Source organism: Balearica regulorum, chromosome Z (genome assembly GCF_011004875.1).
Source record: "Balearica regulorum gibbericeps isolate bBalReg1 chromosome Z, bBalReg1.pri, whole genome shotgun sequence".
In the NCBI taxonomy this organism is placed as follows: Eukaryota; Metazoa; Chordata; class Aves; order Gruiformes; family Gruidae; genus Balearica; species Balearica regulorum.
Window position 1 is genome coordinate 24,739,984 of NC_046220.1, and position 288,358 is coordinate 25,028,341.

General features: G+C 38.6%; 1 protein-coding gene across 4 annotated transcripts; it reads right to left on the reverse strand.

Annotated features, from left to right (window-relative positions):
- Window positions 1–86,515: 86,515 nt before the first annotated feature.
- MAN2A1 (mannosidase alpha class 2A member 1) lies at window positions 86,516–214,351 on the reverse strand. Of its 4 annotated transcripts, XM_075739620.1 has the most exons (22): window positions 213,670–214,351; window positions 201,048–201,308; window positions 193,275–193,419; window positions 181,292–181,463; window positions 179,755–179,882; window positions 178,040–178,213; window positions 175,514–175,700; window positions 169,443–169,620; window positions 166,144–166,346; window positions 160,217–160,402; window positions 158,741–158,855; window positions 149,524–149,591; window positions 131,972–132,137; window positions 129,855–130,085; window positions 129,620–129,742; window positions 119,038–119,152; window positions 116,009–116,142; window positions 114,776–114,917; window positions 112,761–112,894; window positions 96,445–96,639; window positions 90,467–90,577; window positions 86,516–89,534 (listed from the first exon to the last, which is right to left on the reverse strand). In XM_075739620.1, exons 1-22 carry the CDS (start codon window positions 213,802–213,804, stop codon window positions 89,382–89,384), a joined length of 3,456 nt encoding a protein of 1,151 aa, XP_075595735.1. In that variant the 5' UTR covers window positions 213,805–214,351; the 3' UTR covers window positions 86,516–89,381. The 4 variants fall into 4 exon arrangements, with proteins under 4 accessions (XP_075595735.1, XP_075595737.1, XP_075595736.1 ...); XM_075739622.1 differs by lacking the exon at window positions 201,048–201,308; XM_075739621.1 differs by lacking the exons at window positions 86,516–89,534; window positions 90,467–90,577 and adding an exon at window positions 90,597–91,575.
- Window positions 214,352–288,358: the final 74,007 nt, after the last annotated feature.

The window sequence follows — 288,358 nt, forward strand, 5'->3', positions numbered from 1 at the left end:
TTATTCAAATTCGGATCTTCTAACAACCTTCTCTTAGAAAGGCAATGGTAGACCTGGACGAGGAGCCTAAGGATAGGTAAGGATTGTCCTGTACCCACTTTTCAGAACAATCAGTACCTATTGCAAGTACCCATGTACAGACAACACAGGCTGTTAGCACACGGAGCAGAATTTGAGAGATGGCACCTACAGGAGTGAGTTAAAGGAAAGAGGGCTGCAGCTCTTTTCATGACTAGATGTCGTGGTTTAACCCCAGCTGGTAACTAAGCACCACACAGCTGCTCACTTACCCAACCTTCCCAGTGCAATGGGAAGGAGGATGGAAAAAACCCAATAATATTTATATATACGTATTTATACTTATATATACACACACACATATAAACATATACAGAAACAGATGATGCAAAATACAGTTGCTCACCACCTGTGGGAAAAAAACCCTGATGCCCAGTCTGTTTCTGAGCAGCAATCCTTCCTCCCAGCTAGCTTCCCAGTTTACAGAAAATTAACTCTACCCCAGCTGAAACCAGGACACTAGAACAACAAAAACTTTTCACTAGTCCTGAATCAGGTACAATCTCAATGTTCAAACATCATCAGATATATCGCTAAACTTATTCTAAAGTGCAAGGATTTTTCTGTTGGGGTTTTTCTTTGGCATTTTTTTGCTTTTGTAAACATGCATCACTGCTTTTTATGGCTTGACAGTCTTATCTATGCTTTGATTGTAAAGTAGTGTTTGTGTAAAGTGGGTCTGATTGGCTACAAATATATCTTGACAAATTTTCTACAATCAACAGCATAATATAACCTTTCTCACATCTTGTCAGCCTTTAAGATAAGACTATGCTCACACTGGAGCTGACAACCCACCAGTTATTTTCTCTACTAATTTAGGTCTCTTCTAAAAGGTATTTTAACCTCATTTGTTACAATTAATTAAGTCTATTTGTTCATAATGATCATCCCAAGACTCCTGATGCCAATACAGAACATGTAGTATGAGTGAGGAATTCAGGCACTGTGTGAGGGCTTAGAATAATAAAGCATTCCCTTACACATTCAATTTCTAGGAAAAGAAAATCTTGAAAAGATTATATGCATATGTTTGGCTAAACATTTCTACCACGCGTAGCTTTGAACACATTTAAAATGCGTAAACTATTATGTGTTTGGAGAAGCACAAGATAAAATTTGTTTCATCTGTCATCTGGGTACCACAGAAACTTCTCCTCCACTTCCTTTTAATGAACCCCTCCTCTCACATGTCCTATGCCAAATGGATACATATTCTGGTTTATCAGTAACAGCTGCCTCAAATTAGTAATTCAGTCTCCTTTCATGTTTTTGGAATACAACAAGCCAAGTTCATACCAGCTAATCTCAATCACACTGCAATCTCCTCTCTTCTGTAGTAGCTTTTTCATCATTCCTTCTAAACTGACCTTTTGTTTCCTTTGTTTCGCACCAGGTGCCTTATGTAAGGGCTTTAGCTATTAGACGCATAAGCTGTGAGAGGACAAGAATGCAATGTTTCAAAACAAAATATTAACAACGTTATGTAAGAGACTCACATGACCATTTTCCCCTAGCAACAGCATGCACACCCTCGAAGTACCCCTTCAGTGGCTGAACCTTGCAATGAACATTGGTACACACTGCATTTCCCATCTTTCTTCTAGCAATTAAGCGTTGAACAACTTAGTCCTCCTTTGATATCATTCTTCTGTCTCATTCATCTATAAAATGACATCATACAGCAGAGCGAAAATATGAACCAAAATGGAAGTCCTAATAAAAGAAGTGCCCCCACTTGGTATTAATAATTTTTATTCTCATGGCAGATGCAATTCAACAGTAGAAAGTGAAATTTCAGATTTCATTAGGAGCAATGGTGATATTTTATATTAGGCAGTCACCAAGCGCAGACATAGTGGGCTTGCTCAATATAAATAACAGGCAGCTCAAAAGCAAGGGAAATAATGAGCCCTGGTGTCCCTTCTTGCCTTTTTAGGTTGTTACAGTCATGATGTGATAAAACATACTCATGTGGGAATTAAATACATAATCATGTTATAAGAAATAACATCTGGTTTGCCTTGTTCTCAGGTCCCAGAGGGTTAATTTGTTTGCTTTTGTTCAGAAATGGAAGAAAGACCTGCATTTGAAAAGGCAGCTGGAAAATTATCTTCTGGATAGTTACAGAAGTAGCAGCAGTGAGTAATCACTCAAAAATCCCTGTTTCTGAGACCTCAGTGTGCCTGGGTATCTCTATCTGCCAACAAGCATTGACAGGCTGCAAATGCACTTGGCTTGAGACCTTCCTCTAGAGAGCACAAGTCATCGTATACTTCCTTCATATATATCAATCTTTATTCCCGAGTCTTTGGCATGTTACATCGCATGCATAGACCCATTGTAGTAAAGGCATACCCCAGGGAACAGACTGTTCAGTGAAGGATATTATAAAATCCTCAGCTATTTCTGGAGATGCAAATTCTGTGTCTATTACTAAAGCAAAGAGATTCAGTGAAAACAGAAATTTGAATTCCAAAGACATGCCTGCAAGTGCTGCAATGCCAGTACTGATACTGTAGACATACAGGAGACTGGTGAGAAGCAAAAGCAAACAGAGCTGTCAAATCACGTCCTGTTTTTAAAATAGTACATTTTGCTATTTTAATATCTAAAGATACATGAAAATGAACATAAAAAACCCCGCCTACTGTACATAAACCACTGCTTGTTCTGACAATCAGCATTTTAAGGGATTAAAAAAATCCCAAATCTGAGTAAACTGTTAAGAGAAAGAAATATATTCAGCTATGTCTTAATAAGTTTAAGTTGCAGAACTATTGCAGTATTTACTTAACCATGTAGTTTCAAAATGGTACAGCATGTCTGCCAGCCATATGGCTAAATGCTTACTACTCACGTGTCTACTTGCAGGATACTGCAGAATTCAGATTTCTTCTCCCTCTTTACTACTCTTGTGAAGCCTTTGGTAACTGAAATGAAGGCTCATAGGGTTTTTTACTATGTTGGTAGGATGTACTCATACATTTCTACCTGCCTGCTCTGAGGCAACACAAAAAATGACCTGTGTGTGACCGTCACTGGGGATTTTTAAGTTATCTTTCTTAGGGTCAGTGAAGTAACACTGCAGGAAAAAAATCTGCAGATTTTGGTGATGATATAAGCCCTCAAAATGAAACAATTTAGCTGCTGTTTCTTAGGCTGGTAATTTTTCAGGGTCCCAAATTTAAATCCTTAGGCCTTTCAGGTACACTAAATAATGTATCTGCTCAAAACGCCACACTTCATACTGTCAGAACTCAAAACCTCCTGACAATTCTGAACTTTGAGATCTGTACCTTCAAGAATTGTTGCATTACCTCTGCACATTCTTTCATTTCCTGCTCTCAACTTAAAAATAACAGCTTAAGTGCTGTTTCTCAAAGTCTGTGTAAAGAGGCAAAAGAATGTGTGAAAAAACAATCAAACAAGAAAAGCACAAGAAGCTTCAAAGGTTAAAAAACAGGGCAAAACAAAACACACACTCCCAAAAACCTCAACAAACCCTGCTGGTCCTTAACAATAAAGAGCATTGTCTGTGTCCACTGCAATATACATGGTAGGCAGGATCCTACGTCTAAGGGCTGCCATGGATAAAGCCTTGAAAGGCACTAATCCTGCCTAGACTAAAGACTATCTTTTCCAGGTAAGTGATTAAGCAGTTGTTGAAGGGTAAAGAGGAAAACATAAGCAGAGATAAGCATAAAAACTATCATCTTTGTGGAGCCACTGTCCAGCCCAACACGTGATCAGGCTGAACAGGATATGGGCAGCTCATATGCTGGGAAAATCCCAGCCATCAGCGCTGTCCTGATCCCCTTTAGGGTCATGTATGATATAGGGCAGAAAAATGAAAGCACAGTCACTGTGCCTGGTGTCTCAGTGTGGATGACTGCAAGGTGAGCAATACTTACCTTGTCTTTTCAGTCATGGCAGCAGAAGCAAGGAGCATGGCCCCATACAAAGTTTACAGTGAAACCCAAAAAGCTACAGCTGGTTTATATTAGCTTGCACCTAATAAAAAATGTGATGAGGTAGTCTTAGGGTATGCATGAGGCATATGTCTCTCAGAATGCCGAGTCCTTAGAAAAGTGAGAAACAAGGGCAATTTGTGCACATGGACACTGCCTGGCCACAGTGCCACACGTGTGTGGCCAGTGCACTGTACCACAGTTTGAGCTCTCTGTAGTAGAAATGTGATGCAGACCTAGAGACTACTAGTGTACTGCTAACAAAGATAGAATAGTAACTGCATTTGCCTAAATTCAGCTATGCCAATACAGTCCCATATTGATTTTGCTGTAACATGAGCAAAACCCACATGTATGAAGATACACGGACAGTTTTTGCGATAACAGCAGATTAAATGAAGGCTATTCCCAGAATTTTCTGGATGTTGTCTGTGCTATCTACTTGTTAAGTAAACAACCACATTAATTGTAAGCCATGTGAGAAAGATGAGTGTGTGGTGGCAGATGATTGTATAAGGAAAAGGAATGTTTGCCAAATAGAAAATTGAAGAAGTTGACAAAGTACATTCTGACTTTTTATTCTGAACAATAAAAAACCTGGACTTTTAACATTTTGACAAAACTTCCTTTAAACAAAAAAAAAGGAAAAAAAAAAAAGAAAAAGAAAAAAGCAAGCTCATTCCTGGCATGCATACCCAGTTTCATTGCTGCATTTAGTAAAGGATCACTTCCAAAGATGCTTTCCAACTTGGATGTGTGCCCCTTGTCTTTTCTAACCCCTTGAGCCATTTTCATGTGCAGTTCAGGTTCAATAAACTGCACACATAGGGTTTGACTTTTAGATAAGGACAAAAGCTATCTGCAGGACTATGCAGGAAAGAGAGTCAGACCTTTAGATTAATGCAATGAAATTTCAGGACTTTCAGCGTTTCTTTAACAGGAAAAAAAAGCTTGCAAATAAACAGAAAGACTAGTTAACGTATCTGTAAGGTATTCTCTTAAAGAAAAGAAGTGTTCCTGATCTGTTGTGACTCCTCTTCATTATACCATTATTTCTGCTTTATTTCAGCTGGTCTCGATAGAGTATCGTATTGTCTGACATATTAGCATCACCTTTATTGCTGTACATAGGGTTTTCTCCCCTCCATAGAGGGACTAAAACAATGTAATTATGGTTACAATCTCAGGAGCAAGCTGATTAAATATAAACATCATATTTTCACATACATATCCATTTAAAAAAAAAAAAAAAAGAAAGAAAGAAAAAGACTACTGTTTTTCCTGCTGTGAAAATCTCCGTATAAATGCATGTTTCTAGACAGAAAAACCTAGCCCATATTAGGAACATTGTATAAGAGCTCAAAAGACAAAAATGAGGTAAACTTCCAAAGATCAGCACGGTATGCTGTACCCTGAATGGAGGCCCATTCCACGCCTTGTGATGTGGGGTTCCCAGCATCTCAATGGATGTAAGGTTACCTATACTATCCTCTCTTTCCTTATATTGTTAGCTCCAGTAAACTGCATTCTAAGTAATACTTCACAGGGTCTGAGTGCCTTTCTTAGCAGGATCACAAAAACCCAGTGTAAAATTGATGCAAAACACCTTCTTCTAACATTCCTGGGGAAGCTGCTTTTTCAAAATCTACACCATTAAGGCAACTGGCTATGAGTTGGAGATGCTGGTGACTCCAAATCCCATAGATCCAAGGCTGTCTTCCAGCCATGGAAACCACCCCAGCACCAGAAACTTAAGACTTTCATTGTTTTCATCAAAAATATTTTTTCTTCAGAATTTTTAACCCAAAGACATACACCTCTTATATCTAGTACCATTTTTTGCTACGAGGCAGCTCAGTAAATTTATTCCATGACCATAGGCTACTCCCTGTAAGAACAGTAGTTTCTTCCCCATGTAAGCCTTCTAGCTTCCTCCTTGCCAAGATCTCAATAAAACACAAAAATATCATGATATGAATCTTTTGGCAAACACTGGCAACCAAGACACAAAAAAACCTTTGAGAAAATCTCTTTGTTTTGTTGTTCCCATTTCATGTGCTTGGTTTTTTTATCTCATCAGTTTTCTCATCTGCAAATACTCTTCAATTCAGAGATTCCTGTAGAAAGCCTCTTTTGTATGTTCCTCCAGCTATATGTTCCATGATGCCTATTTCTAATTCTTTTAAAATCCAAACTGTATCTAGTCCTATCATGTGGATAATTCAGAAATTCAGAAACAGTTGAACTCTGACATTTTTTTATATTGTTATAAATGCATTCCACATGAAAAACAATATTTTTGTGGGATATTTGCATTTTCTGAATGTCGTGGTTTAACCCCAGCCAGCAATTAAGCACCATGCAGCTGCTCGCTCATTCCCCTCACCCCAGTGGGATGGGGAGGAGAATCAGAAAAAAAAGTGAAACTCACGAGTTGAGATGAAGACAGTTTAATAGGACAGAAAAGGAAGATAACAGTAACAACAACGATAACAGAATATAAAAAACAAGGGATGTACAGCACAATTTCTGACCACCTCCTAACCAATGCCCAGTCAGTTCCTGAGCAGCAGCACCCACACCTCCCTCCCCCCCACCCCTTCCAACTCCCCCAGTTTATATACTGAGCATGACATCACATGGTATGGAATACCCCTTTGGCCAGTTTGGGTCAGCTGCCTTGGCTGTGCTCCCTCCCAGCTTCTTGTGCACCTCCTCACTATCAGGGCACCAGAAGCTGAAAAGTCCTTGACTCATTATAAACATTACTTAGCAACAACTAAAATATTAGTGTTTTATTATCATTATTCTCATCCTAAATCCAAAACACAGCACTATACCAGCTACTAATAAGAAAATTAACTCCATTCCAGCTGAAACCAGGAGACTGAGTTACTCAAAGATGCTCAGATGCGTATGTATATTTGATGGATTGGAGGCTTTCAGGTCCATATGCTCAAAGACAAATGACACGAGTTGAAGATTTATAGGCCGGCCTTCAAGTTGTTGATTAAATTCCTAAGCCTTTAGAAAAAGTATAGGAAGAGAAGCTTCTGCCAGTTTCAGACACTATGTCCTTCTAGATACCTACACTGGCTTATCTTATTGATAGACTTGTGTCTAATTTTCTTTGCCATCTTTTGTGGGTTCCTGCACATTTGAGCATACACACACATGCATATGTACATAAAACCAGCAAATATGTAATATATGTAAAAAATTATGATTGGAAGAGCTTACTTTTATTTTTTTTTCTTGTTTTGCTGTTCCTCATAACCCAAAAGTAACATCATAGAACTTTTTAAGTGCATGTATCTGTTGTGTATGGAAGTAAACATTAGAGGTACTAACAAAATACAAGTTTTATGAAGAAAGCATGCTTGCTTGAAAATGTATAAATACCTTTATACTTCCTGATCTGCAAAATCTAGCATTTGATTGCAGGAAAGCACATAAATCAAGTTATCGTCCAAAGAACTCGGTGTAATGAAGGTGAGGGAAACAGGTCAGCAGAATCATGGTCATCAACACATGAAATTGTGACATGGAGAGAAGGAACACGTATCCTGCTCAGAAATCCTTTAGACTGATGCAGTGAACTTGGCCAAATTTCATATTTTTGAAAATCTGCTTTCATTATGTACTGCAACTTTTAGGAAAGTTACTTGTCACGTGTTGAATTCTCTGGGTAAATTCAATTATTTTGCATGATGGTGAGATGCAGTATTTCATACCTGCTACAGTGTCTCCTATGCCTACTATGTGATGACAGTTAAATGATTCTCAACATTATAGATACTGTTTGAGAAATACTCTAAGAATTTTGGAGATCATCTACATCTACTGAGTTGAATGACACTGTAGAGATTTAGCACACTGCATAATTTCATTTGCTTCATCATCTTTGTAGTCTTCTGCTGGATTCTCTCCAGTAGTTCCCTGTCTTTCTTGAACTGGGGAGCCCAGAACTGGACACAGTACTCCAGATGTGGCCTCACCAGAGCAGAGTAGAGGGGGAGAATAACCTCCCTCGACCTGCGGGCCGTGCTCTTCTTAGTGCACCCCAGGGTACCACTGGCCTTCTTGGCCACAAGGGCACATTGCTGGCTCATGGAGAGCTTGTTGTCCACCAGGACTCCCAGGTCCTTCTCTGCAGAGCTGCTTCCCAGCAGGTCAGCCCCTAACCTGTACTGTTGCCTGGGGTTATTCCTCCCTAAGTGCAGGGACATTCTCCGTCCAGTCCTTGTGGATAGGTGTCACATTGGCTAACCTCCAGTCAACTGGGACGTCCCCACTTAGCCAGGACTGCTGATAAATGATGGATAGTGCCTTTGTGAGCACTTCCACCAGCTCCCTCAGTACACTTGGGTGGATCCCATCTGGCCCCATGTGGTGGGTTGACCCTGGCTGGGGCCAGGTGTCCACCAGAGGCGCTCTATCAATCCCCCTCCTTAACTAGACAGTGGAGAAAAGGTATAACGAAACGCGTGTGGGTTGAGATAAGGACAGGGAGAGATCGCTCACTCATTACCGTCATGGGCAAAACAGACTGAACTTAGAGAGGAGATTCATCTAATTTATTACCAAGCAAAACAGAGTAGAGGAATGAGAAATAAAATCAAATCTTAAAACACCTCCCCCCACCCCTCCCATCTTCCCGGGCTCAACTTCACTCCCGGCTTCAACCTCCGCCCCTTCCTCAGCGGCATAGGGGGATGGGGAATGCGGGTTGCGGTCAGTTCATCACATGTTGTTTCTGCCACTTCTTCCTTCTCAGGGGGAGGACTCCTCTCATCATTCCCTGCTCCAGTCCCTCTCATGGGAGACAGTCCTTCACAAACTTCTCCAACATGAGTCCTTGCCACGGGCTACAGTTCTTGTGTGTATATAAGTGGTGTAGCAGGTCACTAAGCATTTGCCCTTGGATTATAGGGGTTTCATTCTGCACCCTGTCCCTGTCTTCCATCTCAGTGGGCTGGATTCCCAGAGAAAACTGGTCTTACTGCTAAAGACTGAGGCAAATAAATCCTCACACAAACGTGGACAGGAGCCCACTGTTTGATCAGTGCAATCCACTTACTCCACATAACATCAGTTGCATGATGTGTAGAGGGGACCCTCCCTTTGAACATCCAGCCCAGCACCAAACCCCTTTACATATGCCAATATCTCTTTTTCAGTTGACATGTAGCGGGCCTCAGATCCTCTCTATCCTGACACCAAAAACCCTGGGGGTCAACCTTGAGTCTGCCCTGGTGCTTTCTGCCAGAGACTCCAGGTATGTCCATTCTCCCTGGCTGCGGGGTAGAGCACATTTTTTACATCTGGTCCTGCCTGGGCTGTCCCAAGGGCTACTGCATGAAATATTTCTTGTTTAATTTGTTCAAAGTTTTGTCATTGTTCAGGGCCCCATTTGAAACCAGTCTTCTTCTGGGTCACCTGATAAACAGGGCTTACATTCAGACTGCAATTTGGAGTGTGCATTCTCCAGAAAACCACAATGCCTAAGAAAGCTTTGTTTCCTTTTTGCCAGTCGGTGGAGACATGGCTGCTATTTTGTTGATCACATCTATTAGGATCTGACAATGCCCATCTTGACATTTTATTCCTAAACCCAGGATCTCCTGTGCAGGTCCCTTGACCTTACTTCATTTTATGGTGAACTCAGCTTTCAGAAGGGTTTGGACTATTTTCTTGCCTTTCTCAGAGATTTCTTCTGCACTGTTGCCCCATATGATGATGTCATCAATATGTATTGCAGGTGCTCTGGAGCTTCACTCTTTTCTAGTGCAGGCTGGATCAGTTCATGGCGAATGGTGGGGCTGTTTCCACCCCTGGGGCAGTCAGTTCCAGGTGTACTGGACACCCCTCCAAGTGAAAGCAAACTGTGGCCTACACTCTGCCATCAAAGAGATAAAGAAAAATGCAGTAGCTCTATCAATTGTGGCATACAACTTGGCTGCCTTTGACTCCATATTGAAGTTCTAGCAGGTCTAGCATGGCAGCACTCATCAGTGGCATGACTTCTTCTAGGCCGTGATAGTCTACTGTCAGCCTCCACTCTCCATTGGACTTCCGCACTGGCCATATGGGACTATTAAAGGGTGAGTGGGTTCTGCTGATCAGTCCGTGACTCTCCAGTTGATGAATCAGCTTATGGATGGGAAGCAGGGAGTCTCGGTGTGATATTGCTGCCAGTGCATCATTGTGGCAGCAATTGGCACCTGTTGTCCTTCAGCCCTCAGGAACCCTACAACAGAAGGGTCCTCCGAGAGACCAGGCAAGGTAGACAGCTGTTTAATTTCCTCTGACTCCAAGGAGCTATACCAAAAGCCCACCAGTACCCTTTTGGGTCCTTGAAATACGCTCTCTGGAGGCAGCCTATGCCCAGGATGCACAGAGCCTCTAGGCCAGTCACAATGGTGTGCTTTTCCCAGTCATTCCCAGATGGACTCACTTCAGCTTCCAATACAGTTAGCTCTTGGGATTCCCCCTGTTACTCCAGAAATACAGATGGGTTCTGCCCCTTTATAGCTTGATGGCATTAGGGTACACTGTCCACTGGTGTCTACTGGAGCCTCATACTCCTGGGGGTCTGATGTGCCGGGTCACCAGATCCACATAGTCCAGTAAACCTGATTGTCCCTTTCCTCTGCCTGGCTGGAGGTGGGTCCCCTCTAGTCCTGGTCATAGTATTCATTATTGATGAACGGATTTGTATGGCACACATGGGTTTGAGTGTCATCCTTGTTACTCACTTGTGAATACGAATCAGAAGCTCCTTCCATAAGATCAGAAGATCAGTCCTCCTACTCTGTCATGGGAAATGCCCATTGGAGACCGGAGCAGCAACTTTCCTGGAAGAATCCCCATTTGAGATATTGTTTTTCCTTGCAATTCATACACCCGTGTCTCTAGAGTTGAGGTAGGTTTTCCATCCCACTTCCTCATATCCTCATCGTTGTCACGCAGGTAAAACCACAGAGTGCCTCATTGTGTTGGGTTTGCATGGCAGGGTTTTGGTAGCAGGGGGCTACAGGGGTGGCTTCTGTGAGAAGCTGCTAGAAGCTTCCCCTGTGTCTGACAGAGACAATGCCAGAAGGCTCCAACACAGACCCGTCGCTGGCCAAGGCCAAGCCCATCAGCACCTCTGTGATAACATATTTAAGAAGGAAAAAAAACAGTGAGAGAAAGAGCTTTTGCAGCCAGAGAGAGGAGTGAGAAGATGTAAGAAACTCTGCAGCCACCAAGGTCAGTGCAGAAGGAGGGGGAGGAGGTGCTCCAGGCTCCGGAGCAGAGATCCCCCTGCAGCCTGTGGTGAAGACCATGGTGAAGCAGGCTGTCCCCCTGTAGCCCATGGAGGAAGGATGAGGGGGTGTAGAGATTCCACCTGCAGCCCATGGAGGACCCCACGCCGGAGCAGGTGGAGGCACCTGAAGGAGGCTGTAACCCCATGGGAAGCCCAGGCTGGAGCAAGCTCCTGGCAGGACCTGTGGACCCATGGAGAGAGGAGCCCACTCCAGAGCAGGTTTGCTGACAGGACTTGTGACCCCGTGGGGGACCCACACTGGAGCAGTTTGGTCCTGAAGGTCTGAACCCCATGGAAGACACCACGTTGGAGAAGGTCGTGAAGGACTGTCTCCCGTGAGAGGGACTCCATGTTGGAGCAGGGGAACGATGAGAGGAGTCCTCCCCCTGAGGATGAAGCAGCAGCAGAAACACCATGTGATGAACTGACCATAACCCCCATTCCCCGTCCCCCTGTGCCGCTGAGGGAGCGGCAGAGGTTGAAGCCGGGAGTGAAGTTAAGCAAGGGAAGATGGGAGGGGTGGGGGGAGGTGTTTTAAGATTTGATTTTATTTCTCATTCCTCTACTCCGTTTTGCTTGGTAACAAATTAGATTAATTTTCTCTCTAAGTTCAGTCTGTTTTGCTCGTGACAACAATTAGTGAGTGATCTCTCCCTGTCCTTATCTCGACCCGCAAGCGTTTCATTATACCTTTTCTCCCCTGTCTAGAGAATGAGGGCACCTCTGGTGGGCACCTGGCCCCAGCCAGGGTCAACCCACCATGCTCATGGTGTGTACCCTCTATATCCTCTCTCTTGAGCAGAGGAGTGCTTACTCCTAACATCTGAGATACTGGTCTGTGTAAGTGGAGAAGTAAGCATATCCTCTTTGAGTTTCTGGGCCTCCTGGGACAGTTTCTTGAACAGGTTTTTTGGATGAGGAGGGGGCGTCACCCTTGACATCAATGACCAGCTGGAGTGCGTGGAGCTCCACCTGGGCATGGATGAGGAGCCAACCAAGAGCCTATGGGTCAGGATTAAAGGGACCACTGTGGCAAGGGACATCATAGTGGGGGTCTGTTACAGGCCACCTGACCAGGGGACTGAGCAGATGAAGCCCTCTATAGGCAGATAGGAGCAGCCTCATGCTCACAAACCCTGGTCCTCATGGGGGACTTCAACCACCCTGACATCTGCTGGAGGGACAACGCAGCAGAGCACAAGCAATCCAGGAAGTTCCTCAAATGTGTCGATGACAACTTTCTCCTCCAAGTGACAGAGGAGCCCATGAGGAGAGGTGCCATGCTGGACCTCATTCTCACCAATAAGGAGGGCCCGGTAGGGGATGTCAAGCTCAAGGGCAGCCTTGGCTGCAGTGACCACGAAATGGTGGAATTCAGGATCCTCAGGGCAGCAAGGAAGGCGTGCAGCAAGCTCACTACCCTGGTCTTCAGGAGAGCAGACTTTGGCCTCTTCAGGGATCTGCTTGGTAGAATATCATGGGACAAAGCCCTGGAAGGAAGAGGGGCCCAAGACAGCTGGCTAATATTCAAGGGTCACCTCCTCCAAGCTCAGGAGCAATGCATCCCAACAAAGTGGAAGTCAAGCAAATCCATCAAGAGGCCCTCGTGGATGAGCCAAGGAGCTCCTGGGCAAAGTCAAACAAAAAAAGGAAGCCTACAGAGGGTGGAAGCAAGGGCAGGTAGCCTGGGAAGAATACAGAGAAACTGTCCGAGCAGCCAGGGAGCAGGTTAGGAAAGCCAAAGCCCTGACAGAAATTAGTCTGGCCAGGGATGTCAAGGACAACAAGAAAAGCTTCTATAGGTATGTTAGTGAGAAAAGGAGGACGAGGGAAAAATGTGGGTCCCCTCCAGAATGAAATGGGTGACCTGGTTACCCAGGATATGGAGAACGCTGAGGTACTCAATGACTTCTTTGCCTCAGTCTTCACTGGCAAATCCTTGAGCCACACTGCCCAGGTCACAGAAGGCAGGGACTGGGAGAATGCAGAACTGCCCACTGTAGGAGAAGATCAGGTTCAAGAATATCTAAGGAACCTGAAGGTGCACACATCCATGGGACCTGATGAGTTGCATCTGTGGGTCTTGAGGGAACTGGCGGATGAAGGGGCCAGGCCACTCACTGTCATATTTGAGAAGTCTTGGCAGTCCGGCGAAGTTCCCGCTGACTGGAAGAAGGGGAACTTTACCCCCATTTTTAGGAAGGGTGAAAAGGAAGACTCAGGGGACTACAGGCCGGTCAGTCTCACCTCCGTGCCTGGCAAGATTATGGAGCAGACCCTCCTGGAGACTATGCTCAGGCACATGGAAAACAAGGAGGTGATTGGTAACAGCCAACATGGCTTCACTAGGGGCAAATCGTGCCTGATAAACTTGGTGGCCTTCTATGACGGGGTTACAGCGTGTGTGGATAAGGGAAGGGCAACTGACGTCATCTACCTGGACTTGTGCAAGGCATTTGACACTGTCCTGCACGACATGCTTGTCTCTAAATTGGAGAGACATGAGTTCGATGGATGGACCACGCAGTGGATAAGGAATTGGCTGGATGGTTGCACTCAAAGAGTGCAACGGCTCAATGTCCAAGTGGAGAACGATGACGAGCGGTGTCCCCCAGGGGTCGGTACTGGGACCGGCACTTTTCAACATCTTTGTCGGCGACAGGGATAGTGGGATCGAGTGCACCCTCAGCAAGTTTGCCGACAACACCAAGCTGTGTGGTGTGGTCGACATGCTGGAGGGAAGGGATGCCATCCAGAGGGACCTTGACAGGCTGGAGAGGTGGGCCCGTGCGAACCGCATGAAGTTCAACAAGGCCAAGTGCAAGGTGCTGCACGTGGGTCAGCGCAATCCCAAGCACAGCTATAGGCTGGGTGAGCAATGGATTGAAAGCAGCCCTGAGGAGAAGGACTTGGGGGCATTGATTGATGAGAAGCTCAACATGAGCCGGCAGTGTGCGCTTGCAGCCCAGAAAGCCAACCGTGTCCTGGGCTGCATCAAAAGAGGCGTGACCAGCAGGTCGAGGGAGGTGATCCTGCCCCTCTACTCTGCTCTTGTGAGACCCCACCTGGAGTACTGCATCCAGCTCTGGGGGCCCCAGTACAGGAGAGACATGGAGCTGTTGGAGCGAGTCCAGAGGAGGGCCACGAAGCTGACTGCTCTCTTAAGAGTACATGTGACAATATGAAATGTGCGTGTTTATGGAATTCAGTCATCCACTTATAGCAGAAGACAGCTACAGTTTAAGTATTACAATATACACCTGATATTGCTGTCAAATATCTATGGCTAGCAAGGTCCTCCCCCTTCAACGCACCTTTACTAGCATGAAAGCAGCAGGTGAGTAAATGACATATTGTTGTAAGTGCTTTCCAGCTGCAGGTTCTTCAGTGGCATAATACTGTTATGAATTAGCCATCCTCACATTGATGTTCTATCATAGACGGGTTCTCTGTGGCAAAGATCTAAAGGCAATCTGTGTCCACAGTACTCAAACAGGGAATCAGACTAATAGGTAACTTCTGTATGATGTGTGCAAAGCATTTTTTCAAAACTAAAGGGAGGTTTGATTCATAAAATAACAGAGATAGAAAGATTATCTTTGATCCTTTCCCAGTGCTCCCCTCACACTAAACCTACTGTGGTCTCTTATCAGAGAACTGAATTGATTTGTAGGTTGGATTTCTGAAGGAAGGAAAAGGAGATGATAGATTTTCTGAGAAATGAAAGACAATTCAGACTTGATTATGAATTTTGTTTTTTTGTTGATCAAATGCTGTTGCATAGATATTAATTCTTCTCATTCATTAGATCAGTAAATGTTATTTGTTATACAATGTTACAGGTAACAATTGCAAACAAGATAATGCAAGCGCAATAGAATTGATTGAGTGCTTAATCATAGGCAATTTGCCTCAATATATTTGTATTGTACTCACGTTCATATCAGGCATAGAAAAAGAAAAAGTAAGTAAGGCTGAGCAAATCCAAAACAAGATTTCCGCAAGTCATCTCAACTTAGTGTCTCTGAATGAAGAGAATGGATTTAATCCTTTAATTATAGTTTGAATTCAAATTACCCATTTTGAAATGCTCTAGTATCAAGTATTTGTATTTAACACTTCAGCAATAGTGCAGTGACTGTATTTTTTTAAGTCAGCCAAGGAATATAGTCTTTTAAAACAATATGAGCCCAAGGAAAATAATCTATAAGTTTAGCTTGTATTAAGTATAGAACAGGTTTGTGTTCTACTTACCTTTGGGTCACCCAGAAAGTTTTAAATCAGTGAGAAATTAATAGTTTAATCTTGAAGTCCTTCCTCAAGCAAAATTAGTAACAAAAAAGGTGAGGATGTTATTCAATTCCTAAATGAAGTAAGTTACAGTATATTACAAACATAACAGAAGCTTATGGTGCAGCTATGCTCAATTTTGCCTGGAAGGCAAGGTTTTGGAGAATTTTATGGATTAAAAGAATATAGTATTTAATTCCCTGTATTTAGACCATATAATGCATGAGTAAACCTAGAATTCTCTGAGAATTTTTATGCATTTTTACTTTTCTGATTTATGAACAAAGACTTTGAAATATGTCATTTTCATATCACTGTTTAAAAAAAATTGTTATGATTTATACTTTCATAGAATTTGAAATTCAGTATAACACATTCTATGAAAATTAAGGTAATTTCGGTAGAAGTACTTTGTGTTGAAGTTCAATCCAAATCAGACAGTTATTTATCACCTGAATGCAGTAAATTGCTAAGTTGTAAGATAATACACAATCACATATAACAAGCATTTATCTTACTGGTGTGAGGAGTCACTCTAGTGATGTCACATTACTGGTAAAATTCTCTTTTGGTACAGATTGTCTGTAGAATTTAGATCATAAATATGCAAAATTAATTATAATCATTGCATTAAAAAAAAAATTGTAGTTCTGATTTTCCTGTTTTCAAAATGATGACCATATCGAGACTGTACAACAACTTTCAACCTGTGGATAAAGCTGTCTTTAATGACAAAGAGGTCCATAGCAGTAAGCAAACAGTTCAATGTTCTCATCTCAGTCAAGGCAACTATCATGAGATGCTCCAGGAAAAAGATGATTATCACAACAAGTTGGAACAAGCAGATTCTGTATAGCCTGCTAAATGACAGTATAGTGGTTTTGTATGCTATAAATAAAGCAGGTAAGTCTGGCAGATACAAAAGGGAATTTCAATTAAGATATATAGTAAGAATACTTCCTATCTGACTATTCTAAAAAAAATCTGTTTGGTTTAGGGATTTGGTGATAGGTAGCTGTAGAGAGCTTTTGTTCCCTCCAAATCTGTTTTCTCTTCTGTGGTATGAAGCTGTTAATTTAAGAAGATACAGACCAGCAGAGACAAAGAATGTCTAAATAATGACTATCTTCACAAACTACTCTAAAACTGGATTAGCATAAAATATAAGCTGTACCTTTCATACTGTGATCATGTTTATTTATTTAAATTTTACCATATGGCAGCAGCAGAGACATTAAAGAAATACAGAGACTGGAACACAGCTGTTTCTTCCCATTCTTTAAACTCAATATAAATTATATTTGAAAACCCTAGCAATTACATTCATGCTAAAAGATATTAAATTATGCATGACAAAAAATAAAGACATGTTATAAATAGCAAATCAGTTTTATTACAACACTTCAGTTAATATTTATAAAGCACCAAATATTTTCCAGAGCTCAGCAAAAACAAGGGCAGTTCCTTTACGACACCTGCTTTGCTGCACCCTCACAGAATTTGTCTGAGCCAGGTATTCAGACATTTAAACCTAAGAGGATCAGCTACAAATGGCCTTAGTGATCTTGCATTCTGTCGAGGGCAAGGGCCCCCAAAATTTTAATTACTTCTTTAAAAAAGATTAAATACACTATATATATGATTGGATGAGATCAGTCCCTACCTATAAAACCGTGACAAGCTTCAATTGTCAAACTTTACATTGTAAAATGTCAAAATCCTCTGTAGCAGTAATTGCATACTCCATAGAGAAGGAAAACTACTGGCAATACAATTTCCAATTTTTCATCAAAATGGGCTTAACACAATTACAGTTTGGCTTAATATGTCCCAAAGAGCACCACTGAATGAAGTTGTTGTAGAAATTACTTATGGAGGGGTTTTTGTGTGTGTTACTGCCCAGAAAATGTCCTACAAAACATAGTTGCCCAGGCTGGGCCAATACTAGCTAAAGGCATGGAAAAAGCAATGCCAAGATACAGCCTTATCAGGCATTCACATCAGAGAGACCTTGCTAGAGCTACTCAGGCTTGTGTTAACCTAAGCCTACCAGTCAAGGTTCACAGCTCTTGGCAAACCAAAATAGGACAAGAAAGCACACAGAAATGCAGTCATCTGCACATGCCTCAGATAAAACAAGTTCATTCAAATTCTTTCATTCGATAATAGAAAACAAAATTACAGCCAATAATCTTTGTGAATGTGTCTGTCACAGAGAAGATACCTGAAGGTCTTCACTGTACATTAGAGACAAATGACTAGAATACACCTCCTGGATCATCCAGTGCAGTCCCCTAGTGTCACAAATACTTGGTTTGTATTCTGAATTTTGAAAATTTTTTTTAGTTCACAGTGGAAGTGTGCTGTAGAAATGGAGGCATCGACTTACTGAGCAGCTTTACGTAATATCTAAAATGAATTCATGGCCTGATCACCCCCTTTTTATTTTAGTATAAAAAGTTATTTTCCTCTCTCGAATTGTCTTTGATGTCTTACATCCATACTCAGGTATCAGTAGGCTAAACAAAGTGAGCTCTTCTAAACTCAAGAGAAAGGATTCCTACCCCAGCCATCTAAGGAACCCTCATCCACACCAGCCTAACTTTTATTTATTTGTGTGTGTGTGGGTTTAATATAAGAAACCAGAACTGAACATGAAATCAAGAAAAAAAATCTCACTCAATCTGTGAACAACAGAATTAATACATTAATACTTTGCTGCTTCCTAAGAATTCTTCTCCCATCATCTTAGGATCATACTCACTTTTTTCAAGGCTACTTCCTGCTGACAGTTCACAGTTATTCTGTGATCAGTCAGAATATCCAGCTGCTTATTCACATCTTTTTTTTTTTTTTTTCCCCTCACTTTATAAAACCCTATTATATGGCAAAAGCTTGTATTATGAGCTCCCAACACAGGCATCAATACAGGGCCTTAGGCACTGTGATGTTCAGCACTGGAAAGCCTAATAGGTATTTAGGTCAGGGACTGAAATGTAAGAAACTGACTCTGGTAAACAAAAATTCTTACACATAACACAGGGGTGAATGAGGAAGCTGGTTCAGGAATGCAAACAGCCAACATGCTGAGCACTGGAACCCGAAGAAATCCAAATGGAAATGTTAAAGACTGATGCACACATGAAATTTTGTTTCCTGCATAGGATTATGAACCTATCTTGAGGCATCGAGAGTCCTGGGAAACGGAGATGAAGCCTAAATTCAGTTATCTCACTTTGCAAAATTCATCCACATAGGATTTGAGGCTGAAGGAATTCTTCACATTTGCCTTCAAAGGAGAAGAAACTGTGAAGATTCGCATAGTAGGACCTTCTGTTGTGGAGGACTCATCACAATACCTGACTTTTTAGCAAAGTAAGAAGCCATGGTACAAAAGGGGAGGTCCTTGCATAGACCAATAAATAAATAAATAAAATATAAGAAACAGAAAAACAATAAAAATTAGTTAATTCTTGAATTGGAGGGACATTACGAGTTCACAGGCATATGTGGCTGTTCAACACTTTTGTATGTGTCTTGAAAAAGGGGGTGAGCAATGGGGTGGCAAAATTTGCTGTCAGTCCTGTTATTCAACATCATAAGGATGAGGACTAATGGAGATGAATTTTATTTCACATGACCAAGGAAGCTATCTAAAATAGGAAATGAGATTCAATGTGACTAAATGTAATACTAGGCAGGGGGTGGTCCGGGGCAAGACTTCCACATGTGAAGTTAGAATTGTTCTCAATTGCCCATTAACCCCAAGACCTTGCTCCTTAGGTATATGATAAGCAGTTTGGTGGTCAGCAGAGATAAAGTAAGAGAACAAACAAGCAAATCAAACATCAGGACAGGATTAGCAAATAAGGAAGAGAACATAATTGCTTTGCTACATAAATTCATGCTGCACATGAACCATGAATACTATCTGCAGTTCTGGTCTCTTTATCTCAGAGAGGATCTGGTAGAACTGGAAAGTACTTAAACTTCCTTGTTGCTTTAGCTAAAAGTATAAAACAGTTTCCTTTTAAGTAAGAGTCAAGCAGGCTAGGACTTTTTAGAAAAATAGTGGAACTTGAGGGAATATGACAAAAATATACAAAATCCAGAGTGGTATCGAGAAGATGGATAGATGCTGACAGCCTGAGGTATCTGAATTGTAACATGAGAAGCAGCAGGTTGCTGGTTTTCTTCTGTTATGGTGCTTCATTCCTGAAGGAGGCTGAAGCTCAAACAGGTGAAAAGTTTGCTTCCACCAGATGACTGGCACCTTCATGACAACAAGTGTCTTCAGGTATAGCAGGCAAAACCTTTTATCCTTAGTCTTACAAAAGTGGTGCAGGGCACAGCACAATACAGTGGAACAGATAGTGTGGGCCACAGGGGTATTCCAATGAGTTTGGCGTTTGTTTATACAGACAACAGCCTCTTGCTTTCGAAATACTCATTTTGTCACCATTCAACAATAACTAAGGCATAATCAAGCTATTTTGGTGGGATGCACTACAGTAGTCAGAGTACTTGTACATAAATAAAGGCAGAAGGTAACTGGTACTCCAGCACATTTAAAGTAACATAGCATTAAGAACCAAGTATTGCAACAGGGCAATCAATGATCAAAGAAAGTGCAGAAAGGAGACTACTAGGAGAAGAGTCTATATGCATATACAGTACATAAGTATTATGCTGACAAAACAAATGAAAAATTAAATGCATTATTGATTACTTTCCCAGGTAATAATGCCTCCATTTCCACAAATCAGCTTGCACAGTTCAGCTCCATAGAAAACTAAAACACACACCTAAATGCCAGCATTAAAAAAAAAAAAAAAAGAGAGAGAGAGATTATTCTAAGTAAAAATATAGTAAATTGATCAAAGAAGCATATGGCCAATAAACAAAAAATACAGAGCATGCTGTGGCTGATTGAGCACAAGCTAAAATATAGTATTTTAGCTGTTTTTCTCAAAGCGGGGGACATAGACCCCCAGTGACTGATCTCTGCATTCTAAAGGCACAATACAGCAAAGGCTCACTCACACACTGACTTAAAAGTTGCATATTTATGAAGTATATGGTGTGATGTTTCCACCAGCAAGGAAAGAATGAGTCGTAAATACAGCCACGTCCTGCTTCAAAAAAGGCTTTTAAATCCCACAGAGGCAGTTTAAAGCCAGTCTGCCACTCCACTGTCAGCCAAAATAAAACAGGTCAAGCATTATGTGTTCAGAATTGCACAAACCAAGAACAAACATGCTAGTCCATTGTGCGTCTAGGAAGAAATTACAGAAATGAGCGTCCCAGTCAAGCATTTAGATGTCGCTTCACAACTTTTTCATGAGATCATTAGGCTAACTGCTTGCACACATTGAACCAGTGGGAAACTTGCACATGATAAAAAAGCAAGTCAGAAGGAATACACAAATTCTGAACGAGCCTCACTAACCCTAAAAGTATCATCCTGAAAGAAGAAAAAAACCCCTTTTCTGGCTTGCAAAGATTTCTCCTCCACAAAATAGTCTCCTTAGACTCACTCACTGATGAAAGATATACACACCCAATCCAGATCAGGTGAACCACAGAAATAAGTAAATTAAAGGTTAATCCAAGAGGATAAGCACTATCTTGGAATGAGTGGGTAGCATTTTTTAGTCATTTGTGTCCTACACCACAAATCAAAACTTTAAAAGGCCACAAAAAAGAAGCTACATAATGCTTGTCAACAAATGCACTGTTGAGCGTCCTGTGATGCTCAGAAGAAACACCACTTTTCTCTTTCTAGAGAGGGAAAAAAGGAGTGGATGCCAATGATGCTTTGTGTAGAAGAATAGGCATCAAAAGCTGTGAAAGTCAGTTAGCTTTCCTTTCTGCTTGTTCCCTGGTGATGTGGGAACATGAGAAAAGGCAGCAGGACAAGTACTTGTGTTGTCCCTTCAGTTACACAAAGTGAGGAAGAGTACACGTTGGGAAAGAGAAGAAAAAGTGTATATACAACACAAATTATAAGAACACACAGATTATATAATGGGGAAAAGCAAGGTAAGGAAGGAAAACAAAAAGATACATTTGGGTTTTTTTAATGCCATAGGATATATGGCTTTAAAAGGAGAGTAAGAGAAAAGAACGGAAAAACAAATGTTAGAAACATGACTTAGGGCAAACGTACGATGAAAATGCAAACAAAGAGGCATTTGTGAGAAGAATGAAGGAAAAAAGTGAGTGAAGGAAAAGAAAGTAAACAAAAATGAAAGGCAGACTAAAAGGACAAGGACAATAAAGTTACTTTTAAGAGAAGTATGGTGGCTAAAGTGCTACAATAAGCAAAAATAGGTATCTGCATTAGCTCAGACAATAGAGGTTTATATTTTATTGCTGAAATGTTCCAGCTTTCATCTCTGTGGACAATTCTGTTATCTGGATTTGTGCCATGACTATATTTGCACCTAATTTAAAGAGAAAAGATGTATCTCTGTGGGGAAAAAAATAAAGCAAGAATAAAAGACCCCCTTAAACCAATGAAAAAATCCAGAGACTTGGAATTGTCTGCAATTAAAAAAAAAAAAAAAAAAAGAGAAAAACTAGTGAAAATATGTGAGAAAGTCATCCCCAGAGTCCACAAAGGTAAGTTGTTTTAAATGGCATATGTTTTAACTTTCGTATTATAAAAACATATACCAAACATCAAACATTCCCCTGCTACTGCTGTACACGTATATTTATTTTAAAGTATCACTGCACTCTGAGTAGCTATTTTATCTTTTGCGATCTCTCCTGCAGCAGGAACATCATCTATTATTTCCTAATGGACAAAAACACATGAGCAGTCACAAGTAACTTGCAGACATATAGACAATCTGACAATTTGTTTAATTAAGGCTTTAAAAATTTCAGATCTTTCTAAGAACTTGTTTGGCTGCCAGTTTGGACAATGCCAGTAATGTGAGGGTTAAGCAATGCATTTAAAAGTGACGAGTGCTCAAACACTACTGAATTATAAGAAGATGATTCTGGACAGCATTGACATGACACAAACACAAGCACTGTCAAACATGACAGTAAATCACTTGTCACAGGAAAAGAGCAAGAAATGTTTAATGCAAGCAGATGCTTCTGTGATTGATATGCAGCCCTGATCTTCATCAAGAAATACAGTGAATAGGAAACAACATGAAGTTTGCTGTTACCAAGGAAGAGAATGCATATCCTGCAACTATGAATGAAGCAATTAGACTATCTATTGCACACACATTTATGGATAGCAGCTCTCTACAAATACTGGCAGGATTAATGCTGTCTTTAGAATGACAGATCTGCTTCTGGTTTTTTGCACAGCATGTGCAAGCAAGATTTCATTTGAAATGTGAACATTGATTTTTGCCTTTTTTTCCTTCATTTTTAAAATGGCACATTAAAAAACACAGACAATAAATAAGATATAATTTAAAATTACATCTACATCAGGGAGCAAGAGAAAAGTCTTTTAAATGATTCAACACTATCCCCATTGATGCACATATAGCTTCTTTATTTGTGGAAATATTTCAGCTATTTCTCTCCTCCTATTCTGTCCCTTTACCTTATACTCATTTACAACGTTGCTGGATAGTATCTTAAGAAATTCTTCAAACCTGAAAACAAACTTGCAATTTTCAGGCTAAATCTACAAAGCCATTTGTCTACAGTACCAAAAAAAAAAAAAAAAAAAAAAAGTTAAGTACTGAGATACCAAGTAAGATCCAGGTACTTCAAATCTTTGTGGCTTTGGCCTTAAATGATTAGTGTCTTTGGTTGATCTGGAGCACAAAGAGGCTGAGGCAGGCAGATTTTTCAACCTAGAGAAGAATAATCTGAGATCAATCCTACCAGCTACCTAACAGGGTGTTACAGAGGCAGACTCTGCTCAGAGGTGCACAGAGAAGAGGCAAAAGTTGCATAATGCAAATGCCAACCAAGGGAAGAATCTTCCACAGAGACTAGGTAAGTGCAGGGACACATTGCTCGGAGAGGTTGTGGAACCTCCATTCTTGGATGCTTTTCAAAATTCAATTGGATAAAGCCTTGAACAACACACTAACTTGGAAGGTATCCCTGCTTTCTGTTGGCTAGATGGGACCTACAGATGTCCCTTCCAAATGAAAGTGTTTTATGACCCTAAATGAATTTTGAAAACAAAAAAGACTACTAAATCACATAAGGACTTTTGTTTTCTTCTGACATGTTTGTACAGTGTATGAATGTGAAGGCTTCTGGATCTTAACTTTGAACCTAGACAGATAAGCATTACTAAAACAATGAAAAGAGTTTACTTATAGTTCTACTTTTTGACAATCTTGGATTAGCAACACTTCCAGACTCTAATCAATAGAAAAGGAATGAGTCATGAGACTGGATGCTCTGCATCATCATTTAATTCTTCAAATTCAGCTCAAATCAGTGCTAATTCATAGATTCTTACCATGAGAAGGCTGCTTAGCAGCCTGAATAGAAATGAATTAGCCATGCGGTTACCACACACCCATGCTACATAAATATACTTTCCTTGGTTGATTCAACACTCACTCCTAAATCTCAATGAACATAAAATACTCTTATTTAGAGATTGTCATTTCAGCCCTTTGTTTAGTTGCACAAGGAAACCAGCCAAGAGTTTAAACCTTTCATGCGTTTTGTTGTGTGTTTTCAGCGAATAAAGAGAACATTCCAGCCTCTGGGGATATTGATCTATTCGCAGGCACTAAATTCATTTTTTAAAACTCAGTATAAGAGCTTTTCCACACTGGGTATCTATGCAAAGCTGTGAAAATCAAAGAAAATTAAATTTGAAGAGTAAAGTGTCTCTTGATACGTGCATGGTGAACTGCCAACACAGCGCCATTTATTCAGCAAGAGAAAAATAGATTCTATAATAGAAAAAGAATCTGTTATAGCAAAGGTGAGGACAGCAAGAAAGTTATTATTTTTTATTAATATTAATTACTTAAGGAATGTGGAGTTTTTGCAGAAATCTAAAACATAAAACTTCAACACTAAATCATCACATTTTATTAAAACTTTCTTTAACTGTCCTCTCTGTTAAACAAATATAAGTTTAGAATAATCCTACTCAGTAATTTACTCCACTCTGCCAAATGATTTAACCTACTGTAGCCTTGATGTAAGATCAAAATCTGTCCCCTTGTTCAAATCAAGTATTCATAAATCCAAATTTGATAACTATCTTTCTAAATCTGCCAGAAATTTAAGTGACAACCACAAATACTGGATTTACAGTCAAGGCATATGACTATATTTCAAAGAAAACACATCAAATGAGGTATGCAAACTAAGAATTGTGAGTAATAAAAATTTAAGGTGTTTAACTGCCCGGTTTTTTCATATGGTTGTAGCGTAAGCACAACTTCATGAAGAAATCCCAAATGTTTACATTTCTGGATTGTATAAAAAAAAAAAACCAAAACCCAACAAAAGCACCCTTTGATAAATTCTGTGGGTATGGTATGACTGATTGAGAGCAGGAGTCTATGGGTCAGCACAGGTTCAGGTGGAGGTTTGTTTGTCCTCCTCTTACTAGCAAAGATGTTCAAGATGGAAAACAGCCAATGTGATACAGCATTCACAAACCTGACTGAACCTGCTGTGTTGGCAGTCTGGAAATCAACATCATTTAGTATGTAATGTAAGCATTCTTGCTACAGAAACAACAGACAAAATAAAATCCCAGATTGCCAATTTCACAGTGCTTTTAGGATAGAAATCTACAGTATTGTATTACTGCTGAAGTTGAAATGGTAAAATTCTATGACACACTTCTAGGTTAAATTATCATCTGGGTTCAGTCAATACCAAACACCAAGTGACTCTACAAAAATATTCTAAGGACATCTATCAGAATAGGAATTGGATGCATTTATCAAAGCAAACATTTTGTACAGAGGACACACTTTGAAAGTTCATTCCACCTTTGGAGAAGTCATCCGTTCCAGTGGTATCCACCTTTTAACTATGTGGATTCTCTCTCAAACTTATGAAGCAACCAGAAGAGAATTAACTTTTTAAGTGCAACCACTGTACATCAAATCAGTCACTTTTCAGTGAATTACAATGAGTGTACCAGCTATTGAATCAAAGTTATCACCTCGTAAATCATACCAGGATCAAGTCAATGTCAGAGACACTGCATGGTTGAGTAGTTATTTCCCCCGGTAAATTAAAATCCTGATATGCTACAGCTGCTAACATTTACAAAAGCAATTATATTCAGAAATGACCTGGTATAACTTGCTGGGGAAAATCCTGATATAGTAGTCTTTTAGGAAGTTATTTTATTTTCCTTTAGAGGGAAGACAGCAAAAGCACTGGATTTTTTATGTGTTCAATCTAATACTAACATGGTCATCCTGCTTTATAAGCAAATTACAAAGTAACAAATACTAAACCTGTATCTGGAAAGTCTTTTTGCTTTATGAGATTTACTGTAAAATAAACAGATTAGCAGAAATGCATTTACTGAGTCTTAAAAAACATATGTGAGATTAGAAATACTAGTTTAACATGATATAATGAAGTTGTTCAATCACACTCAAATAATCTCATACAATAAGATTGACATAACAGTCTTTGTAACATCTTTAACACTTCAAGTTTTTATCACTATATTTTCCAGATGGACAATTTAAAATACAAAATTTAATATTTAATTGTATAGTTCATAATATGTATACATTTGAAGTAGAAGTAATATGATTTTTCAATTAATTGAAAGAATTTGAAAAAGACAAAATATGCCAATATCAACCTTATTGAGGAGTGTTACACTTCTTCAATTTGAAATTTTATATTTATTACATTTTCACTTTAAATTGTGATTTACCACATTCCAATCTATTTAAAAAAAAAATTCAAAATTAAATCTTTTGTTCCAATTCAGAATGAAAACTAATGTTAAAAATGTAATGCATTTTGAGAAATAAAACCTCTTGTTCCTAAACAATTACTCAAAAATATCAGTTTGAAGTTGAATTCTCAATACCTTTATCATAACTGATTTTGGAATAAATAACATACACTCATATTTTATTCACCACAAATCTACTATATTATTCCATTCCCCAAAATGTCAGAAACAACAGGGTAGGAATCAATTATTTCCTACAGCACTATTAAAATATTGTATTATAAAAGAAAAGAAAGTGAACATTCCAAAATGAAAATTCAAGTGGCAAAGAACTGGATGATAAAAAATCTGCAAGATTGACCCATAGATTTTTTTTTTTCTTTCTTTAGACAAAGAAATTTTAACTGTAGGGCTGAATGAAAACCAGCAGTAAATATTGATGCATGTCTTTTGGATGGAGACAAAGGGGAAGAGATTAATTTAAGGTAGAATAAGCTATTATTTTAACCATTATTTAGAATAAACTGAATTATGAAGTTCGTGGGAACTCTTGTCAATTCTCTCTCCCCTAACATGGATGTAGTGTCCACGACAGTAAGTTATGTAGATAACTTCCCATGTACGTTCCAATTTTTATACAGATAGTTTTGGAAAGGAAAGCACACAGCAAGAACTTTAAGAGAGGGGACATTAAGAAAATAACTTCACAACCTGTGGTGAGGTAATCCCATATCTCTCCACACCACTAACCCTACAAACAGGGAATAGTTCCTTAAGTTATAAATCGTACATCCTGTGTTGAACTAACAGCATACATTTCTGCCTAAATCCCATACAAGTGCAGCAAAAATGGTGTTAAGATTACGGGTTAAAAAACCCACTGAGCCAGCATATGTGATGTCCAGGACACAGATCAAGCTGAAATCTATAGCACAAGGCATATGTTACAATGTTAAGATCATCCTTCAAACCTTGCTAGAGGTTTTTCTGGTATAAGCAGAGTAGTGTATGAGAAAAATACTCCGACGATGTACTAAACTAACTCTGAAGAGAAAAGTAGATATATATATTATATGACAATATATAAAATATATATTTTATATATCAAAATCATATTATGTATATTATAATATATAGTAATTATATACAGAATACTATATATTATATAGTATAAACTTTATTAAAACTTTTCAATACAAAACAGTATCAACTCAAATAAGACATGAGAACACATAATTCTATTAAATGTTTCATAATATCTCACATCAGAAGATAAATGTTGCTCCTTAGAAAATACTGCTAAATAATGATTCTGCAACATCTGGATTCTTGTTTTTGTTAGGAGGTGAAACATCCTTTGATTTTTATAAAATCAGTATTGAGGAAAAGTTAAGTCTGAATTCTCTGAAGTAATAGTAGACTGGCAGTCTGAAAGTGCTCAGAGATTTTCAAAGGACAGATTTATTGAAGCCAACCTCAGATCCAAGGAAAACAGACCATATGATTCGTAATGCACAATTTGACAATTTTTCCTGTTTCTTTGCAGATTGGCCACTAACAAATGGCAATGTTCTCAGACATTCATTATTCAAAATTATTGGTGAACATAGGGAGCTAATAATTTCTGGTTAGCACATTGTTTAGAACACTTAATTTGATTGTTTCACTCAGTAATATAGCAGATGTTATACTGTCTGTTTCCTGAGAGAACAACCTATGTCAATAATCATTACCTGTGTGAACCTTAAGTTATGCATCTGAAAGTTATACTCAACATAAGAGCACTAAATGTGTAGACAGAAATTAATTTTTTTTGTAATATTCAACTTCATTTTTTTTAAACTTTCCTTGAATATTTGTGTTAGTGAATCATAGAATCATAGAAGGGTTTGGGTTGGAAGGGACCTCAAAGATCATCTAGTTCCAACCCTAACCTGCGAAGGGGGGTTGGAAAAATGTGAAGCTGTGGTGCTTTATTAAAATACAGAAAAGAAAACAAAACAAAACAAAAAAGTGTTCTTACACGTCCAGGATGACTTAACTGAAAATTAATATTCATCAAATATTGATCAGCAGTTTTGCAGCATGCATCACATTCCATATGCAAAGCTGGAAACAGAAAGACTGTTGTTTTCAAATTGGGAATCATTACCTGAGAAAGTGCAGCCTATGTCTCACGTAATAAATATATACAGACATATATATTTTCCTCTACAGAGATAAAAAACATTAACATAAATTATTCCACAAGTATAGTCATATATTGAAAAATTAAAGTTTAACGAACATAGGAAAACTATGTCCATATTTCTCTCAAGCATCTAAGGAAAAAGTGAAAATATTCTTATTTATTAAGAAAGGAGCAGAATGTTACAAAGAACTTTTATCTACCACTGATGAATTGTTGCTTTTTAGTAAATCATTTTAGGAAAGGAAAAAATAACCAACAACAACAACAAAAAGTTTAACTTTTTTGGAGGAAATCCAAAACCAATTTTTCTGAAGACTAGTTTCTCAGTACAGTCTTTTGCATTATATTTTCCTAAAATTACTATCCTAATGACTACAACCCTTTAGATAAATGATTTTATTTACAAGTAGTTGGGTTTTTTATTAAAGCACTGCATAGATAGTTGGTATCTCTCATTGTTTCTCAAAAGTGGATGCAGAAACAAATAGAACAGGTGCAAAATTGTATGATAAATGGTTTTTTTCCCCCTTGCACCTCTCAAAGAAAATTGATATTTCAAAATTATTACTTCTTTTTAAAAATGTGAAATCAAAACTTTTGATACATCAAACATTTAATAGCATTTCAATATGGAAACAAATGTTGACTTATCAGAATTTCATGAGCACTGAACATTCAAATTTTCAGTCAGTTCATATTGAAAAGATCCACAGCACAAGGACAGATACTGTATAGTAATATGGGAGAGCATGTGAATAGATACAGGAAACCTAAGGTTAAAGTGATTAAATAATCCTATTGAAGTGATATACTAAGTAACTCTGAACAAACCTAATAAAAAAGGAGATACAGTGCAAAGAACAAATGTGGGCTTGAGATCAGTTCAAATGTCTATTTTGTTGGGCAATTTTTGTATTCATGTATTTTTTATGTTCATATATCATAGACACAGAAGGATCAGTGCCTTTGTGTTTTCCATCATAAACAATTCAAACTAATCTTGTTAGGGTTCTGTATGCTTTTGGATGAGTTAGAAGAGAGTTTCTGTTCATAATTCAGAATCTCTGAGTGCCTCATAATAAATAATTAATCACAACTGCTACTGAATTTCAGTATTTTTATTTTTTCATGCTGAAACAAGGACTGTTAGCTTACGCACAAAAGAACAGTATTTCAATTTTCATATTTTTGTACAAATATTACTGGATTCTAGGGACATAGCTAATACAACCCATTTATAATTACTTTAGTTTTGACAAGTTTAACCACTGAAACCAAAAGTTTCTAAGCTGGTTGTCTGCGTTCAAATAGCCTGAAAAATTTCAGGTTCCACTCTGGCTCAGAATGCAGCTAGCGATCAGGGTAGAGAAGAGGGAAAGACATGCCAGAAAAATATGGTGCTGGAACTAACTAAGCAGAAACACAATAAAAAAATGGCAGAAGAGGGGTCAGGAAGGAATGAGAAGGTGAGGGGTGGTGGAAGGGGAAAAAAAAAAAAAAAAGCTTGGAGAAAGATATTGAGACTGGAAGAGTTATTAGTTAAGTTTTGTCATGTGAAGACCCATGTTGAGAAAGCACAAAAGTAGGAGATAGGGTCTAGCAGACAGGAAAGAGCTGACTAATAAAAGTACACATAGCTGGCCCAAAGAGACAGAAAGGAGACAGGCAGAAGCAGAAGTGGGGTCTGTGAGTGTTAGGGAACCCTCTCCTCCTTCAACAGAGCTTCAAATGCTTGCTGCTCATTGCTGTAGCTGCCAACAAGTACCCGTGACACCTACTAGAAACAAACAAATTTCCTCACTCTTCAGTGCCAGTTTGCCTGTGGAACAACTACCATTTCCATCAGTCAGTTGCTTGACAACTGGCAGTGATACACACGGCAAATGTATACACTCACTTTCATACTGTGTCTGGGTGCTTTTATCTCCAGCACATAAGAAAAGAGTCACAGAGATAAATTCCTCCTTCCCCAGCCAAAAAGACCATTATATTAATTCTCTTCTTCTCATCTCTTCTGTTTCATATAAAAGTGATTTTTTTTTAAAGTTTCAAAAAAAAAAAATTACCCCAAATGAAAAAGATAACTACAGAGGATCATTCCAAGTATAATGGCTGTGTATATATATGGTATACTTGCTGTCTATCTTGTATTTTTCTTGCCTACTTAGGGAGTTGGAATGGGAATTTTCTACTGTTTTGCAGAAGAGTTTGCTCTTTGTTAAAATACAACAGTAACAAATAGTTGACCCTCTACACATATATATGCTCATATACACACACAAGCATTTTGTATGCATAGCTGTGGCAAAACTGTATGCAGTTGAACCACTTATTTGCATGTACAGTTTGCAAAACCAGCCTTTACTTTTTAAAGTAGACACAATTTCTGGGTGTATTCACAGCTGGAGGTGTTCAGCATTCATTCTGCCAGAAATAAGTGCACATGGACTGAAGTCAGGACCTTTGTAGGAGATCTTCATTGAAAATTAATTGTTCTGACTGCACAACTCTCAGCCATGTTCTCACATATCATTTGGATGGCAGAATCCTGTGCTTTAATAGTTTTGTCATTCCATGGAGCAGCAGACTCTGCATGAATGTTTTTGCAATAGTAAATAACTAGTATATATGACTGGCTATGTCACATGCAGAAGTCTGTGGACAAAAATTTGTATGAGATGAGACTATATCCCTTTTTCTTCCTTAACACCCATCAAATCACCAGCACTACCTGAGCCCTCACATCTTTGATGCTTTTGACCTCCAAGCACAGCAGGATAAATACAGCCTAAGATTACTGACATTTGTTCCATTTATGACACATTTCTCCTAAAAACTGGCAAAATGGTTTCACGTTCAGCCATTTTCCTATAGTCAGTGTTCCTACAGAGTCCTCTAGTCTGCCCCTCCACAAACCAGGATATTTAGCCTTAAACAAAGATTGGATTGGCACTGGATTCACGTCTTAATTGATCTGCATAATGCAGTGTGGCAAAGAACATACTGCCAATAGCAAGCATGCTATCAGTGAAGTAACAATATTGTAGAGTCTAGTAACGCCAATGAGCCGCAGCTCCCAAAAAATATAGAAAAATACCCATTACTCTTTCACACTGGTTTGAATATTCTAACAAACATACTGATAATATTTATATTTCCTAATGAGTTAACTAACCTAACTACAAACTAAGCAGGCCCTCCAGGCAGAGCTAGTTCAGTGCAAAGCCACGTAACTGTGAAAGCCAATTGAGATGCTCTGTGATCTGTATATCCTCTTTCCGTTGCTTAATACAATCTTCCAACACTCCTTACTTCATTATGAGCAGCCAAACCACAAAGAAAATTTATGTCTTTTCCAGACAAGCACCTCACCTTAGCTACCAGCTTCATCACAATTAGGTCTCAGCAGAGATAATCAGACTTCTTGTTTTCCAAATACAAACATGTAGTGTGTCATTTCAACTCCAAGTCTTCATAACACCACTTGGCCTCAGCCTACATCCATTGTTTTGGTCTGTCATTCCTGAAAACTCTGGGCATTCAGCCCCACAATGAGCCCAGCTGGCCACTATTTGGTAGCAGTTACGCAAGTAAGAAAATGACGCCTTTAACTTGAGTGCAGGCTTTTGTTTGGTCAATTATTAACTGAAAAGGCTGGTACAATTTTAATAAATACTGAAGTGATTAAAGTGTAAGAAAATTGGTATTTTCAATGACAAGATCAAATGGCTTAGTATGGGTTGCAATAATAAATTAACAAAATTAGCAACTAACCTTATCAAAGAGCAGTTTCTCAACTAACTATAAGAATATTGGCATTTTTCCAGACTGACCTCAAATTAATGTTTAAAGGAGTGCATTTGCATAATACATTACACAGCACATACACAGAGTTACTAAGAGCTTGTTGAAACCATCCTGTTTTCTCACTTAGGCAGAAGCAGAACAGCAGCTGCTTGCATACTAATCTCACTGCTCGTACTCCCTTACCGCAGCTGGGTGCATGTAGGAAGCTGATTTGACTTCCTCTAAAAGGCAGAGATAGGGGTGACCTGTTCATTAATTCAGTTCATTTCCAGGTATATTTGTTTCAATAAATGTGTATAAGCAATGACATTTGTGCACTTGATCTATTAAGTGATAATGGTATTGTAACATGCATCTCAATTTACGTTGATTATTACTGTGATGCAATAGACTGTATTCTGCAACATGAAGTACAAAAATGTTCTTCATCAGTATACAATGTGTTGGGTTTATACCTCCTGTTTTACTACCATATTTTCTTCATTTTCCTCAACTACTCTTGACAATTCCTTCTTTGCTCTTGAAATTTGTCCTTCATACGTGCATTTGACACACTGTTGGCTATGGCTGACGTGGACTGGGCTCTTTACCACAGGTAAGGCCATGCTGGAGCCAGGCAGTGGCTGTACGGGCAGCGTCCACAGCTCCTTGGGTGCCCATCACTTCAGAGCCATGCTAAGAACTAAAGAAACACAAGAGGAAAGCTCAGCGGCAACATTTTCCTTCCTGAAATGGCAGCAGCAAACTCTGTACCTGTGGTATGAGTGAACCAAGGGTACCCACTTGTGTGGAGATGGAAGCAGGAGTTCCCTCATGCCGCTCTCCTCCCTGCAGGTGGGCAGGTGGAACGGTGCCTTCCCAGGCTCTCCTCCAAAGCGTGCACACCCGCAGAGGCAGGATTTCACCCCACTCTGCAGGGAGAGCAGCATCCCAAAATCCTGGCATTTATCAAAGCTCCAGAGCAGTCCAGTGTGTCCCAGGGTGGGATGTTCACAGTCTGGTTAGCCAAGAGGTGTTGAAAGCATCCTACAACATTGTGGCAGCTCCTTCTACCAACCAAAGGAGAGGGGTGGGCGGGAACAATTAAAGGAAAAAAGTGTGTGTGCAAACAGGCAACCACAATTTACATAGAGACTTTTGTTAATTCACAAAACCAAGCACACAAAGCATGTTAGATTACAAGTGAAGTTTCTGCATAGAGCTAATGCAATGCTACAATGAATACAAAGTAAGACACAGTTTAAACATATGATCACACACCATTTTTTTCCCAGGGATCCCTGATTTATTCACTGCACAGGATGGATGGTACTTACTTCAAAAGCAGCTGTTCAATATTTTATTTTTCTCCTCATTGTTTTCATGTAGTTATAATATTATTCAAGCCCTGCTCTGAAGACAGAATTTCTAATTTCCCTTTGGGGTCCTTTAGGGTAATCAGCACTAAATACCTAAATTTCTGAGTAAGTGCATTTGCTTGTTTTCTTGAGACCCTTGTATAGTGAGAGCCTGGTTAACTCTGTTTAGCAGACAAACCAATACCTCAACTCCACAGCTGTTTAACTAGCCCAACCTGACACTGTCATCCCCCCACCTCTCGTCCCACCTACAGCCACCCATTCCTGCCTTCTGGCTACCTTCTTCTTCTGGTCAAAGTGTCCACACACAGGTCCTCCCTGATGACATGCAGCTGCCTGTGAAGAATCTGAGTGTACCAGACCCACAGGCTTTTCCAGCAAGGAGCAGAAAACAAATTACCTTAACCTAGTGAAAATCTTTCTTCTGCTAGAAAACCTACACATCTAGGACGCAGTACCAGAACCATTGCTCTCAGACAGGTTTCTTGTGGGTATGATAAAGCAACTTCCTCAGAGCTGGAACATTAAGTTGCTTTGCAGCTAGAAGCACTTAAATGGACTTTCTAATAACCTGAAAGGTACAAACTAATCTATGAAGCAGCTTTTAAAATATAGCAAAATGGCAAAAGGAATGCCATTTCCAGGCAGGCCTGACAGATCCTGGTGCTCTGGTGTACTGCAGAAGATTCAGACCCCTTGTAATGGCTTTGAGGGCTTTCCTATTCAAGACAGGAAAAGATCTAAGTAGGAAATCTAAGGATGTGGGAAAAATTTATTCCTCATTTGTGAGAAAGTGACTGCCCACTGTTTCTTACCATTAAGCCACAACTGCATCCTCTTTAGTATTTAGTGACAAGAGGTCAGCTTTCAGTTGTCTTTAGGGCATTAAAGATGTCTCATCCTATTACTGCTTTAATTTCTGTCTGGAGAGTGCAGAGAGCTGGAATATTCTTGTAGGTATAACCTAGTCAACATTTCTCTCCTTGGCTCCTTCTGCAAATGCCTCACAGGGTCATAGCACAGATCCAGTTTAAACTATGCTCCAGGTCCCATTAGCACATCCCTATGTAACTAAAGGCTCAAGCTGATGAGCTTGTAAATGACTCTTTCTTTTCCTAAAAGGAGACACTTGTAAAACCCTTGTTAAGATACACATTGAATTCCCCTGCAAGTATTAAAAACCAGTTCCTTAAAAGCCTCCGTGGCTTGAACTTTACACCTGGGAAGTTCTCATTACATAACTAAGGCCAAGATAGTCATTGCAACTTAAAACTGTACTGAGCAGTCCACATATCCTGTGGCTTTTGAAGTTGAGGGTGGCTGTGCCTTCATTTTGATGAGATTGTTTTGAATTCTTCAATGTTCTTGCTGTCTCTCCTGGCTTGACACTGCTCACAAATGTAATAACTATACTTTTGCTTCCATCATCTAGATCATAATGAAAATATTGACTACTACACTCAGGACAGTCCCCAGCAGAATTCTACTCAATCCATCCTTTCGTTTAGACAATGAAACATTGATAATTTTAGTGATCTTCTGACCAGTCAGGAAATCTCATCTTTCAAACAAAGAACTGTAAACTATTTGACCATATGATTACTACAGTCATGGCTTACTTTGCAGCATTCTACTTAGAATCATAGAGTTGTTTTGGTTGGAAAAGACCTTTAAGATTGAGTCCAACCGTAAACCTAACACTGCCAAGTCCACCACTAAACCATGTCCCTAAGTGCCACATCTACATGTCTTCTAAATACCTCCAGGGATGGTGACTGAACCACTTCCCTAGGCAGCCTGTTCCAGCACTTGACAAACCTTTCAGTGAAGAATTTTTTCCTAATATCCAATCTAAACCTCCCCTGGAGCAACGTGAGGCCATTTCCTCTTGTCCTATCACTTGTTACTTGGCAGAACAGACCAACACCTCATACAACACACAATACAAAATAATTTCCATCATTCTAGCAGCTGAAAGGAAGTTGCAGTTGTTAGGGATCAGAGAAGTAATACTTGACTGGTGTACAGAGACAACACTAGCCAGAAGCGGTCATGGTGTACTATCTTGAGCTTGGCTGTTTCCCAGGATAGAATTCAATACTGTGGAGTAGGATTCCTCTGTTGCAAACTGGTGACTAATCTGCCAGTCTGCCTGCAAAAGTGGGCAGCATTGATCTGCAGCAAAAGTGCTGAACAGCATGTGGCTTTTCCTGTGATGTTGCTCAGAGCCTAGTGCACTGATGCTTGTTTTAACCTAGTAATTCCCAAATCTGATTTTTCAAGATAGCAGCATCAGTCATGGCGAACTAAATCCGCAGTAGCTGGGTGTGCTCAAAGCACAGTCAGCAAGAAGGAATGCAAGTCCATCTACTCCTCCCTGCTATGTATCCTCGTTCTTCCCCAAATTCACCACACCAGCTTTCCCCTAACCATCTCCTACACACCACAAACAGGTGCTAGTCCTGTCTCCTTGCTTTCCCACCCTTTGTCTCATCCTGCCTTGCCAGCCCACCTCTGACACAAGTCTTGGAGACCTGTGGGCAGGAGAGCTGGCTGGTCCAGGGCTCAAGTAAGCACCTGCACTCAGGGAAGCAGGCAGGAGCTGGTGCAAGATGTTCCTCAATGCCTATCTTGATCTGCTTATCTGTGAGTCATGGTTAAATCAGCAAGGAGTCTGTAACCTGGTGATTGCTGAACACATGTAACTGCTGATGTACAGGACTGTGCAACCAGGAAACACCTCTGCACAAGTAATTGGGAACTGTTGTCACAAGCCACCAAGATCATGACTTGAGCACACCTGCTATCCAGTGGTTACGTAGAGTGTGCAACAGAAGAATACCACCAGGCCAGCAGGTACAGGGCTGGGCAGGTGCTTGAAGAACTTTATCCTGTTCCTGGTTTTTGCACTGGTTTAGTCCTGTAAAATCAGATGTAACTTCTTTCAGTGCCTATACTGCCCTCTGACCTGATTTCTCTTGCCTCTTTTATCTGAAATATCTTTGTGATATATAAAGATCCTTCAATGTGCTGCCATGGTGTCTTGCAAAATATAACCTGTGTCCTTTTGGGTCCTCAGAGGCTAACTGCCGTAAGTCCAGAACACTTGTGCCTGTGTTTTTAATTCAAATTGAGGCTTTCATAAAAAAAAAAAATAAACAAAAACTGACTTCAGAAGAGGTCTAGCCAATCTGTCAAAACAACAGAGAGGAAAGTGTATTTATTCTAGTCTAGCTTTTGGTCCCTTCCTAGATATCCCTGGATTAAGTCAGCTAATACATTAAAACAGGTGCATGAAAGACTATATTCAAAGGTGGTTGTCATCTTTTTTTCAAAACAAAGATGAAAGATATGTCTGAGAGATTTCCTTCTGGAAAACAATGTTATAATAAACATTAGATATACTTCTTTGATAACACCTTTAATGAGAATTGTTCAAATGAAAGTGTGTTTTATTTGAGAAACCACCACTGAAATAGGTTAAGTGTTAATGTTTTGTCATGGCATGTTTTCAACTCTTTTTTTACCTCTGCATGAAGAAAAATCAAGTTGTGTGGAAATCCTTAAATTCAAATATCTTAACCTGTTGTGGCCATTCAATTATTCTTTTTATGTTTGTGTGTGGTTAATCTCTAAACAAAGACCTACAATTCTGTCTTGTTGGTAGCAATAGTGATAAAGAATCCATATCAGTAAGAATATTGCCATAGAGATTTACTACCACAATGGTACTTCGGTCTTGGAAGTTTTTACAGGGTTGAGAGATTCCTCTCCCCCACCCCCCCTCCTAGAATTAAAAAGAGAGAAAACAAATCATGGCAGGAGGGAGAGAAGAGAATGTACAGACAGGTATAAAGTTTATATGGTTTGAGGTTTTGCAGGGTCAGTTGCTTCAGAGCATCCTGGCTGAAACTGATGCTGGAAACCTTGGAAGCCAACCAATAAAGTTGATATTCTTTCTGGTTTTGTTACTATTAGCAAAAAGAGTAAATTCCAGGGTGATTTCCATTCATAAGAAATTCTGAAAAAACATAAGGGCCTTAAGTAGGTATGGCTCCAAAAATGAACATTCTACCTGAGTTTCAAGATACATAATAACTTTTAATCCATAAACAAAAGCAAAGAGAAGTTCTTTGGTTTTGCACTAGGGGACAGAATATTTTTTATTCCAGAATTCTGAAAAAGTTGGGAAATGAAAACATATATCCAACAGTGAGAATTTGCAATGAATTTTTCATCCCAGAGAAAGGTACCAACAAACTGGAGAACAGAACATGGTTCAAAAGAATATTAACATAGGTTCAGAAAGGAAGAGTTATAAAGGAAATGAGTTGGAAAACCACAAGGGCAAGAGTTTGGCCTCTGCAATATTTAAGGCTCAGATTAGTCTTTACTTAAAAAATTGTGGATATATTGAAAATGGAATAAACATGCAACAGTGTTAGAAAGGCAGGTTGTGTCATCAAGCATTTTTGGTAGATAAAAATAATTAGTATTCTGGGTAAGGAAAATGCTCCAGGTCTCTTCCCTTTGGAATTCAGTGGAGAAATTTGACACAATGCCATGTAGGAAGTTATTAGTTCAAGTGGAGAAGGTGGGAATTACTACAAGAATAATAAAGGGATGAGAGTTTGCCTATAGGGAGGGTTACAAAACCAAAAAGCATCCTGTAGGGATGTGATTAGTAGACTCCCCAGAAGTTTTAGAATCCAGCTTGGGGTGAATATTTTTGCTGATGATCTTGGCATAATATGCTGTTGTGTGCTTCTGGAAAAAAGTTTGGAGACATTGTCGGTACAGAAGGGGAATCAAACATAGCTCAAAAACCAAGATAAAATATAAGTGTCTTTTGTTGTTGTACAACAGCCCGCAGAATTCCAAACTCTCTTAAGGTTATTGCTAGACGTGCCAAGAACTTGTATAGATCTAATCACTTGGGAGAGTGGGGAAGAGGGGCAGGATATTCAGAAATATTTAGAAATTTCATTATTATTATTCAATATTTTAATTCTGAAATTAGTATTTCAGAACATTGTTGATACATTTTAATTCATTTTTTAAATAAAGTCCCAAAGCAGACAATGTATGAATTGCTGTCCATTTTTTTTTAAAAAAAGATCAGACATACAATTTTTCTACAGATTTTAATGCAAACTCAAGATTAGTCCTTGAGGGACAAGATATGAGTATGCCACAAACATGAACCAATTTAAATTTCTTGGCGTCTACCACTGGAGATATTTGTATACCTCAGGCTAGAATAACAGAATGATCAGCAACATGATCCTGCAACTCTGATCTGGGTAGGTATTTGGAGTCATGTAAAGTTAGGAACATTACTGTTTCCTTCCCTTCCTGTCACTGCAAATGCACTGGTTTAGGGTTTAAACACACTCTTAATTACTTCTATATGTGAAGAAGCAGAGCAGAGAGGCCTTTTCTGGCTCTAAACAAGGGATAAAGAAGTTATGATTAGACAATCTGTATGATTTTCTTTCCAAATGTTATCTTGTATAATTCAGCTAGAAATCATGTGTACATACACACACACACACTTGCAGGGTGGAAAGGTTCAGAAGAGATCTGGAATACCTGATGTGGTTGTGTCTTAAAACACCAGGTTGCATACAGGAATCATCTAGCACCTCCTTGCAGAGGTAGGGCGTATTTCAGTATTTTTACCAATTTGTGATAGTATGTTTTGTTTGTAAAGTTGGATCATAGAAACAGCTGTGAGATCTGCAGCTGATAGTTTTGAGATGTGAATTTGACCATATTATAGCTTAGACTACAGGAATATTGTAGCAAGGATGAAATCAAATTTAGAAAAAAAAAATTCCTTACCTGTTGGCCCAGCATGCAATTTTGTATGGAATTCATTAATATAGATGTTCATAATTCTGCTGCTTCTTCTCTCATGCTGAGGATTTTTTGCGAATTATTTTGGTTTAAAAATAAAATTATTCAAGTTACCTGAGAACAAAGATACAAGGGAAAACACATTGGTTACTGCAGAAGTTAATAATGCTCCAGTAAAATAATTTATTTGAAAAATGCTTGTTGAGCCTTAATTGTTTCACATGAAGCATCACAGTTTCCATTACCTTTCACCAAGTCGAGAAGTCTTCTAAGGGAACCTACAGGAACTCCTTTTGGACTACTTGAAACTGGAGATGCCAGGATCTTACCTTTGGCGTGCAGGTAGCTGCACTGGCAGGCCCATTCTGAAGCTGGGTATTGGGTAAGCTCCAGTTCCCAGATGGTGGAGAAATCCCTGCCCGACAGGACTCCAACCAGGCTTCCCAAGTAGACTCCAGCAGCTTAGCAGGTAGAATTGTCTGGTAGGTGGCTCCAGGTCAAAGGCTGGAAATGCATGATGGTAACCAAATAACACAAGCAGAAGGAAGCTATTAAGAACCCTAAACAAAGCCAAGGCACTCAGGCCCCTATCTGCAAGGTTGAAGCTCTAAGGATAGAAATCCTAGAGGAGTTTGTAGGGTCCCTGGCAGCAGAGCAGTCTGTACAGAGACTGGATGGCTGCAAACAATGCTAAGAACCCTGAAAGGCAGCCAGTGAAGTTGATACTCCTTCTGGGTTTGTAGGGCTTTTTGTTGGGGGTGTTTTGTTATGGGTGGGTTTTTTTGCTAGTAAACAGAGCAAAGTCCAGGTTGCTTTTAGCTCACTGGATATTGAAGGAAAATATTTTATGTTCATTTTATATGGAAACACACAAGTAGTAACCATCACACAACCTGGAAGTCTTATTGCCATACTTGCTAGCTTTGGTTCAGCTGGTGACTGCTGTTGTTACAGTTTCAAAGAAGCGGATTTGAGCATAACGTGGCACTCTAAAAAGTACTGTGCCACGTTGTGTGTGTCTAGACTAATACTCTCAGGAGCATTACACTAAGAGAACATAAAGATCAAGAAAAACTATGGATGCCACATGCAACTACATTCAGTTACCCAACGTAAAAGTGCAGACCTGTACGTGAACAAGAGCTACAGGAATAATTAGGTTCTTAATACATTAGATAAAGTTTTTAAACCATTTTATAGTTGCAAGCAGGCCATGCTCCCAGAATTCATCCTGATGGACAGCTCAGAAACACTTCCATGCAAAACAGCCAGTCTTTTCAGTAGAGAGAAGAAAACCACTCTTCGATGTTAACTCACTTTTGAAAAAACAACCAGCAAATCAAAAGCATCTTTCATTACTAATACTAAATTTATATGAACAGAATCTTAAATACAGATATCAACAGTTTCTTTTCTGATTTCCCAATATTTGATCCTTACCCGCTATCAAGTGATCATTGATCAATAAAGACAAAATTAGTTTTTAGCAGATTTCAAACACTGAAATGGTTCTAGCTTTGGTACAAAAGACTTTAATGTACACTAGTTGCTTCCTTCTTGATAGAAAACAGTGATAAAGCAAGGCAGTTATTGGTGATATTCCTTCATCAGTAGTACAACTCTCCCCTTTAGGAAATCAGCAGTGAGGAACCTAGATGCAGTTTGCTGTATCTCCTTAGTTTTAGTGAGCAGAAATTTTCCAGCCAGTGTGTCTAGAATAGCCTAAGCCTTTGCAGTAAGAGAAACCACCTTATTTGGGTCTCATATTCTCAAAGTATGGGCCTCGATGTCAGCAACACAGGTGTTATGTAGTGCTTTGCTGCTGTGGTGTCTGTCACAGGTCTGCCTCATCTCTCTACTTTTTTCCTGTGTTAGGATTTCCTTTCTCTGTTTTTTCTTTTCTCTCATCACTTCCACTCCCCACAGCCTGTATTCTCAGGTATTCTTTAACTGGAATTTCATCTTTCTTCCAACTCATACAGAAGAATTTGTGCTGTATAGACAATTGCTTTCAGACTCATGACAAGGAGTTTTAGTCCGCTGAGCCTCTGTTCACACGATTGTGTTTCTTGCTCTGTCATGCTATCAATTTTTTCCTTTGATAAGCTCTTTTAACAACAGACATACCTATATTGTTTAGTATGTCAGCTGTATTTAAAAAATAAATCCATAAACACTACTGCCAAACTACCGAGGAGACCACGCTATATAACCCGTATTCTAATGACTCAGTAACTTCTGCTATTTTAGTCTGAATGTATACTGTAACAGTACAATGAACTCTGAAGGCTGGAAGGGATAAACATTAAATGGCTGCATTGTCACATCCTAAGCAGTAATGAAACATTGCCAATAACAGGCAGTCAAAAACATGCTTAAACAACATGAGGAAAGTAGCCACCACTTAGCTTGCATTCACAGTATTACATAGTCTGCACTTAAATTACTTCAAAGAAAAAAAATTCTCCCAGAATTTCTGAGCATACCTGAAAGATCATCTGTGAGAGAATGCTGAACAAGAAGTCAAACATGAAGAAAGGAGGTATTCTTCTCCTCCTTCTCACTTTGTATTCTGCTACAAAAAACATCCTGTATTTGATCTGCAATTTGTAAAGCTCCTTTGACATCTTGGTTGTGAATACTTGCTGTGAGTGTCACAGCTGCACTCAATACACAAATTAACACCCTCAAGGTCAGGCAGCTGTGGGGCCAACTCATATGTGATCATTACTTACCTGCAGAGTAGCCCTCTTAAAAAATCTTTATGCTTCAGATAATGTGTGTAAGCAAGTCATTTTAATTTCCTTTCCAATCTAGCATTTCTAATGCTACTTGCTACGTTAGACTGCAGCCTAAAACTGCCTCGATCAGTAAAGGATTTTTCAGTCACTCTGGCCATGCTTTGAACCAGGTCCCCAGGCTGAACAGCTGCAGAACTTAATCTAGCTTCTCAGTAATGAATTCATTCACCTCATTCATATGCAAGTCATGCATAAGTACCATGACTTTAAAGTAAGACCAAAACCAATCGTTTTAAATAGAGTGAATGTACAGGAGACTTAAACTGCACAGAATTCACAAAGGATTTGCTGTGTTAGTGAACAAGCTGCACACATTGCAGTTAGAAAAATTCCTTTCAGTGTTGCTATCTAATTCTCTTTCTCGCCTACAAAATTATATGTCATTGCTGTCCCTTGGGCAGAGGAATGAACAGCTGACTTCCAACAGCACCCCTTAAGCTGGGGCCCTTTGAGGAGGCCTGTACTGCAGCCATAGGTATAGGGACATCTTGCTTCTTGCTTGTCCACTGCACGCTAACCTGGATGTTAAAGTGGCAAATAAGCCTTTCATCAGGAGTCTCGCAAATGGTTCCCACTGCATCCCAGCAATGTCTGTCCAGCACAGTGTGTTTCAGCTGAGCAAACTGCCTTGTGGGTAACCTGGGTCTGGTGCAGCTCAGCCAGTATTACAAGGAGAGTCTCTGCAACAAGCTCGTATCTCAGCATGCTCCAGGCTGTACATGGAGTGCCTTCAAGCCTACAGCTTTCGTATTGTTTTATTGATAGGGAAGATAAAGTTGAAGGAATAATGGTTGGAAATGGGTAGAAAAATGATGTTACTATGGGCAGCCCAATGCTGGCATTATATATTTTGTATTTGGCCTTTCTGGTGGGGGTTATTTTGCTATGTTCATGTGCCACAAGATGCTCTGTAACAATCAGATGAATCAAGAGTGTGATACCAAGGACTGTGGTAAATATATTCCTCAAATGTCATTCTGTTCACTGCTAGAGATATGGCTATCTGAAATGTATCTTTCTTCTTATTATTGCTGCCAGTGGTTTATATTTAAAATAAATTAAGTTGAAAAATTAATTACATAAGTCCTAGATAATTCCTTTGCACCTCTCATAGATTCATAGCATGCTAAGTGGTGCAGGACGCTTCAGTGTTTTACTTCATCTTTATATTGGACTACATATGACTATTCTTAAGAAAGTGTACAAAAGCTTTGTGAAGAAAATTCAGATAGCTGAATATCTTTGTCACTGTAGATGCTAATGCATAAGATGAGATCAATGTTTTATTTTAAATGTAATTTTTTAAACAGTAGTAACTTCTTAACCTCATAAGAATTTTATTCCACAAATTGGGTTTTGTGCTTTGTGGAAGACTCTTTTCTCCAGTTTTTATTTCACAGGCAAAGCTATCTACTTGAGAAATCCCTGAATTAAGGTCACCAGCAAGCCATTTGAAAAATTTTACTTGTTTTGTCCATTCCACATGTGTAAGTGTTTCTCCGTGCATGTTCCAATATAATATGCTCTAATATAATATTGCTCAGTGACACATTTTTTTTGGTCTCAACCGTAGTGCTTCACATATTTAAACAACTGTTTGAACAGATAAGGAAATGGAAAGTCATTGTCATTCTGACAGGATGCAGCAGTGTCTGTATGGCTTTTATTTGTGAGAAGTGCCACTGTTGCCAGGGTTCTCTGAGGGAAGATGCCAAAAGACAACAAACTGAAAGGACAGACTATCTGGACTATCCTGAAAGCTGTCCCTTGCATACTAACAAATTTAAGGAGTGCTCCTTTTCTCACTGACTTCAATGAGAACAAAATTGGGCTGCTAGTTTCACTTAGGGACAAGCTGGAAAGGATCCCATGAGGCATTGTTAAATTTCTGACACCAAAGAGGTAGCTAAGATAATATCTCTGCTTCCAAGAGCTTTTACACTTTCTCTGGGTGAAGCTAAATCATCTCTGCAAGAAGCTTATAAAAGTTGTTTGTCTTTTGAATTGATTCTGCTGTATGATCCTTTCCTGAAGCAAGATTTCTAGAAAGTGTAGCTTTAAGACCTTCTTAAATTGTGCAGATACTGATCAGGTTTGGTTATTAGCACAGGACACAGTTCAGGCCCTGATGCTGTGCCCTCACTTCAGTGGGCAGGTACACAAGTCTCTCAAAGACCTAGTGGCTTAAAAATGAAATTACCCAAGTTCGGATTAGAAAGACAATAGAAATTTAACTGACAGCAGTGTATCTCTTCTTACTACAACTTTTCATAAGGATATGTGTGGAATCCCTTCACCTGAAAGAAGACCACTAGATTTCTTTATCAAAGTGATACCCACAGCTCAGAGGCAGCCAGCTGTTTTTGTCATTAATGTTGAATCACAGTATAAATCGGAGCTCCAGATGGCCTTTCTTGCAACTGGCACACAGCAGGGACACAGAGGGGACACGCCCAGGTGTGCAGCCATACCCAGCGATCTATACTCAACTGTTCATACTGCAGATCCTCTTTCATTTTGTCTTTACCTACCACCCATTTTCCCCATCCTGTTAAACCTGTCTTCTGTTGCTGAAGACACTCACATAAATACTCATACTCCTACACTCACACAAATACCTCCTTGCAAGCCACACAACAAACTTCCTCCTGCCCAGGTCTTGACTACAGATCTCACACGGAGACCTGCCCCAGCTTCATACACAGAACCCCATCCCAGTCCTTGCCGTGTCTGCAGCCACTGCACTTCGTCTACGGGTACAGACCTGTTTCATACTTGCTAAATAAGAAACGTTCACATTGCATCTTCCCCTCCCCAGAAAAGGAGCCCACAATTACAGGCACTGCTGCATGCACTCTCCCTGCTCTCTAATGAAGGCAGCTGTTAGCAAAGGCAATAAAGAGCTATGTGTGCAGCAGGCCGTTTCTTGACAGGTTGGCTGCCCCTGCAGTCACCAGTGGTTACAGACCTGATTCACCACATCGCTCCTATGTGCCTGCATTATAAGGCAGTCAGTAGAATAACCTCAACATTTGTGCACCTCTGAAACAGATTGCAGGCTGAGAGAGTGCATGGTGAGCCTACTGTATCCTCCCCAGGCTTCCCAGACACTCAAGTGTTCTTTAGCTTATTGATGAGTAGTGAGGAGTGGACACCATGCAGTGCTGTCAGTGTCATCAAAACAGACTTCAGAAATAGAGTACAGATGCCCTTGAGATTGCACTGTTTGCTTGGTGGGAAGGCACCTTTCCTTTTTTTGATCATAAGGAAGTATTTTTATTTCAGACAGAATCCACAGGTTTCTTCATCTTCTGTGGAGAAAATATAGCCTAAGGTACTCATAGGCTGAGTAAAAAAGTTTAAGGGCACATGAAGTAAGCCAAAATACTGAAACCAGAATAATACCAGGACTGCCATGGGGTTTTTTTCTGTGTTTCCTATGGCTGGTGTAATAAAAGAAACCTATTTATTTGAATTCTCTTGAGAGAGACAGAATCAGTTGTTAAAGGTGGCCATAATTGCCCTCTATTTAAATATAGCACTAGCATTCAAGGGGGTGATTCATTAGTACGTATCTCTGATTCATCCTAAAGCATAAACAATCATGCCACCAAAATATGTTGTCATAAAGCTTCATCTAAACCTCATTGAAAACAGTAGAAAGATTCATTCTGCTCAGTGAACTTTATGTCAGACTCTTTGTAATATAAAAATAAGACTTTTTAGACTTCCTACTATGTGTTATTCAGGTCTTCTTTTAGAGTTTATTCAATATGAAAAAATGACATTCACAATGTGAGAAAATAACAGTTTTCACACTGAAGCCATTCATTAACATTTTTAATAATTCATTTCCTATGTGAACAGTTAGAGATTTGGTGTTGCTCAATATGTGGTTTTTGAGACATTCAGAATAGGTATGAAAGCCTGTAAAGTACATCTAAAAAGCCCTCTTTTTCTCAGTCTTCATTAAAATTATGGCCCAGATAAATGCAGAAGAGTGTGTGAAAAAAATAGACTGGAAGCTGTATAGTAGTGCATTTACACCAAAACTGGAACATCCCCTCAGAAAGATTTCTGCGCTACCGTGAAATTAAAACACCATACTATCCAGAGTGTTAAGTCAGTATTTGAAATGAATACTCTGTATACTTTTGTTGTTCGTGTGTAATGGTTGTACAAAAAAAGGAGACTTTGCTTTGACTGCTGCATCAATTAATTCAGTTTCTTCATACAGAACTTCAAGGCTCCAGACTGCTTATGAGTTGCAATTCTTTTTGGTAAAAGACTTAAATATTAGTGTATGACATGACCAAAATTACATAAGATACTTTGGAGAGCTGCTGCATTGACTGAAAACTGTCTGAAACCAAAACACATGTGAAATTTAACTTACAAAATGTCGGTGTAACTTCCTATAAAAGGTGGAGCAGAACTGCACTTTGAGCATCTGGAGTTTAAGATCCTGTCTTTCACAAGCTCAGCTATTATAATTGCTAGATAGTTACTAGCCCCTTGTAAACGTGAACGTTTTCAGAATCTGTGATTGCAGGTGGCAAGATTTATTGTCAGAAGCCAAATTACAAAGATAACTGAGGAAAGAAGAGCTTTGAAATTAAGACTTTCAGATTGCTCCAAGGTTGCAAAAATAAATAAATCATAGTCCAGCCACCACCCTGGAGGAGTTTTTGCACCTCATTTCTTGCAGCCCCAGCTATATTTAGAAATGAAAAATGAAAGGGAAACATTATGTCTGCATAGACCTAAAGGTATGTCTGTATCATGGAAAGCAGCATGTTGCAGAAACTCCTGGGCAAATGTGGCATAAGTTAGCTTCAGAAACAACTTCTGTAGGCCCTTCAGATCAAGACTGTGCCACAACTCATGAGCACAGTGCTGTGCTATGTTGGCAGTCCATCACACACTGAGCTGGCAGCTGGAGCCCTGTGCTCTGTACTAATGTCCTTCATAGACACACCCAAAAGGCATCCACTGCCCTAAAGCATCTACAATTGAAGATATAAGACCTGACTTTTAGACAAACGTCATTCTGACAACACTTTCAAAGTCAAACAGTGCTATTACCATACTCATAGTACATTTATTGTACAGTCAGTTGATTACAATGACTCATGGCAAATAATAAATAGGGTACAATTGCAAAAATGGAGTACAATTAACAGAAAATATATTTTGTGATGCTTCATATCTTAATTATTTTATTTTACCTTAGCAATTTACAGTGTGATGTCAGTATGTCAATCTGAATGTGGTGTACAGAATAGCCAACTCCAATTTCTTACGTTCTCAGGAGTGCTGAAGCCTATGCACCACAAGGGGGAAAAAAAAAAAAAAAGGCAAAGCTACTCAGAACCCACATTTTGAAAGTAAAGTTTGGAAGCTTATGTTTATACTGGGTTCTAGAAAAATGTACTATAAAAAAAAAAAAAATTAACAGAATTTGCTAGCTAAATGTGCAAGTTAGTGTCAGATACCCTGCTATAATGATTATCTTTCCCTGAATCCCCAAGGATACACATTAGTCTTCTGAATTCTCCATTGAAAACACCCCACAAAACCTTAAATGACAGGTTTCTGGAAATAAGAATTAAGTGGAAAATGAGAAACTTAAGTTTTCGTTTTGTTTATGGTATGTTATGGATTTTTTCGTCCTTAAAATCCAGGCCAAGAAGAAATTTTACATTGCATAAATACATGCCATTAAGCATCGTGCTCCAAGCTAAACCTGAGAAAGATTAAAAAGCAATTGCAGAATACATACTGTCACATTGGAGGAGAAGAGGTGACTTCAGCAGCATGGAACAAGGCATAAGCTGCCTGGATGAGGACAGGGGAAGAATGTTAAGCTTCGACAGATGCTGACTTCATAACATTTTTTAAATACTACTCAGAGGGTTATTTAAATACTCTCCGCAGTTCACCCATGCTTCTCACCAGTCTCTCACCAGTTGCTCCATTTTTTTCTTTCATTTTTAATCCTTGCTGCTTTCAAATCTCACAGTTTCTTTTGTCCCCTGCATTCCAGTTTCGCTTTTCAAACATCACCTGCACATCTTCCTTTGCCCCTTCCTCATCGCCTGCAGTGGCACTATCCCAAAACTGCATTTATTCCATCTGTACTTGCTTCTACTATAACACTCCTCCATGCAGTACCCTTCTTTATTTCCTTCTTCCCTTTCACACGCTGCCCTGTACCCTTGTCTCTGAGTTTCAGGAGTGCACACTCCATCTTTAACATGATTCCTAATTGCCATTTCTGACAAATCGAGGCATGCATAACCTTACCAAGACATTCATGACCTTTCAGCTTGCTCCTCCCTGCTACTGCCATTCCTGGATCCCAGTGTCACATACAGTGACACAGAGATGACCTCAATTTTCCTCATACAGTGAATAATTTAGACACTGGGTTTCTTTATCTCTTTCCACACCCTGTCACCTCTGACTTTGTAGCTTTTTTTTTTTTTTTTTTTTTTTTTTTTTTGAGCAGCAACCTCAAGGTCTCTTTCCTCCATTTGTTCTCATATCAAATATCTGGCCATCAACCTGTTTTCTGGAGTTAAGCTCTTGGATTTCCTAGATTTGTGTCTTTTGTGATAGTATGTTAAACTCATTTATGATGATGGCAGTCTTCATTTCAATGAATAGTCCACCCTCTGCTCTGCACATTACCTCACTCTCATGTTCTAATATAATCTTGGTTCCACATCCACACAAAAAGCTACTATTTGATTACAGTCTTCACCGGGTACCACTTTAACTTAGTTGTCTTTTACTGTAGTTGGCCTTTCTAATAATCCTTCAGTCTTTTTCCACAGTACCTACCAGCATCACCTTTGTGCCCTGGTCTTTAGCATTTCTATGACTTTCTGTCATTCACCATCCATGACTTTTCTGTTCTCAGTCCATTCTTCCTTTTTTTTTTCAGTATGATGACTGAGTCTCTCAGTGCTTCCCATTTCTGTCCACAGCTCCTATTCATCTCTTGCCCACTGGAAGATCTATAGTACTAGTCACTACCTAGCAGGTCCTTCTTGTGCCCTGCGGTTGCCCTTGCTGTGGGCGAAGGATCAGCTTTATTCTCTCCTTAGCTGCTTCTTAGCACTTCTCTTTGTGGATGACGGACAAGCTTCCTGAGCAAGATGGTAATGCATATAGTGAATATAAAAGAGTATTTCTGAGAATTATCTTAAGAGGTGGAAATAAGTCAACATAACAAAGCATTCTTACAATCAATATCTGTTAGTAACATTATCTGCTTTTCAATGTGCATCTGATTTTTTTTTTTAACTTTATCTTTTTCCAAGAAACTATTTTTGTTTCCTGTGCAGGATATAGAAACAATGGTTACAGATAGTTAATAAGCTTGTTGGATATGGGTGAAGACTCACTAATAGTTGTTGGGTGATTTGTTAATTCCAATAGCACCTAAATCTTGAAATAAATATATTGTGAAACTTAGTTATCCCTAGAGAGAACATGGATCATTTTTCTTTCATTAACAATGGAGCTGGAATGGCACTATTTTTATATGCACATTTACAGGCCTAAAAGCTTGTGCCTTTAAAACTGCTGCTATGAAATTCTGATCAGTCCTTGATGAAGCAAGCAACCCCGTTAACATCTGTGTGCAAAGCATGTTAAAAAGAAACTTAAAAGTCAAAGAAGGTTTTGCAAAGTTCATCAGTTTTTCCTCCAAAAGTAAGATGGGGTGAATGACACAGTTCTTTTTAACTGTACAGTCTAAGTCAATAAAGAGGTAGACTGGATTATGCTTTGCAATAGTGGAGTCCCCATATGTATTGTAATGTGCAGCTGACCTCCCTAGAACACTGAACGTGCTTTTGCAACACATTGCATGATAGTAACCTCTGTTTTGTATACTGGTAACACTGGACCTGGATTTTATAAGTCCTTCTACACACCTGCTTCAATATTTAATGCACACTGTTTTGTTCACACAGTTAGTAGGTTTAAACCTCAAAAGCTGAGATTCTAAAGCACTGCAGTAACAGATTACAGTCACTAGATATAGTTCCACGATTTTTTTGAGATGACAACACTTTGTGTGAACTTACCTAATTATAGGACTTTAACTTGGAATTATAGCTATATTATTGTTATATCATTTAACAGGTACAATGGAACAAACAGAACACAAAACAAGGGTGTTAGGAAACACTTTCAAAACCCTTGACCATGAGTTCTGAAGTTTACAACCAGAAAATTGTCTCGGTATTTTTACTGGAGCAAATCTAAAGCAACTTAGATACAGGAGGATCTCTGCCCTCTCAATTCTGCATTAACACTGGCTGCTGAATCTTTCAAACAGCTTTGTCAGAATGACCAATGGGTCATTCATTGGAAGACAAGGCAAATGGTTGCAATTCTCTATGAAGGATCAAAGCAAAACAAAACTTCTCAATTACTGGTATAATAGAAATAGTGGCTGAATCTACTGTCCAGTCTCCACACGTGACAAGGCAAGCATGTCAATAACTTTTGAAGAATTCTTGTAATGCCTGCATGTGTGAGCAGGCGCAAAGTAAGTAATTCAGATGGAAAGCAGTGATCTGGCAAGCCTGTAGAATGTGTATGACCACGTAGAAGAATCAAGTTCAACACTATAAACTGAGTATGTTCTTCTGAAGATAAGTAAAAAGGATGTTGTTTCTGGTCTTTTCATAAGTACCGTTTTGTGAATCAGCTAAATTTTTTAGAGGAGATGGATGTTCCTACGCACTTAAGACAGTATGTCTTTTTTAGACATAAGGGTCTCATGGATTCCAATGATTGTCTAGGCTTGAATAACTGCTCCCAAGAATAGATGCTTCAAACATCAATCAGGTGACTATCTTCAAGTGTCTTATTTTGACATTGTTAGCAGAGCCATATGAATTCTCTGTGCGTAGCTTGTGATATTTATCCTTATAATTTTAAATGACTTCTAATGTGTTGTGGTTTTGAGATCTAATTAAGGATCAGTTTTGCTGATAAACTGATTTTGGGTTCCGATTCAAGATGGACACTGGATGTGCAGCCCTGTATCTGCTTTAGGTCCTGTCTGTCACTGAGTCTTCTGTGACTGGAGCTAAGGCTGTGGCTTCATCACTCTTTGTTGAACTTTTTTAACCTGTTTGTTAGGACTGCTTTGTAAAATTTTCCAAGACAATTATGGTTAAAGCTTAATTTACAACTACAAATGTATTAAGGTTTTTGGCACCATATAATGACTTTTGACAGACAGAATCTTAACAATTACTTTTCAACCAGGAAGAATGCTGAATCTTATTGAGTGCGTTGTTTGAGAATAATTATAACAATATTGCCTGCTGGGTAACTTGCAGCAGTCGAGTTTATTAATTTCCATTACTTCCCCTGCAAGCTGAGTCCTCTCATCTCAGAGGGGCACACCATTTTGTATTTTATTACTAATTTAATATGCATTTTGAAATATCTTCTGAAGGTCTTTTATAACAGTATGCATTTTTTTTACATACAAAACATTTTCAATTGATGTGCCTCAAAACACTGATCAACACTAATCAATTGAAAATAACAAAATTTAATAAATATGAACTTTTTGTTCTGCAGTAGAGGACAGTGATATAAAGAGAAGTTTAGTGACTTCTCTAAGATTTCACAAAAATCCCAAACTTCACTTCTCAGTCCCATTTTTGACTCTTTAACCATTCTCCCCAGTTTGACTCTTTAACCATTCTCCAATCACCATGCAATTTCACATACTATTCACCTCTTTGATGACATTTTAATTTTCATCCTTCTGAAATATTGTATTGCTAGCAAAAAAAAAGGTACATTTGAGTATGTTGTTTAATACTGCTTAGTTCCTAGGAAGTCAACACCTTAACAATTGATATGTCAGAGAACAAAGAAAAGCATAAAGAACAAGATACTAGAAAGCCTCTTGAGACAACTGAAAGGTCATCATCATCATCATCACCATCATCATCATTTTGGAGAGATAAGCCACTCTTTTGGTTTCCTCATACTCTTCTGCAAGAAATAACATCTTTACAGAATACACTGGTTCTCACAGTTCTTCATGCATTCTGAAAAGATCTCTTCCCCAGTCAAAACATGATCCAATAGTTCAGTCTTATTACACCAGAAAACATTGTCAGTATCTTATTTGATCTCTGTGAAAGTGCATAACTTTGCAATGCCATACTGCCAAGGGTACAAACATATAGTCTATTCTGCAGAAAAGTGTTGTCTCACATTGACAAAGTCCCTTCCAGTTCGGTATGAAAAGCTACTAATTTCCACATTCATAAGAGATTTAAATTTGATAAGACATCAAATAAATTGTGATAAGAGGTTTATACAGCACTAGACCATTAGACTTGTTCAGTTTATCATCTTTCTTTCCCTCCTGAATTAGAATAAAAGACCCAAGCTCTACAAATGATGGTACCATTTTATTTATTCAGCAATAGAATAGATTATGCTTCCATATAATTTACACACAATAAAGCTTTTTTGTACAAGAGAAGTCAGTTTCTGGTCCAATTAGTGATTATCACTGTCTCTGAAAAAAAGAGGAAGGGTCTTATATGCACTTTTCAAATTTGTAGAGCTGCCCATGAGATGCAGATATCCCTTGTGGTAATTAGTTTACACCCTGAAGCAAGAAGCCTGATTACCCCTACATAATTAAGTTAACTATGGCTACAATTGTAACTAATGGTCTGAATGTTATCCAGTCTTTAAAAAAAAAAAAAAGAAAAAAGAAAAAAAAAAGCAACATTATAAGCTAGTGATCTGCCCAGGCTGATTACAGTGTACATAGCATAGAATCATAGACTCATTTAGGTTGGAAAAGACCCTTAAGATCATCGAGTCCAACTGTAAACCTAACATTGCCAAATCCACCACTAAACCATGTCCCATCTACACATCTTTTAAATACCTTTGGGGATGGTGACTCAGCGACTTCCCCAGGCAGCCAGTTCCACTGCTTGATAACAATTTTAGTGAAGAAATTTTTCATAATATCCAATCTAAACTTCCCTTGGTGTGACTTGAGGCCATTTCCTCTTGTCATAGAATCACAGAATAGAATCATGGAATCATTTTGGGTGGAAAAGACATTTAAGATCACCAAGTCCAACCATTTACATAGCACTGCCAAGTCCACCTCTAAACGATGTCCCTAATTGTCATGTCTACAGGTCTTTTAAATAACTCCAAGGATGGTGACTCAACCACTTCCCTGGGCAGCCTGTTCCAATGATTAATAACCTTTTCAGTGAGGAATTTTTTTATGATACCCAATCTAAACCTCCCTCAGCACAACTTGAGGCCACTTCATCTCATCCTATCACTTGTTACTTGGGAGAAGAGACAGACACTCAACTCACTACAACAGGTAGTTGTAGAGAGTGGTAAGGTCTCCCCTCAGCCTCCTTTTCTCCAGGCCAAACAAGCCCAGTTCCCTCAGCCGGTCCTCTAAGACTTGTGCTCTAGACTCTTCACCAGCTTCGTTGCTCTTCCTTGGACACACTCCAGCACCTCAAAGTCTTTCTAATAGTGAGGGGCCCAAGACTGAACACAGGACTTGAATTGCAGCCTCACCAGTGCCGAGTACAACCTTCCTGGCCACCTGGGCACACTGCTGGCTCATATTCAGCTGGCTGTTGACCAACACTCCCAGGTCCTTTTCTGCCAGGCACCTTTCCAGCCAATCTTCCCCAAGACTGTAGCATTGCATGGGGTTGTTGTAACCCAAGTGCAGGACCTGGCAGTGAGCCTTGTTAAATCTCATGCTATTGGTCTTGTCCCATCAATCCAGCCTGTCCAGATACCTCTGCAGAGCCTTCCTACTCTCAAGCAGATCAGTACTCCCTCCCAACTTGGTGTCATCTACAAACTTACTGAGGGTGCACTCCATCCCCTTGTCCAGATCATTGATAAAGATATTAAAGAGAACTGGCTCCAGTACTGAGCCTTGGGGAACACCACTTGTGACTGGCTGCCAACTGGATGTAACTCCATTCACCACCACTGTTTGGGCATGGACATCCAGCCAGTTTTTTTACCCAGAGAAGTGTACACCCATCCAAGTCACAAGCAGCCAGTTTCTCCAGGAGAATGCTGTGGGTAACATCCCCAGCCTTTCCTTCATCTGCTAAGCGAGTCACCTTGTCATGGAAGGAGATCAGGTTAGTCAAGCAGGACCTGCCTTTCATGAACCCATGCTGACTGGACCTGATCACTTGGTTATCCTGTACATGCTGTGTGGTGACACTCAAGATGATGAGCTCCATAACCTTCCCTGGCACTGAGGTCAGTTCCCCAGATCTTCCTTCTGGTCCTTCTTGTCGATGGGTGTCATATTGGCTAACCTCCAGTCAAATGGGACCACCCTGGTTTGCCAGGACTGCTGATACAGACCAGCTTTGTTGACCTTCTTTGGATGCTAAAAGCATTTTGTTCAAAATCTACTGCTGTTTGACATCAACAAGTGCATTTTTCTTCTTAAATTAAAGAGCATAAACCATCTTTATCACTGTAGACATATCAATTCCTATCTTGGTGGTAAGCAAAGACAGACTGCACTCTGCTTACAGTGCACTCAACTGACATTAATGCCTCATAAACAGAGATGATTTCTCTGAGTGCTGCTTTTCTGTGGAAATCTTACTTCAGACCAAATTTGCAAGTAGTCATTAGAAAAATCTGGGTATGTGACAATAGCTAGGTAATGGGAGTGTTAGACTATATCTAGGCTGATGTGAAGAAATCGTCTGTCACCTAGTATGTTTAAGTCCAATATGTAGGCACCTGCATGAGAACCAGTCTCTGCACATGTAGCAGCTACCAAAAGTTCTGAAGTTCTCAGAAGGCTGTTTTATGCCAGTGGGCATCATCTAGATACTTGCACGAGTAACACAACCAAAACCAAACCCTATCAAATTTCTCAAACAAGAAAAGGGCTTTTGATGTATTAGGAACCAACAGGAAAACACATGTGAAATGCTTCAAATGAATTAGGGTGTGTTCCTCTAGAAAGGTGACACAGGCGATAACCCAGCTGAAGTGCCTCTTTACCAATGCACGCAGCATAGGTAACAAGTAGGAGGCTCTGGAAGCCGCTGTGCAGCTAGAAAGCTATGATCTAATTGCTGTCAATGAAACATGGTGGGACAAATCACACAATTGGAGTGCTGCAACTGATGGTTAAAAAAAAATAAAAAAATATTATTGACTACACAGAGATGTCTGAAAAAACAGCAGTGAACAGGTTGTAAGCCCTGGTGGAATTCACAGTCTTGCGGGATAGGGGCCAAGTGAAGAGTAGAGTCAGGAGCCTGAATTTTAGGAGAACAAACTTTCAGTTGTTTAAGGAATTAGTGGATGGGACCCTCTGGGAAACTGGCCTCGGGGATAAAGGAGCTGAACAGAGCTGGCAGCTCTTTAAAGACATTTTTCTTAAAAAGCGAGATCTCTCAGTTCCCATGTGGAAGAAATCAGGAAAGAAGGCACAAGACCAGTGTTGCTGAATAAGGAACTCCAAGTCAAACTAAAATATAAGAAGGAAACGCACAGGCAGTGGAACCAGGGACATGTATCCTGTGATACACCAGGGACACTGTCCAGACATGTAGGGATAGGATCAGAAAAGCTGGGGAACAGCTGGAGCTGAATTTGGCAAGGGATACAAACATTCATAAGTTCTTTTACAGGTATGTTGGTCAGAAAAGGAAGGTTAAAGAAAATGTGCACCTCTAGTGATAAGACAGGAGAACCAGTGACAACTGACATGGAGAAGGCTGAAGCACTCAATAATTTTTTTTACCTCAGTTTTCAATGGTAATCTCTCTTCCCACATCTCTCAAGCCCCTGAAATTCAAGACAGGGACTGGGGGAATAAAATACATCCCATGATAGGAGGCCAGGTTCAAGACCACCTGAGGAACCTGAACATAAATAAGTTCTTGTGATGTGATGAGATGCATCCCAGGGTCCTGAGATAATTGGCTGATGTAGCTGCCAAGCCACTTTTCATCATATTTGAAAAGTCATGGTAGTCAGACAAAGTCCCCAGTGACTGGAAAAAAGAAAATCCCACATGCATTTTTAAAAAGAGTAGAACAGGGGACGCTGGGAAGTACTGACCAGTCAGCCCCATTCTGTGCCTGGTAAGATCATGGAACAGATCGTCCTGGAAGATATGTCAGAACAGATCCTCCTGGATGATATGACAAAACATATGAAAGATAAGGAGGTGATTTGACACAGCCAACATGGTTTCACGAAGGGCAAATCATGCCTGACAATTCTAGCATTTTTCTATGATGGAGTGACTGCATCAGTGGAAAAGGGAAGAGCTAGGGATGTCATTACCTGGACTTCTGTAAGGCCTTTGATATGGTCACCCATAACATTCTTACTGTTAAATTGGAGAGATATGGGTTTGATGGATGGACTGCTAGATGGGTAAGAGTGGATGGCCACGTCCACCAGTAACGACTGGTGTCTCTCAAGGTCTGTAGTGGGACCAATAGTATTTAATGTCTTCATCAATTACATAGATAGTGTGATTGAGTACACCCTCAGCAAGTTCACAGATGACACCAAGCTGGGTGGTTCAGTTGATATGCTTGTGGAAAGAGATGCCATCCAGAGAGACCTTGACAGGCTTGAGGAGTGGACCCATGTGAACCTCCTGAAGTTGAACAGATCAAGTGCAAAGTCCTGCACCTCAGTTGGCACAATCCCCAGTATCAGAACAGACAGGGGGATGAATTGATTCGGAGCAGCCCTGCAGAGGAGGACTTGGGTGTACTGATGGATGAAAAATTGTATGCAAGCTGGCAACGTGCACTTGCAGCCCAGAAAGCCAATTTTATCTCAGGCTACATAAAAAGAAGCATGGCCAGCAGGTTGAGGGAGGGGATTCTCCTCTGTTCTTAGGAGACCCCACCTGGAGTACTGCATCCAGCCCTGGAGTCCTCAGTACAGGTAAGACATGGATCTGTTGGAGTGGGTCCAGAGGAGGGCCACAAAAATGATCAGAGGGCTGGAACACCTCTACTGTGAAGAAACACTGAGAGAGTTGGGGTTGTTTAGCCTGGAGAAGAGAAAGCTCCTGGAAGACCTCATTGTGACCTGTCAATACTTAAAGGGGGCTTATAAGAAAGATGTAGAGAGGCTTTTTACCAGGGTCTTGTAGTGACAGGACAAGGGATGATGATTATAAACTGAGAGAATAGATTTAGATTGGATAGAAGGAAGAATTTTTTTATGATGAGGGTGGTGAGACATTTGAACAGGTTGCTTAGTGAAACTGTGGATGCCCAATCATTGGAAATGTTCAGCCAGTTTGGACAGGTCTTTGAGCAATCTGATCTAGTGAAAGATGTGCCTGCCCATGGCAGAGGGCGTTGGAAGTAGATAATCTTTAAAGGTCCCTTCCAGCTAAACTATTCTATGATTCCATGATTTATTACCCTTTTTCTCTTGTGGAGCCCAATTCAAGACCCAGCTTCAAAACAAACTTGGTGAATTGGCTTAGGAAATAACAGCAAGAGACAATTTTTGTTTTCTTTTTCTACAATTCTATAGGAAATGGTTGAATTTTGAAGCTTTCTTTGAGGTTGGAACAGCATAATGACTGTAGATGCAGCTACTTGGTTCGTATTTTCTAACTTGATTTTAGTTTTAAAAGAAAGCAGAAAAACCCAGACTAGGAAAGTTGACTGCTTTAGTTTAGAAACCCTTCTTCTCTTCATCAAAGTTTAGTTTTATTCATCAGTCTTGATACTGCATACAAACCTAATTGATGTCATTAAAAACATTACATTTCAAGAAAATAAAAATTTCCCCTTTCCTCCAGGGAGGGGGAGTGACTACCTCTTTGAAAAGAAATTTTGCTAATCTTTGATTGTAAATTACTGGAAAAAGTCCTCTGACTCAACACTTTTAACACAGCATTCTTCCTGAAATATCATAAAACAACCAAAGTACACTCCTGCAATGCAAATGGAAGGTTATTTTACCCTAATATTGATGATAGTTTACTTCAATGAGCCACTTTGTAGCATAGAATTTAATGCTTTTTTTACACAAATACCTCAAGTAAATACCCTCAGATCTAGGATAAACAAAGTTGAATTTTAGTCTGCCTATAGCTTTCCAGCATTCAATAGTTTTTGCTTCACTACCCTGAAGTAACTTCCAAAAAATTCAGAGCTATACAGATATGGTTAACTGCTTATCCTGGGCAAATTAAATTAAGCCTCTGGCATATGATGAAAAGTTTGTTTCACCTAATTGAGCATCTAATGAGTATGGATGAATTTAAACTACTCATAAAAATTTTGTTTTTCAAAGCTTTTCTGATTAACATCCATGCAAATGGAGAAGGAAACACATTGCACTTATGTGTACCTAAGCTTTTGAAAGAAAGTTTAAAATAAGATTCTGATCCCTCCAGAATGTTTTACCTCAAGTTGTTGTGTCTTGTATTGATAACTGTAATTATTACTGAAATACCCAGGCCCACTTTTCCTTTTGATTCATACAATTACCTCTTCCCTGGGTTTTTCTGTACAATATTGTGTACATTCACTGAGAACCTGTGCTCTTCAGAAGCTCTGCTATTACTCTGATCAAACTAGCATGTCAGTTTTTTCCCTCTAGAATACGCACCTGGAAACTAGATACGGTTTTTTTACCATCAAAATGTCAAGCAGCCAGGCAAAGGGGTGGATAAAATTTTGGACTCTTTTGAGATTACTCAAAGCTTTATACCTTTGACCTCACTTCATTTGATAGTATTCCTCTATGAATTCTTCATCTTAACAGTATTGCAAAAGCCTGAGATGGGTACTTTATTCTTTTTTACTCATTATTACACATCAATAAAGCTCTGGACTCTATCTTGTCTTTTGGGTTAGGATAAAGGAAGAAATTCTTATAAAGTAAAAAGTAAAAAATTTTTATCCTAGAAATCTTCTCATTTTGAGGAAACCCACAGGCTTTTAGACAAAGGATTTTAAATGAAGAGATTGTGTCCGAAGAAAGTTCACAGCCAGTTTTTCAGACCACACAGCTTGGTTACAGTTCCGTTACTAAGAGCTCATGTGGTTATCTACGCTTGTTTCCTTCAATTCCACATTAAAAAAAAAAAAAAAAAAAAAAAAAAAAAAAAGTCTTGTACAGCAAAAACCTTATTTGACCGTGTCTTTTTGAAGCTTGCACTAGCTTTTTTCCTTCAAAACATTTTGTTCTGCCTTCTCCTCCCTTTTAAATCACTACACTTTGTGATCCTGCCTACATTCAGACCCTAATCCCTTCTTGCAATCACCCTACTGCTTTTGTTTGGTCAGGCTTTTCTTACTATTTCCTTTGTCTCGAACTAGGTGCTTTCATTTAATGCCTTTATACCACCACCCATTTATCCTATGCCTACACTGAGTCTGAAGATGTGTTTGAAGCACATGGAGGCATGCCCATGCTAGCGTTAATCTACCTGGTGGTGTTATGAGATTATTGCCTTCAGTGCAAACCTGCCAGAAATTTGAGTGACCTACTCAAGATGTGACTCTCTTTGCCCTGAAATCTATGACTCTACTTCTTTCCTACGTTGCTTCAAAAATTGCTTGGTTTAGGGCTAGCATGGATGTATGTCCCAAAGTGCACCAGTCACCTTAATTCTGGCTGCATAGATTCATGTGTAGTGTATTTTTAACCCAGAGTAAAGTGTGGCTTCTTTCATTGGGATGGTTGTGTTCGTCACCCAGAGGAGGATTTGTCTCTGTGCCCTGCTTCCATGTGATTCCAGATTATGGTTTCATTGACTAAGGTTTCTTCCATTTCCTACAGACACTTCTGAAATAGTCCTATGCCATTTGCTTATAAAACAAGCTTTTTTCTATTCTCAGAAGAAATTAGATTTTACACACTATTAACTGATGCCCTGTTTCTCAGTTTCAAAGATTTGTTAGCTGAAGCAAGAGCAAGACACAGGTAGGAACTCACCCACTGCTGGGCTGACACATTGGCTCTTTGCTGTGATGAGCTCTATAGACAGCAAGTTGTGCTTCACCTTCTCCCAGTTACTGGTATGGTCTTGGGCATGGGAATATTTTCACATGGAAGTGAAAATAATACCCTAGATGACATATGGGGGTTTTTTTAGACAATCTAAATAAAGTTATATTTGCTTTACTACAGAGAACCATATTTTTCTTGTGGCACTAATGTGGGCTTTCACTTGTCCTGATTAATTATAGCAAAGTTAAAAAAAATTCAACACTGTTCATCTAAGGTTAGAATAAAACATTCTTAGACTTTCTCAGGACTTCCCATCCCTAAAGACCTACATTTATCCTTTTACACAAATTACTCAATAACACTTCATGAATCTTTGTCCTTGTATTAAACCAAATAATACTAAGAAATGAAAACACACCTTCTCTCCAGCTTGCAACATAGCCCAGGAATGTACTTTCACAGCTGTCCATGCTAAAAGGTATAATGCTTTCTTTACAGTCTCTTCCAAAGTAGTACCTTAGTCTGTGATAATTCAAGCTTATGGTTTTGTTTTAGTTTTAATAAACAAGTTAACCAGTATTGTATTTGAACTTTTCTCCACTATATTACTCTTAGATGCCAGAAGTGCTACAGCTGTTCCCAAGTGCCTTGCACCCTTTCTGAAGTTTTCAATAAAACTATTTCAGTAATGACATACCATGGACTAGGAAGAATTTTCAGAGACGAAAATGGACTCCAAATGGAGTAGTTTGGAACCACTTATGTAAAGAATGTTTTTGCTTTCACTGATTTTATGAAAACTTGACAGCCTGTATAGATGGGAAAAAAAAAAATCTCCATTTTCTCTCAGGGGAAGGAAAAGCAAAGGGTAAGAGTGCCAGTCTCCAAGTCCCCTGCTGGCAATAATGATTTAAGATTTTTGTTCCATTTTAGGTAATGCTTGCCTCCCATACAGGCTTAAAGCCTTTTTTATTCAGAGAGTTCTTCTGCATTTATAATGCTTCATTTCTGTTCGCTTGCCTCACACACAGACCAATGGTCTTCAGTTTTGAGCTGCAGTTTTCGCACTGCTGAAAAGAGGATTATGCTAATACCCCCTTTGGAGTCATCTGTAGACAACTGAAATTGTTCTTCCTGGTGTTGCTCCTGACCACTGCTTCTTCCTCAATTAACTCCTTCAGCTTCTTTTATTTTGTGTTAAGGTTTTCATTTAATGTCCACAGGACATCAGCCCAGAGTAGCATTCTCAAATTGCTGTGTTGAGCAGCTAGATTAGGCACACTTCATATGAAGCATATTATTCCAAGGATCTTTGCTGGAGCAAAAGTATTACTGATGGCAACAACTGTATTCTGTGCTATTCCTAGACTTTCTTCTTTTGGGGGTTATTTTTGTTTCAGGTATGCTTTTTTATAGTATTATGCATTATAATGATGTAATAGCCACGCCTGTTTTCGTTGTTAATACTATTAAGAGCCGCTTCTGGCAACACACTCTTTTCTGCATTAGTGTCCAGCTTAAAATCATTTAGTAACCAATTTCCTTTCAGCCTTTCAGGCTGACTGTGGTGTTATTGGCATCTTTGCCAATTTTGTACATATTATTCAAGCTCTTACAAACTCTTGTAAAATGATATAATTATGTTTCTTGCAACATTTATGTGGGTGCTGAGCATTGTCTGGGTTCTAATATCCTCCTGAGCTATTGTTGGAGCTCTCCAGTCCTGAGCTCTGTCATACTAAATTGGGTCTATTCACATAAGATATTTCAGATTTTGTTTGTTGGTTTGGTTTTTGATGGGTTTTTTTTGTTTCGTTTTGTTATGTTTTGGTTTTTTGTTAACCATTCTTGTTGCTTTGGAGTGGTGGCCATGTTTTATAAACTTCATTCTGGTCTGGACTATTTCTGATGCCTGCCCAAAAAGTCAGACTGAGGTTTTTGGTTGTTCTTTCACTCTCTTTCTCCTCCTGCAATTCTTTTGTTCCATAACTAATGAAGTTTTAGTCCTCTTTCTAGGGTACTGTTTGTCTTTTCACTCTTAAATAAAGTCACTGGCTTTTTGTAGTTTCATTCTATTTAAATACAACACACACAAAGTTATGTGAAATGCAAAAATAAGCTTCTTCAGTGGTTTCAGCTAGCTTCCTGTTTGATTTAACTTCTGTGCACACTAAGTGTGTCAGAATTAGCCATTTGGCAGAAATATGGCAAGTTTTTTTCTGTCTTTTGATTCTTGCAGATACAGAGTGCAACACCAGTAAAATTTCTCCACCTTCCCTCCATACACACATTTTTTGGTCATTAACCACTTCAGCCTTTCATTCAGGCAGTTTTCCTAGCTTCTTTTTAAATCATTACCCTGCGGGATTCAGCAGCTGCCCAGAGCTTCTAGCGCTTTATCCTCTATTGGCTAAGCTTCGTGTCTGAAGACAGGACTGCCCCCAATTATGGATACAGCTGGTTCCCTTGCTGTGGTAGAAACTCTGTAACTTTGAAATAGGTAGTGATAGAAAAGCTGCCATCTTTAGGCTGTGCTTCCCGCCAGTGCTACACCTATCTCAGTGCTGTGCCCTAAATATTTCAGAAATTTCCCAGGCTACTCCCCTGCTGGGTGCAGCACAGAAGTATCATCTCACCTGGGATATCAGCAACCCACATAAGCCCATTTGTGCAGAGAAAATGTCAGGGGAAGGACTCTGGCAGCACTCTGGACTTGCCTTTGATGGCTGTTGCCTCACAGCTCCTTCAATGTGTCTGATGCTGTCCCAGAATGATTTATATTCATTGCCACTAGGATCCCAATGAGGACCCAGAGGAATCTCGGTTCCTCATGCCGGGCCCTCAGAGTAGCAAAATAACTACAGCAGTGCCAACTTTCTTCCTTGCAGCTGAGTGAGTGCCAGCTTGGGAGGGAAGGGTGAACTGCTCATGAGTGGAAGAGTCATAACAGAACCAAAGCTTCCGACCAAACCCACGATATCTGTTGCATTGCTCACTGACTCCCTGTACTGTGTATCTTCACTCTGTCTCCTCTTTCCATCTTCTTCAGCATTGCCAGTTACTACATTCTCCTCAGCCACCATCACTGCTTTGCAAGCCACGTGTGGCCTACAAATACTCTAATGAGCAATTACATTTCTAAGATTTCCCTCAGGTACAGTAGTGAATGTTGCACAGCATCACTGTGCTCAGTAGGTGCAGTCTTTTCAGCTGGCTAATTCCCTCCCCCAAAGCAATGCAAATGTGAGACTGGAAGAGTTAGTCTCCTTCTCTTCTGTCAGAAAGACTTCACAGAAAGAATATTTGATCACTTCAGGATTCTGGATTGCATCGAGCTAGTGCTTTATCATATGTATCAGTAAATTGTCTCGTATGTCTTAATGTCTTTCAACACATTTTTCTGTAGAGCATGGTCTCTTCTTTGGTTTTGGATACCTAATAAAAACAAATCACTTTAAAAAAGCAACTGTATGATTATATAAAAATAAAACCAAATTGTCTGCTTCATTCCAGACTGGAAGCTGGTAGGTAGGAAAACAATTATATTTTATCTAGATTGCTGAATCTGGGTAAAGAAATATTCTTCCTCAAGAAGTCTCATTAACTGTATTTCTGTCTCATCATTTAAATGCTTGTGGAAATAAGGAGATAGCTAATTCTTCTCTACAATGAGTCATATACTACAATTGCATTCATATACTAACAGAGATCCAGGGAAGATTCTCTCCTTTACAAGCTATACGATAAGTTCATCTGTAACTTCCAAATTATTGTTTAAATGTCAAGTTAAAATCAGTGAAATTTGATTGAGTATACCACAATATCTTTTAAAATCATGCTTATTTTTGGAGTTAGAAAGCCATGCAGTTTCTCTGCTAGGGGAACTGCTTTACACAAAACAGCTAAAATTAGGTTCAGATGTCCTTAGTGGGCAATATATCTGATCCTATGAAATAGTCTGGCCTGTGAGAAGTACTTAGATTTTTCAGCAAATTTCTCCATAAAAATCTAATAAAACTTTCTTTGTGCAAGCACACCATTGCATGTAAAACATCACCACTTTAAAAATAAATTTTCTACACTCTTGCACAAAATATTGGTATTTTTTTTAAGAGTTAGAATTCTAATTTTAAAATTACATTCTATGAATTGGAGCAGAACCTAAACTACTTTTGTGTTGAAATCTTAGAAGAAATTTTTGAATCTGTGAACATACGGATTATAAACCTTTAAAAAAAAAGTATAATTGTTTCTTAAATGAATGAGTGCTGTAATAGTCAGAGCATCTAGTTTAACATTTTACTGACCTCTATATAAAATATAAATTGGCTAAACCTTAATCAAAATTGATTATTCTTTCTGTAAACTAAGATGTAATCATATAGCCTGAAAAGCCTCCTACACATTCCTCCTACAAAATGTTCAGTTTAGATTTTGCCTATGACTTGCACTCTAATTGGAAGACCTCTATCTATGCACAGAGGAATCCCCAGCTTTCAAAGCACTATTTTCAGCACAAACTGCACAACTACTACCCAAAGCCAAGAAGGTTCTGGCATGGCATTCCTTTAACTACATCTCTGTGTATTTATACATATGTGCACACAGAGAGATTTTTTGTGTTTAGTTTCTAGCAAAACCCCATTCATTATTCTATGAATTTCAGAGTGGGACTTGCAGTTCTTTATCAAATGAACGACAAAAATGTGAACGATATTGAACAGAAACATTAATATATAGACTAATCAGTTTCCTTTTTTGTATGACTTCCATTTCAAGTTCTTCCCTTCTTCAATTAGTCTCCACGAATTGATTGTTTAATGCCTAACTAATCTTGAACTTGTTCTTTTCTTGCTGATGGGGAAATTAAAGTTAATTTTGTTGAAGTCATGGTGCTTATGTTGTACATTTATCAAATGGTGATATTTTCAAAATCCATATGGCAGCTGTTCTGTTTCTCCTCAGCAGTACAGAGAAGTCAATTTTATTTATAAACACGCAGACCTCTACCCTGTTTTCTGCAAATAAAAAACCCAAACAGACATTTTCTCCACCAATACAGATTTTTTTCCTCATGGTGGTAGGAATTATGTTCCCATGTGTTGCATTACAATAGGTTAAAACATAATATTGCTTAGGTTGGAAGGTCTAAGCTTCTGGCAAAAAGGGACAGAAAACCAACAACAAATGATTATTTCTCTATAGGAGGCACACAAAAAGAATATACAAAAAGGTCTGTTCTATGTTTATTTGCTACAGAAGTTATATTTTAACCAAGTAAAACAATACCTGTGCCATACAATTACTTGAAATTAATCTGAACCTCACCTCTAGGCCTTTTGGAAGTACATGATCAAATTCACACTTTGTTAGATCCCTATTTCAAGCTTTACATTTTCCCAAGGGAATTTTGCTTTATAAAACACTGATGAGAACTATATTCTCTTCCAGAATATAGTTGCAGATTTTGCATTTACCTTCCACTGATTTTCAACAAATTTTTAGCTAAAGGGTTATCCAACACAAAACTCCTACTAAGTCTCTAGGAGTTTTAAAGTAAAATGAGTGGATAAAGGTGAAAGTAATGATACAAACAGTATCAAATCCTCACTACAAAATCAACTACATAGATGCTTCTACATCCTCATCTACAGCACAGATGTAGAATTCTAACCATTTGCAGAGCTATAACACAGCTGCTAAGACAGCGACTAAGAAATAGCATAAATTCAGACCTATTGCAATGATTTTGCAAGGATTTTTTTTTCTTTTTTTTTTTTTCCCCCCCCCAGCTGTGCACTATCCAAATCCCTTCAAGCCTGCTAAAGTCACTTCAGTCAGTTGCACCATATTTTTTGCATGCACAGATGCCATGGGTTTGTTTCACTGGATGAAGTGGAGATGGAATCTGCCTCTCTCTCCTGTGCCAGCCTTGTTTTGTGCCCCAAGACACAGCAGAGCATCATGAGCCAGCAGGAGGATGGAAGAGATTCAATTCTGTTCACTCAAGTTTACCCACAAAATTATTCAAATGGTCTGAGACTTGAGCTTTTGAATTCCTAATCCCTAATCTTGACTACAAGTAGATCATTTTATTAACTATAATGAACTATGTTAAGTGAATTTCCTCTCATTTAAATAATAAGGGTGTGACGTTTTTACTTTTCTAGTTTTTTGCTTTACTAGCTAGTGTTTCTCTTAGCAATTACTAACGGGTCATATTAAGTCTAGATAAATCCCTTGACATATGTGCTCAAGCATCATAGGAGTTTTGTGACTTAGCATAGCACAGAGAAGCTTTTATCATCATTTGGAGACAGAAAAATAAATATAGGTATCCAAACATATATAATTGATGAAATTAAACAGCCTGAAAGTACAGCCTGAATGAACATTGGGAATTAATATATGAACTTGAAGAAATAGTTGAGGAACTGCCTGAAAGGGAGATGGCATGGAGCTCTGACAAAAGATGAACTACTAGGCTAGAGAAAGGCAGTTAGTGAGTTTTTCAAGTATTGGTTTTAGAACTGATGGTATTTAAATATTTTCATCAATGACCTTGGCAAGCAGAATAGGAGTATGATAATGCAATGTGCCAGTGCGATGTATTCATGTTTTATCAGGTCATGGCTACATTCCAGCTACAATATAAAAAAGGCCATATGGATTTCTTTCCATTACATGATAAGTTGCTGCTGCCAAAGCAGTTTGGCTTTTGGCCCAGTCTACGCCACTGTTCTTCCCAAGCCCCCTCACATGTGGAAAGGGAGCAGGACACAAATCTAATGACTATGTTAGGGAGGCTGGTGAATATTCTGGGAAGGCTGCAGCATCTTCCCTGTTATTCACTTTCCAAAAGCCTCTTGGTGTCCTCATCTTGACATGACCAGATGTGAGTATCACATGAATAAGTTCAGTTACTTAGTTATCCCTGGCTACATACCAGACATACACCAAATTAGGGAACAGGAGCACACATGCATTTCAGGCCATGTGGGAAGAAAGAGGAGGGGTGTCCTATCTTATGACCTGCAGACAGGTTAGGGGAAAACATTCGTGCCAAATCAAAGAATAGGGAAGAAATTCTGTGTTACGGTCTTAACTGCCTTTGTTGGCAAAAGTTGCATAATTTAAGCTACATAATAAGGCTTTTGGGGAAGCAAAATGTGAATTACTTAGGTATTCTACATAAGAATATTCTTTATGTATGAATAATGCCCTTGGGTGAATATAACTTTTAGATTGTCTTTCTGTTGACTTTTAGCACAAAGTAAATGCAGAGGATACAGCTTTTCTTTTGAGTCAGTTAGATTCCCAAGTACATACTTTAATAAGGTTTTCCTTTTGTTATAAGAGTCTGACAAAGAACAAGAACAACAGGTGGGTCTGTCTTCAATAATGTGTTCTAAGGCTATGTACCTTTCATATGCTTTTCAAGCATTCCAGCCTGATGGAAAATGTAACTTTCTTCTTTCTTTTTCTAAACTCATAGGAGTTCAAAACTGAATGACCTCTGAGGACCCAAGAAAAAGATATTTGCTATTTCTTCAGATTATTGTTTTCAAGATTTCAACAAGTTTAAAATTATAGTCAAAAACAGGAGGGGAAAAAAGAGTCACTGCTTTTTCTTTCTCAACACAGTTCTGTAAGGTAGACAAACCTCTCCTTTTAGGCTCTAAAGAATGACAATAAATATAGTTTCTCTGCATTTTGCAGGCATTTTATTTTCTTTACACCAAAGATTCTGAGGTATCTGGAGTCATACCTCTGTTCTGGAAACTCTTGTGTGTACTTGTGGCAAATAACAGTGGGCAGTTGGGTGAGCTTGACCAACACGATACACATGATACACTCCAAATACAGAAGTTGGTTACTCTACACAACTTCTCTTAAGCTTTTGCCAACAGAATTAGACTATAATATAATGCTATATCACCTATGTAAAAAAGTCTATAACCCTCTAAGAAACAACAAAATTTTGTTAGTGATTCACCTATTGAGTCATTAAAATATTTTTAGTAGTGATGCAAAGATTCTACACATACTTGTTATTTTTAGCTAAAAGGGAGGTAATACTTATTTAAAAATTTTAGTATGTGTATCTGAATTGCACCTATTTTCCTGCAACCACCATTTAAGTAAAATCTTGCCTGAGAATTTTTCTGCATAATTCTGCATGAATGGAAGCCATTGATAAGAAAAACCATAAAGTGGTCCAGGGAGTGGAATACATGATTTATATCTTGTGTAAGCAATTTTGCATAATAATTGCTAGATTGGTCAGATTTGGGGTGTATGTAATACAACAAAAAGTGGTCAATATATTATTTCTAAGAAGAGAAGAACATTACTACAGGACCACTCTAAAATAATCCTTACCCTGCTTTACTCTCCTGTCTTCCAACAATTAATAGTTTAGGGATTTTTCAGAACTGCATGTTGACCTGGGCTCTTGCTTTTAACAGCCACTGGAAGACCTATCTTTTCTGAATTTCTCTAACTTCTTTTTTGAATCTATTTATCACTAAATCAGAAAAATGAGGGAAGGGTATTTTCCACTATCCTTCACATGTGTTTCTTCTGATAATTTTTTTCAGTCAAAGAAACACCATATCTATAATGAAAAGTGCTGTGAGTGCTGTGCATTTTCTTTCTCTAATAGATAGCACATGCCCATTATATCACATTCATCTCACTATGTATAGGTAAAGAGATCTAGAATGCCTGAAATAAAATTTATAATTGACAAAATCCCCTTTCTTTATGGATAGAAATTTAAGACAATTCATAGAGGTCCTTATAACAAAAAAAGCTATTTAAAATGAAAATTAAAATCTTTCAAACAGATTAGAATTAGATCAATTAAATCAAACTCTTAATATGCATATACAGAAGTGTATCATTGTAACAACCAATAACTTTGTATTCTCTGTGTTGATCACATGATACAAATATTGATGAGAATTATATAGTAAGCCTTTGGAAAAACTAATGAATGTTCCATATGATAAATAAGGTATTACCCTGTCTTTCCTTTCAATTTTTTTCCTAAGACTCATTACTATCTAGATGCCTACAAAAACAATAGCAGATATATTTTGGTATGTTATAGATCAATCATAGACAAGTACTATTACTTATTTATGAGTTTAAAAAGATGAACTCAGAATTAACCAGTCATGGATCAAACAGAAATAGAACTGCCGTCTAATAATTTATGAATATGATTAGTCTGGTACTGGAGTATTTTATGTTTGAATGTACAGCTTTATTCTGATGGCAAATAGGACAGAGACACAGAGGTTGGAAGAAGCAGGAAAAAAGGAAAAAGAAATTAAAATAACTCTTCGCATCTCATTAGCAACAAAGAGTTAAGAGAAAATCCTATGAAAGGACAAGGCTGATGACACAATAGATCAGAAAGACTACTGCAATTCTTTTGTTTTTTTAAAGGAGAAGAGGTTACGTGCTGTGGTAGCTATTGTAACAGACTACACAAATGCACAGAAACCTATGGGAATATCTGAAGATGATAAGCCTTCCAGGGAATAGGAAGATAGATGTATATAGAATCATAGAATCATAGAATGGTTTGGGTTGGAAGGGACCTCAGAGATCATCTAGTTCCAACCCCCCTGCTGCGGGCAGGGACATCCTCCACCAGACCACGTTGCCCAAAGCCCCATCCAAGCTGGCCTTGAACACTTCCAGGGAGGGGGCCTCCACAACCTCTCTGGGCAACCTGTTCCTGTGCCTCACCACCCTCACAGTAAAGAATTTCTTCCTAACATCTCATCTAAATCAACCCTCCTTCAGCTTAAACCCATTACCCCTTGTCCTGTCACTACAATCCCTGATAAACAGTCCCTGATCATCTTTCCTGTAGGCCCCTTCAGGTACTGGAAAGCTGCAATTAGATCTCCCTGGAGCCTTCTCTTCTCCAGGCTGAACAACCCCAACTCTCTCAGCCTGTCCTCATAGGAGAGGTGCTCCATCCCTCTGATCAGCTTCATGGCCCTCCTCTGGACTCGCTCCAACAGCTCCATGTCTCTCCTGTACTGGGGCCCCCAGAGCTGGACGCAGTACTCCACGTGGGGTCTCACAAGAGCGGAGTAGAGGGGCAGGATCTCCTCCCTCGACCTGCTGGTCACTCCTCTTTTAATGCAGCCCAGGACACGGTTGGCTTTCTGGGCTGCAAGCACACACTGCCAGCTCATGTTGAGCTTCTCACCAATCAATACCCCCAAGTCCTTCTCCTCAGGGCTGCTTTCAATCCATTGCTCGCCCAGGCTGTAGTCGTGCTTGGGATTGTGACGACCCACGTGCAGCACCTTGCACTTGGCCTTGTTGAACTTCATGCGGTTCGCACGGGCCCACCTCTCCAGCCTGTCAAGGTCCCTCTGGATGACATCCCTTCCCTCCAGCGTGTCGACCACACCACACAGTTTGGTGTCATTGGCAAACTTGCTGAGGGTGCACTCGATCTCACTGTCCCTGTCGCCGACAAAGACGTTGAACAGTGCTGGTCCCAGTACCAACCCCTGGGGGACACCACTCGTCACCGTTCTCCACTTGGACATTGAGCCATTGACTACAACTCTTTGAGTGTGACCATCCAGCCAATTCCTTATCCATTGTGTGGTCCATCCATCGAACCCATGTCTCTCCAATTTAGAGACAACCATGTCGTGCGGGACAGTGTCAAATGCCTTGCACAAGTCCAGGTAGATGACGTCAGTTGCCCTTCCCTTATCCACAGATGCTGTAACCCCGTCATAGAAGGCCACCAAGTTTGTCAGGCACGATTTGCCCTTAGTGAAGCCATGTTGGCTGTCACCAGTCACCTCCTTATCTTCCATGTGCCTGAGCATAGTCTCCAGGAGGGTCTGCTCCATAATCTTGCCACACACAGAGGTGAGACTGACCGGCCTGTAGTCCCCTGAGTCTTCCTTTTTACCCTTCTTAAAAATGGAGGTAATGTTCCCCCTCTTCCAGTTGGTGGGAACTTCTCCAGACTGCCAGGACTTCTCAAATATGATGGCGAGTGGCCTGGCCCCTTCATCCGCCAGTTCCCTCAAGACCCGCAGATGCAACTCATCAGGTCCCACAGACTTGTGCACCTTCAGGTTCCTTAGATATTCTCCAACCTGATCTTCTCCTACAGTGGGCGGTTCTGCATTCTCCCAGTCCCTGCCTTCTGTGACCTGGGCTGCGTGGCTCAAGGATTTGCCAGTGAAGACTGAGGCAAAGAAGTCATATACAACAGTCTTTCTTTTACCGACTTTATGCTTTGTTCTTACCATTAAAATAAACTATGTATTCATTTGTATCCATTTCTATACATTTGTGCTATGGGTACCAGTGGACTGACATTGTACTGACTTTTACACTCTTATCGGTCCTGGAGCAGTCCAAGCCTCCTGCTCTCATTCTCAGTTTATACAGAAATATAAATGGGTAGATCTCTCCCAGTCACTTCCTCTCAGTTTAAGAATCTAGTCAGGACTCTGTGGCAGAAAGACACAAAGGTAGGTTATGAATATACGTATTGGAAACCACCTCTAAAGAGAGAACAGTTCTTCACAAGTAACTTTTTTTTTTTTTTTTTTTTTTTAACTTTGAGCGATCATATCTGGGTGTGTTCATGTTGGGGAAGATTCCCAAAATCTCCTGGGTAGACTAGCCATGCCTTACTGTTTTTAAAACCAATTTGTTAGGAGTTATGGGTTGCTCTCAGTCTCCCAAAATAAGTGTTGTGTGGAGAGTTTTGTGGGAAAAAATAGGCACTTGTACATGCTATCTAGCATCTCTTCAAAAGCTTGATCTTAGTGTTGATCTTATCTATCATAAAAGGCTAGTGCCAAGTATAAAGTTGTGCAAAAAGAAGTTAACATGCCCCAACAAATCAGGATCAAATGTGTTCAGTAGCAACATTACAGAATGCCACTTGAAGGGGTCATATTCTTAGTGAATTAGACAATTAACTTTTTACCAAAATTCAAGCAGATTATGAAATCAGGCAACAAGAGTAAGTGATGAGTCCTAGGCATTTCTGGGTGAAACTCCTTGATGTGGTTTAGGCCCAGCCGGCAGCTGAGCGCCACGTGCCACTCGCTCACCCCTCCCCCGGTGGGACGGAAAAACAACGGCAAAGCCTCGAGGGTTGGGATAAGGGCAGGTTACTGGGAAAACAAGCGAGAGGGAAATAATCAACAACAGTGCTGATAACAGATAGTAACAATGGGTGATAACACAGAACAATTTACCAAGCCAACGACCGACCAACCGACCAGACACTCAGCCCCTCCCGGAACCCGGCCGAAACCGCCATCCCCCCACTGCCCGGCTAGCCCCCCTTTTATAGTGAGCATGACGTCACATGGTATGGAATAGCCCCCGGCCAGCTTGGGTCACCTGTCCTGGCTCCTTGTGAAATTAACTCTATCCTTGCCAGAACCAGGACACTCCTTTAGCACCAGAGATTAGCCATATTCTATCACTTTTACCTATGAGGAAAAACCTAAATCACCAGCCTAATAGAAGATAATTCTTAGGTAACTAAGAATCATTCATTATATATCTTACTATCCCATTATCACTTTCTGTCATTGTCCCAGACACAGGCATTCAAGAACCTATAACACAAACATTTTTACTCCATTAGTTGTCTTATCTACAGCCAACTGGGACCTGTGTAGCTTCCTAAATTGGATAGTTGATAAGCAAGTGCAAATCACAGCATTCCATGACACACCAGCTAAAATTACAGTAAATATAAATGATAGCTGAGGGATGCTTGGCTTGCTGAAGAGCAGAGGCTCATGGTAAATGACATACAAGTATAATACATGCATACATTTTCATTTTAGCTTACCTTCATTTTCTAATGTATATGCTATTTACTATGCTCCTCCATCACCATCCTGCTGGCCAGTACGTCTGTCATACAACAGATTTTTTAATAATATCTTGATATTGAATAGAAAACTTATTGAGAGTCATATGGCAGGCTGCTGTTTCCAACCCAGCTCACATAATTTTTCATATTTCATAATTTTCAACAGCCAAAAGACAAAGTGAAGTGAGGGCCTCCAAGTATTTGTATACATTTTTTAATTGTATATATTTGGAAACTTTGATGCCAGGAAGATATTCATGAGGCAAGTATCTCCTCTGAATATTCATCAAGATGTAGGAAAATTTACAAATTTGGATCTTTGACTTTGCCATTTGAGCCAAAAATGCCTCCCACAGTTGTGCTGCATATGCACATTTGTTCACAGTATTATTCCCCCTTCCCCTGCAACTCTGAAGCAACCTGATGTACTCCCAGCTAAGGAACAGATGTGGTTTGTCATCTACAACAGACAATATTCTGACTTGCACTGATAAAAAATTAAACCTCCACTGTCTATCAGCTTAATATTAATAGATATTATTTACAAAGGCACTAAGAAAAAATACCAAGGTTTGCAAGAAGTTTCAATATACTTCTAGTTCTGGAGACTCATAAGGTATTCTGCTTTTAAAAAGTGGGATATTCTAATAAAGAGAAGAGTAAATTGAGTCTCCAAAAGCACCAGTGCTTTCCAAGTTCTGTATAGCTGGCCGCCTGGTACCAGACAGGCTGGCAGAGCTGGAAGAGCTTTGAATACCAGAATAAGGGCAGTGTAGAGGAGGAACCTTTCTTAAAATTCACAGTCTAATGTCCTTTCTCCTAACACAGTGGCTGACTGGAAAAAAACTTCCTGAAAGTTACCTCTAAGTATGGCATTCCTGTTACCTTGTTATCTTGTATAAATTAACATCCACATAAGAATGTTTATTAAATAACTATTGCTGATCATAACTAAAATGGCTTCTTTGTAAACTCTAAGATATATTCTGGATCTAATGTATAACAGAATGATTGGCTAGAAAGACACTCCTTTTTTTGCTAGAAAGTATTCCTTGGGAAAGGAATCACACTTTTATAGTGTGATTTCATTTAGTATTCATAAAGGAGATTAGCAGAATTAGACTCACTGAAAAGCATACATTAGAAAAGCAGAATGAATAACAAGAATTAATTTTATGAGATGGCTAAACTGAATTGTGGGGGTTTACAGTTTTCTTACCCTTACAGCCCTTAAACTTAAGAGTAGCACAGCCACATCTCAACCTTTAGAAATTCCACCAGGCACCTGGAGAGGAAATACAAGACCACATATGTATTTCAAGACCAGTTCAGATAGTCTTGTCAGTCTGCAGCTACACAATCCTAGAATCACAAAGGACTGGTTGAAATAGCTGAACATTTACTATTTCTACTCATTACTGTCTGATGTAAATAGCAAACTGGCAGAGACCTCTGGAAAGTGACCTGAGGCTTCTCAAAGAAAACACACAGTAGACACTCTTTAGGGTAAGAAAAAGTGGACATATTCTCCTCGGGCCACTTGCATAATGACCTAACCCACAGTGCAATCTCCAGCACAGATGCAAAAGTCAGCACACAAGCACTTTTAAATTGCATGCAGTAAAGTCAGCAACAGCGGGCCACATCATCTTGAAAAAATGGGATCTGTGAGAGACAACAAATATGGTCTAAACTCAGAAGCAGCCTAGAACACCTTCATGCTAAAGGGCAATACTGTCAGCATCTCATTTCCTTGAGGGGCATCGCGTTCCCATTTTACAGTTTGCAACAGCTTACATCAGACTTAATTTTGGAAAGAAAAGTGCAACTAGCCATCTTAACATACCATTTTTTTTGCCAACACAACAAATGACAGAGATGTTTGCAGCACACTGAGTGGATGTGCAAAATGCTCCCAACTTTTTTTTGAACCAGAACTGACTTGTTATAATGGAAGTGGCTATGATCACAATGCATAAGACCTTTCTGGCTTTATTATTGCAAACTATGGCTATTAGCTATGTATCTACAGCTAGGAAGTCATATACAGCAATACTGAAGTGATTTGGAAGCTAGATTCTTCTATTTTTGTTGTATGTGAACAGAAGGTTAATGGTGTTGCCTTTATAGTATGTATCCTCTCTGTGAATCCACCAACTAACATCCCGTTTTCATAGCTGCAAGCACTGATCAGTATTCTTAAACTCTCAAAGACTTTCTAGGATGTTTTATACCTAAATTAGGTGAGAATTTTTTACATAGGTGGTTTACCTTGTGCAACTTTCTCAGGAAAGTTTTGTGAAGTGATAATAAAAAATTGAAAAAACAGGCATACAACAAGTCAGATGATAACTGAATAGCAAGATGTGCATGTGGTCCACATCTGTGAGAATTACTGTTATTTGATACTGAAAGGACTGTAACAGTGCTACATGTAATGAATGGTACTACGCAGAAGACTCATAGATTTTTGGCCATGAAATATTACACTACCTGCTAAGAGGTGGAGGACACTGAAGTAAAAACTCTTAAGCCAGTGAGGAAGAAATGGTGACATTTTTTTGTCCTAAACTCACAATTGCATTTACAGCCTTGGATTAACTAGTAGGGGTATTATTGGAGAAGTGTTTTGTCAGATGTAGTGATGATGTCACTGCACTAGCTGATTGCTTGTGCAGTTGAATACAATGTTTAAATAGTGTACAATGGAGAAAGTGAGCTGGAATATCTCTCTATTGTCTGAAATGTCAACACTAGGATGCTAACTTTAGTACTGCTTCAGGAATGTAAATGACACTTTATTTTGGCCTGCTGGCTTCAGATACAAACCTCATCACATCCTAAATTACAGTGAAAACTCTATCAAAATTCTCATATCCTCCACTGAACTGTATCACTCTTATAAAAGCAGAGATGTATAGTCAGACAATCTTGGCCATGCATAGACCTACATTTTAAGAAATTCTGCATTCACAACTTTCCCTCAATTGTATTTGAAGGCATACTTACAATCAAACATGTTTCCTTATCTTGTTTGTTGTTAGTCCTCTATTGACCTTATCTTATCTTTCTACGTGTAAGGAATTTGGAGCAGGAAGAGCAAACTGAGCATTAGACTTGGAGAAAGAAAGCACGCTCTTCCAAGCACAAAAGAGGGACCAAAGCCATTGTCATAGCAACAAGAATCAGATGTAAATGCTCATGTTGCCTATATTCTAGTAGATAGATGAAAATAATCTATGTCTGAACTGGAGGTGCAGTATTCCTTGTTACTGATTGCATGTCTAAATTATAGATTAATTCATATAGTTTGCAAGGAAAAAATATTTACAGAAACTGATTTACGTATTAATTAATCTAAAGCTACAATTTTCAAGAATGTGGAACAATGCACAGGTATTGTATAAAAATGAAGTCTTTCAAATATTTTCTTTTTTTAAAAAATCATCCATTCCAAACAATTGGCTCTCAGCATTTTATGTTGAGAAAATAATCTGTTTTCCAAATAGTAAGTCCTAAATAAAATTATTTCCTGAAATTCAAAATACAAAAAAAACCAAACACCATGTATCTGCACACTATAATATACAAAACCATAAATTGAAAAAAGATTACTGTAATCACTAAATAATCTAACAGGTACATGATTTTTAACTGTCTTCTTTTCCTTTTTTATTTCAAAAGGAGATTACATAAATTTCAAAAAGCTTTTGGAAGAGCACAGATACAATGATCTTGTACTATAATCCACCAATATTTGCAGAATACATTAAATGCTTTCAAGCATTATGTGCTGAATAGTTAACACATTAAATACTCAGGAAGTATTAGAAAGTCTGAAAGTGTTTTAATGGAAAAGCTGGGACCCTTGAGTCATTTGTTATACACAGTACCATGTTAGGTCTAAAGGAAAGTATCTTTTCTCCCGTTGTTAACATGTCACACACTTACCAGCCTTCCATCCTGACTGTGCTAATTCTAACTGTTGCTTAACACCCAATCTTTGGTTCCTCTGCAGGTCAGTGCCAAGTGAGCTCCCAACCGAGCAATCTACTTTCGGGAGATTCTGTTCAGCTGCAAGAGGGAGACTAAGTTCATAGACAAAGAAAAAGTCATTGCAGAAAATTTCAGCCACAGCCCATCCTTCTGTGATAGAAGGTACATACATACAATTAGTCAATCATCTAGCCTATATTCTAGCATTGATCTTACAGTCTTCACTTGTACTAATTTGTTATATCACAGCCTCCAAAAATACCTCTTTTTGACTTTTGGCTTTAAATCCTGTTATATCTTTTTTCATTTTTTTTCTTTTCTTTTTCTTTTCCTTTTTTTTTTTTTTTAAGATATCCTTCTTGCACAAAAACTGCTGTGTCCAAGCTATTTGATGTCTTGATGTTAGATAATATTCCAAAACATAAAGGTGAGCCCCAGAAGATTAATATTGCTATAAGGACCTGTATACAAAGATGAGAGGGGCACATGCAGGGAATGATGCAGTGCACCGAAAAGCAGACTTCTTCTCAGAGTTACTCTGCAGAAGACCTATTTACTCTCCCTGAAAGCAGAGAACCAAGAGAGAAACTAGCCTCCTGTGGCTAAAGTTTGCCTTTCCACACTAGTCTTTATAGTTGCTGCCATGGAGTATCCTCCTGAATGAAACTACCGAATGCTTCTAATACTTCTACTTTATGACAAAGTCTACCACAAATTTGTCAAAACACAGCCCCTGCCTCATGCATTGGTCCCTTATATCACAGAGAGACATGTCCAAGGTCTCAGTTCTAATTTTCAAGATTCCTGTAACTTCAAACAGCATATCTAAAGAAATTATTTCCATGAGAATATGATAGCAGTAAGGAACTTAGAATTTCAATCAAGACAAACTGTTCAAATGCCTGATGGAGGCTAGACCAAGCTCTTTCTGAGCCAAACCCAGGACAACTTGAAGGTGAACTGTATTGCTGGGATGCATACTTGCCTGTTGATTTTCCAGTTCCACAAATTCACTTAATTGTCTCTTTATCGTAAAAAAATCTTCTGTCTTTGAGTGCAAGCCTGCTATCCTACACCCATTTCTCAGCAGTGGAACTGCGAATATTTATATTTCTTCTGATCATTAGAGCATAGACATAAATCCTTTCTTCCAGAGCAAACCAAATCTTTTCCACAGCAAATTTATTGCTATTTTCCTGAAGGACAGTGATTCAATAAGGACTGAATTGAAAATTACTGTAATAGAATTTCACATTTGCTGATTAGCAAGTTGTTACTTGTCCATTAGATTAGACTAAAGATCCCTGCAGTAACTGCAGACTCTTTGCCATAGTAATAGTGATACAAACAGTACGGAAAGTACCTATATACTTGATTGTCTCAACAAGTTCATAAAGTAGATTTTAGCTTTTTATGCAATATAAAGACATCAGATTTGCAAAATTTCTGTGTTTCCAAACCTGTGTCCAGTGTGAAAGACAATATAGGTAGATACATGTATGAACAGCCACAATAACTTTCCCAAATTTGACCACTAGATTATAAATTGGCATTTCTGATTTAATCCATACAAGAGTTCTGAAAAACTGGCAAATCCACAAGCATATGATTTATAATAGGAGTGAAGTCCAACAAAACTTCTTCCATCTATGGCTGTCTGGGAAATTATCCAGTTCTGAGCATTCTCGGTTCTGTTTTTGCCCATGAAAATGTCTCTTTTTGATTGTGTGGTTAAAATAAATTAATCTCTTTTGAAATGATTCATATTTATTCACATTTGTTCATATTGACATTCTTGTGTTTTCACAGGCCAATTGAAATTATATTGATTCTTGTTCAAAGACTGTAATATGTACCAAGATACCATCTTTCAGCAAACAAGCAATAGCCTTCAAACATAGTTTGAGGCATTATGTAAGACAAGAGAAATCACTTTGTATTATCACAGCTCTGGCATTACCACAAAAACGTTTTTCCCTTGCCCTTTGGATTAGTTTCCATTTGCCAGAACCTGCTTTTAAAGCCAAGTATAGAATACAAAATTCAACCTAACACTGGTGCCAAGTTAGCATGCATCAATGCCAATTGATAAAAATCCTTTTAATCTCAGTTTCCAACTTGTTCCAAATGTAAGGTGGTGTTGAATTGGTGATTGCCCTCACTTTTAGACTCCCAACCTCACCATCCACAGTTCTACTCCTCCCATCACAGCACAGCCAGCATCTTTCCAACCCAGTTACTCTGTGACCTGCATATCTGAAATGCTACCTGTCACCATAGTCACAAGGCTCTGGGTGCCTAATGACTCAGGCAGTACCAATGTGAAAGCAGCGTGCCTGGAAAGCCCAGTAAAACCCGTATTTTGACCACAGTTTCAATACAAAAGTGAACTGGACTTCTATAGACCTTATATTGTAGAATTCTAGAAATCATGACAGACATGATATGACATTCCTAGATACTGGATGAAATATAGGTGTGTTGGGGGTGCAGGTGATTTTTTGCTTTGTGTTTTTAACTGAAACATAGGGAAGATGACAAGGACTGCTGGAAGAGTCGTTACAGATTTTGACAAAGCCATGAAATCTCAACGCTTTTTTTTTTTTTTTCCTCCTGATGTTTATTTAGGTGGTGCCTATTTCACATGTGCCCCCATACCAGACTTTTGTTAGGTCATTGAACCATAGATTTTCTTTTTTCTGTATTTAGAAGATTGCTTTTGAATCCTAGCTTGGGAGAGTTTTTTGGTTCTTCCCCCTTAAATGTATGTCATCATCATCAAGGAATGAAACTGTATTTGCTTTTGCTTCTTGGCTAGCACTTACGTGATTCACTGTTTATTTTATATATTAAAAATACCCCACCACCACCTGGTTACTAGTTGTCAAAAACATTCAGTAAATTAACAGATCCATTTCTGATCCTTATCTGTAGGCGCTTACTACAGGTTTCATATTTCAGCTATTCCTCATGTATTCCGTACTGGAAAGCTACTAATAGCCTACAATTCATGACTTTCACATAGACCATATATTTAATGACCATATATTGCCACCGAACAAACTTGGTGGCCTTCTATGATGGGGTTACAGCGTCTGTGGATAAGGGAAGGGCAACTGACGTCATCTACCTGGACTTGTGCAAGGCATTTGACACTGTCCCGCATGACATCTTTGTCTCTAAATTGGAGAGATACGGATTCGATGGATGGACCACTCGGTGGATAAGGAAAAGGCTGCATGGTCGCACTCAAAGAGTTGTGGTGAACGACTCAATGTCCAAGTGGAGAACGGTGACCAGCGGTGTCCCCCAGAGGTGGGTACCGAGACCAGCACTGTTCAACATCTTTGTCGGCAACGGGGACAGTGGGATCGAGTGCACCCTCAGCAAGTTTGCCAATGACACCAAACTGTGTGGTGTGGTCGACACGCTGGAGGGAAGGGATGCCATCCAGAGGGACCTTGACAGGCTGGAGTGGTGGGCCCGTGTGAACCGCATGAAGTTCAACAAGGCCAAGTGCAAGGTGCTGCACGTGGGCCGGCGCAACCCCAAGCACGACTACAGGCTGGGCAAGCAATGGATTGAAAGCAGCCCTGAGGAGAAGGACTTGGGGGTATTGATTGGTGAGAAGCTCAACATGAGCTGGCAGTGTGTGCTTGCAGCCCAGAAAGCCAACCGTGTCCTGGGCTGCATTAAAAGAGGAGTGACCAGCAGGTCGAGGGAGGAGATCCTGCCCCTTTACTCTGCTCTTGTGAGACCCCATGTGGAGTACTGCATCCAGCTCTGGGGGCCCCAGTACAGGAGAGACATGGAGCTGTTGGAGCGAGTCCAGAGGAGGGCCATGAAGCTGATCGGAGGGCTGGAGCACCTCTCCTATGAGGACAGGCTGAGAGAGTTGGGGTTGTTCAGCCTGGAGAAAAGAAGGCTCCGAGGAGATCTAATTGCAGCTTTCCAGTACCTGAAGGGGCCTACAGGAAAGATGATCAGGGACTGTTTATCAGGGATTGTAGTGACAGAACAAGGGGTAATGGGTTTAAGCTGAAGGAGGGTCGATTTAGATGAGATGTTAGGAAGAAATTCTTTATTGTGAGGGTGGTGAGGCACAGGAACAGGTTGCCCAGAGAGGTTGTGGAGGCCCCCTCCCTGGAAGTGTTCAAGGCCAGCTTGGATGGGGCTTTGGGCAATGTGGTCTGGTGGAGGATGTCCCTGCCCGCAGCAGGGGGGTTGGAACTAGGTGATCTTTGAGGTCCCTTCCAACCCAAACCGTTCTATGATTCTATGAAAGATAAACCTCCACAAACTCAATCTGTAAGGCACCTTTGCTAGCAACAATTACACATTTATTAGCTATAATAAAACCCAACTCAGCCAAATTATTAGCACCTGGACTCATATTCCAAAGGCCCAATTTTTGGTGAATGAAAATTCACAACTAATTTTCACTGTTTGGAGACCAATTAGTTGAATAGGTTGTGGATCTCTGTGCCAAAACCATTTGAATAAATTTGCCTTACAGTATTTGAACTTTCACAGTTTCTTTATCATGTCTACTAGCCAAGCCAGTGGAGTTCATTTACCAGGATACAAGCAAAAGCAATGGAACTGATTTTGGCACTGTCAAAATAGACAATTTCCTTTTGGTGTGCAAACCTTAATTCTTTATCTGGGTGAAGGACTTTTTTACTTGCATGCTCCATTCAGAATTGGCATGTTTGTAACAGCTATAGTCAATCTTTTGACACAATCATGGTCTATCTGAATTGCTTTTATTAAACTCATATTGTTTAATTTATTTTAACTTGGAAGGGGTTACTGATTTAAATATTGTGAATTTCTATTTTTTCCTGGAAATGTTCAGTGCTGCACAGTGAACCAGGGTTGTTCCTTCTCTCAATTTTCAGCGATCATCTTTGGCCTCAGATCTTCAAACATGCATCTGGATTTGTAGTAGTTCTGGTTATCTAATGAAACCTTTCTTCCCCTTCACAGGAACAGGCCATGCAGCATCACAGAATGACCAAATGGTTGAGGTTGGCACGGACCTATGGAAGTTATCTGCACGAAACCCCTGCTCAAGCAGGGTCTCCTACAGCCAGTTGTCCAAGACCAGACAGCTCTTGATCATTGCTGAGGATGGAGATTGCCTAACCTCTCTGGGCAATCTATTCCAGTGCTCAGTCACCCTCACAGTGAAAAAGTGTTTCCTGATGGTCAGACATAACTTCTTGTGTTTTAGTTTGTGCCCATTGCCTCTTCTGCTGTCACTGACCACCACCGAAAAGATCTCTCCTGAGCCTTCTCTTCTCTGTCTGAACAGTTCCAGCTCTCTCAGACCCTCCTCATATGAGAGAAGCTCCAGTCTCTGGCAGAACGGAACTACACAATGTCATTACCAGGCCTTTTTTCTATTTTCTTGCTCATTTTCACATCTATTCCTTTGGCCACCATGCTGAATTAAACCACGTAAACCACCAAAGAATTTTCAAAGATATAAGACTTGCATGAATTGGATTGGGACAGTTTGCTTTCTCCTCAAGTCTTTGTGGGCCTTGAGAAGAACTGCTGTAAATGTACAGTATTGCTGATAGCATTTAACAGGTATCATCAGAAAACTGACCTTCACTGTCATGTGGAACTGCTAATTTTCTTTCATCAGCACATTTTACTGCTGAAGTGTTTCAAGCTCTTTTCTGTTATCAAATTCAAAGTTAGCCAAAACTTTAATATCCTCTGTTTGCCAGAAAACTTTCTGATCTAGCACAATCAGGTTGCCGATTCTCTCTTTTATGTGATTTGACTATCCAGTTGTTTTATGGCTGGGTTTCTCAATATGCCTAAACCTTTGGTTCTAACAAAGACATCGTCTGTGTGAGGTCATCTTTTTATCTTTCTTGGAAATCTTCCAGTTGTCTTTGTTTCAAAAAGAGCTTAACTACTTTCACTATCTTAAAAGATGGCAGAACCTAGCAGTTTCAGAAATTTTGCCTACAACAATATGCGTATAATATGTATCATAGCGGATTGGTCACAATACATTATTGCTCACTTTTTGCAATATTATAATTCCTATGCAGAAAAGTCTTTGTAATTGACTTGAAGCTAATATTTACTGAAAATTTGAGAACTTGCAAATGATTTTGCTTTTAGTGTTTTCATTAAGTTCTTACAGTAAAAACCCTATGTTTTAAAGAGATCTGAGTTCTAAAGAGAAAGCTGTAAAAAGTCTAATTAATTCCTTCAGAACAAATTCAACTGCATGCCATTCTTACTGAGATTTAGACACACAAGTTACTTGAACTAGAGATTTCTTTTTTCAGACTAGTTATATATATAGGGTCATGCCTGCATGCTTCTGGAAAACAGAGAGTTAGGAAACATCTGACATAGAACTTAAAGAGAAAGCATCACAAACCATAGAAAGTATAGATTTTGTTGGTCATTGATGTGAACAGGCTGATTTTAGAAGGTGCGTAGTAGCCAAACAGTGGACATCATTATCAAAAAGTCTCTGATGTATTATTGCCTGATCAAGACAGACCAATTAATTCTGAGCATATGCAGGACTTCTGGAAGGTAGCTTACAGGTAAACTTGGTGATGACTGACAGGTCCTGAAATGGAGATCATGTTATATCACATTACCTATGTTGAGCACTGACAGAGTAGTTTGTCAGCACTCCCCCATCTCTCTTGATGAGCATCAGGAATTCCTGGATTCTTGATCACACACAATTCCAGCTAACTAACGTAAAAAATTATTTTAGGAAACTGGGGAAAGAAATGGAGGAGGAGAAAAAGGGAGAATTGCTTTGAAGTCTACTCAAGGGGGTTTTCAGAAAGAAAAATATATGTTCCTGAAGAGCAGTCGAGTGATGTGAGGCAGTTGTGGCAAGCAAGCAGGGCACGTGCCCATTCGTGCACTCATTGATGTAGATTAAAAGCATATAACTCTTGAAGAGCTGGCTGAGTGCTGACATCCGGCACATCTCATGCTTTGGCTGATACCGCAGGCAGTCTGACTCCAGAGAGCTCTGTATATTACACTGGACAGAGATGGAAGGCTGTGTACAGTCTATAGCCTACAAATGCCTACGCATTTATTTGGTATGCTAAGAAAGGAGAGAAAGTAACACAAAAGGAATAACTGAGCTAGAAATTGACTAGCTATCTGAGGAGGCCACAAGTTACTTTGAGATCACGATTTGAGAGGAAGAGGCATGCATCTTCCTCTATGGTGGATGTGTGTAATGCACAGGCAGGGGTGGTGGTAATAAAGCAGGAAAGGTACTGCTGGGATCGAAGTCTCCAGTTTAGTCATAGCCAAAATAGGAATGATTTCATAGACTTTCAGTCAAAGGGCATCCCTTTAACAGGCACTGTATAGCAGGAAGAATATGTTATATTTGCGAACCTGAAGCTCTGAAATGTATGATTAAAAATAGCCCTGTCTTTAGAGTTCAAATAGCATTAGTTTACACACACGATGGAGATTTTTTATTTAATTATTTTCTCATTACCCTCAGTGTTATTAAATAATTTACCTAAAGGAAGGAGATTAATGTAAATAATGCATCATTGCTACTACATAGAAATTCTGGCAGACAAAAGCTAGTGATTTAAATATCTATTAGTTCAGAAAATCTGTATATTAAAAGACTGACAGGTCTACAATTTAATATTATAATTTACAGAAATGCTTGGAGACAGAAAAACATTTTATCAATAAGAATACTGGCTGAAAATCCCAATAGTTCTCCAATGAATTGAGCTTATTCTGGATAATGTATTTTTTTATATATATTTCCTCTTTTAGAAGACAACATTAATACCTTTGGCTGATTTTTGTTGTTGCAAATTCTTAATATTATGACAGAATGGTTATTTTAAAATAAATAGGACAACAAATTGAATCTCTATTTTATATTTTGTTGATTATACAATTCATCACATCAGACAACCTGTTAAATCTGAACGATGTATTTTAATGTCAGTACCAGTAAAGATGTGAGAGATCTAGTACCTGTTCTTTTAAAACATGATGGACAGGTATATATCAAATATTTTATTTAGAATAAAAAAATAACTTCAAAAAGTAAAAGACAACTTTATTGGTAACTGAAATTAGTGGAATATGTTCTGTCCGGATGGTCAAGCTGGTATTAATTGGTTCTAGAGTAGGTGACCTTAAAAAAGTAAAGGGTGCTTTAAATTGGACCTATACCCATTTGTTGCCTGCTGCAGTTAGATGTTATATATTTTTTATCTTGAAACAACAGCTTTAAAATTATGGAGATTTACATAGTATGAATATATATGTGTATGTACACATAGTATGTGTATACTTTTATATTTATAGCCAAGACTATCCTGTCCAACATCAAATAGCTTCAGGTACTGACTGAAATTTATACTAATTATCTTAGCACCTCATTATGCTCAAGCTCTATCAGCACTTTGGGAAGCAAACCTGTAAAGCATCTATGCCTGTTCAACTTGTCATACGTAATTACAGCATATTATATTAGCATAAGATTATTTTCTTAAAAGTGTTCAGTCTAATTACAGTTTAACTGCTATTTTGACTTTATTTTCTAATAGTGTTTGTTAATTAAATTAACAAGAACAGCTTCCATTCTGTTACTCTCAAATGCTTAAAAAAGAAATGAGATTAATTCAAATAACAAAAATAAAAATAGAATTTTCACCTTCTACTATTTTCTGCTAAGTCTGTGCAAGGTTTATTTTATGAAAGATGATCTACCCATTCCCTTCCCACACTGTGCAATCACACGTGTTCATGTCTCTGAAATTAACATCTATCTTCTTCTGTTTGGCAACTGTGAAATAGATTGCCTTTTTCATCAGGAGTTCATATCACTACAGATTGTCATTCCCAAAAACTACCGATACAACAACCTTCTCAAAGAAGGCGTGCTTGTTGTTTCTTTTTTTAAACAAACAAACAAGCAAAAAAAAGAGCTATGGCTAAGGCATTAATGACACTGACCACATCTCACAATAATGCTGTCTTTTATTAGAGATCTTATTTTACATATCCCCATAAGATACAAAACCTTCCAAGAGAAAATATCAAAAACCTTCAGTTGAAATCAGTTTGTTTCAGACAATATGAGCAAGTAAACCAAATACATTTAAGATAAAGGAATGTAAAAAAAAAAAAAATTAGTACAGGTACAACTCTGGTATAGAAAGTAATTACAAGGTTTTAAATAATTTCTTACACAGCATTGTCTTTAAAATCATACTGGAAAGTAAGGATGCTTGGTTCTCTTAACCAGTAGTTATAATCCCAGCAGCTATAAAAATAGAAAAAAAATGAAAATAATATGATTAAATTAGATGGCAAATATACAAAAACCCAAGACCTTAACTGAAATATCCAACATAACAAAAACACAGCATAAGAATTCATTAAAAGATGTTGAAACAAACAAACAAACAAACCACCACAAAACCCATCAGCCACATTCTGAACCATTTAAAATAAAATTTGTTATCAGACTTTGACTGGAGTTTTGATTTAGTTAAGGATTTTGGGAAAGGATCCCAAATTGAAGGCTGTTCTTTTGCTGCACAAAAATATGTAAAATAAAGGAACAAAGATTAAATCTGCTGGTTAAGGAAAATTCAGGCATCATGATTGTACAGCTGATGATAAAAGAAAAGATCAAATGCTATATGAAACATCTTTTCAAAGCAATTCCAACAGGCAAAATATTTTAAAACTTTATTGCATCAAAATTTTACTGCATCAAAATTTTACTTTTGTGCCCAACAAAACTGACATAGTATTTTGAAAGCTCTCTTGCACAGAACACATAAAAGTCTCTGAAGCATTTTAATTTTGAAGATGCAACAAAATAAATGTTATGAGAAATTTCTGCTGGCTAGTCTACCAAGCTTTGAGTTCCAACCAAAAAATAGTATTTTCAAATATTACAGCTAAGAAAAGTTACAGTACATGTTTATTGCATTAAAAAAAAAAAAAAAATCTGTTTAATGGATCCATCTGATTCTTTCATTTGTGGTTAGTGGTTCTTACATTCTTGATATAACTTGTACCAGATCCTACTAAGTATTCCATTAATTACAAAACACACAGTAGATTGAATTAAGTAGGGAAATCTACACAATCTCAACAGAGATCCAACCTGTGACAATGCATGAAATCAAAGTTTCGCTTTCATTTTCTTTTAAGATAGCCTGTAGCTACATGATATAATTTCATACACTGTGGCACAACAATGATGAAATTAAACACAGTAGGCAATATTAGAGTTAGAAAACAGCACACCTTTTTACCTGTTCTGATGACTTTTCATGCATTAGTATTAAAGATAAGCAATGATGTATGGAAAAGTAAAGCATAAGCAAGAGATAGAAGAAAGAATTATGAAGATAAATGAAGACTAGGAAATGGCATCATACTCAAGTGCATGTTTATATATATTAACTGTAAACAGCATCTCTACTTAGGGGAATATTTTTCACACTTGAATAGCTTCAGCACTAAATATGAATTACTTAATACGTGAAAACAAAGCAAAAAGTAAGACTCCATTCTTCAGTAATGTGAACACTGGTAATGTAAGTGAGGTTGCAAATTTGAAAAATGTTGTTTAAAATATAGGCACATGATTCTGAATTAACAGATCACCACAGTCTGTGACATGCAAGCACATGTTTTGATGGGTTTGCAACCTATGTCTTGCTTATTACTATCAACTCTCTGCATCGAGTTACAATTTCCTTGAAAGCAGCTGAATTTAAATTTTATAATAATTCTTCTTTTTGTCTGTGTTTCATGTTATGACATCCTTTTAATACATTCAAATAGTCAAAATGTTCTGAATAAGATAGCACAAACTTGGTGCAGGAGGATATAGATCAGAGTGTGGCCAGCATTGTCAAATAGGAGATACACAGCTTAAGTATTATATAAACTACCTTTCCCCAAAAACCATTAACATAGACACCAAAATTGTAACAAGACATATCAAAAAAATAAGGCACATTTATCTTGATATGGTAACCTTGAAATAGAAAACTCATTTCAGTGAACATTGGTATCTAAATGAGTTTTATAAAAAATCTTGTATTCATGATAATTATGGACATTTCTCATCATACATGATAATGGAATAATTGCACATATCCCAGTGTGTCAAGTAACAAAATGGGAGTTTTATTAAACATTTCCATTGCAAAATTATTTTGTAGGTTCATGTTTTCTTATTTACATAACTCAGGTGAATGGTAGAAGTATTAAAATCTACCACCACTTATCACAAGTACTGCAGGCTTTCATTTTACCACAATTAATAATCCCCTTTGTGTTGAATAAATTGAAATTAATTGTGGAATACATTGAGATTATTGTCATTTATATAAATGATTGTAAATATTTGGACATTAGCTACTACACAAAACCATTTTATTCTGTTTTATTTCCAAGCTGCATCAGGACTGTCTACACTGAATTATTTGTACATAAATTCATCAAGGATCAGCAAAGAAGGCTGTTTAAAATCAATCCCCTCTTTATGAAAATTAAAACACCAGAAACATCATTAGTTAGCATTTAACCTGAGATTTAATCTGCTGAGAGCTTAACATCCTTAGAAATTTCTTCACTTGTTGCATTAACTTATAGTGATGTTACTACTTCATGGAAAAAAAAAAAAAAGTTGTTTGCAACATGGCTTTTCACTATGTTGGTCAAAGAAATTACAGAACGCGTGTTTTTCTCACAGTATCCAGAAGGTGGAATAGCAATCATGTGCTGCTTCTTGCACACGAAACTTAGAGAAGATATAATAGTAGATTCCTCTTCTCTATCTAAGTATTAAAGCCAGATTTCATTTTAGCCGAATCCGGAATGTATTTATCTCCATAGAACTCATATTTATTTCACTTATATTTCTGGCATCCGGAGGTGAATGCATCAAAGATAAAGACGCGGGTTTAAGACTTTCCACTCTGAATTTATTAAAGAGTTTATGCACCTTTATCTGGAAAAGAGAGAAATATATTTAGAAAATACAGTGTATAACTTAAAATTGACTTTAACCTAATCTCTAACAATGATCCAAATGATACATCTCCTTACAGGTATCAGCACATAAATTCTTACACCAAAGATTACGAACATTTTTAAGTACCATGTCTCATATGCTACGCAGTAAATTAGATCTTTTTAGGCAGTGTTCACTTGCCACATTTCAAAGCAAGTTAATATATTAAAAAATCAATCAGAAATATTTGGATTAAAACTCTTCTTGTTTCTAAACAAACAACACTTACTCTTCTGCTTAAAGAAAATCCCAAACCTATTTCAAACTTTGATTACAAAATTTCTACAGTTTCATAACCATCCAGCCCATCTGTAACCCTCAGAACAAAGTTGTATAATTTAAATTTAATAATTTTATGTATCATATCAATTCTATTGCAATTGCAAAACAGCCAGATATTTGCAACGGTGTAGGTCATGTAAGTGAGCATGGGTACACAAAGGACATGCTATATTAAGCAACAGTTCTCAAAGTGAAGGTCACATAATTTGTGGATATGTTACTAATATTCAAAAGATACACTTCAGAATATGTAATCTGACTCTTTTTAATTAGTAAAGTTCTAAAACACTATTAAAAAGTAGTTGAGAAATACTGATACGTGTTAATATGAAAACAACATTTAAAGGAAGTTAATGAGATTAAAACTGACCTAGAAGTTTACTCATTGATGCTTACATGGTCATTCCCATACTACAGCAGATCCGCATCTTTATCAAATAGAGAGTAGCTTTCAAGATAAACTTAAATATTATCCTGAAAGTATAACTCTTGAGAAATAACTACCTAGACTTCACCTACAATTTGACTTCAATATGAGTGTTTCTGCAATACTTGTAAGGTAAGCTATCCATAAAATGTCAGTATACCTTTCCCTGAGTAGTGGAACAGAGCAGATCCATGTCTCTGTTTGAAAATCTACAGTCAAATCCCTTTCTGTGAAGAATCAGAGCAGCTTCATCAGATGGCTCAATATCTACCTACAAATAAACAAAATAAAAAATTACTCAGAAACTAGCAGTGCTAGAAAGGCATTTTAGAATTTCATAAAATTATCATTACCTTACAGTGTTAGAGCCATTTATGCCTTAAATAACGTCCAGCCTAGATTAAACAGTCATGTTTCTTTCAATGTTTATAAGACTAAATATAGAAAGAACCAAACAGCAAAGAGAGTTTAGATGTACAAAGCACTGCAGCATGTAAGTTGTTAACCAAGGAGTTTAAAGCTCAATAGATGCACATGTACAGACTCCAAATTTAAATGTAGCTATCACAGTTGTATTAATTGGCTTTCCAGAAAATTTTTTTAAATACTCCTTGCGATTATTTTCCATCAAGCTTTCATTTTGCAAAGCTGCCCTCTAAAATCTAACTCAGATTAAGGTGTACATGAAACGGTACACTAAAATAAAAATATTAATTAAATTTTATGCTTGTAAGACAAGACATAGAGTGCTTGTGAGGCTCAATAAGCATTGGTAAGTAACCCAAGAGTAACGTACAATCTCTATTGCCTAGTTTTGAACCAAATCACTAAAATCACTTAGGACAAAAGGATAGCAAATAAATGCTTCAAATCAGAATCTCGTTTTGATTTTGTACTTCAGAACACAGTCATAGCCTAGAACTGGCTTGGAAACTTTAATTTACACAAAGACTTCCTTTTTTTTCTTTTACACTGAAATGTAGAAAACCACTCTTGTACAGCAAGAGTAACAGAAAGAAATTCTTCACATTACAGATGAATGAGTATACAAGCTTTCTTCACGCCACGAGTGGCACACAACAAGATGCCCTTCATGCTGCAAGCTGTTTGCTGTGTTGCTACACTCACCTTAGTCATTTATTTTCTATGATGTATTACTTTCTTCTTTTCTTGTTGTTTTACATTCTTCAGCTCTTCAGGATATTACATATATAATAAGGGCATGAAAAAAAGAAGGTTCTTTCTGGTACTTCAGTAAGTATCTATTGCCTTGAAGAAATCTATGCCAACAATCATCAGGCACTTTGTGATGTTTTAGCTCTTGAAAGTGTAATACCCAAGAGAGGTCTTAATCTAACAGACTTCAGATCCAAACCAAATTTTTCCTAATAAAGGAGATCTTGGAACAGTTTGAACCAGCTTCTTTGAAACCGAGCATGACAACAGCTTCATAGTATGACAAATTCATAGTATTAAGTACTCATTCAGATAATAAAACATGGTAAGCTGTTAAAAAGTGTTTTCTACGTTTCTCATTTAAAATAGTAAAAATTTACTCCACAATATTTTGAACTGAAATAAGATACCTTGCAGTAAAATATTGACCAGTAAAAACTTTGCCAATTTTACAAATCATGAATAAAACTCAGTTTGAGAGGATTTTCATGAACAACATTAGCTTATAGCAACCTAAAAATCAAGTTTTTAATTAATAAATGGTGTCTACAGTCAGCATATTCAAATATGTTTGCAGAACTTAATATCATTGATGGTTGAAAAAGTTCTTATCCTGTTTACTGGATAAGATAACTTTCTATATTAAGTAAGGTAATAATGATGATGTGACAAAATAATTTTCCGTCTCCATCTATGAAAGGCCTGACTTGGTTTTCACTGTCACTGATGTGACAGTGTTGCTCTTCAAAGTAGACATTTTATGCACACAAAATAATACCATCTGCCTAAACATGGTATTAGTGAAATATTAAAATTCATATTGCAAAAGCCTGACTTCCTGTGGGGTAAACCGATGTTAAAAATGACAAGCCAGTAATGGGTATCAACACTTTCTCTGTTACAGTGGAATTATCTTGTAGTAATCTGCATAACAAATGCATTTATGCATTTCAAATGATGACATGAATATTTAATATCTTAATATCTTTAATATCTTAAAATTAAATATTTTCTTAATTAAAATAAAAAAAAAACAGAAAGGAAATAAACAATTAATGACACCTTCAGGAAAGTTTTGGTAAGTATAAATATCTATGATATAGTAGTCAACCTTTTAGATTTCCCAGGACTTTATCATGCACATAGCATCGATGTATAATAAATTAAGCTGTTCTAACCTATTATCAAAGCAGATGTAAGACTGACTAAGTTGCCACAGCCTCCGCATCTACTTTAACTTACCTCTTCTTATATCATCTCTCGGTAAATTAGATTAGGTGTATGCAAACCTAAGAAATGTCTGAGCAAGGACGAACCTAATTTACACCAAATACATCTTCTAAATATGACCATGCTAACCGCATGAAAACCTGTAACAAATTTCTCAATTTTCAACAAACAATAACATCCTGAATCTTGTTAAACTTCACAGCATTGTTATATGACAAAAAATCCCTAACTACTGTACTATCAAATCTCTGCCTTTCTTGGAAGAGCTGCCAAAGTTTGATTTGATTTTGATCTCTGAGAAATAAAATGTGGTTCTCACATCAGGCTTCTAGCTGGAAAAAAGATTTTGCTAGGCTTTCTCATAAGCAGTATCCCAGGGCAATGCTGCTAAAATTTTGATGAGAAAGAAAAAACCATTTGAACACTTTTTTTTATCTGATTACTGTAAGCTAACAGAGATGCATTGAAAAGTTCAAGCAAAAAATATATATTTTCAGGCAAAAATATATATTTTTTAGTATAAAGGGACAAGAGTACTCAGCTGTTAAATCTTGAGGCCCAGTCTATTTATGGTAGGTAAAATCTGTGTCAAACACTTAAAAATTGGAGCTTTATTAAAAATTTCTTTAGGCATTGGACTCTTCCATGGCAAGATCACATATCTTACAACAATTGCAATGTTCTTCCCACTGAGAGGAGCAGAGACTAAAGGAAAACTAGAAATTCCCTTACGTTTTTTCTCATTTATGCATTAATGCAATTTCTGAACTTCATGCATTCTGATATTTACCTTAAATCTTAATAATACTTGATTTTAATTTTGTACCCTTTACTGTGGAATTGTAATTATACAATTTCTTGAAAATCAACTTCAACAACTAAAGCAATGCAGTAGTCATCTATAATTCTAGAAAAAATTGCATTGTGTGAATTAGCCAGAATTATGACACTTGTCATTCAAATTCTTGGAATATAGAAAAAGGAAGCATACAGTGAGGAGAAATTGAAAAAGGCCATTTTGGCATGCAAGAAATTGTTTGTAAGGCATAGCATCATTTCTGCTGTAGGGAAGAACTGTTCTGTACCTATAACAATAATGGTCCTATCCTATGACTACTGATAACTTTCACTTTGAAGTGCATGAAGTAATGCTGCAAGCTCAAGTGCTGTCAATCAAGTAATCATTGAAATATACAGTTGTGGACAGGGAAGAGATCACAGCCTCAAACAGTCTTATACCAACTGGGACAGTGGGGCCGGTATAGCCCAGACAAAATTGTAGAATTCACCTACAGGTAGTAACATTGAACTCAAAAAGCAGAGTCAGCCTTCCATTTCACAAGTTTCATGGCCACATGATGCAATGGGAGCGAGTTTAGGCCTCAAAAAGGGAGAGGGGACACGTTCATAAAGGTCTGCTCCTGGACTGCACATGCTGAAGCAAACAGGTGTGCTGAGCTGGCTGAGGTAAATGAAAAGATTTTACAGTGAAGTCTGGAACATACACTGCACATGAAGATTTAATTCTATACAAAGCTTCCTCATAACTCTTCAAAAGCATAAGGTCCACAGAATCAAGACTTATTCCACTTTGAAATTCAAAATAAGAAACAGTCACAGCTGATGGAATGTACATGAGATTGAGCTACTAACAGAGAAAGTGCAAGAAAGTAAACTAATTCTTTAAGATTTAAAATAATGATTAAGACTAAAAATTAAGAACTATGATAAAAGAGTAGCTAGTGGCAAGTTTTGCAGATATTCTGAATATAATCTGAGGTTATTATAGATGAGCAGTTCTACCTCTACCTCCACCATGGAGACTATAAGGGAGAAGGGTCAACTGTAGTTTATAAGTATCTAAGTATGGCAGAATTTAAAAGGGATTTCATCTATGGTAACAGCACTGGTGAGTGATACTGCAATACAGCATAAAGTTAATATACCCACATTTTAAAAGGTATTGAAAAACTGAACAGAATTTATACAAGAGCTGGCGGAAGAAGGATACACAAATAGTTCTACTTCTATAGTTTATCAAACAGAAAATTGAAATATGGTGGTTACAATTGTGTAAGTTGAGTACAAAACAGGTTTTTTCTTTGTGTTTTTTTGGCTTTTTTTTTTTTGTAAACTTACTAGAGAACAGTTTCACAGGAACTGAGGACTGTTAACTGATATTAGAATAATTAAAATAGGTCTTGTATTTAAGCTTAAAAATATTTTAACCATTTATTCCTGTGTTGGGTTTGCATGGCAAGGTTTTGGTAGCGGTGGGGGTCTACAGGGGTGGCTTCTGTGAGAAGCTGCTAGAAGCTTCCCCTGTGTCTGATAGAGCCAATGCCAGCCGGCTCCAAGATGGACCCGCCCCTGGCCAAGGCTGAGCCCATCAGTGCCTCTGTGATAACATATTTAAGAAAGAGAAAAACAGTTAGAGAGAGAGCTTTTTTGCAGCCAAAGAGAGGAGTGAGAAGATGTAAGAAACTCTGCAGACACCAAGGTCAGTGCAGAAGGAGGGGCAGGAGGTGCTCCAGGCACCAGAGCAGAGATCCCCCTGCAGCCCATGGTGAAGACCATGTTGAAGCAGGCTGTCCCCCTGCAGCCCATGGAGGAAGGATGAGGGGGTGTAGAGATTCCACCTGCAGCCCGTGGAGGACCCCACGCCAGAGCAGGTGGAGGCACCCGAAGGAGGCTGTGGCCCTGGAAGCCCACGCTGGAGCAAGCTCCTGGCAGGACCTGTGGACCCATGGAGAGAGGAGGAGCCCATGCTGGATTGCTGGCAGGACTTGTGACCCCATGGGGGACCCAGACTGGAGCAGTTTGCTCCTGAAGGTCTGGACCCCATGGAAGACAGCCACACAGGATCAGTTCGTGAAGGTCTGCACCCCGTGGAAGAGACTCATGTTGGAGAAGTTCGTGAAGGACTGTAGCCCGGGGGAGAGACTCCATGCTGGAGCAGGGGAACGATGAGAGGAGTCCTCCCCCTGAGGATGAAGAAGCAGCAGAAACACCGTGTGATGAACTGACTGTAACCCCCATTCCCCGTCCCCCCTGTGCTGCTGAGGGAGGGGCAGAGGTTGAAGCCGGGAGTGAAGTTGAGCCCAGGAAGATGGGAGGGGTGGGGGGAGGTGTTTTAAGATTTGATTTTATTTCTCATTCCTCTACTCTGTTTTGCTTAGTAATAAATTAGATGAATTTCCTCTCTAAGTTCAGTCTGTTTTGCTCGTGATGATAATTAGTGAGCGATCTCTCCCTGTCCTTATCTTGACCCACAAGATTTTCGTTGTACTTTTTCTCCCCTGCCTAGTGGATGAGGGGAGTGATAGAGCGGCTCTGGTGGGCACCTGGCCCCCAGCCAGGGTCAAGCCACCACAATTCCTATGGATGTTGATCAGGGTTTAGACACAAATTATTGTACACAGAACAAAGTCTAATGACCTTAAACGTAATTCTTTTTAATACAGAAGAGGCAAGAGTGTATGCACCCTTCCAGAGACAGAATAATGCACTATGCATATTATTATGCTGTGAATAAACAGTTCCTGTATTTCATGTTACTGAAGCAGACACAAAGCTCTAGTTCTTGAAGAATTAACAATAAACACTCATCATGCTGCAGTATACCATATAAAAAAACCTCCCACAAACTACTTTCCTTGAACAAAGTATGTGATTAGCCTATACTAACAAGCTATATCACATCTGCTCATAAAAATAGTGGTTTGACCTTACCTTTGATTGGATCGTCCTCAGATTGACTATATGCATGTCACAAGGCATGGATGACAAGAGTGGGGAAAAAGTATTTAACATCTCTGGGACACCTGAGTCTGCATATGTTGTCATTGGAATTACAGGATGATTTAAGAAAGAAGAAGTCACGTGGCTAAGAAGTGAGGGAAAACTGACTGATGCCTTTTCTTCATTCTGCAAAATACAAGAGAGAGTATTTGTAAAATCAAGTTAATATACCATCATGTCTAAATTTTGAAACCCACTTTATATGTGATTCCATTAATTTAATAGAAAATTTAAATTTACAATGTGTCCATTTAATTACTTTTGGAAACTTCTGATCATCCACTAATTGTCTTCCACTACTAGGTATACTTCCTGTTTTTACAAATCATCAGTACATCTTTCAAAATCATCATTAGATGACACCTCATTTTAAATTGTTCCTCAGATTTCTGTGTTAGCCCTTGATGTGTAAACAATGTAGTTTAGAGAAAGAAACTAGGTACTAGTTTAGCAAGTTGCTCCTAGGTATTCAGTATCTACTTGAATACTGACAGCCAGCTAGCCAGCCTTTTGCAGGCTTTCTTTTCTGCATAAATTTTCTGTCCTGTATTTCTTAACTACTTTCTTCAGATTCATCTAACTTATATCCTACATCCCTCTTTCTTTTTAAATCTAATTTCTTAAAATTGCTGGAAGAAATTGCAACAAGCACCTTTGTGTTGGTCTGCAATGTAAAAGATTTGTTTTGCAGTTTTATTTCAACGTCATGCTGGCAGGAACTGAAGGGACTGTCTCCCAAGATTTTAGAACCTTTGCACTTTCCCAAGTTTTGTATTTGCAGTGCTTTTACATGGCTGCAGAAACTGTGCTACAAACCCGAGATGACTATTCACAACAGCTAGTTAAATCTCCATAGAAGCCAGAAAAGAAAACAAAGAAACTTCAAAAAGGCAATTTCTGGTTTAGAATGTCAGTGAAAATAAATTAGAAATGCATGAAAACCTATTTTTCTCCTATTTTTCCTTGCACAGTCAGATAAATCCCTGCTTGTTTAAACCAGTGGTTTTTATTGAAAACTTTGCAAAAAGTTCACCAAAACCAGTATCTTAAGCATTGATATCTTAAATTTGCATTTTATGATAGGCTGAAAACACAGAAATAAAAAATAAATGGGAGACACTTAAAGCAAAGGGGAGGATTATTTATCAGCTTATAATGGACAACCATAACAGTAATTCCTGTATGCATGTATGCATCTTTATTTATACCTCTGCAGTAGCACTAAATACATCTGACTGTGTCGCAACTGAAAATATGCCAGAGCTGAACTGATACAAGATGATAATTTCTGTTTCATTCTTGGTGCTTTTCTTTGTAATGACTAACACTGTTTGCCTCTTTGGTAGCTAGTAAGCACTGAGGCTAATATTTTTATAGATCTATTATGACCCCCAATTTACTTTCCAAAAATGGTAATAGTTGTAGAGGATTGCTCCTCCACGTGCCTTGCTACATTTATTTACATTGAATTCCATCTACCACTTTACTGCATGCTTGTCACGGTTCAACCCCAGCCAGCAGCTGAGCACCATGTGGCCGCTTACTCACTCCCCTCTTCTCCATGGTGGGATGGGGTCGAGAATTGGAGGAAAACGGTAAAACTCGTGGGTTGGGATAAGGACAGTTTACTGGGACAGCAAAGGGAGAGAGAAATAACAACAGTACTTATAACAGGTGATACACAATGCTATTTGCTCACCGCCTGGAGTCGATGCCCAGCCCATCCCCGAGCAATGACCCCTCCTCCCCAGCCAAACCCCCCTTATATGCTGAGCACGATGTCATATGGTACAGAATATCCCTTTGGCTAGTTTGGGTCAGCTGTCCCAGCTGTGTCCCCTCCCAGCTTCTTGTGAAAATTTACTTTATCCTAGCTGAAAACCAGGACAATGCATAATCAGTCTTGAGTCCTCCAATTTCTCAGTTAGCCTTGGGGCTTTTTTAATTACCTTGAACAGTTCATCATCACTGGCAAACTTCCTTGTCATGATTTTCTTCCTTTACAATTAGTGTACAAGTAAGCTTGCTCTAAGTACAGCTAAAGCTAAGAGTCTTCGTTCAAGTGACTGCATGCACACTCAGAGGGAAAATGTACACATAGATGTTCTCTCAAAGAATTCTCTGTTTCACTCCAAAAGGAAAACCACTTACTCTGTTGCCATAGATATGAAGTCAGTCAAAACATTTTATTGACAGTTTTCTTACTATTATTCAATCTTTTATTTTCTGTGATATAAATTGATTGCTTGGATCTGAGAATTTAAAAAAAGTCTCCTACAATACCTTACAAATTATACATGAATCGGTCAAATAATTTCTGCATCCTAGTATAATATTTAAAACAAAAGATGTATCAAAAGCCCTTGCAACTGGTTCTTTGGTCCAGGCATGACACCTGAGAATGAGTAGAAGGCAAAACTACTGTCCAGCAACAAGAGTAATTTCAGATCAGTTTTTCACATGCACTTTTGAACAACGGGCATTCAGTACTCAAAGCATTTGAGATCAGTGATTTTGCCTAAACAGAACTGATGTTTAGTCATTTCCTCCTCTACTTTCAACCACTGCTCAACATACACTACAAACATGTTGCAGTAAGAAGTGCATGCCCCATATCCAGCATAGTTCCCCTCAACTCCAGGTTTCTCAGATTTAAGGGACCCCAAGGAGCTGGAAAGAGGAAGAAGGGTGAGCTTTCACAGAAACAACTTTTTTTTTTTTTTTCAATGCTTTATCTACATGCAAATTCTCACTGTAAGACATCTCAAATACTTACTTGGAGAAGGGCCACAGTTTGTTATGGGAAGACTGACTGAAAATTCATTCTAAGTGCAACTTTATGCCTGGAAGTACAGTGCTTGCTGAAAACAAACAGAACTCATTTAGATGTCCTCACAATTTCAGAAAAAGATGTTCCTCAGAAAATACCAAAATCATTTGAGAAGAGGAGACACAAGATCTTTCTGAAAGTATCTGCTCCATGAATAGAAAAACACTGTGTACATAAAGGCAAGCATGACATCCATGGGTTAAAATCTTGCCCTAATCCCAGAAGGGATCAGAAGTACAGGAAAAAAATATGAGGCAAGTTTGTATATTGGCTGACATGAAAGTAAAAAATCATCCATGGTAAAAATATCACATGAATCCTCAGCCCTTCTAAGAAAAGATAGCAGAGAGCAGGTCAATCTTCTAGGACTAAATCCTTCAAAGCCATCTCTAAGGCTAACAGAAGTAATGTGAATAAAAAAGGTGGTTTTAGCATAAAGATGCAGTAATGTATATTCCAGTTGAGAAATCAGGAAAGATGGAAGGATAGACAGTGGAAACTTTGAAGAAGAATGTGGGTGGGAGAGAATCATTTACTATTAATGGGCAATGGGACAAAATTCTCAGATAAACTGTAGCAGAGCCATAAAGAGTGGCTTCCTAGATTCTGGAAAGAATTGAAGATTGTAGAGAAACACTCTTCTGAAGGACTCTGGCAAATGCTGGAACCAGAGCTGATTCAACTTGGCTCATTTTTGCTTCTGCTGCATTTAGATGTTTTATCACAGGCATAAGCATTTTACTGAAGCATTATCCACTTTGAAACTTTGAAAAGCTATGCTAAGACTTAGGTGGAGATTTTATCTTGAATCTGGTACTCCCACATCTGGAACGACAGTCAGTTTTGGATGACTGCACCAACAGAAGTGCAGTCATTCAGTGAATCTATGTAATAGTGATAGCAATGGAGAGTACAGTGGGTGTCGAAAGTTGCCAAGAGACCAAGGGAAAAAGGGGTTTGCAAACACTGTTAAGACAACACTATCACAGAAGAGCCAAAAGAGACATTTCAAATCCCACTCCCCTATAGGTACATCACAGTCACGAAAGGATTGGAGTACGTCCTTCCCCTCTCAATCTAGTGATCCAAAATTTAAACAGGACTCTGGGAAGAGAGGGGTGGGAAGGGTTCGCACGTACAGGCGACTCATTTGGAAGAATAGTTACTCTATATGCACATTCACTATGTGGGCGGCTTTCAACAGTACCCTGCTGATGCTAAGTCAGAAGACACAGTCCCACAGTCTCCATCTAAAGTACTGCTCTCTCAAAAGTGGCATTATTTCCTCAACTTCAGTGACAGCGTTTAACATTCAAAGGGTGAATGGAGCTCCAGTGGCAGCCTTACAAACATTACATACTGGCAAGATTCTGACATATGCCACTGATACAGCTGAGTGCTAGCTTAATGAGCTCCAATTAAAGCAAATACTGCCTTTTTAAACTACCTTAAAGCATATTCATATACAGTTATGTCTGTGTTGAAATGACAGTGCAATATATGTAAACAAATCCCCATATGGGATCTTTCCTTGTCATCAAAAGTAAGGTGAATAATTCTAAACTTCTAGTTTTGAGGGAAAAAAACCTAACAAGCTACACTCCAGTATAATCTTAGGTTACAATTTGCAACAAGTTCTAAGAATGGCCTCATCTATTAAAAGTACTGTTATATCAGAAATGAGCTATTTTATCGATAAATGGAGTATGGAACAGATTAAGAAAAGACTCAAAGGGTTTTCTGGTAACAGTCTAAATTGAGGAACTGAGGTCCTTAATTAGAGGGGAAAACCACTAATTAGACTCTTCAGAAATCATTTAGTAATTGAATGGAAGAAAGAAATGGAAAATACTGTAGAGAAGAAAGTAAAGCTGAAACACTTGATAACTGGACTTCAATTGAGCTAACAGAGAAGCAATTAACTTTTCAACACAGACAAGTAGTCTAAAATTTCTCATACGGAAGTAAGGAAACTGAGGCAGACAGAATATCAAATCACAAATCTTGACCATTTAAATACTCCTCCTCTAGACTGTTCTCTGCTATGAACAACCCTAGTCAGGAAAGAAATAACAATTCCAAAACCTCATCAACATCCAAACTATCTGATCAAACATGCTGAAATGTGGATGCTGACTTTAGATGTCAGTGCATTCACATAAAATCTGAAAACAGTTCTGTGATGGTTTAGCCTCAGACAGCAGCTGAGCATGACTTCACATGGTATCAAATATCCCTTTGGCTAGTTTGGGTCAGCTATCCTGGCTGTGTCCCCTCCCAGATTCTTGTGAAAATTAACTCTATCCCAGCTGGAAACCAGGACAAGACAGAATGCCGAGCCTGCTAAATCAAGGGATGCAGATCAAAATAGTCTGATACCAAACCACGTGGACTATTCCTGGGAGGAAAAAGTGCCTTGCTTTCTCTCACATTGTGTAAGGAAACAACTTTTATCGACTTTCTCTGTCACAGGTTCAGAAAACCAACTGGCAGCGCTCTTCAAAGAAGAATGTTTCTGGATTGCAAAATCTAATCTGTCGAGTAAAAAGACTCTTCAGAGCATCTCTAGTCCCAAAACATAGGAAGACAATATTATTAAGCATCTGTCAACCTTAATCTAGCAACTGACAGCTGAAACGGTCAGCCAAAGAATCTAAAGCTTCCCAAAGACAAACATGTAAAGAAAAATGGTTTCTTTCTGTACAATGCAAAGATTGACAACCATCTGTATGTTGATGAGATGCTGCTTCTACATGAGAAACTGGTTGGGTAATACTGTGCTAGCCTGCTTACACATGAGAAACATAATGGCAGACAACATCATTGACTATGTGAATATGCAGTTTTACAACACATGACAAAAATAAATGACAAATAAGGACAGATGCCTTAGCTTTAAAATTACACACATTCTTCCCCAAATGCAAACATCTGCAAACCCTTTACTATATAGGGTGCTTTTCACTTCAAGGCGTCTCTGAACAGGAAGAGAGTGAGAAAATTGCACAACATTCCTGCACACACATTGCCCTAAAGCTCCCAACTTGGAAGAGAAATTCAGGTTTTATTTGGGACTGATACTAGTCAAATTCATGAAACTGAATCAAGCAGTAAATGGTTACAACATAGCTGCAGGCTTTCCATGCAAGACTGCCTGGCTGTTAAGTCACCAAGTGAAAATCAGATGCGCTTGCTTTAAATTCATCCAATTCTTAGTAATACAAAGAAGAATAATTAAGTGTCTGACAAGCTCTGAATATCCAGATATCCTCCTCCAAACTCAGGAGCAATGCATCCCAACAAAGTGGAAGTCAAGCAAAAACACCAAGAGGCCCCCGTGGATGAGCCAAGGAGCTCCTGGGCAAAGTCAAACAAAAAAAGGAAGCCTACAGAGGGTGGAAGCAAGGGCAGGTAGCCTGGGAGGAATACAGAGAAACTGTCCGAGCAGCCAGGGAGCAGGTTAGGAAAGCCAAAGCCCTGACAGAAATTAGTCTGGCCAGGGATGTCAAGGACAACAAGAAAAGCTTCTATAGGTATGTTAGCGAGAAAAGGAGGACAAGGGAAAACGTGGGTCCCCTCCAGAATGAAATGGGTGACCTGGTTACCCAGGATATGGAGAACGCTGAGGTACTCAATGACTTCTTTGCCTCAGTCTTCACTGGCAAATCCTTGAGCCACACTGCCCAGGTCACAGAAGGCAGGGACTGGGAGAATGTAGAACCACCCACTGTAGGAGAAGATCAGGTTGGAGAATATCTAAGGAACCTGAAGGTGCACACGTCCATGGGACCTGATGAGTTGCATCCGCGGGTCTTGAGGGAACTGGCGGATGAAGGGGCCAGGCCACTCGCCATCATATTTGAGAAGTCCTGGCAGTCTGGAGAAGTTCCCACCAACTGGAAGAGGGGGAACATTACCCCCATTTTTAAGAAGGGTGAAAAGGAAGACTCAGGGGACTACAGGCCGGTCAGTCTCACCTCCGTGCCTGGCAAGATTATGGAGCAGACCCTCCTGGAGACTATGCTCAGGCACATGGAAGATAAGGAGGTGACTGGTGACAGCCAACATGGCTTCACTAAGGGCAAATCGTGCCTGACAAACTTGGTGGCCTTCTATGACGGGGTTACAGCGTCTGTGGATAAGGGAAGGGCAACTGACATCATCTACCTGGACTTGTGCAAGGCATTTGACACTGTCCCGCATGACATGGTTGTCTCTAAATTGGAGAGACATGAGTTCGATGGATGGACCACGCAGTGGATAAGGAATAGGCTGCATAGTCGCACTCAAAGAGTTGTGGTGAACGACTCAATGTCCAAGTGGAGAACGGTGATGAGTGGTGTCCCCCAGGGGTCGGTACTGGGACCGGCACTTTTCAACATCTTTGTCGGTGACAGGGACAGTGGGATCAAGTGCACCCTCAGCAAGTTTGCCGACGACACCAAGCTGTGTGGTGTGGTCGACACGCTGGAGGGAAGGGATGCCATCCAGAGGGACCTTGACAGGCTGGAGAGGTGGGCCCGTGTGAACCGCATGAAGTTCAACAAGGCCAAGTGCAAGGTCCTGCACGTGGGTTGGCGCAATCCCAAGCACAGCTATGGGCTGGGCAAGGAATGGATTGAAAGAAGCCCTGAGGAGAAGGACTTGGGGGTATTGATTGATGAGAAGCTCAACATGAGCTGGCAGTGTGTGCTTGCAGCCCAGAAAGCCAACCGTGTCCTGGGCTGCATTAAAAGAGGCATGACCAGCAGGTCGAGGGAGGTGATCCTGCCCCTTTACTCTGCTCTTGTGAGACCCCATGTGGAGTACTGCATCCAGCTCTGGGGGCCCCAGTACAGGAGAGACATGGAGCTGTTGGAGCGAGTCCAGAGGAGGGCCATGAAGCGGATTGGAGGGCTGGAGCACCTCTCCTATGAGGACAGGCTGAGAGAGTTGGGGTTGTTCAGCCTGGAGAAGAGAAGGCTCCGGGGAGACCTAATTGCATCTTACCAGTACCTGAAGAGGGCCTACAGGAAAGATGGTGAGTGTAGTGACAGGACAAGAGGTAATGGGTTTAAACTAAAAGACAAGAGATTTAGATGAGATGTTAGGAAGAAATTCTTTACTGTGAGGGTGGTGAGGTACTGGAACAGGTTGCCCAGAGAGGTTGTGGAGGCCCCATCCCTGGAAGTGTTTAAGACCAGGTTGGATGGGGCTTTGGGCAACGTGTTCTAGTTGAGGGTGTCCCTGTCTGCAGCAGGGGGGTTGGAACTAGATGATCTTTAAGGTCTCTTCCAACGCAAACCATTCTATGATTCTATGATGTATCATCCCTCTTCTTCTCAGGTCTATGTTTGGAACTAGATTTTTTGTCTGCCTGTAAAAACTCCTAGTGCTTTTGGGACGGCAAGGAGAAGGATGTTAGATAATGGGGCTTACATCCATAATACAACAAATAGCAATTAGTCAGAATTAGGATGAATTCTTCTGAGGTGAATAATTCCTTTTCAGTGTCCAAGAGTGCAACGCTGATGTAATCACGTATCAAAGAGAACGCTAACCATCACTTCAAGCAGCTTTCAAACTGGCTAGTGGTTGCAGAGGGAATTTTTTTTGGAAATCAAATAAGGTGCTAGAAACATCTTCACTGAGCAGTGGGATTCAGAACACCTAAGACCTCAAAGCTGCACAAGAATCTTCAGCAGAACAATATTCAGGTAATCTCTGTAAAAAAGCAGGTCTTCTACAATGAATTAGACTTTTAGGGAGGCTTGGATAAATTGCAACCAGAAATAACAGCCATAAATGTGAGTACTGAACAGGCAGCTATCCTGAAATCTTACAAAGACTATAAGCAAGAATACAGATGCCAAATTATTTTCTGCTATACTACAGCATCGGTCTTTCCTGAAATCTTGGAGGGCGGGAGGCAAAAATCCTGAAAAATATAGAGATTAGATCTGCCTGAATTGTTCATATATACATTTTTGTCAACACTGAAATATTCACCAGTTATATTACAGTTTTGCACATCAAAGCATAGATTCTTTTGGAAATATGTTTCAAGAACCATGATCTGGAATGCTTAGGGTTTTTTGATTGCTATTGAAGTGACCAGCAAAGGAGGACTCAGCTGAGCAGACAAAAACTGATATTACCTCTTTACCTCAGGGAATGGAAATTTTTTCTCTCAATTCACTTGCAGGCTGTTACACTGGAAATGCATTTCTGCCACACTAGGTGGAATGGGTCCCTGGAGGCTGATTATAGAAGAAATGAAAATTCTGAGGCACTGTAAAATATCCACAAGGCTGTGAGTTGGTTCAGAGTTACTTCTAAAATCATCATTTTCTGTACTGCCTGTGGATTCTTAGCTGGCACTGAAACTGCAGGTGAGGAAACCTGGGACTGCTATAGGTAACCAAATCCAAAGAAATTAGGACCCACAGAAGTTGTTCTCAGTCTGCTAGAGCCAAATATGGTAGTCTCTAAGACCAGGGGACTCCTCAGATCCCAGGTTCACAGATGGGAGCCTGCTGTGGTTCTGCTCCTTCAAGACCAGGCAGGAGAAAGGCCAAGCATGTATTCCCAGTAGGCACGGACATGCACACATGGCCAGCCATACAAGTGAGCAGAGAGCAGCATCTTTACCAGCACCCATGCAAACACAGAACACTTGGGCAACATGAGCAGAACAATCTGAACCTGATTGTGCCCTCCAGCTGATCAGGTCTGAAGTTCACTAGTCAAAGAACCTCACTTTCTTGATTCACAAGTACACTCAAGAACCACAGATCCCTCAGTGTGGACTGATGTTGGTCTGATGTCCTGGCCTGGGCCTTAGGCCTCTTAACCATTGACCAGCTCAGATTTCACATCCTTCCAAGTGCCAGGTCCCTGCCTGTCAGCCTGAAGCTTGCTAACAGTTTACATGTACACACAGAAAATAGAGGTCCTGTCAGCAAGTGGCAACCAGTTGCACTGGTCTCTCAGTCCCATGGTCTCTCTCTCCAAGTAGCTGACACACAGATCTCTTACTGTAGTTGCTTCCTAGTCTTACCTGAAGTTGGCTAATGGCTCACACAGATTCAGAAAAGGTTGTGCACTTGCAATAAAAATACAGGATAGACTGTGGTGATCAAGCACGGGACTTGATCAGACCCTTTTATGCCCCTTTTACCCCTATTTGTCCCACTTGTTACTCCTCAATCCTTCTCTTTCCCTTCCTGTGTCCTTCCACTGAACATCCCATAACAAGCCTCTTGGTTTGGTTTTGTTGTTTTTTTTTTTACTTTTTTTTCTTTTAAAGTCCAAAATTTTCTCCCCCCTCCAAATCATCTAAGTCTTGTATCCCTTTGGGCAATAATACCCTTAGTCTGCATAAAGTGATTTCTGCTGAGTTGTCTTGTTGGGTTTTACACCAGTGAACAATCTCAATATTCTTCCTTTCATGGCCAGTTGAGTGTGCTCCACTCCTCCCTGGTTAGGTTCCTTCGCTTCCTCCACCTATCACTGTTCCTTTCATAACTATCAGGTCCTAGCATTTAGTTTAGTTAACCTTTAATCGGATACCATAATGGCAATCATGTTCTATAAACAAATCATTTGGAGAACAGCTGCTTGCTGGCCTAAAGAAGCTTACAGATGGCAAAGAAAGTCACTAGTCACCATGATCATAAGCACATCACCATAATTACCAAGGTTGACAAATATGCAGCCATCAGTATAGTCAGATGAAAGGGATCACAAAAGCAGACAGACAACATGACGTGTTTTTTTCAATAGAAGTATTTTATACTTTAGTTATAGCCTTTCCCACCAATTTTATTTCTTATCTTCTGATTTTTTCTTACAGTGTTTATACTGTTCAATAATGGTGCAGGAGAAAGGAGGAGGGACTTAATGCCTAAATAAATAACCCATGCTAGAGTTGTGGAAGGGACACAGTGATAGATTGTTTCCTGTTGACTGGGAAGAACATCTCCTGTTCCCAAAGACAGCACAACATAGTGAGCACAAATTTTCTGGAGTTCTGCTTTGATCAGGAAGTAGGTCATCAAACTGATGATAAAGACAGAACTACACAATGATATCTCCTAATTTTTGTCCTCCAGAGAGGCTATCTGCATTGGAAGTCTGCTGCTTATGTGAAGTTCCTGCCGATGATGGAAACTGCTTGTTCCATGTGCAAGGAGATTATCCCTTGAGATTTATTTCACTTGAAAATACAAGTGGCAGTAGCTGGACTTGCAGCCTTTCTCCCTCCTTTAAGGATTCTGCCCTACCGCCAGAGCTTGCAGCAAGAACAAGTAGGCCTTCCTAGAAGTGGTGATACAGAAAGGTTTAAATTTAAAGACCTCAAGCTGTACCAGCTCAGAAAATACCCGAAAGAGTTCTACTTTCCCGCTTTGGTGAATTATATGGGCTAAAAGTGGAGAGATCAAGCTTGAATACTATGCATACTACTAAAGTAAAATACTTTCTTGCTAAACAGAGCTGGCAGACAGGTACACATGAATGAAGACAAATAAAAACAACCAAAGGAAAGTAATTCACTGTAGAGATGTACACACACAGAACCTCCCCCCCAACAACAAACCACAAGAGAGACATAGCTGTAAGTCCAGAAATCAGAGGAAGGCAGTCCTCTGTACTACCTACTTCACCATGAGCCAGCTACAAGAAGTGGCTGCTGCCCTGTTGTAGAGTGAGAACATTCACTCCCTACAGCTTTGGACAGTATCACGTGAATGCAGCTTGGAGACAAATCTGTCCTTGTTTAGAACCTTTCTGCAACACATCTTTGTCACAGTGTCAAGAAAAAAACAATATTTAAAAGAAATTAAGCTCTAAGGTGCCCTGGCATAAAAATGAGGACAGTGCTGGCCTGAAAGCAGATAATATTTGTAGATAAGTAAGAGATAGAAACACTGCTCTTGAGCAGCAGACACAAACTTCCAGCATAAGAAATACAGTACCATCTATATAGTAGTAGCAGTAAGAATAATTTAAATGTAGTGTCTTAAACAAAGCTGTAAAGAACTAACACATACCTGAATCTCTCTTCACATGAAACAAGAATAAGTGTACCTCTCTTACTAAATATACGTGGCAAAGCTCTAAAGGAGATGCATTGTGTTCTATGTGAGAGGAAGAGAGGAAAATGTCTTTTTATTTTTATTTATTCTGTGGCCACCATAAAACCCCAAGACTTTAAAGTTCAAGATATTTTATATACTTAACGAGTTCACTATGGTAGTTATAACTAAAAATATTAGACTATGTGACATTGTTACACATGGGCTTGAAAATCTTCTAAATGGTAGTAGGCCATCTAATGGCTAATGTTGAGTTTCTGCTTTTTTGAAACATCGAGTTAATTATGCTTGTTAAGGTGTGGTTACACATAGCATAGCAATGCACAGTATAGTATACAGCTACTATATGAAATGTACATATGCATTATAAATATGCACACCAAGAAAATGCCAAATGCAACTCAATAATCAGACAGAAATGGCTATATCATCAAGCATATATTTTCAGAGAAAGTGGATACTGACAGGTATTTAATAAGAAAAAAAAGAGTAGTTGTATGTGGTGGAAGAAAAGGAGTTTGATTATCTGACTGCCACGTATTTGTGCTTTTATTAACTGCCTGTATCATTGTTTCTCTAAACAACCTCCCCCAAAACAAGGCAGCTATTTGAGCCATTGAATCCTGGCTCTCTGCTTGAGACTAGGCAATAAATCCAGTTATATAAATTGAGTAAGTCAAGGCAAGGTATGAAATAGGAATCTGGAGAAAGTGTGTGCCTGGTATGGCATCTTTCCTCTAGCTATGTCACTGATGAAACAAAGATATTACCACTTCCTATAAATCCTATTTCATTCATATTTGTATACTAATATACCACACTAAGGCCCAGAAAGTAAAAAGATATCAATGCTTATTTTTAACAAAACTTATAATAAATGTAAAATAATGAGTATATATTTTCAAAAATAAAGAAATATTTACTCTGTTGACAAGTATTGATAACTGTATTCTGTTTCATTCTCAGCTAAATAATAATCCTTTCAATTTAAAAAATGAAATGCATTCACTTCTTGCTTAACAATCGGAGGAAAAAGAAGAATGAATATTAGGAGAAAATTCAAAAAGATATGCAGAGCCAAAAAATGCTTGCAAGGACAAAATGAACATATAAACAGAATTAGTTACATCTTGAAGGAAGAGCAAAGGATGTCTATAGAAATGTAACAACATCAACTGAGGTCTGAAGGACACAGTTGTCAATAAATCTAGTGAGTATAATGTAAAGAGAAACGAGATTTGTGCAGCTCTTACTACATACATAGCTAGCTTAATGAATGATACCATCATTCTGAATACACCTTTTGTAGTATCCAGCTTGGGGCATGGGGGGTGTGAAATCAGCATGAGTATTTACTACTGGCTAGATAACCTAGCATTCAAGAGCCAAAAACCAGGTAACATTAGGATAACTTAGGAGAATACAGGCTACCTGAGTATGCTAGCAATTATTAAGAATTCTACATAACCACTGGATAGGTCAATCTTACACTTCAGGACATTCATGTGGTTTGACTCTGCCATTAAAATATATTGTTCAGGTGGGGTTGGGGAAGGAAAAAAGTATTTTGGAGGTGTAAATTAAAAGAAACTTTTGGTTGATGTTGTTATAACCAAAAATCTCCACAGTAATTACACCAAAGTGATGCTCATTTATTTTAATTAATTTTAAAGAATTGCAAGTCCTACACTTCACACACTGTCCTTTTATGGGGAAGTTTCCCAAAGAACAGAAAGATTCCTGTTCTTCAGAACTGTTTGTGAGAAAAGACAGAATGAAATATTTTGTAACGCACTTTAGAAAAAGCTTGCACTGGCAAACATGCCAAGTGATCTAAACTCCCGCCTCCTGTAGCTTCCATGGTTCCTCAAGTCAATAACAAAATAGGGCTTGACAACAAAATTAGGGTCAGTGTATGAGTCACACTGCAGCCAATTACATATATAAACTAGATATATTTTCTTCATAATTTTTTTGACAGGGCTATTTTTAAACTATTATAACAACTACCTTCTGAGTAACCATGCAGAAAAAAAAACCATGTTTGTACATTTAACAAAATGAAAAGAAAGGGGACTACTTCCCTTCCTTAAACACATCCAAAACAGTTACATGAATCAGAAAATGTTACCGATTTTGAAAAACAAAATGCTAGAACACTCTAAATATAGCAAAGGGGAATTCCATATATAAACACCAGAAAGATAATGTTTCCTTAAAACATCTTTCTTGGCTCCTGGGGGTTGTGCACACTGTATCAGTTGGGCCAACAGCACCTCTTTGACCATGCCCAGTCCCCCAAAGCTTTGATCTCCATTCTTTTCAAGTCTGTGCAAGAGTGTGTAAGAATTGACTGCCCTTAAAGGCTTAGCCTGCTGCAGCTCTTTAAAATTATTATAAGCTCAGCAAGCATGGTCAGAGGGGAGGAAGGTAAATGCTGGAACACAGGTACTCAAAACACCTCAAATATTTTTGATTGTAGCAGGTAATTGTCCCTTCTCCTTTGAAAGATTCTCAGCAACTTGCACAGAATCTTTCAAAAATGGAGGAAAGGGATAAGATTTTAATAAGAAAAAGGAAATACATTGTTATTCTACTAAGCTGATGTCTGACTGGTATCCCAAACAAACAGAGAGGTGTATGCAAAGACACATGTAAATATTCCACTAACCAAATAATCCCAGAGTTGTTTAGGCTGACTTTGTTCTAATTGTGGTATCTTCAAACTGTCTTCCCAAGGAGTGTTTTGGTTTGAAGCAGCAGTGCTGTTCTGAAATCAAACTTACAGCCAACCCCCCTTAACCACTGTGCTAGCTTGCAGAGGAGTGTCAGTGTGCATGGACTAGTTTTCTTTTAGAAGAAAGTAACCAAGAAGCTCCCCCAGAAGGATGCACCAAATGTGCTCTAACCCTTCACATCTCCATTATGGTCTGAATGAATGACTAATCCTTTGGACAGTTAAGTCTGTTCTGACACAAAACCACACCTGCTTTGAGCAGGGACTAGAAGACTTCCAGAGATATCTTTTAGTGAGTTATTTTATGGTTCTATGGAAAATACCAAAACTGCACACAGCATCAATGCAAGCATCATGACACTAACTGATTTGATCTGTCCCTGTTGTTTCACATTATTTGCTACTGTAAACATAGATTTCCATGTCCAATAATTCTTACTTACCAGCTTCACATTCTAATTTAATATAACACAAAGGAAGGTACTAAGGAAGTTTTCTGTGGCAGCATGTATCTCTCTGCAGGTTTCTTCTTGCGAAGGTAGATTAACCTGTGCGATGCTTGTTGTTGTCAAAGCTAGACTGCTGCACAAGTCAACTTAACTTCTTTCAAGTTAGTTCAGGTATATGCACACCACACTGATAGATGCAGTTAATATACTGCCTGTGTTATACAGGATGAGGAACTAGAAAATCCTCATGGCATGTACAACCTGAAAAAGGAGTGCCAGTCATTAAGTGGTGGAAATTAGCGTTAAGCTAGGTATTATCATCCTCTCACATTGGTAAATGATATCCACTATAAACCAGAATTAATTCCAATTTATCTGCATATTCATTAGCAGCTCAGTACACAACTTCTCATCTTTAGCTATGTGATGATTTTAAAATACACTCAGTGTTGTCATCATGATTCTACTGCCTCAGTATGAAGATGTACTTATTTTGTCCTTCTCAAAAACGATCGGAAAAAAAGCAGAGAGAAAATGCAAAGAACTAAAATAAAATTGAAGAGTTATTCAAAAGACAAATGGAGAAAAAAGGTGAACTGAGATGACCTGTGCAAGTTAAAAAAACCCAGACCCTTACAACAAATTGGTCTCAGTTTTCCCAGAATCATAGTGAAGTGAGAAGGTTTATATGTTTGGCATATAAATATTTCCACTTAAATCTTATTTCCTGAGAAAATTAAATTTGTAAGATGTTTTCTCTTTCCACCCATGCATCCAAAATAATTTGTCAACCTTTGACAGATTCAGTTAACTTTGTTAAGAAGCAGAAGTCTCACTAATTAGTCATTTTTTTAAAAGGTTCCTCAATAAAGAAAAAAAATAGAAAGGAAAAAGAAGACACTTCCACAACAGTACCCTAGTCATGTGTTGAAGTGTGAGTGAGAAAGCAGCCACCGCAGGTATTTGTGTGAGGAACAGTGAAAGATGAAGTCTTTACGATGAGAATATGCAAGCAAGTTGACAAAACTCCGTTGGAAGCTGTATTTCCTTAGTTCTACTGCTCATGGAATAATTTCTTTACTGAGTTCAGTGCTGCAACAGAAATAAATATTTGTATCTTAATTAGCCAGAAAAATCCAGACAGTGAATCCTACCACATCTGTTCCATGTCTTCTTTCCAGCAGAAGTCGGAAGATATTAGCTGTAATCTTGTTATCTTGGACACCTTGTCCAAGGCCACGGTTGTCATCCTGCATAAGTCGACGATCCATGATCACTTCCAACTGACCTGGAAGAGCAATAAAAGGATTATACTAGTAACAACAATATGTAAAGCTTCTATTAAACATAAGAAAAATACCCTGAAATATAACTTACAAAGAATCACAATTTTTCTCTTGTGTATGGAAGAGTAATAGCAGATCAATACTGCTAGGACTGATTATGAAAACAGTTAATACCTCTGGGCTTTGACTGTTTATAACCTTCCAAAAATTTTTAAAAGCCTTTCAGCAGAAGGTCCTGCAAATTTTTAACATAAGAGTCTAAATAGAAGTTTAGCATGGGAAGTTATTACTGTTAGCTATTATTTGTAACAAGTACACTTGGCACATCAAGCCTCAAAGAGGAAGATCACCCCAAGCAGCTGCAGCGGTTCCTTCTGTAGAGGAACTGTCTTCATCTTACACTCCACAAAAGAGTGCACCTCCCAAATGTATTTTTTCTTTGTTTGTTTTTGTTTCACAGTCAGAGGCAGAAGGAAAACCAGGCAGGCAATATGAGCATGTAACTACTCACAATCGCTCCTTCTTGTAAGGGTGTTTTCACTTCTGGGAGTAGGAAAGAACTTTGTACCAGATGAAGACTGAGTATGAAGTTCTGAGTTTATACTGAACTGTAGCACTGACATTCAAAATAGCTCTTTAAGCATGATGTTAAATCATAAATAGCCTTATGGAAAATGAAGTTCATATCTTTTCAAGTTTGTATCTCCAGAGGGAAACCAGTTCAGGGCATGTAATTAAAGTTGTTGCGGTTTTTGCTCACTGAATCTTCAAACAAGTGTACTTGTTTCCTAAATAAAACTGGAAGACTGAAGTACTTGTTTCCTAAATAAGAAATGCACAATTTAAACTACTAGAAAAGGCTGCTTAGTAAAGTGGTTTCTTTTATACTTCTTCATTGTTCTACAAATACTTATCGAATTTTCCTAAATACTTGTTTTTCCCTCAAGTAAAAACAGATTTTGCATATCCAGGACAGAAGTCAGGTGGCAATGAGCAAGAAACATACTACCATCTTGAACTAAAGTAAGACTAGGATTGTGTGTCAAATTGCTGGTCTTTGTGGATTGCTGTGCTAACATGGGCTGACAGACGGGTATAAGTCTCTGAAAAAAAGCTTTATTTGAATGCCTCTTTATTCTGGTAGCTGTATAGACTGAACAACCGATCTCTGTTTCCACCCATCCAGACCATTCATCATAGCCTTCTCTGCTGTGAGGGACAAGACTACGTCCCTTTTGGAATTCTTAATATGAATTCATTATTCTTGTCAACATATTCATCAGCTCTTTCAAAGTACTCCATTAAACTTGTGACCTATGATTTCGCTTCAGAAGTACATTGATTCTTAGCCAGGGTCATTTTTATCTTTTATTTCACTAATTCTAGACTTCAAAAAGCTGCTATTGTTTACCTTGACAGGGAACTTAAGCTATATTGCATATACCTTAAGACCAGTGTTTTTTACCTTAAAGCAAACAAATCAAAAAACATGATCAGCATCAGTTATCTATCTTAAGCCCTCTGCTACCACAGCAGTACAAAAGAGAACAAACCATTTAAGTTTTGCTGTTTCATTCTTGAGTACCATCAAAGTTTTTGAGTGAAAATTACCTGGTTCTGACAATTTATTGCTCATTTTGTCTTTTTTTTGTAATCTCTTTCCTCTGTCTCTAGTTTGAGACAGATCTTTCATTGAAGATGACAGGATCTCATATGGGAACAACCTCTACCTCCTCCTTTATGGACATATTCTAAAACTCCTCAAAAGTTAGAGAAATGTATTTCTTTTCTTCAGATGCTAGTAGGTATGGTAATCTCTGAATGAACTATTTCAGACAATCATGAAGGATAGGCCTTTATTATATCTGTCATCTTCTACCTACCATTTTTCAAGCTTGCAACACCTAGAGACTGAGCTGAATGAAGTGTCAAACGAACGCCAACATCTTGGATATAAGCCATTGTAGTCATAGGATAGATATTTGCTTGAAGAGGCAATTTGCTCATCGTCAGTCTGGGCTGGATCTGCAGTATGAACACGAACTTCAATAAAATACATTCTTTTTATGCATTTAAATTTCAAAGACCTTTTCAGACATTTATCCCATGTGCTTTAGAAGCACAACCGACACTGAAGCATTCACTCCACTGTATCATTTAGCTTTTTGGAGATTTGTGGCTAAAATTACAACTTTGGAAATGATAACTTCAATGTACTTTTAGATCAAAGAATATTTAAAAAAACCTGAAAGATTAATCAAGGGAACATACAAAAAAGAAATAATCACAGTTATAGAATGAGAGAAATTTTTTTCTTCTCTAGAGAGCAAGCAGTGAATAGATTCAAGGTAGCAGAAAAGGAATTGTTGGTTTATAATGGGAATTTATTAAAGTGCTAGTGGAATTCTTGAATGGTACATGACAAATGAGTAGTACTATTACAATGATTTTCATGTTTAAATACTGACTTTACTGTCTCTAGCAAAATGCTGTACTACACACTACCTGGAAAAACAGTAGTATCTTACTCAGCAGGTATGGTTTTCAATGTATTTGCAAAACTATTTTTAGCAAGGAAGGAAGGTAAGGAAAAGAAATTTTTATTTCTTTTGTGTGTGCTGCAGAGTCCCAAGTTAAGAAAATAGCCACACTATAGTTCCTCAGATGCATTACCAATAGAACAAGTTATTAGACTGCAAAAATATATCACTTTTTCCACCACAGCAGCAAGCAGTTGTTCTCTGTAAGTTTCTGGACCTTATGCACATCTAGCATTGTGCTACCCAAAGGGCTCTAATTAATAGAGGGGAAAGACAGCATGCAGATATACAAGCAACTACATAGTGGCTTGTCGTTACACACTGTATTACAATTCTTACATTAAAAAGGATATGAAGGAATATTTACAAACTCCTTGAAAGAAAATAGTTGCTACTTCATCTGATCTAAATCAAGTTTTATAACAGATAAATTTTTAAAGCTTTTCTCCTTTTAAATGATTAGTGGAGTTTAACATGAGAGTTTGATTAATATGACTGAAACTCTTTACAATCCGAAGTATTAAGACAGTCAAAAACTGAGACCCTATGCTTTAATAATTAATAGACAATAATTACCTGATATCCATTAAGATCAGTATAGAATCTATTTTGACTGTTTATGTCAGATGAAATTCTCATTGCAAGCTCACGATTATATTCTCCTCTAATATCCACAATATTGGAAACTTCAAGAGACTGGTCTTCCAAACCTACAGGAGAAAGATGCATTTAAAATCTCATAATTTTTAAAAGCTATTGTCACATATGTAAGAATGACTATGCTCCCAGAACACAGTGATCTAGCTTTCCCCTTCTAGTTTTACTTTTCTGTTATATCTAACCAGATATTTGAAGCCAGTTCAGGTACGTACTAAATGATATAGCAGTACTTTTAATTCAGTACTCACTGAACAGACAGTCTGAAACCTTCACTGAAGTAGAACAGAAGCAATTCAAGATAAGAACCAACACAGGTTCTGGTAAATCAGTAGGAAACATCACATAACTGTTAAGTGCTGTCTTTAGCAGCAGCTAATAAGCTGGAGCAAGACCTAGATATTCACTTCTCCCCTTGATTCTTAGTGGCTGTGGCCATTCACAGGCAAGAATGAAGTTACCAGCTTCTTGACAGCAACTGTTCCACTAAGCAGGAAATGGGTCAGTTGTTTTAACAAAAACAGGGAGAATCTTCCTTAAGGACAGCGAATTAAGAAATCGCACACCGATACGGCCACAACTAGAACACAAATTTTTGTTGACAGGGAAAAGTGCCTACTTATTAAAAGAAGGATTAAATATCTGAACATGCAGACAGATGTTCAGTAACACTTTTTTTTTTCTACAGTGCCTTGCACTAAAAATTAAATGCCTTTAATAGTAACCTGACCTTTTCAAACAGTTAAGACACAGTTTGGACTGGAATCATACCATTATTCAGCATGACCACCTCTACCTTTTCTGTAGTCTAATGGGACTAACAATTGTGAAAAGAATTCCACCAAGCAGAACAGAGATATGAAATATGTCTTTGCAGTGAAATGAAATTACATTGTGCTTGTCTGATGGATTGTAAACAGAAGACAGTAGAAAGTGAGGGACTGATTAACCAACTTAGTCCTTTAAAACTTGAAGACAGTATTTTAAAATCTTAGATAGTATTTTTTTTTCCAACAGTGCACTGTATGTCAACTCGCAAGACCCAGAGGCAGGCTCATCAGTTTGTGCTCCTGAACTATAGAATCTTTTGCAGAAGGGCAAGATACCTTTGAATAAAATTCCTAGATTTCTAAGCATAAAGACAGAGGTTAGCACAGCCTCTTTTTCCTTCTACATATAGAGTTTTAAAATTTTTTAGCAGTTCTGTTTAAAAGCATATTGGAATAGTTTCCTTAAGAAGGTCTTTATTTTGTCAAATTCTAAAACAAACACACTGAACCTTTACACAATGGAATGCTGAAAGTGTCTGCCTGTTTCAATTTTTATGCTATTCTTTAGTATGTAAAATGCAGTCAGGGTTGTGATTTTATCACCTGATTGAGGAGTATGTCAAGCTCTGTATTTGTTTCCTCATCTTTTTAAAAATCTGAATGCCACCTGCAGCAGTACCAGCAATTGTTAAAATGTTAACAATGGCTATTATACTACAGTGCTAAATGAAAAGCATTCCATTCAAGTAATCACTTCTATATTCCCAGACTTAGTCTGGGAAAAGTGGATCTATACATTCCATTTTTGATGCTTTTAGTCATAGATTTTCCAACTATTTAAAAGTGGAACTATTAAAGCACAAGTGCATTGAACAAGAATACAATATTTTAGTTTACAGTTTTAAAATGAGCAGACCATTAATTACTCTCAGCTCTTTTCTACTGCATAATTTGAGTTAATACAAAAATACAATTACAAAGATGATGAAACTTAGGAAGTATCTGATAAAATGATTAACAAAATCACGCCGATATCAAAACCAGATGCCACTGGAAGCGTAAAAAGTTAAAAATCACTTATTGGTCAACTACTGAACAGAGTTTTCAAGCCAGAGTATTTTCTGCTCAAAATTCACAGAATTCTAAAGCCAGAAGTTGAAAAAGCAGTGTTTCACCAAAATTGCTGGAGAAGCTGTAGGACTCGGAAGTACTAGCCAACAATTGGATTAGCCACATGATCAGGCTTTCCGCCTCCTGGCAAGTAGGTAGGTTACAACACGAATATCAGATCTTTATTTAAAGATAAAATGTATGTATACACATATTTATTTCTTTCCACGTGCTTTGTTACTGTTCATATCTAGTAAGACTTCATGATACCTTCTTTTAATTGAAGTAATGCTACATAACTAACTTCCCTTACAAAGTCCAGGAAACAGACCTCAGCAAAACATCAATTTTTAAACTTTGAAAAAGGCTGTTTCATATAAAGAAATCAAAATTAAAACACACCTGAAAAGTAAACTGAGAAAATATATAAAATAATTGCATCATTCTTCCTTGTAAAAGCTGGGAACGTGGTTCAGGACTTCACCACGATGACTGGATAGGTAACAGTGTAAGTACTGAAACAGTGTGATGAATTAAAAATTGTCAAAAAAAGAAAAAAAGAGAAAAAAGTAGGTAGTGCACTCGAAAGATGAACTTATGTGTTAGAATTGGCAAGTGATTTTTCACTGACAACTCATTTTCTATGAACAGTGAAATGGAAGTATAATCCTTCTGGTAGACACTTATTAAAGAATTAAAGAAAAGGGAGTATTACAAAGAAATCCATTAAAAAAATAACAACAAAACAAACAACAAAACAATAATCTCACCCTAACCAAAAGAGAGACTTTTCAGACCCAGTAAAGTTCAGGACCCCCTTGTAGGTAATTCATACTATAAAATATCCTAATACTGAGAGGTACGTCTAATAAATCTGTTGAGTTTAAGCTTAATGACTAGCATGATGCTTAGAAAGGGATCATGGTGCACTAGACCCAGTAATGACTTCAGTCTGACAAATTCTGCACTAGTTAAGAAGTGCATTTAAATGTTAAATAAACAGGTAGGATCCAAGACTGTAGTGATGAAAAATAACTGCTGAGAGAGACAGAACTTCGCAACTCTTACCCTGGACTTTATACAGTCGCATGGTATGTGTCACGTGGTGGAAAAAACATACAACTTCTGAGAAAATCCTTCCATGAGCAACTCTTATGGTAGGTGGATCTGTAAAAATATAAGGCTATAAAAACAAAATAGAAAGTTAGAATAATAATTTTGAAAGTTTTGCATAAAAGTAGTGTCAATAAATTAAAATATTTTATAAATATTAAATCATATTTTATTTTATTTTTTAAACTGTCCTATATCTTAAGTCTAGTCTAAAACGTGGGAATTAAAAAATGGGTTAAATATTAAGCATGTACAAAGACAAAAATGAAAATACAACACATGCAACTACTACTATAGGGCAAAAGCAATAAATAAAGACTTCACTCAAAAACCCCAACAAAATACTTGAAAAACATGTTATTCAGATGGATCTAAGCAGAAATCTCTTAGAAGGTGGCTGCCCTCCTCCTGTATATACCAATGTCATAAGAAGGACAGAGCATACTCTTTCTTCTCAGGCAAGGAAACCAAAGATCAGATGTGTCTTGATGAAGAGAGGAAATCAAGATTATTCCTACAGACAAAACATGTCAGAGAAGAACAAGTACAGGTACCTATCATCCAATCTTCTTTGACCATATAACTATATGTATATTCACAGAGAAGATTTCAAGAATTATTGCATAAAAGAAGAAAAGAGACTTTCAAAGACTAAAAGTCTGCTTTTCTAGTCACCTATTTATTCTTCAAGCTTCAGACAGAACACTGCTTAATAAAAGCTTTGCCAGAGCTCCAAGAGGCAACTCTGCAGCTATCAACTACAGGAATACCTTGTACAGGAATTTGGTAGACAAGTCATAGTTGCTTACACTTTGGTAAGATGTTTTAGGGAGAGAGGGATTTTTCTACTGATCATCTTACAGTAATGTTTTATCCAGCTAATCAGTAAAAAACCCAAATAAGGAAAGACAGTTGACATGAAAAAATGATGAGCTACTGCCAAGGGGTCTCATTTTGTCAATAAGATATACAAGTGTTGTTATCTATTATGCAAAATCCATTTGCTAGCTGAGAAATAGAGGAAGAGTGTGGTATTAGGAGGACAGGAAAGCCAAGTGAATTAATATGCGGTGATAAAGGAAATTTGAAGACCAGATATTAGGTTAGAATTTTAGCTGGATTTTGAGTTCACTTATTTCCACTAAAAAAAAATACAGTATCAGTAAATGTAGACTGAATCTTCCCCTTTTTTCTGGCAGAAGAGATCGCTATCTATCTGCTTATCTATCACACACAGCCAGAGAAGACAAACTCATTTAACCTGTAACTGGATGCTCCTAGAAGTGTATGTTTAGATTAAGGTCACACAGAGGAACTGAATTACTGACAGGAAGGTGTAATAATCAAACCCTTCAAAATCCTACCTGCAGGGTAAGGCAACATGAAGATCCTCATGTTATCAATGAAGGTCTGGAACAGGAGCTCAGAACAGAAACTCTCAGAAAATTAATGAACTGAGAAACTTGGGGCCAAGCAAATACCCTCACCAATTATTACCTAGGAGAATACTACTTACACAAACAGCAGCTGGCCAAATACATTGTGTTAGCAAAGTAATACCTATCTTATGGACTTATTTCTGTTGTTTGTAAGAAAATTTTTCACTAGGGTTCTCACTGGAGCTATCCAGGACCAAACCAGCAAAATAGAGAGATGGTGGATGGTGAGAGATGGTGACAAAGGAATGCAAAAGGCTGTTGCACTTACTAAAAAAAAAAAAAAAAAAAAAAAAAAAGTACCTGAAGCAATTTTTTTGAAACGAAAAATAAAAAAAATACTTGGAGGACCTCTGGTCCATTGAGTTTGTTAGTATAAAACATGATGGTGACATTGACAACCACTACCAAAATACATTGTTCTCACACAACCAGAAAGCTGAAATGAGATGCGTTTTACAGCGCTCAGATTCTGGGATATTTCCACAAAGTTGACACACCAGAGCCTCCAAGCTGCATATGTAGCCAGATGAGCTTTCCAGCTGAAGATAAACACAACCATACTTACCGTTCTGAACTATACGGAAAGATGAGGTGACAGGAAAGAAAATTAATTAGGTGTCATTTTGCAGATATTTTCTGATACTAATGAATTTTTTTAAATCATGATGTGTGATTCCACTAGCACATGCATTGAGACAAATGTATCAAAATCAGTTTGCAAGCCTCTAATTCGGACACAGTGCAAGGAAAAGATACAAATGAAGGTGAGTTACAAAGGCACATGCCATCATGTAGTTTTGGGGACTGGACAAGTTCTTTCTAATACAGAGAGCAGACATATAAGTATATTTGAGTTCTCAAGGATGCCTGTTGCTTTCTGATTGTTGGGCAAACAGGAAAAATGAAGAAAAATATGGTACTGAGAGAACAGGGAAACCTCCTAATTCATATCTAGTACCCAGAAAAGCACTAACCCTAGAAAATGATTTCTTGATAATCATCTGGAGACATACTGATTTCAGCACCTATAAAAAGATAATTGACCAGGTTTGCCACATTGAAAACATCTCAATGAATCAGTCTTTTCAGCAGGAAAGCATCTTTATGCATTGAGTATGCAATTATTGTAGTATTGTAAATTTCTGTGGTGAGATACAGAGACACCTGTGAAATGATCCTGGTCCTGGATGTGAAATATAAAGATACTTTTGATATGAAAATCTGACTAAGATGCAGAAACAGACCTCTTACTACTCAGACACAAACCACTTTCCTTTCTGAGTGGAAGGAACAAATGATAGAGCTATTTGCAAAACTGACTGCACAAAGTCCTGGTCTGAATTCAGTATTTACTCTGCTTTGAGTGGGAGCTTGGACTAAATGACCTTCCACCGTGAAAGATTCTATGATTACTCAGATCTTAAATTAGGCATAAAAATATTTGGATCTCCTATTTAGTGGCAGTCTCAATACTCCACTTCCTCAACAGTTAAAAATGAATAGTCACTGTAAAATCTGTTCCCTCAGCTCCACTGGAATGAGTTCCATTGTACAAGAGTCAGCTGTGGAAGGTTTTGTTGAGCAGTGTTTTCAGAAACAGGACAACAGAACTATGGGTCAAAGTGTTGTCCCGAAACTGGGGGTTTGTTTACCCAGTGTGCAGTAACCAACATATACACAGAGTAGAGGTGGTTTATTGCATATTTGCACAGATATGGGTGTCTGTCCCAAGACAGCACACCCCAACTCCAAAGCTCCAAATCAGTGGTTATTTATACATAAAACATGAACATATTCATCTTTCTAATACATATGCATTGTTATTGTATTAAATGATTGGTTTAGACTCCTTTGCCTAGCATGCAAACTAGAACACATGATCAGTTCTTTTTTCCACCTTTATCTTTTGAGTAGGTGGTATAACTGGGGTAGGTGGTCCATGGGTTTGTGGTCACAATTCCCCTTGCTGGAATTCCCTTTCCCCTAGTTTCCTGGTACTTTTGGCAAGTCTAAATGGTTCTTCATGCTTTACTGACTGAACTAGTAATATATCAGTTAAACTTCAGCTTTTAACAATCACAACCAACTGATCAGACAAAGTTGGCCTTAGATGAGCAGCGGTAGGGCTACACAAGGGACTTTTGCAGCAGCATGACAACTTGATTCATACCACATTTTACAGTAAATTTTACTGTAACAAAAGGGTCCAGAAAATATTTTTGAGTACTCATATTCAAGAGAAACATGACAACCTCCCCTTGAAGGAAGAAGAAAAAATAAGGGAGAGCTAGAAATTTTAAGGGAGAATACTTGGAGCAAAATAATATCCCATAGCTCCTCAGGATATCTTAAAATACTTGGCATCAAACTGGGTGCCAAGGGGTGGAGATAATTGGAGAGATGGCTTCTGTTAAAGGTTTACTGGCTTGCATAGAAGCTGGTATGGCATATTGCAGCCTGAAGGCATGAAGCTTGGGCAATAAGCCTTTGCCCTTGTAGTCAAGTGAAGTACTACTAACCATCTTAGTGTGGCCTACAAATTTCTGGCAGTGCAGCACACTGTTGGCGTGGAAGTCAAATAAACTCAGTCAAACAAACTTTCCCCTCAGAGAAAAGTTTTCCAACACCGATTGAATTGCTCTTGATATGATTGAGATTTTAAAAAAGAACTCAAGACAAAGCCTTTAAAAAAAGTTGCTTCTCAATAGCAGATTACCCTTCATTTCACAGGGTTTGAGATTAGACTAGGCATTGGTGGGGGGAAGGGGAAGAAGGGGGAAATCAAATACTATGAGCTCTTGAGAACCGTGCTTTAAGACGATGATGGTTGTCATTTTAATACTTTTTGTCTCCAAACCCACCCCCATCAATATGGGGGGGTTAGATTTTTAAATGATAGATATGATGCTTGAGAAAAATACATAGCAGCCAGGAAAGAACAGACACTTCAAAGGAAGTAAATTCTTGAGTATTGTGAGCACCCTTCAGGTAATGGTGCCTGTCTTTTGCTGTATCAGGCATGCAAAAGCAGGGGAAGCATTAAGAGTAGGGATACTATGCTTGAATGGAGATCCTCTGCTCTTTTGAGAGGGAAGATCTGGAGATGGATACAGTGGGATACTCTAAATGGACAGTGGAACATCCCAATCTCACTTATAAAAATGTGGAAAGATACCATCATCTTTTCCTTAGGTTTGAAGGCCAAGCATTTAGATAACTCAGATATGTCTTCTTCTCTAAGAAGTAGAGGCAACAGGTAATCCTGACATATTAAAATAGCACCTGTCATGAAAAAAGTTTCTTGAAGCTAGTAGCGACAGCTCCAGCTATACAAGTCAGAGATCATTGTCAGTAAAGGAAGTCAAACCATGGAGACAAAGTGTGAAGATAAAAAAAAAAAGGAGAAAACCTCTAGCCCTAGAGATCCTGCAGGATAGAAAAAAAAAAAAATCTCTTATATATTCTCTTAGTACATAAGAACCTACTTAGTACATACATGTGTGCAAATACACAGTTGACTAAGGGACAATCACAATTTCCCATTCTGGGTCTACCAAAAAAGTGCGTTTTGCTGCTGAAAAATTGATTTGTAAAACAAGAAAATGAACCACTCACATTGATCCTATAAATACTTAGTATCTGACTCTTTGGAAAAAATTGCTTTGTTCTATTCCCTATTGTTACGCAACATGACTAGTAAGTAGGTCGTCACATATTGACTTGTCTTGAGTACACAGAAGAAAATACAGACACTTAACTGTTTCAAAGTTTATTGAATACTGATTTTTTTTTTGCCCCAGATCTAACAGACTTATGGAGTTGGCCATCTTTCACAAAATCACAAGAGATGCAAACATGTTTCCTTTTCATAGGCAGGATTTTTTTTTTTATAGTTGTTGTGAGATCCAAGGAAGTGCCCTTCCAAACCTTGATAACACTGTCAATCAGTTAAGCAGCACTGATGTTTTAAAAAATTGAAATACTGCCTGTCTTTTCCCCTGTTACCTTGCTTTTGTTCTATTTTGCAGAAAATAGAAAGACATGGTAGGAGCAGTGCCTTATCTCTAGAGCTGCAGCATGGAGCCTCTGCTCTGTGTCATTGTTCTGGATTTTGCACTGCTGTCCTGACCTAAGGCTGCCCCTGAACTACTTTCACACTTCAGAGACAGCGGGGTCAGAATCACCCATGGTCAAGACCCTATGCCAGGGCCCCAGAGACTGTTCTTACTTGGGGCCATCTAGCTGCACTAGGGCAATGTTTGCCATGGTGTCATGGAGCCTAAAGTCCAGCCTATGTCCAGAGCAGTGACAAAAAGTTATTGGTGTTCATTGTACCTTCTGTTTAATACTATGTAAAACACCATCATTAACCCAGGTCTCTCCTGATGTCCAGGTTAGTGCTGGTACTAGAGCCTTACCACTTCCTAGCAAAAAGGCACTCTGCAATACTCTAGGCTGGTTTTACGTCAGCCATAAAGATAATTAACCCAAGGAATCTCTTGAAAGATTCAGATCCATGTACATTCTAATACACAGACCATCAACTGCAGAAAACATCACATCCACTCGTAACAGTCTCCTGATGACCAGGGCTGGACTGTATGTGTCAAGTGTTCTAAACTGACATGGCTTTAAAGTCATGGCCTACAAACCTAGCATGTTACAGCACCAAGTTTCCAAAATTAAACTGGCAGAAGTAGTCAAGAACAAAAAGGCTATATAAGTACTACAGTAAGACAGACAAACTAGATGAAGAAAAATAATTTCTGAGTATTGCAGAACTGAAAAGAAAGGAACCAAAAGACTTAGGTGACAAAACAAGCAGTTAACCAAGGCAAAGAAAACATGTAACTGTACTCACACCACAGGAAAATGACCCAAATTCAAATGCAATTATTCTTTGCAAATTTTGCAGTAATACATAGGAGTTAGTGGGATATGAAAAAAACAAAAACAAACCTAGACAAAAATCAAGACAACTGCCTGTAATCTATCCTATCACCACTACACACAAGGACTTGAAAATGTTAGTCAATCCACTTCGCACTGAGAAAACTGAACAGATGGCATTTCTTTCAAGACAGAAATCATTACTTCAAACTGTTTTAGAAACTACTATAGAATTACATTGTTATTCCCAGTGGGAAAACCTAATTTATGTTATTAAAATGCAAGCCAAATGAGCCTTACGGTATATTAATAAACAAGAATTTTAAAAGTATAATGATTTTATTTTTATTGTGTAAAAAGTTACAAAAGCTGAACACACGACCCTTTTCCACGTTAACTAAAAGTGTACTTTCATTTCATTTTTCATAAAAGTTCAGATGTACATTATTTTCTATCCATGCTTGCAGGCATGTGACAGACATTTTCTGTTCACATCATAGCATTTTGCTATCTAGATTTGTCCAGATTGTTTTTATAATGCAAATAATTTAAAAGTGCAGTTAAAATTATGTAACTGTTAGGTTTAGTGATTATTGGTTTTGTAAGCAAAAGATAAAGCATCATCTAAAATAAAATTAGTTTAAGCGTGACAACGCAGGTGATGAAAGTTAAAAATTAAAAAACATACGCAATATTCTTCAGGTATTGACAGATCAAAACCACAGACATTTAAAAATTAAGAATAAGTGAACTCTGTAGAACATAACGCTCACAAGCCCCGGTCCTTGTGGGGGACTTCAACCACCCTGACATCTGCTGGAGGGACAACGCAGCAGAGCACAAGCAATCCAGGAAGTTCCTCAAATGTGTCGATGACAACTTTCTCCTCCAAGTGACAGAGGAGCCCATGAGGAGAGCTGCCATGCTGGACCTCATTCTCACCAATAAGGAGGGTCTAGTAGGGGATGTCAAGCTCAAGGGCAGCCTTGGCTGCAGTGACCACAAAAGGGTGGAATTCAGGATCCTCAGGGCAGCAAGGAGGGCAAGCTCACTACCGTGGACTTCAGCAGAGCAGACTTTAGCCTCTTCAGGGATCTGCTTGGTAGAATACCATGGGACAAAGCCCTGGAAGGAAGAGGGGCCCAAGACAGCTGGCTAATATTCAAGGGTCACCTCCTCCAAGCTCAGGAGCAATGCATCCCAACAAAGTGGAAGTCAAGCAAATCCATCAAGAGGCCCTCGTGGATGAGCCAAGGAGCTCCTGGGCAAAGTCAAACAAAAAAAGGAAGCCTACAGAGGGTGGAAGCAAGGGCAGGTAGCCTGGGAAGAATACAGAGAAACTGTCCGAGCAGCCAGGGAGCAGGTTAGGAAAGCCAAAGCCCTGACAGAAATTAGTCTGGCCAGGGATGTCAAGGACAACAAGAAAAGCTTCTATAGGTATGTTAGCGAGAAAAGGAGGACGAGGGAAAACGTGGGTCCCCTCCAGAATGAAATGGGTGACCTGGTTACCCAGGATATGGAGAACGCTGAGGTACTCAATGACTTCTTTGCCTCAGTCTTCACTGGCAAATCCTTGAGCCACACTGCCCAGGTCACAGAAGGCAGGGACTGGGAGAATGCAGAACCTCCCGCTGTAGGAGAAGATCAGGTTGGAGAATATCTAAGGAACCTGAAGGTGCACACGTCCATGGGACCTGATGAGTTGCATCCGCGGGTCTTGAGAGAACTGGCGGATAAAGGCGCCAGGCCACTCGCCATCATATTTGAGAAGTCCTGGCAGTCTGGAGAAGTTCCCACCAACTGGAAGAGAGGGAACATTACCCCCATTTTTAAGAAGGGTGAAAAGGAAGACTCAGGGGACTACAGGCCGGTCAGTCTCACCTCCGTGCCTGGCAAGATTATGGAGCAGACCCTCCTGGAGACTATGCTCAGGCACATGGAAGATAAGGAGGTGACTGGTGACAGCCAACATGGCTTCACTAAGGGCAAATCGTGCCTGACAAACTTGGTGGCCTTCTATGACGGGGTTACAGCGTCTGTGGATAAGGGAAGGGCAACTGACGTCATCTACCTGGACTTGTGCAAGGCATTTGACACTGTCCTGCATGACATGGTTGTCTCTAAATTGGAGAGACATGGGTTCGATGGATGGACCACGCAGTGGATAAGGAATAGGCTGCATAGTCGCACTCAAAGAGTTGTGGTGAACGACTCAATGTCCAAGTGGAGAACGGTGATGAGTGGTGTCCCCCAGAGGTGGGTACCGAGACCAGCACTGTTCAACATCTTTGTCGGCAACGGGGACAGTGGGATCGAGTGCACCCTCAGCAAGTTTGCCAATGACACCAAGCTGTGTGGTGTGGTTGACATGCTGGAGGGAAGTGATACCATCCAGAGGGACCTTGACAGGCTGGAGAGGTGGGCCCGTGCAAACCACATGAAGTTCAACAAGGCCAAGGGCAAGGTCGTGCACCTGGGTCAGCACAATCCCAAGCACAGCTATAGGCTGGGTGAGGAATGGATTGAAAGCAGCCCCGAGGAGAAGGACTTGGGGGTATTGATTTATGAGAAGCTCAACGTGAGCCGGCAGTGTGCGCCTGCAGCCCAGAAAGCCAACCGTGTCCTGGGCTGCATTAAAAGAGGCATGACCAGCAGGTCGAGGGAGGTGATCCTGCCCCTCTACTCTGCTCTTGTGAGACCCCACCTGGAGTACTGCGTCCAGCTCTGGGGGCCCCAGTACAGGAGAGACATGGAGCTGTTGGAGCGAGTCCAGAGGAGGGCCACGAGGCTGATCAGAGGGCTGGAGCACCTCACCTATGAGGACAGGCTGAGAGAGTTGGGATTGTTCAGCCTGGAGAAAAGAAGGTTCTGGGGGAATTGAATTGTGGCTTACCAGTACCTGAAGGGGCCTACAGGAAAGGTGGAGAGGGACTGTTGATCAGGGAGTGTAGTGACAGGACAAGGGGTAATGGGTTTAAACTGAAGGAGGGTCGATTTAGATTAGATGTTAGGAAGAAATTCTTTACTGTTAGAGTGGCGAGGCACTGGAACAGGTTGCCCAAAGAGGTTGTGGATGCCCCATCCCTGGAAGTGTTCAAGACCAGGTTGGATGGGGCTTTGGGCAACATGGTCTATTGGAGGGTGTCCCTGCCCGCAGCAGGGGGGTTGGAACCAGATGATCTCTGAGGTCCCTTCCAACTCAAACCATTCTATGATTCTATGATAACTGTTGCAAACAATTATGGGTTTAAAACTGCCGACTCTCACCCTTCAAAAGGCATGCTTCTAGGATAGACTGCTAAAAGGAAAAAAGACTGCTAAAGGAAACTGTTCTGTCCACTTCTAGACCAATTTACACATATAACAACAACAAAAATTGCTCTTGCTTATCTCTTGAAGTGGTAAACACAGAACTCCCTGTTTGCCTTATGCATGCAACTTAAGTTTCATCAGGAGAAACTGGGCAGAAGAAATATGCTAGAAACTAGCCAGGCTCTTAAAAGTGTTCATTATTTCATCATTTGTTTTCTGAAATATCACCTTTCAAGTTCCAAAAGTGGTACAGTAAATTCTGTGTGGTAATTAAGTGTAAGAACACTGTCATTTTTGAATTTCCAATTTGAAAACTAACAGGAGCACACTGTTGCCCTCCAATAATTGTGCAGCTAAAAATACTGATAACCCTAGACAACTAAATCAGAACAGTTGCTTGCTACTCTGTCTTTATGTTCATCAACTGGGACTCAGTATCTTCATTACTATATTAAATTACATATGATAATATCAGCTAGAAAAGTACTACACTCTGAACTGGAAGCTCCTCTTTCACAATAAAGAAATCTTAAGAATCAGAAATGCTGAAATGAATCAGTATGTTCTATACATTATCACCATTTGAAGTGAAATTGAACTTATTTTATTGATAATGAATAGTCACCTTACTGGATTTCTTGCAAGGTCATCATCTTATTTAAGTTTTTTGGTGAATCATAAATGTTCTGTGTATTTTTACACTTTCAAATTAAGGCTGTGTTTTTACCCAAATCTAGGCTTATGAAGTTCTGCCAGTCATTTCAATAGCTGATGTCATTATTTCTAGCCACACAGCTGTACTTCAGTGTTGGGGAAAACTAGCTCCTCCAATCTGTATTTGCAGAATGCTTCAAGTTACTTCAAGATTAGAATCTTTTTGCAAACTGAAGATTTACCTTGGCATCCCCATCTGGTAAGAAGAGATACGCTCCACTTTTATCCCGGTTACTTGTAGTTCCATACCAAGCAAACTCCACCTTCATTTGATGATTTTTACCATCTTCTTTGGTATTTATTTTCTAAAGAGACAGAATCACGTTTGAAATAGTGGACATATTTAGGATTCCACAAATAAGAACACAAGCTGTTAAAAAAGTAAAACATAGTCTTTCAAAATACAATGCAACACACCTCCAGTAATCCAGACATTCCAGAAAACCACAGTTTCATGTAAGAATTTTCTAAGATTATATTATCCACAGAATTCTGCATCTCTTTTATCTTAAAAAGTCTGTCTGGCTTCTCCTGCCTACTATTCCTCATGTATATGTTATAGTCTGTTAAAACTGCTTCTGAACTCTGAACATCCAAAAGCTGGTAAACTCCAAGCCCCAGAGGTGGTAGATGTGCCACGAAAGAGATCTGTTGGAAGCAAAGAAGAAGCCATTATTAAAAACATCAAAGTATAACTTTTTGTACTAAATTTATGCTCAGGGTAACTCCTTTTGCTTTAATAATTTTAGAATGGCTGAATTTTTCCCATATTCCATAAATGAATATGAAATTACAAATGACATTCCAAGCATGTTAAGAATTAGCAAGCAAAAATGTCTGCATTGCTAATTTGCTTGGCATCAAGATCACTGTTTTATTAATGCAATAATGATTTTCAATCTTGTTAAAAAAGAATGTGCAGTTCTGAGCATATTTGCTGTGCATTAAAAATGTGTGTGTAGCGTATCAAGTGCATACAGACCCTACTTATCACTTAAGCTGCATTCAAAAATTCACAAATTTAAATAGCAAAATATAAACAACTGTGTCATTTTTAGTGTCTGGTTATTTCAGAGCAATAAAATAATCTGCAGAGAAGAGTAATACACAAGGTAGAGCTCCAAAACAATTTGCTTAAAATTTGAGGTACATCTGTGTAATTTTATTTCTTCTTCTTCAGCAGGCAATTAACAGTATTAATTATTGTACTGATTTTAGCTTGGATAGTTAAATTTCTTCACAGTAGCTCATATGGTGCTATGTTTTGATAACAACAATGTTGGTAACACAGGAATGTTTTAGCTATTGCTGAGCAGTGCTTACACAGAGCCAGGGCCTTTTCTGCTCCTCAAACCACCCCACCAGCAAGGAGGCTGGGGGTGCACAAGGAGTTGGGAGGGGACACAGCCAGGACAGCGGACCCCAACTGCCCACAGGGATATCCCATACCATATGATGTCATGCTTAGCTTATAAGGGGCTGGGGGAAGAAGGAGGAAAGGGCGAACATTCAGAATGATGGTGTTTGTCTTCGCAAGTAACCGTTACGCGTGCTGGAGCCCTGCTCTCCTGGAGATGGCCGAACACCTGCCTGCCCATGGGAAGCAGTGAATGAATTACTGGTTTTGCTTTTCTTGTGCATGCAGCTTTTATTTAAACTGTCGTTATGTCAGTCCACGAGTTTTCTCACCATTACCCTTTCAATTCTCTCCCCCATCCCACTGGGGGCAGTGAGCGAGCAGCTCCGTGGGGCTTAGCTGCTGGCCGGGGTTAACGCCCCTTTGGAAGACAGCTGAGACACACTTATTGAACTACCTTCACAGGAACATTATCCTGAAACAAGTACAACTTGGCTCCCAAGTCAAAAGGAATCAGACGAAGAATGTAAGCCTGAAAGTTATACAGTACTATTACAGTAATATAGTACTATTATAACACCGAGAATTTAACAAAATACAGTTTCTGATGTGTGATCATTGAGAGCAATCTTCTATAATGATGTATGATTCAAAAATTCTCAGAAACTTTGTTTAAAACCAAAAACAAGAGGTGGACTCAAAGTCATCTGTCTAGCTTGAGTAAAGAGTAATGAAGATTACTATTCAGCTGCTATATCTGAAGAAAAAAAATAATAATCAGATTTTAACTGTTTAAATCACTGCACTTACAAAACCTTCTGCTTGAGCACACATAGACTGTGCAACTGTGTGTACAGACTATCACTTGAAGGAAAAAGTAGCTTTAGAAAGCTGGGGAAAAAGACACACATCCAGTATTTTCTGTACACGCAGCTGAAGCTCTTTAAATGTAATACACCATATTACAAAAGTTTAATAACTTATTAATCTAAGAAACATTAATGCTAAATATATATATACACACACATATACATGTTTTTTTTTCCTTAAAATGACTGAATTAATGGTATTATCTGTAGAAGACAGAATTGTCAATGTTCTTTCCATTTTCTTCACCTGTGAAGCTAGAATATCTGTCAAAAAAATACTTTAATGTTTTTTACTTAAAGGAGCATACCTGATATGCTTCATGTGATATTGTAGTTGCTCCATCCCAAACAGCACTGATCTGGACAGTAACAGGTTTTCCCAAAGGAGATAACACTTTAACTCTGGGTGAATTCACATTGACTGAAACCACGGAAAATCGCTCTTGTTCCATAGGATTATATATCAAAAGGTACCTGCAAAAACATATTTGCCAAATTTTCTTTTGCCAAAAAAGCCTCCTCCGTCAGGTTTAATATTACTGCACATAAACTTTACATCCAGAGCATTAAAACAGTGTTATGGCAACTGTCTGCATATACACTGATATCTTCTTATAAGGTACATATGGAATAACTGATTTTTATGTAATCTTATGCCTGTTCTTCCATTTGAACGCAGGTTATGTTACTAACCAAGAGAATCAGCCTTGAAACTAAATAGAGCAATTTTATTAGCCTATATAACTTTCGGGTTTTTTTAATTACAGTTTTGTATATTGCAAGGTATAGAAAAATAAAACAATACTACACCATTTGCGCCTTATGCATCTCTAGGACTATCATTGTACTTCTTGTCTTTTCATTGCCACGCTCAAAGAACACACTATTTACAACTATTCCCTGAAGTTTCCCTCTGTTCATTTCATCCTTTAAAAAAAATGGTCTTTAACAATGAAGAATGTTCTTGCCAAAATTTCTAATAACTTCTTTGATACACAGCAGAACCAATATTCTATCTTCAACCTCCTTGACCCTTCCCACTGTAAAACACAATTTACTTCTTTGTGAAATCTCATCTTTCATCAGTTTCCATGATACCCACTTCTTACTTAGCAAATCTCTCCTTCAGCATCTCTTCTAAGTAGATTCTCCTCGTTCTCTGCTCCATTTTCTATGCAGATTCCTCAGGGTTTTGTCAGTGGTTTTCTTTCTTTTCCTTTCACATCTTAACCTTCAAATTCAATTACCACCTTCACAGATCAAACCACTTCATGCAGAATTGTCTCCTTCCACCCAAACTAGAAATCTCATTCTGTCACTCAAGTCTTTAACTTAAACATCACCTGTAGCTTTAACTTCTTTCCATAATCTCACATTCTGACTGTAAGTCTTCCAAGTTCCTTACCCCATACATTTAGATGCTCTGTGCTCCATTACTCACTAGCCTGACACTACAGCACAACTAAGGTCCTGCTAACAAGTTACTTACATAACTAAACCCTTTAATCTTTTCTCTTCTCTTTCCCGATATTACCTCTAAAACACACATGCCAGAGGAGAGTGAGGTCTCCCTGGCAGCGTAAAGTCTGGCAGGCAGTGGACAAAACTGCTGAGATGATACTCTGGAAACAATGAAACAGTGAAATTTCAGGACTGAGAGTCTGCAGCAAACTGCTTAGAGTTAATAAGCAAGTACAAATTTAGCTCCTCCTTATTCAGAGTGAGTGGACTTCTACACAATTTCAACGTAAAGTCAGACAGGCTAAGCTAATCTACCACTAAACTATGAACACAATACAGACACAAAAGGAAAATTCTTCCTTCTCCATACTGCTGAAAAATCTCACCTACTCTCTTTCCATCCAGCCCTTTGTGGTTTTTTGGTTTGGTTTTTTTGGTTGTTTTGTGGGGTTTTTTTCCCCACTACTTTAATTTTAACAAATGCAGTTTGGCTCTATGGATACTCAGAATCTTTATGAACACTAACCAGGCTACCATTTTCCCCTTACCTTTTCATTGGCTCCCTCCATCAAACTTAGGCTGTTCATCTTCAATTTCATAGCTCTTCACCACTACCCTATTACCTCACAAACAGTAGGAAGGGTCAACTCCAACTTCTCATTAGTTGAATAAACTAAAATCAGAGGCTACATTAGCTTTTTTTAATTAAGAACCTTTGGATTACCTGCCATACACAGAACGAGCTTCCCATAAAAATTCTTTTCCTTTTAACTCCTTACATGAAGATCCCTGTGCTGAAATATTGTTAAATCATGACTTCTGTGCATAACAACTATTTTCCTTGCATATTTGTGCATCTAATTGTGGTCAGTTGCCTTCTAGCACAACCAAAAGTGCTTTTGGATGCTCTTTTTTGCCTCCTTTCATGCTGAACACTCCTAGATTACTCAATAACACAATAGTTAACCATATTGTTAGTCAGCTTTCAGAGTCTTCAAAAACTTGTTCAAGACTGTGAGAGCCTCCCCTAGACTCAGGTAGGTCATTTTACATGTCTGTTTAACTGAAGATGTCTTCTTTTTGGATAAGATTTTAATTTATTTTTTTATAACAGCAGTGGAATCAAAACCAAAATAAACCAACAGTAGGAAGACAAAAAAAATTAAAATTAATGAAATATTTTTTAAGAACTCCTCATCTACTGTGAAAGAAGAGTGTAAGAACTGTGTCAGAAACAATACAGATCTAAGAGATGACCCAACACCAAAGCGCAGAATAAATCATCACTCATCCATCAACAGAACATTACAAAAACTTTTATTTATTTTTCTGCAGTAGAATTCCTCAGTTCTTATGCCTCCACATAAAATGCTATCTTATGCATACAACTAATTTCTAGTAATACTATACATCCTCATTAAATTTAAATTATCTGCCAAAGAGCATACTAATGTAAAAATATTTCCAGAAATTTTGTTCAACTTCCCATTGATATAAACATGTTTCACAACTTTAATTAGTCGCATGACAAATTTACCCATAACAAAAGACTTTTGGAACTGCCATATTATCATCATATTTCACCAGACTATTTTTTTTAATATTCAGATAAACCAAAGCTCTTGTACTAAGGTACATATGTTTTATACCTTCTTGAATCAATGTATTATAAGTGCATTATGTGTATGCAGAGAAATAAGGCTGTCAGATGAAGCTAGTAATGACAGGGCAGATTTTCAGCAGCTGAAATGCAGCTATTTTGCCTAAACGCTAGTATTTTGTTTTCAAATTTTATTTCAGCAGGACTAAAGTATTTATACTCACTAAGATATAATTCTTGTGCATATACAAAACTACTGACTAATGTAATTAAATCCCATTAATTCTGAAGTACCATTCAACTCCCACCCTTAAATAACATGCCACTATAACTATTTTAAATTCTATATGAAAGAAAAGACCTTCATTTCACCTAAGCTATATCATCAGAAAGAATGTCATCCACATATGTGGAGTATAACTGCTTAATGTATTGTGGTTACATTACACAGAGAAGCAACTTGACCTTATCTAAAGGTTTTCTATTCCAGATTTTAAGGTAAGAATCAGCAAGCAATATTTTCCTTTCATTGCTCAGATCACTGGTCTTTGGCAACAGCACCACGAAAACTACGAAAGCCCGTATCTTTTGTTCAAATAAAGGGGGAGGGGTTTTAATGCCTAGTGGTAAATTCAGATGAAAAATTTTACCTGAAAAATTTCACTTTGTAATCACCATTATGGTCAAGTGTAAGCCATCATTTCTTTCATTTATTCAAGAAATTAAAGAATTCTGAAATTATTTTAAGATAAACTGTACTGAAACAAAAGGAAACATATAATTTTCTACAGATAAATCTATGGTAAATTTACTCACACAGACACCATGTATTCCATCTGTGCACTGGCAGCAGGAATAAACTGCTCTCAGCCCCTCAAAAAAACTGAGAAACAGATGCAGATTTGAGCTCATCCTAAACTGGATGCATGTGCAAATATATGCAATTTCAGAAAGCAAATCCTGCCACCTGCTTTTCAGACACTTTTGTAAAGTTACACCTTGAATTTTTTTACCCCATCTTTTCTGGATCTGTGAAATCCAGAAGGAATATCTTTTATCCATACAAGCATGTTAATTTTCCCTACGTAACCTATAATGTGCATTAATAAACCTTTCTATTAAAGGCGTACATTCAGGCATCAAATAATATTTTCCTGTAGTAAAAATTTAACTTGCTGTGAAACATTTTCAGCCAGAGCTGAAAAAAACCCCATCCCCGATGCTTATTTTAAATACTTTCTTTTAAAATTATCAATACAATATGTAAACTGGTGTAGCTATATTCACAGGCAAAAAATGAATAAAACTGATTCAGGTCTCAGATTTAATCTTGGTCTCCTAAAGAATGCTATTGTGAACTTTGTTTCTTAAACTGAAAAGTTACAGTATTTCAGACCACTGTTCTTTTTGTTTCACTGATGTGCATAAACATATGGGCATACATATATATTGATACATACACACATTTACTGGTAACCCCTGCAACACAATTACCATTTGTTGTGAAGTTCATTCAATGCTGCCTTCACAAGCAAGGTATTCACCTAATGTGAGAAACCAGAACTCATTACTAGTAAATGGCAGAGGATCATCAGTGACAAAGCATTATTCAGAAGACCACCCCTTCAAGACGCTTGGACTCATGACAGCTTAGGACAACAGCTTTCATTGGTCGGTGGAGGACCTTTAGTCATTTGCTTTGAAAATCAATTGAGGCACTCCAGCTCAGACTGATCAATTTTACTGGAATCTCTCTGACAAACCTTTGCAGACAGATAGAGCATTCCTCATTATAACATATCAGAACTAGTTCTCTGGGCACATATGTACAATTTCAATGCGAAATTACATGAACAGCACCTTTGAAGCTGGTTCATTTCTTTCCTTCTTGTATTATAGAAGCTAAGCTAGAAAACAGCTAAGTGGTGAAGAAAGAAAAACTACTACAAGTAGATCCAAAATTGAGAAAAGATACAAGCCATGTAGCCAAATGATATACTATATCAACAGTTTTCCTCTGAAGAACAAAAAAGAACAAACTGAAGTACGTAAGTTCTCCTGAAATGTCAAAGGGGCTGGGGGGGAGTGAAAGGGAAGAAAAAATCATAAATACACATTAAAATGCTTTAAGCCCTAAAAAAAAGAATTGAAGTAATTCTACATATGTTAAAATTCACCAGAAGGTTAGAAACAGAATTCAACTACAAAGGTATTCTGAGATCTTGGAGGTTGATGTATTTTGATGGACTAAGAATTCTTAGTTTTTAGAATTTAGATATTAGAATTCTAAATAAAACTGAATTCTCTAAACAAAGTCATCTCTCACATTTAAAACAACAAAAACTCTCCAGACATCAAATGGGGAGCCAGAGGAGAATCAAAATATGCAAGAAAAAATTACTTTGAAAGATGTGAGAAGAATCAGTAGATAGTAACATTGTTTAATTAGTAAACACTGATTTATGTCAGGTGGAAACAAACTGAGGATTAGTATTTGAACTGTATAAAACACTGCTTGCCATGGTAGCTGCTAAAAATACCATAAAAACAACAAAAAATCTGAATTATGTGACGTCTCCCACATGCTGGAAGCTTATAAAAACCCCCAACTATCCACAACCAAAAACCAAAAAAATTCCGTGAACTGACATCACACAGGCCCAGGGTGGTCCATGTCTTTGGGGATGGTGGTAAATGGAATAAAGAGAACCAAGACCATCTACTTAAAACAGGTGTTTATCTGTACATTGCAAACATGTACAACCTCCCTGGAAGAAAAGACTTCCATGATTCTTGCATTGAAGCCCAAGAAAACATGTAATAGATACTTATTTTCTTCAATTTTTTAATACAGAATAAAATTAAAAATAATTGGACCACAAAAATTCCTCTCTGGTTACTTAAAAATCTCTCTCCTTGCTTCAAAGGGCCATGGGAAAAAACTTCAAACAAAAACTAACCATAACAATTCCTGCTGAATTTAATCAAAATACTAGGTAGAAAAAAAGTTATATCAAGGTACTTAGTTCTGTTCAAAGCTCTTAGGGTGTCCCACGTTAAGAGTCAAGGCCTCAGTCAAAAGTGTGATTAAAGCAACATTTTAAGTACAGGTCTTCTCATCCACTTTTTTCCATATCTGGCCAAGTCTACCTACATTTCTGCTATGAATTACTGAAGGTGGAAAGTCTACAAAACAATTCTTCTGAAAATAAATGCCATATATACAACTTGAAGTGCCCTTTAATCAACTTAGTTCTTTTTTTAAGGGATTCATTATATAATCTGAAATCATCTGGTTGTACTGCTCCTCTGGTTCTAGAAAACTTGGACATTTTCTAATATCTCAAGCCATGTTCTTAATATTCCTTAGGAACACAACTAATCAAAAGCCAACTGTGCAGGCTTATGATCATGACACTCTCCTTGACAGCAGATTAATGCTTTTTTTTACAACTCTTCTATCAGTTACTAAATTGAGCTTTAGAAACTACATGTTTCACAGCATTTCAACACACCTTTCAGTCCTATTCAAAATTTATTTAGCAAGAAAGTTAGGTAACAGAGAAAGTTTTGGACAAAATAATTGAAAATCTCATGCATGAAAATCACATGACGAATCCAGTTTCTGAAAGCACTCAAGTCTGATTTATGCTGGTTTTTTTAAAACATACCTGCAGAGTCAAATTTTCTTTAAAAAGCATCCCCATTTCCCCCTCTGTCACAGGAATATTTATTTCTGAAATTTAAAAAGTTCTCCTGATTTCATCCAAATCATACTTTTTCTAATACATGTTATTCAAAACACGGAATTCTAAGGCTCTATGTATCTTGAACTATTGTCAATGACATTTGGCTCACAACTTTATTTTAGTAGTGGCAAATCCTACCAAAAAATAAGGAAAAAAAAGAATGTGGAAATCAATTTGTCCGTTAATTTTGAGTTTAAAAGCCCATAAGCCCCTGAGCAATTATTTAATGTCTTGTTGAAGAGATATGCATGGATACTTGTCCAATAATCCAAAAACAATTTTCTTCCTCGTTCATATTCAGCAAGTAAGCAAAGACAGTAATACCCGTAAGATGGAATAATTCTGCATCAGAGGTGTGGGTTTTTTTTTATTTCCAGAAAGGAAAATACACTTCCCATGTCAAACCATACCAACTAATTTACAGAAACATGATATAAGGGATTTGGGATATTTCATTTATAAATACAGACACATTCATATACTATATATGCCACATATGGGGCGGAGGCAGAGAGGCAGAGGGAAAATCCAGAATTTTCTAGTATTAGGAAGTATCTTGACCTTTGCATTCCTAAAGAGAAGTGATCTGTTGCTACTAATGTAAGTAGTTATTACTCTACTCAACACTTCTCATCAGAAACGTACCTACCCACAGTAAAAAAAAAAATTAAAAAAATCAAAAGAAAATAAATGCATTGCACATTAAATGTTTGCAGAGTAAAACAGTTAAAATACACAGCACTCAGACAGCTCTTTCATCAAAAGCGATACAGAAACACTCTTCCTTTTACAGCAGATCTGCCAAGTGCCAAAATAACATTTGTCAGAGGCAAAAACAACTTTTTACCCTAAACAGGAAATTCCTTTTGCCTGTACGACAAACTGAGCAGAAACTGCTGTGCTTGTGCATTAAGGAGAGCAGTTACAAGCAGAGCTGTTCTCTCATTAGAGCAACTAGTTCTCATACAAACATCAGGTAACATTACAGGTCACTGGAAGGTCTTATATGCCTTAAGTCAGTCCACTCTTCTCATTTATTCCAGCTGGCCAAATAAAAGACTGTATGTAAAAAACAGACTAGGCCTATAACCTTAGGCCATGCTGGTATGTTAAATATGCTGTTTAGTTATGTCTCTCAAGATAAATTCAAGAGACAAAAGGCAAATCTAGACATTAATAAAAAAACCAGTGGACTAGAACATTGCTGTAGTGTGATCTCTTAACCAGAATGACAATTCAGTAGGACAACCTTTGACAAATACTGCAATCACTATTCTTGAAAACATCCAAAACTGTTTATATTGTTCTGCAGCTCAAACACCCATTTTGCTAATATACAACTAAATTTTTAATTACTTTACATTAAATACATATCTTCAAATTATGTCTCCCTTTTTTCCACTGCAAGTATAATACACTGATTCTCTTTGTAACAAACCTGTATGTATTTATAGATTTATGTTCCTCATCATCAGCCTTTTCAAACTAAACAGGTGATATTCTTTCAACATCTCTTCAGTCACTTTCTTCAAATTAGTACTCCTCTTTTCTTGTTAAGCCTTCTCAAAGTCTCATCTTTTAAAGTAAGCTTTCTAAAACTAGACACCATATTTTTGATGAAGCCTTCATCACCCTGAGTATAGCACACTATTTCAGCTGTATTTTACACAGAACATTTCCATTTAAATCATACAAAAGCAAAATTGCCTCTAACACCATACAAGTAACTCTCAATCTGATCTTTGGTAATGCCTAGTCTTTTTCTGCTTCACTAGTGTCTATGTGGTTAGTCCACACATTATTTTTCCATGTGGTGTGTAAGACTTCCACTTGCCTGCTTCATTTCATTCTTTGACCATGAAATATTGGTTCCAGTTTACTACGATATTTTTAAATTCTAATCTTGTATAGTGTTTATTCCCAGTATGACTTCAAGTTTTATAATGTCTTTACATTCTACTATATTAACATGATTGATACAAATACAAGAGTTTGTGATTTTATGATCTGAACTAAAGAATTTCTTGCTTGTTTTTGGCTTCACTTTGCACAAAAAAACCCTCCACTCTGCTTAGATGGATACCCAAGGATCTAAGTTGAGTAATATGTGATATCCAACATTTATCCATGATCATTTAAGTAACAGCTAGGCAACAACAAGTCTGTCGATTAACTGAGTGAAGGCAGCAATGGCAAAAATGCATTTATAACAAACTCACTAGAAATTAAATGAAAGCATGGAATTAAAACATGCCAAACCCACTTTTATTGCTTTCCAGTTTTAAATAAAGGGGATCTGATCTACTTCAATATTCCTGTTTGATTTAGTGGCTTTTTAAAAATTTAATCTGCACATTATGAGAATGAACTTTCACAAAAAACTATACCAAATTAAGTCTCAGAGCAGCAAATGAAACTACAGTGAACATGTGCTTTAAACTGCATTAACACACCTAATTATATTACACACTTAGTTTCAATAATTGCTGCAGGTTTAATGTACACCTCCTCTGAGACACAGTAGATGCTGAAACTATTAGCATTCATAACTATACAATCCTAGACATTTAATTAAATAGAAAAGTCATTTGTGAGGAAAACCTTATGATTAAGAGCTGCAGCCTCAGATACACTGTCACATATAAGCATGAAATATGGGACAGTGGGAATATGGGTGGTTGAATAAAAATTCAAGTAATGCAAACAGTTCTCCTGTATTTAGTCATAGAAAAGCAAGTTCTCTCCAAAAGAAGATTCCAATACCTTCCCAAGGGGCTTTTCGTTGACTGGATAAAGTCTAAGGAGACTTTTCAGCTTACTTAACTAGGCAAGATAACTAATGCTTATATGGTCCTCTACATCACATTCAGTTAAGCTTCTTGTAAATTTCAGAATCCTAATTTGGGACTATCACAGCATAATAATAATAATAAAAAAATCAATTTACATCTAAGCAGCAACTCTTATAATCCAATTAAACTGTATTATAGACTAGAATGTTAAACTTGAATACATATGATCAAATATTATCATATATGAACAAATATTAAGATTTTGGCTCTTCCTAAATAAGATACCTTTTCCAGTTTATGAAAAAAAAAAATCCTGCAGAAGAATTAGTAGGAATCTAATCTCAATTTGAAACTAGAAACACACAATATAAACTTGTGTTGCTTTCATAAGGTACATAAAAAAGGTGGAAACAGAATCTATTATCCACAGATCAGCTTTTCATTATAAAATCAAACTGGTGACATCAAGAAATAAAAAAAGAGATACTATCAATAAGTAAGTAAATTCACAAGAATTCAGTAGAGTTTCAACTAACACAAAATAGAATTATGCTATAATAGCATTTGAAGAGGAAGTTAAATGCATAGTTTAGAAATAGAGCTATGTTAAAATTACACCTTCTTTCTAAAAGCAGTAATGGCTGATGGTTCTGATTAACATACAAATAAGTAAAAACAATGATACTGTACTTAAAAAAAAAAAAAAAAGAAGTTCTGTTATCTTAGCTTCACATTTCAGAATTCTGAATCATTCTGGGAATGCCCTTCCTGATAACAAACCCAAAGTCAAACTTCAGATTCATTAATAAAGGTGACACACATGCACACACTCAATCCTTTTTTTTATAACTGTGCAGATATATCTTTATAATATCCATTGCTCATGCAAAAGGTAGACAATTAGGCAGATGATAGGCACATATTCCATCCCTCTACTCTCACAGGAAACAGGACCCTTGCCTGGCTTTCTCAAGAACAAACCATGGAACACCCTCAAGAAAACAGCATTCACAATAAACACAGACAACAGCACAGCAAGAACTATAAATTTTGAGAACACAAAAAACCAACATCAGCCTAAGACACAACTTTTAAAATGTTATGTACCTACTACACATGCCAGGTACGTATACTTCCTATGATTTGGATGGATTGTAGTACCACGCATATTCTAATCTAATCTGGAGAATATAACTACTCTCCAATTAAGGACAAAAGGATTAAGTCCAAAGGCACTATTCTTTTTTTTTTTTTTAACCACAAAGTTGTGAGGTGTTCTGAAGTCCAACATGGGTTTGAAGCCCCCTGACTTCTTCGGGACGAGAAAGTACCTTCACTAAAATGCTTTCCTTGTTCCTCTTGTAGAGCAGGCTTTATAAATCTGCATTGAGAAGGGAAAAAAATCTGGTTCAGAAGACCAGAAAGACTTTAAGTATGCCACATCACTTCAGTCTGTGCCTTGAGAGCCTTGGACTACCTACAGTATTGCCTCAAAGCAACTCCTGTAAAAAAGGCTGAAGGGGCCAGTGCCTGGAAAAAAAAGAAATCAAACACAAATATACTAATATACTGAAACTGTGTATCTTCTACTTCCAAAACTGCTTCAACAAGTACATGCATACAATGCAGATTTTTCAGTGGTATTCAGTTCTTTACTAGCGTATTCTTTCACAATGATCTTTCTTGTTTTTTAAAAACAAACTCAGGAGTTTTTCCTCCCCCTAAAGTATGTTTAGTTAATCTATTCTTTCTGTATTTCATATGACACTTCCATTACAAACAGTATTCAAAGGAACCCAGAAATTTATTGTAACACCTAATTGTGGGACTTTTCAATTTAATGTTATAATTCTTTATAGCAACTGAAGCATCAAACACATTCACAATCCGATTGCACTAGTTCTGCCAATCCCAACAAAAACTGTTGAAATTCTGTGCATTGAACCAAAAATTCCAAATTTGTGCTGTTTTGAGAAACTGCAAAGATTCTACAAATGCTACAAATTGTGTCAACTTGTTTACTGGTTTAATTTTGCAACTGCAATTTCAAAGACAGTCAGTAAACAAAAATATTTAGAACAGACCATCATTGGTTTATCAACAATAAGACAGACCAAAAACTGAAAAAAAGTTTCATTTATAGGAATTTTTATGCCCTGAAAAAGTAATGATTAGAAGTTTGAAATTTAACAACTTTTAGAACAACTTGAATTCAGAAGCATGACAGTCAAAACTGAGTTTTGAAAAATGAATATTAATTCCACAGAAAGCTTTGGAGTGCAATTAATTGCAAATCAAAGCTGTATATTTCTTCTTAATAATGAAAATTTATAAAAACTTAAAAAATGAACCACAGTTCTTTTTCAATGAGCTATCCCTTACATCAAAACAGACATTCATCCCTTAGCTTATTTGTTGTTTTGTTTTCAGAGTTCCCAGATAAACTTTTAGCGAAATGTCAGCTGCCAGTGCAGGGAGTCAGTTCTGAGATAAGCTTGTATGTAGTGTAATCAACACAAGAATTAGAAAACTTGTGCAGTAAAAATGGAAATCTTGGAAAAACTACTGTGACCTTATAGAAAAAAGTGGAAATTAAGCGATCAAGGTGCTGTGAACTCTTCCACACCCCTTACTTCTTCTCCCATTAGACACTGTGAATGCAGAATTTGCCGGTTGTGATCATAATGGCAGTTGGCACAGCTAACTTCTGCCTATAAAGCAGAATAAATGTATACTGCTTTTGGTTTTGTTCATTTTGAAGTCATCACTTTTGCCAGAATGATTTTTACTCAAATATTTCAAGTTCACATTAACTGATATTTCAGGATTCAGATGCCTGAGATACCCCGGGTCAATCAAATATTTCATTGTCTTACAACAGCTCTTACATCATGAAAATCAAGAGGGAGAATGTTTTTTTTAAGTACTCATTCAATTTAGTCAAAATGACCTTGAGTTTACTACAAGCGGAACATGTTCATGGCAGTTACAGGTCACCTGAAATGTAGCAAATTGGTCAGGCAGCTGAACACTGAGATTAACACTTTAAAGTAATTTTTAAAAAAAATCATTAAGCTGTATTCAGCCTAAGCAGCTGAATTGGAAACCAAAATTGCAGCTCTTCACATATAATTTCAAATGGTTATATAATTTTTAACTACACTACTGTGCTGAGAATACAAGTGCTTAATTAAAAGTGTTATTTCTTAACAGAAGAAAACAATCTTATGGCTTGACTGAATAACTATTCAGTCGTCCACCTCCCTTAAAGTTACTAATACAGAGGTTTCACTTTAACAAAAACGTAACAAGGTTGCGCATATTGCTATTATTATTTCGTCTAATAAAAACCTAAAACTTTGGGGGTTGATTTTTTTCCCCCAAAAAACAAGTGAACAAGTGTGCTTATTAACAATGTATGAACTGCCACAAATATTTCTGGCTTCATTTTAAACGTTACTGTATTTGTTCTTGTTTTCTTTAAACATTTTTCCCCTCATTGACAATTGAAAATATCCTTGTTTCAACTGTCTTTTTAAAAAAAAAGTTTCACTTTATAACTAGAAATACAGATGCCTCAGAAGTCATGTAAGTTAATTAAAATGTATATTATTAAAATGTCAAATGCTGTTGGAGCATCCTCTCCTTGTAACTACCTTGGACAACTGTTTAGCTTGATTGTACCAACATGGGCAACACAAGTAAAGAAAAACACCACCACCAAACTTAAAGTTGCCAAATGAGAATGTTAAAACATTACCTCAATGCAGCCACCTTCTAAGCTCAGAAAGATACAGTTCCTTTGTGGCATATCATGCCAACAAAGTTTCCTTCTCAGGCAAGTTATTTGCTGTCATCTTCCAACCAAATATAGTAACATACACATTGCTCTGCCAAGGATTTTTGACCTTTGTACATTATTCTTTACCACACATTAAACTTAATAACATAGCTTTAATTTCTACAATATAGTGGTCTGTTGAGAAAGCAGTGGGTACACCTGCCAAGTGGATTTTTGATAAGGTAACCAATTTGCAAAATCTTAAAGGTAAATCAGAATTTTCTTCCTCAAAAAAGATCACAAATTTTGAGCCCAACAAGATGAACACAACTTATGCCAAAGCTTTGTTAATTACAACCTTATGCCAAAATCTGCTCTTACGTATTGAAATAAGATTATTTTGAATCCTCTATTTGGAAAAATGACACTTTCTTTTATAAGGTGGATGTCACTAAACTGCTTGGTGCTTTGACAGATCTTTGACGAAATCATTGATTACAGTGTATCCTACTTAGAATTAATGCCCTAGGCAACCTGAATATTTTAACTAGTGGAAAACGTGTCTGCTGTTATTAAACTAGCCTGACAAGAAGGATATCATACCATTCCTCTATGATTAGCTGACAAAAGTAATTTGTGGGCAAATTATAAGTAGTGTTGGTTTAGCACTAAAAATAATCCTAAATCAATAATTTAAAAAAAATCTTTCATTATCATAGTATATTCAGTTCAGATGGGATGCCTTATACCATGCTTTAGAGTGCAATGGAGCTCAGTACTGAAACTCCCCAGCCAGGAACATGAAGGTTCAGAAGCAAAGGAAAAAAAAAAAAAAAAGATACTGTTAGGTCTCATTCACTCCTAGGTTCAACATGTTGTGCCAAACAATACTACTACTAAATCCAAGTAGTTACAGACAGCCAATTCAGTTATTGTTCATGTATCACATTCCCTTGCAATGCTGCATCCAGGAAACACTGAAGACAGAAAAAGCTAGGAAATCTTGCCACTCACACTGTTGACATACTCTTAAGCCAACAGCGTAAACTGGATGGCAAGAGGTTCAAACTCATCCCCTTCCCTCCACCCTCCAAGTCCAGTGAGTCCAAATCTTTTGCCATTTGGGAAGTACAACCTCGGGCAGACTATTCCCAAGAAGCAATGATTATATCAAAGGACAGCGCTCTCACAGAAGCATGACGCAGTATCTAATTTATCAGCACTCTCATAGGCTTTGTCTCTGAGACATGTTGTAATAATTGTTAATTTCAGAACAAGATAAAAGAAGTTCTGTATCTAGTTGGATATTATCTTATGAAAGCTCTGTTTTTCAGGTGGAAATAACAATTTTTTAAAAAGCATGCAACTTCATTTATCAGTTAAAAGGGGTTTAGTGTAATTAAATATGCCGTAACTTCAGTACTCAAAAGCCTGATCATAAGACCACATAATTGTCCTAAGGTGGCAGAGTCACAGTAAGATTTCAAATACCCTACATACCTCTTTCATCGAAATTAACACATTACTTTTTTTAAAAAGCTACAGATTCATAAAAAGATGGTAATTGAGCACTACAGAAAAGAGATGCAAAGGTGGGGGTGGAAATGATAAATACATAAAAAGCGGTATCTACTTACAAGCAGTTTGAAAGATACTTCTCAACTACCCAACAAGCTGGAGCTACTTCATACTAGAACAATGACCACTGATTTTTTTTTCCTCTTTTTCTTTTTTCCATGTAATCAAGTTGTACTATCTCTCCTGTACAGTCTGTCCCATCAGTTTTCACTACTGAAAAACAACTTTCACAAGCAGTGAAAAGAATACAACTGAAAAACATCAAAAAGGAAGGCTGGATGAGAGAGGCAAAAGCATACTACCAACTACTTTCCCAATGAAAAGTAGGTTAGATTTGAAATTGACAGTATCAACTCAATAAAATAAGAAAAAGAGAAAAAAAAAAAGGAAAATGACTAAGTAATTAATCAGATTAAAACCCCACTATCTTAGGAGCTTCCCATCAGTAGTGTTCTTCTAAATTTATAGGTGATATGAACCAAATTTTTATAAGATTAATTTACAATACAGCTATTTTTAAAAAATCTTGACATGGAAATGCAAAACTACAAAAAGCTAAATATTCAGCCAATTAAAGAAAAGCAACACCTTGCCAGGTACATTGACTTAATTTCTATCCCACATAATGGTATATTAGAAAACATCAACATAAAGAAATCTAGAGATTTCATGTTATAGACATTAACAATAAAGACTATTCTGAAGAGAGGATAATCAAATAATAAGCTTTTGATGAGAATCAATATTTTCAATCTTTTGATGAAAATTTGCAATGAAAAAACAGTTTCAGTCTTAGAAGCTTCAGACTCTGAAGTTTAAGCACCATAATCATTAATGATAAAATTATGAAGCTGAGTTTAATATTATACTGAAATTAGCATTTCACATCTTTACAGGTTATCTAGAAAACTCAGATGCACAGTCATAATGTTGACATACTAGATTTAAGCAAGTTACTGTCTCAGCTTACATACTACTTTTCACAATGGTAATAATGTTAGTGGAGATTCAGACTACAACCATCGATAAAGTTAGAAGCCTAGAAAGACTAAGATTTTTATAAGAGAAAGTAATTGAACATACAGATATTCAACTGAAAATTTTAACAACAAAGGAAACATTAAGTAGTGTGCACCTAAGCATTGTTTTGAAAGTGTTTCCAAACAGGAAGTCATTACAGAAAACAGGTTTTCAGGTAGCAATATCAATATTACCTTGTAATCTTTCTCCTCCCCTTCTCCCTCATTTCTCCCTCCCCCCCGCCCCCCTTACTCTGGCTCCCATAATTCTGTTAACACAGTCTTTGGAACATTAACTGCATCTTATATGACTGTATGGTATCGTCGCAGTACCAGACAAGTTAAAATTAGCAATTATCTACCAATATTATCTTCTTAGTAACGTAAAACAAGTTTAGAGAACAGCAGTAAAAGGCTGCTAAGATAATACTAATTTTAAAATAGAAAAGCTTGACATGTATATTTACTTAATGTACAACTAAGAAAAAAAAAAAAGCAGATGCCTGAACTGCATACACACCAAAAGGGGAAAAATTTGCTTAGCATACTATGCAGAGAGATAAGTGGAACAGTGGATGCAAACAAAAGGCATATCAGGAGATGGAAGAGGCATGGGGTAATTTCAACAGCTAATGTAGGCAAGGAAAGCAAAAGCATTAAAGCTATCCTCAAATGGCAAAGAAAATCTACATTATAACTTGCCTCCAGCCAAATGTTTATATACAATATTTGCACTGCCATCCCAGTGAAGATATCTATGGGGATATTTTGAAAAATTAGAAGATTTAATTTAAATAAATAGCTAGGCACCTGAGGCTTTTACCAACTTGGCCAAGTTCAACATAATCTATTAGCACTTATGTAGCACTCCCCTAAGATAATAAAACTATTAAAAAAAAAATAAATCATGTATGTCTACATGACTGCTCTAGAGACAAGCTTATATTAAAACTACATATACTCACACATTATATACATTTAAGGTTAAAGGACTGAAGACAGCCTCCCCCAAAAGCTCACAAGAACCAAACTTTGCTCATTTTTTCAAAGAATCTGATTAGAATTTAACGTCTGACACGCTCGTGAATTAGGTAAGTTTTATTAGCTTGCCACTTGCTAGAACGAGAGAAATTAAACACTGACATCAGCAAATATAGCATTTACTACTTTTTAAATGAATCTTAAATCTTCTGTTCTGCAGGCAAAAATCTTGTATTACTTGATTTACACACATAGCAGCTCTCACATTCATACATCTCACTTTATTTGGATTAGTTGACTTTTAATGAATATTTAAGATATTTCAGGTTGGATATTGAATGTTCATGGGGATAGCAGGATGTCAGTTTCAACTCTAGAACTACATATAAACAAAGTAAGCCCTCTCAATACAATAAAAAGTTGGAGAGAAAACAGTGTCCTAGTTTATCTTCTACTTGAATTTTAGAGACAATTCAACATTTATATACTGTAATTTTTAGGCCTTATAAAAACTAAGTTTTTTCTCAGTGTTAATTAAGCCAGTTGTAATTATGTTTAATTAGAATTTTCTACTGCTGCTCAAGCATAATTTATTAAAGATTACAATGCTGTAAAAGTACACGGTAAACAGACTACTGAACTTGCTACAGCTCAATTATTGGCATGTGAGAAACCTATAGTTTTAAAGTGGTGTGTTCTCTTTCAATTAGACAAAATAGTATTAGCATAATATGCCAGACTACCTTTTTACCTTTTTCAATTTTAATTATTTTTTTTTAAATTACCTTTTTTTGAGTGAAAGTTTAAAAAAATAAAATGGCATAAAAAGCTAATAGGTAGTGAAAACACACACATTGCTAAAAGAATCTCAGACACTAAGTAATACATAAATTACTTACCTTGGTTGCGATGTCAGCTTTATAACTGTCTTGCGTGGCAAAGAATCTTGGGAGGACTGAACATCATCCTACAAGAGCACATCCTTGAATTTGCTTTTGAATACACGTATACATACAATATATGAGCTTTGTCTATTATATAAACTTTATGAAGTACAAAACCATGATAGCCATACTATAAACAGAAGATTATTTTAGTATGTTACACAGGACACAAACCACAAAAACTTATAAACTAAATACTTCAGATTGAAAAAAGAAAAAGGCTTGCTTTGACCAATTCATTGAGAAACCTTTGCTTTCATTAAATGTCTCTCATTAGATACCATTATCAAACTGTCACCTCCATGTTTTCATTTTTGTATGCAAGACATCATAATTGCCGACTTCCTTCAAATTTTGTGAATACTTATCATACAATTTTATTAACTTTCTCTTGCTACAAATTTACTCTCTTAAACCCTACACTCCTGTATATTACAAGGATTTAGAGTTTAGTCTTCTGTCAAATCTCGTTGTTATCTTATATTGTACCTAAAGAAGATTTTCAAAAACAAAAATTTGGAGCATGAGCATGATTTTTATGTAACAAACTACTTGAAGAATTGGTTCACAATATTGATGAATTCTTATTTTTCACTAGTTTCTCTCTTTTCTTAAATACAATATGACCCAGGGCTCACTTCCAGCAAGAAAAGTAGTGACAAGCCATTGATGTCACTGTTGCATTAGTCTTTAAGTAAGAGAACAGCTAAGCTGTTGTTGTACTGGCACTTTTCTATTGGTTCATAATGGTGAAAAACTATAGACTTTGCAACCAAAGCACAAAGCTCCCAGTTCCTCAGAATAGTCCAAAACATCCTCAAAATCATGTTTCTCAAATCCAACTATTGCCCCTTAGATGGCAGTTTTCTTTCTGCACTCAAAATAAGACTAATATACACAATGATGCAATGCTTGCATAGCTTTACTTTCATAAGTGGGATCTCATCCTATTTGTTGGATCATTCAGGGATCTCTAAAGTTTCTTCTGTTTTTCAGTGTATTGTCTTCCAAGCAATCTAATTTTTGTTTGTTTACTAATGTAGAGTCTGTAAAACTTACACATGATGTACAAAGTATTCAGTTATCAGCTGAGAAAACCATGATGCTTTTGTGCATCATATGCATTAATAAAGAACAGCAGAAAAAGAGCACAAGTAGTGTCATTCTGGAATCCTTCCATCATATCTCATTTCCAATTACCTTTTTTCTGATTTCAAGAAGGATGATTTTACCCTGGTTGTGCCTACTGTCTACTGGAATGCTGCTACAGTCTTTTGCTCTGTTCCTTTGACCATGTGTTTCTTCCTCCTTCACCTCCCAAAGACAACAGCCATTCATCATTTGTCTTTCTCAACTCTCTCAGCATTGATGTGGTTTAGGCCCAGCCGGCAGCTGAGCGCCACGCGGCCGCTCACTCACTCCTTCCCCAGTGGGACAGGAGGAGAACGGAAAAACCACGGCAAAGCCTCGAGGGTTGGGATAAGAACAGTTTAGTGGGACAACAAGGGAGAGGGAAACAATCAACAACAGTGCTGATAACAGATAGTAACAATGGGTGATAACAGAGAACAGTTTACCAATCCAACCACCTACCAACCAACCAGACACTCAGCCCATCCTGGAACCACACCGAAACTGCACCGCCCCTCCACTACCGGACTAGTCCCCTTTTATGGTGAGCATGACGTTACATGGTATGGAATAGCTCCCGGCCAGCTTGGCTCACCTCTCCTGGCTCCTTGTGAAATTAACTCTATCGTTGCCAGAACCAGGACATTATCCACCCCTTATTCCACACCATCTACGTCATGCCCAGATTATTTCACTGACACCATTCTCTGACTCCATGGGCCATCGCTCTATAAAGTCTCCATTGAGTTCATTTAGGCCATGGCTTTGGGTTCCATCTGCCATTACAGTCTCTCAGGGCAGGAACAATGGTGCGTACTGCTGGATTGTTGCGCGCTGCATCGGGAGTATTTTTCATGGCTGGTGTATCTGGTATGGTCCATGCTCGCAGTCTGGACGTCACAGATGTAATTTTCGATGAAGTTCCTGGGCACCAGTTGAAGGCAGTTCCAAAGTCCATCCTTCATTAGTTTTGGGTGATTCTTATGGTTATACCATTGATACAGTGTATAGCTATTAATATCATACAATTTAATTTATTGGCTATTTTCACACAAAATCAGATACCCTTGAGGTACACTCCGGATTTCCCCATCCTTTCTCATCACCCACCAAGTGCACCCTGGTTCCTGAGCAAAAGCAATCCCACACATGGCCTTGCCTTTGCCTAAAGCAGGGATAACCCAAACTGTTTTACCCAACATATTCTTCATGCGCACTACAGGAACTTTATCTCCTTCTCCTGGGTGTGGAAATTTTGATGGGGCCGGGCCAGCTCGATTGGCAGATCCTCTAGTGTTAACTAACCAGGTGGCCTTTGCTAAATGTGTCCCCCAGTGTTTGAGGGCCCCACCACCCATTGCTCTCAGGGTAGTTTTTAGCAGTCCATTGGACCTTTCAACTTTCCCAGAGGCTGGTGCATGATAGGGGATGTGGTACACCCACTCAATACCATGCTCTTTGGCCCAGGTGTCTATGAGGGTGTTCCGAAAATGAGTCCCATTGTCTGATTCGATTCTCTCTGGGGTGCCATGTCGCCACAGGACTTGCTTTTCAAGACCCAGAAGAGTGTTCCGGGCAGTGGCACGGGGCACAGGATATGTTTCCAGCCACCCAGTGGTTGCTTCCACCATTGTAAGAACATAACGCTTGCCTTGGCGGCTTCGCAGGAGCGTGATGTAGTCGATTTGCCATGCTTCCCCATATTTATATTTCAACCACTGTCCTCCATACCACAGAGGCTTTACCCGCTTGGCTTGCTTGATTATGGCGCATCTTTCACATTGATGGATGACCTGTGAGATGGCGTCCATGCTCAAGTCCACCCCTCGATCACGGGCCCATCTATATGTCACATCTCTTCCTTGATGGCCTGAGGTGTCATTCATGGGCCCACCGAGCTATAAAGAATTCACCCTTACGCTGCCAGTCCAAATCCACCTGAGCCACTTCAATCTTGGCAGCCTGATCTACCTGCTGGTTGTTCTCATGTTCCTCAGTGGCCCGACTCTTGGGTACGTGGACATCTACATGACGTACCTTTACAACCAGCTTCTCTAGCCGGGCAGCAATATCTTGCCCCAATGGGGCAGCCCAGATGGGTTTGCCTCTGCATTGCTAGTTGCTCCGCTTCCGCTGCTGTAACCACCCCCACAGGGCATTGGCCACCATCCATGAGTCAATATAGAGGTACAGTGTTGGCCACTTTTCTCTTTCAGCAATATCTAAGGCCAGCTGGATGGCTTTCACCTCTGCAAACTGGCTCGATTCACCTTCTCCATCAGCAGCTTCCGCAACTCGCCATGTAGGACTCCATACAGCAGCCTTCCACCTTCGATGCTTTCCCACAATGCGACAGGACCCATCAGTGAAGAGGGCATATGGTTTCTCATCTTCTGTTAGTTTATTATACGGTGGGGCTTCTTCAGCACGTGTCACCTCCTCCTCTGGCGACATTCCAAAACCTTTCCCTTCTGGGCAGTCTGTGATCACTTCCAGAATCCCTGGACGACTGGGGCTTCCTATTCGAGCCCGTTGTGTGATCAGTGCAACCCACTTACTCCATGTAGCATCGGTTGCGTGATGTGTAGAAGGAGCCCTCTCTTTGAACATCCAGCCCAGCACTGGCAGTCGGGGTGCCAAGAGGAGCTGTGCTTCGGTGCCAATCACCTCTGAAGCAGCTCAAACCCCTTCGTAGGCTGCCAATATCTCCTTTTCCGTTGGAGTGTAGCGGGCCTCGGATCCTCTGTATCCCCGACTCCAAAACCCCAGGGGTCGACCTCGAGTCTCCCCTGGTGCTCTCTGCCAGAGACTCCAGGTAGGGCCATTCTCCCCGGCTGCGGTGTACAGCACATTGTTGACATCTGGTCCTGCCCGGACTGGCCCAAGAGCTACGGCATGAACTCTTTCTTGTTTAATTTGTTCAAAAGCTTGTCGTTGCTCAGGCCCCCATTTAAAATCATTCTTCTTCCGGGTTACATGGTAGAGAGGGCTTACTATCAGAACGTAATTCGGAATGTGCATTCTCCAGAAACCTACAACGCCTAAGAAGGCCTGTGTCTCCTTTTTGCTGGTTGGTGGGGACATGGCTGCTATTTTGTTGATAAGATCCATAGGGATCTGACACTGCCCATCATGCCACCTTATTCCCAAAAACTGGATTTCCTGCGCAGGCCCCTTCACCTTACTTCGTTTTATGGCAAAGCCAGCCTGCAGCAGGATTTGGATTATTTTCTTCCCTTTCTCAGAAACTTCCTCTGCTGAGTTGCCCCATACAATGATGTCATCAATGTACTGCAGGTGCTCTGGGTACAGTGCAGTCTGGATCAGTCCATGGCAAATGGTGGGGCTGTGTTTCCACCCCTGGGGCAGTCCATTCCAGGTGTACTGGACGCCCCTCCAAGTGAAGGCAAACTGCGGTCGGCACTCTGCTGCCAAAGGGATCGAGAAAAATGCATTAGCTATATCAATCGTGGCATACCATTTGGCTGCCTTTGACTCCAGTTCATATTGAAGTTCCAGCATGTCTGGCACGGCAGCACTCATCGGCAGTGTGACTTCATTCAGGCCACGATAGTCTACCGTCAGCCTCCACTCTCCATTGGACTTCTGCACTGGCCATATGGGACTGTTAAAGGGTGAGTGGGTTCTGCTGATCACTCCCTGACCCTCCAGTTGACGAATTAGCTTGTGGATGGGAACCAGGGAGTCTCTGTTGGTGCGGTATTGCCGCTGATGCACAGTTGTAGTAGCAATCGGCACCTGTTGCTCTTCAACCCTCAGCAACCCTACAACAGAAGGGTCCTCCGAGAGACCGGCCAAACCAGACAATGGTTCAATCTCCTCCGCTTCTAAGGCAGCTATTCCAAAAGCCCAGCGGTAGCCTATTGGGTCTTTGACATACCCTTTCCGGAGGTAGTCTATGCCCAGGATGCATGGAACCTCTGGGCCAGTCACAATGGGGTGCTTTTGCCACTCATTCCCAGTTAGACTTACTTCAGCCTCCAACAGAGTCAACTGTTGGGATCCCCCCGTCACACCAGAAATAGAGGTCGGTTCCACCCCTTCATAGTTTGATGGCATTAGGGTACACTGTGCACCCGTGTCCACTAGAGCCTTGTACTCTTGTGGGTCCAATGTGCCAGGCCATTGGATCCACATAGTCCAATACACTCTGTTGTCCCTTTCCTCCACCTGGCTGGAGGCAGGGCCCCTCTAATCCTGCTCGTCATAGTCACTACTTAGAAGTCCCTTCAAGAGGATCATAAGTGCGATCAGGCCTTCCATTTGATCTGGGGGGCTGCCCGGTGGAAACTGGAGCAGCATCCTTTCTGGAAGAGTTCCTTCTTACAGCTGTCTTGCCTTGTAGCTCATGTACGCGTGCCCGCAGGGTTGAGGTGGGCTTCCCATCCCATTTCCTCATGTCTTCTCCATGGTCACGCAGATAAAACCACAGGACACCTCGTGGTGTGTATGCTCCATATCCCCTCTCTGGAGCAGAAAAATGCTTACTCCTAACAGCTGAAATAGGGGTCTGTGCAGGTGGGGAGTACGATATATCCTCTTTGAGTTGCTGGACGTCCTGGGACAGTTTCTCCACAGCCGAGACGAGGGAGGAGGAAAGGCTCTCTTCATATTGCCGGAGTCGGCCAGCCACTTCGTCCACCGTGGGTGCCTCTTCACTCTTCCAGTCAATTACTGCCAGTGAGTTGGCGTACGATGACGGTGCACTTCGCACAAATTTTCGCCACATGGGTCGGGTACACTGGACTTCATCGGGGTCTGTGGGCACCTGTGCGTTGTCCGGATCATAATAAACCATCTCCCGCACAGCTAATTCCCTCAGCTATTGGATACCTCTCTCCATGGTGGTCCACTTGCCTGGCCAACATAAGACATCTTCGCTGAAAGGATACCTTTCCCTCACACTTGACAGGAGTCGCCTCCAGAGGCTGAGGGCCTGCGCCTTCTTCCCAATTGCCTTGTCAATGCCCCCGTTCCCTAGACAAGGATCCCAGCTGCTTGGCCTCCCTGCCCTCCAGTTCCAGGCTACTGGCTCCATTTTCCCAGCAGCGGAGCAGCCAGGTAATAATGTGCTCCCCTGGAAGGCGGCTGAAATCTTTCCGCATATCTCGCAACTCGCTCAGGGACAGAGATTGGGTGATCACTTCTGGTTCTGGCTCTTCTTCTTGTTCTCGTAATGGCCCCGGTTCATCATCATCTCTCACTAAGCGAACCAATTTCTTTGTGTATTTCTTTTTGTGTATAGGGGCGACTGATACTGGTATGGGTTGATCTTTTGGCTCGGCTACAGTGCCTACTGCAGGGGTTTGGGTAGCTGCAGTGCCTGTTGCGGGGGCTTGGGCCTGGGCAGCTGCAGTGCCTGTGGGTCCGCTCTCTCTCCCTGGATGGTGCTGTCTACTATCAAACAGTGTTTGATAGATTGTGGCCACAGCGCAGTAAGTTGTGTCTCCTTAGAATCCCCACAGCATTTTCCTTTCAAATAGTCTACCATTTTATCAGGGTCTTGCAATTGTTCAGGAGTGAAACTCCAAACCATTCGGGGTGAAAAGGTCTCTAGATACCCACCCATACTCTCCCAAATGCCATGCCAGCCCTGACCATTCAGCCTTGGGGAATATCCCTGGGTAATATTCTTGAAACAATTTTTGCTAACCCTGAACAGGAGTGGGAAAACATTCAGGAGACCTAGCAGTAGGAATATACTGGCCTGAACATTCCAAGGGTATTCAACATTCTCAAAAATTGTCGTAACCAACCAAAAGGAAAAGGGGAGGTGAAAGAGTGGGAGAAGGTATCCCCCCCCGTCTTCCCCATAGATTGGGTCCAATTATTAATCAATTCTGAAAGATATTGACTGAGGTACAGGCCTGACCGAAATGCTACGTACAAGTACCAGCTCAGACTCATGACTGTCAATGATATCTTATCAGAAGTCATTATCACACAATACAACAATATGAGAACAGGAACCCCTCTCCCAGAGGTGATGAACAGCACCGCAGGGATTGCATAGAGTAAACACGGGTTTACAAACCAGAGCCATGTGACCGAACAGAACATCGTTATGACCAGTGACTGTTTCAATAACATCATAAATTCTTAGGATAATTTTTCTTTAACACACTTGGGTCAGACTTGCCGTTATCACAACCCCTCGTGCCCCACGTTGGGTGTCAAAAAGGACTGACGTGGTTTAGGCCCAGCCGGCAGCTGAGCGCCACGCGGCCGCTCACTCACTCCTTCCCCCAGCGGGATGGGGAGGAGAACGGAAAAACAACAGCAAAGCCTTGAGGGTTGGGATAAGGGCAGTTTACTGGGACAGCAAGGGAGAGGGAAACAATCAACAACAGTGTTGATAACAGATAGTAACAATGGGTGATAATAGAGAACAATTTACCGAACCAACGACGGACCAACAGACCAGACACTCAGCCCATCCTGGAACCGTCCCGGAACCGCACGGAAACTGCGCCGTCCCTCCCCTGCCCGACTAGCCCCCCTTTTATAGTGAGCATGACGTCACATGGTATGGAATAGCCCTGGCCAGCTTGGCTCACCTGTCCTGGCTCCTTGGGAAATTAACTCTATCCTTGCCAGAACCAGGACATTATTCATTCTGAATGCCCATCTCTGAGCAATTCTTGATGTCAGCTTCCATCAGCCACCAAAATACCATGATGGTATTTCAAAACAAGTGCCTTTGAACTTTCTACTTGCTCAAGGCTTGCATAAGGTTTTTTGTAAATATCCTTAAGTTCTCCCATTAGCAGTCTACAAATCCCACACTAAAAACGTTTTGTTGTGGTAAACAAAGTACTGCAGGAATATTAGGTTTATGATATGCTGCAGTTACTCTATATAAATCACAATATACTTCTGGCATCACCTTTTTTTTTTCTGTTTTATATTGATATAATAAATTCATTGAAATAAGAAATTTCGTTTTCATTTCTGTTTTCACTTCAAAATACTCTTACTTTATGAAGGCGCACATTCATTTTGTTAGCCTTTCCAACCAGGAGAAAAATTACGTATCTGTGGCACACACCCACATAGCACACACACAGAGGCACAAAGATGCAGCATGCACATATGTATTAGTATCAAAGTACAAAGAACTATTTTAACTTTTTTTTTTTTTCCAAAAAATATATGTGACTGGAAGAGAAATTCAAAGTATGACATGTCTTGCACATCTAAGCCAGAAGAATATATATGTTAGTTATGTTAGAAGTGAGAGGTAATCATATAATAAAGACTGTCTTAATCCTACTATGTTTATGCACAATGCAACTAAAGCATCTCATTTCCTCTCTATTCCAGGTGTATGGAATTAGTAGATCTTGTAAGTTTACCTAGCTATCACAGCACAGCGCTTTTGTTCAGAAAGGGAAGAAATTAAGAATTTTGAAAGGACACAATATTAGCAAGTGTGTTTCTTTAAGATGCTCTTCACTGTAAAATGAGTCTTAAAATGATATGTGTGGATCTGTTGCTGACTTTATCATCAGTAGATTACAGTTTCGATTAATTTCAGCTAAGGAAAAAAAAAAAAAAATCACACAGTGATATGTAGACCTGGTCTTGAAAATTTAGCTTAGGCTTATGTTCAGGATGGAAATTTTCCTCTTCCTACATTTGTTAAGTAATAAGCAAAGTCAAATTACACGACTGCATACTGTTATATATTGACTTATTATATGTATGTCACTGAAGTCACCAGTAAATTTATGCCCACAAGAAAATCTGAACCTCTGGTTTTACTACCTGATTCACAAAGTTGAACAAAATAAGCCCATTTAGTTTAGATGTGTGGGATTTTTTCAGCAGTAACTGCTGAAGTTTTCACTTTTTACTTTCCAATGTCTTCAATTAATATGAACAGTGAGTGATAAGTAGCAGGCTTCTGAGTAGGTATTAGTAGCAAATTTCATTCTGACTTTTCCCAGGCGTCTCAAACTGTATTGAAAAGACATAGTTCACATTTTATTTTTGGAGGAAATCAAGAAAGATAGCTCACCATCTTCAGGAATGGAGTTGATGTGTCATAATTATAAGCAACTTTATCCTTTAGGATAAGAATATGAGCAGAGTCAATTATCACTTTCTTCAAGTTCATTATTGAATGGAAAAGCCTGTTAAAAATTTTAAAGTCTTAGTTCTCAGTTTTCATTCAATATGATAACACCAAAATTTAAAAAGATTAAAGAACTCTAAAGTATGAGTAAAAGAAAAATAAATGTAATTTTTAATATCTATATAGCATGAAATTAAGAACAGCGAGTTGCAATGGGTGACCAGACTGCAAAATGCAGAAATATTCTAAATTTCATTATATTCCTACCTTGCACACTGAAAATGAGGTACATCTCCACCCCACTGTTCTGCTACAAAATGTATACCCTCAAAATACCAAGTACTTTTTCAAAATGCTAATCTTGGGAAAGTGCATGTTTTATATATTCGATTTCCAGTATCTATAGTGGAGACAAGCCTGAAATGCTGGTCACAAAGTCAAGACTGCTTCTAAGCATGATAAGTAAAACAATCCGAAACACAAAATTTTACATTATTACTATTATTTCCATTGCTTCAACTCACACAGGTTTACAAATTCTTAAACAGAGCTCTGTAATTTCATTTGTAAAGTGAAAAAAGCTTTTATGCTACTCTCATAATCAACTGCATTGCACATGTTTATACCTTGATTATACCTACGCTTTAACAGATAAAAAATTAATAAAGTTATGGAATTTAAAAATACTTGTCATGAATGCAGTAGTTTAAATCAAGACATGCTTTACCATCAATTGTCTGCCATCATCTACCTCAATCAAATTTACTAGTGCTTAACATTCCAATATGTAACAATTTTTCTAACAAATGCATAATTAAAGCATGTATCTACGTACACAGACTTATAGAGAGAGATAGATATCATACACTCTTCTTCAAAAAATTTCCACACAGTAGCTGGCAGAATAATTCGTCGATACTGAGAAAGCAAATACCCACCATATATAACAGCAACAAACAACAACAGACAAATTAACTACAAGATTGGCAACATGAAAAAGATTTCCCACATTGAAGAAAAGTAGGTTACAGAGGCTGTGGGATTTTCCAAGGAATATATGCTTAAATTAGCATGTCTCTTGATCATTGCTTAGCACAGGCAGATATAAAATGTTCTCCTATACAACAGCTACTGCAGAAAATAATAGATCTGTATTAAAAAACTCTCCACATCGTGTCTACCTAGCTTCTTTTGAAACTCAGAAATTTTGTTTGGATATAAAATTCTTACTTCAGAGGATTAAAAAATTATTTCATAGATGAAGAGCAAGGGTAACCAAATCCAATTCTCTTGTAAAGCACCAGTACACTTTCAGTACTGTGTTGCTAACTATAGTAAATCTGTATCTCTGAAATAAATACTTCTGTTTTAAGAAAACATAGGGAAATTAACATTTAAGTGTATGTATTTATAAGTTACCTCGTGCCATAATCCACAACTACCCAATCTTTAGCTGTTCCTGTAATAGCATCATGATGCTGAAAGAGTCCAAGGTTCCTCCTCGCTTCTGTCAGCAATTTATAGTTATCCACTGAAGGAAATACACTTATCTTCTCAGATTTACTGGACTGTACCAAAGCCAAGGAGTAGAGGATTTCTGCTGCCCTAGAATTGCAGAGAAGAATCAAATATTTAAAGCAAAAAGCAACACATATTTTACCTGAAGAATAAACTGATGTTTTTACACCTTTCCTCATGCCTAGTTCTGTGAGTTCTTTAAACCTTAATCTTGTACTTTTTAGCCTGTTGCTAAAACAACACTTAACAATCACTGCTGCATTTCATCATCAACTAGTTTGACATCTTGTAATCTTCCTGCAAGGCTTCAGAGATGGAAAATAGAGCTTTAAAATAAAAATATGACAGTACAAAGTAATATACCATTTTCTCAAATGTGTGAGGTATACAGATCTGATCTTAAAATGATAGACTGCCTTACAGCAGACATACAACTCCCATTTCAAAAAACAACTTATTAAACAAATTATCTTAAAGAAATATATTAATCTGTACACTCTATATAATATCTATTCTGCCATTTATACTTTCAGCAAACTAAATTCTCCTAAAGACTTAGGCAGTTCATGCACCTACTCACTATACATTCACCTGAACAGTGAGAACACTGGATTCAAAAACCCTTAGACTGAACAGAATGCAGAGCCCTTTTCTCCTACTCCTTATGCAAAAGTCTAGCACTAAAATATTACCATTAGGTTCCCACTTGATTAATGAGAATCTGAATTTATTTTACAAAAAAAATACCCTATAATTGCCAGTCATTATGAATATCTAACAAAGATGCCTGTAGAAATTGTGGGTAACCATCTGTTAACTTTTTTCCCATCTCTTTTTCCTAAAATGTTACAGTTCTGTTTCTGTAAGTCTGAAAAGTGTCAGATTCCTTTTCAAACTTTATTTGAGCTTAATGAAGGTTTCTCAGGTGTTTGAAGAAACCAGGAAGATACAGGTTAATGTTATAAAAAGCAAAGAAAGCAAAATAACATATGTTCTTGAAACAAATGTAAAACTAACTTCTCAGCATATAAATAGAAAACAAAACAAACCCCACAAAAAAAAAAAAAACAACACTAAAACTGAAAATATATTAACTTTACATTTACCAAAGCTGTAACAACAAATTTTAAAATCATTCTCAACTTGGGTTTTCAGACTGTGCATTGATATTAACTGCTAACATGAAAAACCCCTTTGGATTCAGTTTGGTCTCTTTGCCATTATGCATCACATAGGCGACAATTATGTAAAAACTGCAAGCAGCATGTGTCAAACTAAACTGAAAGGTACACTGTACATATTGATATCTGTGAATACTGAAATATTAAGATCAATTCAAGCAATTAGAGCCATTGCTCAATAGATGTAACCAAACAAAAGGAAAACTATTGTAACTTAGAAAATAATTAGTTGTAAGATAAGAAGCTCTGGAACAATCTCATTTTAAACAGCTCGGCCTTGGAAGAACAGATGCGCAAAGATAAGAAAGTTCCAAGGTGATCACAAAACCAGCCTTGAGGGATAAGGTATAGGTGATATCAGGACTGAGTCTGAAGACCCCCGACAACCACCCAGAGGTGCCAACAAACATGGGCAAAAGACATTAGCATATGCTAACAAGTCCCCATAAAATCCATGAATGTGATAAGCACTACTCGGAAATATACTGAATATGTATATTAACATAGTATAAATACTTGCTATTTTTGTCTTTTGGGTGTGCACGTTAGGTGGAGTTATCCCCCGTGCACCCAGCACTGCAATAAAGAATGCCTGCTTTCTAAAACTTCAAAATACGTCTTAGAGAGTGAATTATTTTGCCACTTTCTGGTAACAATATAACAGCTCGATTCATTTTCATATTATCATTTTTTGAGGAATAGGATGAAATTTTGGTCTTACAGGTAAGATAACTGCTCAGAAGCTACACACAAAATCAAGGTGTTAAAAGTTCTTCTTTTTATAATTAGTGCACTTAAGCTTAATGGCTCTGATTTTAATGTCGCTTAATGCAAATCCCGACATCTATGCATTCCTTCTACTCTGTTCTATTACAGCTTAACTTGAAAGGAAAACAAGTATATTGTAGTTAAAAAGGCATGAGATGCACATTCACCTAGTGGATAAAACCTTCTGAAAATGTTTTACCTGTTTTAAAAAATTTGACTTAGCCACTAAACACTGACCCAACTGTAACTATGAAGTAGAGAACACAAAAATTTTTAGTCCTCAAAATACAGGTTAGATTTCCCTCCCAAAAATCCACCTCAATTTTTTTTTTTTTTTTAATAGGGAAGTTCATTATTTATAAACAAGGTAACAACCTTAAACCCAAAAGAAATAACATTAAAATGAAGGTGTATGGTAAATACATTTTCAGTTCATACTGCTTCCAGAACTTCACTTTAAATCCATTTTGTCTATAAGGAACACTTGGAACTCTTTTGCCTTTCATAAAAATAACTGATTCTGTTTTACAGATCCACTCAGTACATCAGTCTCTTAGATGCAATTTTCCTTTCAAGTCTCAATATCATCCTAAATATTAGAATGGTTCAATGGTCAAAGATGAAAGACACTCAGAAGCGAAACCATAAGAAATATTGTATTAGAGAACACTTCAACCTGTAAGTAAGCATTTACCTCTAATATCTTTCCATAAAAGCTGTATAAAGCCTTGGTTTTCTCACCTCCGTTTCAAACTACTGCAGATTAGGTACCTAAAGTAGTTACCACAGATTATCCACTTTGTTGTAATTTGTCACTGTATCTCCACCTGATGGGACACTGCAAATAGACTAAAATTTGCTTCACTGATTGTCCAAAGCCTGCACTAAGTTACCTTTAGGTCCACTTTAAATGTAACCTAAATAGCTAAGAAATAATTTTTCCAAGGGTTTCTAAACTCTGAAGATGTGCTCTTTTCTATCCATCTGTGCAGTTAGAAGTATCACTGCAGCTCTTGTCCTGCTTCTGAATTACTTCAACAATCTTTTTTGCAGACTTACCATAATTTTTCCCTGATTACATCTGCAGAGAATGAAATCACAGAATGAATTCCTAACTTGACCCCAACTACGCTGTTGTTCTTTGCATCCTTCCCTTATAACATTAAACAAACTTCTGGTCACTTATTTCATCACCCTTCAAACTACTTCAATTCATCCATCTCTCAATATTAAAGAATCAATTATGTCTCAAATCAGTAATGATGTCAATTTCTATTACAAAATCCTTAAACTTTCATGCACTTTCTTTGTTGCACAAACCCAAAACTTGTTTAAAAGCAGGAAAAAAACAAACAAACAACTCTTGTCTTGCTTAAATCACCAGCCATAATAGAAGGTCCTGACATTGAACACTATTTTCTGGCTACTAAGTAGCAGTGAAGTACTTCTTAAACTGGTACTGCTGGAACTTACAAGCATTCATCCTTAGTAAAGAATACACACAAACACATAATTATCTCCTGTTCATGGTTAATTCCTCCACACATATATACATACTCATATGCACACAAGATAGATAGATGTAAGTTAGCTCAAAAAGAACTATTGTAAATTTAAAAGGTTGGGGCAAGTGTGTTATTAATTAAATATCATTATAAAGTATTTCCTCAAACTCTAAAGGAAATAAAAAATAAAAGACAAAACCGCTAATTCTGCTGTTCTCATAGCTAATATGCCATCCTTGAAGATTCTCCAGGTCTCTGGAAGCAAAACTGCCAAAAAGCCCAATATTAAACTGACAAGAAAACATCTATACATTTTGTTCTTACATTTTATTCATAGAGGTTAATGAAGGATGCAAAACTTCCCAAGTACATTTTTAGAAATGTGCTTTAATTCATAAGACTGAAGGTTTAGTTTTCTTCCAGACATTCCTTACCTTTAAGTCTTTTTTCAGAACCTAAATCTAACTGAAATTCTTACATGAAGGAATCTTTTAACAGTGTAAAGTTGTCAATACTACAAATAAACTTGAAAGCAATTCATACAAAGTTTTTGGCAATGTAAGTAATAAAAACCAGAAAAACTACAATAAACACTTTAAAAAATTTGAGAAAATAGGCTATGATAAAGCTAAAAGAAAATTAAATCCTTGGTGCATTTTAAGAAACAGAAAGGAATTTAGGCAAAAGTATGAAAAACAATTAAGGAAGGAATTAAATTTATAATCTGCCCCGTTTTCTATACATCTTGTCTTTTCCAATAGCAGAATTAAACAAGGCTGTTTTCACTGAAAATCAAAGATTCTTATAATAAGCTAATGAGCTTATTATAAGCTTACAGAGCTAATTAGTATTAATAATGTTGATACAGTAAGTAAAAAATAAAATGGTTCTAAGAAAATCATATTCCTAGTGATGCTTGATAGTCTATTCATAAATATTTCTATAGTCATCAAACTTCCTAATTACTGTTAGCCTTACAAATGACCTCTTTGTAATCTAACATTTTTGGTTTTGTACATGTTAAGCATAACACCCATAACATTCCAAAGTTCTGATTAAAACTGCAGAAGTCACTCCTCTGATAACTTCTCCTTTACATTTTCTGCCAAAGGGAGCTTAAGTCTTGCATTTTGCCATTCCTGTCAGCTTTGGTCTTATTTTTCTTCTCCTTCCTTACAGTCTTTGGCTTCTTTTCTCCCTGCTTTCCCATTTGTGAAACATTTCTCCTTCCTGGTCAATGCTATGCCTTCAAAGTTCGGTTACATTGTCTCTTCCCTAACACCTTTCTATTCTCAGGGCCTTGATCTCACTTCTCCTTACATATTTCTTAGTCTTTCTATTGCTATCATTTCTTCTTCACTAATTTTCCCAATTTCCTCAGGTCTCTCACTCTATTCTTCGAGTGCAGAGAGAAGGCTAGAAAAAGCCACTTTCTTTACAAGAAAAACATACTACAGAGCAGAGAGTAGCTGTGTCTCAAGTTTGAGAAGCCTTCATTTTAGAGAGTAAAGACTTGATTTCTGGAAGAAGGAAAACAAATTCTGCTAGATACGGAGGTTTCTCTTCTGAAAGGTACTTGTATCTGCCTCCAAAACACTACTTTCCACACCTCTCTTCCTCCCTGCACTACTGCAGCAGCCCTTACAACACAAAATAAAATTATAAAGAAATCCTTAAGGAAGGACTTCTCAGCACTACAGAAGTTCTTCTCTACCACAAAAAGGTCTGAACAGCATATAAAAGCACTACAATAGGTGTATTCTTTCTGGAGCCTTAAAATACAGTTAAATAATTTTACAATGTGTCTTATCTACAGCTGCTACAAAGGAGAATCACTTGAATATGCCAATACCAAAATTCAGCAATGTTTTGTTCTTTAAAGAAGATGCAAACACTCTTCAGCAGAGCAGTACCTTACAATCTGAGATCACTTGGCACACCACATTCCTGACTACTTCTCAAATGCCTCTGACAATCCTGTAAAATTTGCAGTTTTGTATTTCTCTCTAAAAGAGTTCATATTATAGCTGTAATCTGACAGTTACCCAAATCAGTTACAGAAATAAAAAGCATACTACTTGCTATTTTTTACGGAATCAGGACTTGCTGATCACTTCAATAGTGTTTTAGAACAACCTATTTGTTTGGATGGAAAAAATATCATTGCATTTCTGTGAATTTACTAAAAAAACATACACCATCTAATACTTGTAACCACAACTACATTTGGGGACCACTTAGGCTATCCTTATCATAAGAAAACTGTATTTCAAAATCATTTTTCCATCTGTCCCACAGATTTAGAGTACTTCTAGATTCATCTCTCCTGCATGCAAAGACACATGTTATAAATTTACTGGATGACAGTATTTACCGTAAGTAGGATTCCAGGACTCTATCTAGTCGTTTATAGAAGGGTCGTGATGTAAAGTATCCGCTCCAATAGTGATGATCTCTGTCTGCATAGGTGAAGAAGTCTCCACTTAAAACAGGAAAAAATGAATTGCTGCTCTTCTCACCCAAATTGCTTGCTTTGCGCAGAGCTTCAAAGTAATCTGATAAAGTTCCAAACTGGGCCTGAATGAAAATTAAAATTACTATAATATAGTTCCATTTCTTTTATTTAGACATGTGAAGAGAATTAATATATTTCAGAAATATATTTCAGAAATATCCCAGTCTTCCAGCAGAAATATAGCAGAAATTCTGTCCTAAAGAGCTTTACAATTTCCCTGCACACTTTTCATAGAGTTGGGGTTGTTCAGCCTGGAGAAGAGAAGTCTGAACAAGGGAGAGGGACTGATGTCCATTTTGCCAGCATTGAGAGATGTTGTTAAAGAAGGCATAATCGGCAAACTGGATTTTGAATGAGAGTGAAAAAACAATTAATGGAAGTGGGAACAGCACAGAAGATCACATTACCACAAGTATCCTCATAATAAACTGTAATGATAATTCTTCAAATTTAAATTAAGTCACATCTTTGGTTTTGTTTTTTTATTTTTATTAATTTTAACAGCAAGTATAGGAAGTAGCATGCTACAATTTACACCAGAAAACAAGCTTTTAGTAAAAATCATTTAGAAGTTACTTGGAATATAAGGAGTATTACTGTGACAACAAAGATATGCTATTTCAACATTCAAAAAACACCAAACAGTAGTCACTCTTCAAAATTGTTCAGAAGATCCAAGTATCTGTAAGGCAGATACAGTATACCTTGCCACTTTTTATGGAAGTAGAGACATATTGCCACAGAAATCCTAATATTAGTGATCCTTGACTTATCAGGCACTTCTAGGACACTTTGCCTTTTCCCTCACTATCATAGACACCTACAAGACTGAATTTGGAAGAAAAAAAAAAACCAAACAATGGACCAAGAGAAATCAGGTATAGGTGACCTCCCTTCTGTATGCTGCGATACATCAGAGGAAGAAAACATCACCAGAGGAACCAGGAAAGTTGAAGAACACCCATTCTAATGTCAGGTGAGCAGAAACAGTGAAATAACCTTATAAACTCTTCTATTGGCATATAAAAAGTCTCAGCTTAATTAATGCATAATAGATGTAAAGGAGATCTCCAAATGGGAGATTAAACTTCCCGAGAGCAAAATAGTATCTTTTACAGTAATCTACCACATGCTTTTAGGATCATACAATAGTTGCTGGCATGAGAATCTCAATGCTAACAGACACATTCACTAGATAAACATCTCAAATTTGTCTGAAGGATTAAATCTCTTCTAAGATCAGAAAGGCAGAGTAGGAAGTCCCTTGTGCAAGTAGTAATATCTTAGGCATCTCAGCACTTAAGGAAGAAATGTGAACTCTTCCTTTACATAGTCTACGTTCTTAGGAAGCTGAGCATGACCTCCTACTTGCCTGTGGAATTACAGTCTGCTGGGGAAAGTGCAGCAGAGTGTGAAAGTTCTCCACCTAAGCTCATATTTCCAAGGGTAAATGACACCAGTTTAAAAAAAAAACAACCAAACAAAAAAACAATAAACAAGCAAAATCCACCTAATCCCATTAACAGAGAGAGAAAGAAAAAAATGCAAATAAATCAATAAAATAAAAGTAGACATGCTCCAGTGCCAATAGGGCTCCAGCTGAGCAAAGTACTGTAGGTATGAAGTGGCTGAATCACAGGATTACATATCTTTTTGTCTGGGTATTAAGAAACAGAAAAAGGGTTGGATACTTCCATGAAGGACCCAAGGGCTGGGGTGATTCCCAAGACATTAATCCACATAGACAAGCCAGGGCTAATAAGGTGGACTCCTAGAGCCCTTGACAATGGAGCGAGCAGAACCTTCCAGATGCCTCAGGACAGGAATGGTCCTTGAAGAACGACCTCAGAGCTAGAGCCTTCAGTTTTTGCCCCAGAGAAGAAATCGTCCAGTCCAGGTTAGTAGAAATGGAGACTACAGAAAGTATGCTGCTGTTAGTATCCAAAGAGTGATTACCTGCACACTATACACATTTTTGAGGGGTGTAAAGCTGGTGATAGCAGCAAGCTTTAAATTTAAAAGATGGACTTTAGATTAAAACAATTTAAAAGAGTACACTCCAGGTCTATCTCCTGCCACAGAGCTAGAAATTAACCTCACTTCAATCCAGAAATTCCTGGGAGACTTGCTGACCTGAGGCAGAGTAGTGCAGAACATGTCACCCACAACCCATAGGAAACAGATGCAAAATCCAGCTCTCAGACAAACTGTGATCCCAAAAGATCATCTTTCTTATGCAGAACACAAGTCCAGAAGTCAGCAGGAAGAACTAACACACTACAGGCACTACTCAAATCTGCATTAGAGGAATGGGAGGAGGTCTCAAGAAAAGTGAGGCAAAATGATACACACAGAAAGAATACATGAAAGATACCAGATGAAGTTTAAAAAGCCTTAACATCAAAGCAGCAATAGTGTTTTCTCATGTGATACTCAAGAAAAAACAAGGTTGTGGTCTCCTATTTCTTATTCCCATGCTAAAAGATGATGAAAAGGTGTCCAAGTACAGAGAACATCTATAGCGCAAGAAGTCTCTAAAGTACTCAGCTTGCACATTAGAATGTATGAATGTGTATATTAACACTCAAACATAACTCATGATTTAAAGTGATATCTCATCTGACAATTGTGTTAGCATCTTCACTCCTTTTGTAGCCAGGTCAACCTCTTAGATTTTTTTTTTATTGTATTCAACAACATGTGCCAGCAATGGTGCCCCTTTGGATTTTTTGTTTGTTTAGATTGGGACATAAAGCCAAGAGGACCCAAGCAAAGCAACAAAATTTGCTTGAACTTCTAATAAGAAAATGCAATAGTTTTAAATAACAAAGCCTGCAAACACTAAATAACAATGCTTCAAGCCTGTGAAAACAAGACTACTAAGAAAACAATCAAACCTAATAGATGTTCTCCAAAATAATCTAATTTAGATACTATTTATAGTTTTCAAGCAGATATTATTAATAGCAAAGTTTTTGTTTTGGAGGAAGAGGAGGTGGTAAAGGTAAAAAAATGTAATCTGCTGTTAAACAATATATAAAGCTCCACAGTTAAAAAAAAAAAAAACACAAAACAAACCACAACTTTTTTCCATGAAGAATCTCAAAATACTGAGAAATATTGTTTTGTCCACAAACCAGAAAAAGCATTGTATTTACCTTAACATGCCACTCAGGATGAGAATTCATATAATCAAACAGCTTCTGATAATTCTGGAACTGCTGATCCCATTCTGAGCTCTCAGCATATCGGAAATCATCCCCCAGTGGAGCCAACAGAACTTTAGTACGGAAAAGCTTTGACTTCTTCCTGTATTGATCTAAAATCATCCAAGCCCTTGAGGGAAAAAAAAGAAAAAAAAAAACAATTTAGAAAAGAGAATTAAGGTCAGCATTTGACGAAACCGTTCTTAGATATCAAGTTGAGCATTAAGGTGATCCTAAACCAGACATACAAAACTCCCTTATCTCATTTTGTAACAAAAAAAGCTGGATGCAATTCACCCCACTGGGACACCACATTCAACCTACTATTGTTGCAAACACTATGCTAATTAAATCCTTCAATAAGCTTATCAAGCTCCATCTCGAACAGTAGGTCAGTCTGCATCAATTTGTTCCTGTGCCAAAACTAACCTTCAGTTTAAATTATGTTTACCTCCTTCATATTTAGATAACAATCCTAATCCTCTCCAGCCCTTATTTACAATAATAAGAAAGCTCTTCTCATCCCCCCTGGTAATTCTCTTGGATACTTTGCTTCACATCTTCATGTCCTTGACAGAAAAAACTGCCCATAAATTAATCTTTGAGGAACTCCAGGCTTGCAAAAAAAAAAAAAAAACCAACCAAAAAACAACAACAAACCAAAACAACCACCCCAACACTGGCAGAAGCTCACTATTAACAATCACTGTTCCCCTTCAGCCAGGTTCTTACCCGTCTTAGAGCCAGCTCTCTTAAGCTTTAAGTAAGTACATGTCCTGAAAAATTAAACCCACTCTTTTCTACTTTTGGCTTTTACAAAAAAAACCCAAACACCCCACACACGCACACATAGAAAAAAGGTAGTCAAATTATTCTTTGGCACCTACTAACTCTTTGATGGGTAAAAGATAAGTTCTGTCATCAAGCAGTAATGTATTAAAAGTTACAAGCCTGATGTCTGGCTTACTGAAAAGGTCCGTTTCCCCCTTTTCCCCCTCGCAACCACAATCGCTATCGAATCGTTAGATGCTGATCCTCTCTAAAGTTATGGAAATAATTTTAGTAGGGAGTATAAACCACAGTTACATATTTAATAAAACAGGAATATAAATGACAACGTTTTACAGAGCAAATACCAGCAAAATACAGATTCCAGTGAGCTTTTTGTTTCTACATGTCTTTTTAATAGATCACAGCATCATAGAATGGTTTGGGCTGGAAGGGACCTCAAAGGCCATCTAGTTCCAATCCCCCTGCCATGGGCAGGGGCACCATCCGCTAGACCAGGTTGCTCAAAGGCCCATCCAACCTGGCCTTGAACGCTTCCAATGATGGAAGTGTTCCAACTCACGCCCTTGAAGATTTGTTATATAAACATTTATGTGAGAATTAAAACTAGTCCAGTATATTTGAAACTCATATTTCTTTGACCAGCAAGTCAGGGTTTATTTGTTTACCAGATTATAAAATTATTGAGTAAACACAAGGTCTGACGGTTCTCTGGATGGAGAAAAAAGGGCACAACATCATCTTCAGTTAAGGATCTACATAGTTCTGCTGAGACTAGAATAGTCCCAACTAATGGCTTCTACACCCCACCCCACCCATCTATAGTTTGGTTTATAGTTCAGATTACCAAGTATTTATGCTTGAATCAATATTTTCAGTTGACTTTCAACAGGTTGCAGATTTAAACATAAAGACTTCCTCTCCACAGAACTAACAGAACAATCGGCGTAACACAAGACTTTGTAATTAACCTTCTAAGAAGCCAGCCTAACTCAGATTTTCCACCCACAGCCTACAGTTGGAAACATACTGTATTTTAGAGCCTCTTGAAAAATACAAGATTTCCGTTAACAGGATATTTGACTTTGACATCTCTCTTCAAAGTCCTCCTCTAGTTTCTTTCCAAATCTACTGCAAAATTCATCAGTGTTGCTGTTCTCTCTTTCTTCAAAGTACTCACAACTGAAGGATTATTAAGTGTTTAAGGGGGCAGCAGGATCTTCCTCCATTGCAAACCAGTTTCAATTGCAAAAGTGCCAAAGAAAAATGAGATTTCTCAAGTCAGTTATATCCTCTTAACAATTAACATGGCTGGTTCTGCCCCTTCCTGTGTCGAAGGAGCAAGAGTAGTAGCCATCAAGAGTCTGTGGGAATCACAAGAAGTTTTGCAGCAGCTATACCAAGCCTTACGTGACAGGTTTGACAGTGGTCATTGCTTCACAGTCCCTACTACTTCAGCCTATATAGCACATGAAGCATTAGGGACTCAGTCTGAACGTCAGTTGCATGCCATGCAATGTGACCAACCATAAAAAGGAAAAAGCTGAAGTCTTCTTGAACAGTAGGGGGTGAAAGGGGAAAGTCCATTTTCTACTTCTCTAAAGCTTGTAACTTGTAATACAGAGACTTTCATATTTCCATGCATGGGAGGGAGAGCCATACACCAAAACAAGCTATGCTTCCTCCAACAAAACAACTCATTCCTATTCAAGGCGAAAAAAAATAACAGCTGTTTTTTCTTGCTAATGTGAAAAGCTAGAACTTCAGCATTCAAACATATGGATAAAGATGCAGCTGCAAACCAAAGCAAGCACAACAGCAATCTCTATAACCTAAGCTGTTACAAAGTGTAATTAAACAAGTACAGGCTTTCAATTCAACTGCTGTTTCATTCCTTCCTACCAAATCACAATTAAAGTGACAAGGCAATGATAAATCCAACAGCTACTAGTTTTCAGTTTTCAATTCAATATCTCTTTAGTATATATGTACAGCCATGACAGTATTGAAATCAAAGCAACAGTCCCAGCTGAGTATTCAAGATCTGTGTTTTATTAATTTTGTTGCAGCTTTAGCATTGAAGAAAAGTCAGTGATCTAAACCCTGCTTTAAATTAATCAAGTGTGTATCAAATACTTTTTTCAGATCCATGTAGTGTAGATCTCCTGTATTTTTCCAGTCATAAAAAGCAAATCAATCAGAGATGAGAGACAGATTAGAGTGCTACAAACCTTTAACCTTGGAAAGCTTATGATGTAAAGATAGATTTTCCAATTACTTCTGGATCTCATACATCTCATCATAACAACTGTAAAACTTGTGTTGATACAGAGGTCAGATCAGAGAAGGTTTTGGTTGACTACTATATTTCAGCTTTTTCTTTTTCATAAAATACAATTAGTGTTTTTAGCATTCTCCAGCAAAAGACTATTTCCTATGTTTTAGTGGATTTATTTGAAACTCCACTCTCAAAGTATGGTTCCTATGTTCCATCGAGTGTTCCAAACATAAGTAATCCAGACTCCCAACTCAAAGACCATCTGTTAGTTTTACGTTTCCCTTAGGTATTATCTACCATACTCCTGGTCTAAGTCCCTGTTAGACACCAAATCTGTTTCTATCTACCAAAAGCTGATGCAAAAGATTTTAGAGACAATATGGAGATGATGATCTATTCAACTTGATTATACATGTTCACTACATACTGTTTGGTTTGCATGGCAAGGTTTTGGTAGCAGGGGGGCTACATGGGTTGCTTCTGCAAGAAGCTGCTAGAAGCTTCCCCCATGTCCAACAGAGCCAATGCCAGCCGGCTACAAGACGGACCTACCACTGGCCAAGGCAGAGCCAATCAGCAAGAGTGGTAATGCCTCTGTGATAATACATTTAAGAAGGAAAAAAACCAACCTCGGAAAGCTTTTGCAGCCAGAGAGAGGAGTGAGAAGATGTAAGAACTCTGCAGACACCAAGGTCAGTACAGAAGGAGGGGGAGGAGGTGCTCCAGACGCTGGAGTAGAGATTCCCCTGCAGCCTGTGGAGGACCCCATACTAGAGCAGGTAGATGCCCCCAAAGGAGGCTGTGACCCCATGGGAAGCCCATGCTGGAGCAGCTCCTCGCAGGACCTGTGGGCCCGTGGAGAGAGGAGCCCACGCCAGAGCAGGTTTGCTGGCAGGACTTGTGACCCCGTGGGGGACACATGCTGGAGCAGTCTGGTCCTGAAGGACTGAACCCCATGGGAGGGACCCACGCTGGAGCAGTTGGTGAAGAACTGCAGCCCATGGGAAGGACTCACGTTGGAGAAGTTGGTGGAGGACTGTCTCCCGTGGGAGGGACCCCACGCTGGAGCAGGGGAAGAATGTGAGGAGTCCTCCCCCTGAGGAGGAAGGAGCAGCAGAAACAACGTATGATGAACTGACTGCAACCCCCATTCCCCATCCCCCTGAGCCACTAAGGGCGGAATAAGTAGAAACCAGGAGTGAAGTTGAGCCCGGGAAGAAGGGAGGGGTGGAGGGAGATGTTTTAAGATTTGATTTTATTTCTCATTGCTCTACTCTATTTTGCTTGTCAATAAGTTAGATGAATTTTCCTCTAAGTTCAATCTGTTCTGCCTGTGACACTAATTGGCAAGTGATCTCTCCCTGTCGTTATGTCGACCCACAAGCCTTTCATTATACCTTTTCTCTGCTGTCTAGTTAAGGAGGAGGAGTGATAAAGCAGCTCTGGTGGGCACCTGGCCTCCAGCCAGGGTCAACCCACCACACATACCTGCCCCATTTCTTGTAATCTTTGATTTCATATGACATGGTAAAAGAACCATTTCTTTTACAAGGTCAAAGTTACGTTGTTAGGCTAAGGTTAGAAGTACATCTTAGAAGTACAGGGATAATTTAAGATCTAAATAAAAACCTAAAACCTTAAAAAGCATTCTGAGCAGGCTCTCTATATTTATAGCCTGTATGTTCCAGGTATTTGTTAAACAAGCTGTTACTCTTCTATAAATACTTGTCTCAGCTAATTGGGATATATATTCAAGACTTTTCTTTTTACAACTTTGATTTAGACACATGAGCTTTCCTTCACATTTGATAAGCACTAGGTATGTCAATGACTCTCCTATTAGCTCTACTGTTCTCCTGCCACTTTCAGCTTTCATTTTTCTACTTCTAAAGAAAATTACTTTTTCCTATCATTCCAATTTCTACCTTAAAATACGACAATTGTGATGTATTCTGTTTTATTTTGGTTTTATCTTCGATAAAATTTTGTAATTGAATTTTACTTACAAAGTGAAGTTTTCAAGATACTTGGCAAAATTTATACCCAGAAAAAGGACATGCACACAACTAACGTATCATCAACACATTGTCACTTCAAAACTCCAGCATCAAGACGAGAACCAAAAGGTCACCCTGCTATCCTTAATACATTTGTTATACTAAAAATTTTGCAACAATTGTAAACACCTACCTAAATTTCTAACTCTTGAACCTGGGGATGGTTTGAAGGCCTAAAGATAGTAATGGGACTATAGAATACAATCTTTTTCTGGAAAAACCTTTAGGACTTCTATCTTCCCCCTTCACGTCCTTTTTTTTTTCCCCTTCCTCAAAAAATTGAAAAGTAGTTTTGTAAAACTGTAGATTTTATTCTTACCCATGGCAAAACAACACAGTGTTTCTATTTGAAAAATAAAATTGAGGTTAATATGATTGCCCACCCCCACCCCCCAGACATGTAAGACATAGGACTCACATTCACTTAAAGTGTCCACTTCAAGAAACCTAGGCCACAGATTGCAGTTTTCAGGGATATACCACGGAAAATATCTTGCTGTTTGCAGTTACTACATGCTAACACCATGCTGTCCCTGAAGTCTTCCACTGGTAGGAGACAGATCACTGTCTATTCATAAAATCCACAAAAACTACAGTAAACCAATAACATGACTATAATGAAGTAGGTAACACTCTTCTGCCTAGCATTCAGAGATAGTAACAGACTCATGTATTATGAATGGAAAAGAAAAAAATTTAATGCATCTTCCTTAATTACAACTGTCAATTATGTTCTGAACTTATGAGCAAACCCTAGGTTAAGTAATAGGCATTATTTTCCTACAACAAGTTTATTTTAAGAACTTTATAAATTCACCAAGCTATGCTAGATATTATCTCTGACCAGCATAAATTATTTTTCTAAAGTTATTCCCTTGCAGAATATGTAAAAACCGTACCTGTGTTGAACATTTCCAGTATGAATGGCTTCTGGTGGAACTCTCCATGGACAGCTTACTCTTCCTCCAGGGAGACGTTTGAAATCAAACTGGCAGCAGATTTTTGGATCTGGACCACAAGTATGAGGAATGTCATAGCTATAGAAAGGCATCATATGACAAAGGATATCTGTACTGGATCCCAAATCTGAAATTAAATAGATACAGCATACCTTTAAAATAAACCCTCTCATATTTGCCAAAACTAAATCAGTTCCATGTTCTTAATCCAAGAATTGTATTAAAAACATAAGATCAAGACAATTCCTTGCTTTGGATATTCATACCTGGAGTCTACCTTTGTACGCACCTTACATATAACAAGGCTAAAAAAGAGATACAACCAAGATTGGAATGTTCCAATCAAGCACCAGCAAACTTGGAAAGTCTAACTTAAAATGTTTTAAACCCAAATAAATCTCATTATTTCCAGAATTTCAAGAGGTGAACAAAACACATCTTTTATACTTCGAGTGAATCAAAACCAACCAAATAAAAAAACCCACCAAAAAAAACCCCAAACCCAAAAACCAACTAGTCAGTTCTCATTACCTCATTAGGAAGACATTTGAATTGCTTCATTTTAGCAACATCTTAATTTCTTAACACATAACTTCAATGCATTCACTGTACAATTCTATGTACATGTAGACAGATTCTATGCACTTCTGAGACCATCTTTGCAATCTACTTTTCCACCTAGTCAGTCCATTCCCTAAAGTTCAACCCACCAGGAGCAGAGATCTACGCACATTTTGTCAAGTCTCAAAAGAAGGCCTTTCAAAACTTAAAGAGAACTTGAAGTTCTCATGAAACTTAAGAGAACCTTAAGTTTACTTATCTGGTAAAATCCTAAGTGCTGACTACCTATTTCCAGCACTAATGACTTAAAGTAATTTTATGCTGAAAAAATCGGATGAATGCTGTAGATGTGCCACACAACCTGGCTTCTAAGTATATATATATGTCAACAATACATATGAAAATACTCTTCAAAACCTTAACAGCATAAGTCTTCACAGTTCCAATCCAGAGCTTTTGTTTAAAAACTCCTATTTTACTGCAACTTATTAGTACTAAGAAGGTACTATTCCAGAAACACATGCATTTATTTTTCAACCACAGGAGTTCTCTTTATCTCAGATACCATGTCTAGACACTATGCCAGACAAGTGTGCAGTGATCTTTGATATGTGATCTGTTTTGAAAAGTCTTCTTTTGAAGACCAAACACTAGACCGTATCGTACATGCGATTGACATGTGCAACTATTTAGGAAAAAGGCCTGTCAATTAAGTATTCTGTACACTGGCATACACTAAAGTCCAAAGAAAAATCTGTTAAGTGTCAATATCTGATAAATTCTTTCACAGTGGTACGTTTTCCTCAAGTCAAGCTAACTTGTGCAGCAGATTGCTTTCTCTGAATACCCTCCTTTCTACTATTTCAGATTAAAAACACAGAGGAACTAAAAAGCTTCAAAATCACCACTACCTTTTAATAGTAAGTACTAAATATGTCTATTTGACCCTGTATTGATAAAGGAGTGACATATTAGCTTACTTTAAAAGCTAGAAAGACCAAAACGTCAACTACATACATTCATCATACAGTTTACTGGAATGCTGCTACAGTACAAAGCAAAACAAAATATTCTTCTAGAAAAGTACATTCATTTACAGTTTGCTAAGGTATAATTACTACATTACCTAAGAAAACATTCATACTCTATATTGTATAAATAATATCAAAAAGCAATTATATTTATTCTAAGAATAAGGTTTTAGATGAGAATTTCATTGCAAATTAAAATGGTAAAATGTTTTTAATCTGGTTTTCTGACTAAAGATAACCTACAAATTTCGAGTCCACTGAAAGCTACTGTAACTAATGACACTAATTTGTCACAGCAGATGAGGAAAACTGGTTGCTTGAAAGCTTTTTCCTTAGTAAGAGCATTAACAAGACTGGTATCTCCACCTTCAAATATTGAATTTTGGCCTTTTTTCCTCTCAAAATGTTTTTTCTCCTCCACTTTATTTCCATGTAGTAGAGGTAGGAGGAAGAAAACAAAGAAGTGAGAAAAAGAAAAATATTATCCCAACCCATTCAATTGTTTTGTATTTACTTGTAAGGAATGTGGGATAAGGGAAATAAGACAAAGTAAAAGCACAAAGGAAAGTGAAGAACAAGGAAGATCAGAGGAACAATGACAATAATATAGTTTTTATATTTAACCCCTTTCCTAACACACAGGCACTCACATTCCCTTTCTATTACTAAAAAAAAAAAAAAAAATCCCCAAAACTTAACCGAAAGACTTTTTTTTTTTTTTAAACAGAACTGTTAGTCTAAAATTTTCAAGTTTAGACTAACTTCTCTAAATTACCTGTTCTGTAAAGATTCCCCATAGTATTTATTCAAGTTCTCTCCATATTTTACCTGTGTAAATTAACAAAATAAATTTACATAAAGGAAAAATACATACCCCAGTTCTGTCTCCAAAAAAATTCTAGTGTCTTCTGCGTTGCAAAATGTTTTTTAACTGAGTAATGAACTCTCTGTATAAGCATATTGGAAAACCCTGTGCGTTTCAGAAGGTAGGCCATTGTTGGTGAATGCCCAAAAGGATCAACTGCCCAACCAGACTTTGGTCTTACTCCTGTTGACAAAAGAAAAAAGTAAAAAGGAAAGAAAGTTTTACTTTTCACTCAAAGAAAGCTATACCAATATAATACAAATCACAGCACTGACAGATAAAATTACCAGGAAGACAAATTAAAATATACAGCTGAGTATTAAGCCTCCTTCAGACCACACCCTGGAATTAAAAAGCTAGAATTAAACAGACTAACAGCTCACAAAAAAACCCCAAACAACCAAAACAAACGAAGCCACAAAAAACCACACAAACAATACAAAACAAAAAATCAAATATCTTGGAGGCAAAGCATTCTAGCTGCCTAAAAACATAGTAATCTATGTTGTTATACGATTTCAATTGTGTCTTAAACAATTTTACATGGAATCATAATGAAATGTATCTCCTTCATCTGAAGTAGTTTACAGATGTTACAACTGGAAAGGAAAGTTGAAAGAAAATGAACGGATGGAGATGGATTGATGAATTGTTGAATTTTCACATTAATTTAAATAATGTTGGCTTTGCAACTATTCTTTTTATTTGCTTGGCAATCATTAGAATCATGTTGATTAATACTGTCTTTTGACTGAACTTTATACTAGCAAATAAAGAAGCTATATCTAACTCTTGTGTAACCGATTCTTCAACATGGTTCCTTAGCCATATTTTTAGTGTCTTACCAAAAAAAAGTAGGGAATGCATTACTCTTATTAGGCCTTCCCTCCCCACCACCTCATAATTATGTCAAGCTGTGTTTATGGAAATTGCAATCTAAGAAAAACATACTGAAACAGCTTTCCAAAATAATTTCAGTTAATTGGATGAAGTAATGTTAACTTATTATTAAAATCACTGTGCATATATTTTCTATATAAAAATAGTTATCTCTGCTTATGGAACTTTATGTCTACTTATAGAACCAAACAAAAAAACCTCCCAAAGCCACCAAAACAGGTCAGCCAATGAATGTTACTGCAGTCAGTAATTTGTCAAAGTTTCAAAAATGAATGAATTGCCCCCCCCTTCTTTTTTTTTTTAAATATGAACAGTTCTAAGATTACAATGGGTTTAGGTTTTATAACTACTACCACTACTACTGCTACAACAACTACTACTAAATTTTGTATTTACTTCTTTGAAAGCCTTACATAAGAGAACCTAAGGAATACAGAGCCTGCAGAATAGATCCAAACACATGAAAGGAATATAAATTTTTAAGTCATTTTAAGGCCTTTGTCGTGATTTTCAAAATACAGAAATGGCAATTGGAAACTCTGATACCAGAAACACGTCATCTACAATTCAGCATGATCTAGTGTTATACTTTTTTATGCTAACATACTATGCACAGCTTTCATTGATCAAGACAAAATGTTAAGACATAGAATTGTTTAAATACACTGCATCCAGGAACTTCTATCTGCAAACAGTAATTGCAAATACTAGATTAAATTCTATAACTTCCAGTAAGTGGTCTAAGCACCACTTCTAAGCACCTCAGAAATACAAAAAAAAGCTTCCTGTATTTACACAGTTAAATTTTAGATCAAGCTACATACCGAGGTTCTTTTCTAGCCATTGATGTCCTTCTATCAGTTGATCGATTAAAGCAAAATAATGAGGAGAGGCTTCATCAGGCATGACCCATCCTCCTGTTACTATTTCAAATTGTCCATCTTTTATTAACCTGAAAAATGCATAAACTGTTTTCAGAATCTTGCATATGAAAAATATACTCTTAAAAATAAATTTCTGAATACCCAATAGGTATCTACCAGTGACACGATGCCAAAATCTAAATTGCTTGTGCTACTTCCATCACTGGACTACATTTTTTTAATTAAATGGGGAAAAATTAATAGATGAACAGTGAAATCTTTAATGCCTCTGTGCAATGAAAACTACCAGCTCTACTGCATGTGCCATAATATTTGATTTTTTTAAAATCAGGAAGAAAGCTATTTCCTGCATAGATTACAAAAATCAAAGTGCATGTGCAATGATACAGAAGGCCAATTGAGTGAGATGCCTAGACATTGCACATTTCAAGCACTACCAATATCTCCCCGTTTTTGATCTACCATTCTTTCTACTGTTATAAAGAGCTGAAGGAGCTTTGAAGTTTATTGTATCTATAAAGGCTTCAGACCATCTCACTCATTAAAATGCCTTCTTGATACAGATCACAGGATGATCCTATCTCTCTATTAAGATATCAGTGAACATAATGATCATGCTTCCAGCATGAGGTGGTCCCTAGAGTTAAATAATGTAATTTCAGCACTTACATTGTACAGTAGCATATAAATGTTTAATGAATTCAAGAAATACAGTAAACTTATCAAAACTTAGTCACATTATAGATAATACCCATAAAAGTAATGAAAAGCATACAGCAAAACTAAAACTCCAGTGCAGCTTCTAAAGTCTTACAGCAGTTTAACCAATACCTGATTCTCCTGAAGGACACAGTTCCCTATTGACTACCATTTACTGTTTATTGTGTTCCAAGGGATCTTTATAATCTCAACAAAACCCAGCTCTGCTTTAATACTTATGCATTGTACATAAACTTTTAAATAGATGTCTTCTGTTGTCATTCCCAAGAACTAAGAGCAATGGTGTAGAGTATGTACTACTTTACCATTTAAGCATTTGCATGTTTATAAAATTGCACATATTTAAAAACAAAAAATCTCATTTCATAATTGTGTTAAAGTTGAAGGAAAAATTACCATACATAAATAGCTAATGTGAAAAACTATTTTTACTCCATTGCCAATACTTCAATATGACTTCAATAAAGTTTATAATCCCATCATCATCACAATTTGGATGACACCTTCATGGTGGTACATGGAAACTTTTAGTCAATTTTTTCAGCAACTCACTTATTTGGCTTCACTTCTCTAACTGAACTTTTATTTTGTAACTGGAAAAAAAAAATTAACCAAGCTCAAAAAAATCAGAACTTCAGTAGTCAAGTATTCTAGCAATTCCGCATTGCTAAAGTGAAATCAAGTTTACACTGTAGTCAAACACACAAAGTCTCAGAACATACCACATGGAAGATAAGAAATAGTTCAGCGTACAAACCTTTTAACAGCATCCTTTTTTTGGCTATCTATTCCATCCCACCATTTTGAAAAGTAAGAAATCTCAGACCACATAAATTTCCTCCGGTTGTCTTCTAGCAGTTTTATAACCATATTATTTAAAATATGCTGTGTCTGATCTCTGAAGTAATCATCAAAAGTCTTCAGCCAACCTAAGACAATACAAAATTTCAGTTGCTTTCAACAGTCTTAGAGACTTGCCTTCTTCCCACTCCCTACAAAAGCATTTTCTTAAAAAGCTGAACTTTACATGCTGTGGACAGTTCAAAGTGCTAAACTCTTCAGGAGTTTCTTTTTACAAAGTTTAGATGGTTTATTTCCTAAATATATAAATACACACACAATATTAGGCTTTCTACTTTGATAAACAGAATACACAAATTTTTAAAATTGTGGATTTTTTTTTAAATTTAAGCACAAATTAAGTAGTTTAAAAGGAAGATGTACATATATTCAAATTGATCTTCCTCGATAACTTCCACTAGGTTTCTTTAGCTCTCATATCAGGAGGACTCTAGCATCTACTAACAAATCATTTTCCCAGCCCAAGCCCAACTACCACCCCCAACACCCCTTAATCTTTTCCTCAATGTCTTATCTCTTCTTTCAAGTCATAAAGCACACTATCACCTTACTTTATGTAAAACAACTGAACGAAAATCCTTACTAGCAGCATCTTACACCTACAGCTTAATTTTCTCCTCAAGAGCCACTAATGGTATCCCACAGAACTTGAGGGTAAAGAAATAAAATGGGGGCAAATGAAGCAACAGTGAGCCCTGCAGCTCATGTTCAGCATAACTTATGAGGGGTTTGATAGCAATGACTGAGAAAAGAAATATGCCGTAGCTGCATCCCTCATTAGAAAAGATATCAGTGAGACACAGAGTAAAGGAAAAAACAACTTCAATCACATATTCAGACCTCACAGTGCAGAGCCTGCCATGAAATTCTTTAACCTCTTCCTAAAACCTTGCCTGAGAAAGTACATGCATCTTCCTTCCCAGAATATGGAAGGGATATGTTCTTTCTGGAATTGTAACTGGAAAAAAGAAGCAGATAAGCCTGTCTACTTAATATACAAGTGCCATATTCCTACTCTTCATACCAGCTCTTGTCATGTATGAGCATTTTCATTCAAGTGCTTCCAAAAGGGCCTCAGCAGTTGCGTTTAAGGAAGCATTATATACAACAGAGTAACTACTGAAGAATGAAAGTGATGTTATGAATTGGTCCTATCCACATTTTAAGATTTTGTGAAAGCATCCACACAATGTGAGGACTGTACTCCAGATACGATCCTAGTGATTCCACTCTGATTTATCAGTTCTGTTCTGCAGAGGCACTGTCATTCTAGCATAATGCCAGTCAGCTTATAAGAAGACACAAGATTAGGCTGTTCTGGAAAAAGATAATATTATTTCAAGGCAGTTATATAAACGCAGAAAATTTTAGTATTAAAAAAATCATTTTTAAGTCTAATAAAAGAAAACTACTTCATTATTGAATAGAGTCTGAATATTGATTCAAAAAGGATATATTACATTTTATTTTAAGGATAAAAATACATTCATCTTAGGTAGAAATGCAGAGCTAATGTAATTTGACAATATGTACATTCTTTTCCAGTTCAATTCAAATTCTTAATTATATTTCAAATAAAGAATCTTGTAATTAGGAATAGCTGTTAGACACTGGCACGCTCTTACGTTGGTCACACTACTTCCAGGTTGCACTCGTAACTTTGTAAGGGTCAAATTTTAATAAAGTATTCAGAAACAAACATACCACAAATACCCAAAACCCTCACTTTTAACTTTGCAAATGAGGAAATAAAACTATAACACTCCAGAGGAAAAGTGCTAGCTATTTTTTTTTTTTTAAACAGATGTTTAGCATCTAGAATAATCATCAGCATTGCATCAGATAGAAGTTTCTGTACAGATAGAGCACTGTAATCTAATCTATCTTAAAGGAGGAAAATATATTTTGTGAAGATAGTTAATATTAGGGCTTAAAATCTAAACTTAAAACATACTTTCTTTAGAGGGTTGGAAACAGCTTAATACAAAAAAGTTGACAGTAAATTAGTATTACACAAAAATTTCACTAAGACTGAAAACAGAAAAGCAATGAATAAGCCGAATTTATTGTCCTTTTGTGCTGCTTGTAATCAAAATTTGTTGTGATCTCTGTCTATTTTAGTAAGTGTTTTTTTTAATGGAAGCTTTCACTGAAAGAACTGGGATCACATAACCAATTAAATCTTTTTCAATGCTCATTTGCTTTTCAACAAATAAAGCAATATTTTACTGATATTTACACAAGATCATCCACATGTAGCAGACTATAACTTTATAGCTTCTTACCAGGAATTTCTTCTGCAAGAGATAATAACATGCTAGCACACAACTAACGGAGAACGAACTAAAACCATTGTATGTTTTTCCTATACAGGAATATATCATAATAATAAACTATTTTAGCATATTTTTACATTCCAGCAATAAAAGCAAACTTACACTGAATTAGTTGTCTTAAACATTCTTGAAAAACTTAATAAACCAACCTAAATAAAGAAGCACAGAGCTAAATGACAGGTCAGCCGGCATAAGAAGATATTGTGATAGTAAACTAAGAATTTGTTGCCAAGTTGAAAGAAAACGTTTACCAGTATATTTGGATCTGGAAAGCCGGAAACTTTCAATACATATGGAAAAAGTGCAATAGTTTAAAGCTGCAGTTACCAAAATTAAATATGCTAATATCAGCAAAATAACATTCATTCGTTTAAATCTACATAAGGACCTTTATCACTATAAAAATGTAAACAAGAGAAAAAGTAATACTGTCTTTGTTGTCATTATGCTAGTCTTGACTTAGTAAGTATTCAGGACTTTGCCAGCTATTTTCATTTTCTGCCAGCACATGTGATTACAATAGAGGGTACACACTGTTAAGCTGCTTGCCTTTTGATTGCCTCACTCATGTTTGTCCTCAAAAGTGTGGAAACTTGATTAGCCCTCGCTCCCTCCCCCTCAAGATTTATCATCATCTTGCAGTTGTCTGTTTTTTCACTTTTTTCCCCACTTTGTTAATGTAAATTTTCTTGGGTCAACAGGAGACTCAAAAAATCATGTCCAAATGTAAATGAAATCCATTGCTATGCAAAAAATCCTAAAGCATTTCATTAACTGGTTTGCCACTATTTCTGTCTGCACTTTCCAGTCCAATTTCCTTCTTGAAGGTCTATCAGCTCCTTGCACTGAAGAAAGGTATTTTTGTGTGTTAGCACAGTTAAGACACAGATGTAGAGATACAGGACAAAAAGTTTCAGGACAAAATCAGAAGTTAACAAATTAGCATTATTCAAAAAGTAATCTAATTAAGTAAAAGCACTTTACAATTTGATCATGACAAGAATCACAAATCAACTTTGGAAACATGAAATCATTACTACTAAGAGTGCCTGAGCACTGGTTACATGTATCTGCAAGGATGTTAGTTTGTTTTTTGTTTGGGTTTTGTTTTGGTTTTTACATATATATTTCTTTCATCTTTTGGATTAAAATTAAGTGTTGAAATGAAACAAAAAAGACTTTTCAATTGCTTACTACCATAAGTAACCTTCCAATGTTTAAGAAGAAATGTGTCCTTAAAAAAATTTCTAGTTTCTCATGAAATCTGTTCTAATGAAGAGGCTTATCTAGTGAATGTCTGGAATACTACTCTTGTTACATTAATTCCTTTTTTGAAGGCAGTTTGCATCTGTGATTTACTTCACAGTATATCACAATGAATTTCACTGAGTCTAGAATTCACAACTCAGTACTGCTGCTTGCAACTTAAGAAACTTGAGTAAGTTATTAATTTTATGGCAGAATTAAATACAACAATTAAATTTCAGCTAACATTATATAGCTTTCCAGAAAGTAAAAGAACTCTCTTTGCAACAAAATTAGTGAAACTTCAGTTCTTGGATTTTTAAGATGTACACCTGTAAATGTAAAAAACTTATGTCATTTTTTTTTTTTACAGTTATGCTTAATTCTCAACTAACTAGTTCCTGGAAGTAGACACAAGTAAGCAACTGTTTTGATAGCTAAGGAAGTAAAAAAGAATCACAAGCTGAAAGAGGCTATCTTAGTTCTTAATTACATCCATGTTCCACATCAGATGTGATACCACAATGGTAAAAGTGTTTCTTTAAAATAATAAAAAAAAAATTAACAGACATGTAGCCATAAGTTCTTATGAGGGCTTTGGAGAACTTAAGCATATGTTTAACTGATCATACACAGGCACACAATAATGACAATAATGCAAATACTAGAAATAAATCCAAAAGCTAAGTTTTAACTTACATTTTAGAACGTATGATTACACATGGAAAGAATTTAGCTTTAGCTCTTTTGTAGATTCAGCAATAAAAAAAAAAAAATCCCTTATTTTAAGGTAGAGAAAATACATATCAATTTTTAAATTTAGAAATCTTGCATCGTCATTCTATGATGTCAAAACTAAATAGAGCAAATATACAAGTTGATATTTTACATGTTTCTGACAAAACTTCGGTGCTGATTTCACAAAAAACCCCTATCTTTTCAATAAAGATGAATGGCATATTGGCCAAGACTATGAAAGAAACCTTGAGAAACATGATGTCTCTCAGGTAAGGCTATCTCAAAATTAAAACTAAAAGCAGTCTAAGATTTTTTTTTAATTTTCTATTTGGCATAGTATAAGCATAAGACATAGTATAAGACACAAAGCCACCTGGAACATCCCTGTGTTGAAACATTCGTTCTGATTCACAAAAAGATAAATAGAAGATGAGCCCCTTGTTCCCCAAAAATATTCTCTGAAATGAAGTCATTTAGGCAGAAGCAGAGACATCAACATTTAAAAGTTACAACAGTGTATTTACTTTTCCAACGGCATACTTTAACTTGTAAAAGATCTCTGCTCAATGGACCACAAGAATTATTTCATATTTATCACATTTAATTTCATAAGCATAGCTAAAAAACACAAATGATTCCACATTTCACCAAAAGTAAAATCTGTCATGAACCATGAGGTGCTTTAAAAATTATAATTAGACTTTTTATGTGTTAGGCTTATGCAATGCAAAGTCTATTTCTGCTTTGTACATATTAGATCTGTTGCCCTCATAACTAAGATGGGAAGAAGATTTCTACTGATCAGGAATTAAAAGTGTGCTCTCTATAACAGTCCTGTCAATTTTCAGTGGAACTGCCCTGGATTTTCTTTGTGTTTGTTTTTTTGTTGTTGTTTTCTCCCACTCAAAGGAAAAAGAAAAACTCTCACTAAAAGTCCCCTACCACCTCATATGCAACCACAGAAATATTGAGAAGTTAGCCAGGATTACAACTCAGATTTCTGTAATTCAGCATGTCAAGAAGAACTTGTGAGCTGCCCAGTTTCCCATTCTATTCCTAGATTTCATCTTCCTCTACAATAGAAGAATTAGGTGTTCACCATTCAATGTATATTTTTTAGTCTTTACATAGCCTTCATAGTTCTTTTTTTTTTTTTGAGAAAACACCACACACTATTGGTGTTTATAAAAAGGAAAACAATTTCTAGACAAATAGTGGTGACTGATCTTCTTATCTTTCTATTAAATCACAATACAAGCATATTACTCAGTGACCTTTCAATTTACAGTCTGAAACTTTTAAATGTAAAGTTTTCAGACGTTACTCAAGTAGCATTTTTTCTTTTCTGCTTCAGCTTTATACTACCCTGCTCTTGTATTTTGGTGGGTCAGATAATAGTCTAAATCTGTGTTCCAAACATATCAGGAAAGCAAAGAAGTCACCTGAAAACCAGATCCAGATCTGGTCAACAGAAAACAAACCTAAAATTCCACAGTGTATTAACAGCATCACATTTTAATGCTTAATTTCTCTTTTATCTTAACATTGCAATTAACTTCATAGGGCTATAAAATTTCCTCCTGAGAAATGGAGACTGACTTAAATAATAAAAAGGGGTTAATGTGAGTGTTAGTAAGATAAAGTTATGAATGTTATAGATAATTAATGAAGCGTTAAAAAATAGCATTGAGACCTGACATATGTGCACATACAATTTCACATACATTTTTACTTAGGTAGAAATTAGGGGTGGGCAGGCGGAGCGGGGAAGGAAAGTCTGTTTTAGTCTCTTTCAATTCCACTTAAGTGCTGCTTGTACTAGTGTGTTGGTTTTGCGTGGCAAGGTTTTGGTAGCAGGGGGGGCTACAGGGGTGGCTTCTGTGAGAAGCTGCTAGAAGCTTCCCCTGTGTCTGATAGAGCCAATGCCAGCCGGCTCCAAGACAGACCCGCCGCTGGCCAAGGCCAAGCCAATCAGCACCTCTGTGATAACATATTTAAGAAAGAGAAAAAACAGTTAGAGAGCGCTTTTTGCAGTCAGAGAGAGGAGTGAGAAGATGTAAGAACATCTGCAGACACCAAGGTCAGTGCAGAAGGAGGGGGAGGAGGTGCTCCAGGCGCCGGAGCAAGATTCCCCTGCCGCCCGTGGTGAAGACCATGGTGAAGCAGGCTGTCCCCCTGCAGCCCATGGAGGGAGGATGAGGGGGTGTAGAGATTCCTCCTGCAGCCTGTGGAGGACCCCACGCCGGAGCAGGTGGAGACACCTGAAGGAGGCTGTGGCCCCGTGGGAAGCCCGCGCTGGAGCAAGCTCCTGACAGGACCTGTGGATCCGTGGAGAGAGGAGCCCACGCCAGAGCAGGTTTGCTGACAGGACTTGTGACCCTGTGGGGGACCCACGCTGGAGCAGTTTGCTCCTGAAGGTCTGCACCCCGTGGAGGAGACTCACGTTGGAGAAGGCCGTGAAGGACTGTCTCCCGTGAGAGGGACCCCACGCTGGAGCGGGGGAACAATGAGTCCTCCCCCTGAGGAGGAAGAAGCGGCAGAAACACCACGTGAGGAACTGACCATAACCCCCATTCCCCGTCCCCCTGTGCCGCTGGGGGGGGCGGAGGTTGAACCCGGGAGTGAAGTTGAGCCTGGGAAGATGGGAGGGGTGGGGGGAGGTGTTTTTAAGATTTGGTTTTATTTCTCATTCCTCTACTCTGTTTTGCTTAGTAATAAATAAGATGAATTCCCTCTCTAAGTTCGGTCTGTTTTGCTCGTGATGATAATTAGAGAATGATCTCTCCCTGTCCTTATCTCGACCCGTAAGTTTTTTTTTTTTCATTGTACCTTTTCTCCCCTGTCTAATGAAAGAGGGGAGTGATAGAGCGGCTCTGGTGGGCACCTGGCCCTCAGCCAGGGTCAACCCACCACAACTAGGTATGTAACAACCACATTCAGCAATAAAATACCCTGATCTGGTACACACTCATATGTTACAAAGCTCACAAGTCTCAATTCTTAAATAACTTAATGAGAAGACACTACCAAAATCACCACTGTCCACAGAGCAATAAATGCTAGAGGTGTCTTCTGATCCCTCAGGTCATATCTGAACATCATCTTTCAAGTCCACTTGTCCTGGTTGACAACGTCGCTGTCCCTGAGCAGGCTTCTCCCCTCTGGAGTTCAGCTGCTTAATCCACTTCAGGCAGTCACATGAAACTGCTGTTGAAGCACGAGAGCTAACAGAAGGGCTCTGCCAGCACAACAGGTTATACAATTGCTCATTAATCTACTCCAAAAAGAAATGCCACCCATCTGCAATTGCTATAGCCTCACACAACACAGCTATTTGTAAACTGAACATCTCTGCATGGCTTGAGATTAATCTGCACTGGATGAGTCCCCTCCCAAATCAGACACACTACTGAAGTGCTCAAATCTTCATCAACTGCCAGCAACTAAAAGACAATTACGCCTACCACTGATCAAATGTGTAAAAGGAACTCATTCGTACACCTGATTTCCCAGTAACAGTTAATATACAAGCTACTGAAGGGAGAAGCATAGAGACCCCAAGTTTGTAGGTCCTGGTTGAATTCACATGGAAGCAGTTAACCCAGATTTAGCAGAATTTAGCAACACAAAGTGTTTCAGAGCATCAGCACCTAAGTCCTCCCCCAAAACACAACATAGAACCTAAGACCACCCCTTTCCCTACACATTCTGTTTCAGGCAGTTTCTTTACCTTTGAGCTACAGATTCTCACTAGCATAAATGGTTATGTGAAAAGTTAAAGACAAAGCAGCCTCAGATGATAAAATATAAAATATAATGAGAATTTAAAGCTTCTGCAGTTAATATAGTTATATCTTTATTGACCCCATATCTTGGTAAATATTTTTCACATATATTGTTACACTATAGGTCCAGTATGCCTTAATATTTTTTGCCAGAAGGCACTTCCTTTGCACCATGCCTTTTAATCCTTTGTGGGAGAGGAACAATGTAACCATTAGCTATACAAGCCATTTCAGATCTCTGTTACAGATAATTTTTCCTCCTTTCAAGTGCATATTAACATGCAGTTTCATACTGCAGACAATTCCACAGAAATGTCCTTACCAAAGGGAGTACCAAGTCGGGAAACTTCTATAACACTTTGTAAAAGCAAACAATAACTAGTCTCACGCGATCACCTTTGGTGATGGAGCAGTTTACATTTACCAAGATTACATCTCAGTTTAACTCTACTTGATATCAACTGAGGACCCTAAACAAGCTGGGAAATATTTAGATTGTATGCATATTTCTTGATTTTAGTTGCTGCTGGTAGAAGGACAGATATAATTTTACAGTGAAGAAATGAAGAACTTAGGTATTAAGGAGGACAACTTTAGGAACCAAAACTAGACAGCAGTAAGAAAGTCAGCTATCAAAAGTGAATGAGACAACACCATTAAGACTTCAGGCAAGTCCTTGGGAATAACCTATGCAGGAAAAAAATTGCAACAGAAAGATAAGAGACAGCTCTCGTAACTTCACAGAATTCTTCAAACCCGATTATTGAAGGGGCAGCCCCAGAAAGGACTCATTTCAGAGAGCTGGAAGAACAAGTACCTTACTATAGATTTAATGAGTGACTCCCTCCAAGATAGATATCTGAATGCTAGTAAAAATCCATCTCTGAAGTCGAGTTCATTATGGCCCACACCTCTATGTTTGGAAGAAGGCCAGAGCATTGTTGAAGAGGGCAAAATTGAATCAAATTAAACTTCATTAAATGGAGCTCTCAAGTGCACCAAGACACATCATTCAGATGTAAAATTAAAGAATAGACAGATACATCACAAACATATTTCCCTAGGTAAGCAGAAGACTCCTACTGGGAAAGTACAGGAAATTCCATGATTCATAACACAAAGTTAAACAGGAAAAGGTGGTGACACCACCTCTGGTTGTAGCACAGTATCAATGCTTTATCTGTCTTACAAATTTAATAATTATGGTGACACAAAAATCTTTCTTGGAGAGGGTGGGATGATGGGGGTTTTTGGTTGGTTATTTTTTGGGGGAGTGTGGGAGGGTGTTGTTTGGTGGTTTTGGTAGTGTCGTTAGTTTTTACCTGGTGCTTCTGGTTTTTTGTTTGGTTTGTGGTTGGGGGGTGTGTGGTTTGGTGTGTGTTTGGGGTTTTTGGGGTGAGGTTTTTTGTTGTTTGGTTGGGTTTTTTAAAACACACACCAAGAACCCAAATCTTACAGAGAAGAATGCCATACAGAGAGGGTCTCTGGACCTGGAGAAAACCCTTGTTATCCTCTGACCGTCCAAAAGAAGGCATAATCAATCATATATATGAAGACATATTTCAATCATCATGGCAAACACATAGTGAAGCTCAAGGCCTTCCTCACTGAGTGAGCTTAGTAACTGGCCATCCTAATAAGAGATGTGTCCTTCTTCCCAACAATTCCACTATTTCTGGGTCCCTTCTCATAGGAGCAATACAGAGCTTTTCAGTCTGCTAGCTCTGAAAGACACATATCTAAAAATTTGGAGGGTCTGATGAAGCCCCCTCCAGCATAACCTGATATTGATAGCCTTTGCTATTGGCCAGCTGAGTCAACAGCAGCCTCAAGACTGCATGCCTTGCTTGGCATACAGTGAGGGAGAATGTAATTTGTAGTGACAGATGTTAGTATCTACCAAAATAATCCTCATGTGAAAAGAAGTCCAGTAACACCAATATTCAAATTCCTTAGAATATGAGTGCTCAGTGTGCCACTGGTGCTGCAAGATGAACCAAACACTAGATTAAAGCATACAACACCAAAGTTTGTCAGACACAGAAAAGGTGTTGGCTGTGAAAATCTAGCACAGCTGATTATAGGAGGCATGTGAAGAAGAAAGTAGAAGGCTGGAGGTCAGAAAGCTACAAGTTAGCTCCAAAGAGTTCTTCCAGAACGGCAACAGAAACTGTTCAATTCTGCATGGAGTACTGATGAGACAGGCCAGGCACCACAGAGGAAATTAGCCCAATATATTGTGTTTTGGAAGACAGTTACAGAAGGAATGTAAATAAAATAAAAATAAAATAATTTTTAAAAAAGATAAAACCAAAATTACTAGAACTTGCAGAAAAAGAGCCTGTAGAGAGAAAAAAAGTCAGTGCCAGAACACTGGGTCCCTACCGAACCTCACGGCTTGAATGGACACTGGTGAAGTTTCTGCAAAGCTCTTCTCAGCTTCCCTCTGGACATTCCGCTGCAGCTTCCAGGCCTCGTGCTCCTGTAGAGCTACCTCAGCCTGCACGGTGCAGGGGGTCTTTACTCAATCCAGCTAAACTCCTCTCAGGAGGACAGATGTGACACTAGCCCACGGGCCTCTAGCAGGATGCCAACTGTCCTCCCTCAATGAGGATAAGATCCTACCAGCTTCAGCAGAAAGAAGGGAGGGAGGTAAATTCCAAACCCCATTCTAACAAGAACTAAGAGATTTAGAAGTTCTGTACATTCCTTTAGGATGGTTTCAGATTCGTTAAATGACCGTACAGAGTGTGGCTTCTTTCTAGCAAAGTTTTGAAAAGACCAACAACCAGAGAGGAAATAAATGGACACAGGTTTAAAGACAGTTCTACCAAAAGGCAGATCAAAGTTTATACTGTGATTATTTTCTCTGAATATTCTTACTATATCCATACATTGTTATTTAAGCTGTCATAACTGGAAAATACAGTCCCTCCAAATTCCAGTGTTCGTTTTCTTTGAAAACGCTAGATAAGTGCAAATAAAAGTCACTTACGTTCAAACTGCCGTATCTTACTTCACTCAGATCCACAGTACTTCACACAAATTAAATTGTTAGAGAGACAGTAGTAAAGTCTAAAATCACTGAAATTGTGGCTTTCACAATAACAAGCAGCTTCACCAGCCTCTCATGGTCAGTGTACATGTACCATGAGTACACTACAGCAGTATAATTCACTGGGATTGTATTTTACAATAATTTCAAAATAAAGTGTCACTTCTCCGTTTTATTACACAGCAAACATCCACTTAGGAGGAAGAAGTGGAATTATGTAAGCATGCCCAGGTTTCAGTTTAAATCCACACTTGATATTATCCCACTGTAGGATGGGGGCAGGGGTATGCGCAAAACAGTAAAGAAAGCGTTACAGTCAAAAACCTCAGACTTGCCATTGTTGCATCTTCCAAAAAGCACATCTCTTTGGCACAGGCTGAGGGTTAAATATCTATGACAGTTCAAAAAGTCAAAATAAGAACAGGCCATATTTAATGCAGCAATGAATAAACTGACTGGGTTACCAACAGGGTGACTACAGACAATCCGTATTACCTTCCAATATCAACACTGAAGTTCTACTCCAGTTAATAAATAAGTGCATGTACAACTTTTATCATAACAGTGGCCACTTGAATTACACATGTGCTTAACTGCCTTGCTATACTTATATCTGACATATTAAGTAGTATGCTTCAAAAAAACCCCAAATTAACAGAAACGGCAATATATTTCTCAATTCAAAATAAGGTACCCAAATCAATGCAGTTAAAATATTACCTGGGTCATTATGTGAGTGAGGCACAACAAAAACTTGAAGTGGTTCACTGTCCCATTCATTTTCATTGTATGTGATATCGAAGCCTTGCTTCCACACACCACCATCTGGATTATCGAAAGGAAGAATATCATAGACATCCAACATCTAAAAAAGAGTAACAGGAATATAAAACATGAATTCAAAAAACAGTTCTGCTATTAAAAACCAAAGCTGTTTTCATCAAAAAATGGATCAGCTTGTTCATTCCACAGGGAGAGGAAGGGTCAAACAAATAGAAAACTGACAAATGAGAGCAAGTTTCAAGTCATACTAGAACACCCAAGACACAGCTGGCAGGAAGAGGAGCATTTGGCAGGCCCTGTTCTGAGGAAACTGAAATTGGTTAGATAAATGGTATAAATGAGAGCCTTAAGTCACAAAAATTATGACAGCGCACAATGGCATTGGGGAAGGAAGGTACGGAGAGGATTATACAGAACATCACGATACACTAAATAGGGCAATGCAGAAGATGAAGAGGACAAACTAAGCAAGCAGTAAGAAGGGGTGACGAGAGAAATTGAGGCTAAAGTCAAACTCACAAAAGGGAACTGAAAGGAACTATCAAGGAAAAATGTTCAGAACTATGCTGTAAGAAAGTTCCTTATATATTTAGAGTTGCCCAGTACACTAATTATACAAGGAAGGACATATTTCACTTGTCAATGCAAATAAGAAAGTTACAGGTAAGTAAAGCAACCCTAGAGTTATTTTAACAAGTTCCTATGAAATTTAGATACCACCAGATAGTTTCAAGGAGACTCTTCTAACATGAGTTTAGACCAAAGTTACCATATCGAACTATCATCTTGACAAGCCTTTTACTGGTACTGTAGTTTAAAAAACTTAAACTAAACTAAACTTTACTTTAATTCTAACCCCGTGTTAGAATACAAGTGTACACCAGAAAAACTTTCTTCAACAAATGTTTCACTTCCACAAAAAAAGCCTACAGGAGTCATTTACTACATGAATACCAGAAGAGTTAAAACTTTCCAGTGGTATGCTGGTTTCTGTCCTGCTAGGAAACTTTAAAAAAAACCAGATACCTGAAACAAACATCTGCTAAAGAAGTTAAGATGGGTTGACCTTGGCTGGTTGCCAAACCCCCGCCCTGCTGTTCTCTTACTTTCCCTCAACAGGACAAGGGGAGAAATAAGATGGGTCAAGATAAAGACAGGGAGATGACTTACCAATTACCATCACAAACAAAACAGACTTGATTTGGGGAACATTAAATTAATTTATTACCAGTTAGAGTGGGACAGTGAGAAACAAAGACAAAACTAAAAGATCTTCTCCCCATCTCTTTTCTAGCCCAGTTCAACTTCATTCCTTCATTCCAACTCCTCCATGTCCCCCTGTCCCAAGTGGTACAAGGGTATAGGGGTTGCGGTCAGTCCATAGTGGGTCCTCTCCACCACTCCTTCCTCCTCACACTGTTTGCCTGCTCCAGCATAGGGTCCCTTCCACAAGCTACAGTTCTTCATGGACTGCTCCAGCATAGGATCCTCTCCACAGGCTACACTCCTTCAGGAACCCCTCCAGTGTGGATCCCCCCATGAGCCACAGTTCCTTCTGAAAATACCTGTCTGCTCCAGCATGGGGTCCTTAGTGGGCTGCATGGAAATACTTCCTTCACAGTGGTCTCCCCCACCTGCTCCAGTGGCTGAAGTACCTTCTCCCCTTCCTTCTTCAATGACTTTGGTGTTCACAGGGTTGTTTTTCCCACTTTTTTTCTTTTTTCCTTATACTTCACTGCCATGGAGCATTTTGCCCCATCTCAAAACCCATTCTCCCAGAGATGCCACCACCCTTGCTGATGGTGGGTCTGTTTTGGAGCTGGCTTGAACAGTTGTGTCTAGCACAGGGCAGTGCTGGCCTCTCCTCACAAGACACCATCCCTGGAGCCCCCCCGCTGCCCACACCTGGGCACCTGCACCTTCACCATATTCCACCTTCACCTCTGTGAAATACATATTTATGAACAGTCAATAAAATATACATTCATCACACACTCTTCACAGACTTCACTTACATCTACAAAAAAAAAATTCCCACACCAAAATCAAAATGAGATAACAACACTGAAAACGTGGAAGTTTTACACACACAATAAAACTCCACCCCTTGTGTCTTCACCTCATTACAACAACAAAAAAATCCCCACAGTTATTTCACTCTGGCAACTTCCTATCCAAGTTTTGGCCATTACCACTCCCAAATACTGTCCTGACCTCTCAATTCCTCAAGCCCCAGGTTCGGTGCCAAAAAGGACTGCAGTGGGTTGACCTTGGCTGGGTTGGCATCTGGCAGCCAGCCAAGGTCAAGCCACCACAGGCCTTTAGCTTGAGATACAAAGAGAAGTAATGTTAGATGGGAACACAAGCCACTGTAACTAGAACTAGCTGAGCCTCAGTTAGGCCTACATTGTCCATACACTAGATATCTATGGCCTGTAAGAGATCTTCTTATCACATCACTGCTTCACCAGGATTGCTTCCACCTTTGGACGATATTGCTTAATGGAAAACACAGCTGCACTACTTGCAGATACATGCATTCTGTGTGGCCAGCTCAAAGGGACCAAATAAGGGTTACATTGAAATTAGCCTAATATCCTATTTTCTTGCTTTTCCAAAACTTGATTTTGAGGAACTGTAATTTTTCTGTGAAATGCAACCTTCTGAAGAAAATTAAATGCATACTCTGTAAATTTGCCAGTTACCAATGAGTGACCTTAAGACTGATAAACTCTTCTAAAATTTCAACCATGAACACACACTGGTTTAAAAAGCAACAATTCATGGAATTGCCTACATTTCTATGAGTTTTTCTTGTGGATAGCGCCTGAATTTCACAAGCAACTTTCTGCAGTCTGCAGGATACCAATTTTTACAGTCCATAACATACATATTTTTTCCCTATTATCTATTACCTTACCATTACCTCAAACCATGCTCCCATTATTATGAGCTCAAGAGCTAGAAACTCATAATTCAGCAAATAGACCTTGATATCTTAATCAACAATTGTCTGAAATAACTGGCTCAATGACCTGACCCATCTTCTAGAGAGGTTTGCTGCCTGCCAGTACCCAGGATGTTGCAGAGAAGCTAAAGTTTGTCCAACTTGCTGACTACTGCACCTTCTTGTTCTTCCATATGGGTACTAAAGACACTGCCAGGGGCAACCCAGACTGCATCAAAAGTGACTACAGAGCTCTGGTGGTAGTAATTGAGGTCATGGAGGCCCAGGTAGTGCCCTCTTCAATCCCACCAGTGAGGGGCAGGGGTGTGAGAGGAGGACACCGATAGTACAGGTCAATAATTGGCCTCAGACTTCTTGTTGGCAACGGGTTTTGGGGTTCTACGACCATGAGACCCTGTTTTCAGATCAGTGACTCTTTATCATCATCAACAAAACAGGGCTTAAGCAGGGTCACCTCCAGTGTTCGCATGTAAGCAAGGAAGTGCCTACAAGGTACAATTATAGAGAAATCTGCAAAACACTTCTGAGGAAATCAGCATGTGGGATGCTTCTCTAAAGTACACTAATCCACACACCATGGGGAATAAATATGAGTTAGAGATGTGTGCAGTTGTAAGCCTATGATCTTGTCACAATCATGGAGATGTGGTGGGATGACGCTAATGACTGAAGTTGCAATGGAAGGATACAAGATCTTGAGGAAAGGCAGGCCAGGAAGACAAGGGAGAGTTTGCCTTTATGTGAGAGAACAGCTGGAGCTCTGCCTGTGGGTGGATGAAAAGTCATCCGAGAGCTTATAGGCAAGGACTAAAAAGCAAACCACTATGGGTGACATTGTAGTGGATGTCTGCTATAAGCCACCTGGCCAGGTATACAAGTGGATGAGGCCCTCCATAGCAGCTAGGAGCAGCCTCACATTTGTAGGACCTAGTCCTCATAGGGAACTTCGACCACCCTGTTATGTGCTGGAAGGACATAAGGGCGTAAGCAATCCAGAAAGTTCCTGGAGTGCATCTGTGACAAATTCCTAATCCAAGTCATAGAGAAGCCAGTGAGGAGAGGTGCTCTACTGGACCTCTTACATGCCAAGAATGAGGGGCTTGTTGGGGCTGTGAAGGGCAAAGGCAGCACTGGCTGCAGTGACCATGAGATGATGGAATTCAGAACCCAGAGAGAAAGGATGACAGCAAAAAGCAAGATTACATCACTGGACTTCAGAAGAGCAGACTTTTGAGCGCTTGGCAGAGTCCCGCAAGGTAAGACTCTGAAGGGAAAAAGGGCCCAAGAAAGCTGGTTAATATTCAAGGATTGCCTCATCCAAGCTCAAGAGAAGTCCATCCCAACAAGTTGGAAGTTAGACAAAAATGCCAGGAGGCCTGCATGGATAAACAAGGAGCTCTTGGCAAAACTCAAACACAGAAAGGAAGCCTACAGAGGGTGGAAGCCGAGACAGGTAATGTGGAAGGAATAGAGAAACATTGTCTAAGCATCCAGAGATGAAGTCAGGAAAGCTAAAGCTCAAATGGAATTGAATCCAGTCACGGATGTCAAAGATAGGACATGGAAAAGGCTGAGGTACTAAATATCTTTTACACCTCAGTCTTTACTAGCAAGACTAGCCTTCATGAACCACAGAGATGAGGGGAGATGTGCCCTTGATGCAATATGACCAGGTCAGGAAATACTTCAACAAACTGGACACACACAAGTCCATGGGCCCTGATGGGATGCACCCACAAGTACTGAGGGAGCTGGCTGATATCACTGCAAGGCTGCTCTCAAGAACCTTTGAAGGATCATGGTGACTAGAAGTGTCCAAGGACCAGAGGAAAGCAATGTCAGTCCTCTCCAAGAACAGCAAGGAGGAAGACCCAGGGAACTACAGGCTGGTCAGCCTTTCCTTCATCCCTGGAAAAGTGATGAAGCATCTAATCCTGGAAACCATTTCCAGGCACATGAAGGACAAGAAAGTCAACAGGAGTAGTCAGCATAGATTCACCAAGGGCAAGTCATGCTTGACCAACTTCAGAAACTTCTACGATGAAATGACTGGCTAGGTAGATGAAGGGAGAGCAATGGATATTGTCTGCCTCAAATTCTGTAAGGAATTCAGTGCTGCCTCTTGCAACATTCTCACAGAGAAGCTGCTGATGTATGGGCTGGATGAGTAAGAAAGGACTTTGTAAAAACAGTAGACAAATAGAAATTCAAAAAGGATGCTGCCTGTCAGGTCATAACCATGTTCAATTCAGAGTTCTTCATTTTGTCAGTTTTATTACATAGCTCTGTTTTTATCTTTTGAAAAGTACACATTAGTCTTCTATTTAATTTGAATTCTATCCATTCTCAATTCAGTGTTATTTTCAGTGGCCAGATCTGTTACAATTTTCTACCTTCTTTACAAACACCACAAGTAACAACAAAGTATACAATTTCTTGATTTACAATTGCTCCATGCAAAAATCCTTTAGCTATCCTATCCAAAAATCTTTTGGGCCTTGTGGTAATATTAGTATCTTGCTTTGTCCGATTTATGCAAAGAAAATACATCTGAGTAGCAAGTCCTGGTAATATTTCTCACTGAAATATCAGAAAGGTTTTTAATCCATATTTTAATGCATTCTTATAATGGTTTCTCTATTATGGGAGACTACAATGAACTCCCATAATTTATTCAGTGAAGCCTCTTTGGCCTTCATTCTCCAAAGTGATTTTTATCCTAACACTATGTCTCATATATATTAGCTCTTACTTCTTTCTAGTCTTTCATTTCATTCTTGTACATCCACTTAAAAGACAAACATGGAAAAAGTAACGTCCAGATCTGCAGGTTTAAGTTAACATTTATGAACAGCAGATAACATACATAAGCTGGTTTAGAATGTAAAATATAATTTAAAAACAATGCTCCAAATAATCTACTCAAAATTGCTCAGTCTTCATAAAAAAAAGTCTAGAAGAAAATCAGTTAACTGAGCTTGCAGAATACATCAGGCTTGGAAAAGTATTAAACAGTAAAACCATATTCACATACAGGAATTTAGATCAGCTCATTAATGTGGTGTTACAGGATCTGTTTCTGCTAAAGTCAGGTCTTAGATTCCATAACTGAAATGTGGGTCAGATTTGCAGGATGACAAACCGTATACAGAAGCAGTATTAAGGTGATTTAATATGGTGGTGGATAACCTGCTGAGTACAAGGTACTAATGTAATGATGCAAAGAGCAAGAGAATCCTCCCTGTGCAAGGCAAGGAAAGAAAGCATGAGTAGGGGAACAGTATTAAGAATATTCCCTGCTATATTTGTTACTAAAGTGCACGCATATAACCTAAAAGTAAAAAAAATTATCAAAAAGCAGTTTAGCTACTACAGCCTACCATTAGGTAGGTACATTAGCTGATAGTAGGTACATGTTCTGACATTCTGCAAATGTGAAGCAAAATATGACAACAGTTTAAGCAAACATGTTTTACTTTCCACATGTCCAAGAATTTAAGCCAACACATTTTACCTCAAAATGGACAATTCACATTTACCATAACTAATTTCTAATGCACCTAAAAAAGCACATCACTTAATATGGTAACAGACTGTACAAGGAATAACCTGTTAACAATCTAGTAACTTGAAAACATGTAGTCATAGGTCCACATGCTTTATTTTCCTAAACAGAAGTCTCAATGTATATTAGAAACATGAACAGTCAGATATTGCCTTTAAAAAAACCCTACTTTCACTGTAAAAGACATATTAAGGTGGTGCCTATCCCTGAAGAGCTTAATGGTATTATGAATGATACATCAGAGGTTACAACTGTTCTAATATGTGTACTTACTCATCTTAAGTCCATGGACTCCTGCAACAGAAATACTTTCACTTCTAGAATGAGAAAGCTGGACTTCAAAATTTAATCTTTGCTTTAGAGTACTATGAATATTTATAGTACTCCCACAAGACTCCCAAAACCAGTACAGATCACAAACTTCACACAGTATTCTCAGTGCTCCTGAAACACTCCATTAAAACTGCATATATAAGAGTCCATGAACTCACAAGCATCACCAGAAAGGAAAATAAATTCAACTTGAAGTGTTTTACTTTAAAAACTTCGACCTCCCCAGTTCATGCCAACCAGTCAACATGGTATACGTTCCTCCTTTCTAATCAAAGTGCATATACAAACTAGAGACACGTAAGAATTATGAAATACAGAAATGACATTCAAAAGGGAACACAATACCTGAGATTTTTTTTTAATTATTAGTTCTTGAACATTCTTTACCTCCCCCCATCAAGACTTATCTACACAATATATCCCTAAAATATAAAGCCTATTTAAATCAAGACTACCCATTATTTCCAGTTTGTCATTAATTTTAGAACAATTTAGAGAAACAGAAAGACTTTCAAATAAATTATTTCCAAAGATCATCTGAGAGTACCAGACAGTAATCTGAGTACAATCACTGGGTTTTGTTGGGCATTTTTTTTAAAGAATTTTTAAGCTTTCTAAAATGTTGGCTCTTCATAATCATTATTCAATTGTAGACAGCTTAAAAAAGGCAAAAAGAAATGCTTCCGTAACATCTATTAAACACAATAGCCACTTGAACAATTCTGTTACATCTTAGATTAGGAGCTTAGTACCAAGCTTTTACCAGTGACTAGATATTTTTAGAATTAAAAGGTAATGACAGTTAAGACTCCAGCAAAATAAGAAAGAAAGGCATACTGCTTACCTGTACACCTGAACTATGACTTCCACTTTTTGAAGCAAACAAACAATCCTCAGAATCAACTGCAAACAAAACTGAAGCAGAAGGAATGATCTCAGAGACAGATCCTTGACTGAAGTTTATAGCCTCTGGAATTTTTTGACCGTCCTTTACTGATTCACTCAGATTGATCACAGAATCTCGTATGTTTGAAATAATCTCATTATTTTCAGCCAACAGGCGTTCTAAATGATCTATTTTTTCTTGCAAAATTGAAAGCTGGCCCTGTAAAAAAAAAATTAGTTATTTCTCAGACCAATTCTTGACAGAATTTTAAAAAAAATCAAATTCACAAACAAAAAAAATCAAGTCTTTATTCTGTATTTTATGTAAAGACAAGCTAATAAGAAATTGAACCAACACATGAAACCTCCTCCTTTCAGAATAAAAGACCAAAAGTTACATTTTCCATTATGAAACTGAATTTGCAGCACAAGATTTAATCAGTGATACAAAGATATTCTTAAAAGGTCACACTGTGTCAAATATCAATTTTGCCAACTTCAAATTTTTTCACATCTTTCATAGATTTTCAGAAATTTGATCTTTTCATTTATCATCACATCAGAACATCAAAGAGAAAGCCATTTTTTAGAAGGCAGTCACATCATGATGGGATTAACATCATTTTGGTTCTTCCTGTACATGTGAAATAGTATTTCAATAAATACTGAGTTTCTTATTTTCAGTGAAATTTAGAGAGAAATTAACAAAAGCACTTAATGAGTAAAAGATCCCTTAGCAGCCTGATCACAGTAATAATCTGTATAATTGGACCTTTACAAACATCAAGATAATCCTGGAGACAGCTCAAACTCATAGCACTTTCAGTCAGAAGGTCATATTCAGTTGCAAACAACAGGATTTTGTAGATGATTCTAGTGTGCACTGCAAGAGGAAGGATAAAGAACGACGTCAACGCGAATTGAAAGAAGTCAACATTATCGCCCAAAGCAACTTGGAAGGAGAGACAGATATCATAAAAGCAATTAGTACCATCTAATCACTGTATTGTTGGAATACAGTAGGGAGCATAGCAGAACAAGACACCTGGAAATGCTACTGCCCTCTCATGTACTAGCCACTCCTTCCAAATGATTTGAGGTATGTTTTTTTTCAGGCATGAATGTGTTAGCTTTTACAGAATCACAAAAGGCTAGATTATTTAACATGTTTTTAGGGATATTTAATCTTAACAGTAATTTCTTTCTTTCCTCAGACTGACTTCAACCTAACAATAATAGAGATACAGAACAAAAAGCCAGTGATTTCCTATTATTAAAGTTGTGGTCTGACCCCAAAAATATACAATGTATCAATAAGTTTTTATCAAGAAGCTGTCATTACAGCAAAACCTGCTGCAGATTCAGGTATTTACATTTTATCCACTACATTCAACACAAATAACATTGATTCGGTAGACAGCTACTCTGTGACCTATGATTTTAATGATAAGTAAAACTTTTTCCTAGCACCAATGCCTTATTTTCTACATAACATATACTATTAGAAACAATATCTGTACATGAGATTTTTTTTCCCCCTTTGACAATAATTCACTTGAGGTTTTTGCATTTTCCTTTTAAGGAACAATTGCTTTCCTCAAATACCCAAAAGACAAAAATATATTTTGACAACAGATCCAGATTAAGCTAATTGAGATGTACAGCCAACATCCTAGAATCTCAACAGTTTAAAGACAAATATTAGAAACTTATAAAATATATGAACTGAAAGCAACAGGAAATCAATATGCAGATGATGGCATACTGGAAAGAAAAAAAAAACCTGTAGTCCCATGCCCCCTGGTGGCACAAAAGAAACAACCATTCTAAAATCTTTAAACGGTATGTTAAAGATCGTGTGTACACATTTCTCCGTAAAATTAGTATTTTCCCTTTCAATGCCTGTGACGTTTTAAAAGAAAGGTTTCTCTACTCAGAAATCTAATAGCCTATTATGCCACTCACTTTAAAAAGAACATACATTAAGTAATACTGATTGTGGCTTTACACCCTGCCCAACACAGGCTCTGATCTTTGGACTCCTAAGAAGCTAAAGTATAGCTGCCATCTAGACAAATTATTACCTGCATCACTGCACATAACTATAGTTCACCAAGGTTATCAAGTATGTAAGCAGCTACAACACTGTTCACACCTATCCCACTACTATATACGCTGCCTATTCAACTGTAAATTCACACAACTGTTTAAAATTTATATTCTCATCCACATATGTTCTAGAAACATTTTACCTCTTCCTACAAAAAGAGTTTTATATTGCTTAGCAATAGACTGTCAACTACCTGGTCATAGATTACACCACCAATTTGCCTTGTCATCTAGCCAATTACAGTCTCTCCAGCACTGGCCAATAACACACCAAAAGACAAAAAATCATCTTCAAACAACACTGATTTTATATATTGCTATACATCTCCAGCAATAATTTATTTTTAAGCTGGAGGGTTCAAGCCTACCTAGGACTCTGAAAAGCAGTGATTTTTAGGATTCTGTTAAAGTACATTACTTTAACTTTGAAGGTAGATACTCTGTTATTTGGAGAAAGAAATTCTTACAAAGACCTCCCATTGTGGAACTTAACAGAGGACAATAAAGACAATCCTGCTTTCTTTTCTGAAGGCTATGAGAGGCATCATGCCTCTCTTCTAAAGCATTTGAAGAAGTCATGTACTAACTCAACTTGAATGCAAAACATGAAATAAAAAGCTATAGTTAAGAACAGGTAACTATGACCTCACGCTAGTACCCAAGTTAAAACTGACAGGCAGCCAAATCTTTTGAGATTTTAAAAATATTTTCAATTTCTGTTGTGAAATACATCATCCATGAGAGTTAACTTTTAAGAAATAACAGTGTCACAAACTAGAATTTGATCGCAGTTTTCATACAGTGTGAAAAAATGTTGATGTCAGGAATCTATTCTCAAGTTCAAAATTTCACATGGATCCAAATTATGCAAAAGCTAGGTGCACTTTCATTGCACGTTCACCTTCTCTCCTTACTCATTTTAAATAGATAGTAGACAATGCCTAGAACGTAGTATTCAATAGTGTAATTACTTTAAAATATGAGCTAAACATAGAATATATCACAACTCTTCATGGTAATAAAATTAACATATGAAAATAAATTAAATTCAGTTTCAACATTTTTAGAGGAAGGCAACCGACTTACACTGCCCAACTTCAAATGTCAAGGCCAAACAGTACAAAACAGTGAAGTTACTCTAAAACTGTCTCATCTTACTGATTGCTAGCAACAGATGTTGATTTACTAGTAAAACAGACTAGAAGCATGTTACAGGGGACATTAAATATGTCTACTTAAAAAATAAAACACACAGGTCCTCTTCATTACTAAAAATGTACTCTAACAGTACTTTGGTTTAAAACAAGTTTGAAAATTTTCCACACATTTGAGGGTATGTGGGGGGGAATTTTTTTTTTTGTTGTTGTTGTTTTGGGGTGTTTTTTTCTTTTTCACTCTGAGCAGAGATATACCAATTTTACCTTAAGCAATTCTGCCTGAAATTTTGTAATCTACATGGCTTTGTAGATACCACATAGCAAAATTTGGCTAGCTGCACAATTCATAAATGTCAGCAGACCTCCCCCAAAATTACAGCATTAAGTCCTCCCAGAAGAGAAGCAATTCTGATCCAAGACCTTGAGCCCTGCCTAACTGCACAGAAAGCTGAAGGTACGCTGTCTGGATAAGTATATCTTAAAGCACCCTTTAATGGCGTCCATCTGGACTGTTCTACATACTTGTTTTAACATAAGGCAAAGCAAACTATATAAAGCAAAGCAACTATTTCTACAAGAATTGCAAAGAACCAACAAATGCAACAGTATCAAAAGTAGGTACAACTCCATTGATAGAAGAATGGCATCACGTTAGCAGCGCATCTGTTCACCATGCCCACGGCTACACAAGGTTGGACTTCATCAATAAAATCTTCCCATGTGAGGACAGCACAGATCAGCACACTCTCCTCCCATCTGGAACAAAAATTGTCCATAACCTGCGAGCTGCACTGAGCAACCTGCCGCTACCACATGAACCAGCTACATAAACAGTTCCTCGTGTTTCAGTCACTCTGAACCCTTCAGCAGTTTTCATGCCCCAAATACTCCAAAGCAGTCTGCTTTCCCACTGCCCTCTCAATGTCCTTCTCTGTCTGCTCCTGACACCGGCCTGATCTGTAGCAAGGACTCTCTCCAGAAAGGAGCATACTGCTACCCAGCAAACGGAGGGAAGTCCAGTAACACAAGGAAAGATCAAGCTGCTTTGTTCTGTGGAAGTGGAGAATGGAGTTTCCCCCATCTAAGCATCGTATATTGCAGAAGGGAGATTAGCTGCAACTTTCATTTCCTCAGTGAACGTTCACTCCTTCTCTAAATGCAGTCGCTTTCAACAGGTCACAAACGATCATTTCATCGGGAAAAAGACAGCTAGCTCAAATAATTGAAGTGGGAGTATGACAGGCCCACAGATGAGGAAATCTTGTGGAAATAGGCAGGCAGAGGAGAAATCCACATTAGAGACCTCTGAGTTTAGGTCAGCTGGAACTTTATTTGTATCATGACTCAGTCAACAACCAACAAGTGCTTGGTTCAAAACCAGCCAGAACCCATTCTTCTCACCCACATGAACAAGCAGGAAACCACAAAGGAGCTGGCAGTGTCCTCCATAAGAGGCTCTGTTGCACTGATGAGCTGTGGTGAAGAAAGTACCACAATGAACAGTTCTCCAGAGGATGTGTAATTCAAGTCAAGATCATCGCCTACACAGATTTACTGCTGTAAGCAGCCAGGAAACTGGACTCAAAAAGTCTAACTTTCTAGCTGCAGTAAATGGCAGTTATCTTAATTTTCTGCACCAATCTTGTAAATAACTATTTCCAGGTACATCTTCACAATGCCTATACTAACTTTGCTAAAAGCTTGATATAAACCTCTGATCAGATGCCAGCATGTCAAGATGGAAAGACGCGAAAGCATTCTCTGTTCAGTGTTAGAGCACTGTACAGTGAAGAGAACATACTAAATGTAGAATTAAATGGTCATCTCCTGCACAGAAAAAGAAAGCAGGTAAAAGTTAAAAACGCAACCTCATATAGCATCAAAGCTTAATATTCGAATGCACTCTTTCAGCGTGTATTCACACTGCAAGGTAGGACATAGAACAAAAAAACAAGCACACAATGCATCAGTCAAAAGGACAAGTCAAGGTTTAAAGCCTTTATTAATCTGGGCAGAAGGCTTATGTGCATTTGTGATTATGAAAATTACATAAGTAACCTTGTTAATAACTTCTTACCTTTAAAGTACCATTCAAAACAAGCTCACTTTATGAAGGCACTGGAATTCTTCTGAATCAACCGAACTACAATGTGAAAGGAATAACTGCTGCCCAAGCATTCGCACACCATTCATAGTGTCATACACACACACACACACTCTTGGGTGCGCTTCCTTCTTCTTCAGGCTCGACCCTAGGTTTCCTGCAGCAGAGTCTCAGGTGTCAGATTTTATAAAATAATTAATTTAATTGAAAGGCTCAGCAGCAGGATTAGCCTGGGCTGGGTGCCACCAAAGAGAGGGACACAGAACAGAGAAATCCCTGGGCAATTACACCCTTGGGACCCACACACCCGCCCCTCACGCACTGTCCACGTGTCCTTTAGCCCAGTGGTGATTTTTGGTCTGGGGTATTTAACATCTAATTAGATTCTTCTTCTGTGTCCAGGCAGGCAGGCTCTTATCTTGTTCACTTCCAGTTTCCACAGTTTTTCCCGAAGGTTGGAGCCCCCTTATCTTCTGGTTTGCACTCCTTGTGCCCCTGTCCTTGCTGGTGGACCATGGAGAACTGAAAAGTCCCAGACTTAGAAAAAACATTACTGAGATATTAGTGTGAAATCAAAATACTTTCCCATACTAAAAGACTAAACAGCACCGCACTAGCTTTTAGGAAAACTGCTAGGAAAATTACTGAAATACCTCTATCGCAGCCTAAAGGCTTCAGCAAATCTAGCCACTCATGCTAAGTAAAGCTAAGCAAACAGCACAAATCACACTCTATTATATTCCTAAGTAATTTATTTTAATTAAAACCCTACTTATTTACATTAAACAACTAATATCCCTCAACAACAAAAGTCTGTTCTCTTAAGTTATATTCCAAAGATGCAGCAGCCTGACAGATTTTAAGAAGCTGATGGACTTCCACATTCTGTTCTACCAGAGGCAGGAGTGTTTAATGTACTATTATCCTAGACTTAAGTTTCATGTAATTTACGGAGATAAAAATAAGGCATGTTGTTAGGGACTTATTTGACACCATCATCAGTGATCTGAAGGCAAGGAGAAAGGAAAAGGAGATGGAGACAAATCAAGAAATATTCCCTGTTTAAAGTCAATTAATCTGAAAAATGTTCACCACTGCTCTGGCTGATACGTTTCAGGTTCACTTCCTTTTAGATTCCCCTCCCTACCCTGTATTGAATCTTTATTTAAATGGCTAGCAGTACGAAAGTGAAGCACAGCTTACATGGCATTAAGAGTATGAGCATTTTAAATATGTTTATTTTTATCTGAACAAGTCAAAATTTAAAATAACAAAACCATGTGTCAGACAAAGAAAAGGTCAAGTAAGACCAAATTAGGAAGGTTTCTCTCTCCATTTAGTTTATACAGTTTAAAATAGGCATTGACTCTAGGTAGCAGAAGGAAGCGCTCATTTATAGGTGGTGTTACTACTTTTCTGAAAAATACATTTTGCACCAGATTTAAATACTGTAATTGAACGAGGCTATTAGCTTCTACTTGAGTGCTGCTTAGCCAAAATTTTACATAAAATGTGCAAGCAAAGACAAATACACTCTGTGAACATTAGGAAGTGAAAGAACTGTTACTGACCTGTAATTATGTTCACAAAGATGGCCTCTCCTCCTTTACAAGGTACTAGAAGCTCAGCAGAATAAATCCTAAATTTTCATTATCTTATACTCAAAAGCTTTTTGATTGTGAACTGAGTGTTGTTAATAGGGTTTTGTTTGTTTGTTTTTTAAATAAGTCAGTATGTTTCAAATCCAGAAAAATTATGATTCCTTCTGTGGATTTCTTCACTCAGTCTTCTCTGATGTGAAAATTAGAGGAATGCTACTAAGAGTTACTGTGCCCACAGTTTTTCAGTGCTCAGAAGTCAGAAACTACAACTTCAAAATTATGTACAACCTTAATTGCCACTATTCACATTTTAGAGTAAACCAAACATTTCCTAAATACCTGATCATGCTGCTTCCAATACTTCTGCATACAGAAGTCCTGTTCTGTTATACAACACAGGTCTGAAAGGTCCCAAACGAGCTCATAAAAATACACCAATTACTAAGAACATGCAGCAACAAAACGTGTGTATTTTTAGTCTGTGTAAGCCATTGATTTCACCTTCTTCACTACGGCAAGGCAACTAGCAAAACTCTAGCTGGAAAAGGCGTTTATAGTGTATGAGAAACTATCAAAACAGGAAGTGTACAGACTTGCCGACACTGGAGGGAGTTGAGGTTTGCACTGCATGGAACTGAGGCATGGTAACTACCAAGCACGAGCTGATACACCGCAGTTACAGGCACCTAATGGAGACTCAGGACCAACTGAAGGTCCTTACATTAGGGGAAGTACTACCTCAGCAGTACTCCAGAATAAAGCTCACAAGGTGCCTTCATTCAACATGCATATTCAGAGAATTGCTTGTGTTTCTGCCACATTATTTGGTGCTAATGTCCTACTATTACTGCTCCACCCTATCATGATTCATATTTTGGCCAGGTGGTACTAGTATCAAATTATTGGCAAGCTCAGATGAAATAACACTCCATACTACAACAATCACTGCTTGCCCATTTGTGCGGAAGCATTTGAAGGATTTTGTGGATGCCTTGAAAGCACGAATCCAGCAAAGAAACTTTAGCAGTACCACCAACAGCCAGGCCACTTAACGCTTTGCTGGAAGGACAATGGAAACAAAAGAGCGAGCCAGCTCCTTTTAAAGGAATTGTACTTGATCACCTCTTTTCAATCAAATGCAACTAGTGAGCCCATAAAAGCAGTTAACACACAAGAGAAGATCACAGTAAGCTTCAAATAACGGTCGGGGGGGGGGGGGGGGGGGGGAGAAAACACAGGAGGGAGAGACATCTTATTAAAATAACAATTGTTTAGAAGAAAGAAAATGGTAAGGGTGGAACTTACTATATGGTTGTGCTTTGCCTTTTAATAAAGTTTAAGGGAAAAACCAAAGACAAAAAGGAGCACTCGCTTGGTACCATTCTAGTTATCAACCCGAATCATAGCAGACTTGAGCTTTTAAAATGTATTTCCAGAAACAACCTTGCACACGGTGGGGAGATATGACCCATAAAAGCCAAAGCAAGCTGTGTGAAAATGGTTAGAGGAAAAAGCTCATCTCCCAAGGACCACCTCAGGTAGTGACAGAGGATGCTACGTTGTGTTGCTGGTTTGCCTTGCTCAGGCATAAAATTCACTACAAATGAACTTTCATGTGAAGACTACACAAAGGCATATATTTCTGAAGTAAGAAAGAAATTCTCCACTTCTTTTTTTTAATTGGATTTTTAATGTATGCCATGCATGCTTAGGTGTGAATCTAGCAAAATTCAGAATCAAGATAAATACTCCACAAGCTTCTGTAAATTAACAGCTTTGATGGATCTGTTCTAAGTCAAGGTAAAACTAGTTAACAAAACAAGCTATGTTAGGTTAACGATTTTTTTTTCTATTTGCGTCCAAAATACAGAATAGATTAATATGGGCTTATCAGTATTGGGTATTCATCTGTATACAGTAACACGGGTTCTTCAAGACAAGCTGCTTATGGACTTACTCCACTTCAGACTTGATTTGAATGTTTCCATTTAGTAGTTATCAATTTAGCCCACAAATCACTTGCACCTGACATTCACTGTCCAAGAGATGGCATAGGACTAACCACCAGTCTGAACCTCCCTTCGCCGTACAGTCACAGACTATTTCTCAGAGAATTCTGTGTTACTTACAGACAAAAATCAATATACTCAACCATTTTTCCACTATATTCCAGCAGAAGACTTACACAATGATCTGTACTGACAACTGGGACAATAATAGTGTAAAAATGCACCTAAGGCTATTCCTCCACCTTGAGGTCCTCTCTGTGTGATGTTGTAACATTGTTCCTACCCCGAGGCAGGACACTAGGACACATCGTATCCTGAGACAGGAGCATCCTATGGCTAGGAACAGCCTCAGAAAGACAGAGCTTGTGATATGGTCATCGTAAGAATAATATACACCTGACAACCAGGCAGGATCCATAAAGATATATGCATGAATTACAGAGGAAGAGCCAGTAAGTCTGGATTTCCACATATTATAGGTACCTAATCTTCCCAAAATTAACAGGGACTTCAGTTCTATGGTGACATACAGATGTCTTGATATTAATCATGGCCAATATGACAAGACTTTACCTCAAGTTCCATTACAGTTGCCACAATACGACCTTACCATGTAAAGGTGTGGATAACATTCACTGTAAAACTGACTACTGATGCCAGCTTTTGCAAACCCAACACCTAAAAAAGACACAATGTCACCCACTGCCTGGAAGCCTGACCACAGATGCTGTTTAGGACAGCAGTGAAAGACATTTACAAGTATTTGGTCAGAGAGTACACAGAGGCATCTGCTTATGGATATTCACTCATCTTGGGAGATCTTGTCCAAAAATTATTTCTGCAAGACATTTCTGTTGGCATTCTTGATCAACTACCTGCACGCTCAAACCAGAAAGCAAGCTCTGGAAGGACAACCCTTGACTACACTGGCACATAAGCCTGAAAGAAGGAAGACAGATTCACAAGACTGTCAGACGCAATCTACCCCAAGACCATGCAAAGAGAAGGCACTTCGTCTGGAAGAAACAGTGGAAATGAAAGCAGAGCAGCAATCATAATCATTTATTTTAAAACTGGTTTTACGTAGCATGACACTTCAGGTGAATGCAGACCAACAGGCACTGCCAGCTGAAAAATTCCAACTCTAATCGTGGCAGAAATTAAGCAAAAAGCCTAGACAGACAAACACTCAGACGCTAAACAGAGGACTGCCTCCAGAAGTATCCACTCCTCTGAGCTTAGTGTAAGCCACGTAGGTCAGGAAGAAGAAACTAATCAATATGTAACTTCCAGGACATGAAAGGTGACGTATGTTGTTACCAGAATTGCACAGAGGAACAGCAAAGCTGAAAAATTAGTGCACTGTCAGAACAGAAAGAGGTATGAAGTGAATCAATCCAATAATTTGTGGAAAAAAAAAAAAAGTTCCAATTCCTTTTTCAACGCAAAAATGTTCTGACCTTTGTCATCAGGAAAGAGAATGTCTTCTTAAATCTTCAGACAGACAGGATCTACTGCTGCCACAGTTTTTCACAAACAAAAGCAGCTTGAAGTTTTTACATCTGTGGCTAGTTTCACTTACAGTACACTGAGTTCTGGCAACACTGCACTGACACAAACAACTCTGTCAGCTGAGGTAAGATTAAAGCTGTTACTTTCAAATATTTTTGGTGGCTTCTATTCCACTCTTCATCTTTTGCATTTACTTTAAACTGATGTTATAGGGCTCTGAAAGCATTTGCTAGGTGTCAGAGGTTTCCCAGTTATAACAGAGTGAAAAATTTCTACCCTATGGGCAGCAAAATGAAATGACAAAATCACATCAATTTCATCTGTAATGTCCTCAAAGCATAAAGCAGTGAGAAAGGAAAAGTTAACTGCTCACCCAAAGGAAAGACCAAAACAGTGACAGGCAGAGGATTCTCCAGTGAGAGTCAGCAATCTCAAAGAAATTTAAACATGGAAAAGGCAAAAAGAGTAAACACTGACAGACTGTTCTAGAAGATGAAGGGGAAGGAGAAAGACGGAAGAAGAAATGTTTGCCTCTAGCTGACTAGATCATATAGAAGGAAGAGGTATAACAACAGATTAAGGTACTAAACCCTTGGTCACAAGAGATAAGGCCACGTTACACCACAGGCTAGCATTACGCTGTAGAACAGAGACAGGAATTTCAACTACAAGACACTGACAAAATATGTCTAATAAATCTTCCCTGTTCACTCAAGTATTTCAAACAAAAATCTAACATTTAAAGAAAAAAGACCACCCGTTATGAGCTTCCCTGTTCTATATATTACCTGGATTAAACTCAAACAGTGGTGAAGAGACTTCCTCATATAATATACTGACCAGATCACCAAAGCAGCACTTGCACTTAGCTGTTACAAGTGTCACAGACAGCACTGCTCTCCTGCTGGAGTTATATATTTAAGACACAGATGCTGTAGCCAACCTTGTCTTGCTTTCTTCTCCTAAGCTTCTTTCCCATTCTTTTACTTCCTGCAAAAACTAGTGGCTGACCTCTGAACTGTAACACAAAGGAATAAAGACAGAGCACATTTTTCTGCACTCTAAGTCAAAGGGTTTATCTTTACCATTAACACAATGGTATCAACTCTTACTTCTGCATTAAACAAAAAAACAGTGATTCTATCAGAGATAATTGTTACTTTTTAAATCAGCCTTTTGAGTTCTTCTGTTCACTTAAAGCATCATTGCTGTACTAAAAAACACTTTCATTTGTTTCCCAAAAAATAAGTATGGTGCAAGCATAAATAAGCTAGAACTTTACTTTCTAATTTTTTTTGTCTATTACTGTAAGAACACAAAGTTACTTACACACAGCAGTATTCTGCCATGTGCTCTCTGAAATACTTTTGTCTTGGTTAAACATTCCGTATTAGAACACTACCACGATATACAGCTTTTAAATTTCTCTCCCACACAGACAAGAAAACAAGGTGAGAAAACTAAAGAACTGCTTCGTATAACCACGCAGTGCAGACAGGTATCAGCCAGTTGCGGCTGCAAAGCAAGACTTTGTCAAAAGGAAAGCAGTAACGTAAAGTCAGCATTTCTCTAAACCTACCTGTTGATGCCCCAGCGGAGGCCTACCCTCTAGTTCTCGGCTTTCCCTGTCAGCTCCTACCCGCCCGCAGCACTAATTCCCACAGTGCAGAGTAAGCCCTGCGCTCCCCATTCCGCTGCCTGCGCGGTCCCGAGGAGGGCGGCCGGCCGGTGAAGCCGCAGCGCAGCCCCCTGCCCGTCCCGCCCGGGATGAGCCCCCCGCCAGCCGCCCCTCCGCACAGCCCCCTTGCCGGGAGAGGGAGCTGCACCCGCGCCCCCCTGTCGTCCCGCGCCCCGGGCCGGGCCGGCAGCTGCGCCGCCCAGAGGCGGCACCGCTCGTCCCCTGCCCCAACGGCCCAGCAGCCGTGGTACCTCGCCGCCGCCCCGGGGGCAGTGAGCCTCGCCTCAGCGCTCCAGCACCCCCGGTGGGGAGAAGGGAGGGGGTCCGGTGGCGGCACCGTCGCCCTCCCCCTCCACCTCGGCGGCTCGGGCGCTCGCCCACTCGCCGCGCCCTGGCCGCCGCCCCGCTCACCTTGGGGAAGGTGCCCTCCCGCCGGGGGCTCTTCGGGTGGTCGAAGTGGCCGCGGTCCAGCATCAGGTAAAGGGAGAAGATCACCACGCAGAAGACCGCACTGCCGAACACCGTGAACTGCCGGCTCAGCTTCATCTCCGCGGTCGCCCCGCCGCCGCGCTCCTCCCGCCGCGGCTGGCGCTCCCGGGCCCCGCTCGCCGCCCAGCGCCCGGAAGGCAAAGTTCTCCCGCCGCTGCGGGCGGCGGGGACGACAGGGGCCGCCGGCCCCGGCGCGGGGCAGCCCTAAGTCTTCTCCGGAGAAGTGCGAGAAGTTGCCCTCTCACACACACCGGCCGCTGCGCCGAGGCGGAGAGCCTTGCCGAGACCCCGCCGCCACAGCAAGAGGCGAGCCGAGTTTCCGGGAGCGGATCGGGTCCCCGGGCAGCCTAGCGCCCAGCGGGGAAGTGGTGGCGGCAGCGCCGTGGGGCCGACCGAGCGCTGCTGCTGCTGCTGCTGCTCCCCCTTCCCTTCTTCTTCCTCCTCCTCCTCCTCCGACCGCCTCACTAGTCACTCCGCTCCTCCTCGTTGCCGACCAGCGGAGCCGGAGTCTGGCACCTCCTCCCCCGCCCGGCGGCCAGAACGCTGCCGCCGCCGGAGTAACTGCGGGCCGCCGCGCGCACCCTCCGCGCCAAAGCACCCCCACCCCGCCTGCCGGCCCCCGCCGCAGCCGGAGGGCTACGCTCCGCCCCCCGCGCGGGTGGGCGGGGCCGTGCGCGTGTCACGGGCGTAGCACCGCCCCCACCGGCCCGCGCTGCCCTAGCGCCGCGGGGGGAGCACGCGCGGCAGTCTTTCGGGCCGCCGCTGTCCTGCGGCGTGTGTGGGCGGGGGTAGCCGCGGCCGCCGCCCCTTCCTCTTGCCTGCGGGGCCGCTCTGAGGAGGAGGACCACTGCTCCCTTCGGTTCGGCGCGGCAGGGCCAGCCCCGAGCTGCTTCCCACCGCGCGGCGCGGGGATGACTGCCCCGCGGCGGCGCCCGCTCTGAGGCGCCGCGTAACCGTCTCTCCGCGCTCACCGCTTCCCCGTCGGCAGTCGGTGTGTGGCAGCCTCCGCCGTGGGAAGTGAGGAGGCTGGAGGGGGAAGCGGGAGGGCTGTCCTGGGCCTCCGCCGTCCTCTGCGGAGCGGGGAACGGCGGACAGGGAGAGAAGGAGGGGAGAGCAGGGTGACCGCCCGCACCGATCGAGCCCCAGCATCTCCGTGTTGTTTAGCAAGGACGCGTCGCACCTTTCCGTACAAGTCCTATTCCTCCTCTAACAGCATTAGACACATTTGTGGGCCACTGTCAAGCTCCAGCTGGGGTCAGGCTTTTCTACGTCTAAGTAGCAAGCTCCATGAAAAGCACCGCATGTGGCCATAGGAATGGGTCACAACTGTAACGGGCTGGTCGAGGGTCTACCATTCAGATTGCTCCACTCCTCCATTGCAGCGTTTAGGTCATTCTGATTTCCACAGATTTAATCTGCTCAGGTTTGAAAATGCTCGTGCCTGGTGTCTGCTTGTGACCAATATTTTGGGGAAGTACTTAAGATGCATAGGCTGCCATTGAGAACTAGACACATGCTGAAAACATCTTTTATGACTGTGTGTGTGCTTCTGTTTTAAAGACTGTCATTGAGACATACCCCTACCACTTGAAGTAAGGATGTATGTGTTAGTTACCATCACTACTTTCTTTTCCGATTAAAATTTCCCCAAAGTTGTTAAAGCTGTAATAACACATAAAAAGTTGGCCAGTAGAGTTCAGTAGACTTGCGGGAGCCAAGAAGCTTAAATCGTTGCTAAGTTTTTCCATGTTTGGAGCTTGTTCCAGTATTTTACAGAAACTACTTGAGGGCTTGATTATTCATAACTTCTCCCTCCTTTTCTCCCACTGTACAAAAAGTGTTTGATTCTGGCTTTGAAAGGTGGTACAGGACTCCTGCAGTTACTGTGTTTGGACGTTATGAGCTGCTGCAGTGGGAATTACTCTCTCTCGTACATGGTGCACTATTGTGCGTACTGACTGCACTTAAGATTTTTTTAATGCAGGGGAGTCAGAAAGAGAGGTTGAAGAGAAAAGCGGCTGAGCAGTGGGGACAATATAGGGAATAATGCAGGGAAGGACAAAAGGATGGCAGGTAATGTAGGAACAGAAAAAGGACTGGCAACCAGGGAAAGCTAGGAATAAGAGTTGAAGCAGGTTAAGGGAAAGAATGACAGTGGAAGGACACAATGCTCGGTGTCAGGAAAAATAGAGGAAAGATGCAGATGGGTCTCCTACAGAATCTGGAATAAAACCCAGGAGTTTTGAAACCTGACATTACTGCAAAAAGCTCTAAACACAAGGATCTTACGATTTCACATTTGCTCTATTCCCCCTCTAGTGGCAGATCCCCGCCGAAAATACAATGCTTCTTACTCCATTTGTTGTTTTGTTAGTGGCGTTAAGAGACCTTTGTGAATCCAAAAATCCAACTTTGCCATGATCTGTGTAAGAAGTCACTTCCAAATTTCTTAAGATGGAAGTTATATTTAAATCTACAGTAAACTAACAAATTACAAAAAATGGCCTCAGGATTTGGGATATGTGTTATTAAGGTTGACTCCAAAGCCTTTGTTCCTATTGTGCATGATTGGATAGATATTTTTCCTCTTTTTTTTCATGGAATAGTTAGTTGATTCATTGAACAGGGTAATGGGATGCCTAAAGGGAAAAAACAGGAATGTAGACCTTCTGTTTCACTTGTTAAAAAAGTCAGAAACTGTTTGATGAATGAGACGAGTACTGCAGAGAGACAGTAGTGGTCAGGTGGCTAAGAGAACAAATGTTGCCACAGACAATCAAACCCTGTTTTCCTCTCTGTTAGAAGGTTTCTGGGTGATATGAAGTCACACAAACTGAAATACCTACAGAAAGCTGGTAAGAATTCTTTGCTTTCTGGATTCCTTCTCAAGACATACACGATGTAAATTGCAGAAATACTCAGAACTCGTATTTGTAGCTGAGCCCAATGACAGCAGGGAGCTTAGACCTTTCCTCACAAAGATCTTTTACACATAAAACCATAATGTTTGTGTTAAACTATGATTTCTTAGAACATCATTCAGCTATAAGAAAATTAACTGTTCTCCTGTTTCAATCACTGTTTTGATTGTTTATATGGAATAATGAGAAGTCACAACTTACGATTATAGTAAAACCATATTTTGAGTCATAATAGTTTCAGTGAGAGCAGTCTGAATAAACCAGAGGTCAAGTGGAAAGTAGTATCTCTTCCTTCACTTTAAAGCTGTGTCATAATGTATATTTGTTTGAGGGGGTAAATGCAGGTTAATTTAAAACTGTGTCATAATGTATACATGGACTAATACACATTTTCTAGGCAACATTGGGATATGTTGTTTTCTCTGTGTTTGATTTTGCAACTTTTCCTATTCTTGTGGTATGAGATTTTTTTTTTTTTTTCAGGCACATACTCTGTTCTGTTTTGTTAGATATACTGTAGTATTCTAATGTTTCATAGCTGGTAAATAAAAGTATATTTTCTATAGAATGAGGGACATGGCTTATGTGGTCTAAGACTGAAACTTTTACTCTAGCATCAATAAACCTGGTATGGGTGGTATCAAAGACAAGAACTACAACATTTCCAGTTCTGGTTTGTGGTGTAGGTTTGGGTTTTGTTTTTCTTCTTTCACGCATAATGTGAAATGGATATCAGTACTATGCAGTATCAGTACAATCTATTCAGAGTTTTGAGTCTTGTAGAGATGTATTGCTAGGCCCAAAAAATTCTTCTCAAGTAGAATAAAGCTTCCTTTGTTAGATGCCTGAATGATGATGTGAGGGGATAAGGAGAAGTGTTAGCCTCAGAAATAAGGCTCAAAAACTGGAGCTGTTCAAAGAACTTTCCTGGGCAGGCAACAGGAAACACTAAAGACAGTCATTTGTGTAAAACCCAGCCATTTCCCAGGATTTAGGTATATTAGTAAGAGACTGGAAATGTCTACTTTCATCTGCTTGGGCTCTGTAATAATTAATTTTCTCTTGAATATAGATGTTCATAGTTTATTTTTCAAAGATACACTATTTCCACTTTTGAAGTGTGGAAGGAAGAAAATGGAGATGCTTACCACTTTTATAAACTAGCCACGTTTACTTAAGGCTTTATATACATAGCTGTGTGTATATGATGCCATAAATAAATACATACTTTATATATTTATACATGTGTGTAGTCCACATATTATGTCAATATTATCTATGTGTACATATACACATAGTTTGTGTGCCAAAACATTTCAGTACTGGGAAGAGTACACTGTTTGAACCTTGGTCTCCTTTTTCTCATGCCAGTAATCTGTGTGCTAGGCTGCAATACAGAAGGTGGACATAGCAACGTTTCCAATCTTTTTTTTTTTTTTTTTTCCCCAGTTATGTGTCAAGAATTGCATTTTGTGAAGGATGCAATATTCTTGATATATCTTCAGAGTTATGCCTGTGTTTTTTCTACCCATTTAGGATTAGAAGGGAACCTGGGTACTGAGGTTGGGACAAACTTAGGTGGACGTGCAGGAGCAGAGGTGTATTTGTGTGAAGGAGTTTCATCTTAAATACAGATATGTCTTAAGCCATAGGCCTGCTGTGTGGATTTTTTTAAGATCTCAGTTTTGGATTTGGGCACCTAAAGTTTGTCTAATCCCTTCCTTAGATGACAAATTCTTTTTCTCAATCTAGCCTCTAATAGCAAACAGAGGAAACTAGTTTTTCAATAGTTATTTTCTTACTAACCAGGCTGATAGTATCTAAATTACATTTTCCACTGCAGACTATGGAAACCTTATCTGTGGCTCTTAAGAAACTCTATAGTCAAGTAAACTCCATACATGAACGGATCTACCATCCAAACAAGGAAGAAAATACAAAAATAGTATACAGGTCTAACTGTTACAAGTGTCTTAACCGCATGCTAACTCATAAGAGTGTATAAAAATATAATTATTGTTGTTAATAGTATTGTAAAAAAAAATCTGTGGAAGTATTTGCCTACAAAAGTTTGCTTCCACACCAAGTCAATGAATATTAAATGATGAGATTAAAAGATGGTGTGCCTATTTTAAAATATATATAACTTCCGTAACTAAAATGTATATACCTTTAGCTGTTGGAGACAAATTATTTTGGTCAGGGTATTGTAAGTGTATCATCGTAATATAAAGCTACTAGTGTTGGATAGGACAAGAAGTGATCAATAGTTGCTTATTTGAAATCTGTAACTAGCCTCAGAAATCTTGTAGGCACATAGGAATTTGGCAAACTTGGCATTTCATCTTCAAGAAACTAATTATTCTTATTTACTACTTGAATTAAATGCTTATGCATTAACATCCATCCTTTGTAGCAACAGTTGCAATGTAAGAAAAGGAGACAGTTTCTTAAATCTGTAACATACTGTGTTTGATGGGTAGTTATGTTTCTGAGTACGGTACAGAGGACTAGAACATTTTTAGTTTGCCTAAGATATTTCTTGTTGGAAATGGAAGTCCCTGTTGTTATACATTCAGTTGGGTTTTTTTCAGAAATTTATATTTCTTCTGAGGTTCTCTTGTGTGCTAAGCTTTTTGTGAATGTTCTTTAGTATACAAAAACAACTGAGGTAATAGCAGCACATGCATATATGCATGACACTACAATGGGGAGAACCTGCAAGGTGTGATAATTATGGATAGTACATTCTGATGTACAGATACAAGTGCATAAATGAGAAGAATTCACCTTTATCATAATCTGTCTTCAAGACTTGAGATCCTTTCTGCCATTTTTTGCTTTTTTTCCACCAATGTTAAGCATACGTATTCTTAGGATTTAGATTTGGTGCTAATGGATATAGGGAGTGACAATTCTTAGTTTCATTTTCTTAAGAAACTTAACTTGTCTGAACATACATTCCTTTTTCCTTTCCTGCTTCAGTAACTTTTCAACCTGTGGATGAAGTAAATTGCATTTGACAAAGATGGAATCTTAAAAGCACTTAGTTTCCCAGACACATAGGAGAAGTGGTGGCTGGGATACAGTAGGTGACAAAGCTACACAGATACTGACTGCCCAAGAACCCATGTTGCTCAGAACACACACAGCTTATATACAGCCTTTAAGGATACAGTCACTGGAAGGCATAGGGAGAAAATGAAGGCACATGGGAGGAAAAGGTAGCTAAAACATTGTGTGAAGGAAGAAAGGGAGTGAACTGGAAATATTGTAGGGAAGAAATGCAGGAAAAACAGAGGGAACCTGGAGGGAGAGCAAGACTATTGTAATCAGAGTTGTTGAGTATTTTATATAAAGCTATAGAAAACTATAATCCATTAGTTGTTCATGGAGTAACTTGATTGAGTTAGAATGATTGCAAGCTTCCTTTGTCCTTTTCTGTTTCTTTACTCCTTCCTGTTCACTCTTCTTCCTCTTCCCCTTTGTAAACCAACAAAGCCTCACATTCCTGCCAGGCTATTTTTATTTGATATTTTCTCAGTGTCAAACCAATCACTTTAAATACAAATGAAAAATCAACCAGGAAATGGTTTAGCAGTGCGTTATTGCCTGCTATTAGTATCATGTAGCAGTACTTGCCAGCCTTTGCATTTATTGAAGGTGTAAGGCTCCAGACTGCAAAAATCAATCACCTTTCCACGCAGTCAGGTCATTCTTCTCTAAAATATTAGTAACTAGTGAACGAAAATAAGGCATTGCTTTCACCTCCATTGAATTTCTTTGCTTGATTTTGGTATATAACGTTCAAAATATTGTGTTTGATGACTTGATTAAATCAAGGACCAGAATCATGTAAATTTCAAGTAAATCATTAGTGTGTATATATAGAGATATTTAAATGCTGATCGCTTTAGAATTAGACTGCATTGGTCTAGTATAGATCTTGAAACACTATATGACAGAGTGGAGCATCAGGAAATTAACAAAGCCTAACAAAGTATTTTCTGAAGTGAATTGCTACAGAAATTTTATTTTTATAAGGTACTTGTTTATCTCTGGGGTTTTTTATTCTCTTATATAGAGAACTTGCATCCAGCTGCTTTTTGAGTGCATGGTTTTAAATATATGCTTACAGTTTCTGTTTTTATTTAACAATATATTATTTAGAGAGGAAAATATGGTGTGGTAGGTCTTTGTTAAAATTAGAATGTTGAAAGATGCAGAAAGTTAATGTAGATGCTGACAATCGATTACTTTATCCTATTATCCTGATAGGCTAAGTAACTAAATCATTATATTAATCTATTATAGATTGTACTAAACTGTAAAAGCATAGCATAAAACAATGCTAAATGTATGTCCATTAAAATTCATGACTTTCTTTCAAACCAATGGAAGACTTTTTGTTTGTCTGCAAACAATAGTACTGACCATTCTTACAGGTCAAATTAGAACTATATGATACCTCTCACCAAGTGCTGTCTGACACCCTCTTCCACGCTTTTTCTTCGTTTTTCTAAGAACCATAGGTCTTAACCTGTATAAAGGATGTTTGCCTTGAACACTGAATTCATTTTTCCTAATGGATGGTCAGTTTGCCCATTAAAAAAGTAGAAAAGCCCTTTTCCTTGAACTGAACAGTCCTGCTTAAACCTAGATGGGCTGAGTCAAAACAACCAGATTCTAGGGGCAGATAGCTTCATGACAAATGCTAATTTAATGAGCATGGGATGACAAAAATCAAAAAGTTACCTTCGAAGATCTGAAAGTAAGCCATGACAAGCTGAATGTCATTAAGTCTGGCTGAATGCGTGTAAATCCTGCATGAAACCTTACTGAAGTTATTACAGAATAATATGCCATTCTATAACAAGGAACACTCAAAAGAAAATTTTAAATAACAAAAAAATACAATTTTTTGTTGGACAAGCCTGTTCATTCATGATGAATCTAGTCATTACACAACATATCAATGTATTTTTACAAAGTGAAAGATTGTCTTCTTTCTTTGCTGAATGTTATTGGATATCATTTTTATTTGTGTACTCAATCATGTCTTTAATTATATGGACATTCTCTAAAAAATAGAAGAAAAGAATACAAACACAAGAAAAAATTAACAATATGTCTGCTATACATGTATTTTATTCTCAAAATAAAAGCTGAATCTTTCAGTATTCAGCACAAAGTAAAGATGGAGCACAGGGAGAAAAGCCTTTATTGTAAACAATGCAGCACTGGGTTTAAGAGTAAAGTGTAGGCTGAGCTAAGGAAAGAAAATCTGAACATTTTAGATGAGAGCTTTCGGGGGCCTCTTCCAGTGTCATTCAGTTCTCTAGAAAAATAGTGATCAGGGCTATTATGTAATACTAGGGTTACATCTCCAAAACAGGTATAGTCAGTTTTCTGCATCTCCAAGTATCCTAAATGTACTAAATACCATCTCTAGAAAGTGTAGCAGGAAGGCAGTATTTAATGAAAGATAAAGAATGTAGTATTAGCCTGATTATTCTCAGAATTATCCACAACTAGGAACGCATTTTGGGAACTGCAAATCTTTAAGTGCAAACACAGTTTAAAGGGAATAAAGCAACAACTAATGGGTGGAGATAAAGTTCTGCATTAGCACCATCAAAGTAAAGAGCAATGTCTCAGATATGTTCTAAGAAGTTACATAGAAATATGAGTTTAGATTTTTAATTAACTAATATTTAATGAATAATAAAAAGTAACAAAAATGTTCATCAGAGCAGCAAATGTTATACTGGTTAAAAAGACCAGTTACAAGTGTAAAATTAGTACTATCTACTTCAGAAAGTCTCTTTTATCATTGTAAGTCTAGTTACAGAAATAAATGTAAATCAAGCTTAGCTTATGTTTTGCTGTGATATATTTGTTTCAAATATAAACCTAACTAACTGACTTAGCCTCTAAAGAACAAAAAAAAATGGGTCAAATATTTGAGTCATCTATATTAATGTAAAGATTAAGTGTATTAGAGACATGTTTCATTCTTTCTGAACTTTTACCTGAGGCAAAAAAGCTAATTATTATGGAACCTCACTAATGCTCTTACACACATTTTGACTCCACAAGTTTTAAACCACGTGCTACAAGAAAGACAAGCTGAGCACATCCACAATTCCCTCTCACATTATGCAGTAATGGCCTAAGTAGCCAAGATGGTCCAGAAGTACATTTGGTAGGGAATATTTTCCTATGCTTTGGAGCAATGCCTTGGAGTGTGAGAGAATATATGGGAATGTGTTATTTCATCACCCACCTTGATGGAAAATAACTGTTCATTTCTACAGAAGTTCTAGATCTTTATTTGAAGAGATCATTTACTGTAACTTGAAATGCAAAGATCCCTAAGAATATGTTGGATGTTTCTAATGTTTGGTATACAAAATAATTAAATCACAGCATATATTTACAAATTTACTTTTCTTGGAATAATCTTGACAATATGGAATAAAATTTGCATATGTCTATTGTTGCTTACTGCCTCTTGAAAATAAAGCTTCAAAATTGCGGGAACAAAGTATAGTGTAGATGATATTTCAGATGATATTTTTTCATTTGATCTCTTTTGAATTCATCTTAAAAGTACATTGTGAAAAGAATATTAAGAATCAACTTCACCTTCTGAGAAATACCTTTTCTCTTGGTTGATGCAGTTAACTACAGGCAAGAAGGTTGTACAAAATTATCCCTAATGTGTGAGGCTCTGTACAAAGCGACAAAAAAAAAAATTGTATAGGCAGCCCAACTCTAAAAAGCCCATACATTATTAAAAGAAGAAGACAAAAATGGACAAAATGTCACAAACATCACAGCAGTACAGATTTCACTAGTTACATTTCTTCAGAACAAGGTAATCCTTTTTGCCCTCCTAAATCTCCCTAAAAAACCCTAAAATAACTACCTTTTATGCTGCCCACAAATGTATCTCACAAATGTGCTGAAGGTTAATTCTAACTGAACAAAGCTGACAATTTTACACTAACCAAAGTGATGGTCAGCACGTCCTGACCTGCCCCAGCAGCCCCTGCAGAAGGGGAGTGCTTTACACAGTCCCTGGCTGCTGCTCTGGGCTCTTTCGGTTGAAGGAGGTAGGTAGTGGCAGCCACAGCATTGCTTAGCTGGTTGAGATTTTAACAGAAACTTTTGCAGTAGGTGTGTGTGTGCATTGTGTGTGCAGTGTAAAGCAGTGGACACTTAAAGAACAATAATGTAGAAAAAATTTACATTAACAAGATGAGAATATTGTTATATATTGGAAAAGAGAAAGAATGTCCATTACCTTGTCAAGTACCTTGCAGCTTCCTCCCACCAGCTCATTTTTGTGTTTAGACTGATTTACCACGTATCCAACTCTGTCAGCAAGGAGATGGACAGCCTACTGAGGGGTACTGGACAGCAATATTCCTGTGCAAGAATTCTGTAGGATGTTGAAGTGTTAATTTAAAAACAAGCAAAGAAACAAAAAACAAATAACAGAAAAAAGGGAGTTTTTTACATGCTGTAACATGTTGTAATGAACTTATATGACCCTTGCAGTACATGACCTACATTGTAGAAAGGCACAATTCTTGGTTGCATTATCCCACTATTTCCTGTCACAATTTAGAAAGAAAAACAAAGAAAGGTTTTATCACTGTTTATACAGTTCTGGTGAGTATGGCCCCATAATTCCTGTGGGAGAAGCATTAAGGAAGAATTTTGTATCATGGTGTCCTATAGGTACAACATTTTAGAGTTTTCAGTTTGAAAGCAAAAAAGGAAAGGTAGGAGGAAAAAGAGAGGCTGTTCTATTGGCAGCAGAACAAATAAGACTTAGTTTCCTATCATTTTGCTCCTTCTCTGATTTGTTGTAATTTAATAAAGGACAAGCTCCATTTTCCATAGTGGTGGCATTCATTAGCCTATCTTTCCCTTAGGAAACCTTATATATTTAAATAGGAGTTAAGCTAACTGTGAAACCTGCATCAGAAGGGCATTAATCAGATGTCTGTCTTCTACCTGATTGCCCATTGTGGTGGGTTGACCCTTGCTGAGGCCAGGTGCCCCCCAAAGCTGCTCTACCACTTCCCTTCTCAGCTGGACAGGGAGAAAAAAATATAACGAAAGGCTTGTAGGTCGAGATAAGGACAGGGAGAGATCATTCACTAATCACCATCACAAGCAAAACAGGCTCAACTTAGAAAAGAGTTAATCTAATTTATTACCTGAAAAACAGAGTAGAGGAATGAGAAATAAAATCAAATCTTAAAACACTTCCCCCCACCCCTCCCTTCTTCCCGGGCTCAACTTCAGTCCGCATTTCTCTCCCTCCTCCCCGCCAGTGGCACAAGGGGATGGGGAATGGGGGTTGTGGTCAGTTCATCACACAGTGTCTCTGCTGCTCCTTCCTCCTCAGGGGGAGGACTCCTCACACTCTGCCCCTGCTCCTGCATGTGGAGTGTCTCCACAAGGGGGATGGTCCTCCACCAGCTCCTCCAACATGAGTCCTTCACACAGGCTGCAGTCCTTCACGAACTGCTCCAGCATGGGTCCCTCCCATGGGGTGCAGACCTTCAGGAGCAGACTGCTCCAGCGTGGGTCCCCCACGGGGTCACAAGTCCTGCCAGCAAACCTGCTCTGGCGTGGGCTCCTCTCTCCACAGGTCCACAGGTCCTGCCAGGAGCTTGATCCAGCGCGGGCTTCCCACAGGGTTACAGTCTCCTTCAGGTGCCTCCACCTGCTCTGGCGTGGGGTCCTCCACGGGCTGCAGGAGGAATCTCTACACCCCCTCATCCTTCCTCCATGGGCTGCAGGGGAACAGCCTGCTTCACCATGGTCTTCACCACGGGCTGCAGGGGAATCTTGCTCCGGCGCCTGGAGCACCTCCTGCCCCTCCTTCTGCACTGACCTGGGTGTCTGCAGAGTTTCTCACTCTTCTCCGGTTGCAAAAGCTCCTGCTCTTTTTTTTCTCCTCCTTTTTAACTGTGTTATCCCAGAGGTGCTACCACCGTGGCTAATGGGCTCAGCCTTGGCCAGCGGTGGGTCCATCTTAAAGCTGGCTGGTATTGGCTTTATTGGACACAGGGGAAGCTTCTAGCAGCTTCTCGCAGAAGCCACCCCTGTAGCCTCCCCTGCTACCAAAACCTTGCCACAAAACCCAAACCACCCATTTTTATTAATTCTGTAAGACCATAATATCTTTGTTACTGTTATTTTTCTGTAATATTTGATTGATGCTTGCTAGTGCTGTTAAAAGTTATAGAAAAGAGAGGAAACATGAGCCTTCTTATTACAGAATTTTATTTTACCTCATTAAATAAGGAACAGTGCTGAGATTTTTGGGGAAATATTGTTCTCTGTCATGTAAAGATTTAGTAATAAGTGTAGTGCCCACCACCAGCATAGAATATTGAAAATAAGTCCTAATAGAAATGTATGCTATCAAGTACTGCAACTATCCTCAACTCCAGTGGTCTTCAGACACTTCATTATCAAATGGCATTAAACAGGAATCACTAAGTAGTTATGATAACATCCTGACATTTTATCTTGGCTTTTCTGTTGGTCATGTTACATTTCCTCAGTCAATGATTAATTAGCTCCTTAGCTCTTTCATCTCTTTCTTTCTGCTGTGAGGAAAAATGTGTGAATGATGGGGAAGAAATTATCTCCCAATCTCCTCTCTGTTGGAGGCAATAGGGAGAGGATTGACTTCTAGAGCTTTTTTTCACAGCATGCTAACTGCATCACAAGCAATCATATGCTTGTCAACATGTCCATGTCCATGACCACATTGCCAATATCAGCAAGATACAAGACTCAATTGGCACTCTCTGTGGTGATAACAAGCAATACAGGTATCTGATCTGCGTACAGAAATTCACACTGTATCATTTTATTCTTGCATTTGCAAGAGCTGGATTTAATTTGCCCACTCATGCTTATTATCGTAAACGGAAACCATTCAAGTCAACAAATGTCATGTCATTGAAGGCACATGCTGCAGGTATGAATCTTTGCCTTAGTAATTATTAGGACCAAGATCTGCTTTTCAGAAGGGAAATCAGTTTTGAGGAGTTTGTGATGATTTTGTGTTTCATAACTTTTTTCATTTCATTGCTAGAAGGCAATAGCAGAAATTGTGAAGCTTGCTTAAGGGACAGAGAAAATGGAGATGCAAAAGCTTGTCCTTTAGAGTAGTGTAACAACTAAAAAGGAGCATAAGAGCATGTATATATGAATCAGGCACAAGATCTCTACAAAAACTGGGAGCTCAGCAATATGTGGGACCACTTAAAAACAGAAACCTAAGGTGATCAACTATGGGCTCCAAATTTTTCTGTGAAGAAGAATAAATTAAGACATTTTTATGAGGAGCTTGCTCAGTCCTTTAATGACAGTAGGCTTATACAAGAGTAATGGTCTTGAAGATACTGCTCAGTGTATACTGGCAAACAAGACTTCAGAACAGAGAGGTACTAGAAAATTCTAGTTGCTACAGTGGTTCTAGTGGTTCATGCCTGCTATGCTTTCAGGAAACCTAAAAAGCCCTTGCTGCTCTTTGGATGAAGCTTTATTTTGATGTGTGTCAACTGGATAAGAAATAATTTAACTATATCCCAGTAGTGAGAGAATGTACCTTCAACAAGTTTTACAAAACTTACAAGCTTGACTGAGAATACTCTTGAAGGAGTTGATGGTTTCTGATAGAATTGCAGGTAATGAATAATCACATTTAGGCATTTAAATTGTACAACAAAAACAGTGAGGCTGAATTATGGAGTTCCATGGGCTTCCACTTACACCAAAATTGTGTGTATTATGAACTGTGGCTATTGCTTTGAATTTGATGTGCAACTTACAGATGCCTTGCAAACCAAAAACTCCTATCTCTTTGCCATTGATTAAATTCCTTCATGCCAAGAAAGTGGACATGTAACTTGATGAAAGTATATGATAATGTCATTTTCTAAATCATAATGGCAAATAAATCATTAACATATTTTAGCATGTTTTATTATATATATTACACAGTAGACTACTTCGTAGTACATAGCATTCAAGGTAATCTTGGAATTGAACTTTGGTTTTAAATCAAGATCTTTATTAGGATTTAAAGTAGATTTAAACTGTTACTTCAGTTACATAAACACTAAACTAGAAGGTAAACATTTGAAAACTGCTCTGTAGTTAGAAAATCAAGTGACATTAGTTTCTGTTTTTAGAAACCATAAACCCTCTGCAACTATCATTTACTTAATATTATAGCAGTAGTCTTCCAGGAGGGAGTTGTGGCATTTGATTAATCTTTTTTAAATTTAGGATGGAGTGGTGAATCTGGAATGATAATGAATTAGTGGTTTTGAAGTTCTTATCACCTAGCAGGAAGAACCTCTGTTTTTATTGTCATCACAAAAGAGTTGTTAGGGATACTGCCTCAAAAAAGTTTCTTAGATGAGAAAGCATAGCTTTATTCCAGAATTGCTTTCACGGTTAAGCTGAAGCAGCAAATCTTTGGCTAGATAATATGTTTCTTAACAGAACAATTCTCCTTCCCTGTTTTTTAAGACATCGTGCTTTCTTTTTTGTGCATTTTATTTCTACCAGTACTAATGCTAACCAATATGTTAACTGATATATAAGGGCTATCCTTTCCACCTTTATATAATTTCAGAGAGATAATTAAAGTTTACTGAATCACAGCTCACACAGGGTGGGAAATCAGGCCTTTAATGGTACAGCTTGAGTTTACCTATGTTGTCACTAATGCTAACAGCATCAGTCTTGCTGTTTGCCCCATTCCTCAATTCACATCACCTGTCTTGTGCTGCAGTGTTAGAGATCATGATGGTGCATGTTAGTGCAATCAGGCAACCAATGAAGCTGATACCCAAGGAAACAAATAAAAAAAATGTTTTGAGCATCTGAGTTCCTGAATCCAACTGTCCCTTTGACTGCAGAAATACTTTTGCTGCATAAATAAGAGAACATAGGTTTATATTGTTTTAAGCTGAATGTTAAACAAAACCTTTAATTGTAAAGAAGTTTAACAGGCAAACAAAGATAAATTTACTTAGAGTTTTAACCCAGGGATGCAGTGATCTGAATTTTGGGTGTGTCTGGATTGTGTGCAACAGTCAAATGTGCAAGAATCATAGAATCATAGAAACATAGAATGGTTTGGGTTGGAAGGGACCTCAGAGATCATCTAGTTCCAACCCCCCTGCTGCGGGCAGGGACACCCTCCACTAGACCACGTTGCCCAAAGCCTCATCCAACCTGGTCTTAAACACTTCCAGGGATGGGGCATCCACAACCTCTCTGGGCAACCTGTTCCTGTGCCTCGCCACTCTAACAGTGAAGAATTTCTTTCTAACATCTCATCTAAATCGACCCTCCTTCAGCTTGAACCCATGACCCCTTGTCCTGTCACTACAATCCCTGATAAACAGTCCCTCACCATCTTTCCTGTAGGCCCCTTCAGGTACTGGAAAGCTGCAATTAGATCTCCCTGGAGCCTTCTTTTCTCCAGGCTGAACAATCCCAACTCTCTCAGCCTGTCCTCATAGGAGAGGTGCTCCAGCCCTCCGATCAGCCTCGTGGCCCTCCTCTGGACTCGCTCCAACAGCTCCATGTCTCTCCTGTACTGGGGCCCCCAGAGCTGGACGCAGTACTCCTGGTGGGGTCTCACAAGAGTGGAGTAGAGGGGCAGGATCACCTCCCTCGACCTGCTGGTCACACTTCTTTTGATGCAGCCCAGGACACGGTTGGCTTTCTGGGCTGCAAGCACACACTGCCAGCTCATGTTGAGCTTCTCATCAATCAATACCCCCAAGTCCTTCTCCTCGGGGCTGCTTTGAATCCATTCTCTGCCCAGACTGTAGATGTGCTTGGAATTGCACTGACCCACGTGCAGGACCTTGCCCTTGGCCTTGTTGAACTTCATGTGGTTTGCACGGGCCCACCTCTCCAGCCTGTCAAGGTCCCTCTGGATGGCACCCCTTCCCTCCCGGATGTCAGGTGCTGGACTTGTTCAGTTACTAGTGACTAATGAAAAGCTATCAATAATTCTGTTCTTCTGATGTATCCTGCCTCTGATTCTTTTGTCACTCTTTTCAAAGTGATCTGTCAATAAAAAAGTAAAAATCTGAAATAGTATTACTGCTACCTGTTGTCAGGGACTACATAAAACCATAACAGAATTGGGTGCATGGAGTAGTCACCTTTAATTTGTTGAACGAAATAAGATATGAAATTCTTTCTATTAAAAAAATAGCCTAACAATAATAACAGGTCAAAACATAGCCCTAAGTAGCATCTACAAGCCTATGCAGAGCCTCATGCTGCCTTACTTAGTCTCCTTTTAGGACTCAAATGAATAAACAGCCACCAAAATACTAGTCTTTCATCAAATGAAGAAAAAAAAATAAAAGAGAAAATTTTTGAGCCAGATTTGACTACCAATGGAATAGAGCTGTGATCAAAGCAATTTTCAACTGTTTGATTACTCCTGAGTTCTGAAAAATGACTGTGCATTCCTTGTAAATAAATAGCAGTTAGCAGATTCCATCATCTTTTCTTGATTTCTTTTTTATAATGGAAGGCTTTGATGTGATTCAAAATCTAGACAAATAAATCAGAGGTCATGTTATTCTTGTACTATTTTCTAGCTGAAACATTTTTCATTTAACAATAGTTCAGGAATAGATGTAATTTTAGTCTTGTAAAATAAAATTATTCTTCAGTTACAGAAATAATTTTGCATGCATCTAGAAATATTTAGATATATATTTGTAAGTGTTAGGAAAGATAAGATACAGTCAGCAAAATAATGTATACTGCAATAATGTTGTGGCAATTAGAAAGCTATGCACTCAAATATAGTTTAGAATAGCTTTACAATTACACTTTTTTCTGTTAGTTATGGCAAATGTAGCAGAAAGGAGAAATTTTAGGGAATATCAACAAGTTGAAAAACAAAGTTTGAAGAGATAAGATTATCAGTTATTCTTAAAAAGCATTATTTCATTATTACTGTGTGGGTTTTTTCTGCATGACAGTTAGTGTGGTCCCATCTTTGCTCAGTAAGACTAAATGTCACAGTTATATTACATTTCTGCAATGAATTATTTTAAATGTGTAATCTTACAGTTTGACTATGATTAAAACAAAACAAAACAAAACAAAACCAAAACAACCTATTTATCCATCACAGTTGGCACACTTGCTTGAAGTCTCAGCTGAATTAAAGATTATGGAATCCAAATAACATTTCCTAGTGTTACCGTCAGTCTGGTCATTACTACAAAGATCCATCAATGACACTTGGCTTCTTTCAGCACAATCTGTTTGTATGTATACAGTTCTCTAAATAATTCTCATGCATTTACCAGTATAAACATGTTCCCCAAACAAAATAAGAGCTCTGTTAGTATATTTGCATTTATGCAGTGCCTAAGCAGACAAAGAATGATATCGCAGTTTAAACAGTTCTCCCCCAGCAAGCTGACAATACAGCTATTCCTGCAGAAGAAACTTCATTGGTCCAATGTTTTAATTCTGCTTCACAGGGCAAAGCGTGGTTGAAAGCCTGGCTGTCAAATCCCAGCACAGCTTTCTGGGAATGATGCCTACTCCACCTCACTTTTAGACTGTTATGTGCTTTAGGAAAAATATTCTATTTCCTTAAAACGTTGATATACACATATTGGATCAGCAGTAGTGTGGATTTTTTGTTGGAAGGAGAGGCAGGGAAGCCCAAAGGTACAGTAGGGTGGGCTCTATGCCAGCTAAAGAGAAATGAAATGCAACAGATTTACCAAGATTAAGAAGCAAAAATATAAGCTCAAATATTCCTATTGAGATATGCTGTTTTAGGTATTCATCTCTGACATATTAAATTGGAACCTGGTACCTTCCTATTAGTAATAATGGACAGCGATCTGATCTGAAATGAGAGACAGTCTTAAAATGGGGCCTGTGGGAGAGAATGTTAAAGCTGTAAATGCAAATAAGATTGAGAGCAAGAGTTAAATGCTTGGAAACATCTCTGGATACAGTAAAAAAGGAATTTGAGTAGATGTGATGCAGAAGTCACTGCTTCATGAATATAGACAGCTTATTTTCTCCAAAATGCTTTCTCCACCTTCTTCTCAAAATGATAGCTGTACATACTTTCTTGTTTGAACTGGGACATTTATTTTCATTATAACATGGTGCTTGGTAGCAGTCAAAAATGAGACATATTTTGCAGAGATGTTTGCCAAGTAGTTATGTTATTTTACATTGTAAAACTGAGTAGGAACGACCGATCTTTTGTACTCAAAGAGATCTTGCATCTTTCAGTGCAAAAGACTTAAGTGTCAAGAGTGCACTATTGATCAAAACATCAGCAGGATTACAGCACAGCAGCCACTTGACAATACAGAAAAAACCTACTTCTGTCCAGGTAATATAAAACCCTTCATCAGGTTTTCAGTCTTCCGAGAAGTATACCCATAATCTCACTCTGTCAGAAAATAATAAGAACTGCTATGAATAAACTTTCTGTCTGTTGCAATTATGCTCTGCTTGGACTATTAAACAGTAGGCAGCATTCTAGCAGAAGATAACCTGACCAAACTGTGTAAGAAATATAGGCTGGACCTTAAGCCTAAAGGCCTTTTAACATCTACTGCCTACACTGAGAATCTTGAATATTAATTCTTCCACTTTTTCAGTAATATTTTCTAGAGAATTCTATTTCAAGAAAAAAAGTGAATGTATTTTCTTTGTCCTGAGACACACAGATGCCAAAATTTTCCAAAGCAATTGTTACTTTTCACACTGTATGATCTGATGTTCTGTCAAACCATCCTTTTAAATCTTACCTCAGCCACGTAGCAAAGTATTGGCATATCTCAGATTGCTTGACGTCAGCAGGCAAATTGAACATCTTACCATTGGCCTTGGAGCTAGAATGTCCTCTGGGCCTCACAAATGTTATGAAATGCAATCATGTTGCAATACCATAAAGTATATTTTCTGTAATAATGACTGTCTTAGGCGCAAGGCATTTTTAACCTTCCTTCTGTCTTCCAAAGATACATGCCACAACCTGCACTGACTTAGGTGATAGTTAAATCTTACTCTGAAAATGCTGATTGTCTTTCCTGATGCTGCCATTCTGCAAACAGAAAAGTACCTCTTACCCTCCCATTATATATGGGATAGCTCCACTAATCAATACAGCATTCATGTTACTAGCAGCAAGACATGTTAAGAAAGATAAATGGCACTAAAAAGAATGGAAACAGAAGGATTTCTTGGAATTTTGCCCAAGTACTCTGGCAGATTTTGTGGAGCTGTCCTATACATTATACCAAGTCTAAAATACAGAGAAAAGAGAACCCACAGGATACTGCATCACATGCTCTCCTACGAGACACAAGGAGGCCCTTGCCCAAAGCCATATATCTTTTGCTATAGTCCTTTTCTACCAGGGCTTGATGAATCTGGGAAAGGCAGTCAGCTCTGATTACATCCTGTCAAAAGAACTGTACTGACTTCACTGTGTCTGCTGGTAAAACCTCCCAGACAGTAGACAAGGATTTCTTAGGCTGAAGTGTATGATCCAAGTAGCGCTGGAAAATTAACCTCTCTGGGAAAAAGAATATGATTCTTCAAAGTTCACTTTTCACCAGCTTTAAAAATTGGTTCACAGAAGAGAAAAGATGGGACTGATAGGATAGTGTTAAATTTCCTTCATTTCTTCATTTGTTTTGCAACATTCATTCTGAGAGCATGACAGTTAAATCATACTATCTCACGAAATTAAACATGTGGTGAGTTTACCTTGATAAAAATCCTTCTGTTAAAAGCAAATTTATTTACCTATTTACTCAATGCCTAAGGAAGTTTCTAAGGAGATATGCATTAGCATAACTGTCTTTCTAAAAGGTTGGTGTTTTGAATCAGCAAGAGTGTCATTTGAGGAAGTTGATATTGTAAGAAAGTACTAGTATTTAAGAATTGGAGAGGCTGTAGAAAGAGAGGACTATATCACATTTGCGTTCAGAGACTAACCACAATCCAGTACACCTGTACCTCCACTGCAGCAGAATAATTCACTATTGATATTAAACTTTAGTACCTCTGGATTCTGAAAACTAAGCTGTGCTTCAAAAGGTTGACAGAAATGGCACTGTCTTGCAATTCAGACTTTTGGATGTCATCCAGATGCACTGACTTTATAACATGGTAAATAATATCTTAGCATGCTGCATTGACCTGTGTTACTTTTGTATGTTTTCTAGCTCATGCTTAATGAATTGCCTTTATCTTTCCCATCTGTTTTCCTTTTTGTTCAGTTATCAAGTACCACTTACCAAGACAGTAGATAATAAAGAAAGGCCCATTCAGTACTTTTTAAATAATGTGGACTTCCACAGACTGAGATGTGAGAGGTGTAACCTTCCATCCGATTTCATAGGTCTGAACTAAATAACACAGGTGTTTGAGTAGCTGATTGACTAAACTTAGAGAACTGCTACTTGCCTCCTGTTTTGATCTTGTCCACTGAATAATGAAATGAAAACAAGAAAGGATTTAGCTATGGATTTCTTTAAAATACAATCTTGCTAAAAATACTTGTAGTATTGCTTATATTGCTTATATAGTGAATATATTTTCTTTGCACTGAATTTATTCTGGTAACATAAAAAATGAATAACTGTTATATGAAGTTCAACAGAGGACTACACCTTTTTTTCTTGTTTTTATGACTACTATTATCATCATTTTGTCTAATACCACATTTGTTTATAGAATAAATTATTTCATTTTTTTGAAATGTGTGACATGACATATTAAATCTAAACACTCATGATTTAGAATTCGTAAAGAACATCAAGCTGGATGCCAAAGATATGAATTTCTTTAATTTTACCAGAGTAAGCCTCGTATATACCATTACTGGCAATGCTGGCTGTAGTAACTTGGCCAGTTTGAGTCATTCAGACCATTCCTATGGTCCTTTTGCACAGCAGTCCTAGGAGGATGTGATTAGCAACTTGTTCATGCAGATCTCCTACAGAATTTAGCATAACAAAGGACAAAATAAAATGTTCTGAATTTTGTTTTCCCCTCTTAGAAGTCACTTCTGTCAAATATATCTTCATCACCACATGTTTTTTTCCAGGGTCTGATTCAAAATCCAAACAAGACCATGGGAATTTTTCAGATGAAATTTTTTCAGACCTTTATTCAATTTGTTACCTAATTCTCTTCTCTCTTTAGCTGTGCCCTACTTCAGCACTAAACAAACTATGAGTTACATAGGCATAGTCAGACATCTATCATGTATATAATAAGAGTTTCAGTTCCAGTTAGGCATATTCTTTTCTAATAGAAAGAGAAGTACTGCTTAAAGCTAGTGGAAGAATGGTGGCACAGCACTTATTGAACAATAAGACATACATACAGTTAGGATAGATCCAATTAGGAGTGCATGAACAGTGATACTTAACACTTTCTTTTCCCTATCAGTGGCTTAGCCTAGTTTCTGCGGGGTATAGCAAAAGCAATTGTTACACCTATAGTTGTCATAAATGTTACAATACTAAGAAATGTGGAGAGAACAAAATACACTTAAACCTTTCTCAAACCCTAACCTTACCAAAACATCAGTATATTCTAGAAGTTATTAAAAATTGATTAAGCTTATGATTTGACTTTCTCAAGTATGAGGTTTCCTACTCAGCTGAGGAAAAAAGGGTCTGCAGGAGAGAAGGTTCCATGGAAAGGCAGAATGCCTATTTCTTCCTCTTCCCTAGAGGCTGGATTCCTCTCCATCCAGAACCCTGTGCTCAGATTTAGACTTTGTTTTATTTATGTTTTGAGCTTACTTTTCTGCCATTTATGTGCAGATCTCATTCTAAAACTGTGAATTCCAGGCTATTTTAAAATGGCTTTAGTTAATCCAGTCTGTATTTTGACAAATGTACCAGCAATCTAAAGTATGCTGAAATAATGTATTAGTCTGTGACTTTTGTATTACTAGCCTTCAGTTTGTTCACAGAGCCGTTTCATAGCCCTTGATACCATTCAGTATCAAATTGGGTTTATCTTGCCTTTTTCCCCCATATATGCCAGTATTTTTAGGAACATTTTCTGGAAGCTGAATGCCGTAGTCTACAGTAATAATTTTTTATTATTTTTTCTGGCACAGATTTGGTATATATCTTTCTAAATAATTCACTTTCTAATAATACACTTCCTAAATAATTCTCTGGCATAATTCAGCAACTTCCAGGGAACATTTCCTTTCAGTATTCCAGATGAGACTGTATCATTTTGCCATTTTTGATCTACCCTGTCTTCTGTCCCCAACATTCCTTCTATGATTTCACACCATGCAGGCCGTGCTTTAGCAGCTTGGTATTTATAGTTCACTGCAAAGCAGTCACTTTCACAAAGACATGTATGTTGAGAGCTGCAGACCATGGAAAGACATGGGAAGATAGGTCCTTCATATTCCTGAGAAGCTAGGCCAGGATCAAGGCTATGCAGCTCTAATTCCCCCTGTTTACTGGGCAGTTTCCAGATGAGTAGAAGTGGTGGAGTTTCAGAGCATGTGTAGGCATACTAAAGAAACTCAGGATGGCTTATGTCAAGGTCCAGTATGAGGACTGTACATCCATCACAGCTTAGTATAAGTATCTGCACCAAGCTGTGGTGAACTGAATCTTCAGAGTGAGGTACTGCAGAGTCTCCCAAATGATGAGCAAGGCCTGGAAATTGAAGGACTGCACTTTAGGAGTCTCTTCTCCTACTCCAACATACCACCTTCCAGCGAGATCACATCAGCAACACATGGAGGAACTGTTGCTGCCATCATTGCTAGCACCATCAGACCCAGCGGTGAATTCCAGTCCAGGGGCTCTTCTGATCAATGAAAATGGGGTCTTCAGAAGTGACAGTCTGAGACCTCTTCTGCTTATTGCCCCCCACAGCAACTGCAGCAGACAGAAGCACTGGCTGCTGAAAGATACCTTCTTCCTGTAATTGCAATTAAGGCTTTCCTTGGATCATAGTCTTCTAGTAGAACATGTTCATGGTAGTCACCCTGGTGCCCCACAACTTGGGTGAGGTGTGTTGGCATCTTTTTGCAATCTCAGAGGTAAGGCAACAATAGGAGCAGCCTACACAGACTGGAGCAACCCAGCCACAGCTGGGTTAGCGCACCCCACCATATCACTCACACCTGGATCCAGATGGGCAGCAGCACGGCAGGCGCTACCTACCCTCTGCAAATCTGTGTGATGCTGAGCAACAACCGTGTGCTGTGTGATAGCTTCAGATGGACTGAATGATGTAGAATGCAGCTAATAAGCCAGCATACATAGGTTTTTCTGAAAACCACGTTCTGCTTTGCAGCCATCCCCTAGCAGCACTAGTTCAATGCTCGAGTCACTGACCGTACAACACGGACCCAGCAAAAGAGCACAGGGAGCCTCTCACAGCTCCAGTCATCCTTTCTCTGCTCCCTTTGCCCACACCTTTCTGCCTGTCTTCCTACAGTCAGCAGCCTATACACAAGAGGCACATATCAATCAAAAAGCATGGCCCAGAATAGTTCCTGTGCTGGGAAATACTCATATATTCTTGGACCATCTCATCCTTACACTGACCTTATTAGAGTCACTGCTACTGCATGTTTCTGAGGGATGTGATACAACTGGGCCTTTGCCATCAAGTATTGTGAGTGTAAGAAGACCAGGCTTAGTGTGCAGTAGCTGATGAGCCTAATCATGCTACAGGTATCCCATCCAAAATTGCTCATTCTTCACTGTTGAAGTTTTATTATTTGTAATTTGACTTTTATCTAATTTTTACACCATTTTCATTATTTTCTGGTTTAAATTAGCACATATTTTCTTTGAACATGTGTTTTTGAAATTAAATTAAATGAAAATGTCAACTACTTATTTAAATTTTATGGTAAAATAATTTTTAAGGAAGTATAAAAATGAAAATGAGTAAAATGAGTCACCTCAAAATGAACATCCACTGGAATTGAACTTTCTATTTCACCAGCTAAATAAGATATTGTTTTTCAAATTTGAGAAGGATATCTGCTAATTATTTTTATTTACTGGTATTTTATCATTATTTTGTGGGAAAGTGGCACCAAACATTCAATTTGTGGTCTTCCAATTTTGTACTAAATCTTATACTACCCCTTGGAAAAGTATCTAAGTTTTTTATTTTGAAGGTGCTTTGAATTTCAAAATTGATCTGTGATCTGCCCCCTTTTTTTAATGTTTCTAATGAATCTGTAAAGGTACTTTCTCAATGTTGTTCTCCCCATTTCCTTGAAAATATAAAGCTGCCAATGCGTTAAGGTCCAATAGTTGTCTCGATGTATTCTACATCGAACCCACTTGCAGATCCATTCTACACACATTTGCCTATTTGTCTTATTTTCGTGGACAATTCATCAGGCCCACTCTCACATACCCAGAACCTGTGATAGGTCACCATGTAATGAGTCTGGATGGTTTAGTTAAGTTGTGCCTTTGGGTAAAATCTGAAGTTATAATAGAAGACTTCACCTGGATTTACATGACTAAATACCTGCTGCAACAAATCTGTGTTCTGGTCTCCTGTGTTCATCTAATAAATAACAATGTGCATGGTAAAGCTAATCAAACTGAAATGTATCCTGAACATGACAGATGAAAAACCCTGCAAAAATTCACCCTTTTGCCTCTCCCTTATTGCTTCTTTTCCTTTATGTCTGTCACTTCTGCTAATTCTTCCATCTCGACTGGCCACATGGATAGTACGGAGCTGCTCCCTGGGGCTGGGGGATGCTGCACCAGGGGCAGGCAGGGAGCAGGGCAGCACATAGGGGCAGCGGGGGGCAGCCCCAGCCCAGGGCATCAGCCACCTCCATGGGTGCAGAAACTCTGCAGTTTCAGGCAGATTGGATGGGCTATAAATGTTACTCTCTGCTTGGAGGATGAAAAGCAATTTTCATGAATTTTCTGCATGAAGCAGCAGAGTTAAAAGCTTTTTGTGCTCCTGTCCTACAGAGTTACAGCCAATTCCCTTAGTTAGAGCAGGTGTGCTGGATCAGTTATTTTCAGGATCAGGTCAAAGCACGCACTAGCGCTATACACATTCACCAAAGGCCACTTGCCTCCAGTTTGCTGTCCAGCATCAGCAACCTGACAGCTAAAATGTAGCAGTTACATTCTTACCTATCTTTATGACTAACTTTTGAAGCAGACAAATAAAAGAATTAAATTTCTGTGAGAATTTGAATGTACTTAGGAAATTGGACTTACTTGGACTTTATATAATGTATTTTTAAACCTTTTTGAGACTTATGTTGTAAATACTACTCACTATGCTTTAGAGCAGCAATAGCTGGAAGTAAAGTCTTTTGATCTTGGCCAAACAAATGGAAAATCCCATGGAATGGCATGAAGGATGGAGAAGCCTGACCACACAAACACAGATAACAAAGAAAAACGCTCTTGGATTTTTTTTTTTCTTTTAGAAAAAAATCATTTTGTTTTACTCCTATATTTCTCCAAAGAGTCACTCATTTTCTTTCCTGACTATTTTTAACAGAGTTCACTGCTTTTACATAAACCAAAATATTATAGAATGTCTTCCCTTAACACCAGAAGCAAATGAAAAGATTTATTTTATTTTATTGATTTAATTGAAACATGGCAGGAGTGAATTCAGATTATTTAAAAGAATTGATGACATCTAACATTTTCATGTTTTGGCCTGGTTATAAACTAAAATCAGAAAGTCTTGAAGGCATTGTTTTAATAAAGCTATTTCTATTTGTTTAAATCCCTGCCACTCTTCCAATTAAATTAAGTAGTGACTAACATAGAACATTTCTCATATTTAAAAATATCCAAGTTAGACAATATTAAAATACTTTCTTGGATGAGTAGCTAGGAGATATGAAGGACAGATTGAGCGTTTCTTTCACAGATGGAAAGAAATGGATCAACTGCTTTGTTTTACTTGACAATCTACATATGACTTATAAGCAGCCTAGCAGGAACACTAATACTTGGCCCCGTTGTGCTAGAAGAGGCCTATTTTTTAATCAGGAAGTGCAATATTGCTATGTATTCCCTGATGTTGTGCAACACATGCTTTAATTGGTGCACACAGGCTCTTGCACAGGGAAGCTGGAGAAGGGGCAGGGAGTGCAGTTATCCTCTGTGGCCTAGGGCAATGGAACGAGTTTCCACAGGCAGCAGCGTCTCCCATATCCTGCTCCTGGCTGCAGGCTTCCTCCTCCGCACCCGCCTCTGCTGGCTCTGCACTCATCAGCCTTGTCCAAATGCCAATTCAGTTACTTAAACTGAGAGAACAAGAAAACCAACAGCGAACAGAATACTTCCCTGCCGGGCTGGTGAGTTGAAGCAGTCTGGGAGAGTGGCCAGAGCCCAAGCAAGGCAGAGAGGTAAAGCCTGTGGCTGGGAGAATGGACATGGGATGCAAGGGCAAAAGGAAGAAGGAGGAAGAGGAAGCAGGATCTCCTCCTCTTAAATAATTTCAACTATCTTTTGTAACTTCACCCTGGGACACAGAACACTGGCTGCATGGCAGCACCATTTCTTCATGTTTGTTAAACAAATGAGTTATCCTTAGACCTTCTTTGTCATTGGAAGGTACACATACAAATCAAATATTCTTTAATAGGTCGTTTGTAGTTGACACAGGTGCTTATCTTGTGAATGGCAAAGTAAGACCTGGTTCATGACTAGGACTTCTAAGAGTTACAATATCAATAAGATCAATTGCTGGGCACAGTGGATTTCTTTGACCTCACTGCCAAACATACAGCTTGCAGAGTCAGGAGCGGCTCAGAAATTATGATGCAAAAACTAGAAATGTTCCTGCCTTTTACAGGAAGATCAAGCTATTTAATCATTTTTGAAGGATCAAGGTCTTTATGCTGGTTTTAGAGCAAACCAATCTCTTGGTGCTGCTGGAAGAGATTACAGTTTCAAATGAATCTGGAAATTGCTTCAATCAGTAAAAGAAAACCAAATGGATAATTACGCTCTTAGATCTGATGTTCTCTGCTCATATATAGTCTTCAATCTCATTTGTGAAAGGTGATTTTGACCCACGTTCCTCATATGTTTTCAGAAGAAATGAAGAGACTTGAAAGTAAGCATGTAAAACTGCAAAAGTACAGTCTTAATTACCATCAATCTCTTCTAAATTGTCTGTTTGTTCCAAATTCTGAACCTTGTATTATTTTAGCCCAAAAAACTATGATTGTTGCTAGTGCCCTGATTCATTATCTTACACTTCTCCATGCTAATCTGAATGAGCTCCTGTATCAGCCTCCAAGCCTAATCCAATCTGATAATTTTCAAATGGTTGGGGCTCTTCTCCATTTACTGGTCCAGCCCAATTTAGCATTATCAGCGAATTTAGGTACATTTGAAATTGCATATTCCTTTCAAGGTCATCTATGTCCACAAAGAAACCTGCAATAAAAGAATATTAATGAGATAGAATAAAAGCAATGAAATTCACTTACAACTGAAATGTACCTTGTGTGTCCTACAAAACTGAAGTACAATACAGTACTTCATAAAGCTGCTCAGGTGGTACCTTGTGGTGGTTAATTTAAAAAGGCATATAGTACATTCCAGTCTTGTTTGTGATTTTCCTTCCTCTTATTGCTTTCTCTCATGACCTTTAACCTATGCTTAGTAAAGCAATAATAAATTAATGTCCTTTCTTGGCTGATTTTGAAGCAAGAATGCCTCTGGAAAGCCATCTTTGATAACAGAATACCACTGGGAGAACTTGATTATGTAACTTTTGTACAATGACATCAAAAGCTTCAATTTTCAAAATAATTACTGTATCCACCTCCTCAATCAGTGCTTTTCTTTTTCCTGCATGGGAGACGTGAAAGGGAAAAGGAGTGGAAATTGGCCAAGCTGCAGGGAGAAAAGGTCAAAATGAAAGGACACTCGGGGAGATAAATGTTATTAAAGATGGTGTGCCACCATGTGCAGGGAGCATCTTGAATAATGGATCCCAAATTGAGCCATGTTTCTATGGAAGAAGGAAGTTTCTAGGCAGGGGACAGATATCCAGAGAAACAACTGTAATATTTCAGTCCTGGAGTGACCGGCCTGTTTGGGCTGTAGATGTCTTATTTAGTGTAAGCCCTTTAGAAAAAAAAAAGTGTTTGGATGTTGAAAAATTCTCCACTGAAAATAGAAAAGTATTTATGTGTTGACAAATTCTTCAGTGAGAATAAATTATACACCTAAATATCTGCTTTTAAAAGTAGCTTTTTACAGAATTTCTTTTAGAACTGATGTAAAAAAAAACCCATTAATTTAACTGTTCATCTTTCAACTCTTCGAATTTTTTATCATTTTTTGATACAGTGAAAATGAACTTCTAAATATATTGGTTCCTGCCTAGCGTACCTTTTTCTAAATTATTTCTGTGAAGCCTTGCTTGCTTGCTGGGTGCCATATATGGCTGCGTTCCCTCTCTTTTTCCTCTCTCTGTCTGCCAGCGGGGGGTCCCTCGGTCCTGCACACCGGCTGCAGCGTGGGCAGCCAGGCTGGGCAAAGGGAGCTGTTCTGCAGAGCTCTGGTGCCCTCCTGCTTGGTGGCCTCCAGCAGCTTGCTTCACTTCTCCTCGGTTACGGTTTCTCCCCGAGCCACCTGCGGGGGTAATTGCCCTCACTATAAAGTGTCCTGAGATCAATGGGTGAGTTACATGAGCGCTGTGTATTCTTGTCAGAAGGAGCAAATCAGAGCAAATGATTCATGCTTATGGCATCTCCCAATCTTGAGCTGTTTATTTCACATCACTGGCCGGCAGCAGGTGTACCCACGAGCGCTGTGCTCCCCATTTCCTTCTTGGGCACATGACTGTGCAGCCCCCGAGCAGCCTTGGGGCAGGCTTTGCACCCACTTGCAGGCTGGGCAGCTCCAGTCCCTCGCTCAGCACGGTCAGAGTCCATCCCGCCCTCAGAAGTGCTTTCCGGACACGCATGGGATAACTACCACAGCTCTCCTGCCTGCCTGAGCTGCAACTCCAGTCTGGTGGGCAACCTGAAAGTTGATGTCCGAAGAAATTGTGGACCTCTCTTTCACTGTGTGTCATCTCTTTAATTCAATTTGTTCTACCTTTCTGTGTTGCATTCTGATTTTTCTTGAATATGATGCTGGTCTTAAGTACAGAATCAAATGCTTTAGTGAAATATGGATAGACTTTTTTTTCACTAAATCAGTGAGATGATAATTAAAGAATTCAAGCACAACAGTGAGACAACTTTTTTTCCCCTTCAGGAATTCATAATGAATGTTCATTAATAAATTACAGCCTAGCAGTACGTGAACAGATGTGGCTATGTGAACTATTACATCTGCAAAGAATGTAATCATATTCCACACAGATCTCAAAATCTGCATTAGAACCTCCCTGTTCAGGTCTTCTTCTACATGTTGGGTCTTTAGACTTTGTAATTTTTTCTGTGATTTTCCAAATAACTGTAATCAAGTCAACAAACTTGTCATTCAGTTGGTTTTCATGGTTTTAATTAAACAGAGTAACTACTGCAACCCACCTACAAGTCTTTGTAATGGACCATTTTCACTGTACTCCAGCTTGCATTTGGGGAGTCTCCAACGCTATAAAACTTCCTAATTATTTGTCTTTACTTTTTCCTAAAATTAAGATCACAGTAGACACAAATTCCATGCAGTTGCCTCCAGAGAATAATAGAAAACTGGGAACGGTGACTTGACTTGATTTTCCCTTCTCTCTGAAGGATTCACAGAAGAGAGGATTTAAGCCTCTAACTTAGGGAGATTAAAACAAAACAAACAAACAAACAAAAAAACCCCAACAAACACACCCCCCCCCAAAACAACCAAATAAAAAAACCCCCCCAACACCCCCCCCAAAACCCCAAACCCAACAAAAACCTGAATTAGCTGTTTGAGTACAAAAATATCAAACAAAATTATTTGAGTCAGTTGGTGTGCGCGTATGCCACAGCACTCCTTCCTAAGTGGTCCTTAGCTAACCATAAAGAAATAAGATTAGAAAATAGAAGCGATCATTTGCTAACATGAAGTTTGAACCCATGTTCTGCTTTATGATGGTGAATCATAGTTTTTATATTTTTTATAAAATCCAAAACAATCCTAAATTAGTTTTCCTAAGCAATATAGCTATCTTTTCAGGAAATAAGGGTGCTTTTTTTAAAAAAAAAAATATTTTAATGTATTTTTAAAATGGGTCTCATTCTCTTCCTTTTTTCCATTCTGCAGTTGAATCCTAAAGTACACGAGTAATTGCCATGTTTTAAAAGAATAAAAGAATGCATTCATTGTCAGAATAAATCTTTGTACATCTTTCCTACTAAAATGATGCTAGTACTTGTTTTGAGTCCAGTAAGTTTTAAATTCAAATTATCTTACATCCCAGGACATTTTTAAGTTTGTATTTACAATGTTTCTCCTATTGCACAGAAGTATCATGAAAAGTAGTTAGAGACTTAAATTTTGCAGATGTTCCTCTGCAAAAGTGTACTCCAGATATTTGCACTGTATAGCACAGTTTTCATATAGTTGGAAAGTATCTGCCTCTGTTTCTTACCCTTCCTTCTCTCATACACTTAAAAAATATCTGATATTCATATTTTAATTCAAAAACTGTTGCTTCAAGATAGTCATTAAATAGATGTGCAATAAACATTAACCTATGCAACACTTCTGTACTCTTCAGTTACTCAAATTATTCATATTGATTTTTTAAATTATTCAGCTTGTTCTTACGTGCAGTAATTTGTTGAATCAATTTAGGTTTAATTTCTTATTACAGTCCCATAAATCTTCTATGCGCTGCTTTGTCTTAGTGATATTGACTCTGCAAACAATTCAGGGGCTTTAGACGTTTTTCAATATTCAACACTTTAAACTTGATTAAATTTTTTTCCCTCAGATTCTCATTTCTGAGACCTGAAATTTAGGCAATAACCTATTTAGGGCTCAGAATATTTCTTTCATTTCAAATATTGATGCAGCTGATTCAGGCACCTCCAACAAGTGAAAGAGCATGAAACTCATTGTTCTCAGTATATTGCTTGCCACGTTTCTGTTGGTTTTGCATACTCCATTTCCTCTCACTAGAAAAATAGTGAGAAAGCCATTTTTGAATCCTTTTAATTCTACAGTTAAATACTGTTATTTTTTCATCTTGATGAATGAGAGAACATTTTAATCTTCAAATACAATCTATTCCCTGATCCCTCCAATTTCAGGCAGTTTACCATTCCCCAGAAAGTCCATGTTTCTCCTTTGTTTGGATGTTGCTGCCTTGTGCAGAGCTCTATGAGGACGGAAGTAGCTGCCTTTGCAGGCTCATAGAGTCATAAGAGCTGCAAGGATCAGAGTTGTGGATGTTGCTGGTTGATAGTTGTAGTCTGTAGATGCTTGCTGCAGATATGCATAAGAAAGGTATTTCCATACTTTCTTGTTACAGGTAGAGACAGTTCTGGGAAAGCCTGGAGGTTGACGACATCACTGTGTGCATGTCCAGGAAGAGACATTAAACTGCCAGAGCAGAATGCGCTGCCTAAATTCTTTTCTTTAAGAAGACCGTGAGCCAGACGGCAGCCTTTTGTAGGTGGAATCCATCCACAATTTAGAATAGCATATGCCACCTCCTTCCTTGACCACGCCTGAGCCCTGACCCCTATATGCTTCAGTGCATAAAGTGAGAAAGTGGGAGTGCATTCAGTCTGAGCAGGATTGATTCTGCTTGGCTACAGCTTGCCACTCACCTGAACCTTTGATTTGTTTTTTTTTTGTAAGTTCTTACTTTTCCTCTACTTCTTCCTTTGAAGAGCAGTGATCTTTAGTTGTGGATGAATTCTCAAGAAAAAATTATGATCTTTTGAAAAGTTGAATACTGCTTCTGACTTCACAGATGTGCAAAAATCTAATTGGCAGTTTTGATGGCTCAAGGAAGATAAGACTTTTCCCTAATTGTGTCTTGAGTTTGACTGCTGGGGAAAGATGAGCACTGATTGAAGCCTATGAAGAATTCATAAACTTATTAAGTAAAGATCACTATAATATCTTTTTTTTGGTTCTTCTTTTTCTAACTGAACATCTAATATGCTCTAAGTGCTGGATAAACAGTAGGTAAGTGATCTTATCCTGAATTATGTAACTCCACTTTATGGATATAGAAACTCAGAAGTCCTATCCACATGAAGACAGGGATTTTTGAGACAGGATTTTTTATTTGCATTTCTAAAACCAAGAAAGATTTAGTTCAAACCACAAGTACATCTAAGTATTACAGATTTTTCTAATCCCTCTTGAAGTCATGCAGATTTTTGTTCTGCACAATATTCTGTTGAAGCATGTTCACGTTGCATGAGGGAGATCTTCCAAACATGCATTCTGTATACATGAAAACTAAACAAATATTCTGACCTTTAGTTTTCTACCTTTTAACTGTGCAATCCTACCTTGTTTTATGACAGATTGCTTTCTTTAAGTGCTTGTGGTTCCAGAACTTCAGCATTCCTTTGAGCTTTGGTTCCTTCAGACAACCCCAGTGTTGTGTGAGATGTGACTTTCCTTTACAAAGTTGGGTTGACTCTTCCTCAATGTGTCGGATACATCCATGTGCCAATTAATTTTATTCTTTAAAAACATTTCTGCTCATTTGTCTCATATGGGTAACACAGTTCAGGTCTATGGGTCCCCAACTCTCCGCTGGAATCTTTTAAAAAGTTAGATTAACTACTTTCCAGTCCTCTGGTACACAGGCAGTTTTAAATAAGATTGTTGTGCAATTTAGTACATCGTTACCTCTGCTGTTCAGGCATGTAGGTTTTCTTATAGGATTCCTAAAAGTTTGCTGTTTTGTTGGGGTTTTTTTGTTTGTTTGGGGGTTTTTAGGGGGTTTTTTTGTGAGAAGTGGTAAATATTTGCTCTATGCCTCCATTAGAGTGGTTTTTAATTGTCTGTGTCAAAAGATTTTTTTTGTGTATCCTCTCTTAGCAAATCTCCTTGTTATGCAACTTTGAAATAAGCAATAGATTTTTTTTGCCTTTGTAGATAATCCTGCAAAGAATATCAAGTGCCAGTACCCTGTGACTTTGTACAGTAACTTTATGAACCAGGTCTTACACTCAGGACCAGCTGAGATGTTGCTTCTCCAGTTGAGGTTCCCTGTCTAACTGCTCCACAAAGTGTCATTCATGGTATCTAAGGATTTAGTCTCAGCCTCATGATCTGATAGGATATCTGTTCAAACTACATGGGGATAATTGCAGTCTCCCATTACCATTATGTTTCCCCTCCTTCTTTGCTGTCATTCAGGATGCCAATCACCTCTAAAGCTTGATATCATGTCTTTATGGGCATGTTTCTCAAGACCTATGAGTTGGATTGATGCCATATGCCCGGCTGCAGGGCTGATGATAGCCTAGTCACAGCTTAACAAAGGCTGTCAGTAGGTGTTTTCACAGTACTGCTTATTTTTGTCAGAAATATTACTTTGAGAAGAAAACGACCTGATAAAGGAGAGGATATATAGCATACAGGAGAGACTTTTCTAGTCAGACAGCCAAGTAGGGGCTATGCTGCTGTTCATGTGGTATTTCAATTGACTGTGTACTCTTGAGACGGTTATTTTAAAAAGCACATCTGGTGACTCTCCCTCTTGTTTAATAATTTCATATGACTAAATACATAAAACTAACTGGTTTTAATAATTTCATATGATTAAATACCTGCATGCAAATTTGAATTACACTGTTTGATAACTAATCACATTTTTAAAAATCCTTAAGGACCTCATGAGGACACAATTTCAGTAGTGTTAGCACCACCCTACAGAGACATGCGTCTCCACAACTGACATAGAGTTGGTTAACCAAGCTTCATTTCACAATGGGATGGTCTGGTCAGCCCATTTCAGAAAGGACATCTTTTAATTTCTAAAACTGTATAATTAGCACACTCAGTAAATTAGTTAATTTTAATATCTTTTGGTGTATTACACACAGAGTAAGAATGTATCCAACATATCATGTGATACATCTTTTATAAAATGTTATTAGATTCCTGTATATAAAAAATCAGGCCAACTTGTTTGTTTTTTATATATATATATATACACACATATATATACACACACACACATATATTTCCACATATACCATGTGGTATTGTTTATAAACTTGTTTTTATATATTTATAAAAGGCTGAAAATAAGCCTAAATTAAAAATACTTAATGACTGATGTAAAATAAGCATGAAAAAAATTCTGTAAGTCTATGAAATTTTAACATGAGTTTTTGCACTGAAATTTGGCTGTGCTAAATAGAAATTTGAATGAGAACTTAGTCTTCTTCCCTGCACCTGCTATATTTTGAAATGTGAACAACATTCATTAATAAAAATATCTGATTAACAATATCCATCAAATACATAATAAAAAATATCTGATTAACAATATCCATCAAATATACAGCTTGCATGGCTAAGTACAGATACAGATATAGATATGGACATAGATAAGGACATAGATATAGATTACATATAGAGATAGAGAAATATAGATATAGATACATATCACAAAAAGTAAGATCTAGTATTTTTTATTTCTTAAAAAATTGAGTAATAAGATCATCAACTACTAATGGTATTACTAATTAGATATCATAGCCTGAGGTACCATCCACAGATGTGTTCATATTTACGCTTGAAATCAGTTGTAAGGATGGTAAATCAGTCAAGGAACTGAACAATATTATTTATATCATGATCTCAGGTTAGGACCCCATACTTGTTTCTGCTTGGGAAACACACATGGGTCTTTCTGTGACTCTTTCATGGATTTCTTTTTTTTTTTTTTTAACTATATGGGAGCAGGGGCATGCTTTGTAGCTGATTTTTAACTAGAGACATGAAAATAAACAGTCTTGACTTACTTTTGAATGACTGTACATGAATAATTTTCACATATAGAATTGCTTTTACTTCTTTTAAAATATTCTTTATATGGTTATTATGCTGATGTATTCAGATCTTTTTAATTTTAGAAAGCATTTGAGAATAGAACTGTTTACTATAAAAACTGAAGAACTGTAAGATAAAATGTAACACAAAAATAAATTTCCATACAAAATTTGAGACAAAACTGTTGAACTGTATTACCTCTATGCAAAATCTATTATCTTTAACCCAGAAAATTGCTCCAGAAAACTGAAAAAGTGAAAGCAAATAAAATAAACAAAAGAGTAAGATAAAACCCATAGTGATTGTGGACATGTTGTGTTATCCACTGTCTTTTCAGGGAGAACACATTTGTTGTATTTGTTTCTGAATGCATAAAAGCAGTTACATTGCAATATAAAGCAATCATCTACTTTTCAGTTTTGATTTTTTTAAGATATTACAGTATTGAAATTTAGAACAGAAATAGTGTAGTAATCCTGTGAAATCAATGTGCCTTTCTTGTGTTCTACATCACACTTCATATTGGATACAGCAATTTATTATTTCAGCAATCCTTTGTAAAAAGTAAAATCATATAACCATTATTTCATAGTTGAGACTGTAATCCCCATTGCTATATTTCTCAATTGAACATACAGATTTAATGAAATTAAAGCACTTGTTCATCAGCTTGTCCACCTAAATACCCATTCTGTATTTAAACATTAATTTAATGTAATGTTATGGATAACTGGACTTGTGTCAGTATGATTTAAGGACTGCCTGTACTGCTGTCTCAGTATGACTTATCTAGAATAATGTGTTTTATAACAGCTTTTTGTGTTGTACTAAGAGTCTACTGCACATATAATGGCAACACAATCAAACGTTTAACATCTTGATAATGAATATCCACAGCTAAGAGTACTGTATAGCTAAAACATCCTGACTAATGGGACACACAGGGGACATTACACAGTGGAGAATTAAGCACGTAATGAAAATACCAACAAGTCCTCTGGGCACTAAATAAAAGTGCAAGTAGAAACAAGTACTTCTTCGATGTACTTTGTAGCCAAACTAATGAAACCTACATGGCTGTATGTAGGACCAGATGACAATTAGGGTGGGTGTTGTATTTATAATGGAATCAGAGTTTAAAATTTAATTTGTACTTGTCTTCCTTTGTAGTTTGTAACGTTTGACTCAAGAGAAAAAAGTAAATGTGAAAATATCCAAGAGTGTCAGTGACACAGAATTTGCATCATGATCTTGAGCCTGCTTAAGAAAATTTAAAAATATTTTTCTGTCTTCTCCTGCTCTGCAGAGGAGCTCTGTGAGAATATCTATAAATAAATATCATTTAAGCATTTTTAAATCCATATGTGAGAGAGATGTAAGTAAGTGTCAAACGGAGAGGTTAGACAAAATGTAGGGGTGGACATTAAAATGAGATGAATGACAAGATTAATTGCCCTCTTTGCTCACAACGTGGTATCACAGATGTAGATTAAAACACCTGTGCTTTGCTTCTGCTCAGTTACACATTAACCATTGTAAACCAACGTGCATGAAGTAAATGTTATGGGTTAACACCAAACCTTAACTACAGCAAAGATTTTTAATGGGTCCCTAGCCCAGTAAAGAAATAGCTAGATAAAAGCAAGGTGCCCAAATAGCCACAGTTAATAATAGTGTACAGTACATTTACTCTGAGAAATTAAATGTATACTGCAACATGTAGTTACTTAATCAATGCAGGGGAAAAGTAAACCATGCCTGAAAAGTCATCTGAGATCAAATACCCACTGGCACCTTCACCCCACTGTGAGATGGAAGGGGAAGTTGGAAAGAGTCTTATGCCACACTGCCCAGTCCCTGTGCTATAGGCATGTTAGAGGGGTTTTCCTTCAGATCCGCACTGGTCTGAGTGCCTGACAGTCACTGCACTACTTAAAGCTGCTACCCTGGGCTGCCTTTCTGGTTTAACATCATCTGAAAGCAGCGTGTGCCCTCCGGGAACTCTGAACAAGAGCATGGGGTACAAGCAGGAGATTCACTTCAAAAGTGCACATCTGACCCAAACCGAAACGCTTATGCAGGTACACCTACTGGGACCAAACTGCAGAGCGTATGTGTTGGACTGGGGACGTAAAAAGTCCTGGCTCTGTGTTTTCCAGAGTTGTTCTGGGAATTGTTGTGTCTCCAAACGGCTCCACTGAACCAGAGCCTGTGGTATTTGCAGCACCTCCCATCTCAGTCATTCCTTGGAAAATGTCTGCTTCCCTTTATTCCCACATCTGAGTAATTATTGGTATCTGAAATGCATCCAGCTCCTACCTCTGAGCAATATGTGCCTGACATTGCTAATTACTAGAGAGGTAGGTGGCCACCATGCTACATGTCTGTACAAACAACCCCTATTCAAAAATCTGCACCTTGGTTTACTCCATTCATATTCTTCTGCAAAAGTCGTTAGCCCCTGCAAGCTGAAAAATTGCATCTAGTACCTCTTTGCCAAACTGAAGTCAGGACAATGTGTTTACCCTTATGGAAAGCTAAGACCTACCTTACTACCTGCAATGAAAAGCCCATCCAAGGCGAGTTTAATTCTGAAAAATGAAATTATAAGCTGCTTTGATGGGATCTGATCACCTTGCAAGTGTTGAGTAGACTCCTTACAAAAGTAAAGAAAAATAATCTTTGAATTTTCCATGGCATAGGATGAAGTACTTTGTGAATACCTGTAATACCAACAGAGAACCTAGCCTTCTTTTGAAGATCTGTCAACCAAAATGTAAGTCATCTTAATAAATAGCAAAAAGTTTGACTGAAATGAACAACAAAGGCAAAAGGGAAAAGAAGAGCAAGAAATGGTGACATTTCATCATTGCTCAATGTCTTTTCGACTGTTTGCCAAAGTGACATGGACAGAAAAAGAGCAGGAATTGGTAACACATACGTTATTCCATACTTCTGACCTTTTTCTGAGTCTAAGAGTTCACTTCTGAAAGCAGAAAACATCTTTGACGTGTGCCTAGACCAGGAGACAAACCATTTTCTTTAGCTGTGTTTTCTCTTGGTTACAGTAATTAGCCATTTTATGTAAGAAATATATCAAGATCTTTGAGTAGTCTCCAGGAAGTCTCACAGGAGTAAAAAAAAACACCCGTATATATTGAGCACTTATTGCTCCCATACTTGTAATGGCAAGAGCAGAACCTGGCAAAGAAAGAAGCAGGGTGGAGGAACTTAAATCATTTCAATCATAATTTAAATCAGTAAGCAGGAAATCTTACTTTAATGAACCTTATTATCCTGTTTTTCATGAGTAATTTTTAGTTACTTTCACAAAGGAAGCTTGATTCTCATTAGCTGGTAAAATCATTGTACAGCTTGTTTATGGGTAATACAGAATTTGCAGTAAGTATGCTACTTTTTGCTTTCTGGAAGGACCTGTAATAGTTGTCTGAGCACCTACACAATTTAACATAAATTTTATCTATATTTAAGTGTTCTTGTTTTATTATCATTGTTTTATTATCAGAAAAATCGTTCTCCTCTACCTTCCTGATGAAGACTATTTAACTTTTCTTTGTTTATGTCTGTATCAGTAGAAATTATAGAAATGTAGAAAATGAAATGGAGTGGGATTTTTTAAAAAAATAAGGCAATATATTAAATTATTTTATTCATTATTGGAAAGACATCTTTAAATAATCTAAATAACACAGATATCTAATATCCTAGTAGTTTTTATTTTGAACTGATGTAAACTGATGAAAACAAATTACTACATACAGTTAGTGGACTCAAGGAATTAATATTCCCATGAAGTTTTTTAAAACTAGTGAGTCCTATCTTTTCGCACCTTCATTATGTAGGTGGGGGAAGTGGAAAAAAAATCTATCTGCTTCTTAAATTCACTGTAGCTTTCATAATTGTGGAACTAGTCTTTAGGCTATACTATATGAATAAATTAAAATGAGAAAAGTATTTTCTCAGCATCATCAGAAGAAGGTGTTGATAATCAGAAAACGCTGGGTCTATGTACGTATTATGTGTCTCTCATATTATGCACAGTGGAAAGGATTTTTACCTGGTGTCTTTTTTGACTTTGTGTCTAATTTCAGAAATAGCTTTCTGACTTACCCTTTTCTGTTAAACCAATCTATGTCAAATCCTGCAAACAGATTTAAATATATTGGAAACGTGGGTTACTCAACAGCATAGAGGGCTGTTTTCCCACTATTCCGAAAATTTAGAGATATTCTTACTGATGTTACAGAAAATGATGGCTGGTATGCCATCAGGAATGTCATATTATAAAGCAAAATATGTGCTCCATCATGTCCTTTGTACTCTAATGTTGTGTATCTACTTGAAAGCCTACAAGATGGTGAGACTGCAAAATGATTTCCTGATCCCATATGTTTTACTTTAATAAGAACTGTAGACCACCTAGTTTAATCAGCTAATTTTAGAGACAATCAGGGAATATATAGCTGTGGCTATAGCATATAGAAAGGTGCATTAAAATGAATTACGTATTTTAAAGCCGTAATAAATGAAGCAGCAAAGAAAATGATTCAGGGAATTGACCAGTGGCCCAGATCCCAAGCTGTGCTGCAGTATTTGTGCAGGATACAGCTTTGGTAAAGTGTCACTGCAGCTGATTCCAACCAGTTTATTATTTTAAGTGTGTAGTGATTTGACTACTTTGACTAACACTTACTTCGCTACATTATTAATGTAACGTGTCCTCATACAGTCCAAAGATCAATTGCAAAGTTCAGTAGCCAATCTGCATGGCCAGCTTCCAAACTACTGAGTAACTCTCTTATCTGTGGTAACAGCTGATATAATACAGCAGTTTTTCACTGCAAGGTGGGTTCTGCTCTCATCTGTCAGAAATTGAAAGCTGACCTGGTCATCTGCAAATGTCTTCTTGAGTCACTATTTCACCAAAAAGCAAAAAGATACAGTCTATGAATTTAGTTTGACAAAGACAAGACAGTAATCAGAAAAAGTCAATATGGATTTACCAAGGGAAAATCAAGTTTGATCAGCGTGACTGCTTCCTACTATGAAATGGCTGGCTATGTGGATGAGGGGAGAGTGGTGGATGTAAAATAGCTTGAATTTAGTAAGGCTCTTGAATCTCCTTTTCACAGCATTCTCATTTGGAAGGTGAGTTGAGATAGGCAGGACAAACAGACTGTTAGACAGACTGAAAATTGGCTGGACAACCACAATCACAGACAAGTAATCAACAGTGTGACAACTGGCTGGAAAACCAACTTAGCCAGGCATCTGTACTGGTGTCTGTATTGTTCAATAGCTTCACCAGTAATGTGGATGACAAGACAGAACACAGCAGCAGCAAATCTGTGGATAATACTACATCAGAGGGAGTGGCTGGGACACCCAACAGTAGTGTTTCAGACCAGATGGACCCTGAGAAACTTAAAGATCAGACCAACAAGGGATTGGTTCCACCACAAGAAGGGCAAAGATCTGCACCTGGGATAGAATAATCCCATTTATCAACTGAGACTGAGAACCAACTGGCTAAGCATTAGCCCTGGGGGTTACAGCACAGTATATGCCAGCATTACACTTCAATTACAAAAGTAGAAAAATGTGGCCACACTCTAGAAGAGTCTGATACAGCAGGTGAAGTTATCTTCATCAGCTAAGGTAAGGCTGCACCTAGAATATGGTGTCCCATTTTGGGCCCCCTGTTCAAGGTGGATGTTGAGAAACTGGAAGGAATCCATTGGGGCTACCAAGATGGCTAATGGCATGTGACATAGGAGGAGCAGTAGAGAACTGGGCTTGTTTAGTCTGGCAAAGAGGAGGTTGAGAGGCAATTTAACACCTGCCTACAACTACCTGGACATGTGTTTCAAAGGTGACAGAGACAAATTCTTCTCTGTAGAAGCAGAAGGATAAACAAGGGGCAGCAGCCACTAGCCTCAACTTGGAAGTTCAGATTAAACATGAAGATTAACTTCTTCAATAGGAGAGCAGTGCAGCACTGGAAGGGGTATCGGTATCCGGAGAGATTGTGGAAAGTCTGTCCTCAAACAAATACTTAGCTGGACAAAGTTATAGCTGGCCCAGCTCTTGTGTTGCAATAGTCCTGCTTCAAGCAGGAGAGGTTCCTTCCAACCAACATGTCTGTGAGTCTGTGATTCACCCCAAATGCTGCTTTCTGCACTAGGTTGATTTGATGATGTAGATGGATAAAATCCACTTAATTTATCTTTCCTTCTTTTTATGTGCCACGTTGGTGGGGACTATTACGGTTTCCGGTTTGTTTTCCATTAAATCTTTCAAACCAAAAATTTGGGTGGTTGAAGATGAAACAACTGGAAGTACCAAACCAGTTACTATAGCTAAAATGACAGAATTAAAAATTGTGTAATCTTAGGCAAAATAAGCAGGAATCTGGAAAACAAACAAACAAACAAAAAACCCCAACTCAAAACATTTGTAATCCTTGGCATAGGCTTTTATTTGAAAGAGCTAATGAATACCTAATAATATGCTCATGAAATATACTAATAAAAATACAGTTGGATAAAGGATTAGCTAGGTGTACATGCAAAACCTTGGCTGCATTGGTGGGAAGAAAGTTGCGTAATTTGTAACCAGATAAAATAATTTGGAATGGAATTGATTTGAAATTCGTGGCTTTATTCACTGCATGGAAGAGAACGTCAGCCACACTGGATTGATGGCATTGTGACACTTGAAAGATACTGAGTTGGTTTATTCATAATTCAGATAAAGCCAAGACTTCTGAAAACAAAAAGGTGTCTTTTTGACAGTGATTTTCTGTTGGAAAAAAAAGGACACTCCAGACAATTATGTATTTTTCTAAAATATTTTATAGTGTTCAAGAGACTTTAAGGTATAATATTTGTAAAAAACTGTAGAATACCAGACAAGGTTCAGGGCCTCACATGATAAAATACCTAAGTTCTGTTCCAGTAAGTTCTATTATTCAGATCATGGAAAATCTGCAAAGAAAATCCTGTTGAGAGAAAACTGCAGTAGATGCTAAGAAAAGGAAAGCTCTCAGTTTCTAATTCTGACCTTATTAATCAACTGTGCACTGGAGCTGCACAGTGCACTGGCATTCATACATAATGAGAAATGGGGAAATCATTCTCAGCAGACACATGGCACGGAGAATGCTGGACTATATTAAAAGCTCACTAATGAGGATCAGAGACTTTGAAGTCCCCTTGCAGAGTTTCTGTTTTCCTTTGTTTAATTGTGCCAGTTAGGAGAATGGTGCACTTCCTTCCTCAGCTACCGTTTTACAAAGGCATGGGTAAATAGCTGGAGCAGCTTCTAATTTGGCCCTTCTCAAGGCTGTGTGCTCTCGAACTGAGAGAGTAAGTGACAAAAAACCTGCTCTAGGTTGACTAGCATTTGTACCTGTGTGCAAAGCATTCGGTAAATCTGTAGGAATATGTGAGCTTCAAGAGATACACTTCTTTGACAATGTTTTCAGGAACTGACCTGGACAGATTCATGGATTTTTCTTTCAAGGGATCAGCTGTCTCAGCATAAAATCATGTAATGTGTTGCATGCCACTTTTGTATGGGAAAATCTTAATTGCTACCATCAGTCACAGAGCTGGATATAGCTTATGGGTAGATTGAATTTAAGCAGAAAGAGAAAAAATACCTTTTTATATAGTGATAAACACTAGGTCACATGGGATACCTGATGAGATGTACAGGATGTGATTGGGAATGGTTGGGGAGAATTATAGCCAAAGGAATTCAAGCAGCAGTACTCCAGGTGGAGCTGCAGCTGCTGCAAGTTGAAGCTATGTAAAACTCAGTTTCGCATGATGTCATGATGTTATTATAGATATCATTAAATTATCGATATAAAGATACACTCCTACCTAGAAACTACTTAAACCCCTGCTTTGTAGGGATATTGATTGCCTGAACGTAAGCATGAGCATGAGATAGGCAACAAAAGCAAGCATGAAAGAAAGATTGCAGAGATGGACTTTTTCTTGTGTGGCTGTTTGCCTGTACTATGTTCAGGGAAAGGAGACTTTAGGTACATTCGATATAAACAAAAAGATAACATCAATGAAATATCTGATTTGTGTAATCGATTTCCCTTCTAGGGCAACATTTAAAGAGAATCAAACAAATTAAACATACCAAAAGACAAACACGTACTAAACAAATCTTTAAAAGTCAATAAAGTAGATGTTTAAAATACTAGTTAATGAGTTTCCAATCATGGTAGATCTCAGAGTTTATATTCTTCCCAGACACACAATTCTCTTTAAAAGAAACAAAAAATTAAATTGCACACACTTAAGAGAATGTCTGATATTCAATGGCTGTGCATAATATTACTTTGTTGCCTTACCAGTTATCAGTTTGACATACATATTATATGTAAGGCAATTTTGAATATCTGCTGATCAGCATTTAGTATTTAGTTTTTCAGTTTCCCTAGAGTGTTGCCTACTTACAAAACTATTATTTAAAAGCCAGTATTCTAAAACTAGATACCATGTTAGTACTCATCAGATTAGAGGAATAACAACAGCAACTCACAAACTATTTCCTAAATATAGCAGAAATAAGACCATGTTATTTTCTTTTTATAGACAGAAAAGCCTATCCTAAGGGTTGAGCAGACCCAGTACAGCTAGGGACATAGAAGAGGCCATCCCAGCCCTTTCCAGAGCATGAGCTTCATAAACAACTGATACTAAAATGTACAGACTAATTATGATCCCAAATAAGAGTTCCAAATAAAGGAATAGTGATGAGTCATTATTATCTCAGGTAGTTGCATAACAATGAAGTAATAGTAGTAATAAAGTTAATCTTTTGCTCAAGATATAAAAAATCATGCTTGTGCATAGGTACAGACTATATAGGCACCAGATAAATAGCTTTAAAACACTTTAAAAAAAGAATATCAGAATGGCTGGAAGATTATGATATGAGAACTAATTAACCCAATATTGGCAGGGATTTTTCAGTAATCTATTGCCACCACAGAAATGTGTTAAAAATTAATTAAAAAGAACCCAGGTAATGTAATGAACTTAATTTTTTTCAGGTAAATTAACAAAGTCTCCCACAAGCAGATATTACAGAAAATCAGGAGATAAAAGACAAGTTACTGCCTTGGGCAAAAGCTAGGAAGGAAAAACATAAGCAAAAAATATAAAACGGTACACTTATCAAGACAGAAAGATAAAAGCAGATCTATACTAAGTGTTGGTTTTGTTTAGTATATAGAGAGTGAGGTAACTATGTTGTTTAGTTATGTCAAAAAAACCCACAAGGAATTTCACAGGGACTCATGGAGTGGACTGAAAATGAGAGAGGGATTTCAGTGATGATAAATGCAGCAGTAATGCACACTGAAGGGGAAAAACAAGCTACTTGTACATATTAAGTCTAAATTAAGTGTACTAACTGACAGGGACATAGGCATTATTCTAGACAGCACTACAATGAGAAGCTGCAAATGGAAAAGTGAAAAGATTCAAATAAATATGAGAAGTGGTGATATGGAGAACTACAAAGAAGTTATCTTCTGCTAAAAACATTGGGGCAGATGCTTATTTGGAGCACTGCTAGTAAATAAAAAAAAAAATTGAAATCACTTATTGTAAGCAGATTGATAACAGAAACAAGAAACTTTTATTTAATCAAGTTCTGCATTTGTACTTTCAGTAATTTTCCTGCCTAGTTATTCATTCTCATTGACTTATATAAACATTAAAACACAGAACCTTTACAATTGTTTAGTTGCTTTCTTTGCTGAAAATTGCAACACCTTATATCTATACTTATCTAACTAAATAGGTCTATAGCTTCATAGGTATTTGTTCACATTATTAATTTTTTCTTTTGATTATTCCAGAAAGTGTTCAACAGTTCATCTATATTTATTAAATTTTCATGTTCTCTATAATTTTCTTTTTTTTAAATTACATTCAGACATTTTATTCTGAGTTTGGGTCAAGCTGTATTTGGATTGAAATACGAATTCAACTGAAATGTAACAAGAAGTATTTTAAATTAGTCTAAGAAAAGCCAGTGGAAATGGATACATTTTTGAAAAGAGAAGATTGAAAAGGGAGCAATAACTGGAAAAATGCAAATATTAAACACATCTTCAAAAAGGCAAGGGGGAGAATCTGGCAAAGTACAGGATAGTCAAACTCACCTTTGTACATGGGTGTCTTTGTGTAGCAGTTCCTCCTGGAAACCATTTTAAAGCACAGGAAGGACAGAAAGGTTCGGGGCACAGCCAGTGTGGAGTTATGAAGTCGAATTTGTGCTTTACCAACCTGGTTAGCTCCTGTGATGAAATGCACAGGGTTATGTACAGAGGTCATTTATCTTCACTTTCTATACAATCTCCCATAGTATTTTGCTAGCCAAACTGTAGGCTGGGAGAGTCAAAAGGAAGCTCATGAAGATCAACAAAGAAACATGCTAAATTTTACACTTATGATGTAATAGTGCAGAGCACCAGTAGATGCAGGGGACTGATGGGTGGCTAGGGAGCAGATCTGCAGAAAAGGAGTTGGAGGTCCTGGTGGGCAAACCTGTAGTCCTTCCTTTTCAATCATCATCTGGAAGTAGAAAACCAGAATTATGGCTTTTTCAGCTTCCAGTCTTTTGAAGAATTGCTTTCATGGAGGCAAGGCGGGGGTGGTGTCACTACAGCAAAAGAAAGTACTGGCAAAACATTTTCTACACATAAGGATTCAAAAAGATTTTATTTTTGTGAGAAACATATCCACATCTGCTGGACTGGAAATACTGAAAATAATACAGGTACACTAATATATAACACTAGAATATATTCATAAAGCTTGAGCAGACTTTAAAAAATTAAAGGTTTTCCAACTTTCTCATTCTGTACATACTTATGCAGCCTTTAACTTTCATATCGGATGAAGGTCATAGATGTACCATATAACTTGATTTATTAAAATAAATTGTCAAGGTTATTGTCATTTCAGGCCTTAACTTGGGATTGTCATATTTTTGCATTTAATTTTCAATTGTTTTAAAAATGTGTTCATTTAATTTAAATGAACATAATGCTAGTTATTTAGTCTACTTTCAGTGCATTTAATATCGCATTTTCAGGATATTGGAAATTAGAGAGGACTCATCAGAGAGGGAAGGAGGATTAATACAGCTATGCAAAAACTTTGATTTGAAGAGAAATACAAACTGTTTCTCTGGAAGGAGGGGAGTCATGGTAACAAGGTACTCAGCAGTCTTCTGTGCTCCTGCCTTCATTTCCTTCTATGAAAAGGAGTGCCTGATGCTCTCCTCCCTTCCCTTGTCCACCACTAGCCATGTCCCTGCCATTTTCCATACCCTGCTGCTATGACAGGGGAACACTCTGAGTCTTTGTCAGCACAGGGGTACCATATATTTTGTAGTTTTGCTGTTCCCATTAGACTTTTTATCTTGTATCCAGTCTCACATGCCTTTCAGGACCACTTGCCAGTTATCCAGTCACTCTGAGCTTTGTATAGGTTTTTCTCCTGCTGTGTGAAACTTGTGATACAGATTTAGAAGCCTATTCTAATCATTTATTTAAGTCACCTATCACAGCAATCATCAAGAGGAATGTGATGAAATGAGTTTATGGTATCATTGCAAGATTTCCCAGGCTGAATGAGAAGCAAATGGTATTCAGTTCAGTGCCTTCTTATTGTGGGACTGACACAAAACAATCATCTGGTCTTGACCAGTAGAATAGGTGTTTTGTTAGTGCTTTGTTCTGACAAATACCTTGATGATCTTAGCTAAAGTGTAAGAGTTATTTGTATTTCCTTTGAAATACGCCTTGTCGTATATCCATATTGTAGGAAAAGCCCATTCTGAGACTAAAGACTGGATGAAAGTGTTCAGGATTTGCTAGAGCATCTTGCTGTCAGTCAGCTAATATTTTTCTTTAATCAGGAAGCCTGAAAACGCATTAACTGTACTTGTGATCTCTGCAACCATTTTTCCATCACCATCCAACTGTGAAGGAAAGGATGAGTGAGACAAGCAGTCAGCAGTCATATTGTCTGTTTCAGGCTGCATTTTAAATTATATATAAATTAAAGAAATCTTGTTAGCAATTATATAATTCATTACACTGCTTAGTCAGTTCTTTTTCCTCTTAACAGTGTCATGGATGGACTGTGATTGCATATAGTTTGACTCAACCACAACCACAGATAGGCTATCTGTTTTCCTGTTAGCCATATGAGTGAGTTAAAAACTGCAGTTCAAACATCTAATACTGTCTCCAAGATTGGCAAGCACTAGATATTTCAATGCAAAAGAGCCTTCTATTTACATCTTCGAAGGTTTCATCCTAATGTCTCATAGTCAGATACTAGTTTAAACCTCAAAGAAAGAGATTTTTTTTAACCTTTCGAATGTTTGTTAGCAATGCCATTGTAACTGTGCTGTAGACTTGACGTGTAGAAAAGTCCAAAACCAACTGTGCATCTTGCGGCAATGAGTCCTACCCCCTAAGTACAGCATGTTATCACAGCACTGTGCAGCACAGTATTGTTGCATCAGTGCTGTTGACGTATCTGCAACCTTGTTTTGGTACAAGGTCTACAGCTTGCAATACCATACTGCATGAAAACTTACCTTTGAATTATTTTCATGGGATGTACTGTTTTGTTCCCTTTACTTCTTCATACTTTGTAAGTTCACATTTCCCATCATAGAATGGAGAAGATATGCAGAGAAAGAGAGTAACACCTAGGAATAGAGGAAAATGCAGAATATTAAAAAGGTCACAACAGTATGGCACACTATTTTGATTCATAAAATGTGGGGCAGTCTAAATGCTTCCTGACACCTCATTCTAATGACAAATACTGTAATAAGAAACATAAATGGCACAAATTATTCCATTCATTTGACAAAGATTATGAAAGCAGGAATAGGTGCAAAATTAGTTCTTTTTGTATAATTGTAGTCATGTAATGGTCTTTAGATATATTATTTAGAATCACTAAATAACAGATATAACTTAGCCATTAACTACAATAAAAGAAAACGGGGAGAGATTTTCCTTAAATTGATTATTCCAATTTTAAACTAAAAATCATTAAGGAACAGGATTACTGTTAAATCATTTTCTGTTCATTTCAGTATAACTTTTTTCTGGCATAGTGTGTTGTATTAACTTCCTTCTTTCCAGGAAAGGCTCCACTGGAGCAAGAATCACATTTAACTCAAGAGGACAAAATTGATCAGAATTTCTTAATAGGTTTCTTACTGTGCTTGCTAGTATGCTGCCAGGCTGTATCCTAAATATGCTAGAGAGCATTTTTTTATTTGTATCCAATCATGTTTTATCTAGTTTTGAAAACTGAATAGAGTAAGATTTTTTGTTAATAATGATGCTATTTTCAATGTAATCTATTTGTCAGAATGGGAACTTTGCTAGCACAGCATATATCAGGCAGTATGTATGTGCTCTTTCAAGCTGCTCCACCACAGTAGCTGCTGGCACTGAGCTGAGTAAGAGTTCTTTAACATTGTAGTTGAGGCTTACCATAGGCATCTCTTTAACCTTGTTAGCTCCTGGCTGCAGGAATATTGCAACTGTTTTAAGATGTTTTATCATGGACCTTGATCATAAGACAAAACTCTGGTGGCTGTGAATAGCCTGTTCATGTATATTTGATAGCCCTGGTCAGAAACTGTTGTTTTAGCTACCGGCCAGGTTAGTCATGAGATTAAGAGTCTCATGCTCATAGGTTTGTGCCCCACCTTGGGCACCAGAAAGGACTGTCATAGTTTAACCCAGCCAGTAGCTAAAACAACCACACAGCCGTTCGCTCCTCCCCCCCCGCCCCCCGCTGCGACCTCCCAGTGGGATGGGGAAGAGAACTGAAAACAGAAAAGAAAAAAAAATAAAATTTGTGGGTTGACATAAACACAGTTTAATAGGACAAAAAAGTAAGATATAATAATAAAAGAATATACAAAACAAGTGATGAACAGCACAATTTCTCACCACTCAAAGTTAATGCTCCGCAAGACCCCAAGCTGCCCTGCCTCCCAGCCCACCCCCCAGCTATATTCAGAACATAATGTCATACAGTATGGACTATGCCTTTGGCCAGTTTGGCTCAGCTGTCCTGGTTGTGTCCCCTCCCAGCTTCTTGGGCACCCCCCACCTTCTCATTGGCAGGGCAGTAAGTGAAGCTGAAAAGTCCTTGACTGCTTGGCAACAACAGTCTAGGGAAGAGTTCCTGGGTCTAGGGAAGTGATTGTCCCACTCTACACTGCACTGGTGCAGACTCACCTCGAGTAGTGCATGCAGTTTTGGGTGCCACAGTACAAAAAGGACATAAAACTATTGGAGAGTGTCCAAAGGAGGCCAACAAAGATGGTGAAGGGTCTAGAGGGGAAGACATATGAGGAGGGGCTGAAGTTCCTTGGTTTGTTCAGCCTAGAGAAGAGGAGACTGAGGGGAGACCTCATTGTGGCCTACAGCTTCCTCACGAGGGGAAACGAAGGGGCAGATGCTGATCTCCTCCCTGTGGTGACCAGTGATAGAACCCGAGGGAACAGAATGAAGCTGCGATGGGGGAGATTTAGGTTGGATATCAGGAAAAGGTTCTTCACTGAGAGGGTGGTTGGACACTGGAACAGGCTCCCCAGGGAAGTGGTGACAGCACCGAGCTTGACTGAGTTCAAGAAGTGTCTGAATAACACTCTCAGTCATATGCTCTGATTCGGCTGGTCCTGTGTGGATCCAGGAGCTGGGACTTGATGATCTTTATGGGTCCCTTCCAAGTCAGGATATCCTATGATCCTATGAACTAAAATATCAGTGTGTTATCAACATTATTCTCATCCTAAACCCAAAACACAGCAATATACTAGCTTCTAGGAAGAAAATTAACTCTATCCCAGCCAAAACCAGGACACGAGGATAAAAGGAAGAGGGAACATGAAACCCTTTCATATTGCTGGTCAAAGCTTTACAGGCTTGGGTCCAGAATGCACATGGGTCCCAGGCTTATGATCTTTTCCCCAGTGATGTATTACTTTTTTTTATACATTCCTCAGGCTGAAGAACAAGTTTAACTCTCCTTGATTCTTATACCAGTAAGCAATTTTTGAAAAACAGTGTTCTGCCCTCTCATTTTACACTGTAAGCACATGTATAGGGCTTTCCACCTTGACTGCTACAATTTTTACTCATTTGGTCTTATAAGCCATAGCACAAGCATAACAAGGCTGTGGCTGTTAATGCACTGATATCTCTCATACTCGGGCTATCACACATAATAAATAGAGGAGTAAGGTTGCTGGGTGATCCACATCCTTCTTTACAGCAAAAAGTGAGCAAGGAAGAGCTGCTAATGTCTCTCACACGGATTCCCTGGGATGTAGGTACACATCCTGTCCAACTACAATCCATAGTGTAGCAGCAGCCACTTGGGAGCAATGAAGAATCACAGAATAACAAAATAATTCAGACTCAGAGTTGAGAAGAGTTCCAGTCCAACCCCCTGCTCACAGCAGGGTCAGCTGTGAGGTCAGACCAGGTTGCTCAGGGCTTCATCTAGTTGGGTCTTGAAAACTTTGGGTCTTGAAAATGATCACAGGGGCTGCACAACCCCTCTGGGCCACCTATGCCACTGCTTGACTGTTCTCATGGGGAAAAAGTTTTTTTGCTTTTATCCAGTCTGAATCTCTTATGTTGCCATGTGTGTCCATTGTCTCTTATCCTCCTCCTAGACACTGTTGTGAAGATCCTGGCTCCATCTTCTCAATAATTTCTTCATAAATATTGGTTGTTATTTGGTCTCCCCAAAAACCTTCTTTTCTTGAGGCTGAACAAGCCCAGTTTCACTGCAGTTGATCACTGTCTGTCTTGTATTTTGGGCCCAATAACTTGATGTAGTACCTGCTGGTCTCAAGAGTGACAAGTGGAGGGGGATATTGACTTCCCTCCATCTATTAACTGTGCTCCCATCAATACAGCCTAAAATACTGATGGTCTGTATTGCTGCATGGGGTTCTTCCTTCCCAGGTGCAGGACTTTGCATTGAATTGTTGAATTTCATGGGGCTGCTGTTGGCCATTTCCTCCCATCTGTATAGGTCTCCAGGCAGCTTTACAGTCCTGTCTCCTCAAGTCTCCAAACTGTAGGGTATGAAACTCATACAGCTGGGAAGCTGGCCATTTTCACTACTGCAAATAACTGTTTTAAAGAGAAGCTCATAACTCATGTGCATTTCCACTTCATGAAGACTCATAAACTTGTTCAGAATGCAGCATCCCCCCTACAGAATTGCATAAATTCTCCCTGCTCCTCCACACACATCACATGGAAGCCAGTAAGTCATATTTTTATTAATCTCCACACATTGCAATTTGGTCAATGAAATAAACCTTCTCCTCATTTGTCAGTAAGGATTTAATATCAAGCACTTTGCACCACCATAACCTTATAAAACTACAAGCTAGAATGTTAGCAAGGGGAATAGACGTACATTGTTTAATGGTTATTTATATGAAGCATCTCATAAATCAATGAAAGTATTCATGTAATTAAAGAGATTACTATCTAGTTCTGGAATGCTTTTATCTGTGCAAAATATTGCACATATAGATTTTAAGGGTATGTTACAAGTACTAAGGAAGTAATGACATCTAAACCATAATCATCCATTCCATTATACTCTGAGATTATTTTGATACAGAATGCTTGGGTTTTGTCTATTTTGTGAATTCATGTAATTCCAATTTGAAAAATTCAGTCTTTTGAAATGGATAGGCTGGATTTCAGTATGGATTTCAAGTATCTTGCAAAGCAAAGAAAGTTCACAAAAGTGAACACATAAATATGCATATGCATTCAAAAACCCTACTGCACCACAGTTGGGAAAACTCTAACACACTCTTTTGAAAAGAAAATCCACATACCAAAAAGCAAAGACATACAAGATCTGTGAAGCACCAGTACCAATATTCTAGATACAAAAACTAAATAAACCACCTTTCTTCAAAATGGGTGCTACACCAAATACTGTATAAATCTTTCATCTCCTCCAAGAGTGGAGAGGGGTTCCTGTTCCTCCTGTTCCTCCCGAATCTCCATTGTCAGGGCGTCAAGCCTCACTGTATCTCCTTCATCAGTCTATCTTCACATCAGAGGCCAGGTCAGCTCCCCCAGCTCTGAAAGACCTGTTCTTTAACAGCTATAGCTCCCACCTTGACCACTGACGGTGTTTCTCTTTCCAACACTCATTTCTCCTGAGGTTTAAGGATCCTTACTTCATTACTTACCCTCAAAAGCCTTAAAAACTCTTCTTGCTATGCTGTTGCGGGTTTCTACTTTTTTTCTTTTCTTTTTCTCCTCTGTTACTACATCAGTGGTGCAAAGTGCACAGTTTCATCACTGCCTGGGCCCCTTAACACCTGACCAGCCCTGTCAAGAATCATTCTATGCGTTAAGCGTGATGTGTTAAAACAACCAGCTCAGCCCCAGCAAACTCTGACCCTTTGGGTCAGCAGAGTCACTCACTGGTGACTAAAAACTGTGCATGCAGCTGGAGAGAGAGCTTTATATTCACCTCTGTCTTTTCTTAGAGAAAAAGAGGACCACAAGTTAATGGCAGGACAAGAGAACTGACTTGGTGCCTCTGTGGAGCTAAGGAGGAGTATGAGGAATGTCAGCATTTGCTGCCTGACAGCCTTCAGCCAGTGCTCCTCTGGTATCATCAGCCAGTACAGTGCAGACTGCACCAGTCAGCTAAGAGACAATACACGAAAATCAGATATATTGAGAATCTAGATGAAAAATAGCAATACTATCTCTCTTTTCCTAATCTAAGAATTTCTCAGACTTCCTTGGGCAGATTACAGCTGTGATTGTGTCCCTCTTCTGCTCCCCCTTTCTTCTTCCTCTCTGTCCTAAATGCTTGAACACAGTTATTTTGAGAACTAATGTCCTTTGTTATTGTATTGGATTTGTGTGGCAAGGTTTTGGTAGCGAGGGGGGCTACAAGGGTGGCTTCTGTGAGAAGCTGCTTAGTAGCTTCCCCCATGTTCGACAGAGCCACTGCCTGCTGGCTCCAAGTTGGACCCACCGCTGGCCAAGGCCAAGCCCATCAGTGATGGTGGTAGCACCTCCGGAGTAACAGAATGAAGAAGGGGGGGAGGGGAAACCAGCAGGAGCAATTGCAACCAGAGAGAGGAGAAGATGTGAGAGAAACAGCCCTGCAGACACCAAGGTCAGTGAAGAAGGAGGAGGAGATAGTCCAGGCACCAGAACAGAGATTCCCCTGCAGCCCATGGAGAAGGTCATGGTGAGGCAGGCTGTCCCCCTGCAGCCCATGGAGGTCCATGGTGGAGCAAATATCCACCTGCAGCCCATGGAGGACCCCATGCTGGAGCAGGTGGATGCCTGAAGGACTTGTGACCCCGTGGGGAACCCACGCTGGAGCAATCTGGTCCTGAAGGACTGCACCTCATGGGAGGGACCCATGCTGGAGCAGTTGGTGAAGAACTGCAGCCCATGGGAAGGACTCATGTTGGAGAAGTTGGTGGAATGTCTCCCATAGGAAGGAGCCCACGCTGGAGCCGGGGCAGAGTGTGAGGAGTCCTCCCCCTGAGGAGGAAGGAGCGGCAGAGACACCGTGTGATGAACTGACCACAACCCCCATTCCCCGTCCCCCTGTGCCGTTGGGGGGGAGGAGGGAGAGAAATGGGGAGTGAAGTTGAGCCCAGGAAGAAGGAAGGGGTGGGGGGGGAAGATGTTTTTAAGATTTGGTTTTATTTCTCATTACTCTACTCTGATTTGATTGATAATAAATTAAATTAAATTAATTGTCATGAGTTTTTTTGCCTGTGACAGTAATTGGTGAGTGATTTCTCCCCATCCTTATCTCGACCCAGGAGCCTTTCATTATATTTTTTCTCCCCTGCCCAGCTGAGGAGGGCAGTGGTAGAGCAGCTTTGGAGGGTACCTGGCCTCCAGCCAGGGCCAACCCACCACATTTATCATAGGGTTACATTGTTATTTCAATAGTTTCTGTCTTAATCCACTCAAGATATTAATCCCTACATTTAAAGAGTTCGTAATATTGAAGCCAAATCTTTCTTCAGAGAATAGTGGTGTACCACAGGGGACTTCCAGTCTCTAGCACAACAAAGGGAAGTTTCCTCTTCTTATCTATAAAATTTCCCATTAGATTTCCTTCATCCTGGTCCCATCAGTTGAGAGCTATCTACTTCTAGTTCCCTTGTCTTGGTCTCCTCTGGGTTCTCCCATGACTGTGCAGAACTACTCTTTCCTTTGTGATTTCTCACATATTGGCAGTTTTCCTCTTCATCACTTTCCCTTATTTAATTTCTCCCTCACCTCTCTGTTCATATTCAAGTAATATGGACCACACTTACCTTCTCCAGTTTTGTTACTTCCTCCTGATACTAATATTACTCTATTAACTCAATTACAAAATACTTACCTCTGTCTTTTATATTTCAACTTTCATTTCTTTCTAATCTATCACACCACTTTGTTGTCCCTTTCTGCATGCACCAAAGACACTTGTCAGTTCTGCAAGGCTTTACCTTGCTATTACTCTCATCTTTCAGAAGCACTTTATGAAATTTTGTATGAATGTCGTTATACAAAAATAAATTGATTTGTTACATTTTGTCATTCATGCCTGAGTGAATGTGTCTTGTGGAAAAAAACATATCTGAATTTCAAAGTCTTCACAGGATTCAGATTTTCAGGTTTTTTTAATGACATATTTTAAGCATTGCCTGCAGTGGAGGAACTAAAAAATGTGGCTAAAGGAATTATAGGTGTGTATAAACTAACCCTGTACACTGAAATAACAGAAAATAAACCAGAGATAATCTGAATTAGTGAGAATTATTATTATAATGAATTAATTGAGAAAAAAATGACAGTGAATCATATAAATCTCATTTTCTATCAATTGCTCCAGCAACTACTTATCATTACACAACAGCATTAAACCAATGGATGTGCTCATGGCTCTCCCACTTACATTAAAAGAATGGAAAGGTATGTACTGCAAAACAATGCATGTGCGGTAAACCAAAAGACAGACAATCATAGGAAAATTTGAATATCTAAAGAAAAACAGATGTTCAGTGGGATAACAGGAAAGACTAACTTCAGACATGTAGTATAAAGAGACCAAGACCGCCACAAACAGGAGTCAGATGAGGATGCAGAAATGGCAAACTTATAAATAGTGGTAACAACAATCCTTGAAAATTATTAATGTGAGAAAGATCTGTTTCAAAATGGGAAATTCTGCTATATCTGATTTTTAACATACGATGATACAATGAACAAAACTACCACCTTGAGAAGATATTATGGTTCACACCCTTCTCTCTGCAGGTGGGAGAACAAATGAAATGGCAACACACCTCTCCAGAGGCAGAATGATGGTGGGCTGAAATCTGGTGCCCTCTCACAGGTGGTCTCTCACATCAGGTGCTGCAGAGCATGTGCGTCACAGGATATGTCGATGGAAAACCTTCAAGTCTCCTCAGTAAAATCACCCTGTCTTCTACAGCAAATTTTACATGAAGATTTCCTTCACATGTGGGAGATTCTTCTCTTGACTGCTTTAAGTGTCTCTCTGTATCATATGTTGCAGCTCCACAAACTTTCTGTGGAGCTGGAAGGAAAAGGAACACGTGTTCATTTGAAATAATCCACACAAAGCAAATACCAAAGCTGTAGGTTTGGTGATGGTGGAATTAATGACTCATCTTTTCTTTTGTTATTGTCTTTTTCTTTGGAAAGAGACATAAATTAATACTTCACTATCCTATCCCCTCAGTCCCCTGCCTCTCTCACCAGAGAGATGCAGTTCTTCTTCCATACTAAAGCCAAGCAGCTCAAAAAGATTGATTCAATGTTTTTGGTAAGAATTGTGTTGCATTATTCTCAGAACATTTCCCTTTGATGGCCAGACCATATTATTTTATTTCTTCCTTTCTGCCTCACCACCACCACTGACTGAAACGCTAGGTGGGTAAGAGTTTCTAGCCGTTTACTAAGTAATGTAGCAAAGGACAAGAACTCCTGAAGCAGAAACACTTCTTCCCTGCCAGCTCCAGAACCACAAAAGTCACAAGACTGGCTTATACGCAATGGAGTTTGCATTTTATCATTTGCAAAGTTACAACACACACTTTTTTTTTTTTAATGAATTTTTGCCCTTTGCATCAGAGAAAGAATGACAAGACCATACATATAATATTCTTTCAGTGTGAAGTCTATCATTATTCAATAAGGAAGAAATATAAATATAGCTTCAAATTAAATTAAAAAATATTCCCAAGACTGCTTAGAATTGCAGGGAAGCATATGCCATCATTATCCCCAAATTTTTATTATGCCAACTTGTTAATGGCTAATATCTCATCACAAGATAGTTATCATCATCAGTTAGTGTGTTATGGAGGTATTTGCGTAACATACTACATATCAAGCAGTGGATTATAGGTTGCTGCTACAGGAAGGGGTTTATATATATGCCTAACTAGAGCTTACAACTTAATATTTTTTAGAATGATTCATATTGTGGTTTTGGAGTCCAGGCTTTGTACAACATACTGGTTAGGAAACTGTGATAACCTGCCTTTGAGATACAATATAATAGCTTTTTTGTTTTTAAACAGCTTCAGAAAGATATTCTGTGTACTAAATGCTTCATGTAGTAGGGCAGAACTTACTCGTTGACTGAAATGACCAGTTGCTCAAATGTACTTTACAACTGATGCATAACAGTGAAAGAAAACAAGCAAAACAACTGTAAATGATCAAAAAGAAGCATGCTTATGTAAGATATCATGATGTAACTACCTGTTTTCACTGTAATAGCAAGCCAAATACCATAGACCATCTGCACGCATAAAATATTTCCACCTACATGACATAAGACTTTTATAGTCCTTTGTGGACTCCTTTTTGGTTTGAAATGTAAATATCTGTTGTGCTTTCACTTTAATTTCAGTGGGGCTTTTGTCCTGAGCAATTTGAATTCACCATCATTTCTTCTAAGGAAACATACCGAAATTTGCTCTTCTAGGATCACAAATATCCCAAACATGGGAGTTACTGCTTTTGTGTGCTGCAGCTGTTTCACAGATGCATAATTATAATACTTGAGCCTACTCCTAGCATATTTCTTGTAAAAATCCACTAGAAAAGTACACCATAAGGTGGTATACCACTTGGCAATGAATTCCACACAGAAATGCAATGGATATGTCCCTCTTTGTGTAGAAAATATGTTCCTCACAAACCTAGCTTTAGTCTTTGTGGGAGACAATTGAGCTTTCCATTACAGTGAGAGCAAGACAGAGATACTTGGTGAAAGGCAATAACCCTTCCAAGTAACAGGGTCCAAATATTATTTTATGCATGCCTGGTTTCTCTTCACTGGTTAATAAAAGACTCAGTTGGTACACTAGCTAGGATTGCATAACTTTTGAGATGTGGAAGACCTCAGACTTGCATAGAAAGTTTGATCATTTTCTTCATTCTTCTTCTCTGCTATGGAATAGACTGTCAAGTATTTCCTTGTTCCCTTTGTGCCTGGTGGAGTTTCTGTGTTAACGGAAGTGCTTCAGGTAGTGCATGTTGTTTACATTTTCTTGAATACTTTCAGTACTTTTCTTGATCTAAAGGAAAGTGGTTATAGCCACTGAGCTGAAAGTTTTTTCTTACAGATAGTTTCATCAGATTTTTGTACATCAGTTCAGTGTTGCAATAGCCTGGATGTGAAATCTGTAAGGGGTCATGCTTGTAAGAATCAATCCTAGCCTGATTAAGAAATGAAAGAAAAAACCCATGGAAACATTTTTTTCTAAGAGTTTTTAAAAATCTGTTTCACAAAGCCTGTCTCTTACCTATGTTCCCTTTGACATTAATTGAGTTTCAGTAGGGTACAGGAAATGTTTATAAAAAGAAAAAGGATTTAACCACATTCTTGAAAGTGCTGTCATCCGCTATGTCCATCATACGGAGATGACAGCCGTCATGCTATCTCCATAGGACTGAAGGGTCTTTAGGTATATCGGTAGGAACATACTGGTCAGACATAACCTTAATGCTAAACCCAGTCACTCTGTCTCCAGCAGCAATTATTCTTCTTTCCCTTTTTGGCAGGACTACAAGGTTAATTTTAAAGAGCCACTGTACTGTATCCTGTAATCATGAGAAATTTCCACAAAAATAGATGAGTAGAAAGTGGAGAGTTCAGCAACCTCTAAATGGATCTTTCTATGGGAAAAGATTTTTGTTTCTGAAATCATCTTAAAGAATCAATTTCAGCAGGTACACATCCGGATACACATATCAAAATCGGACAAGAATTATAGTCCTGAACATACAAATCAATACCTACCTAGTAGGCATTTGAACATAAATGCCTACCTAGCATGTGTCATCTTCAGTCACACATTTTGCAACAACTATTTTTCATGTGCTTTTGTACATACATCTTTCCCTGACAGATATCAAGACCGAACACCACTTTTAATCGCAGTTCTACCTGACAGTGGAATGGTTTATTTCTGTTACCTGCTTGAGAAAATGAACAGCAATTCCCCCCACCCCCACCCCCCCCAGCTATCTTCTTATCTTATCAAAAGCCAAAAACATCGTTTTATTTGTGTTTACAATTTCTGCATCATTGTTATCATTTCAGCCAATTTATGAAAGCAGATTGGAGAGTAAAACCTTTATATAATTTTAATATTTTTTTATAATCTTAAAAAAAAATTTACTTGTATTCCTATTTTTATCCATAGTATGCTCAGATCAGTGGTTCTCTTCACAATGAGCAGTATCTTATTGCACAAGCAGTTCCAATGATTTCAGGGAGGTTTCCCATCCTATGTAGTTCAGTGCAGCAAAGCAAAAATGTCATAGGCCTGTACTATGCCTACAGTCATGAATTCATGATGGGGGCTTCTGAAAGTAATTGTAAACAATAAAAGTAATCCCTCATAGTAGCTAATATGAGGAAAATGTTTTCAAAAGTGTAATTATGTACCTACAAATATGAAGAAAGGAAACGGGTACATTTTGGAAGAGTTTCAGCAGTTAGTGGCATAAGTCCAGCTGGACACTTTGGCCTTTTAGATCCAGTCTTCTGAATAAGACTAAAGAGAAACCACCAGTGGAAAGCTTTCTGTAATATAGCTCTCACTAAGCTTGTCAAAAGGACCTAGCTACTGTGAGACATGACCATACATGCAATTTTGAGGAAGACTGTGGAGGTGTGACAGTGCAACAAGGGATGGAGGTCTATTATTGACTCTTCTTGCAGTGATCTAAGTTAAAACTGTCTTCAGCAAGTCTAACTTTCCCCAGATTGAGGTGAAATGGAGTAATTAACACCAGCTGTCTCCCTGAAGAGCTATGTGCTGCCTGGGCTGAGATGAGTTTAAACGGACTATGAGAACATAAAATGAAAGCAGTCATAATGAATCAGACCAAGTATCCTGTTCATTTAACCCTGTCTCGGGCCTGCATCCTAGACTCAGATGTCTAGGGATAAAACAAGAACAGGGCAACTGTGCAGTGATAACTCCCAAGAAGAGATACTTGCATCCAGTGTTTTGCAGGTCAGGAAGGCAGGACCTTCCAGGGCATGGGGGGTTCTTCTCATGCAGAATCAAGCATTTGACATATAGGAAGTAAAGGTAAATTTGTCCAAATTTAACATAACTAAACAGCACTCTTGAATTGACTTTTAATAATTGTTATAAAATAACATAAAAACTAACGCATGAAGTCTTTCCACCTATCAAGAAAAGCTTTTTGTTTCCTACAGATTTTCTCTTACATAAGACATACATCCTCAGGTAATGATCAGAAACAGAGCTGAAACATTCTGAGCTTTAAAATTGCCAGTAAGAGTCTCTAGATTGTGAGTTTAGGATAAATCATAGCTTTAGATACACAAGGTTGTAGTCACCTCCGGCATTATGTTCTTGAAATCCCATGGATTAATTTAGCACAGACTTAGTGTGATTTTCAGAAAAGTTCACCCAGAGAGCAATTGCTTCATGTTGGATGACATATTTAAGTCCTTTATTGTTTCTGACAAATCACTTCGCTGCCAAAGCATTTGAAAAGTTCACAGCTCTTCTGTCTCCAAGGTGCAGTATATTTATCATTCAATCCTTCACTGGACTTCAAGATATAAATGTTTTTCAGGGTCATATTCTAAATTATCGTTATAAAATTAGTCAGGTTCTAAAAAGCTTAAAAGATTATTTCTGAAGTCATTTTTCAGTGTCTTCTGTGTGAACTAGAAGTAAAACATTTGAGGAGGCAAGTATCTGATTGAAGAATCAGAAGACTTATGAAATATTACTGTTGAGAGAGAAGCCAAAACACTTGAGCGTGACTGGGCACTGAAGACACATATACACATTTGTGCATCTCTATTACTCTCTGTATGCACACATATACATACACATTCATATACATATTATTGGAAATATCTGTCAGCAGTTTTGTAAAAACTTTTGTTTAAACAATTTCTGTCATTAACCAACCTATTAAAAATAATAAGAAATGACAAAAAGCCCTGGCTGATTATCATCCAAGAATCATGCAGTTGTATTTCCCTCAGTTTTTATGAGGTCTCAAGATATATGTTTTAAAGGAAACGTAAGTATTTAAGCATCCATGCACAGCTGGATGTTTCATATCTTTATTAAAATAGTGTGTGATCTTTCACTAAAGCAGGTTACTTTTCTATCAGCACATCAGAAGCTAGAGAAAAAATTAAGCCATATTGTAACAATTTTTTTAACTTCAGATATACTTGTTAGTCTCGTCTTCTTTCTAATCAGATTTGAACATTGTTACGAGCAAGCTTAATTACCTTTGCAATAAAAGCGATTAATTTTCTTCAGAGACTTAACTACAACAATTGAGAATACCATTGTGAATCTATTACATATAACAATCACTGAGATACTGAAAATGTTAGTAAGGCTATTCAAGGCATAGCGTAAAGAAATGACTTAATGACGAATGGAGAACTGTCTAACACAAAGTAGTCTTCATCCTTACTTGGACATATTTCTAATATTATAGTCTACAAATATAATACCAGAAAAGGATAAAAACCACACTGTGGCATTTTTTATTATGACTGAGAAAATATTTTTATACACATAGAAAACACCTAAATGATTAAATAACCCCTTCGGAAAACAGGAAAATCAGACATTTCCATGGCTGATTATATCCAGTATTCATGCATTGTTGGCTACTCTCCTTTCCCTAGACTACAAGAAAAAAGTTGTGTTTTACAGAATGTGAACATGTGAGGATTTTCTAATGACCCAAGTAATCCTTGTAGACACAGCCATGTATGTGCGTGCACACACACACAAACACGTATGCACACATGCACACGCAGACCATTACCTTCTTCCTCCCCTCTGTGTTCCCCCCCACCTGCCCACACCAGCAGGAAACTCATTCCATGGACCTTGTTGCTAACAAATTAGTGTAAGGAGTAGTCATTATCCAATTGCCAGGAATTCATTACTCATAACTGCAAGGTTTTCTGTCTCCTGGAAAGAAAATTGCTTATGTCACATACAGAGATTATCATTGGTAAAGAGTTAGCCTTGAGGAATTGTAGGATGTTAAAAATGCGTTGTTCCTCATTGCAGCAATGTTGTCAGACTGCAGTACATAAAATATCATGTCACATTTATCACTCAGAATCCATACTGTTTATCCCTTCAGTACATACAATGGCTCACAAGTTTTGTAGGTCCCACTGTTTGAGAATACAGCACTTTTCCACAGGGCGCTTCAGAAGCTCCGATATTTGTGTAATAGGACTTAATAGCAGCTTTGTCTGCGAGCCTAAACAATAATGCCACACAATCAGCCACAAAAAGTTACTGTCTTTTCTTCCTCCTTATGCTCAAAGTACTGAGTAAAAGTATTGAGGTTCTTCACTGATAGAGAGCACACATACTCAGAAAAAAAAAATTAACTGGTTAGTGTAGTTTTCACCCTATGGCAGGAGAGTGCGTGGGAAGTCGGGGAGAGCAAGGAGGGGAAGGGGAAGGAAAAGGAGTAAATATTTTAATGAAAATGACAGATGCAGTCCTGAACTTGTACACTATTTCCTCTCTTCCCTTCTGTAAATGGAAGGAGAATGAAAAGCTTTCTGCAGATGAGGTATATCCTGGGGAAGGAGAATGGGAGTGTAGGACAGGCAGGCTCAGGGCAGCTGAAAAGGGATAGAGAGATCAGAGGTGAGGGTGGGAAAGGAGCGGTGCTACATGCAGGGCTCCTGGAGCAGGGCTGGATAGCAGTGAGACAGTAATGCATCATTCACTCAAAATAAGACAAATACACAATAAATAAATAAAGCACTATAACCGCGTAATAAATAGTACACTGGCGAATACCTACCAATGCTTACCAATACAGTCTTTGAATAAGTGCAAAAACACTGATGGGTTTTGATTTTCATGACTTTGAGTATTTTGTCAGATAAAGTTAGACCTTGAATCAGATTCTTATGACAGTTTTTCTAAAAAAAGCTCATGGGAAGTTTCAATAGTGTGGTCGTGTTTGCTCAGGCATCTACAAGATTTACTAGATTTGCATGTGCAAATATTTGAGTTCTGTGCACATTCATGGAAAAGTAGTCATACAGACTGACATTAAAATACAGTAAAGAACAGGAACTCTTAGCCAACAGGCTTTCAGTATGCCACTAAATGTACTGCTATTTGGACTACAATTAACAGAAGAAGAAAAAGAAACTTAGCTTTTAGCAGAAATTGTTACCCTCAAATAAGAAATACGAGAAGTGAATGGCATGACACAAGACCTCTTCTTTCCTTTTATTTACTATGGAATTAAAACATTGTGGAATAAGTGCTTCCAGGATAGACCAATAGAATAGGATTTTCCACAAAGAAGCAGAAAGAAAAACTGTGGCCATGACTTTCTGTAGTTTGTAGCTGGAGCAATCACTTATGTAATGAACAGAAAAGAGTGTACATACCTAGCTTGTTGACCATTAAAGGCAAGAGGCCTGAAGAGTTATAGAATGTATCTAGCTACAATGGGGAGGCCACGTTTAAATTTATTTTTCCTTTTTGAACCTTAGGTCTTGTCTAACAGCAAAACTATATCAAGATGTTTATTACTGTAGTTGTTTTGGGGCTTTTTGTTTTAAAATATTTTTACATGAAGTGTAGGCTTTGTAATATTGTATTTTAAAAATAATTAGGTTACAAGCTTTTGCATTATATAGGACTCTTAAAAACATAAGCTATGTACAAATAATACTGTATTGACCAACAGCATCTGACACCTCCATGTTTGATAACATGTGTGACTGATAAACATAAAAAAATGTTTGCAGTGTTTTATCTCTGGTTTACATGGCCAAATTGCTTTATGATTCTCATGTTGGCCAATTTTTAGGAATGTACCTCCAAACACAGTAAGTTGACAGGCTCTTGCTGCCCATGACAATATTAATGTCCCTATAATTTTTTTAAGCTTTTTCACCTGTCAGTCTAGATAGCATCTGCCCAGTGACTGACTGCCGTTAGAAACAGCAATAGTTCTACAAACAGTGCAGGTGTCCATCTGTGTTCTACAGGCACACTACTCATAATTCAGCAAGTGTACTTGAATGAATTTTAAAGTCCCTGTGGACCAGAATGAGAAAAGGATTGCTGGGAGAGGTTACATCCCATATTATACTAGCTGATACTGTTGGAAAAAAAAGCAGGCAATCAGACATGCAATCCATTCTTCAAGTCTAAAAGGGAAACAACAGGTTTCTCTTCAGGCTGGAAACAACTGCTATGACTTCAAAAGAAATCTTTCAACCAGTTACAAAACCAGAAGAAAAGAAAGAAAAAAATAATAATAAGAAGAAGAGATAAAAAAAGGAGCTTGCTGACATAAAAGAGCAAAGAAGCTTATTATTAACAGGGGAAAAGGTATGATGGTCATTAGTCATTAGTACTTGAAGACAAGGGGGGAGAGCAGAGCCCTGATAAGGATGAGTAATTAGCTGGTGATGGCTTTTCGGGGCAATTCTAATGCATGATCAAACCAGGGGCTCTACTGAGTTGGTAATTTTCCATCTAATAAAATTAGAGTATTTTATTTTCTAAGCTATATTGACTCACTAGGTTCAGCGCACTGTTAAGAGTTCAGTACATTCCAGTACTACTTTCTTTCCAACTTGTGGGAAATAAACTGCTGTTTAACTTTCCCTCACGAAGCAGATTATCTTCCACAGTCACATCCAGTGAGCTGTTTTCCTTGGGTAACAGGTAGCCAGAGCTTTTCCCACACCTACCTCTTTCTTTTCTCTACACCCATGCTTTCAGTTTAGATGGAAATTTTTCAACAAACAACCCTACTGTTTTCCTCTCAGGACCATCACCGAAATCTGATCTAGTCCTTATTCACCAAAGAAGTGAGTAAGAGGACTAGAGACTTTACTTTGTTAAGTGTCTCAGAGTAAATGTAGATCAGCTTGCTTATCTGCGCTCTCCTCAGTCATGTATATTATCACCATAATCATCACCATTTGTTTGTATATTTTGGATTCACTGCCACTGACAGCTGTCCACACTGAAAATGCCCAAATTCAGCGGCAATTTCTCTTTTTTTTTAATTTGGTTTACACCATTTTCAGTCAAAGTTGCAAAGTTTTCTAATTAGCACTTATGCTCTTCAGAATGGGTGATATGTGTAGCTCTTGCTTTTTATTGTCCCCACAGCTCGTATCGTTACTTGAACAACCATTTAAAGCAAGTTTTAATGACTTTTTTTGCAGGAGGGTAGACAATAGAGTAAATTAAATAAATAAAACTTCTTGAATAAGTAAAAAAGAAGTTGGAAGGAAGTCATTAACAACACTGCATATGAGTCCTATTTCTGCAAAGCTCCCTTACTGGTACAAGACTTAAACACATTTAAAATCTACTGGCTTCAGTGACAGCTAAGTACACATTTAAGTATTTTGTTGGTGGCTAGCCACCATATTCTGCACCTTGCAGAATCTAGAGGTACATCTTTTAGACAGATCTACTGAACAAGAAAGGGGGTGGGGGGGGGTATTAAAATACAGGATATTGGCACCCATAACATTTTTTTCCCAGATACAAAGAAATATATATTTGAAAGTGAACTGTAAACTTCAAAATTTTATAGGAAACTTTGAAAACTGGTTTCTTATATTACCACTATGAGATAGCAGTGGTAGGAAAAAATAATTATTAATTTTTTAAAATAGCATATCACCAGATGTCCTTCCTCAACTGTTCAGTATCCATATGGCAGCCTTTCTTAAGGGTATTTGTCCATATACAAAAGCAATCCCCTTAGATATTCTGGGCTATCAAAACATGACAGAAAAATGAATGTGCCCTTTTCTGTGCTCTCTTCCCTTTAAATCTGCCTCCACAAAATAGCAGATACTTCCAACTCTCTATTCATGGACTGGCTTTGCAAGTTAATTACCAGTGTTCTGGATCATTGTAAATGAAACCTAAAGGCCAGTCCAATCTACTGAGCTGCAAGGGGAGTTATTTAATTTATAATGTATGACATATCTAAATATACTGTGTAATTACAGAAAGTTTTCTGATGCAATTTAGTTTCAGCTGGCTCTGTATTTGATGAAAAACTTATATAATATAATGAAGTACATTAAATATATGTATGCAATTTGCAAAACTGCCAAAAAAGAAGGAATATTTTGTGTGAAGATAATAATGCCTACTACAATCATATTACACTCAGGAACATGAAAGGAATACTAGATTAAAAATGGGTTACCTCATATGTATATATTTCATTGAATAGATAAAAGCAAAGAAAAGCAGTGCAAGCTTTGATATATATTCTTGCTGTGACGACTATTTACTCATAACTTACATGAATCTGTAGCTCTTTCCTATGGACAATGTGGTTCAGACTGTTCCTTGTACGGTCCACATCCTGCAGTACCATGCAATTCTTAGTTGATTTATTTTCAGTTATGTTCACAGATGGATGCAGAAGCTGATCCCCTGACTTTGAACAGTTTGATGTTCATTTGGAACGTGAGAAAAAGCTAGTGGTGCCACGATAAAGCCAAGAAAATATTTCAAAACGCTGACAGACAGCTTTTCTGACTCACTGGGAAGTCTGCAGAGCTAGCAAAGAGACTATGCAACACAACGCTTAGCCTTAACTGTGCTTTCACCTCAAGTTGGCAAGCAATGCAAGATTAAGCAGAACAAGTGGCATCCAAAAAGAAGAGCACATAGGTAATTATGCAAAGGCAAATCTCACTCAGCAGTGGTAACACTGCTGTCCTCCAGAGATTGCTGCTTCACCATTGTATACATAAAGGATTCAAAATAAATAGCCATTCTCCAGGAACTTGCAGGCTGAAGACAGCACGCAATGCATTGTACGAACTCACAATTGAGGCAATGACTAAGGAACCTACTCAAAAGTATCTCCCCAAAAATGTCTGCCATAGTGGCTCTCACAAATACTCCCAAAAAGATATTCCAAAATATGGAGCAGTGTTGAGCCAGTGATTACTGGCTTATGCCACCTAATCATAATGTCCAGCTGCACAGAATAATAGTGAAATTAATTTGCAGTTTATCCATGCAATAACAATGTTTTCTGGAAAATGCATGCATATTGCTTCAGATCAAATATGTGAACAATTGATCAGTCTCCGAATAGGCAAGTTTTACAGCAGCATAACAACTGTTTATACAAAGACAGCCTTAACCTGTGATAAAATATAATGCCTTCTTTCAAAGGAAAGGGCTACACTGATCTATTCTGTTGAACAAGGTACAGAGGCTAGGGCAGAAGTGACTAAAGCAATAAAGATCAATAAAAGCAATAGTACAATTCAGAAATGAATGTGATTTTCTAGCAGAACAAAATGGTTTGCAACAGGCACCATAAAATGTAATTGAAAGTTCTGTATATGCCTACATTAGGGACTTAATTCTTTGGAAAACAGTATAGTTACTCTAAATGGCAATTCAAGTTTCAAAGGTGCTTAAATTAATAATTGTTCAGTTCTGATTATATAAAAATTCATACTATATTTCAGAAGATTTAAGAAGTAATGAGTGTTGGTTTAAGAGAAACAGAAAGTAACAGACACTGTTGTGGAAATCCTCATTACAGGTTTGCTCTTGCACTGCTTTGAAAGCACGTATCAGCACGCATTACATACAAGCTGACTTTTCCATGGTTATTAAGTACATCAACTCCTGCAATGTTTACTCCTACCACTCCACAACTAGTACTACCACCGATGATAATAACACAAGATGGAGAAGCACAGTTTCATTTAAGCAAACCATTTTCTGTTTTCTATCATCGTGCTTCTATCATTCTGGCAATTTACCCAAAGGAGTAACATAGCTAATTGGTCCCATCACAATCTGAAGACCTATTAGCCTCTAAGCTTAATTGTATGTATTAGTACAGCAATGAGTAGAAATCCTTTATTTGAAGTGTTGACTCCTGAGAATCTGAAAGCAGAACAAGGGCTGACAAATAATGAAAATTCCTCAAAAATCATTGGGTATTATTATGAATGGAAAACTATTCTGTCTATTGCAATGAACTGGTCTTATACAGCCTTATTTTAAATAAGATAATTGTCATACAAACAGTGAATCTAGAAAGCATGCTCTTTGTGCTATTCCTGTTGCCAGTAGAATTTAACAAGTGGGAATTCAAAACAAGAAAGGAGGTAATGAAAGCATTAGTTAAAATTATATTATTTAAATAAGGAATGAGGCTAGTTCTCTCATGTACGAAGAAAGTGCAGGAGGACATAAAAAGCAAGCCCTAATGGATCAAGCCTCCCGCCTGCCTGGACCTCTAACAGGGCCCAGAAGCAGGCAGCCAGAGCTGGGTGTAAGACCAGAGACCCACTGGGGTATTTCAGTGGCAGCTCCGCAGGGGCTGCCTGCCTCTGCCCGGGGTCGGCAGCAGCACCCCTCTGTTCAACAGCCTCCAGGGAACTTTGTACAAACAGACAGCACTGCAGAACATGCCTCAGAGGAAGGAGAAGTCTGCACAAAGAAATTGTTTATACTGTATTTGCTTCATTTTACTAGTAAGAGATTGAAGATTAGGGCTTGGATTTTGTCAATCCGATGTCTGGAAAACACGTAGAGCTTTATTCTCAAACTGTGAACAGGCTCGCACACATTTTGTAGAACGCTTTGTCCCTTTTGTACTTATTAAGAACAAACTCCTGGTCAGTTATTTAAATTTAGTGAGGACGGTTAATATTACACCTTGCTGAGGTGCTCAGAGTCCCAGACAGCTTTACCAAGTGTGAGAAGACCAAGGGTTTGTTCACAGATCCTCACAGATCTTATTGTTTACCCTTGCATAATAATATTTGCATAATGGTCCCAATCCCAGTTAATAGGGCATACCTACTGAGATCACTAATGCAGCATCTCAATGGTAATTCAATATAAAAGGAAGCATTTGTATCTGCAGTATACAATTTAATTATATTAAGATTAGTTTACTGTCAACCTCACTGATAATACTGATAATCTGGCTATGTCAGCTTTATGTTTGAATATCTGTTTCATTTAATGTGTAGGCCCAGGCCAAAATAATCAGGAACTTTCTAGATAAATTGCATGTTCCCAGCAGAAGAATGGTCAGTATATCTACTTGACAGCACAGTGCAGGGGAAATCCAGGGTAGTGCAGTTTATCGGCTTTAAATCTGGACAATATCGAATTTACCTAATTTTCATCTATATTAAGCCTATGATTTACTATTATACTACTGCTCCTTGACATAGCATTATAACCAGGCTATTATGCTGGTACCTTCACACTCTTTTCTTTCCTGATGGACAGCATTCTGCTCAAAAAGCACATCCCTCATAGGTTTGAGGGAGAAAATGTTTGCAGGAGGGAAGAAGAAACCCTCTTTCTGCCAGTAACACAGTCAAGTCAAGCTGGGTTAGCTGCTTGGCCCAGGAATGGAGGACAGAATCCAGTTATTATGCATGAACGTCTTGAGTGGCACATGGGACAACATGGGTCAAACAGACAACACGCTGGTCAGGGTACCACCCAAAGCTGGTCTACAGGGTATGCTTGGGCTACCAAAGCAAATGTAGTCCTGTCCTTTGGAGACCTTCTGCTAGGATCAGTTCCTCAGGAGGCCAAAAGTCCTTCTTTAAAAGCTCTTAGTAGGGCTCTCTTCTTTTCCGAGCATGGCTTCAGGAAAAGAAGAGTATGTGTCATTGAGAGTTTACCCTCTGCATTCACCCATGACAATATACAGATCATCTCTCACATTGGGAGAACACACCTGAAGATATGCTGCCACCTAAGTACTCCAACTACCTGTTTCACATGCCGTCTCTTGTTTTCTGCCGCACAATGACACCACTTCAGCAGCTTTCCCACCCACCTACTCTTCTAACCACAGTGGCATGCACACAGCAAACTCTTAAGGCATAAAATGAGTGTTTATATCCTTTGAGGGGGTGAACAGAACTGAGTATGAAAACAGAAGGAAACACCGTGGCTCATTTCAAAACAACATGAGGGCTCTGAAATGGGCTCTGAGGATTTGTCATGGATTGGTCTGCAATGGGGAGCACCAGGTATGTCAGCTTTAGGTTCATCCAGGATCAGGTAGCAAGTTAGGATCATCTTTCAAAATCATAGTTTTAGATCAAGATACTTACAGCTCCCCCCCCGCCCCCAAGTCCCACTTTAGGTGTATAAATCAACCACAGAGCTCTGGTATCTTGGTTCACCAGCCGTGCTGCAAGGGGTTAAATGGATCAGTGACTGTCGTGGTCTAGGCCCAGCCTATAGCTAAGTGCCACGCGCCGCTCGCTCACCCCTCCCCCGGCGGGATGTGGAGGAGAACGGGAAAACAACGGCAAAGCCTCGAGGGTTGGGATAAGGGCAGTTTACTGGGACAGCAAGGGAGAGGGAAACAATCAACAACAGTGCTGATAACAGATAGTAACAATGGGTGATAACACAGAACGATTTACCGAGCGAACGAACGACCGACCAGACACACAGCCTGTCCTGGAAAACTGCACTGCCCGCCACTGCCCGACTAGCGTGCGCGCCCCCCCCCCCCCTTTTATGGTGAGCATGACGTCACATGGTATGGAATAGCCCCCTCCCCCCCCCCCCCGCCCCCGCCAGCTTGGGTCACCTGTCCTGGCTCCTTGGGAAATTAACTCTATCCTTGCCAGAACCAGGACATTATCCACCCCTTATTCCATACCATCTACGTCATGCCCAGATTATTTCACTGACACCATTCTCTTACTCTATGGGCTATCGCTCTAAAGTCTCCATCGAGTTCATTTAGGCCATGGCTTTGGGTTCCACCTGCCATTACAGTGTCTCAGAGCAGGAACATGGTGCATGCTGCTGGATTGTTGCACACTGCATCCGGAGTATTTTTCATGGCTGGTGTATCTGGTATGGTCCATGCTCACAGTCTGGATGTCAAAGATGTGATTTTCGATGAAGTTCCTGGGCACCAGTTGAAGTCAGTTCTAGTTCCAAAGTCCATCCTTCATTAGTTAGATTCTTGTGGTCATACCATTGATACAGTATATCACTATTAACATCATGTAATTTAATTTATTGGCTATTTTCACCCAAAATCAGATCCCCTTGGGGTATACACCGGACTTCCCCATCTTTTCTCATCACCCACCAAGTGCACCCTGGTCCCTGAGCAAAAGCAATCCCGCAGATGGGCTTGCCTTTGCCTAAAGCAGGGATAACCCAAACTATTTTACCCAACATATCTTTCATGAGCACTGCAGGAACTTTATCTCTTTCTACTGGACGTGGAAATTTTGATTGGGCAGGGCCAGCTCGATTGGCAGATCCCCTAGTGTTAACTAACCAGGTGGCCTTTGCTAAATGTGTGTCTCAGTGTTCGAGGGTCCCACCACCCATTGCTCTCACGGTAGTTTTCAGCAGTCCATTGTACCTTTCAATTTTCCCAGAGGCTGGTGCATGGTAGGGGATGCGATACACCCACTCAATACCATGCTCTTTGGCCCAGGTGTCTATGAGGGTGTTCCGAAAACGAGTCCTGTTGTCTGACTCAATTCTCTCTGGGGTGCCATGTCGCCACAGGACTTGCTTTTCAAGAACCAGAAGAGTGTTCCGGGCAGCAGCATGGGGCACAGGATATGTTTCCAGCCATCCAGTGGTTACTTCCACCATTGTAAGAACATAATGCTTGCCTTGGCGGCTTTGTGGGAGCGTGATGTAGTCAATTTGCCATGCTTCCCCATATTTATATTTCAACCATCATCCTCCATACCACAGAGGCTTTACCCGCTTGGCTTGCTTGATTGTGGTGCACGTTTCACATTGATGGATGACCTGTGAGATGGCGTCCATGCTCAAGTCCACCCCTCGATCACGGGCCCATCTATATGTCGCATCTCTTCCTTGATGGCCTGAGGTGTCATGGGCCCACCGAGCTAGAAATAATTCACCCTTACGCTGCCAGTCCAAATCCACCTGAGCCACTTCAGTCTTGGCAGCCTGATCCACCTGCTGGTTGTTCTGATGTTCCTCAGTGGCCTGACTCTTGGGTACGTGGGCATCTACATGACGTACCTTTACAACCAGCTTCTCTAGCTGGGCAGCAATATCTTGCCACAATGGCGCAGCCCAGATGGGTTTGCCTCTATGCTGCCAGTTGCTCTGCTTCCACTGCTGTAACCACCCCCACAGGGCATTGGCCACCATCCATGAGTCGGTATAGAGGTACAGTGTTGGCCACCTTTCTCTTTCAGCAATATCTAAGGCCAGCTGGATGGCTTTCATCTCTCCAAACTGGCTCGATTCACCTTCTCCTTCAGCAGCTTCTGCAACTCGCCGTGTAGGACTCCATACAGTGGCCTTCCACCTTCGATGCTTTCCCACAATGCAACAGGACCCGTCAGTGAAGAGGGCATATGGTTTCTCATCTTCTGTTAGTTTATTATATGGTGGGGCTTCTTCAGCACGTGTCACCTCCTCCTCTGGCGACATTCCAAAACCTTTCCCTTCTGGCCAGTCTGTGATCACTTCCAGAATTCCTGGATGACTGGGGCTTCCTATTCTAGCCTGCTGTGTAATCAGTGCAACCCACTTACTCCACGTAGCATCAGTTGCGTGATGTGTAGAAGGAGCCCTCTCTTTGAACATCCAGCCCAGCACTGCCAGTCGGGGTGCCAAGAGAAGCTGTGCTTCAGTGCCAATCACCTCTGAAGCAGCTCGAACCCCTTCATAGGCTGCCAATATCTCCTTTTCCGTTGGAGTGTAGCGGGCCTCGGATCCTCTGTATCCCCAACTCCAAAACCCAAGACCTCGAGTCTCCCCTGGTGCTTTCTGCTAGAGACTCCAGGTAGGGCCATTCTCCCCGGCTGTGGTGTACAGCACATTTTTTACATCGGACTGGCCCAGGAGCTACGGCATGAACTATTTCTTGTTTAATTTGTCATTGCTCAGGGCCCTATTTGAAATCATTCTTCTTCCGGGTTACGTGGTAGAGAGGGCTTACTATCAGAATGTAATTCGGAATGTGCATTCTCCAGAAACCCACAACGCCTAAGAAGGCCTGTGTCTCCTTTTTGTTGGTTGGTGGGGACATGGCTGCTATTTTGTTGATAATATCCATAGGGATCTGACACTGCCCATCATGCCACCTTATTCCTAAAAACTGGATTTCCTGCACAGGCCCCTTCACCTTACTTTGTTTTATGGCAAAGCCAGCCTGCAGCAGGATTTGGATTATTTTCTTCCCTTTCTCAGAAACTTCCTCTGCTGAGTTGCCCCATACAATGATGTCATCAATGTACTGCAGGTGCTCTGGGTACAGTGCAGTCTGGATCAGTCCATGGCAGATGGTGGGGCTGTGTTTCCACCCCTGGGGCAGTCCATTCCAGGTGTACTGGATGCCCCTCCAAGTGAAGGCAAACTGCGGCCTGCACTCTGCTGCCAAAGGGATCGAGAAAAATGCATTAGCAATATCAATTGCAGCATACCATTTGGCTGCCTTTGACTCCAGTTCATATTGAAGTTCCAGCATGTCTGGCACGGCAGCACTCATCGGCAGTGTGACTTCATTCAGGCCACGATAGTCTACCGTCAGCCTCCACTCTCCATTGGACTTCTGCACTGGCCATATGGGACTGTTAAAGGGTGAGTGGGTTCTGCTGATCACTCCCTGACCCTCCAGTTGATGAATTAGCTTGTGGATGGGAACCAGGGAGTTTCTGTTGGTGCGGTATTGCCGCCGGTGCACAGCTGTAGTAGCAATTGGCACCTGTTGCTCTTCAACCCTCAGCAACCCTACAACAGAAGGGTCCTCCGAGAGACCGGCCAAACTAGACAATGGTTCAATTTCCTCCGCTTCTAAGGCAGCTATTCCAAAAGCCCAGCGGTAGCCTATTGGGTCTTTGACATACCCTTTCCGGAGGTAGTCTATGCCCAGGATGCATGGAACCTCTGGGCCAGTCACAATGGGGTGCTTTTGCCACTCATTCCCAGTTAGACTTACTTCAGCCTCCAACAGAGTCAACTGTTGGGATCCCCCCGTCACACCAGAAATAGAGGTCGGTTCCACCCCTTCATAGTTTGATGGCATTAGGGTACACTGTGCCCCAGTGTCCACTAGGGCTTTGTACTCTTGTGGGTCCAATGTGCCAGGCCATCGGATCCACATAGTCCAATACACTCTGTTGTCCCTTTCCTCCACCTGGCTGGAGGCAGGGCCCCTCTAATCCTGCTCATCATAGTCACTACTGATCTCTTGCAGAAAGGACTTAGAAGTCCCTTCAAGAGGATCAGAAGTGCGATCAGGCCTTCTACTTGATCTGGGGGGCTGCCTGGTGGAAACTGGAGCAGCATCCTTTCTGGAAGAGTCCCTTTTTACAGCTGTCTTGCCTTGTAGCTCATGTACGCGTGCCCGCAGGGTTGAGGTGGGCTTCCCATCCCATTTCCTCATGTCTTCTCCGTGGTCACGCAGATAAAACCACAGGATACCTCGTGGTGTGTATGCTCCATATCCCCTCTCTGGAGCAGAAAAACGCTTACTCCTAACAGCTGAAATAGGGGTCTGTGCAGGTGGGGAGTACGATATATCCTCTTTGAGTTGCTGGACGTCCTGGGACAGTTTCTCCACAGCCGAGACGAGGGAGGAAGAAAGGCTCTCTTCATATTGCCGGAGTCGGCCAGCCACTTTGTCCACCGTGGGTGCCTCTTCACTCTTCCAGTCAATTACTGCCAGTGAGTTGGCGTACGATGACGGTGCACTTCGCACAAATTTTCGCCACATGGGTCGGGTACATTGGACTTCTTCGGGGTCTGTGAACAACTGTGCGTTGTCCGGATCATAATAAACCATCTCCCGCACAGCTAATTCCCTCAGATATTGGATACCTCTCTCCATGGTGGTCCACTTGCCTGGCCAACATAAGACATCTTCGC

What these genes read in the sequence shown, in the direction of transcription:
- MAN2A1 (XM_075739620.1), bottom strand. Translation starts at nt 213,804, where the DNA reads ATGAAGCTGAGCCGGCAGTTCACGGTGTTCGGCAGTGCGGTCTTCTGC. An exon ending in GGGAGGGCACCTTCCCCAAG is followed by an intron (nt 201,309 to 213,669) that starts GTGAGCGGGGCG and finishes TTTTTTTTACAG; the next exon opens with GGCCAGCTTTCAATTTTGCA. An exon ending in GTCATAGTTCAGGTGTACAG is followed by an intron (nt 193,420 to 201,047) that starts GTAAGCAGTATG and finishes ACTCTTTTTTAG; the next exon opens with ATGTTGGATGTCTATGATAT.